We start from the raw sequence: 285,608 nt of genomic DNA on the forward strand, positions 1-285,608 counted from the left end.
TTAATGAATTGATTGTATTAAAATGAGCTTTATTACAGCATTAAACACATCAACAATATTCATGAGACCGTAACAACTGTCCAGTTTAATGTCATTTCATGAGTCAAAGATAACACTTGAGTCTTCAAAAATAGCAGGGCATGTCTCCATTCTTTTTTTATTCCCTCACAAGGTGGTAGTGTATCTTTACTCCTCACTAAAACAGAGCCAGTGGTGTCGTGGCAGATGAGAAAACTATAATGTTGAAGGGAGGAGGATGTTCTATAACACCACCCACCTAAACAATGTGAATTATTCTGCGAGGGATGACTCTGAGAAAGAGGAGGGTATAATCAGTACACCTGCATTTACACTGATGAAGACATCATAACACTGTCACATTACATTCTGTAATCTAACCAATATTCAGAAAACACAACATGATCCTCATATTCCTCAGCATAACCTTCAACACTCTTCTGGTTTCAGGTAATGTCAGAAAATGAATTTTAATACTTTTTTTTTTTTTTTTTTTTAATTTTTTTCTTGTAATAATTCTAAATGTGGTGTGTATATACTGTTTTATTTGCATACCACCAGGCTTCTTTGATGCAGACATTTCATTTGCATACTGTATAATATAAATATAAATTCAGGCTTTCTGAGAAACTGAAAAAAAGCACTAAATTCATGTCATGTCACCTATTGTATGATGTTTGTTGTTGTGTGTTGATGTGTTTTCCACAGGTTCCTCTCTCAGTGACAAAGTTCACCAGAGTCCAGCTGACATGTACAAGAAGCCAGGAGAAACAGCCCAACTCAACTGTTCACACAATATTCAGAGCTACGATCGAATCCTCTGGTACAGACAGTCAGAGAACCAACAAATGCAGTTCCTGGGATACATGCTTGGAGGATTTGCAAATCCTGAGCGTGGAGTGACTGTCCAGATGGGTGGGAGTGCAAAACAAGGCGAGACCAGCACATTAACAACTGAGGAACTCAGCATGAACAGCAGTGCAGTGTACTTCTGTGCTGCTAGTTACCACAGTGCTGCGTATCACTGCTCCCCGGTACAAAAACCTCCCATCACACATTTTTCCATCTCTGTATTACAGCTCACAGCCCCTTGCACCTGGATCAACCCATTCTAACCAACACTGGCCTCCCCTCTCACACAGAGAAGAGATTCTAATGGGAGATTTCTTTGTGTGGAGCAACACAACACTAAACCCCACCCCCCATAAACTCAGTTAGACTGACAATGTGGATTTTGATCCAGCAGCGTACAGGATCACAGCTCATCACAAAATGCTGTGACACTCCCACCAGCTGCCACATCACACAGAGCTCCACTGTGACAGCTCTTCATATCTTTGGAACTGTACTGACAGTCATATATGAGACTCTGCTGGTCTCTGACTCCCACAACATGGACAGCATCATCATCATCCTCACCAAACATGGCTTCCTCATCTTGTCAGCATTACTGCTCTGGATTACAGGTAAAGTACAGAATGATTATTAGCTAACTGAGAAATAAGGGAACAAAGGAGAGTTGACCCTGGTTTTAAAGTAAAATTGCACATAGAATAGATTTGTTCATCTTTGGAAATGTCAGCAACATACGTGTAACTGATCAGAGTGATGCCAAATAATAAATACCAGTTTTTAACAAAGGTTTTTACAACTTTTTTATGTTCTCTGATGTCAGAGGATAACAGAAAAAGATAATGGTTTGACATAAATGTGTATGTTAAAAAGTCATCACATTTATTCTGTTCTGCACACAGGTCTGACTGATGGCAGTGATGTCACCCAGACCCCCAAACTGTGGAAAAATGTGGGTGAAAATGCAACGATACACTGTAATCACACCAAGGGCATTAACTACAATCAGATGTACTGGTACAGACAGCTCCCAGGAGAAGGAATGAAACAAATAGTGCTCAGTCCTACATTCGGCAAACCTGAATATGAACCCTTCTTCAGAGAGGAGAAATTCCCAGTGACCAAGCCTGATGCTGCCAGTGGGACTTTGACAGTGAAGGATTTGCTAGCAGAAGATAAAGGCTTGTATTTCTGTGCTGTCTCTCAGCCCCACAGTGACACAGTGAACTTGTGAAGCTGCACAAAAACCTCTGGACCAGAGATGAATATGAGATTTTCACATATCCTGTTAATACTGACACCTCAATGTTGGTCCTGACCACCAATCACCTATTTTAGACAAAAAAAATTAAATGAACTGGAATGGGTTGATATGTTTAAGATGTTTTTTTTTTTTTTTTTTTTTTTTTTTTTAGTTTGTTCATTTAAGCGTCACATCTTTTTCACATACACTCAACTCTTCTTGTATTACTTTCATATTAATGAAGTGATTGTATTAAAATGATCATTATTATAACATTAAAGAAATGAACAATATTTATGAGACTGTAACAAATTTCCAATTTAATGCAAATCTAAAAATATAAGATATCACTTGATTCTTTGAAAACAGCAGGGCTCCTCTCTGCTCTTTTTTCTTTTTTTTTTATTTTCCCCTCACAAGGTGGTAGTGTATCTTTACTCCTCACTAAACAGAGCCAGTGGTGTCGTGGCAGATGAGAAAACTATAATGTTGAAGGGAGGAGGATGTGCTATGATGCCACCCACCTAAACAATGTGAATTATTCTGCGTGGGATGACTCAGAAAAAGAGGAGGGTATAATCAGTACACCTGCATTTACACTGATGAAGACATCGTAACACTGTCACATTACATTCTGTGATCTAACCAATATTCAGAAAACACAACATGATCCTCATATTCCTCAGCATAACCTTCAACACTCTTCTGGTTTCAGGTAATGTCAGAAAATGAATTTTAATACTTTTGTTAATTTTTCTTGTTATAATTATTAATGTGGTGTCCATTTAGTGTTTTGTTTGCATACCACCAGGCTTCTTTGGTGCAGCCATTTTATTTACATACTGTATAATATAAATATGAATTCAGGCTTTCTGAGAAAAAGAAAAAAGCAGTAAGTTCATGTCATGTCACCTACTGTATGATGTCTGTTGTTGTGTGTTGATGTGTTTTCCACAGGTTCCTCTCTCAGTGACAAAGTTCACCAGACTCCACCAGACATGTACAAGAAGCCAGGAGAAAAAGCCCTAGTCAACTGTTCACACAATATTCCGAGCTACGATCGAATCCTCTGGTACAGACAGTCAGAAAATCAACAAATGCAGCTCCTGGGATACATGAATGTCATGATAGCAAATCTTGAGCCTGGAGTGACTGTCCAGATGGGTGGGAGAGCAAATCAAGGCGAGATCAGCACATTAACAACTGAGGAACTCAGCATGAACAGCAGTGCAGTGTACTTCTGTGCTGCTAGTTACCACAGTGCTGCGTATCGCTGCTCCTCAGTACAAAAACCTCCCATCACGCATTTTTCCATCTCTGTATTACAGCTTACAGCCTCTTGCACCTGCATCAACCCATTCTAACCAACACTGGCCTCCCCTCTCACACAGAGAAGAGATTTTAATGGGAGATTTCTTTGTGTGGAGCAACACAATACTAAACCCCACCCCCTATAAACTCAGTTTGACTGACAAAGTGGATTTTGATCCAGCAGAGTACAGGATCACAGCTCATCACAAAATGCTGTGACACTCCCACCAGCTGCCACATCACACAGAGCTCCACTGTGACAGCTCTTCATATCTCTGTAACTGTACTGACAGTCATATATGAGACTCTGCTGCTCTCTGACTTCCACAACATGGACAACATCATCATCATCAAACATGGCTTCCTCAGTTTGTCAGCGTTACTGCTCTGGAGTACAGGTAAAGTAACAAATAATCATCTTCAGATATTGCTAGTTATAAAATAAGATGGAATAAATGGAAGCTGACTCTACTTTGAAATAAAGGCATACTGTACACTGATTTTTTTTCACGGCTTCCTCTTTTTGATGGGAGTGATGTCCAAGGATAAAGTAACTGTAGAAGCTGATAACAGTTGGAAACAAAGATCTATGAAAGCTGAAATTATCAGTACTTGTAATCCTTTGCTGTTGTGCACACAGGTCTGACTGATGGCAGTGATGTCACCCAGACCCCCAAACTGTGGAAAAATGTGGGTGACAATGGGACTATAGACTGCAGTCACATGAAGGGTGTTGATTACCGTCACATGTACTGGTACAGACAGCTCCCAGGAGAAGGAATGAAACAAATTGTCTACACCACTTCATACGGCAAACCTGAATATCAACCTGGCTTTAATGAGGAGAAATTCCCAGTGACCAAGCCTGATGCTGCCAGTGGGACTTTGACAGTGAAGGATTTGGTAGCAGAAGATAAAGGCTTGTATTTCTGTGCTGTCAGTGAGCACAGTGATACAGACTCACTCAATGGCTGAACAAAAACCCCAATGCACTGCAGACACAACTGCTGTCAGCTGTATGGGTGTTTTATCTCATGTCCTGTAGGGGGATCTCCAGTACCACCAATACTCCCATGTACAGTTCAGTCTTAGCTGCCAGTTCCTCTCTTTGTGTGTGAATGTGCGTGTGGGTGTGTTCGTATGGTTTCTCTTTTCCCTTGCTCAGTGTTTTTCTTTCTCCCTTGCTCTAGTTCTCATTTGTCCTTTCCTCTTGTGCTTTCACTTGGCTCAGGTCTCCATGTGGGAATCACAGCAGCTCTGCACCCACCCATGTCGTCCCTGCACAGTCAGAATGGCCTCGTTCATCTGTCGATCAACAACTCAGCTGTTTGTTTTTTTTCCTGTATTAGCCGCTCTCCTCCTGTCTACAGTTTGTCATCCCTGTCTGCAAAGCTCTACTTACCTGTTCATCCAGCAGGTGCCAGCCTCACCTGTAACCCAGCCTCCACAGTGTGCAGTTTTAATCTCATCTCAACCTTCTCCTCTGCCAGCCTGGGCCAAATCCTCCTGCTTAATCCTTCAAATTCTTAAACCTGTGTCTTTGTGTCTGCTTTTGGGCTCTACTTGGCCCTCTGACAAGATGTAAATTTTCCTATAGCAGCAAAAAGTGGAAGTTGACTCTGGTGATGAAATACTGAGACACAAAATGCTGTGATTTCACATCACAACAGACTTTTGACTTCCACATAGACAGTATCATCATCAAACATGTCATATTTACTGTGTGTTATTGTGGCTAATGGAAGCTTAACTGTTACTGTAATATTCAAAATACTCTATTCATGCGTATTTGTGTGTCAAGAATGATGCTTATAAAATGAAGTGTTTGCAGTGATGTGAGCTGCTACACAGAATATTTGCTCCCATGAATTAATTCAGTCAGTGCCGGCCCTGCCTATGTTGGCGCCCTAGGTGAAATTACTCCCTTGCACCCCTCCATGCCTAACACCCCCCACCCCCACCCCGACGCCGACAAAACCGCACCGCACTGCCACCTGCATTACAGCAGCCGTGTCTGCACCGGAGTGGCTATTGTGTCGCTGTCCTCACCTCAGTGCTGAACTGGACAAAGATGTTTAACTCAGCAGACTTAATTTCTCTCTCTTGTTGACTGCACAAGGAAGCAGTTATATCAAGGTCAGCATAATTAAAGTATGAAAATAAAAAGCATTATTTCTGAAAAAAAAAATTACAATTAAATGCAAGTTTATGAATAAAAAAATTTGAGTGGATATTAAAATATTTTAGAATTTATTTGAAGTTCTTCTCCTCATAAGGTGGCAGTGTTTCATCACTCACACCCATTTAGAGCCACTGGTAAAGTGATGGTTGAAAAAACAATGTTAAAGGGAGGAGGTTGTGGATGACACCACCCACCAAAATATGTGATGTGTAATATGTTAATAAGTGGTTTTACACAGAAAAAGAGGAGGGTATAAGCATTACACTTGCCTATACACTGAGGAAAGTGTTATAATTCAAAGCAACAACAAGACTGGGAACTTACATTCTGCAGTTTAACCAACCACTAAGAAAACACATCATGATCATCATTTTCTTCAGCATAACCTTCAACACTATTCTGGTGTCAGGTAATGACATTTCAAGTATTTTATGATATATGAATTTTATTAATTTACACTCAAGCTTCAGTTTTGCAGTCACTGTAGTTGCATAGTGTAAGGGCTGAAAGATAAATTCAGGCCTGACTGGAAGATTAAAAAAAAAAAAAAAAAAAAAAAAAAAGCAGCCTTTGAGCTTTGACTTGAAGACTTGAAGACTTGAAGTGAAGACCAGTATTTCAAGTCTGTACTACATTAAACACACATAAATTCCTGACTAGTCATTTATTGTATGATGTCTGTTGTTGTGTGTTGATGTGTTTTCCACAGGTTCCTCTCTCAGTGACCAAGTTCACCAGACTCCAGCTGACATGTACAAGAAGCCAGGAGAAAAAGCCCAACTCAAATGTTCACACAATATTCAGGGCTATAATCAAATCCTCTGGTACAGACAGTCAGAGAATCAAGAAATGCAATTCTTGGGATACATGTTAGCAGGTATTGCAAATCTTGAGCCTGGAGTGACTGTCCAGATGGGTGGGAATGCAAATCAAGGAGAGAACAGCACATTAACAACTGAGGAACTCAGCATGAACAGCAGTGCAGTGTACTTCTGTGCTGCTAGTTACCACAGTGCTGCATATCACTGCTCCTCAGTACAAAAACCTCCCATCACACATTTTTCCATCTCTGTATTACAACTCGCAGCCCCTTGCACCTGGATCAACCCATTCTAACCAACACTGGCCTCCCCTCTCACACAGAGAAGAGATGATAATGGGAGATTTCTTTGCATGCAGCAACACAATACTAAACCCCACCCTCTATAAACTCAGTTAGACTGACAATGTGGATTTTGATCCAGCAGTGTACAGGATCACAGTTCATCACAAAATGCTGTGACTTCCTGTCCCACACAGATTACAGATTATAATGGGCATTTCCTTCTCTGAAGCTTTTCAACACCAATTAACTGTTACATTTCTTCATCTGTTAGGAGCTTCTTCTTCTCACCAAGCAGATGCAGGAGTTAATGATAAAAACAACACAGATCATTTTAAAACTGAGATTTAAGACTGAAATCATCCGTTTTCATTTGAGGTTGCATCTCTGATGTTGGAGGATGTTAGAGGAAAGCCCACCATCTCTAAACTGACATCAAAACATCATTGCTTTTAGCTTGATGACAATGTATTTTCAATATTGTCTAATGGGTTTCATAAATATTCTACTGTAAAAGGCCAAGAACCTCAGAATCTTCAACTTAACTTGAACCGTTTAAAGTGAAAACATGAAGATCTTAAAGTGGAATTACAATATTTTCACGCAGCTTTAGCAAAATGCAAATCAAGTCGTATGGTTTTATTCCCTTAAAATTTCCTCTGAATCCCCCTCATTTGTGGGTCACAAAACCATGTGCCATAATCACAAAATCCAGAGGAAGTCGTTACTTAAAATTCTGTAAATTCATCCAATTTGGAATTCCAATGTTTATCTTTAAAAATATATAAAATACTCTTGTACAGTTTGTTACAGTAGATGGCGCTGTTTTAATGCTTTAGAAGGTCTCTCTCTCTCTCTCTCTCTCTCTCTCTCTCTCTCTCTCTCTCTCTCTCTCTCTCTCGTTGTGATGTCTACACCATTTTTAATGTTGTCGTGTATTTTTCTTGCTGTATTTGCATTTCTTTACAAAGTGTAATCAACCTTGTTGTCCACTGTACCCATAGGAAAGAACATGTGCAATAATAAAAGGTATATTCTTTTTAAATGTTAGTGTGTGGATGAATGTGCTGCAGCAAAAGTAAAACTTTGCCAGTTTACGGACACAAGAGAATCATTTTCAAGAAAATCAGAGCGCATCACCCGTACAGCACTGCCCGGCCTCCAGGACACCTACACCTGGTGGTGCAGAACAACAACAAAATATAACAAAATATAGTTCCTCAGTCTCCCTCCTGGTCCCTCCAGTTCTGCTGCAGTGCCTCTGATGGCCACTAGGAGCCTCCTGCCTGTCATGTTCCAGTATCATGTGGATCTGATATAATCTTATAAGCAAGTTAACCTTTATTATGGATCCACTGTTTCTGTCTTTTGCTTTTGCTAATGAGTGTCTCTATTACTGATACAGTTGTACTTACTGTTGATGTTTTTGTTGAAGTAATTATATTTAACCCTCTGCTGTGATACAGACGACCTGTTACAGACCAGGAGAGGTCAAGAAGTCCCTGAATGTCTGGTCTTTAAATAGCCTCCTCCTGTTTATATACTGTGCATAAGTGGTTAGTTGGTTTAATGACTGAAACACTTTTTAATGCATTTTTGATCATCTGAATTGATACTGCCTCTTCTATCCTGTCATGATGCTGTGAGGCACCACAGTATAGCAGGTCAGCCCATATCCTAAACAAAAACCACATAGCATAAACATACAAAAATATAATTTATGTGTATTATATTTGCATTGCACTTACTGTTATTGGGCAAATAAGAGCAATGTGCTCATTCAACCAAAACAAGGACAAAAAGTCATGAGTAAAGAAGAATATTCATATGAATTCATTTGAATTCATTTGAATTCTGGCCCTTTTCAGTAGAGTTGCTGTGGATTTTTGTCAGGTGGTAAAAATCTTTATTCTACTGGAGGGAGAGAAGTCGTCCAAGAGAATGTCATGGCTCCAACTTCTCCACAAACAAGTCAGCAGGTGACATGTGAAGGTCAGGATTAGGATTCATAGATATCCAGTAACTGTTTTGATTCCAGATGTCAGACACCCTCTCACAGGCTGTTTCCTGTTTGTCTGACTCCAGAAGGCACAAACATGTTTTTCAGGGCAACAGCCCAAGAAAATAGAAAATGTTCTTCCTCAGTGTGACTCCCACTGGGGCTGCAGATGGTCAAAATGGGCCTTGACACTTTGAGAAAAGACATTTTGGACAAAAGCATCGACCAAATGCTTTGATATGTTTCAAAGAGGGACACACACTGCTGCACATGCTTGTCATGGAAATGATTGACAGGACAAACGCCAAAACAACTCAACAATTTGAAGTGACCGACTTTAATGTAAACACCCTCATAGACTCTTTTATTATCAATAGATTGTGGGTATCTCTCTCCAGTCTGCCTGACTGTGTGTTTACTTGTGTGACTGCAACAAAACTCAGCTTTTACATCTGCCACATGCTCAACCTTAAAATGTGAAATGCAGATTTGTGCACCAGATCGGCAGCAGACGTGCTCATGCTGGAGCTTCAGTTGACACAGAAATGGAGCGTTCTTCCTGTTCCAGAGGGATCTCAGCTGTTTGTACACATATCTGAAGTGTGTGTGTGTGTGTGTGTGTGTGTGTGTGTGTGTGTGTGTGGAAGGCTGTTGCAGAGATGCAGGTGTCCTTTGCGAGCTGTTTGTTGTGGTCATGTGGAAGGTTGCACCTCTGTCGTTTCTCAGCACAGAGAATGATGTGCAGGCTGCTCTGCGACCACATCCTCTTCTCTGCTGTCGCTCTCAGCTCCCCTGCAGGGTTTCAAGCCCCAGTTTCTTCCTCACCACCGACACACTCTGCCTCCTTCTGCACACAGATCAGAACATTGATTTCCTGTTGATGCGAGGTGTGGTGTGCCTCGCACTTTACTGAACATTTACTTTAACCTCTGAATGTCTTCAAGCAACACAAGCAAAGGGTTCAAGTTGTTTTACTCACTAAAACAAAATAGATTTAATCAGCTTTCACTTGTGCAGAGTGGAAAAGCTTGATATGACCCAAATACAGCCACTTCAGTAACTTCAAATGAGTGTAAAAAAGAAGATGTAACTTCTCAACTAAACATCAACAGGGAGTTTAGTCATCTCTCAGTTTGACTTGGTGGAAAATCCAGTCCTGAGCCAAATGAAGCAGCTTGCAGAGCTCTGATGAGCAGAGGCCTGCTGCAGCAAATGGAAACTGTTGATCGTATGTGGGCAACAAAAGGTGGATTTCTCAGAAATCAGAAAGATAGGCAAACTGCTAAAAATACCTCCCACTGTCTCTGGAACAAGTGATGTTCAGAGCAGGAAGGCAGATGAGAGCGGTGGAGGGGGGAGGGATCCAACTTTCAACTTTCAGAAATGGAATCAGCTTTAAAAACAGTCAACCACCCTCTTGTTTAATATCACCAAGTCAATTTCTGTGTGTTAAAGAGGAAAAAGATCCATTCATGTACGTTTGGTTCATGTACACTATGTAAATAACAGTTTCATAAAAAATAAGAAAGTAATTTTTCATTTACAAGTTAAAGCAGAATTATTTCTTTAATCACTGTAGCCTTCAGTTGCCTGAACGTAAAATATTTTTTGAAAAATAAACACAAATCAGTCATTTTGACTTTGCACACAATATTCTCAACTTTGTCCCATTAGTCAAGGTTTAAATGAACATGGAGTCACAGATAAGCATCTAAAATCTTTTATTAAGTAGAATATTAAGCAAAAAGAAAGTCACAGCTACACACAAACAGACAGCATGATTAACCATTCAGAAAATCAGAAAAACAAACTGTTCACATGCTTTACATGTACTGTATCTATTTCAGCAGGAATATTATTGAATGTAAATGCACTGGAGCTCTGTGAAAAAGGCAGTTTTTAATTTGATTGACAGAAACAAAGAGACTCAGTTCCTCTGATGCGTCTGTTCAGGCCTCAGCTCAGCTCTCAGTTGCTCTGCTTCCCAGATGAATTCTGTGAAACACACAGAGAAGGATTCAAGTTCACTGATCCAGTTTTTACAAGCAACAACACTAATACCACCTGAATCACTTCACTTTATACTTAATGATGGTCTGTCTTGTCTTCAGCTCCTGTGCTGCTTTCCCAATCACGATATTAATATGAGTATAACTACACATATTACAGTCTGTATAAGTACAAACCAGCATACATGGCACAGGTACATAGTACATGCTGGAGATGATGTGGGACAAACCTTAAGTTTCCACACCAGAGCGGTGATGAAGAGCGCATACAAGCTGCTCTTGGCCAGGAAAACAGCGTAGGAGAGTTTGCCAGCCTGCGAGGTCCTCACATAGTTCTCTGCAGAAAATTGAAACTTTCACATGAGAGAAGAACCAGAACTCTTTGCACAGACAATCATGTCAGTGTGCAACAAAACACTCTGTTGATGCTTTTATTCTTATGTGCACTACCATGATTATTTGGTTTGTACCTGAAAACTAAGGGGGTTTCAGTGACTTGAGATGCAGTATTATATAGTATATTATGTATTATTTATCATGCACAATAGTAGATTTACCTTTTGTGAAGCTCTCTCCTTCACCTTCACCTTCAAGAAAAAAAGTGCATTAGACAATTGAAGGTGGTTTTGGTTGCTGCATTGTTTTCTCGCAGCAAAAAGACAAAGTTTCCTCTCTGAGTTTTAGATGGACTTACCTGCAGCGCCCTTAAGAGAGTCTGAGTATTGTTTGTAATCAGTTCCATTAAAGAAGGTGACTGTGCAGGTGAAAGTCCGTGAGCGCCAGTCTTTGGCCGAGACCCTCAACCTGCTGGTGATGCTGTAGGACTCGTTTTTCCTTACGGCATTGTTGTCAGTCGCCACGCCATTTGTTTCAGTTACCTCGTCAATCTGCCAGAACACACTCACATGGTCTGGGTAGAAACCAGAGGCCACACACACCAAGGTCTTCTTCTTGTTTTTACACTCCTTTGATGAAGGTGGAAGTATTTTGACAGTTGGTGCAGTGACGTTATACTCTGCATGGTCAAAAGACAAAAAACATTTAATTAAAATTCATGCTCTTGAAGATCCTAAACGGGCCGACCCAGAATACTTCAAACCGTTTGAACCTTTAAATACAAAAACCTTCTTTAACAGGGTAGAGAATGACACAGGAGTACCTGCTGATGCTAAACATAAATCCAACAAACCTCATGGGCATTTCAGGTTACAGCAGTCACATTAAAGCCTTTTTGATTTCATTGATCCAGACAATTTTACAGGTTTTGTAAAAATCTTTGCAGTCATCTTACCAAGAACGGTTAGCCTGGTTCCCTCTCCAAAATAAGCAGGATAAGTGCCGCCAGAGCACACCACAAACTCACATGCACAAAACTGACTGATCATTCCTGCAGCGACCTTACAACACCTGAACAGACTTCAGTTCATTATATTAGTGAGCCACCATCATTTTCTCTGCTAACCTGCACATATAAAGTAGAACCACAATTTCACCTCCTATCCCTCCTGGTTTGCTCTGCTATTTGATATCACTGTCTCTGACTCAGTAACTTGATGTGTGTCATGTAAAACTACATTTGGCTCCTTTTCAACTTCAACTCTGTTTGCCTGAAGCAAAGTGAGGAAACATTCAGTTTTCCTGCTTATCAAGCTTGTTTTCCTCTATATGTATGTTTGACTCTATATATTTTACTGCTAAATGCCAAATGTCACAGTTAAATATCTCACCTATTACAGTAAAGCCTGCAGCCTGGAGCAAACATAGCATTTTCAGCACAACAAGCTCAACATTTATGCATTTAGATCAGAAAACTCTCTAAAATAAATTCCTAATGATCTTCAGTCTCACATTTTCCTCAACTTGATTTTCAGTTCAAACAAACTCACAAGGTCAATGTTTAGCAGTAAAATCTTATTTTCTTACCTAACACCATCAGTTTGGTGCCCTGGCCAAAGTAAGCAGGGTCGTAGTTGTTCACACTGACACACGGCTGAAGAAAAAACTGTGCAGCCTCTGAGCTCTGAAAGCTGTAAACTGGCTGTTGTTTTGCTCGACTTTAGAGAGATACTGACACCCTTTGGTTTTGTACATGTTTTACAGAGGAATAGTGTGTTAAATACCAAAATAAGTAAATTTCCTCACAACACCGGACTTTTGAGTTAAGGTCAATTTGAGAGCATGAGGCCATCAAATACAGCTAAACTCTGACTTTGCACAATAACCATCACACCACCTACTTTGCCATTACACCCTGTGGAGTATTACATAGCACTGAATGACATCAAGTTGTTCTGACCTTACCTAAGACAGTAAGTTTGGTTCCTTTCCCAAAGTGAGCCTCTGACTGGGAGCTCACAGCCGTTCACAGAGCTGATAAGAAGTTTCTATGAGAGCAATAATCTGGGCGCAGAGCCAAATGTCTTATTGCTGCACAACATCGACAGCGCTTGTTATTCCTCTGGTACTGGAACAAACCAACTTCTGCCAGAATTTCTTTCACAGTTTAAAAAGAGTTCAACTACCTGCACCACCATCAAATAAAATATCAAATACTATATTCTCAGCATGGCCTGTTCACTTCATACACATGAATAGTCTGTGAAATTCACTCTGTCAGATTTTGTGGAGGAGTTTCTTACCTAAAACAGTGAGTTTAGTTCCAGCTCCAAAATAAGCTTCAGAGTATTAACACAGAGCGTTTGGACTGTGACAAAAACTCTTCCTGCTGCTTCTCTTATTCAGGGCTTCCACTTTGAAAATAATCTGACTTTGTCACACTTTGGCCTGTGAAGACCTCCAGTGTAATCTGCTGTTAAACCAAAATCCACTGACATTTACCTTCTAATCTCCTGTATTAGTAAATGTGTCATTTTTACACAAAGCTAATTTAAGTTCTTACTTTTTGCTTTTTGTTTCAGTCAGTAGGATTCATCAGTGAAGGCAAAGTGTCAGTCGAGCCTTGAAGCATCTCCACTTTAGTCAACAAGAAGTCAAATCTGTTTTTCAAGATGATTCCTGAACAATATTTTCATATTTTCAACTTTGTGTTTGATTTCTCACCTAAGACAGTTAACCTGGTTCCTCCACCAAAGTGAGCCTCATAACCAGAGGCACAGTGCGCTCCATCAGAGCTCAAATCAGCTCAAAGTGCTCCTTTTGCTTGTCCCATTTGTTATCGATGGCTTTTCATTTCTTTAATTTTAATTTAATCGCTCTCTTCTAACCAAAGCAGCATCTGTGGTGTTACAGCCTGTTTCTAGAGTTTGATGCAAGACAAAACTGTTTGCATTAACATCTGAGCTGCCAGGCTCACATGGATTTTACTTCATTTATTGGTGGATTGAGGAGAAGAAAATTTGACTCACCAAGAACAGTCAGTTTTGTCCCTTGGCCGAAGTGTGCTTCGTAATTGGCACAGTGTACAAGCTTAACATCAAAAGTGCTGAGCAGAACTACAACTAGAACGATCCAAACAAGTTTCTCACATTGCTGCTTCAACTCAGAGAAACAGGCCTTTTTATCATTATTCTTCTCTCGTGAGCCTTTTCTTACCCAACACAGTGAGTTTTGTTCCTTTTCCAAAGTAAGCTTCGTTGGCATTGTCACAGTGCATAAATACTGAGCATGAATCTCCTCTGTCATTCTCTACCGCCAGCATCTTTGGACATTTTACAAATCTTTCTTTTCATGCCCAGCTTCTTTGACAATGTGATATTTGCTAAAAATTCAATATCAAACTGAAATATTTACCTAAAACTGTCAGCTTGGTTCCACTGCCAAAGTAAGCAGGCTGAGTGTCCACAGTGTTCACAGTTCAGCTCAATACTTCATCTTTTCCATGTCCACTGATTCTTCTGTCATTGTCAGCCAAACATTTTCACCAATTCAACTTTGCTGAAACAGTGAAAATGTGTGGCTCAATGTGAGAGCTGGGACTTACCCAAAACAGTGAGTTTTGTTCCACTTCCAAAGTAAGCTTCTCCTTGGTTATCACAGCATCAAAATACTGAGCATGATTCTCCTCTGTCATTCTCTACCACAATTATCTTGGGACATTTTACAAATCTTTCTTTTCACTCTGGGGTTCTGTGACAATATGAAACTTAACAAATTTCATGATCAAACTGCAATATTTACCTAAAACTGTCAGCTTGGTTCCTTTGGCAAAGTAAGCAGGATCAGTGTTGGTCACAGTGCTCTCAGTTCTGCTAAATACTTCATCTTTTTTGTGGCCACTGATTCTTCTCTCATTGTCAGTCTAATATTTTCACAGTTTCAACTTTGTTTCACTGAACTTAACCTGAGAGAGCTGGGACTTACCTAAAACAGTGAGTTTTGTTCCACTTCCAAAGTAAGCTTCGCTGTTAGTATCACAGTGCTGTAATACTGAGCAAGATTCTCTTTTGCCGTCCTCTACCAGGATTATCTCAGGACATTCATGTGTTTTACAAATTATTTCTTTGATCCTGAGGTTTTAAGGCAATATGAGACAGAAATATTTACCTAACACTGTCAGCTTGGTTCCTTGGCCAAAGTAAGCAGGATTGCTGTTGGTCACAGTGCTCTTAGTTCAACTAAATAGTTCATCTTTTTCATCGCTGCACATCATTCCCTCCTCATCAGCCAAATCTTTTCACAATTTCAACTTTGTCTCAGTGACCTGAACCTGGGAGAGCTGGGACTTACCCAAAACTGTGAGTTTTGTTCCACTTCCAAAGAAGGCCTGAGCTCCAGTGTCACACTGACAAAAAGTCACAAAACTCTCCAGAAACAGCCCTCAATGGCACATTCAGACACTGTTTTATAATCCATTGGTCAAAAATGTTTTCAGCAGAGCTTCATCATGTCCAAGTTGTGCTGTTTTGTCAACATGAATGAATCAAACATCCAAATGAAGCAGATATGACTTTAACATGTTTTGAAAATGTATTCCAGTCAAATGTCCTCATCAAAGTGGACATTACACTCCCCCAGCTGAGTGACATCCTTTCCGCCCTCAGAATATTCATGTTTTCCCCTGTAAAATGTGTCCCAAGCTCCATGCAGCGCTCTACACTATGCATGTGAATGGGAGGAGGTTTTTGTACAGCGGCTCTATAGGATTGTATCACCGTGGCCCCCTGTCCCCACGGTGAAAAAGCATCATACAAAAACCTGAAGTCTGTGTGTGTCTGTGGGCTCTCCCACCCCCACCCGGCTCCTCCATATCTCAGCCTCCATCTCTCTGTGTGTCTCTGAGAGCAGCTGTGCAGGCCGGGGTTACTGGCGGCTGAACGGGCTCCAACCTGACTGCTGCTATTTCTGTGAGAGCTAAGAAAAGAAGCAAGAGGCAGGGAAGCAAAGGGAAAGCTTGTGTGTTGGTGTTTTCTTGTAGCAGCACAGAGGAAATGACAGCTCTGCTGGTCACACCTCTTTATCCCACCCAGTTAGAAGTGAAGTGCAGCTGGGACACGAGGCACCGAGGACACTGAGAGACGTGACACTGAGTCCAACCCCAAAACTGCCTCTTTACTCATCTGGAGCCACAAGAAATGAGAGAAAACTTTAAATGGCTCAGAAATTTCATTAAATCTCTATAACATCAAAAACATCTATTATTACATAAACTGCAGATATTACAACACCATAATGTTTTCATCTTATTTGTAAATAATCATGTTATAACACTAACTACTAAAGTGATGCGTCACAAAAGACAGTATTACATGAACTAGACATCATGACTCCATTATGATTGAAACATATTTGTAACTAATCATGTAATAATACAGAGTAATGAAGTCATAAAAATAATAAGAGTGATGAGTTGAGTTGTTACAATCATCACAGAAGAATGTGACAATTTTGAGTTCATAATTGTTGATTAATGTGATACTGTGATATTATTTAATCTTTTAAGGGTTGATCACATTGACAGTTTTTATTATGTTGCAGACCCGTCTAGAGTGGCATTTTTATTACATTTTTAAAGTTTATTACATCATGTGTCTTTTGTTATAATGTCATTACTAGAAGTGTGAGACACTAATGTCCTTTTAAAAAAATAATTGACTTGAACTTGACCATGAATTCATTGCATCAAGCTTTTCCATTTTGAGTTTTGCCACAACAGCCTGTTCATTTTATTCAGGTTTATTCTCTGTAAACTGTTCCAATAAATTGTACCAATGTAACATAATACTGTATTTCCTTTGAATTGTCATATTTTAGTTGGATTTATTTGGTTTACTGTTGTGACAGTAACTCCAGTGAGTTCATATTTTTTGTCCCATTTATTTCTCCCACTGCATTATGAAGCACCATGACTTTACTGTCTCTTCATTCCTGTTCCTCTCCACTGAGTGACACTTCACTTTTGTGACAGGCTGAACTTTTGACATTTTACCTTTGAATGCACTCAGATTTTTTTTAAAACTCATGTGTAATGCCACATGCAGCCTGTAGAGGTCAGTGTATGATAACCGCTTCATCTTGTCCTCTCTAAATCTCTCTAATTAAACTTTCATGTGAGCTGCCCAGATAATCACAGCATGTCAAAGAAAGGAGTGAGAGCAGAGAGAGACAGATGTGGTTACAGGGCAATAAAACTGTGGGACAGACAACTTTGTTTACCATGTTGGCACCTGTGCACTTATCTAAGCTGATCAGCTTTCTGCTGCAGGAACAACACTGAACTGAGACGCTGCTGTTTGTATTTTCAGTGGGAGAGAAGTACACCAACATTTCCTTGTCATTCTTTGGTCTTGTTACGTTTAAATTTGTCTGCATTTTGACTCTTCTTTTCCCTTTTAATGAGAGTGAAAATCTGGTTTGTGCATTAAGTTCAGGTTGAAGTCATGAAGGAGTCATTTTTCAGGCCTAAAATTCAACAGGCATGAGGTTATTGATCAGGTTGTTGATGTTGTGAACCATTTTGTCAGAGAAAGTGACACTTTTGGTAGATGTCTTACTGTGGATATCTTGTGTGAGACATTTTGTTCATGGATTACCACTATGAAAGCCTGTACAGTGTGTAATATGTGTATCGTAACATGAACATATTTGAATCTTAGACTTCCTCCAACATTCAGCTCCAGAAAGAGCAGAGAAGAGGTTCATTTGCCTGCTGATATTTAATCGCAGCCCAGTATTGAGCCAAAACATGAATCTAACATGAGACATGAGCTGTGTGGATGTGAACACATGAGGCTGTATCATCATCAGTTTCGTGGTGACATCTGCTCTCTGACAGTTAAATCCAAACAGTTTAGTGTCAAAACCAAGTGAGCCACAGCTCCTTCCTGCCTGTGAGCCATCTGGGATCGACGGGCCTGCAGCCTTGCTATTTGTATGACAGTGTGGCCTGTGTGCAGCACTGTGACTGGCAGCACAGTAGTAGGTGCCGCTGTCATTCAGGAGCAGCTTAGTGATTTCCAGGGAGAAGTTGTTGTTTGATGCATCCAGAAACGACTGGAAGCGACCCACAACTTTCTCAAACTCATTTGTGAGGTACTCTATGGGCGTCCCGTAGAGGGTTTGTCGGTACCAGAGCATGGTGTAGCTGGACATGCTGAACCCTGGAGCCATGCTGCACCCCAAGGTCACTGTGACCCCTGGGTGGGACGTTTGTTCTCCAGACTGAAGAACCTCTGGGGCAGCAGCCAGACCTGCAGCACATGGAGGATAAAGTTTCAGGATGTCCCACCTCTGTAAGATCACACAAATATGTGATGTGAAAATGTGACTGAGTTTACTCTGGTGAACAACACAGTGGTGTGTCTGTTTATGAATGAATGTGCAGAACCCACCTGAGTGTAAAAGACAGGACAGACACAGGTCTGTGAGCAGCATGTTATCGATGAGCCTTCCCCCAGCTGAATGACGCCAAGACACATATCACTCTGTTCAAATGAGACAAGAGATCACATGACCTCACGTTTCCTCTGAGCTGGGTCACGTGCAGACATGATGTGTTGTATGACACTTGAAATGAATGGTAGAGAGGGCAGATACCTCTTGTTTTTAGTGGTAAATAAATGGAAAACTTTGCACAGAGATGTTTATTTGTGCTTTTGTCTGCTTGTGACAAATTACAAACACATTCTTTCAGAGTAAAGTCTGATTTTTCTCACTTTATTGGGTCATTTGTAATGAAGACAGTATTGCAAGCCATTACATGAATGATTAAAATGCGCAAAAAATAGAATTTCAGGCATGATTTATGGACTGTTTTCATGCCAGGGAGGAATCTGCAGTTGTTGGTTGTGGGCAACACTAACTGGCCGATATTGGTTATTCAATTAAAGTTCAATATTGGCCACATTTAGTGGCAAAAACATAAACTGATCTGCCTTTAAAAAACTGTTTCCATCAACTCTTCAGTTAAACATCTAAAGCCCTAAACCCTGAGCAACAGCTGTCATTAGTTTGAGTGTTATCTGGTTTCTTGCTCAGCACTTCCATTAAACCACATCACTGTGTGCTGGTGTGACAAGTTGAGATAATGATATTAATAAGCTGATAAGTTTAAAAAGATGGCAAGTTCATAGTCTGTAATACAATTGAAATGATGTGATGTTTAAAATGATCATATGGTCATGAGAAACAAATTCATAAGATGTGTTTTAAAATGGGTTAAAAACATAAAAATAACTCATGGTAAGTTTACAAAGGGTTAAAAAGGTAAAACGCTAAAAAGCCTAAATAATTCATTGTTTATTTCATTTTTCATTGTTAAAAATTCAGATGTAACAGTGTTATCAGTGATTGACAATGTTGTCTTGATCCACTCGTCTAAGATTGATTACTCAGGCCTTCACCTGCTTACCAAGGGGAATCGCGGTATTTTCCTCATTGCAGTAAATCTTGTTACTGAGGAAACACCACTCTGATCACTCTCGTGATTATTTCTCCCCTTATTCAGGGGCGTAACATTTTGGAGGCACCGCTGGGATGGCTCTTCAGATGTCTGGTGTCCACAGCCTGGCGGCCAAAGTCTGGAGCAGCTAAATCCCCCCCACAAATAACCCAGGACGGTGACAGCGAGGAAGGTGCTGTGCAAGGAGATCTGGAGGCTGGAGGTTGAGTACGTTACCTGAGGCCAGTCAGAGATCATCAGGTACATTAAAAACTGTCCAGTCCAGAGTCAGCCTGTGTACAGAAAGATTTCTCCTGTCCTGTCGACACGATGACGGCCTTGGAAGAGCTACAGGAAGAGGTAGCAGCTGATTTACATAAACTGACTAGAGACAATTTGCTTGAAGTTTGTGATTTTCTTGAAATATCAGGAGGACAAAGAGCACATGTAAAAGGGAAGTCCCGTATATCACTAGTGACCCATGTACTGAAATATCTGGAAAGAGAAGAAGTGACAGAGTTAGAAGATGGCGGCATGTCTGAATTGTTGCTACTAAAAGACAAAGTTAAAAGTTTGATCAATGACACAGATAACAGAGCGGCACAAACTGAGGAAGATGTGGAAATTCAGCAGCTTTCCCCTGTTAATGCTACTGCTAATGACTCTCAGTCATGGTTTTTACCTACCATAAGCCCAAAAGCCAACATGCAGCCCTCAGTTAGTGCCCCACCACAGCAGCCAAGCCCATGCTGGCGCAAAGACTTTAAAATTTCAGGTCAAATAGGCGAACCAGGCCAGAAAGATAAATTGACATTTTCCAGCCTTGCTCACCAAATTGAGAATGGATTGAACAGAGGTTATCCTGAAATGGAAATTGTAGATGCTGTCATTAGAGCTATTTCTCCAGGCTCCCAGTTACGCAGCTACTTGGAAGGGAAACCTCACCTGGCTCTCCCCACCCTCAGAAGCATCCTGCGCTCCCACTTCCAAGAGAGGAGTGCCACAGAGCTCTACAAGCAGCTAGCTTCTGAAGCACAGAACAGCAAAGAGACCCCCCAGAGTTTCCTCATGCGAGTTTTGGATTTGAGGCAGAAAGTACTGTTCGCGTCCCAAGAGTCAGAGTCAGGGCTTCAGTATGATCCTGCTTTAGTCCAGCGCATGTGTTTACACACATTACTCACTGGTCTTCACAATGACAGCATTAGGATAGACATGCAGCCTCTCCTCCTGGATACTGAGACCTCAGATGAGCTTCTACTGGAGAGAATGAACGTTGCCTGCGCTCATGAGGCTGAGAGAAGGAATAAAAAGAAGCTCAGTACCTCACAATCAACCACAAGTGTGAGTGTAGTGCAGTCAGAAGAGAATTTACCTGCAAAGTGCCCCATAAAGGAAGTCAAAACAAAGGCTTCCACTGAACTGTTAACAGAGATACAAGAACTGAAGGTAGGTGTAGCTTCTTTAAAAGGTCTCAGTGCAGAGGTGGCTCAAATTAAAGAGACTCTACAGCAGGGTAAGTTTCAGTCACAGCCCTACACTCCACCTTCAGGTAGGCTAGATAGAGACTCCCAGCTACCTGTTTTGCCACAGCAGTATTACAGAAGCTACAGTCAGCCCCAAATACCTGCCCCAATGCAGCCTCAGTATGGACCTGATCAGCACCCTAACCGCTCTATCCATGTCCCACGGAGATGTTTTGTCTGTCAGCAGACAGGAACAAATGAACGCTGCATGCACTGCTACCGATGTGGAAGTGGAGAACATTTTCAAGCTGGATGTAAAATCAGAGGAATCAGACCGTCGAGAGAAGCTCCTTTAAACAGGGAACGGTTACCACCACGGGACGGGTGTTAGCCGTAAATGGTCAAGAGTCCCAAAAATGTGCGAACTGTGGCAGTGCTGGTCCACCTGACAAATTGAAACAGTGCTCATCCTGTAAAGAGACACTTTATTGCTCTAAAACATGCCAAAAACAGAACTGGACTGAACATAAGAGGAAATGCACTCACCAGTCAAACGCCAGTACAAAGTCTCCCTGTAAAGAGAAAAATGCTGACACTTTACCCCCCCTAGCTCAGATTAACAGCCCCCACAGAGTTACCTCGCTAGTTGGCCGGCAGTGCCTTGTTGAATGTTACCTTAATGGCCACCAAGTGCAAGCCCTATGGGACACGGGTTCTCAGGTGTCCATAATTGATGAAGGATGGAAAGAGGAATACTTACCAACCACAGAGCTCAGAGATGTCGCAGAGATCCTTGACTCATCTGCTGATCTGACATTGACTGCTGCGAACGGTACTGAAATGCCATATTTGGGATGGATTGAAACCACTTTCCGCCTAGCCTCTGGAACTGACCAATCAACAGAACTGATTATTCCTGTGCTTGTAATGAAAGGCTGGCATCTATCTTGCCCCATCATAGGCTTTAATGTTATTGAGCACATTTTGACACATACTGAAAAGACTAAACAGTATCACACAGTGAGGAAAGCTTTCCCAAGCCTCAAAAGAAACAAGGTGAGAGCTTTTATACAGGCTGTTAGCGCAGAACAAGAAGATGAGTATGCAGTCAAAACAAAAAAAGAGGAGGTTGCAGTTTTAAAACACAGTAGTATTCAGGTTAACTGTCGTGTAGCTGCACAGCCCTTTAAAGAAGACATGACTATGCTATTTCAGCCAGACCTGAACCCACAGTGGCCAGATGGTCTTGAGTTTTATGACACACTAGTCAGAGTCAGGAAAGGTGTATTTCCAGTTATCACTATTGATGTTTCTAACCCAACTGACCATGACATTGTTTTACCAGGGCGCACCTTAATTGGCACAGTACAAACCATTATGTCAGTTCTTCCTGCCCAGGTCTTTGAGAAGGTTGGAACACCAGCTACAGTGAGTCACATTAGCACAAAATCTATAAGTAGTGCCAGTGAACAGTGGGATCCCCCTGTAAATTTAAGTCATCTCAGCGAAGATCAGAGACAAGTAGTGAAGCAGATGCTTCGGGAAGAATGCCATTCTTTCTCAAGGTCAGATAATGATATTGGCTGTATTGAAGAATTGCAGATGACCATTTCTCTTAAAGACACTGAGCCAGTCAAACGCACATACATTTCAGTACCAAGCCCCCTGTACCAGGAAATGAAAAGTTATCTCCATGACCTGATAGCACAGGGATGGGTTAGGAGGTCAAACTCCTCGTATTCCTCGCCTGTTGTGTGTGTTCGAAAAAAAGATGGCACCCTTCGGCTGTGCATAGATTATAGAGACTTGAACAGAAAAACTCATCCTGACCGTCAGCCTATCCCTCGGGTCCAAGACATTATGGATGGCCTGGGTGGTAAGTCCTGGTTTTCTCTTTTAGATCAAGGGAAAGCTTACCACCAGGGATTCATGTCAGAGGAAAGCAGACCACTAACAGCGTTTGTGACACCGTGGGGACTTTATGAGTGGATTCGCATCCCTTTTGGCCTCATGAACGCCCCTGCGGCCTTTCAACGTTGCATGGAGAAATGTTTGGAAGGGCTCCGGGATGACATCTGTGTCCCTTATCTGGATGACACACTGGTTTTCAGTAAAACCTTTGACAACCATGTAAATGATGTACGTAAAGTGCTGCAACGCCTGAAAGAGTACGGCATCAAACTCAAGCCGAGTAAGTGCGATCTCTTTAAACGTGAGGTCCGCTATCTGGGCAGAATAGTCTCTGAAGAGGGCAGTAGAGTAGATCCTGCTGATTTTGAAGCTGTAAGAGCACTAAAGGACATTAGACCTCAGACTGTGGGCCAACTCAGAAAAATGCTTGGTCTACTCACCTACTACAGACAGTATGTAAAAGACTTTTCACGGAAAGCCAGCTGCCTGTATGAGCTCCTAAAAACAGACTCGGGTGAATCCCCTGACAACAACAGAAAAACAAAGACAGGTTTAAGGAAAATGAGCCATGTTGTACCCTCAAACAAGCCGATTCTGTGGACAGACCAGCACCAGCAGGCACTTGAGCAACTGATTGACTGTCTGCTACATCCACCAATATTAGGCTTCCCTGATTTCAGTCAGCCATTTATCGTACACACTGATGCATCACACCAAGGACTGGGAGCGGTACTGTATCAAAATCAAGATGGAAAACTCAGGGTTATTGCTTATGGCTCCCGCACGTTAACAACGGCTGAAAGGAACTATCACCTCCATGCAGGCAAGCTAGAATTTCTGGCTCTAAAATGGGCAATCACTGACAAGTTCCGTGACTATTTGTATTATGCTCCAACCTTCACTGTTTATAGTGATAACAACCCACTCACATACATCCTGTCCACAGCAAAACTGAATGCAACCACTTCCAGGTGGGTTGCAGAGTTGGCTGATTTCCACTTTACAATTAAGTACAGGCCTGGAAAAGAGAACAGTGATGCAGACGCTTTGTCAAGGATGCCATTGGATGCAGAGTCACTAATGGGAGAGTGTTCTGAGGAACTGTCGTCAAACACCATCAGTGCTGCTATTCAAGCTGTGGAGGCACAGAAAGAATCCCCTGCAACATGGTCATTAACAGCTGTAGCTATGTCCGTCTCAGCCAACGGTGAATCGGCCACCGCATCAATCAGCCCCATACCCAAGGAACAGTTAAGAGAAGCACAGCGAGCCGACCCAGTTATCCGTCCTGTGATAGAATGTAAACTGTCTGGTTGTAAGCCACCGGTCAAGGAGTTGAGAGCATTCAGTCAAAAAACAAAATGTCTGTTCAGAGAGTGGGACAAATTGATGACAGACCATGATGGCATTCTGTACAGAAATACCACTGCCCGCAAGCAGCTAGTCTTGCCAGAAAGATACAGAGGGAAGGTGCTAGAGGAGTTGCACAATAACATGGGACACCAAGGCGCTGATCGCACAGTCTCCCTAATACGGCACCGCTTCTTCTGGCCATACATGCAATCAGACATAGAGCACTATGTGAACAAATCCTGCACTTGTCTGAAACAGAAAAAGCCCTGCCATGACACAAGAGCCCCCTTGACCAATATTGTGACAACGCAGCCCTTTGAACTGATAAGCATTGATTTCCTCCATCTTGACCGATGCAAGGGAGGATACGAGTACATTCTTGTCATTGTTGATAATTTCACACGTTTTGCCCAAGCATATGCCACCACGTCAAAGTCAGGCAAGACTGCCGCAAACCTCATCTTCAATGATTTTTCTCTAAAGTTTGGTTTCCCCTCCCGCATCCATCACGACCAAGGAGGAGAGTTCGAAAATCAGTTGTTCAGCCAGTTAAAAAAACTCAGTGGAGTGGCTGGGTCCAGGACAACGCCCTATCACCCGATGGGGAATGGTCAGGTGGAACGGATGAACAGAACCTTGTTGCAAATGCTTAAGACATTAACTGAGACACAGAAATCGAATTGGAAAGAGTCCCTGAACAAACTGGTGCATGCCTATAACTGTACACGCTGTGAAGTGACAGGCTATTCGCCATTCTATCTTCTGTATGGGAGATCACCCAGGCTTCCAGTTGATATGCTCTTTGGGCTCCATACAGAGTCAGATCCCAGTAATCAGCGAGACTATGTGGAAAAATGGAAACAAGGTATGGAGGAAGCATATGCCATCGCCAACCAAAATGCTCAAAAATCTGCTGAAAGGAGTAAAAGATATTATGACACAAAAGTGAGGAGTTCAATATTACAACCCGGTGAGCGTGTCTTAATCAAGAACCTGACACCCAGAGGAGGACCAGGTAAACTCAGGAACTATTGGGAGGACACAATTCACACTGTAGTGAGACAAATGGGCTCCGACCTGCCAGTTTATGAAGTGAGGCCTGAACAGGGTAAGGGACGCTCGAGAGTTTTACATAGAAACTTGCTTTTGCCCTGTGATTCATTACCTTTTGAGACAAAATCAGACTTGGCTAAAAATGACAAAAGGAAACAGACAGAAAGACCTCAGCTTGTGTCTCAAACACAGGAATCCGATGAGGATAGTGGGGACGAATATGAATTGCATGAGCCACTGCAGGCCCCCACAGTGCCAGCAGAGAGACATGAGACAGTTGATAACCTGGAGATGCAGCTTGAACACAATCACCTACCAGCGGAGAGAACTGGAACACCAGCTCCTGTTGCACCACCAGCACAGCTTCCTGGAGAAAATCAGTTGGAGGAGTCCAATGCACCTGCTGAGATTCTACCAAGTGAAGGTATGGACTTACCTGAGGGAAATTTGCCTAATGAACACTTACCTCCAGCCTCTCCCCCATCAAACGTTGCCGCTGAATCTGAGGAGTTGTCCTACCAGATGCCAAAAAGGGAGAGACACCCACCAAAGCGTATGACCTATGATCAGCTTGGCATTCCTTCCTGCTATAATGTCCAGCCAACACCCCAAATGCTACCCATCTACCCCACACCAGGACTGGTCCCATGGCTGCCACCCTTACAGCCATATTACTTTCAGCTCCCCTTCATGTATGGACCCCAACATGCATGAGCCTACTGCTCATATAGACTGTTTTCATGGACAATTCATGGACTGTTCATAGACTGTTGAAAAATTGCTCATGGACTCTATGCAGTCACCAGACATGGACTTTAGCCTTGTGCTTATGGACTGTTGACAGTCATTGAACTGTGACCTTTGACCTCTGTTCGAGCATAACTCAGAAGATCTATGTGTCAAGTTCATGAGAGACTAAAAGAGGAAATTGTTTAATTTGATTAATGTCGGGACGACATTTATTTTGTAGGGGAGTGTGTGACAAGTTGAGATAATGATATTAATAAGCTGATAAGTTTAAAAAGATGGCAAGTTCATAGTCTGTAATACAATTGAAATGATGTGATGTTTAAAATGATCATATGGTCATGAGAAACAAATTCATAAGATGTGTTTTAAAATGGGTTAAAAACATAAAAATAACTCATGGTAAGTTTACAAAGGGTTAAAAAGGTAAAACGCTAAAAAGCCTAAATAATTCATTGTTTATTTCATTTTTCATTGTTAAAAATTCAGATGTAACAGTGTTATCAGTGATTGACAATGTTGTCTTGATCCACTCGTCTAAGATTGATTACTCAGGCCTTCACCTGCTTACCAAGGGGAATCGCGGTATTTTCCTCATTGCAGTAAATCTTGTTACTGAGGAAACACCACTCTGATCACTCTCGTGATTATTTCTCCCCTTATTAAGGGGCGTAACACTGGCAGCACAGAAATACACAGCCAAGTCTGACAGGTTCACTTTGTGAATGATCAGAGCTCCTTTCAGGGTGTTTTCTCTCGTCAGCTTGAATCGCTCTTCAAATTGACCCTCGTAGTTGGGGCTGCTGGTGCCGACTCCAAACCCGATGAGGCTCATAGACTGACTGCTCTGCTTGTGTTGGTACCAGAGCATTGTGATATAGGTGCTGTCATCATGGCTGCAGGTGATGGTGAGCTCCTCCGTCCCTTCCTGGACGAGTTGGGATGAAGACTGCTGGATGGAGACGTTCTCCACGTTCCCTGTGAAGAAAGAAGATTCAGGTTGAGGTTGACACAAAGGGCTCTAGTTTCCCGGCGCAGCGCAGGGTGGCGCAGTGAGGCGCACCCCGCGCAGAGCTAGTTTCGACCAGCGCAACGCGCGAGGCGAACGGTTTCCAAGTTTCGCAGACGGATCTGCGCCGAGATGGGAGTGGCGGCGCAGCAGGGGGAGGTGTTGACAGATTCAGCTTGGCGCAGTGACAGTTTCGTGCCAAAAGGCTTCGCCGAGGTGCGCCAAAAGCTCGCCTCCTGAAACCACGTCTACTTTCGGCGCAAGGCGCAGCGGGGCTGGCGCAGTGGAAGTTTGGCTGACAGGCGGGCAGTGCGCACACGTCACCACAACCTCACAGGCAGGTTTCCAGAATGTCAGGCACAGTAACAATGAAGTAAATACCCACAGAAACCATTATTCAATGCTACTATCTCAGTCAGCACATAAATGTATCTCCATATGGACTGTGCCGTCACAACTGATGTCAGATCAAAGGAGATTGGCACCGTTTGGCAGCGTAATAGAAACCCAACCTGATCACCTGTCAGTCAAACAATGTGTCCAGTACAGTGATGTCTTTTTTCCAGTCATGGTGTCTGGCGCTGCCCCTGTTAACTACACAGTTTTTCTTCCATATATATTTAAATATTCCACTCTGGGTTTTTGTTATCCGGTAATCACCGGACTATGACTGGTAAAATCTGCCAAAGTCCGGTAATTTTTAAATGTCCGGTGAAAATATTCACAATTTTAATTTTATTAAAACAGTCAATTTCCACGTAATTTTATTTATAATAAAAAAAAAAATAGACTGCGTGATCCCTGTCTCCGGTGTACCAGAGGGAGAGAGAGGGTTTTTTTCTGCAGAACCGGATCAAAACAGCGAAGTCGCCTGGGGGAGAACAAGGTCACAAGACTGATGCGCATTGCAAGTTGCGGAGAGACACTTGAGACTTTTGATTTTAATTCAGCTGATGAATTAAGTTTTTATTGCATCAACTTGGCAGCACGCAGCGTTATTAAAATGATATGAGCCAGTTTTTTTGTTTGCAAATTGTAGTTGCAATTGTATGCAACGTTCATGTTAAAAGAGCACAGGCTTGTGCAATATTTATTTATTTATTTTAGACGTTACGCACGTGAGTCAATTGACGGCACTAATTTTATTTGATACAGCCTGCTTTTCAATAAAAAGATTACGCTATAAATTGACATGCCTTGATATCATTCTTATATAGCCTGCATATAATTTTAAGCTCAGTAAATTCAGATAATATTTGACCGGAATTTCAAACATTTGTCCGGTAAATTGAAAACCTGCCGGTCACGTTGTCCTGTGCCATTTTTTTCTAACGGAAACTCTGATTTGCCCTGCGATGGACTGGCGACCTGTCCAGGGTGTTTCCTTGCCTTCGCCCTATGAGCGCTGGGATAGGCTCCAGCACGACCCTAGTGAGGATAAGCGGTTTAGAAGATGAATGAATGAATGAAACCCTGATTCCACACAAATCGAAAATGTAAAATGCATCGGTTCCTTGCCAGACACTGGGTGTTTAGAACAGCGAATGTAAAAGCTTTCATGAACCGGATTTTGTTTTAATCTCTAGTGTGTTGTTGCATCAGTAAGTGATGGAGTCAAAAGTTGCAAAACAAACATGTAGGCTATTTATGTGAATATGGCGAGGATCATCCTTTGAGGTAAAAACATTCATTAAAAATGGGGGCTTCACAGTAAAATTTATATTTGCTCGTAAAAATCAATAACTTTAACAGACGGTGACAGAGCTGGAAAAAAGAGATGCGAGGCAGGCAGGTAATGGAAAGACGGGACTCAGGAAAACGAATTTAAGGATAGATGCATGGATGGATGGGTGGTTAGATGGATGGGTGGACAGATGGATGGCAGGTAGCTCCAGCAACATTGCAGCAGCCAAGACTGGCCTCAGCACTGTTCAGAGTGTGTGATGCGGCTGCTCTCTTCGTCCATGTCAAATGTGTAGACTACCACTACGCCTTCGCGCAGCGCATTTTAAAGGCGAGGACAGGGGCTCATTTGATTGGTTTAAAGTGAATCGGCTGTGTCAAACCCACACCACGCCTTCTCTCCTCCTTTGCGCCGGTAGGAGGAACGGCGCAGTAGATGCGCCAAGGCGCACGGCGTGCCAAACTTGCAAAATCCACTTGGCCACACCCAGTTGGCGCAGCGCAGCTGCGCTGCGCCCGCGCCTCGCCAGGTCTGCGAAACTAGAGCCCAAAGAGTTTAAATTGAAAACACAGTGCAACTTGGATCACTGCAGTGAACCTCAAGTGTCAATATCAGTGTCTTCAGCCAGTAGTCTCCAATACAAAGAGGAGAGGAAAATACAGGATTACATGATTGGGATTTTATGCACAAATTAGAACAGAGACGACAAGATCAGATAAAAATCTTCTAAAATCAGGTGAGGCTTATGTGTCAGCAAGAGCAGCAAAACTCCAAGGGCTCTAGTTTCGCAGACCAGGCGAGGCGGGGGCGTAGCGCAGATGCGCTTCGCCAACTGGGTGTGGCCAGGCGGATTTTCCAAGTTTGGCACGCCGTTCTCGGTGGCGCAAGTACTCCGCCGTCCCTCCTACCGGCGCAAGGGAGGAGAGAAGGCGTGGAGTGGGTTTGACACAGCCGATTCACATTTAACCAATCAAATGAGCCCCTGTCCTCGCCTTTAAAATGCGCTGCGCGAAGGCGTAATGAAAGTTTACACAGCTGACATGGAGGTCTATTGCCGCAGGCGGAGCGGAGCTCAGGAGACAGGCGCGGAGCGGAGACCGGCGAGCAGTGCGCACACGTCACCAAAACCTCACAGGCAGGCTTCCGGGATGTCAGGCACATGAACGATGCAATAAATACCGAAAAAAAACACTATTCAATGCTACGATCACAATCAGCACATACATATATCTCCATATCAACTGTCCCGTCACAGCTGATGTCAGATCAAAGGAGATTGGCACCGTTTGTGCTGATTGTGAGGTTTTGGTGATGTGCGCCAGCCAGCCAAACTTCCACTGCGCCGGCTCCGCTCCGCCTTGCGCGGAAAGTAGACCTGGTTTCAGGAGGCGAGCTTTTGGCGCACCTCGGCGAAGCCTTTTGGCACAAAACTGTCACTGCGCCAAGCCGAATCTGTCGGCACCTCCCCCCGCTACGCCACCACTCCCATCCCGGCGCAAGTCCGTCTGCGAAACTTGGGGCTCTAGTTTCGCAGACTTGGCGAGGCGCGGGCGCAGCGCAGCTGCGCTGCGCCAACTGGGTGTGTCCAAGTGGATTTTGCAAGTTTGGCACGCCGTGCGCCTTGGCGCAACTACTGCGCCGTTCCTCCTACCGGCGCAAGGGAGGAGAGAAGGCGTGGTGTGGGTTTGACACAGCCGATTCACTTTAAACCAATCAAATGAGCCCCTGTCCTCGCCTTTAAAATGCGCTGCGCGAAGGCGTAGTGGTAGTCTACACATTTGACATGGATGAAGAGAGCAGCCGCATCACACGCACTGAGGCCAGTCTTGGATGCTGCAATGTTGCTGGAGCTACCTGCCATCCATCTGTCCACCCATCCATCTAACCACCCATCCATCCATGCATCTATCCTTAAATTCGTCTTCCTGAGTCCCCTGTCTTTCCATTACCTACCTGCCTTGCATCTCTTTTTTTTCCAGCTCTGTCACCGTCTGTTAAAGTTATTGATTTTTACGAGCAAATATAAATTTTACTGTGAAGCCCCCATTTTTAATGAATGTTTTTACCTCAAAGGATAATCCTCGCCATATTCATATAAATAGCCTACATGTTTGTTTTGCAACTTTCGACTCAATCACTTACTGATGCAACAACACACTAGAGATTAAAACAAAATCCGGTTCATGAAAGCTTTTACATTTGCTGTTCTAAACGCCCAGTGTCTGGCAAGGAACCGATGCATTTTACATTTTCGATATGTGTGGAATCAGGGTTTCCGTTAGAAAAAATTGGCACAGGACAACGTGACCGGCAGGTTTTCAATTTACCGGACAAATGTTTGAAATTCCGGTCAAATATTATCAGAATTTACTGAGCTTAAAATTATATGCAGGCTATATAAGAATGATATCAAGTCATGTCAATTTATAGCGTAATCTTTTTATTGAAAAGCAGGCTGTATCAAATTAAATTAGTGCCGTCAATTGACTCACGTGCGTAACGTCTAAAATTAATAAATAAATATTGCACAAGCCTGTGCTCTTTTAACATGAACGTTGCATACAATTGCAACTACAATTTGCAAACAAAAAACTGGCTCATATCATTTTAATAACGCGGCGTGCTGCCAACTTGAAATCAAATAGATGCAATAAAAACTTAATTCATCAGCTGAATTAAAATCAAAAGTCTCAAGTGTCTCTCCGCAACTTGCAATGCGCATCAGTCTTGTGACCTTGTTCTCCCCAAGGCAACTTCGCTGCTGTTTTGATCTGGTTCTGCAGAAAAAAACCCTCTCTCTCCTTCTGGTACACCGGAGACAGGGATCACGCAGTCTATTTTTTTTTTTTTAAATTATAAATAAAATTACGTGGAAATTGACTGTTTTAATAAAATTAAAATTGTGAATATTTTCACCGGACATTTAAAAATTACCGAACTTTGGCAGATTTTACCAGTCATAGTCCGGTGATTACCGGATAACAAAAACCCAGAGTGGAATATTTAAATATATATGGAAGAAAAACTGTGTAGTTAACAGGGGCAGCGCCAGACACCATGACTGGAAAAAAGACATCACGGTACTGGATACATTGTTTGACTGACAGGTGATCAGGTTGGGTTTCCATTACGCTGCCAAACGGTGCCAATCTCCTTTGATCTGACATCAGTTGTGACGGGACAGTCGATATGGAGATACATTTATGTGCTGATTGAGATAGTAGCATTGAATAGTGGTTTTTGTGGTTATTTAATGCATTGTTAATGTGTCTGACAATCTGTGAGGTTGTGGTGACGTGTGCGCACTGCCCGCCTGTCAGCCAAACTTCCACTGCGCCAGCCACGCTGCGCCTTGCGCCGAAAGTAGACGGGCTCTATTTTCGCAGACCAGGCGAGGCGGAGGCGCAGCGCAGCTGCGCTGCGCCAACTGGGTGTGGCCAAGTGGATTTTGCTATTTTGGCACGCCGTGCGCCTTGGCGCAACTACTGCGCCGTTCCTCCTACCGGCGCAAGGGAGGAGAGAAGGCGTGGAGTGGGTTTGACACAGCCGATTCACTTTAAACCAATCAAATGAGCCCCTGTCCTCGCCTTTAAAATGCGCTGCGCGAAGGCGTAGTGGAAGTCTACACATTTGACATGGACGAAGAGAGCAGCCGCATCACACACTCTGAACAGTGATGAGGCCAGTCTTGGCTGCTGCAATGTTGCTGGAGCTACCTGCCATCCATCTAACCACTCATCCATCCATCCATCCATCCATCCATGCATCTATCCTTACATTCGTCTGGAGCCTATCCCAGCGCTCATAGGGCGAAGGCAAGGAAACACCCTGGACAGGTCGCCAGTCCATCGCAGGGCAAATCAGGGTTTCCATTAGAAAAAATTGGCACCGGACAACGTGACCGGCAGGTTTTCAATTTACCGGACAAATGTTTGAAATTCCGGTCAAATATTATCTGAATTTACTGAGCTTAAAATTATATGCAGGCTATATAAGAATGATATCAAGGCATGTCAATTTATAGCGTAATCTTTTTATTGAAAAGCAGGCTGTATCAAATTAAATGAGTGCCGTAAATAGACTCACGTGCGTAACTTCTAAAATAAATAAATAAATATTGCACAAGCCTATGTTCTTTTAACATGAACATTGCATAAAATTGCAAACAATTGCAACTACAATTTGCAAACAAAAAAACGGGCTCATACCATTTTAATAACGCTGCGTGCTGCCAACTTGAAATCAAATAGATGCAATAAAAACTAAGTTCAGCATCTGAATTAAAATCGAAAGTCTCAAGTGTCTCTCAGTCTTATCAGTCTTGTGACCTTGTTCTCCCCCAGGCGACTTTGCTGCGCTGTTTTGATCCGGTTCTGCAGAGAAAAACCTCTCTCTCTCTCTCTCTCTCTCTCTCTCTCTCTGGTACACTGGAGACAGGGATCACGCAGGCTATTTTTTTTTTAAATAAATAAATGAATAAAATTACGTGAAAATTGACTGTTTTAATAAAATTCAAATTGTGCTTAGAGGGAATATTTTCACCGGGCATTTAAAATTTACCGGACTTAGGCTGATTTTAGGCTACCAGTCATAGTCCGGTGATTACCGGACAACGGAAACCCAGTGTGGAATATTTATAGAAGAAGAACTGTGTAGTTAACACGAGCAGCGCCAGACACCATGACTGGAAAAAAGACATCACCATACTGGACAAATTGTTTGACTGACAGGTGATCAGGTTGGGTTTCCATTGCGCATGCCAAACGGTGCCAGTCTCCTTTGATCTGACATCAGTTGTGTCGGGACAGTCGATATGGGGATACATTTATGTGCTGATTGAGATTATAGCATTGAATTGTGTTTTTTTGTGGGTATTTATTGCTTTGTTACTGTGCCTGACAATCTGTGAGGTTGTGGTGACGTGTGCGCACTGCCCGCCTGCCAGCCAAAATTCCACTGCGCCGGCCCCGCTGCGCCTTGCGCCGAAAGTAGACGTGGTTTCAGGAGGCGAGCTTTTGGCGCACCTCGGCGAAGCCTTTTGGCACGAAAATGTCACTGCGCCAAGCTGAATGTGTCGGCACCTCCCCCTGCTGCGCCGCCACTCCCATCTCGGCGAACCTCGGTCTGGGAAAATAAGAAACTGTGCGCCCCACGGGTTGCGCTGGTCGAAAATAGCTTTGCGCGGGGTGCGCCTCACTGCGCCACCCTGCGCTGCGCCGGGAAAATAGAGCCCGACGTGGTTTCAGGAGGCGAGCTTTTGGCGCACCTCGGCAAAGCCTTTTGGCACGAAACTGTCACTGCGCCAAGCTGAATCTGTCGACACCTCCCCCTGCTGCGCTGCCACTCCCATCTCGGCGCAGATCCGTCTGCGAAACTTGGAAACCGTTCGCCTCGCGCGTTGCGCCTGTCGAAACTAGCTCTGCGCGGGGTGCGCCTCACTGCGCCACCCTGCGCTGCGCCGGGAAACTAGAGCCCTTGGACACTGTCCGCCTCTGCCGTTTCGCCGGTCGAAACTAGCTCTGCGCGGGGTTCGCCTCACTGCGCCACCCCGCGCTGCGCCGGGAAACTAGAGCCCCCAGTGTGTGTAAAGCTACCATTGTCATCATTTCTTATGATAATCATAATGTGTAATGAAATCAGAGCCTGTACATCACTCTGGTCAAACAACATATAACTGTCTTCCTTTCCTTCTATTTCAGTCCTTTACTCCACCTACTTGCTCTGCTTGCACCTCCTCTGGCTCCTGTCTTGTTTCACAACAGAGTTTTCAGTGAGGGAGTGTCATTAAACCACATCACTGTGCACTAGCAGCACAGAAATACACAGCCGAGTCTGATGGTTTTGCTGAGCGAACGATCAGAGCTCCTCTCAGTGTGTCTTCTCTCGTCAGCTCAAACTGCTGTTCAAACTGACCCTCGTAGGTTTGGGCGCTGTTTGCATATCCATACCCAATGAGGGTCAGTGAGTGATTGTCTGCTTTCTGCTGGTACCAGAGCATTATGTCAAGGTTACTGTCATTGTGGCTGCAGCTGATAGTGACCTCAGTGCCTTCCTTCACTATCTGTGTAGGAGTTGGCTGAAACATGACGCTCCTCACCTGACCTGTGGAGAAAGCAGAGTTTGATTCAAATGTTGTTGATGTGGAACGGACAAGGAGATGATATCTTTACAGTCTTCATGTTTAACATACTGAACAAAGGCTTGACATTGGTTTCTGAAGTGAATTGTGGTGAAATCTGAGATCTTACATGGAAACCAGATGAAGAGAATCCCGAATGTGTACATGGATGAAGACATTGTTGAGAGCTGCTTTCAGGGAGATACAGAGCTGCTGTGAGAGAAGAAGAGTGGGGAGGCTGGGGAGGGGAGGTGTTAACTCATCACCACACCTCTTGATAAAAGCTGTTTAACATGTGCTGTGCCTCCACCTATTTGGCTGATAGGAGTTTAATTTGTCACCATATCTCAGCGTCCAGACATGGCTCTATTCTTGTCTCTCAGTAGAGGACAATTGACAAATGGCAGAAATGGTTAATGTGTGTTCATGTCAGAGCAATACTGCAGTTGTATCCCTGCCCTATCAGCCTTGAATCTGAACACAACAGAAAAAGAGAGCTGGGTTTTCAGTGAGGGAGAGGTATTAAACCACATCACTGTGTGCTGGCAGCACAGAAATACACAGCCGAGTCTGAGAGATTCACACTGCGAACGATCAGAGCTCCTCTCACTCTTTCTTCTCTTGTGATCTCAAATCCATTTCCAAACTGCGTCTCATAGACGGAGGAAGATCCAAAGACGTTGTATCCAATGAGGCTAATCAGTCTACTCTCTCTTTGCTGGTACCAGAGCATTGTATAGAGATTTTCATCATTATGACTGCATTTAATTTCCACTGTGGCTCTTTCAGTGACTATTCTGGGCTGAGTCGGCTGAAAAGTCACACTCTTGGCTTGATCTGTGGAAAAAAGACATTTGAACATTGGCTCATACAGAAGCCATGGAGAAATAAAATCCATATAATTCTGATATAATATCAAAAACAGGATTAATTATAACTTTTTGCAGATAATTCCATTTTAGATAGTAATTTAGAGGAAAGATTACATGGAAGCAAGATGAGAAGGAATCCAATCCCAGCTGGAGACATCCTGCACGTTTGTGCTGCTGCAGGAGGAACAGCTTCGTCCAATGAGAGTTTCTGTAATGACAGACGCTGCCTCTCTCCTCCTCTGTTTGAACATGCATATGTGCTCATCCATTTCAGTACAACAGAGAAAAAAAGGCTCAGGGTTTTCAGTGAGGGAGTGTCATTAAACCACATCACTGTGCACTAGCAGCACAGAAATACACAGCCGAGTCTGATGGTTTTGCTGAGCGAACGATCAGAGCTCCTCTCAGTGTGTCTTCTCTCGTCAGCTCAAACTGCTTTTCAAACTGACCCTCGTAGTTTTGGGGGCTTTTTGCATATCCATACCCAATGAGGGTCAGTGAGTGATTGTCTGCTTTCTGCTGGTACCAGAGCATTACGTTAAGGGTACTGTCATCGTGGCTGCAGCTGATAGTGACCTCAGTGCCCTCCTTCACTATCTGTGGACGAGTTGGCTGAAACGTGACACTCCTCACCTGACCTGTGGAGAAAGCAGCTTTTGATTAAAATGTTGTTGATGTGGAACGGAGAGGAGAAATTTATCTTTACAGTCTTCATATTTAACATACTGAACAAAGGCTTGACACTGATTTCTGAAGTGAATTGTTTTGAAATCTGAGATCTTACATGGAAACCAGATCAAGAGGATCCCAAATGTGTACATGGATGAAGACATTGTTGAGAGCTGCTTTCAGGGAGATACAGAGCTGCTGTGAGAGAAGAAGAGTGGGGAGGCTGGGGAGGGGAGGTGCTAACTCATCACCACACCTCTTGATAAAAGCCTTATAAAATGTACTGTGCCTCCACCTGTTGGATGAATATAATCTTTCACACACTTTATGGATATTTGCATTAGGGCTGGTTGAATGAGAAAAAAATCTAATTTCACAAAACCTACTTCAGTTATGTTTAAATTATATTTAAAGGAGTTCCTTAAGGATCATACCTCAATATCAATAATGTGTAAGTAGCTACTGTAGGAATGACTATTGGTGCTTTCATAACATAATTAAACAAAAGAGATTTCTGATAAAAATCATCTGTAACGTGGATATGATGACTGAGTTCAGAAAATTGAATTGAATTGAATTGAATTGAAACCTTTATTTATTCTTGGAAGACAGTTGAGGTTTCCTTCTTTTACAATGCCGCCGAGATACACTCTAAAATACATCAACAACAAATAGGATATACCTCATACATTATAATGACAAGAAATACACATAATAAACAGAAGAAAGGGAAATACACATAATACACGTTAATAAATAAAGTTATAAAACTGTCTCATGTAAAATTAGAAATGCGCCTGGACTTCAATTAAAACAGTTACAAATAGAAACACAGTGGCTAGTGATAATAGAGTTAAATTCTGCATAAGTGGGTAGACTTTCCAGTTTTAAAAAGCTTTGGAGAGCATTCCAGGCTTTTGGCCCATCATAAGAAAAGGCAGTCTTCCCCAGTTCTGAGCATCCCCGGGGGACTCTTAAAAACATTAAGTCAGTGGAACGGGTCAGGTGAGGCCCTGTTTTCCATTCCAATAAGGATGTGATATAGAGAGGTTGCTTACCAATTAAGGCTTTGAAAATAAACTGAAACCAATGTTTATCGCGCCTTTCGTTAAGCGACGGCCAACCGACTGCATCGTAAAGAATACAAAACTGCATCCCTTTATTGCAATGCAGCCTTTAAATCCAGGAAAATTTAACCATGATGTCATTTAATAATTCACATTTTCTGCAGACTGAGACAGTCTGACAACAAGTCAGAGTGTCAAATCACAAATCACAGAGAAAGTCAAGGTGATGAGGGCTGGGATCATTTTGACTTGAGGAAGGAAAACTGAAGTAGAAAATGTGGTGAGCTCTCAGCTGAGACAAGTGGGAGAGGAAATGACGTCAGAATATCTGCAGCAGCAACGACACCAAAGACGGCGCCTAAGAGAGAGAGAGCAGACTGGAGCTCCAAGCTTTGAGAGGGGTTTTTGTAGTTCTGCATGCACTTGAGTTTGATGTGTTTCACTCTTACCATGTTCTGCTCTGTTGAACTGGGACTTGCCTGAAGATCTAGTTCTGTCATGAATATTCATGAAAACAGCTCCAACACTCATAATGGAACTTATTTATATATTTATTTATTTATTTTAACACAGAGCAGAACCAACGACTGCAGTGTTTTGATTTTCAAGTCATGACTCTTCCTCCTCACCATCTTTGACTCGACTTGTTTTCTGAAAATGAAAAGCACACTGCTGAAATACTAAAATACAAATTACAATGGGATTAGAGAGCTACAAATGGTAATTCTCATTATTGTGTGAGCTACTGAGTGACAGGGTTCAATTTGTTAGAGGAAAATGTGCAGAGTGTCAGAGTGGGAGGTTTTGTGTCAGCAGACAGGCTGTTTGTGTCATTGTGCTGTCTGATAGCACAGAAATATTCTCCTCTGTCCTCTCTGCTCAGGTTGTGGATCTCTAAGTAACTGTGCTCTGTTGAATCTCCACGCAGTGTGAACCTGTGCTTAAAACCGGACTCGATGTTGATGTTTTTGGAATAGAGGTACCCTATGCAGATGAGTGGTTCACCATGCTGTCGTTGTCGGTACCAGTAAAGGTAGAAGACCTCAGAGACTTTGTGGCTGCAGCTGAAGTTGGCGTTTCCCCCGACAGTCCTCTGCAGTGCTGCCGGGGTCTGGAGGACAGAGCTGCTGCACAAAACTCCTCTGACAGAGACAAGAGCTGGGAAGGAGCAGAACAAGGTGAACAAAATGAAGAGAGGAAGATAAATGAAAGAATGAAGAGCACAACCACACAATTATCTAGTCATTTATAGAAAACACAACCTAGAGAGCTTCACATCAAGCAGCAGGGGAAGAAATGTGAACCATGTGATGCCATTAGGTTCATACCACACCCACATAGCAGATGGGTCTGGCCCGGATCCGGTATTAAGGCGGCACTGCTGGGCTACTGCTGGCATGGCAAGTGGTATGTTAACCGGATGTGGGCCAGGTCTGGAACTGATGGCACTGTTTATGTGACGGCATGCCACATGTGGGCCGATTGTGGTTGGGTTTATGTGGCCCAGATCTGTCTTATATTAACTGACGCACATAGGTTCTGTACAAATAAAGAACTGTTAAGTCTTACCTTTCAAATGTTTTTCTACCTTGTCTCACACATCACCACCCCAAAATACATATACACTCCTAAATCAGTTGAGTCTTTCAGAGTTTACAGTAATAAGTGAATTTAAAATGATAAACAAATCCACAACACAATAATGAGCTTCAAAACTGACAAAAAAAAAAAAAAAAAAAAAAACTTTATTTCTCAGAATCGAATGAGTAGCCTAATAATTAAAACTGATGGCCTTAACCTTATTGTTGAGTTATCAAGGACAACTTCGTGTTTTTGTGTTGAGAAATATCATATATTAAATATATTATTTATATTAAAAGAAAACGTTCACTGCCTGAGTCCTGAAAGACTGTCCGCTGATTGGTCGTGATGTTTCCCTGACAGCCAACCAATAAAACCACCGCTTGGTCGCCACTGAACGTGTCAGGCTGTGTCCTTCGCTCTCATTGGCCAACTCTCAACATGTGACTCCGTTTCCTGTGCTCTCATTGGCTTTAGCTACTTCCTGTTGTAAATCCCGCGCACAGAATTGAATGTTTACTTTGGAGCGCGCTACTTTGAGCAAAAGAGAGAAAAGAGGAGGTATGTTTACGGTCTTATTATATCCACTTGTACAGTTTCTTAATATTGTTGATTAAGGAATAACTTTGTGACTTAACACACAGTGCACATATATCCCCGCAAGCTGTTATGTCTTGTAACAGTATTCTGTGGGTTCTGTCACCAGCAACCGACCCGCGGTCGTCCCGATGCTGTAGCTGCTGCTTCAGTTGGCAGGAAGCGGACATGCAGCCTGTAGGAACCTCCGTGAACCACAGAGTTGAGGCAGAACAGTCGCACGACATCGGAGGGAAAACCAAAGGACATTTTCTCTGTAAAATATGACCCGGTTTTACTAAAATTGCTGTTTTATGCAAGTATGAATGTGCATCCTTAAGTCTGGAAGCCAGGGTTAGCGGTCAAAGTTACATAGTGTTGCTACCCTGTATGTTGAAATTCTGTTTACCTTGTACATGGAGTGATGCCATAGGCAGTCAGTGTTCATTCATATGTGGAATGTTGAATGTTGAATGTTCAATTCATACTGAATTCTCATTTAATATGAATTGCTTGTTATTTAGAACATGTTCCATATCAAAATAAATACAAGTCATTTGTATAATTGTACCACCGTTGTTGAGTCATTTTTAATCTGGGCCAAATAGGGCATGTGTGGTTATTACATGGCTTGATTAAGGTATACTTGAGGCTGACATCTGGTGCCAGTGCAGAAACTGTTCGGGGCCAGAACAGGACCAGCAGTGTGTCCGCAGCTGGCTTTGTGCTGGCCCATGTATGGGCCAGCTCTGGCAAATGAGATCTGGGCCACCAAAGGGCCGTCATTCTTTGCGGTATGTCGGCCGAGTGTAAGTGCATTATGTGGGCCAGAATTGGGCCAGACCAATTTTGCTATGTGGGCATGTTGTGTAAAAATGAAGTCCAAAACAAAATAATAAAAGAAGGACAAACAACAGATTGTTTGATAATCCAAATTTTCTGCTGAGTGATCTTGAATCATTCACCTGCCAGGAGGAGCAGCAAAACAGGGAAGGAGAGGCTGTGAATATCTTTCATGGTCGTTGTTGTTTCACACAAATGAGGTGAAGAGCTCCAAACTTTGATTTCCACACAAGCAGAAACATACAGGACACCTGTTGCCCCTAGTGGACATTTCTTCAAGCACACACACTGAACTGTTTGCTTTCAGAGTTTGTGAAGGTCGGATCCTGCTCGAGACCAAATTATTCATTCACTCACTCTCAGTGATTTTGTTCATTCTGGTGTTTACAAACCAAAGAAAATGCATTCTTATAAAAAATACCCACATTCAAATCCAAATATTTTTACATGTTCCATGAACAAAAAGGAGCAGGAAGCAGACAACTTTATATCACCTGCCCCTCTCTTCAAAACAAAACAAACAGGATAAATAAAGTTGTCTCACGCCATTTTCAGCAGGCAATAAACAGTGCAGCGTTTTTTTTTTTTTTCTTTCCAGAAGTCAAAATAATGTTTAAAGGAGGCTCAGAAGAAATTTAGATCTAGCTGTAAGTACTTTGTAATTAAAATGTTAATTAGGTCCATGGCCCCTTGGCCTCCTCCTGCTGACTTGTGCCGGTACCACAGCATGTAGGGATAGTCGTTGTCTCCATGGTAACAGCTGAAACGGGCTTCCTCTTGCTCAGGTGTCGTCAGAAGATTTTCAGGTGGCTGTTGGATGAGCAGGGATGAAAACACCAGCTCTACAGGACACACAGAAACACTGATGTTCAACAGAAAGAGCCTTTCAGGGTCATGAGAAATAACAGGCAGAAGGTTATTATTCTTACCTGTCAGCGACAGGAGAGGAAAAACAAAAGTGGAAAAGATTATCAACGTCTTTATCATTTTTTATAAAGCAGGCAGACAAGATGTTCCCCCTGCAGCCAATGTTGTGTCTAATGGCTTTAATCTGAACTGGGACTGAAACAGAAATACAGCAACAGCAGTGAGATCATGAAAACTTTTGACCTGTATGGTGAAATAATAACTTGACAAAAAGAACATTGGTATAAAACCAAACTGTTTTTTTTTTTTTTTTTTGTTAGTAGTGAGGAAGGAGGAGCTTACAGCGCCCCTCATGTCAGTGTGGCATCACTGCTCTCTGCTGTTCAGAGTTTTTTAATACAGTAATAAGCACAATGTAATGTAAATGTAATTTGGCTTCAAACAAAATCTCACCATTAATTACCATATAATATAATCAAGGTAGTGCAACAAACAAAAAGTGGAAAATTAATTAAACCTTACATTGAAAAATACACCATGTCTGTCAGTAATAAAACCTCCCTGTTCACCATTATAAATCTTTATTATTTATTCATCATTTCCTCAGTCAACACAATGCTGCAAAATAAAAAGATAGATGATAAGTGACAATGAAGTTTTTGCTGCAGTGGTTTCAGAGGTTGGATTCTGCATCACGTGGTTTCACTGTTTGATGCTGCTGGGCTGAAATCTGCCGGCTGCTGATGGAGGTTTTTGTCTCACAGAGCCGCTGTCTTCATCACTGTGTAAACTCGCTGCACCAAAATACTCTCCACTGTCTTCAGGGCGTCTCGCTGTCAGGATATGAAGATACGCCTCTCTCTCTCCATCTCCACTCACGTTGAAGCGACTCTCATACTGGGGCTCCATATTTCTGTTTTTGTAATACATGTAGCCGATCAGCTTCAGAGAAGAGTCTCCTGCCAAGCGCTGATACCAGAGAATAGTGTCATATCTTGAGATTTGATGTGAGAAGGTCAGTTTGACTTCTTGGTTGGGTCGCTGCAGCAGATCAGCTGGAGTCTGAAGCACTTGTTTCTCTTGACTGAGTGAAACCCCTGGAGAGAGATGAAGATGAGGGTTGTCCAGCACTTTACAACTAAACATGTTTGTGTGTGTTAACCTTCATAGAAATCTAAGTGTTACCGAAGAAAGTCACTGGAAATTGTTGCTTTGTATTTTGGTTCCATTAAATAAACTAACAAAGTCAAATCAATATTACATTACAATCCCTCCAGCTGCATATGAAGAAGTTCTACTTTAAACTAAAGCAATAAGAGTCTCTGTGAGTGTGTGATACCTTTAATCCAGGACAGAGTGACGGTGAAAATGATGAGTGGAGGTGGGATCATGTTGTCTGGCAGCGCTGCCGAATGTCAAAAACCAACTGGAGTCTTTGCTGTGTGCTGACTGGAGGTTAAGGAGGGGGGAGGAAGTGATGTAGACAGATCATGGAGAAAACTGTCTGTCACTCAGATGGTGGTCACCTGTCTGTCTCTCTGCCAGTCTGTCTGTCTTTGACTGTTCTTTGTGGTTTGATCCAGGTGTGCAGCATCAGATAAAGGTTTTTGTAGAGGAGTTTCAGACTTTTCTGTCACTGTGTATATGATGCTGCACAGAAATACTGCCCGCTGTCTGCAGGGCGCCTCAGTTTGAGGATGTGAAGGAAAGCCTCTTTCCTACCATCTCCACTCACATTGAAGTGACCTTCATATGGTTTTTCAATATTCTGTGTTGTTGTATAACGTGTGTAACCGATCAGATTTAGAGAAGTGTTTCCGTGTGAGCGCTGATACCAGAGAACAGTGTCATAGCTCGAGATGCTGTGGTTGCAAGTCAGTTTGACTTCATCGTTCAGTTTCCCCACCACATCGGCTGGAGTCTGATGAACTTCTTTATCTTTGTTGAGTGACACTCCTGTAAAGAGGTGAGCAGAGATTCAATTCAACTGGACACTAAAATAAAGTCAAATAAAATCCTCATTCTCTAAAATAATTAAACTTCCATCTGATATTTTCAAATTACAAACAATATTCAGTGGATAAAGTAGAAATGAATTACTTGATGTACCTTTGATCCATACAAGTTGGATGATAATTATGATGAGAGCTCTGTTCATGTTGAGTATCTCCACTGTTTTTTTTTTTTTTTCTTTTGGATATGATGGTGGTTATAATGATGATGACAGATACAGAGACGGTGATGAGAAGACTCCTCTTGTTGACTGACTGTGCTGCACATGAAAAAGATCAACGGGTGCATTGGATCCTCAACAGCCTGGAGAGCGGGTGATGAAATCACATGACACACATTGGCTAGAGAAGATGATATTAGTCAATGAAACAGGGATCACTGCAGCTGCCTGGGAGGCGTCGGTTCATGGCTTCATTTAAAACCACAGATGATAAAGGGCGGTGTTTAGTTTTTGTGCAGCTCAGAGGAGATCTGCCTCAGCGTGCATAGCGAGCTGCACAGTAGTACACTGCACTGTGCTCAACTTCTTTTACGTCCACAATAAATAGAGAGCTGTTCTTTGCAGTATTCCCACTCAAATCACCAGTGATGTTGAAATGCGCTTTATATGACTCCTCATGGGTTATTCTGCGATAATCCACATATCCAATGAGTTTCAGAGCTCTGTGTCGTGATGACTGCTGGTACCAGAGCATCACTCTGTAGTCAGTTTGTCCATGAGTGCAGACGAGCTGCACGCTGTCACCAGGCTTCATGATTAGTGCAGAGGGAGTCTGATGGACCTCAACACCCAGAGAAACACCTCCTATAGGCAGAAGACGAGAAAAGAGAACATTTAATGTATTGATTTTCAAGTAAAATCATCCATTGTGTACATCACATCCCCTCTATCACAACTAACGGAGTTGTTACTTGTGAGGAAACAGAAAAAGCGAAATTTTATCATTATGTCCAGATTGAATTTGGAGGATTGAGTTACTCTTAATTCTGTGGTGAAATGTCAGAGAGGATGTGACAGTGTCTCATCACTGTGTGCCGATGGGATGTGGCATTAGATCACTGTCACTGATCTTACTGGTGTGTCGGTTCAGCTGCCTTATTGTCAGGAGGAAGGCGAAGTGATGTCACCCTGTTATGTTTATTTATCATGCTGTTAGAGATATTGTCAAGATCCACAACACCGTCTCCTCCTCCATCACCCTCAGCACTGGCTCGCCACAGGGCTGTGTGCTGAGCCCCCTCCTGTTCACTCTGCTGACGTATGACTGCTCGGCGAGACACCCCAGCTGTCATATAGTGAAGTTTGCGGACGACACAGCAGTAGTGGGACGCATCACTAACAGCGATGAGTCCGAATACAGAGAGGAGGTGGAACACCTGGTGCAGTGGTGCAGTGAAAACAACCTCTGCATCAACGTGAAAAAGACAAAGGAGATGGTGGTGGATTTCAGGAAGGACAAGCGCCCTCTCCCTCCCCTGCACATCGGAGGAGCAGCTGTGGAAGTGGTTTCCAGCTTCAGGTACCTGGGTGTGCACATATCCAGTGACCTCACCTGGAGCGCCAACACTTCCCGTCTGGTCAGGAAGGCCCACCAGCGTCTCTACTTCCTCAGGAAGCTGCGGAAGGCTGGACTGGGGAGCTCCGTCCTGAGGAGCTTCTACCACTGTGTGGTGGAGAGCGTCCTCTGCACTTGCATCACCGTGTGGCACGGCAGCTGCACTGCTGCTGAGAGGAAGGCTCTGCAGAGGGTGGTGAAGGCTGCACAGAGGACTGTGGGGAGCAGCCTTCCTACCACCTCGGACCTCTACACCTCACGATGCAGGGGGAGGGCCCTCCGCATCTTGAAGGACTCCTCCCATCCCGCTCACAGTCTGTTTCAGCCCCTCCCCTCAGGCAGGCGGCTGAGGAGCATACAGAGCAAGACCACCAGGCTCAGAAACAGCTTCTTCCCTGCAGCTGTCAGACTGTTGAACTCGAGCCATGCTCTGTAGTCTCCCATCTCTCTCTCTCTCTCCCTCTCCTGCACAAATCACTTTCCACCATAAGTGCAATATTACTAACATGCGTGTTTAGCACTAAGCTAATTCTGCACTGACCAAGTCCAACAGTTCCATGAATCCCAGTCCCGGGCATCAGGTTCTGTGGCTTGGTCCATTCTATATTACACTGTCTATATTATATATACATATTTATATATATATACATATACTGTCTATATTTACATAGGCTGTTTATATTTTTCTCTATATTTTTATATTTACTGCTTATATATATTATATTTATTATTTATTATATATATACTACTTACTTATATATAGGCTGTTTATACTTATAGATATACTATTTATATTTTTATTTACATTTACATATGCTGTTTACCTTTACTTACATATACTGTTTATAGTTTACATACTGTTTATACCCACACATACTGTTTATATATACTGTTTATACCTATACATATATATTTATATACTGTTATATATCTTATATTTTATATTTACACTTATATTTACACTTCTTTTCTGGTCTTTTTTTGGGGGGGGGTTTTTTGGCTTATACCGGGACCTGAGTGCTAATTTCGTACCACTAGCATGTAAGTGTGAACTGGTATGACAATAAAGTTCCTTGAATCCTTGAATCCTTGAATTATTGAGAGGTATTTTTGCATCTTGACAGGATGTCATTTTAATTAGAATTTGCATTGACTGACTTGTGTGGTTTATTAAAGGTTAACACAAAGTAAACAAAACTCTGGTGGTGATGACAGAACTGCATCAGACTAACCACAAAAGCAGGTGCTTGGGAGAGGTTTATTCTGTGTCTAATTCAAAACCACTGATGATAAAGGTTTGTGTGGAGTTTTTGTAGTGAGCAGAGGGAATTTGCATCAGCGTGCTTTACTCGCTGCACAGTAGTACACTGCACTGTGCTCAGCTCCTGTTAGTTGGATTATAAGAGAGCCATTCTTTGCAGTATTCACACTCAGATCTCCAGCAATTTTGAAATGTTTCTCATAATGTTCCTCCATTTTGGGATCTTTGTAGTTTAAATATCCAATGAGTTTCATAGCTGTGTCTCCAGATGGCTGCTGGTATCACAGCATCACTCTGTAGTCGGTTTTTCCATGAGTGCAGACAAGCTGCACGTCGTCACCAGGTTTTCTGATGAGTGAAGAAGGAGTCTGATGGACCTCAATCCCCTGACAAACACCTGGACAGAGACGGAAAGAGAGCATTTACTTACAGTCTGTGGATGGAAATATGAAAAGAAATGCTGATGAAAATTGTATAGAGCAAACACAATTCCATCACAAACAAGTTATTACCCATCAGACAGCAGAAAATCAGCAATCGGATCATTTGAACTTCTTCTCGCCTGTCAACTCAAAAAATGAACCAGTCAGAAAGATGTGACAGTCTGTTGTGGATGTGTAGTGATGGGATCTGGTATCAGATCACTCTGACTGTCACCATTAGAGATGGACAATCAACTGGGAGCTCCACTGAGCTTTCCTGATGTGTGAGGGGAAAAGGGAGGTGATGAAGAAACTCCATTCATGCCTGCACATCAGCAAACTGCGAGCTCAAGTGCAGCTTCCTGGGAGGGGCCTGTTCAAGATCTTATTCAAACCACCGTGTGATGAAGGTTAGTGCTGAGTTTTTGTAAGGAGTGGCGGGGATCTGCAGTCAGTGTGCATATCTCGCTGCACAGTAGTACACTGCACTGTGCTCAGCTGCCGTTAGGTTCCTTATAAAAAGAGAGCCGTTCTTTGCTGTGTCCCCACTCAGATCTCCAGTGATATTAAAATGCTCTTCATATGTTTTTTCATGCTCTATTCTGGAATAAGACACATGTCCAATGAGTTTCAGAGCTTTGTCTTGAGCAGATTTCTGGTACCACAGCATGACTCTGTAGTCTGTTTTCTCATGAGTACAGACCAGCTGGACTTTTTCTCCAGGGTTTCTGATGAGCTCTGATGGACTCTGATGGACCTTGACACCCAGAGAAAAGCCTAGAAAGAGAGAAAATTAATGAGCTGAGTAAAGTATAAACATAGCATACTGTATTTTTCTATGGTAAATCAAACAATTACCAATGAGCCAAGACAAAAACAAAACTGTGGACATGTTGACTCCCTTTCTGAATTTTTACAGAACAGTTAGTGGCTTTTAGTCCGTTACTAAAATATCAGAATACTGTCAACACTTTGTCAAAGCCCTCCTCTCAAATCCCTACCAGCTATGCGTCACTGAATGGTGCCTCCTCCACTGAGGTGAGGATTATTTCTTGAGCTGTAACTCCACCTACAGGACAGATATGAAAGTAAAGCTGTGATTCCACATGACTGACACAGTCACCAAATTAATGGCAAGCAGTTTTTGTTCAGCTGCTCATGGCTCTTACATCACTGTGTTTGCTGACAGCACAAAAATACACAGCGCTGTCCTCCGGCTGCAGGTCTTTGACAGTGAGAGCCCCGCTCTCTACCACAGTTTTGACAGCTGAGTATTTCTGCTGAGTGTCCCCCACGTAGTCTGGCTCCACACCGACAGCCGTGAAGACAATGAGACTCATGGCCTCACCTGGACGCTGCCTGTACCAGTACATCTGTGAGTGAGCAGCATCTCTCTTATGGCTGCAGTTCATCTCTGCAGATCTGGATGTGGAGCTCCAGATGATTTCAGGCTGTTGAGTTACATCCTGGCAGCAACCTGCAGGGAGAAAATACAAAACTGAAAACTTTTCATTTCAAAGCAGCTTACATCATGTTTGGGGAAAAAAGTGTTGTGAATGTTCAGATTCACAAACATTCAAATTTCCAATCGACACTTTTCATCTAAGTGTCACCAGTATACTCAATAATCTATAACATGCAAAGTCTGTTTTCCATGCTTGAATTAATGTGTCAGGTGTTACATTCAAAATTTTCACATACGTTATATCTATATTTTGAATGAAACCCTTTATATAAAGAGGTTCTTCAAACTTTTGTATTATTTACATATTGAAAGCTGGTGCTCACCTACTTTATCATGCAAGAGAAAAGTGTGAAAACAGCATACACACTTCTACATGTGAATAAGATAAGGTACTTCTATTATAAATGATATGAATAAAACCTTCATATCCATGTCTGAAACAGTCATAAACTTCATGTTAGTCCTTGTACCTTGAAGCCACAGAGATGAGACAATGACTGTGATGACAAGCTGACTAATCATAGTGATCCCATGAAAATGATGAAGAGCCACAACAGACAAACTAAATGTCTGAGGCTGGTGTTTATAATGGAGGGCGGAGGGTGAAGGAACCTCCCACTGTAATCTGTAATCTGAACCAGAGGGGAGGCCAGTGTTGGTTAGAATGGGCTGATCCAGGTGCAAGGGGCTGTGAGCTGTAATACAGAGATGGAAAGATGTGTGATGGGAGGTTTTTGTACTGAGGAGCAGCGATACGCAGCACTGTGGTAACTAGCAGCACAGAAGTACACTGCACTGCTGTTCAGTCCCTCAGTTGTTAATGTGCTGATCTCGCCTTGATTTGCACCCCCACTCATCTGGACAGTCACTCCAGGCTCAAGATTTTCCTTCCCTCCATATATGTATCCCAGGAGCTGCATTTGTTGATTCTCTGACTGTCTGTACCAGAGAATTGTATAATAGCTCTGAATATTGTGTGAACAGTTGACTTGGGCTCTTTCTCCCGGCTTCTTGTACATGTCAGCTGGAGTCTGGTGAACTTGGTCACTGAGAGAGGAACCTGTGGAAAACACATCAACACACAACAACAGACAACATGCAGAAGGTGACTAGACAGCAATTTGAGAGAATAAACTGGTACAGAGTTGAAATTACTAAAGTACTAATATTAAAGTCTAAATATACTGTATTACCTGAAACCAGGATCATGTTAAAGGTTATGCTGAAGAATATCAAGATCATGTTGTGTTTTCTGAGTGGTTGTTTATATTGCAGAATATAAGATCACAATCATGTTCTCATCAGTGTATATGGAGGTATACTGATTATACCCTCCTCTTTCTCTGAGTAAACCACCTATCAGCATAATAAACATGAAGAATTTAGGTGGGTGGTGTCAGAACACTTCCTGCTGCCTTCAACATTTTAGTTTCCTCAGCCACCACTCCACCACTGGCTCTATATGGTGTGAGTAAAGATTTACTGCCACCTTGTGAAGGGAAGATAAACCACAAAGACTTTATGTAGACTATATGACCTTTTAACACACAACCACGGTCCTAAATCCTGCTAATGTAGATATTGTTTTTATGTAAGAAACCATAACCTTTACAGCTAATATGTTTTATAATGTTGAATTGTGTTATATTTTTAAATGTAAGCCATTTCACAGTGAAGTTCAAAGACATTTTCATGCCTTTTTCAAATGTAGAGTTTAAAAAAATGTCCTACTGGTTGATTGCTGTGCACTAATTTTTTAGTGTAATTAGATTATCAGTTCAATTATTGCTGTTTTTAAAAGTGAAATATCAACTTTAAAAAATATTGTAAATCAAATTATGTATACCATCATTTTACTTATTTGAGATTCTATATCCCCAGATACAGTTTTGAAAAATAATAATCACATATATTAATTTCCTCATAGACATGTGAAGAAACAGCACCCCCTGCTGGCCAATAAAAGTGCTGCATCAAACCGACCTCTGGTGTCGCTGTGAGCCAGCTGTCTGATATCAGACGTTCACTGTGTTTCTCTGCTCTTCCTGTGGTTTTCAGCAGGTGAATGATAGTGATTTTGTTGCTCGGTGGATCTCAGAGGGTTTTTGTTGCAGACAGAGGGTTTGTGTAGCACCGTGCAGCACTGGCAGCACAGAAATACACCGCACTGTCCTGGGCTCCACTCAGCTTTGGAATATGAAGAGATGACAGACTTCCCCCATTCCCGCTCACATTATAAATCCCTTTGAATGGATCTTCAATGCTGTCAGCAGTGAAGCGTACATACCCAATGAGTGCCATATCACTGCTGATCGCTCTGCAGAAACAGATTTGAAACATACAGGTCACTGAAGATAAATAAACATGTTTCTGAACGTTACTGCAGATATTTATGACTTACTCCACTACTATGCATGAATTAATGTGATAATACCTGTCACACAGAGAGGTAGAGCTGCTAAGTGTATGAGCAGTCTGATCATGATGCTTGCAGAGATGAAAAGTTGAATGAAGACTGCAAACTGAATGCAGCTGCCTGGATGGAGAAGAGGAGGGGCGAACACTGTGGCCGTCACAGCTGTGATCAGTGGATAGAAACAGTTTCCTGCTGCAGGCTATGGTGAGATGCATGTGTGTGTCTCCTTCAGTGAAAATATGTGTGTGTGTGTGTGTGTGTGTGACTGTCTGTGAGGGTTTTTGTAGAGGATAGAAGGTAATTCAGTCACTGTGCCTACTAGCTGCGCAAAAATACATGCCGCTGTCCTCTGGCTGTCTTAGTTTTAGTATATGAAGGTGAGCCCTCGCTGAGCCATCTCCAGTCACATTGAAATGCTTCTGGAACTGTTCCTCGATGGTTGTTTTTTTATAATAGACATATCCAATGAGTGTGAGGTTAGAGTCTTCTGACATGTACCACAAGATCGTATAATAGGAACTGATGGAGTGGCTGCAGCTGATTTCTGCCGATCCATGAGGACTTCCCAAGACTGAGGCAGGAACCTGAAGGACTTCATTGCTCAGTGAGCGGCCTGCATTTACAAAGAAGAAAAACATCAAAAAAACATGAAGAAAATGAGACTTTTAGCAAATTTGTCACAAATGTTTTTGCATTCAAACCCACAGGTGAGCCAGAGAATTAGCAGAGCGGTCCAGCTGAGGCTCCTGATCATGATGACTTTATCTTCCTCTCTGTCTCTGTCTCTTTCTTGACAGACACACTCAACACACATTGTGGGATGAACTTAGAAGGGAGGAGACAGAAATTGTGACGTGTGCAGATAGACTTCTGTCCGCCCCTGTAGTCCTCTCTGACGTAATGTTTACTTCAAAGTGAATTCACACATATACATCTTCCTTCACTGCTTCTGAGCACAATGAAGTCAGACAGTATACAGGACTAGTGTGAGTCAAGGGGTTGAGGTTTTTGTGCAGCTGTACGAGGATCTGTATCAGTGTGTGAGCGCTCGCAGCACAGAAATACACTCCGTTGTCTCCTGGTTCCACATTTTTCACTGTAAAAGATCCTCTGTCCCCTTCAGTCTTGTTGGCTGAGAATTTGTCCTGGCTAAAATCTCCAAAGTCAGGCTCGCTGTAAGGCACCGTGAAGACAATCTGTTTCATACTCTCTCCTGGAAGCTGCTGGTACCAGTACATTTAAAGTACTGGCCGCCCAGGTCGTGGCTGCAGTCCATGTGAGCAGACTGACCGCTCTCTAACAGCAGGATCTCTGGGGTCTGGTAGACTCCCTTACATCTCACAACACCTGGAACCAAATGATAAATCAACAGGCTCAGGTGAAATCAACAGCTGGTGTTTGCAAGTAAAAAACAATCAGTATTTTAATTCTTACAGTGGTCGTTACAAGTTGTTTTCTGGACAGTGAGCTAACTATGGAAGGTAACTACAATCTGTTGTGATAAATAATAATAATCCCATCAGTTTAATACCTGCAGACCAGAGCAGAGAGACAGTGAGGGTGATGAGAGGTGAGACCATTTGGAACTGATCAGCAGACAGATCAGTGTCACAGTGAGACGTTTAACACAGCAGCTGATGGGAGAGTCACATCACCCATCCTGTCACGTGCTGCTGCGCTCTTCAAGGTGTGTCATTGGTTTGAACACTAGTCAAACACATGAAGCCTTTTGTCACATGAACTTTACACAATACTGTTACATCATAGACATCATATAACATAAGCTCAGCAAGAAGGCAGTTATAACTGGCTGTGCTGTCTTATTGATTTGAGCTCACTGTAACAAACAGGCACCATTCTGCTAAGACTGTGACTCTAACAAATTTAAGATACAAAGAAGGATTAATTCTTTTTGAAAGCCAGAAACTGGACAAATTTGAAATATACATGAATTATAGAATAAAAAACTATATTTTTGCATTAATTATAAATTAAGGGAATTGTAATTGAAATGAATGAAAATGTAATGGATGTGAAATTTGATGTGGACTCAATGGAAATGGATATGGGGTTTGACATGAACAAGAAAATGCAGTTTTAATTTGTATAACAATTCCAAGTCAGTCATGATGTAGACAAATATTGTATTTTTCAGTCATAGGATGATGATGCCATAACATTCATGTTATTGAATACAAGTTCAGTTAAAGAGCATGGGAGAAATGAATAATATGAAAAAAAGGAAAATGTGAACAAAACCTGTTGTCACTGACATTTTACAGATAACAATAAATTCATCAGATTTAACATTTGGTCTAGAGCGCCCCCTACAGTTCATGATGGAGATTGTTTTCTTGACTTCACTGTGATACCAGCAGTGGGGTTTTTGTGCAGCGATCTGAGTCACCTGTATCACTGTGTTGGCTCACAGCACAAAAATACACTCCGTTGTCCTCAGGCAGCAGCTCCTCCACTGTCAGAGATCCAGTCTGAGCGTCGCTCTTCTTGGCTGGAAATTTGTCCTCACTGAAGCCACTTCCATATTCAGGGTTGCTGCTTGGAACTGTGTAAACTATTTGCTTCATTCCCTCCCCTGGAAGCTGTCTGTACCAGTACATCTGGCGATAAGAAGCATCTTTAGTGTGACTGCAGTTCATGGTGGCAGATTCACCCTTCTTCCTCCACAGAAGAAGGGTCTGGGTGACATCACTCCCATCAATTAGACCTGAGTGGATAAAATGACCAAATCTGATGTTACAAAACCACCAGTGACTTCTCTGTATTTAGACGAAATAGGAAAAATCTGTACATGTCAATGCATGTCATTCTCGTTGGAGACAGCTTTTGTTGTGATTTCTTAGTTTAATATTTAAGATCATAATGTTCAGTACCTACGACACAGAGCAGTGATGCGGACAGCTTGATCAGACCAGGTGGGATCATGATTGTGTTGTGAGGATCATGGATGGAGAGACCAGAGTCACATAAATGACAGTCAGTCAGTCGGTGTGATGGGAGGTGTTACAGTGGCAGCTGGCATTTAAAACTCAGTGCTGTGGTTTGTGGGGATGTCACATGATTCTGTGTATTGATGTTATCTGGGGTTAGACTGATATTTCAGCTTACCAAAATTTACATTAGATTAGTTGATGGGTATTGGTCATTCAGATTTTTCCACCACTGGCTTGATGAATGATTTCCATCTCATATAATTTCTTCTTTAAAATCAGGATTCTAAGTTTCCTGTCCCAACAGGTGGTGTTGAGCAAAATGCCATAAAAAGCCACAACATCTGAATGAAGTTCATTAGTCTGGGTTTAAACCAGTGGAGTGTTTTAGTGTGCTGTGATGAGCAAGAGAGGAAAGGACAAGTGAGAGAGAGAAAGACAGAGTGAGAGCAAAGAGAAACCATACAAATGTTGTCGTGGTACTGGAGCTCCCCCTACAGGACATGAGATAAAACATCCATACAGTTGACAGCAGTGGTGTCTACAGTGCATTGGGGTTTTTGTTAAGCAGTTGAGTGAGTCTGTATCACTGTGCTCACTGACAGCACAGAAATACAAGCCTTTATCTTCTGCTACCAAATCCTTCACTGTCAAAGTCCCACTGGCAGCATCAGGCTTGGTCACTGGGAATTTCTCCTCTTTGAAGTCGGGCTGATAGTTGGGTTTGGATGCAGTACTGGTGAAAACAATTTGTTTCATTCCTTCCCCTGGGAGTTGTCTGTACCAGTACATCTGGTAGAAGCCACCACCCTTGGTGTGATTGCAGTCTATAGTTGCATTGTCACCGTTGTATTTCCACAGTTTGGGGGTCTGGGTGACATCACTGCCATCAGTCAGACCTGTGTGCAGAAAAGGAAAAGTTAGAACTTTTGAGAATTTCAACTTTCATGGACCTTTTTTTGAAACCATTGTCAACTGTTGCTGCATCTCTTTACATGATTCCTGTCGAACCGATGAGATGGTGAACATATACATTCATTAATTTCATAACAAAGGTCAACTTCAACTTTTTCTCTGTTGATGTCATCATGCAATCTAGTGAAATATGTTACTGCTAACAGTGAAGTCAGGTGATCTTATTGCAGTTTACCTGTAATCCAGAGCAGTAATGCTGAAAAGCTGAGGAGGCCATGTTTGATGATGATGATGATGATGCTGTCCATGTTGTAGAAGTCAGAGAGCAGCAGAGTCTCATATATGACTGTCAGTACAGTTCCAGAGATATGAAGAGCTGTCACATTGGAGCTCTGTGTGATGTGGCAGCTGGTGGGAGTGTCACAGCGTTTTGTGATGAGCTGTGATCCTGTACGCTGCTGGATCAAAATCCACATTGTCAGTCTAACCGAGTTTATAGGGGGTGGGGTTTAGTGTTGTGTTGCTCCACCCAAAGAAATCTCCCATTATAATCTCTTCTCTGTGTTAGAGGGGAGGCCAGTGTTGGTTAGAATGGGTTGATCCAGGTGCAAGGGGCTGTGAGCTGTAATACAGAGATGGAAAAATGTGTGACGGGAGGTTTTTGTATTGAGGAGCAGCGATACGCAGCACTGTGGTAACTAGCAGCACAGAAGTACATTGCACTGCTGTTCAGGCTGAGTTCCTCAGTTGTTAATGTGCTGATCTCGCCTTTATTTGCACCCCCACCCAACTGGACAGTCACTCCAGGCTCAAGATTTGCCTTCCCATAATATATGTATCCCAGGAGCTGCATTTGTTGATTCTCTGACTGTTTGTACCAAAGGATTCGATCATAGTTCTTAATATTGTGTGAACAGTTGAGTTGGGCTTTTTCTCCTGGCTTGTTGTACTTGTCAGCTGGACTCTAGTGAACTTTGTCACTGAGAGAGGAACCTGTGGAAAACACATCAACACATAACAACAGACAACATGCAATGACTGACATAATAGAAATTCAAATTTACAGTCTTGGAAAAAGAAATGGAAATCCTCATCCTCACTTTGAATTCTAATTTGTTCAAATGCTGCTTTTTAATTTTGCATTGAAGCCTGAATTGATCTTTTAGGCCTTACACTTTGCAACTACAGTGGTTTCACTTTTAAACTCTGACTGTGAATAAATAAAGCTCATACATAATAAAATTCTTAAAAAACAAATAAATAAAACAAATAAAACTCATATATCAGAAAAATCCTAAAATGTCATTACCTGAGACCAGAATAGTGTTAACGGTTATGATGAGGAATATGATGATCATGTTGTGTTTTCTGAGTGGTTGGTTATATTGCAGAATACAAGATCCCAATCATGTTCTCATCAGTGTATATGGAGGTGTACTGACTGCATCCTCCTCTTTTCTCAGTAAAAGCACTTATCAGGATATTAAACATGACATAATTTGGTGAGTGGTGTCATATCACATCCTCCTCCCTTTAACATTATAGTTTTCACAGCCATCACTATACCAGCGGCTCTAAATGGGTGTTAGTAAAGAAATACTGCCACCTTACGAGGGGAAAAACCTGAGATAAAGCCAATAGATCAAACAAAAAACCTATATTCATAAAATTACACGTAATGTGAAAGTTGTTACTGCTCTCATAAATTTCGCTAATTGGTTTAATAATTTGATTATAATTTCTTGCATATAACTGCTTTCTTGTGAGTGTGATAATTATTGTGATCTTATTGGGTTCTGTTGTTTTTCACATCAGTCCTGTTATATGATTGACGGTCTGCACAAGTACAACAGACAGTTGGTCCAGAGCTCCCCCTACAGTTCATGATAGAGACTGTTTTCTTGACTTCACTGTGATACCAGCAGTGAGGTTTTTGTGCAGCGATCTGAGTCACCTGTATCACTGTGTTGGCTCACAGCACAAAAATACACTCCGTTGTCCTCAGGCAGCAGCTCCTCCACTGTCAGAGATCCAGTGTGAGCGTCGCTCTTCTTGGCTGGAAATTTGTCCTCACTGAAGCCACTTCCATATTTAGGTGTGCTGCTTGGAACTGTGTAAACAATTTGTTTCATTCCCTCCCCTGGAAGCTGTCTGTACCAGTACATCTGGATATAAGTGATATCTTTAGTGTGACTGCAGTTCATGGTGGCAGATTCACCCTTCTTCCTCCACAGCAGCGGGGTCTGGGTGACATCACTCCCATCAATTAGACCTGAGGGGATAAAATGACCAAATCTGATGTTACAAAACCACCAGTGACTTCTCTGTATTTAGACAAAATGGAAAAAAAATCTGTTTATTTTAATGCATGTCAGTCTTGTTGAAGTCAGCTTTTGTTGTGATTTCTTCCTTTAATATTTAAGATCATAATGTTCAGTACCTACGACACAGAGCAGTGATGCGAACAGCTTGATCAGACCAGGTTGGATCATGATTGTGTTGTGAGGATCATGGATGGAGAGACCAGAGTCACATAAATGACAGTCAGTCAGTCGGTGTGATGGGAGGTGTTACAGAGGCAGCTGGCATTTCAAACTCAGTGCTGTGGTTTGTGGGGATGTCACATGATTCTGTGTATTGATGTCATCTGGGGTTACATTGATATTTCTGCTTACTAAAATTTACATTAGATTAATTTATGGATATTGGTCATTCAGATTTTTCCACTGCTGGTTTGATGAATGATTTCCATTTCATCTTATTTCTCATTTAAAATGAAAAATTAAAGTTTCCTGTCTCAGTGGGTGGTGTTGAGCAAAATGCCATAAATAGCCAGAAAATCTGAATGAAGTTCATTAGTCTAGGTATAAACTAATAGAGTGTTTTAGTGTGATGTGTCGAGCAACAAAGGAAAGGACAAGTGAGAGGATGAGCATAGGACAGATAGAAAGAGAGAGCAAGGGAAAAGAGAAATCATACGAACATACCCACATGCACATGCACACACAAAGACAGGAACTGGCAGCTGAGACTGAACTGTAAATGGGAGTATTATTGGTGGTGCTGGAGCTCCCCCTACAGGACATGAGATAAAACACCCATACAGCTGACAGCAGTTCTGTCTACAGTGCATTGGGGTTTTTGTTCAGCAGTTGAGTCTCTACCACTGTGCTCACTGACAGCACAGAAATACAAGCCTTTATCTTCTGCTACCAAATCCTTCACCATCAAAGTCCCACTGGCAGCATCAGGCTTGGTCACTGGGAATTTCTCCTCTTTGAAGTCGGGTTGAAAGTCAGGTTTGCCGTATGTACTGGTGAAGACAGTTTCTTTCATTCCTTCTCCTGGGAGCTGTCTGTACTAGTATATCTGTACCAGTACATCATTTTAAGACAGTCATTCTGCAGTTTACCTGTAATCCAGAGCAGTAACACTGACAAGCTGAGGAAGCCATGTTTGATGATGATGATGCTGTCCATGTTGTGGAAGTCAGAGCAGCAGAGTCTCATATATGACTGTCAGTACAGTTCCAGAGATATGAAGAGCTGTCACAGTGGAGCTCTGTGTGATGTGGCAGCTGGTGGGAGTGTCACAGCATTTTGTAATGTGCTGTGATCCTGTACGCTGCTGGATCAAATTCCACATTGTCAGTCTAACTGAGTTCATAGGGGGTGGGGTTTAGTGAGTTCAGTAATACACAGTGCTACACCTGCTGATGAATTCAGAGCTGCAATATAAATCGCTCTCACCTCTGCTATTCATTACTGATGTGTTCTTGTTCACTGGTACAACAGAGATGCAACCTGAATGGAAATCTCATGATAAAGTCTTGAACCTCAGGTTTAAAATGATCTGCGTGGTTTTCATAATTTACCTCCTGCATCTACCTCAAATTAATGGTGAGAAGAAGAAGTTCCTGACAGGAGGAAACGTGACAGATATTGTTTGATAACATGAAAACATTCAACATATTTTTTTTCTTTCCATATCCACAGGTTCTTCTGACAGCACTAAAGTTCTCCAAATGCCCTCTTCTATCATCAAGAGTGTTGGTGAATCTGTGGAGAGTGAGATCCGTTGCTCACACAGCATACCAAATCATGATCACATTCTCTGGTTCAAACAAGATGGAAGCAGTGCTCCACAGTTCCTGGGATATCTCAATCTCAACTTCCCTTACCCTGAAAAAGATGTTGCTGGAAAAATCAGCTTTAAAGGAAACGGTGGTGAATTTTCACAGTTAACCATTTCTAATGTTTCGTTAGATGACAGTGCTGTGTATTTCTGTGCTGCCCGTCAGCACAGTGCTGCAGACTCCTGTCTCCTCCCTACAAAAACCCTCCTGTCTGTCTGCCTGTACAGGCTGAACACCTGCAGCCAAACTCTGCCAGGGAACAACCACTAAACCAAGGCTCTCAAGATCTGATCGTGTGGTTTGACACAACTTTGACTTCGTCTGAGGACACGCTGTGAGTTCACAGTGCAACGAGGATGAACTTTGACCTTAGATGAGCAGTGCCCACATTATTTTTGAAGTTATTTACATTGCTGAAAACTGCACCGTAACAAAAACTGAAATCTCTAATTATACTGACAGTTGCGACTCAGGTTTTCTTTTTCCTGCAGCACATGAGCAGCAAGCACAGCCTCTTCAGCAAGTCCTTTTTTTTTTTTTTTTTTTCTGTTTTCCCTCACAAGGTGGTAGTGTATCTTTACTCCTCACTAAACAGAGCCAGTGGTGTCATGGCAGATGAGAAAACTATAATGTTGAAGGGAGGAGGATGTTCTATGACGCCACCCACCTAAACAATGTGAATTATTCTGCGTGGGATGACTCAGAGAAAGAGGAGGGTATAATCAGTGCACCTGCATTTACACTGATGAAGACATCGTAACACTGTCACATTACATTCTGTAATCTAACCAATATTCAGAAAACACAACATGATCCTCATATTCCTCAGCATAACCTTCAACACTCTTCTGGTTTCAGGTAATGCCAGTAAATGAATTTTAATACTTTTTTTTTTTTTTTTTTTTTTTTTTTACTTTTTTCTTGTAATAATTATCAATGTGGTGTGTATATACTGTTTTATTTGCATACCACCAGGCTTCTTTGATGCAGACATTTCATTTGGATACTGTATAATATAAATATAAATCCAGGCTTTCTGAGAAACTGAAAAAAAAAGCACTAAATTCATGTCATGTCACCTATTGTATGATGTCTGTTGTTGTGTGTTGATGTGTTTTCCACAGGTTCCTCTCTCAATGACAAAGTTGACCAGACTCCAGCTGACATGTACAAGAAGCCAGGAGAAACAGCCCAACTCAACTGTTCACACAATATTCCGAGCTACGATCGAATCCTCTGGTACAGACAGTCAGAGAATCAACAAATTCAGCTCCTGGGATACATGATTTTACATGGGAGTCCAAATCTTGAGCCTGGAGTGACTGTCCAGATGGGTGGGAGTGCAAATCAAGGCGAGACCAGCACATTAACAACTGAGGAACTCAGCCTGAACAGCAGTGCAGTGTACTTCTGTGCTGCTAGTTACCACAGTGCTGCGTATCACTGCTCCCCAGTACAAAAACCTCCCGTCACACATTTTTCCATCTCTGTATTACAGCTCACAGCCCCTTGCACCTGGATCAACCCATTCTAACCAACACTGGCCTCCCCTCTCACACAGAGAAGAGATTATAATGGGAGATTTCTTTGCGTGGAGCAACACAACACTAAACCCCACCCCCTATAAAGTCAGTTAGACTGACAATGTGGATTTTGATCCAGCAGCGTACAGGATCACAGCTCATCACAAAATGCTGTGACACTCCCACCAGCTGCCACATCACACAGAGCTCCACTGTGACAGCTCTTCATATCTCTGGAACTGTACTGACAGTCATATATGAAACTCTGCTGCTCTGTGACTCCCACAACATGGACAGCATCATCATCATCCTCACCAAACATGGCTTCCTCATCTTGTCAGCATTACTGCTCTGGATTACAGGTAAAGTACAGAATGATTATTAGCTAACTGAGAAATAAGGGAACAAAGGAGAGTTGACCCTGGTTTTAAAGTAAAATTGCACATAGAATAGATTTGTTCATCTTTGGAAATGTCAGCAACATACGTGTAACTGATCAGAGTGATGCCAAATAATAAATACCAGTTTTTAACAAAGGTTTTTACAACTTTTTTATGTTCTCTGATGTCAGAGGATAACAGCAAAAGATAATGGTTTGACATAAATGTGTATGGTAAGAAGTCATCACATTTATTCTGTTGTGCACACAGGTCTGACTGTTGGCAGTGATGTCACCCAGACCCCCAAACTGTGGGAAAATGTGGGTGAAAATGCAACGATACACTGCAATCACAACAAGGGCACTAGCTACCCTAATATGTACTGGTACAGACAGCTCCCAGGAGAAGGAATGAAACAAATAGTGCTCAGTCCTACATACGGCAAACCTGAATATGAACCCGACTTCAGAGAGGAGAAATTCCCAGTGACCAAGCCTGATGCTGCCAGTGGGACTTTGACAGTGAAGGATTTGGTAGCAGAAGATAAAGGCTTGTATTTCTGTGCTGTCTCTCAGCCCCACAGTGACACAGTGAACTTGTGAAGCTGCACAAAAACCTCTGGACCAGAGATGAATATGAGATTTTCACATATCCTGTTAATACTGACACCTCAATGTTGGTCCTGACCACCAATCACCTATTTTAGTCAAAAAAATTAAATGAACTGGAATGGGTTGATATGTTTAAGATTTTTTTTTTTTTTTTTAGTTTGTTCATGTAAGCGTCACATCTTTTTCCCATATACTCAACTCTTCTTGTATTACTTTCATATTAATGAAGTGATTGTATAAAAATTATCATTATTATAAAATTAAAGAAATGAACAATATTTATGAGACCATAACAAATTTCCAATTTAATGCAAATCTAAAAATATAAGATATCACTTGATTCTTTGAAAACAGCAGGGCTCCTCTCTGCTCTTTTTTCTTTTTTTTTTATTTTCCCCTCACAAGGTGGTAGTGTATCTTTACTCCACACCAAACAGAGCCAGTGGTGTCGTGGCAGATGAGAAAACTATAATGTTGAAGGGAGGAGGATGTGCTGTGACGCCACCCACCTAAACAATGTGAATTATTCTGCGTGGGATGACTCTGAGAAAGAGGAGGGTATAATCAGTACACCTGCATTTACACTGATGAAGACATCGTAACACTGTCATATTTCATTCTGTAATCTAACCAATATTCAGAAAACACAACATGATCCTCGTATTCCTCAGCATAACCTTCAACACTCTTCTGGTTTCAGGTAATGTCAGAAAATGAATTTTAATACTTTTGTTAATTTTTCTTGTTATAATTATTAATGTGGTGTCCATTTACTGTTTTATTTGCATACCACCAGGCTTCTTTGGTGCAGCCATTTTATTTACATACTGTATAATATAAATATGAATTCAGGCTTTCTGAGAAAAAGAAAAAAAACAGTAAGTTCATGTCATGTCACCTATTGTATGATGTCTGTTGTTGTGTGTTGATGTGTTTTCCACAGGTTCCTCTCTCAGTGACCAAGTTCACCAGACTCCAGCTGACATGTACAAGAAGCCAGGAGAAAAAGCCCAAATCAACTGTTCACACAATATTCAGAGCTACAATCGAATCCTCTGGTACAGACAGTCAGAGAATCAACAAATGCAGCTCCTGGGATACATAAATGTCATGATAGCAAATCTTGAGCCTGGAGTGACTGTCCAGATTGGTGGGAGAGAAACTCAAGGCGAGATCAGCACATTAACAACTGAGGAACTCAGCCTGAACAGCAGTGCAGTGTACTTCTGTGCTGCTAGTTACCACAGTGCTGCGTATCGCTGCTCCTCAGTACAAAAACCTCCCGTCACACATTTTTCCATCTCTGTATTACAGCTCACAGCCCCTTGCACCTGGATCAACCCATTCTAACCAAAGTGGCCTCCCCTCTCACACAGAGAAGAGATTATAATGGGAGATTTCTTTGTGTGGAGCAACACAACACTAAACCACACCCCCTATAAAGTCAGTTAGACTGACAATGTGGATTTTGATCCAGCAGCGTACAGGATCACAGCTCATCACAAAATGCTGTGACACTCCCACCAGCTGCCACATCACACAGAGCTCCACTGTGACAGCTCTTCATATCTCTGGAACTGTACTGACAGTCATATATGAGACTCTGCTGCTCTCTGACTCCCACAACATGGACAGCATCATCATCATCCTCATCAAACATGGCTTCCTCAGCTTGTCAGCATTACTGCTCTGGATTACAGGTAAAGTACAGAATGATTATTAGCTAACTGAAAAATAAGGGAACAAAGGAGAGTTGACCCTGGTTTTAAAGTAAAATTGCACATAGAATAGATTTGTTCATCTTTGGAAATGTCAGCAACATACGTGTAACTGATCAGAGTGATGCCAAATAATAAATACCAGTTTTTAACAAAGGTTTTTACAACTTTTTTATGTTCTCTGATGTCAGAGGATAACAGAAAAAGATAATGGTTTGACATAAATGTGTATGGTAAGAAGTGATCACATTTATTCTGTTCTGCACACAGGTCTGACTGTTGGCAGTGATGTCACCCAGACCCCCAAACTGTGGAAAAATGTGGGTGAAAATGCAACGATACACTGTAATCACACCAAGGGCATTAACTACAATCAGATGTACTGGTACAGACAGGTCCCAGGAGAAGGAATGAAACAAATAGTGCTCAGTCCTACATTCGGCAAACCTGAATATGAACCCGACTTCAAAGAGGAGAAATTCCCAGTGACCAAGCCTGATGCTGCCAGTGGGACTTTGACAGTGAAGGATTTGGTAGCAGAAGATAAAGGCTTGTATTTCTGTGCTGTCAGTGAGCACAGTGATACAGATTTACTCAATCGCTGAACAAAAACCCCAATGCACTGTAGCCACAACTGCTGTCGGCTGTATGGGTGTTTTATCTCATGTCCTGTAGGGGGAGCTCCAGTACCACCAATACTCCCATGTACAGTTCAGTCTTAGCTGCCAGTTCCTCTCTTTGTGTGTGAGTGTGCGTGTGGGTGTGTTTGTATGGTTTCTCTTTTCCCTCGCTCAGTTTTTCTCTCTCTCCCTTGCTCTAGTTCTCATTTGTCCTTTCCTCTTTTGCTTTCACTTGGCTCAGGTCTCCATGTGGGAATCACAGCAGCTCTGCACCCACCCATGTCTGCCCTGCACAGTCAGAACTGCCTGATTCATCTGTCGATCAACAACTCAGCTGTTTTTTCCTGTATTAGCCGCTCTCCTCCTGTCTACAGTTCGTCATCCCTGTCTGCAAAGCTCTACTTACCTGTTCATCCAGCAGGTGCCAGCCTCACCTGTAACCCAGCATCCACAGTGTGCAGTTTTAATCTCATCTCAACCTTCTCCTCTGCCAGCCTGGGCCAAATCCTCCTGCTTAATCCTTCAAATTCTTAAACCTGTGTCTTTGTGTCTGCTTTTGGGCTCTACTTGGCCCTCTGGCACAATGTAAATTTTCATATAGCAGCAAAAAGTGGAAGCTGACTCTGGTGATGAAATGCTGAGATATAAAATGCTGTGATTTCACATCACAACAGGCTTTTGACTTCCACATAGACAGTATCATCATCAAACATGTCATATTTACTTTGTGTTATAGTGGCTGATGGAAGCTTAACTGTTACTGTAATATTCAAAATACTCTATCCATGCGTATTTGATGCTTATAAAATGAAGTGTTTGCAGTGATGTGAACTGCTACACAGTATATTTGCTCCCATGAATTAATTCAGTATCAGTGTGGACTGTTGCACACACAAAATAATGATTGGCCAGTGTGTATTTTTAAAGCCAGTGCTCATACTAATGTCTCTGAAGGACAGCTGCTGATAGCTGACATTCTGATTATAATTTATGTGTCTTTAAATTTGATTATATTTATGCCAAAAAAAAAAAAAAAAAAAAAATGGAAATTTTGTGTCTCTTTATGGCATTTTGCTCATTCCACCTATGGGCAGGCCCGGACTGTAGCTACTGTTAAACACTGAATGAGAGATTTGTGACATCCAGCTGCCAGATGATTTTATTCTTCTGCAATCACATCAAAAACACAGTTTTAGTAATGGCTTTCGTAGCTGTTGTCCTCACAGCCATTTTTGTTATGACAAGTTTACTTTCGGCTTCTACCAAGACTCAGTTTAATTCAATAAACCCTTTATGACTAGGCTACTTCATGCTTCTACCATAGATAGCCTATGACTCAGATCCATTTAATTAACAACGTAAACAACTGAAAATAAATTTGCCTGGCAAGGATAAACAATATAAAATGGGCACCTGTGTTCACTAACAAAATATTAATCTAAGTTAAACAGTATTGTACTGAAATTTTGTATCCTTACATCCTCTGAACATGACATTCAAAACAATAACGTCCCGCCACTAATGTGACTGTATGGCTACATTAGCGCCTGAGGCTAGCATCAGTTAGCTGCTTTATCGTCACTCATATAAATCATCAACACGTATTAAAGAACATAAAACACGTCACTGGGAACAGAGAGGAATTTGACCTGACCCTATATGGTGCTTGTGTACTTATCTCACCTGCAATCACATCAAAAACACAGTTTTAGTAATAGCTTTTGGAGCTGTTGTCATCAGCTGTTGTTAGCCTGATTACCTGATTCGTGGCCTGAAAAGTCTCCCAGTACGGCCAGGAAATTTACAATTCTGGTGCCAGAAGAGGAACAATATATAACAAATATTGTTGATCAATCAAATTAATGAAATTTCCAAAGAAAAAAAAATGTGTTACTGAAAGCTGTCAGTGTGACCATCATGTCACAATAACATAGTGATTATTACAGGTACAAGGAAGCAGTTATATCAAGGTCAGCATAATTAAAGTATAAAAATAAAAAGCATTATTTCTGAAAAAAAAAAAAAAAAACCTTTACAATTAAATGCAAGTTTAAGAATAAAAATTTTTGAGTGGATTTTAAAATATTTTAGAATTTATTTGAAGTTCTTCCCCTCATAAGGTGGCAGTGTTTCATCACTCACACCCATTTAGAGCCACTGGTAAAGTGATGGTTGAAAAAACAATGTTAAAGGGAGGAGGGTGTGGATGACACCACCCACCAAAATATATCATGTGTAATATGTTAATAAGTGGTTTTACACAGAAAAAGAGGAGGGTATAAGCATTACACTTGCCTATATACTGATGAAAGTATTATAATTCATAGCAACAACAAGACTGGGAACTTACGTTCTGCAGTTTAACCAACCACTAAGAAAACACAACATGATCATCATTTTCTTCAGCATAACCTTTAACACTATTTTGGTGTCAGGTAATGACATTTCAAGAATTTTATGATATATGAATTTTATTAATTTACACTCAAGCTTCAGTTGTGCAGTCACTGTAGTTGCATAGTGTAAGGGCTTAAAGATAAATTCAAAGCCTGACTGGAAAATTAAAAAAAAAAAAAAAAAAAAGCAGCCTTTGAGCTTTGACTTGAAGACTTGAAGACTTGAAGTGAAGACCAGTATTTCAAGTCTGTACTACATTAAACACACATAAGTTCCTGACTAGTCACTTATTGTATGATGTCTGTTGTTGTGTGTTGATGTCTTTTCCACAGGTTCCTCTCTCAGTGACCAAGTTCACCAGATTCCAGCTGACATGTACAAGAAGCCAGGAGAAACAGCCCAATTCAACTGTTCACATGATATTCAGGGCTATAATCGAATCTTCTGGTACAGACAGTCAGAGAATCAACAAATGCAATTCTTGGGATACATGTTAGCAGGTATTGCAAATCTTGAGCCTGGAGTGACTGTCCAGATGGGTGGGAATGCAAATCAAGGTGAGAACAGCACATTAACAACTGAGGACCTCAGCCTGAACAGCAGTGCAGTGTACTTCTGTGCTGCTAGTTACCACAGTGCTGCGTATCGCTGCTCCTCAGTACAAAAACCTCCCATCACACATTTTTCCATCTCTGTATTACAGCTCACAGCCCCTTGCACCTGGATCAACCCATTCTAACTAACACTGGCTTCCCCTCTCACACAGAGAAGAGATTATAATGGGAGATTTCTTTGTGTGGAGCAACACAATACTTAACCCCACCCTCTATAAACTCAGTTAGACTGACAATGTGGATTTTGATCCAGCAGCGTACAGGATCACAGCTCATCACAAAATGCTGTTACTTCCTGTCCCACACAGATTATAGATTATAATGGGCGTTTCCTTCTCTGAAGCTTTTCAACACCAGTTAACTGTTATATTTCTTCATCTGTTAGGAGCTTCTTCTTCTCACCAAGCAGATGCAGGAGTTAATGATAAAAAAACAACACAGATCATTTTAAAACTGAGATTTAAGACTGAAATCATTCGTTTTCATTTGAGGTTGCATCTCTGATGTTGGAGGATGTTAGAGGAAAGCCCACCATCTCTAAACTGACCAAGAAAAACATCATTGCTTTTAGCTTGATGACAATGTATTTTCAATATTGTCTAATGGGTTTCATAAATATTCTACTGTAAAAGGCCAAGAACCTGAGAATCTTCAACTTAACTTGAACCGTTTAAAGTGAAAACATGAAGATCTTAAAGTGGAATTACAATATTTTCACGCAGCTTTAGCAAAATGCAAATCATGTCGTATGGTTTTATTCCCTTAAAATTTCCTCTGAATCCCCCTCATTTGTGGGTCACAAAACCATGTGCCATAATCACAAAATCCAGAGGAAGTCGTTACTTAAAATTCTGTAAATTCATCCAATTTGGAATTCCAATGTTTATCTTTAAAAATATATGAAATACTCTTGTACAGTTTGTTACAGTAGATGGCGCTGTTTTAATGCTTTAGAAGGTCTCTCTCTCTCTCTCTCTCTCTCTCTCTCTCGTTGTGATGTCTACACCATTTTTAATGTTGTCGTGTATTTTTCTTGCTGTATTTGCATTTCTTTACAAAGTGTAATCAACCTTGTTGTCCACTGTACCCATAGGAAAGAACATGTGCAATAATAAAAGGTATATTCTTTTTAAATGTTAGTGTGTGGATGAATGTGCTGCAGCAAAAGTAAAACTTTGCCAGTTTACTGACACAAGAGAATCATTTTCAAGAAAATCAGAGCGCATCACCCGTACAGCACTGCCCGACCTCCAGGACACCTACACCCGGTGGTGCAGAACAACAACAAAATATAACAAAATATAGTTCCTCAGTCTCCCTCCTGGTCCCTCCAGTTCTGCTGCAGTGCCTCTGATGGCCACTAGGAGCCTCCTGCCTGTCATGTTCCAGTATCATGTGGATCTGATATAATCTTATAAGCAAGTTAACCTTTATTATGGATCCACTGTTTCTGTCTTTTGCTTTTGCTAATGAGTGTCTCTATTACTGATACAGCTGTACTTACTGTTGATGTTTTTGTTGAAGTAATTATATTTAACCCTCTGCTGTGATACAGACGACCTGTTACAGACCAGGAGAAGTCAAGAAGTCCCTGAATGTCTGGTCTTTAAATAGCCTCCTCCTGTTTATATACTGTGCATAAGTGGTTAGTTGGTTTAATGACTGAAACACTTTTTAATGCATTTTTGATCATCTGAATTGATACTGCCTCTTCTATCCTGTCATGATGCTGTGAAGCACCACAGTATAGCAGGTCAGCCCATATCCTAAACAAAAACCACATAGCATAAACATACAAAAATATAATTTATGTGTATTATATTTGCATTGCACTTACTGTTATTGGGCAAATAAGAGCAATGTGCTCATTCAACCAAAACAAGGACAAAAAGTCATGAGTAAAGAAGAATATTCATATGAATTCATTTGAATTCATTTGAATTCTGGCCCTTTTCAGTAGAGTTGCTGTGGATTTTTGTCAGGTGGTAAAAATCTTTATTCTACTGGAGGGAGAGAAGTCGTCCAAGAGAATGTCATGGCTCCAATTTCTCCACAAACAAGTCAGCAGGTGACATGTGAAGGTCAGGATTAAGATTCGTAGATATCCAGTAACTGTTTTGATTCCAGATGTCAGACACCGTCTCACAGGCTGTTTCCTGTTTGTCTGACTCCAGAAGGCACAAACATGTTTTTCAGGGCAACAGCCCAAGAAAATAGAAAATGTTCTTCCTCAGTGTGACTCCCACTGGGGCTGCAGATGGTCAAAATGGGCCTTGACACTTTGAGAAAAGACATTTTGGACAAAAGCATCGACCAAATGCTTTGATATGTTTCAAAGAGGGACACACACTGCTGCACATGCTTGTCATGGAAATGATTGACAGGACAAACGCCAAAACAACTCAACAATTTGAAGTGACCGACTTTAATGTAAACACCCTCATAGAGTCTTTTATTATCAATAGATTGTGGATGTCTCTCTCCAGTCTGCCTGACTGTGTGTTTACTTGTGTGACTGCATCAAAACTCAGCTTTTACATCTGCCACATGTTCAACCTTAAAATGTGAAATGCAGATTTGTGCACCAGATTGGCAGCAGACGTGCTCATGCTGGAGCTTCAGTTGACACAGAAATGGAGCGTTCTTCCTGTTCCAGAGGGATCTCAGCTGTTTGTACACATATCTGAAGAGTGTGTGTGTGTGTGTGTGTGTGTGTGTGTGTGTGTGTGTGTGTGTGTGTGTGTGTGTGGAAGGCTGTTGCAGTGACACAGGTGTCCTTTGCGAGCTGTTTGTTGTGGTCATGTGGAAGGTTGCACCTCTGTCGTTTCTCAGCACAGAGAATGATGTGCAGGCTGCTCTGCGACCACATCCTCTTCTCTGCTGTCGCTCTCAGCTCCCCTGCAGGGTTTCAAGCCCCAGTTTCTTCCTCACCACCGACACACTCTGCCTCCTTCTGCACACAGATCAGAACATTGATTTCCTGTTGATGTGAGGTGTGGTGTGCCTCGCACTTTACTGAACATTTACTTTAACCTCTGAACGTCTTCAAGCAACACAAGCAAAGGGTTCAAGTTGTTTTACTCACTAAAACAAAATAGATTTAATCAGCTTTCACTTGTGCAGAGTGGAAAAGCTTGATATGACCCAATTACAGCCACTTCAGTAACTTCAAATGAGTGTAAAAAAGAAGATGTAACTTCTCAACTAAACATCAACAGGGAGTTTAGTCATCTCTCAGTTTGACTTGATGGAAAATCCAGTCCTGAGCCAAATGAAGCAGCTTGCAGAGCTCTGATGAGCAGAGGCCTGCTGCAGCAAATGGAAACTGTCGATCGTATGTGGGCAACAAAAGGTGGATTTCTCAGAAATCAGAAAGATAGGCAAACTGCTAAAAATACCTCCCACTGTCTCTGGAACAAGTGATGTTCAGAGCAGGAAGGCAGATGAGAGCGGTGGAGGGGGGAGGGATCCAACTTTCAACTTTCAGAAATGGAATCAGCTTTAAAAACAGTCAACCACCCTCTTGTTTAATATCACCAAGTCAATTTCTGTGTGTTAAAGAGGAAAAGATCCATTCATGTACGTTTGGTTCATGTACACTATGTAAATAACAGTTTCATAAAAAATAAGAAAGTAATTTTTCATTTACAAGTTAAAGCAGAATTATTTCTTTAATCACTGTAGCCTTCAGTTGCCTGAACGTAAAATATTTTTTAAAAAATAAACACAAATCAGTCATTTTGACTTTGCACACAATATTCTCAACTTTGTCCCATTAGTCAAGGTTTAAATGAACATGGAGTCACAGATAAGCATCTAAAATCTTTTATTAAGTAGAATATTAAGCAAAAAGAAAGTCACAGCTACACACAAACAGACAGCATGATTAACCATTCAGAAAATCAGAAAAACAAACTGTTCACATGCTTTACATGTACTGTATCTATTTCAGCGGGAATATTATTGAGTATAAATGCACTGGAGCTCTGTGAAAAAGGCAGTTTTTAATTTGATTGACAGAAACAAAGAGACTCAGTTCCTCTGATGCGTCTGTTCAGGCCTCAGCTCAGCTCTCAGTTGCTCTGCTTCCCAGATGAATTCTGTGAAACACACAGAGAAGGATTCAAGTTCACTGATCCAGTTTTTACAAGCAACAACACTGATACCACCTGAATCACTTCACTTTATACTTAATGATGGTCTGTCTTGTCTTCAGCTCCTGTGCTGCTTTCCCAATCACGATATTAATATGAGTATAACTACACACATTACAGTCTGTATAAGTACAAACCAGCATACATGGCACAGGTACATAGTACATGCTGGAGATGATGTGGGACAAACCTTAAGTTTCCACACCAGAGCGGTGATGAAGAGCGCATACAAGCTGCTCTTGGCCAGGAAAACAGCGTAGGAGAGTTTGCCAGCCTGCGAGGTCCTCACATAGTTCTCTGCAGAAAATTGAAACTTTCACATGAGAGAAGAACCAGAACTCTTTGCACAGACAATCATGTCAAAAACACTCTGTTGATGCTTTTATTCTTATGTGCACTACCATGATTATTTGGTTTGTACCTGAAAACTAAGGGGGTTTCAGTGACTTGAGATGCAGTATTATATAGTATATTATGTATTATTTATCATGCACAATAGTAGATTTACCTTTTGTGAAGCTCTCTCCTTCACCTTCACCTTCAAGAAAAAAAGTGCATTAGACAATTGAAGGTGGTTTTGGTTGCTGCATTGTTTTCTCGCAGCGAAAAGACAAAGTTTCCTCTCTGAGTTTCAGATGGACTTACCTGCAGCGCCCTTAAGAGAGTCTGAGTATTGTTTGTAATCAGTTCCATTAAAGAAGGTGACTGTGCAGGTGAAAGTCCGTGAGCGCCAGTCTTTGGCCGAGACCCTCAACCTGCTGGTGATGCTGTAGGACTCGTTTTTCCTTACGGCATTGTTGTCAGTCGCCACGCCATTTGTTTCAGTTACCTCGTCAATCTGCCAGAACACACTCACATGGTCTGGGTAGAAACCAGAGGCCACACACACCAAGGTCTTCTTCTTGTTTTTACACTCCTTTGATGAAGGTGGAAGTATTTTGACAGTTGGTGCAGTGACGTTATACTCTGCATGGTCAAAAGACAAAAAACATTTAATTAAAATTCATGCTCTTGAAGATCCTAAACGGGCCGACCCAGAAAACTTCAAACCGTTTGAACCTTTAAATACAAAAAGCTTCTTTAACAGGGTAGAGAATGACACAGGAGTACCTGCTGATGCTAAACATAAATCCAACAAACCTCATGGGCATTTCAGGTTACAGCAGTCACATTAAAGCCTTTTTGATTTCATTGATTCAGACAATTTTACAGGTTTTGTAAAAATCTTTGCAGTCATCTTACCAAGAACGGTTAGCCTGGTTCCCTCTCCAAAATAAGCAGGATAAGTGCCGCCAGAGCACACCACAAACTCACATGCACAAAACTGACTGATCATTCCTGCAGCGACCTCACAAAGGCTGAACAGACTTCAGTTCATTATATTAGTGAGCCACCATCATTTTCTCTGCTAACCTGCACATATAAAGTAGAACCACAATTTCACCTCCTATCCCTCCTGGTTTGCTCTGCTATGTGATATCACTGTCTCTGACTCAGTAACTTGATGTGTGTCATGTAAAACTACATTTGGCTCCTTTTCAACTTCAACTCTGTTTGCCTGAAGCAAAGTGAGGAAACATTCAGTTTTCCTGCTTATCAAGCTTGTTTTCCTCTATATGTATGTTTGACTCTATATATTTTACTGCTAAATGCCAAATGTCACAGTTAAATATCTCACCTATTACAGTAAAGCCTGCTGCCTGGAGCAAACATAGCATTTTCACCATAACAAGCTCAACATTTATGCATTTAGATCAGAAAACTGTGTTTTTTCTACAAGCCCAAACTTTTCTCTAAAATAAATTCCTAATGATCTTCAGTCTTCCATTTTCCTCAACTTGATTTTCAGTTCAAACAAACTCACAAGGTCAACGTTTAGCAGTAAAATCTTATTTTCTTACCTAACACCGTCAGTTTGGTGCCCTGGCCAAAGTAAGCAGGGTCGTAGTTGTTCACACTGACACATGGCTGCAGAAAAAACTGTGCAGCCTCTGAGCTCTGAAAGCTGTAAACTGGCTGTTGTTTTGCTCGACTTTAGAGAGATACTGACACCCTTTGGTTTTGTACATGTTTTACAGAGGAATAGTGTGTTAAATACCAAAATAAGTAAATTTCCTCACAACACCGGACTTTTGAGTTAAGGTCAATTTGAGAGCATGAGGCCATCAAATACAGCTAAACTCTGACTTTGCACAATAACCATCACACCACCTACTTTGCCATTACACCCTGTGGAGTATTACATAGCACTGAATGACATCAAGTTGTTTTGACCTTACCTAAGACTGTAAGTTTGGTTCCTTTCCCAAAGTGAGCCTCTGACTGGGAGCTCACAGCCGTTCACAGAGCTGATAAGAAGTTTCTATGAGAGCAATAATCTGGGCGCAGAGCCAAATGTCTTATTGCTGCACAACATTGACAGCGCTTGTTATTCCTCTGGTACTGGAACAAACCAACTTCTGCCAGAACTTCTTTCACAGTTTAAAAAGAGGTTATCTACCTACACCACCGTCAAATAAAATATCAATAACTATATTCTCAACATGTCCCGTTCACCTCATTCAGATGAATAATTTGTGAAATTCACTCTGTCAGATTTTGTGGAGGATTTTCTTACCTAAAACAGTGAGTTTAGTTCCAGCTCCAAAATAAGCTTCAGAGTATTAACACAGAGCGTTTGGACTGTGACAAAAACTCTTCCTGCTGCTTCTCTTATTCAGGGCTTGCACTTTGAAAATAATCTGACTTTGTCACACTTTGGCCTGTGAACACCTCCAGTGTAATCTGCTGTAAACCAAAATCCACTGACATTTACCTTCTAATCTCCTGTATTAGTAAATGTATCATTTTTACACAAAGCTAATTTAAGTTCTTATCTTTGCTTTTTCTTTAAGTCACTAGGATTCATCAGTGAAGGCAAAGTGTCAGTCGAGCCTTGAAGCGTCTTCACTTTAGTCAACAAGAAGTCAAATCTGTTTTTCAGGATGATTCCTGAACAATATTTTCATATTTTCAACTTTGTGTTTAATTTCTCACCTAAGACAGTTAACCTGGTTCCTCCACCGAAGTGAGCCTCATAACCAGAGGCACAGTGCGCTCCATCAGCGCTCAAATCAGCTCAAAGTGCTCCTTTTGCTTTTCCCACTTGTTATCGATGGCTTTTCATTTCTTTAGTTTTAATTTAATCGCTCTCTTCTAGCCAAACCAGCATCTGTGGTGTTACAGCCTGTTTCTATAGTTTGATGCAAGACAAAACTGTTTGCATTAACATCTGACCTGTCAGGCTCACATGGATTTTACTTCATTTCTTGGTGGATTGAGGAGAAGAAATTTTGCCGTCCGACTCACCAAGAACAGTCAGTTTTGTCCCTTGGCCGAAGTGTGCTTCGTAATTGGCACAGTGTACAAGCTTAACATCAAAAAGTGCTGAGCAGAACTACAACTACAAAGATCCAAACAAGTTTCTCACACTGCTGCTTCAACTCAGAGAAACAGGCCTTTTTATCATTATTCTTTGCTCGTGAGCCTTTTCTTACCCAACACAGTGAGTTTTGTTCCTTTTCCAAAGTAAGCTTCGTTGGCATTGTCACAGTGCATAAATACTGAGCATGAATCTCTTCTGTCATTCTCTACCGCCAGCATCTTTGGACATTTTACAAATCTTTCTTTTCATGCCCAGCTTCTTTGACAATGTGATATTTGCTAAAAATTCAATATCAAACTGAAATATTTAGCTAAAACTGTCAGCTTGGTTCCACTGCCAAAGTAAGCAGGCTGAGTGTTCACAGTGTTCACAGTTCAGCTCAATACTTGATCTTTTCCATGTCCACTGATTCTTCTGTCATTGTCAGCCAAACATTTTCACCAGTTCAACTTTGCTGAAACAGTGAAAATGTTTGGCTCAATGTGAGAGCTGGGACTTACCCAAAACAGTGAGTTTTGTTCCACTTCCAAAGTAAGCTTCTCCTTGGTTATCACAGCATCAAAATACTGAGCATGATTCTCCTCTGTCATTCTCTATCAGAATTATCTTGGGACATTTTACAAATCTTTCTTTTCACTCTGGGGTTCTGTGACAATATGAAACTTAACAAATTTCATGATCAAACTGCAATATTTACCTAAAACTGTCAGCTTGGTTCCTTTGCCAAAGTAAGCAGGATCAGTGCTGGTCACAGTGCTCTAAGTTCTGCTAAATACTTGATCTTTTTTGTGGCCACTGATTCTTCTCTCATTGTCAGTCTAATATTTTCACAGTTTCAACTTTGTTTCACTGAACTTAACCTGGGAGAGCTGGGACTTACCTAAAACAGTGAGTTTTGTTCCACTTCCAAAGTAAGCTTCTCTGTTATCATCACAGTGCTGAAATACTGAGCAAGATTCTCTTTTGCCGTCCTCTACCAGGATTATCTCAGGACATTCATGTTTTTTACAAATTATTTCTTTGATCCTGAGGTTTTAAGGCAATATGAGACAGAAATATTTACCTAAAACTGTCAGCTTGGTTCCTTGGCCAAAGTAAGCAGGATTGCTGTTGGTCACAGTGCTCTTAGTTCAACTAAATAGTTCATCTTTTTCATCGCTGCACATCATTCCCTCCTCATCAGCCAAACATTTTCACAATTTCAACTTTGTCTCAGTGACCTGAACCTGGGAGAGCTGGGACTTACCCAAAACTGTGAGTTTTGTTCCACTTCCAAAGAAGGCCTGAGTTCCAGTGTCACACTGACTGCCTCCTCTGACAAAAAGTCACAAAACTCTCCAGAAACAGCCCTCAATGGCACATTCAGACACTGTTTTATAATCCACTGGTCAAAAATGTTTTCAGCCGAGCTTCATCATGTCCAAGTTGTGCTGTTTTGTCAACATGAATTAATCAAACATCCAAATGAAGCAGATATGACTTTAACATTTTTTAAAAATGTATCCCAGTCAAATGTCCTCATCAAAGTGGACATTACACTCCCCCAGCTGAGTGACATAGTTTATGCCCTCAGAATATTCATGTTTTCCCCTGTAAAATGCATCCCAAACACCATGCAGCGCTCTACACTATGCATGTGAATGGGAGGAGGTTTTTGTACAGCGGCTCCATAGGATTGTATCACCGTGGCCCCCTGTCCCCACGGTGAAAAAGCATCATACAAAAACCTGAAGTCTGTGTGCGTCTGTGGGCTCTCCCACCCCCACCCGGCTCCTCCATATCTCAGCCTCCATCTCTCTGTGTGTCTCTGAGAGCAGCTGTGCAGGCCGGGGTTACTGGCGGCTGAACGGGCTCCAACCTGACTGCTGCTATTTCTGTGAGAGCTAAGAAAAGAAGCAAGAGGCAGGGAAGCAAAGGGAAAGTGTGTGTGTTGGTGTTTTCTTGTAGCAGCACAGAGGAAGTGGCAGCTCTGCTGGTCACACCTCTTTATCCCACCCAATTAGAAGTGAAGTGCAGCTGGGACACGAGGCACCGAGGACACTGAGAGAGGTGACACTGAGTCCAACCCCAAAACTGCCTCTTTACTCATCTGGGGCCACAAGAAATGAGAGAAAACTTTAAATGGCTCAGAAATTTCATTAAATCTCTATAACATCAAAAACATCTATTATTACATAAACTGCAGATACAACACCATAATGTTTTAATCTTATTTGTAAATAATCATGTTATAACACTAACTACTAAAGTGATGCGTCACAAAAGACAGTATTACATGAACTAGACATCATCACTCCATTATGATTGAAACATATTTGTAACTAATGTAATAACACAGAGTAATGAAGTCATAAAAATAATAAGAGTGATGAGTTGAGTTATTACAGTCATCACAGAAGAATGTGACAATTTTGAGTTCATAATTGTTGATTATGATACTGTGATATTATTTAATCTTTTAAGGGTTGATCACATTGACAGTTTTTATTATGTTGCAGACCCATCTAGAGTGGCATTTTTATTACATTTTTAAAGTTTATTACATCATGTGTCTTTTGTCACAATATCATTACTAGAAGTGTGAGACACTAATGTCCTTTTAAAAAAATAATTGACTTGAACTTGACCATGAATTCATTGCATCAAGCTTTTCCATTTTGAGTTTTGCCACAACAGCCTGTTCATTTTATTCAGGTTTATTCTCTGTAAACTGTTCCAATAAATTGTACCATTGTAACATAATACTGTATTTCCTTTGAATTGTCATATTTTAGTTGGATTTATTTGGTTTACTGTTGTGACAATAACTCCAGTGAGTTCATATTTTTTGTCCCATTTATTTCTCCCACTGCATTATGAAGCACCATGACTTTACTGTCTCTTCATTCCTGTTCCTCTCCACTGAGTGACACTTCACTTTTGTGACAGGCTGAACTTTTGACATTTTACCTTTGAATGCACTCAGATTTTTTTTAAAACTCATGTGTAATGCCACATGCAGCCTGTAGAGGTCAGTGTATGATAACCGCTTCATCTTGTCCTCTCTAAATCTCTCTAATTAAACTTTCATGTGAGCTGCCCAGATAATCACAGCATGTCAAAGAAAGGAGTGAGAGCAGAGAGAGACAGATGTGGTTACAGGGCAATAAAACTGTGGGACAGACAACTTTGTTTACCATGTTGGCACCTGTGCACTTATCTAAGCTGATCAGCTTTCTGCTGCAGGAACAACACTGAACTGAGACGCTGCTGTTTGTATTTTCAGTGGGAGAGAAGTACACCACTATTTCCTTGTCATTCTTTGGTCTTGTTACGTTTAAATTTGTCTGCATTTTGACTCTTCTTTTCCCTTTTAATGAGAGTGAAAATCTGGTTTGTGCATTAAGTTCAGGTTGAAGTCATGAAGGAGTCATTTTTCAGGCCTAAAATTCAACAGGCATGAGGTTATTGATCAGGTTGTTGATGTTGTGAACCATTTTGTCAGAGAAAGTGACACTTTTGGTGGATGTCTTACTGTGGGTATCTTGTGTGAGACATTTTGTTCATAGATTACCACTATGTAAGCCTGTACAGTGTGTAATATGTGTATCGTAACATGAACATATTTGAATCTTAGACTTCCTCCAACATTCAGCTCCACAAAGAGCAGAGAAGAGGTTCATTTGGCTGCTGATATTTAATCGCAGCCCAGTATTGAGCCAAAACATGAATCTAACATGAGACATGAGCTGTGTGGATGTGAACACACCAGGCTGTATCATCATCAGTTTCGTGGTGACATCTGCTCTCTGACAGTTAAATCCAAACAGTTTAGTGTCAAAACCAAGTGAGCCACAGCTTCTTCCTGCCTGTGAGCCATCTGGGATCGACGGGCCTGCAGCCTTGCTATTTGTATGACAGTGTGGCCTGTGTGCAGCACTGTGTCTGGCAGCGCAGCAGTACGTGCCGCTGTCATTCAGGAGCAGCTTAGTGATTTCCAGGGAGAAGTTGTTGTTTGATGCATCCAGAAATGACTGGAAGCGACCCACAACTTTCTCAAACTCATTTGTGAGGTACTCTATGGGCGTCCCGTAGAGGGTTTGTCGGTACCAGAGCATGGTGTAGCTGGACATGCTGAACCCTGGAGCCATGCTGCACCCCAAGGTCACTGTGGCTCCTGGGTGGGACGTTTGTTCTCCAGACTGAAGAACCTCTGGGGCAGCAGCCAGACCTGCAGCACATGGAGGATAAAGTTTCAGGACGTCCCACCTCTGTAAGATCACACAAATATGTGATGTGAAAATGTGACTGAGTTTACTCTGGTGAACGACACAGTGGTGTGTCTGTTTATGAATGAATGTGCAGAACCCACCTGAGTGTAAAAGACAGGACAGACACAGGACTGTGAGCAGCATGTTATCGATGAGCCTTCCCCCAGCTGAATGACACCAAGACACACATCACTCTGTTCAGAGAAGACAAGAGATCACATGACCTCACGTTTCCTCTGAGCTGGGTCACGTGCATTTGGCAGACATGATGTGTTTGTATGACACTTGAAATGAATGGCAGAGAGGGCAGATACCTCTTGTTTTTAGTGGTAAATAAATTGAAAACTTTGCACAGAGATGTTTATTTGTGCGTTTGTCTGCTTGTGACAAATTACAAACACATTCTTTCAGAGTAAAGTCTGATTTTTCTCGTTTTATTGGCTCATTTGTAATGAAGACAGTATTGCAAGCCATTACATGAATGATTAAAATGCGCAAAAATAGAATTTCAGGCATGATTTATGGACTGTTATTATGCCAGGGAGGAATCTGCAGTTGTTGGTCGTGGGCAACACTAACTGGCCGATATTGGTTATTCAATTAAATTTCAACATCGACCCCATTTAGTGACAAAAACATAAATTGATCTGCCTTTAAGAAACTGTTTCCATAAACTCTTCAGTTAAACATCTAAAGCCCTAAACCCTGAGCAGCAGCTGTCATTAGTTTGAGTGTTATCTAGTTTCTTGCTCAGCACTTCCATTAAACCACATCACTGTGTGCTGGCAGCACAGAAATACACAGCCGAGTCTGACATGTTCACTTTGTGAATGATCAGAGCTCCTTGCAGGGTGTTTTCTCTCGTCAGCTTGAATCGCTCTTCAAACAGACCCTCGTAGTTGGGGCTGCCGGTGTTGACTCCAAACCCGATGAGGCTCATAGACTGACTGCTCTGCTTGTGTTGGTACCAGAGCATTGTGTAATAGCTGCTGTCATCATGGCTGCAGGTGATGGTGAGCCCCTCCGTCCCTTCCTGGACGAGTTGGGATGAAGACTGCTGGATGGAGACGTTCTCCACGTTCCCTGAGAAGAAAGCAGATTGAGGTTGAAGTTGACACAAAGAGTTTAAATTCAAAACACAGAGCAACTTGGATCACTGCAGTGAACCTCAAGTGTCAATATCAGTGTCTTCAGCCAGTAGCCTCCAATATACAGAGGACAGGAAAATACAGGATTACATGATTGGGATTTTATGCACAAATTAGAATAGAGACAACAAGATCAGATAAAAATCCGCTAAAATCAAGTGAGGCTTACGTGTCAGCAAGAGCAGTAAAACTCCAAGTGTGTGTAAAGCTACCATTGTCACCATATCTTATTGATAATCATAATGTGTAATGAAGTCAGAGCCTGTACATCACTCTGGTCGTGATACTCATTACAGGTCAAATGACATATAACTGTCTTCCTTTCCTTCTATTTCAGTCCTGCTTTACTCCACCCACTTGCTCTGCTTGCACCTCCTCTGGCTCTTGTCTTGTTTCACAACAGAGTTTTCAGTGAGGGAGTGTCATTAAACCACATCACTGTGCACTAGCAGCACAGAAATACACAGCCGAGTCTGATGGTTTTGCTGAGCGAACGATCAGAGCTCCTCTCAGTGTGTCTTCTCTCGTCAGCTTGAACTGCTTTTCAAACTGACCCTCGTAGGTTTGGGCGCCAGTACCAGAGCATTATGTCAAGGTTACTGTCATTGTGGCTGCAGCTGATAGTGACCTCAGTGCCCTCCTTCACTATCTGTGGACGAGCTGGCTGAAACATGACGCTCCTCACCTGACCTGTGGAGAAAGCAGAGTTTGATTCAAATGTTGTTGATGTGGAATGGACAAGGAGATGATATCTTTACAGTCTTCATGTTTAACATACTGAACAAAGGCTTGACACTGATTTCTGAAGTGAATTGTGTTGAAATCTGAGATCTTACATGGAAACCAGATCAAGAGGATCCCGAATGTGTACATGGATGAAGACATTGTTGAGAGCTGCTTTCAGGGAGATACAGAGCTGCTGTGAGAGAAGAAGAGTGGGGAGGCTGGGGAGGGGAGGTGTTAACTCATCACCACACCTCTTGATAAAAGCCTTATAAAATGTACTGTGCCTCCACCTGTTGGATGAACATAATCTTTCACACACTTTATGGATATTTGCATTAGGGCTGGTTGAATGAGAAAAAAAATCTAATTTCACAAAACCTACTTCAATTATGTTTAAATTATATTTAAAGGAGTTCCTTAAGGATCATACCTCAATATCAATAATGTGTCAGTAGCTACTGTAGGAATGACTATTGGTGCTTTCATAACATAATTAAACAAAAGAGATTTCTGATAAAAATCATCTGTAATGTGGATACGATGACTGAGTTCAGAAAACTGCATCCCTTTATTGCAATGCAGCCTTTAAAACCAGGAAAATTTAACCATGATGTCATTTAATAATTCATATTTTCTGCAGACTGAGACAGTCTGACAACAAGTCAGAGTGTCTGACTTGTTGTCACTTGGATGCTCGATCCAGACTGATAAACAAAAAGAAATGAAAGTTATGGGGCATTCATGAGGAGGGATAAAAATGAAGATAAAACACAATGAAAAATGTTCAGATTTTGTGTGTGTGTGTGTGTGTGTGTGTGTAACAGCTTTCTAAGGGTAGATATTAGCTTTACCTGCAGCCCAAATCACAGAGAAAGTCAAGGTGATAAGGGCTGGGATAATTTTGACTTGAGGAAGGAAAACTGAAATTCAAAATGTGGTGAGCTCTCAGCTGAGAGAAGTGGGAGAGGAAATGACGTCAGAATATCTGCAGCAGCAACGACACCAAAGACGGCGCCTAAGAGAGAGAGCAGACTGGAGCTCCAAGCTTTGAGAGGGGTTTTTGTAGTTCTGCATGCACTTGTGTTTGATGTGTTTCACTCTCACCATGTTCTGCTCTGTTGAACTGGGACTTGCCTGAAGATCTAGTTCTGCCATGAATATTCATGAAAACAGCTCCAACAGTCATAATGGAGCTTATTATTATTTTTTTTTAACACAGAGCAGAACCAGTGAATGCAGTGTTTTGATTTTCAAGTCATGACTCTTCCTCCTCACCGTCTTTGACCCGACTTGTTTTCTGAAAATGAAAAGCACACTGCTGAAATGCTAAAATACAAATTACAATGGGATTAGAGAGCTACAAATGGTAATTCTCATTATTGTGTGAGCTACTGAGTGACAGGGTTCAATTTGTGAGAGGAAAATGTGCAGAGTGTCAGAGTGGGAGGTTTTGTGTCAGCAGACAGGCTGTTTGTGTCATTGTGCTGTCTGATAGCACAGAAATATTCTCCTCTGTCCTCTCTGCTGAGGTCGTGGATCTCTAAGTAACTGTGCTCTGTTGCATCTCCACGCAGTGTGAACCTGTGCTGAAAACCGGACTCGATGTTGATGTTTGTGGAATAGAGGTACCCTATGCAGATGAGCGGTTCACCATGCTGTCGCTGTCGGTACCAGTAAAGGTAGAAGACCTCAGAGACTTTGTGGCTGCAGCTGAAGTTGGCGTTTCCCCCGACAGTCCTCTGCAGTGCTGCCGGGGTCTGGAGGACAGAGCTGCTGCACAAAACTCCTCTGACAGAGACACGAGCTGGGAAGGAGCAGAACAAGGTGAACAAAATGAAGAGAGGAAGATAAACACAACCCAGAGAGCTTTGCATCAAGCAGCAGGGGAAGAAATGTGAACCATGTGATGCCATTAGGTTCATACCACATGTTGTGTAAAAATGAAGTCCAAAACAAAATAATAACAGAAGGACAAACAACAGATTGTTTGATAATCCAAATTTGCTGCTGAGTGATCTTGAATGTTCACCTGCCAGGAGGAGCAGCAAAACAGGGAAGGAGAGGCTGTGAATATCTTTCATGGTCGTTGTTGTTTCACACAAATGAGGTGAAGAGCTCCAAACTTTGATTTCCACACAAGCAGAAACATACAGGACATCTGTTGCCCCTAGTGGACATTTCTTCAAGCACACACACTGAACTCTGCTTTCAGAGTTTGTGAAAGTCAGATCCTTTTCGAGACCAAATTATTCATTCACTCACTCTCAGTGATTTTGTTCATTCTGGTGTTTACAAATCAAAGAAAATGCATTCTTATAAAAAATACCCACATTCAAATCCAAATATTTTTACATGTTCCATGAACAAAAAGGAGCGGGAAGCAGACAACTTTATATCACCTGCCCCTCTCTTCAATACAAAACAAACAGGATAAATAAAGTTGTCTCACTCCATTTTCAGCAGGCAACAAACAGTGCAGCGTTTTTTTTTTTGTTTTTTGTTTTTTTTTTCCAGAAGTCAAAATAATGTTTAAAGGAGGCTCAGAAGAAATTTAGATCTAGCTGTAAGTACTTTGTAATTAAAATGTTAATTAGGTCCATGGCCTCTCGGCCCCCTGCCGCTGACTTGTGCCGGTACCACAGCATGTAGGGATAGTCGTTGTCTCCATGGTAACAGCCGAGATGGGCTTCTTCTTGCTCAGGTGTCGTCAGAAGAGTCAGAAGTGTCTTCAGGTGACTGTTGGATGAGCAGGGATGAAAACACCAGCTCTACAGGACACACAGAAACACTGATGTTCAACAGAAAGAGCCTGTCAGGGTCATGAAGAATAACAGGCAGCAGGTTATTATTCTTACCTGTGAGCGACAGGAGAAACAAAAGTGGAAAAGATTGTCAACATCTTTATCATTTTTCATAAAGCAGGCAGACAAGATGTTCCCCCTGCAGCCAATGTTGTGTCTAATGGCTTTAATCTGAAATGGGACTGAAACAGAAATACAGAAACAGCACTGAGATCATCAAAACTTTTGACCAGTATGGTGAAATAATAACTTGACAAAAAGAACGTTGGTATAAAACCAAACTGTTTTTTTTTTTTTTTTAATGTTAGTAGTGAGGAAGGAGGAGCTTACAGCGCCCCTCATGTCAGTGTGGCATCACTGCTCTCTGCTGTTCAGAGGTTTTTAATACAGTAATAAGCACAATGTAATGTAAATGTAATTTGGCTTCAAACAAAATCTCACCATTAATTACCATATAATATAATCAAGGTACTGCAACAAACAAAAAGTAGGAAAATGATTTAAGCATTAACATCAGAACCATTTCTGTAAGTAATAATAATATGCCTGATATTATATTAATTATATGAATTATGTTCTGCTCTGCCTGATTATTAAAATGACAGAAGAGAGCTGAGGAAGAGCTGAATAAAGACGATCAGGAGTGATAACATCAATATGAGATATGAAGTGAGGTCAAGTCATTTTTATTTATAGAACAACATTTTTAAAATGACAGCAGTGAAGCAAAGTGCTGTGCAATTCACAAAAAAGAGCTTGTTAGCAAAATTAAAAAAAAAAACACACAGCATAGATAAACCTTACACTTCTATATACACCACGTCTGTCAGTAATAATAATATTTCATCATTATAAATCTTTGTTATTTATTCATCATTTCCTCAGTCAACGCAATGCTGCAAAATAAAAAGATAGATGATAAGTGACAATAAAGCGGCGACAGGTTTTGCTGCAGTGGTTTCAGAGGTTGGATTCTGCATCACGTGGTTTCACTGTTTGATGCTGCTGGGCTGAAATCTGCCGGCTGCTGATGGAGGTTTTTGTCTGACAGAGCCGCTGTCTTCATCACTGTGCAAACTCGCTGCACCAAAATACTCTCCACTGTCTTCAGGGCGTCTCGCTGTCAGGATGTGAAGATAGGCCTCTCTCTCTCCATCTCCACTCACGTTGAAGCGGCTCTCATACTGGGGCTCCATATTTCTGTTTTTGTAATACATGTAGCCGATCAGCTTCAGAGAAGAGTCTCCTGCCGAGCGCTGATACCAGAGAATAGTGTCATATCTTGAGATTTGATGTGAGAAGGTCAGTTTGACTTCTTGGTTGGGTCGCTGCAGCAGATCAGCTGGAGTCTGAAGCACTTGTTTCTCTTGACTGAGTGAAACCCCTGGAGAGAGATGAAGACAAGGGTTGGCCAGCACTTTACAGCTAAACATATTTGTGTGTGTTAGTCTTCATAGAAATCTAAGTGTTACTGAAGAAAGTCACTGGAAATTGTTGCTTTGTATTTTGGTTCCATTAAATAAACTAACAAAATCAAATCAATATTACATTACAATCCCTCCAGCTGCATATGAAGAAGTTCTACTTTAAACTAAAGCAATAAGAGTCTCTGTGAGTGTGTGATACCTTTAATCCAGGACAGAGTGACGGTGAAAATGATGAGTGGAGGTGGGATCATGTTGTCTGGCAGCGCTGCCAAATGTGAAAAACCAACTGGAGTCTTTGCTGTGTGCTGACTGGAGGTGAAGGAGGGGGGAGGAAGTGATGCAGACAGATCATGGAGAAACTGTCTGTTACTCAGATGGTGGTCACCTGTCTGTCTCTCTGCCAGTCTGTCTGTCTTTGGCTGTTCATGTGGTTTGATCCAGGTGTGCAGCATCAGATAAAGGTTTTTGTAGAGGAGTTTCAGACTTTTCTGTCACTGTGTATATGATGCTGCACAGAAATACTGCCCGCTGTCTGCAGGGCGCCTCGGTTTGAGGATGTGAAGGAAAGCCTTTTTCTGACCATCTCCACTCACATTGAAGTGACCTTCATATGGTTCTTCAATATTCTGCATTGTAAAACGTGTGTAACCGATCAGATTTAGAGAAGTGTTTCCGTGTGAGCGCTGATACCAGAGAACAGTGTCATAGCTCGAGATGCTGTGGCTGCAAGTCAGTTTGACTTCATCGTTCAGTTTCCCCACCACATCGGCTGGAGTCTGATGAACTTCTTTATCTTTGTTGAGTGAAACTCCTGTAAAGAGGTGAGCAGAGATTCAATTCAACTGGACACTAAAATAAAATCCTCATTCTCTAAAATAATTAAGCTTCTATCTGACATTTTCAAATCACAAACAATATTCAGTGGGTGAAGTAGAAATGAATTACTTTAGGTACCTTTGATCCATACATGCTGGATGATAATTATGATGAGAGCTCTGTTCATGTTCAGTATCTCCACTGTTTTTTTGTTTGTTTTTTTTTCTTTTGGATATGATGGTGGCTATAATGATGATGACAGATACAGAGACGGTGATGAGAAGACTCCTCTTGTTGACTGACTGTGCTGCACATGAAAAAGATTAACTGGTGCATTGGATCCTCAACAGCCTGGAGAGCGGGTGATGAAATCACATGACACACATTGGCTAGAGAAGATGATATTAGTCAGTGAAACAGGGATCACTGCAGCTGTCTGGGAGGCGTCTGTTCATGGCTTCATTTAAAACCACAGATGATAAAGGGCGGTGTTTAGTTTTTGTGCAGCTCAGAGGAGATCTGCCTCTGCATAGCGAGCTGCACAGTAGTACACTGCACTGTGCTCAGCTCCTTTTACGTCCACAATAAATACAGAGCTGTTTACTGCTTTGCAGTATTCCCACTCAAATCACCAGTGATGTTGAAATGCGCTTTATATGACTCCTCATGGGTTATTCTGCTATAATCCACATATCCAATGAGTTTCAGAGCTCTGTGTCATGATGACTGCTGGTACCAGAGCATCACTCTGTAGTCAGTTTGTCCATGAGTGCAGACGAGCTGCACGTCATCACCAGGCTTCATGATTAGTGCAGAGGGAGTCTGATGAACCTCAAGACCCAGAGAAACACCTCCTATAGGCAGAAGACGAGAAAAGAGAACATTTAATGTATTGATTTTCAAGTAAAATCATCCATTGTGTGCATCACATCCCCTCTATCACAACTAACGGAGTTGTTACCTGTGAGGAAACAGAAAAAGAGAAATTTTATCATTATGTCCAGATTGAATTTGGAGGATTGAGTTACTCTTAATTCTGTGGTGAAATGTCAGAGAGGATGTGACAGTGTCTCATCACTGTGTGCTGATGGGATGTGGCATTAGATCACTGTCACTGATCTTACTGGTGTGTCAGTTCAGCTGCCTTATTGTCAGGAGGAAGGCGAAGTGATGTCACCCTGTTATGTTTATTTATCATGCTGTTAGAGATATTATTGAGAGGTATTTTTTCATCTTGACAGGATGTCATTTTAATTAGAATTTGCATTGACTGACTTGTGTGGTTTATTAAAGGTTAACACAAAGTAAACAAAACTCTGGTGGTGATGATAGAACTGCATCAAACTAAACTCCAACCACAAAAGCAGGTGCTTGGGAGAGGTTTATTCCAAGTCTAATTCAAAACCACTGATGATAAAGGTTTGTGTGGAGTTTTTGTAGTGAGCAGAGGGAATTTGCATCAGCGTGCTTCACTCGCTGCACAGTAGTACACTGCACTTTGCTCAGCTCCTGTTAGTTGGATTAAAAGAGAGCCATTCTTTGCAGTATTCACACTCAGATCTCCAGCAATTTTGAAATGTTTCTCATAATGTTCCTCCATTTTGGGATCTTTGTAGTTTAAATATCCAATGAGTTTCATAGCTGTGTCTCCAGGTGACTGCTGGTACCACAGCATCACTCTGTAGTCGGTTTTTCCATGAGTGCAGACAAGCTGCACGTCGTCACCAGGTTTTCTGATGAATGAAGAAGGAGTCTGATGGACCTCAATCCCCTGACAAACACCTGGGCAGAGACGGACAGAGAGCATTTACTTACAGTCTGTGGATGGAAATATTAAAAGAAATGCTGATGAACATTGTATAGAGCAAACACAATTCCATCACAAACAAGTTATTACCCATCAGGCAGCAGAAAATCAGCAATTGGATCATTTGAACTTCTTCTCGCCTGTCAACTCAAAAAATGAAAAACTCAGAAAGATGTGACAGTCTGTTGTGGATGTGTAGTGATGGGATCTGGTATCAGATCACATTTACTGTCACCATTAGAGATGGAGAATCAACTGGGAGCTCCACTGAGCTTTCCTGAAGTGTGAGGAGAAAAGGGAGGTGATGAAGAAACACCATTCATGCCTGCACATCAGCAAACTGCAAGCTCAAGTGCAGCTTCCTGGGAGGGGCCTGTTCAAGATCTTATTCAAACCACCATGTCATGAAGGTTAGTGCAGAGTTTTTGTAAGGAGTGGAGGGGATCTGCAGTCAGTGTGCATATCTCGCTGCACAGTAGTACACTGCACTGTGCTCAGGTGCCTTTAGGTTCCTTATAAAAAGAGAGCCGTTCTTTGCTGTGTCCCCACTCAGATCTCCAGTGATATTAAAATGCTCTTCATATGTTTTTTCATGCTCTATTCTGGAATAATACACATGTCCGATGAGTTTCAGAGCTTTGTCTCCAGGAGATTTCTGGTACCACAGCATCACTCTGTAGTCTGTTTTCTCATGAGTACAGACCAGCTGGACTTTTTCTCCAGGGTTTCTGATGAGCTCTGATGGACTCTGATGGATCTCGACACCCAGAGAAAAGCCTAGAAAGAGAGAAAATTAATGAGCTGAATAAAGTATAAACATAGCATACTGTATTTTTCTATAGTAAATCAAACAATTACCAATGATCCAAGACAAAAACAAAACTGTGGACATGTTGACTCCCTTTCTGAATTTTTTCAAAACAGTTAGTGGCTCTTAGTCCTTTACTAAAATATCAGAATACTGTCAACACTTTGTCAAAGCCCTCCTCTCAATTCTCTTCCAGCTATGTGTCACTGAATGGTGCCTCCTCCACTGAGGTGAGGATTATTTCTTGAGCTGTAACTCCACCTACAGGACAGATATGAAAGTAAAGCTGTGATTCCACATGACTGACACAGTCACCAAATTAATGGCAAGCAGTTTTTGTTCAGCTGCTCATGGCTCTTGCATCACTGTGTTTGCTGACAGCACAAAAATACACAGCGCTGTCCTCCGGCTGCAGGTCTTTGACAGTGAGAGCCCCGCTCTCTACCACAGTTTTGACAGCTGAGTATTTCTGCTGAGTGTCCCCCACATAGTCTGGCTCCACACCAACAGATGTGAAGACGATGAGGCTCATGGCCTCGCCTGGACGCTGCCTGTACCAGTACATCTGTGAGTGAGCAGCATCTCTCTTATGGCTGCAGTTCATCTCTGCAGATTTGGATGTGGAGCTCCAGATGATTTCAGGCTGTTGAGTCACATCCTGGCAGCGACCTGCGGGGAGAAAATACAAAACTGAAAACTATTCATTTCAAAGCAGCTTACATCATGTTTGGGGAAAAAAGTGTTGTGAATGTTTAGATTCACAAACATTCAAATTTCCAAACGACACTTTTCATCTCAGTGTCACCAGTATACTCAATAATCTATAACATGCAAAGTCTGTTTTCCATGCTTGAATTAATGTGTCAGGTGTTACATTCAAAATTTTCACATACGTTATATCTGTATTTTGAATGAAACCCTTTATATAAAGAGGTTCTTCAAACTTTTGTATTATTTACATATTGTAAGCTGGTGCTCACCTACTTTATCATGCAAGAGAAAAGCCTGAAAACAGCATACACACTTCTACATGTGAATAAGATAAGGTACTTCTATTATAAATGATATGAATAAAACCTTCACATCCATGTCTGAAAGAGTCAGAAACTTCATGTTAGTCCTTGTACCTTGAAGCCACAGAGATGAGACAATGACTGTGATGACAAGCTGACTAATCATAGTGATCCCATGAAAATGATGAAGAGCCACAACAGACAAACTAAATGTCTGAGGCTGGTGTTTATAATGGAGGGCGGAGGGTGAAGGAACCTCCCACTGTAATCTGTAATCTGAACCAGAGGGGAGGCCAGAGTTGGTTAGAATGGGTTGATCCAGGTGCAAGGGGCTGTGAGCTGTAATACAGAGATGGAATAATGTGTGATGGGAGGTTTTTGTACTGAGGAGCAGCGATACGCAGCACTGTGGTAACTAGCAGCACAGAAGTACACTGCACTGCTGTTCAGTCCCTCAGTTGTTAATGTGCTGATCTCGCCTTGATTTGCACCCCCACTCATCTGGACAGTCACTCCAGGCTCAAGATTTTCCTTCCCTCCATATATGTATCCCAGGAGCTGCATTTGTTGATTCTCTGACTGTCTGTACCAGAGAATTGTATAATAGCTCTGAATATTGTGTGAACAGTTGACTTGGGCTCTTTCTCCTGGCTTCTTGTACATGTCAGCTGGAGTCTGGTGAACTTGGTCACTGAGAGAGGAACCTGTGGAAAACACATCAACACACAACAACAGACAACATGCAGTTGGTGACTAGACAGCAATTTGAGAGAATAAACTGGTACAGAGTTGAAATTACTAAAGTACTAATATTAAAGTCTAAATATACTGTATTACCTGAAACCAGGATCATGTTAAAGGTTATGCTGAAGAATATCAAGATCATGTTGTGTTTTCTGAGTGGTTGTTTATATTGCAGAATATAAGATCACAATCATGTTCTCATCAGTGTATATGGAGGTATACTGATTATACCCTCCTCTTTCTCTGAGTAAACCACCTATCAGCATAATAAACATGAAGAATTTAGGTGGGTGTTGTCAGAGCACTTCCTGCTGCCTTCAACATTTTAGTTTTCTCAGCCACCACTCCACCACTGGCTCTATATGGTGTGAGTAAAGATTTACTGCCACCTTGTGAAGGGAAGATAAACCACAAAGACCTTATTTAGACTATATGACCTTTTAACACACAACCACGGTCCTAAATCCTGTTAATGTAGATATTGGTTTTATGTAAGAAAGCATAACCTTTACAGCTAATATGTTTATAATGTTGAATTGTGTTATATGTTTTATAATGTTGATTTGTGTTATATTTTTAAATGTAAGCCATTTCACAGTGAAGTTCAAAGACATTTTCATGCCTTTTTCAAATGTAGAGTTTAAAAAAATGTCCTACTGGTTGATTGCTGTGCACTAATTTTTTAGTGTAATTAGATTATCAGTTCAATTATTGCTGTTTTTAAAAGTGAAATATCAACTTTAAAAAATATTGTAAATCAAATTATGTATACCATCATTTTACTTATTTGAGATTCTATATCCCCAGATACAGTTTTGAAAAATAATAATCACATATATTAATTTCCTCATAGACATGTGAAGAAACAGCGCCCCCTGCTGGCCAATAAAAGTGCTGCATCAAACCGACCTCTGGTGTTGCTGTGAGCCAGCTGTCTGATATCAGACGTTCACTGTGTTTCTCTGCTCTTCCTGTGGTTTTCAGCAGGTGAATGATAGTGATTTTGTTGCTCGGTGGATCTCAGAGGGTTTTTGTTGCAGACAGAGGGTTTGTGTAGCATCGTGCATCACTGGCAGCACAGAAATACACCGCACTGTCCTGGGCTCCACTCAGCTTTGGAATATGAAGAGATGACAGACTTCCCCCATTCCCGCTCACATTATAAATCCCTTTGAATGGATCTTCAATGCTGTCAGCAGTGAAGCGTACATACCCAATGAGTGCCATATCACTGCTGCCCACAGACTGTTTGTACCATTGGATCATATTAAAATTATTGTTGGAGTGGCTGCAGTTGAGCAGGACTTTGTCTCCAGGATGTTTTATCATGGCAGTTGGAGTCTGATGAACGCTGTTTGCTGATCGCTCTGCAGAAACAGATTTGAAACATACAGTTCACTGAAGATAAATAAACATGTTTCTGAACGTTACTGCAGATATTTATGACTTACTCCACTACTATGCATGAATTAATGTGATAATACCTGTCACACAGAGAGGTAGAGCTGCTAAGTGTATGAGCAGTCTGATCATGATGCTTGCAGAGATGAAAAGTTGAATGAAGACTGCAAACTGAATGCAGCTGCCTGGATGGAGAAGAGGAGGGGCGAACACTGTGGCTGTCACAGCTCTGATCAGTGGATAGAAACAGTTTCCTGCTGCGCTGCTTAAGACAGGAAGAGACAGTTTTCAACTCTGATAGGAATGTTGATTTCCTGCTGCAGGCTATGGTGAGATGCAGGTGTGTGTCTCCTTCAGTGAAAATATGTGTGTGTGTGTGTGTGTATGTGACTGTCTGTGAGGGTTTTTGTAGAGGATAGAAGGTAATTCAGTCACTGTGCCTACTAGCTGCACAAAAATATATGCCGCTGTCCTCTGGCTGTCTTAGTTTTAGTATATGAAGGTGAGCCATCGCTGAGCCATCTCCAGTCACATTGAAATGCTTCTGGAACTGTTCCTCGATGGTTGGGTTTTCATAATAGACATAACCAATGAGTGTGAGGTTAGAGTCTTCCGACATGTACCACAAGATCGTATAATATGAACTGATGGAGTGGCTGCAGCTGATTTCTGCCGATCCATGAGGACTTCCCAAGACTGAGGCAGGAACCTGAAGGACTTCATTGCTCAGTGAGCGGCCTGCATTTAGAAAGAAGAAAAACATGAAGAAAATGAGACTTTTAGCAAATTTGTCACAAATGTTTTTGCATTCAAACCCACAGGTGAGCCAGAGAATTAGCAGAGCGGTCCAGCTGAGGCTCCTGATCATGATGACTTTATCTTCCTCTCTGTCTCTGTCTCTTTCTTGACAGACACACTCAACACACATTGTGGGATGAACTTAGAGGGGAGGAGACAGAAATTGTGACGTGTGCAGATAGACTTCTGTCCACCCTTGTAATCCTCTCTGACGTAATGTTTACTTCAAAGTGAATTTACACATATACATCTTCCTTCACTGCTTCTGAGCACAATGAAGTCAGGCAGTATACAGGACTAGTGTGAGTCAAGGGGTCGAGGTATTTGTGCAGCTGTACGTGGATCTGTATCAGTGTGTGAGCGCTCGCAGCACAGAAATACACTCCGTTGTCTCCTGGTTCCACATTTTTCACTGTAAAAGATCCTCTGTCCCCTTCAGTCTTGTTGGCTGAGAATTTGTCCGGGCTAAAATCTCCAAAGTCAGGCTCGCTGTAAGGCACCATGAAGACGATCTGTTTCATACTCTCTCCTGGAAGCTGCTGGTACCAGTACATTTAAAGTACTGGCCGCCCAGGTCGTGGTTGCAGTCCATGTGAGCAGACTGACCACTCTCTAACAGCAGGATCTCTGGGGTCTGGTAGACTCCCTTACATCTCACAACACCTGGAACCAAATGACAAATTAACAGGCTCAGGTGAAATCAACAGCTGGTGTTTGCAAGTAAAAAACAATCAGTATTTTAATTCTTACGTTACAAGTTGTTTTCTGGACAGTGAGCTAACTATGGAAGGTAACTACAATCAATGATGATGAGATGAGAGGAGAGGTGAGACCATTTGGAGCTGATCAGCAGACAGATCAGTGTCACAGTGAGACGTTTAACACAGCAGCTGATGGGAGAGTCACATCACCCATCCTGTCACGTGCTGCTGCTCTCTTCAAAGTGTGTCATTGGTTTGAACACTAGTCAAACACATGAAGCCTTTTGTCACATGAACTTCACACAATACTGTTAAACTTTTAATAAAGAGCTGTGAAACTGTGAGTGTGACTAAAAACACTTTAATCACAGTTTCATCCTTTTGCTTACAGGTACACGTCATTGTTTTAAACAGGGTACATAGAAGTGATGCTGCTTATTAGACATCATATAACTTAAGCTCAGCAAGAAGGCAGTTATAATTGGCTGTGCTGTCTTATTGATTTGAGCTCACTGTAACAAACAGGCATCATTCTGCTAGGACTGTGACTCTAACAAATTTAAGATACAAAGAAGGATTAATTCTTTTTGAAAGCCAGAAACTGGACAAATTTGAAATATACATGAATTATAGAATAAAAAACTATATTTTTGCATTAATTATAAATCAAGGGAATTGTAATTGAAATGAATGAAAATGTGATAGATGTGAAATTTGATGTGGACTCAATGGAAATGGATATGGGGTTTCACATGAACAAGAAAATGCACTTTTAATTTGTATAACAATTCCAAGTCAGTCATGATGTAGACAAATATTGTATTTTTCAGTCATAGGATGATGATGCCATAATATTTATGTTATTGAATACAAGTTCAGTTAAAGAGCATGGGAGAAATGAATAATATGAAAAAAAGTTAAATGTGAACAAAACCTGTTGTCACTGACATTTTACAGATAACAATAAATTCATCTTCAAAACAGATTTAACATTTGGTCTAGAGCGCCCCCTACAGTTCATGATGGAGACTGTTTTCTTGACTTCACTGTGATACCAACAGTGGGGTTTTTGTGCAGCGATCTGAGTCACCTGTATCACTGTGTTGGCTCACAGCACAAAAATACACTCCGCTGTCCTCAGGCAGCAGCTCCTCCACTGTCAGAGATCCAGTCTGAGCGTCGCTCTTCTTGGCTGGAAATTTGTCCTCACTGAAGCCACTTCCATATTCAGGTTTGCTGCTTGGAACTGTGTAAACTATTTGCTTAATTCCCTCCCCTGGAAGCTGTCTGTACCAGTACATCTGGATATAAGTAGCATCTTTAGTGTGACTGCAGTTCATGGTGGCAGATTCACCCTTCTTCCTCCACAGAAGCTGGGTCTGGGTGACATCACTCCCATCAATTAGACCTGAGTGGATAAAATCCAAAATCTGATGTTACAAAACCACCAGTGACTTCTCTGTATTTAGAAGAAATAGGAAAAATCTGTACACGTCAATGCATGTCATTCTCGTTGGAGACAGCTTTTGTTGTGATTTCTTCCTTTAATATTTAAGATCATAATGTTCAGTACCTACGACACAGAGCAGTGATGCGGACAGCTTGATCAGACCAGGTGGGATCATGATTGTGTTGTGAGGATCATGGATGGAGAGACCAGAGTCACATAAATGACAGTCAGTCAGTCGGTGTGATGGGAGGTGTTACAGAGGCAGCTGGCATTTGAAACTCAGTGCTGTGGTTTGTGGGGATGTCACATGATTATGTGTATTGATGTCATCTGGGGTTAGATTGATATTTCAGCTTACCAAAATTTACATTAGATTAGTTGATGGGTATTTGTCATTCAGATTTTTCCACCACTGGTTTGATGAATGGTTTCCATCTCATATAATTTCTTCTTTAAAATCAGGATTCTAGGTTTCCTGTCCCAACAGGTGGTGTTGAGCAAAATGCCATAAAAAGCCACAACATCTGAATGAAGTTCATTAGTCTGGGTTTAAACCAGTGGAGTGTTTTAGTGTGCTGTGATGAGCAAGAGAGGAAAGGACAAGTGAGAGAGAGAAAGACAGAGCGAGAGCAAAGAGAAACCATACAAATGTAGTCGTGGTACTGGAGCTCCCCCTACAGGACATGAGATAAAACACCCATACAGCTGACAGCAGTTGTGTCTACAGTGCATTGGGGTTTTTGTTAAGCGGTTGAGTGAGTCTGTATCACTGTGCTCACTGACAGCACAGAAATACAAGCCTTTATCTTCTGCTACCAAATCCTTCACTGTCAAAGTCCCACGGGCAGCATCAGGCTTGGTCACTGGGAATTTCTCCTCTCTGAAGTCGGGTTGATATTCAGGTTTGGAGTTTGACATGGTGAATACTATTTGTTTCATTCCTTCCCCTGGGAGCTGTCTGTACCAGTACATCTGGTAGAAGCCACCACCCTTGGTGTGACTGCAGTCTATAGTTGCATTGTCACCCTTGTATTTCCACAGTTTGGGGGTCTGGGTGACATCACTGCCATCAGTCAGACCTGTGTGCAGAAAAGGAAAAGTTACCACTTTTGAGAATTTCAGCTTTCATAGACATTTTTTTGAAACCATTGTCAACTGTTGCTGCATCTCTTTACATTATTCCTGTCGAACCGAAGAGATGGTGAAAAAATGCATTCATTAATTTCATAACAAAGGTCAACTTCAACTTTTTCTCTGTCGATGTCATCATGCAATCTAGTGAAATACGTTACTGCTAACAATGAAGTCAGGTGATCTTATTGCAGTTTACCTGTAATCCAGAGCAGAAACATTGACAAGCTGAGGAGGCCATGTTTGATGATGATGATGATGTCCATGTTGTGGAAGTCAGAGAGCAGCAGAGTCTCATATATGACTGTCAGTACAGTTCCAGAGATATGAAGAGCTGTCACAGTGGAGCTCTGTGTGATGTGGCAGCTGGTGGGAGTGTCACAGCATTTTGTGATGAGCTGTGATCCTGTACGCTGCTGTATCAAAATCCACATTGTCAGTCTGACTGAGTTTATAGGGGGTGGGGTTTAGTGTTGTGTTGCTCCACACAAAGAAATCTCCCATTATAATCTCTTCTCTGTGTGAGAGGGGAGGCCAGTGTTGGTTAGAATGGGTTGATCCAGGTGTAAGGGGCTGTGAGCTGTAATACAGAGATGGAAAAATGTGTGATGGGAGGTTTTTGTACTGAGGAGCAGCGATACGCAGCACTGTGGTAACTAGCAGCACAGAAGTACACTGCACTGCTGTTCAGGCTGAGTCCCTCAGTTGTTAATGTGCTGGTCTCGCCTTGCCTTGTACCCCCATCCATATGGACAGTCATTCCAGGCTCAGGAAATGCCTTCCCATATATGTATCCCAGGAGCTGCAATTGTTGGTTCTCTGACTGTCTGTACCAGAGGATTGTATTGTAGTTCTGAATATTGTGTGAACAGTTGAGTTGGGCTTTTTCTCCTGGCTTCCTGTACATGTCAGCTGGAGTCTGGTGAACTTTGTCACTGAGAGAGGAACCTGTTGAAAACACATCAACACACAACAACAGACAACATGCAGTTGGTGACTAGACAGCAATTTGAGAGTATAATCTAATACAGAGTTGAAAATACTCATCCTCACTCATCTTAAGTCGCACATGTGATGCTTATTCACCTTCTGAGAAAGTCTCAATTCATCTTTAGGAGTCAACACTATCTAGATAAAACGGCTGTACCATAGAAGCCGGATGACATGTTAATAAAACTGTACACAAATGTTTTTATGAATGATAAAAATAAAAGTCGAAAAATACTGTATTACCTGAAACCAGGATCTTGTTAAAGGTTATGCTGAGGAATATGATGATCATGTTGAGTTTTCTGAGTGGTTGTTTATATTGCAGAAAATAAGATCACAATCATGTTTTCATCAGTGTATATGGAGGCATACTGATCACACCCTCCTCTTTCTATGAGTAAACCACCTATCAGCATAATAAACATGAAGAATTTAGGTGGGTGGTGTCAGAGCACTTCCTGCTGCCTTCAACATTTTAGTTTTCTCAGCCACCACTCCACTACTGGCTCTATATGGTGTGAGTAAAGATTTACTGCCACTTTGTGAAGGGAAGATAAACCACAAAGACCTTATTTAGACTATATGACCTTTTAACACACAACCACGGTCGTAAATGTTGTAAATGTAGATATTGGTTTTATGTAAGAAACAATAAGTATTACAGCTACTATGATTTATAATGTTGAATTGTGTTATATTTTTTTTTAAATGTAAGTCATTTTACAGTGAAGTTCAAAGACATTTTCATGCCTTTTTCTAATGTAGAGTTTTAAAATATCTGCTACTGGTTGAAAGCTGTGCAGTGAATTTTCAGTGTAATTAGATTATCAGTTCATTTATTGCAGTTTTTAAAAGTGAAATATCAACTTTAAAAATATATATTCAACCAAATTCTGTATACCATCACTTTACTTATTTGAGATTCTGTATCCCCAGATACAGTTTTGAAAAATAATCATCACATATAATGTTCTCATAGACATGTGAAGAAACAGCGTCCCCTGTTGTACAATACAAGTGTTGCATCAAACCGACCTCTGGTGTCGCTGTGAGCCAGCTGTCTGATATCAGACGTTCACGGTGTTTCTCTGCTCTTCCTGTGGTTTTCAGCAGGTGAATGATAGTGATTTTGTTGCTCGGTGGATCTCAGAGGGTATTTGTTGCAGACAGAGGGTTTGTGTAGCACCGTGCAGCACTGGCAGCACAGAAATACACCGCACTGTCCGGGGCTCCACTCAGCTTTGGAATATGAAGTGTTATGACCCTGGCCTAGGGGCACCAGGGTCACACACGATGGTTGCCCTGCTCTTCCCACTCCCAAGTACACCAGCCAACAATACACTATTTTGAAGGCAAAGTAGCAGTTTTATTAAACTTCAGAGAGAGCACAGCCAAAATAATAAATAAAACCGCTAACTCAAACTCCCTGCCTTACCTGTTAGAAAACAAATTAAACAAAAGACAATCAAACTTACCTACCTCCTAATCTAAAGTAAAACAGGAGAAAAAGAACTATAACAAAAAGGCTTCTCCCTCCTACAGAGGACTGCTACTTCTCTCACTAATATTTACAATATTTACAAAGGTGGTGACAGGGTCACCACAAAACACACAATGCTAAGGGCAGATAATTTTCCACTATTCAAAACCGATGTCTATCTAACACTCAAATCACAGACGCTGGAAATAGTTGGCTGCTGTCGGTTGGGAGTCAGAGAGTCAGAGGCTGACGGCTGGGATCAGCTGGCATTTAAAGGGAATGATCAGCCAATCAGCGGCAGCAGCTCGGTCACGTGGTCAGCTGGGAGAGGCTCGCACACCTGCAGCTCATGAAAACAGACAGCTGATTTCTGATGCAGAGAGGGAGGGGAGAGAAAGAGCTGTCAGCACACAACAAAAAGTAAACACAACAGATACATGACCCCTGGTCATAACACCTCCCCACCCAAAGAAAATCAAACATGTTCCCCCTACAGAACATGTCTGATTTTTTTTTTTTTTTTTTTTTTTTTTTTTTTTTTTTTACACTAACTAGGAGCGAGACAGTGCATCAGCCATAATATTGTCTAAACCCTTCTTATAACGAATTTCAACATCAAAATCCTGAAGTAAAAGAGACCAGCGCATAAGGCGTTGGTTGCTATTCTGCATCCGGAACAAAAAAACGAGTGGGTTGTGGTCGGAGAAAACGACAGTGGGCACTGGGCTGGAGCTAACATAAACAGAAAAATGCTGGAGAGCCAACAACAAAGACAGGGCCTCCTTCTCAATTGTGCTATAGTGCAACTGGTGTTTGTTGAACTTTTTGGAGAAATAGGCTACAGGATGGTCAATGCCACTGTCATCCTCCTGCAAGAGCACTGCGCCCGCTCCATGCGCACTGGCATCCACTTCCAACTTAAACGGACGCGCAAAGTTGGGAGCAGCGAGCACAGGGGCACTGCAGAGGAGAGCTTTAGCAGCCTCAAAAGCGGACTGACATTCCCCCGACCACTGAAAAGGGGTTTTAGGACTAACTAAACCTGTCAACGGAGCTGTGACGTCAGCAAAGTTTTTACAGAAGGCCCTATAGTATCCAGCCATCCCCAGAAAACGGCGGAGTTCACGGCGCGTTTGAGGAGCTGGGAAATTCAGAATGGCCTGCACTTTGGAAGAGACAGGGCTAACGCAACCCTGTCCCACTTGCTTGCCCAGATATGTTACAACAGCCTTCCCAAACTCACACTTGGCCAAGTTGAGGGTGAGGGAAGCGTTTTGCAGCCGGGTGAAGACGTCACAGAGAGTGTCCAAATGTTCAGACCAGGTGGATGAATACACAACAATGTCATCTAAATATACACCACAATTTTCAACGCCACACAACACTGTATTCATCAGCCGCTGGAAAGTGGCAGGTGCGTTCCGTAGACCAAACGGCATGACGGTGTATTGCAGGAAATGATCCGGGGTGACAAAGGCACTAATTTCAGAGGCACGGGGTGTAAGTGGAACTTGCCAATATCCTTTAAGGACTTTATGGGTTTGTGATTCCCTACGTCAATGTCGTGAGACAGTACGTGTGTTTGGGTGGGAGTACCACCGAAAAGTTTTGGGAAATTTTGGATGAGCTTACTAATGTCACCTCTGGCCGAATCACACAAGTGTGCCAAATGGGCATCTAAATTGGACAAAATCTCAGTGTTACACAGGCGAGCACATAAAACAGAAGCGCCAATGTCATCCAGCCCGTCATCTTTTGGGTCATAAGCGGGCCGGGAGACAGCGACGGAGGCTACCGGAGAGACTACCGGCGACGAGGCACTTGATGCGCGGTCAACATACTGTTTGAGCATGTTGATGTGGCACACACGAGTTTTCCTTTTACGATCGGGGGTTTGGATCACATAATCTGTGTCACTGATTTTGCGGTCAATTACATATGGGCCGGAGAATTTTGCCTGCATTACAGAGCCACCAACAGGTAACAAAACTAAAACACGGTCACCTGGCTGAAAAGAACGCACCACAGTTTTCTTATCAAAATTTTGCTTCATTTTGGACTGAGCAGAGGAGAGAGACTCACGGGCCATTTCACAAGCGTGATGTAATCTCTCCCGAAATGAACTGACATAATCCAAAATGTTCTTGCCACTGGACTGGTGGGAGAGCCACCGCTCCCGCAACAGGCGCAGAGGACCGCGCACAGTGTGACCAAAAACTAACTCAGCGGGACTGAAACCCAAGGACTCCTGTTGAGTTTCCCGCACAGCAAACATCATCAAAGGCAACCCTTCATCCCATTCACGGTTCGACTCCGTGCAGAATTTGCGAAGCATACTTTTAAGCGTCTGGTGAAACCTTTCTAGGGCACCTTGACTCTCTGGATGATAGGCACTGGACGTTTGGTGTTTGACATTTAATTCAGACATTACCTGAGCGAAAATCTTAGACATGAAATTTGTGCCTTGGTCGCTTTGGATGCGTTTGGGAAGACCAAATGTGGAGAAGAACTTTACAAGTGCTTTGACAATGGCACGGGCCTTCAGTGTGCGCAGCGGGATAGCCTCAGGATAACGGGTGGCTGCACACATCACCGTGAGGATGTACTGGTGACCAGACTTGGTTTTTGGTAAAGGCCCAACGCAATCGACAATGACATGCTCAAATGGTTCACAAATTACTGGAATGGGATGCAGTGGAGCAGCAGGAATCTTTTGGTTCGGTTTACCAGAGACTTGGCAGGTGTGGCACGAACGACAAAACTTAACCACATCCGACTTTAAGCCGGGCCAGAAGAAATAACGCAAAATGCGTTTATAGGTTTTGCTGATACCTAAATGACCAGACAGACAATGATCATGGGACAGAGTCAAGACCTGCAAGCGGAGAATCTTTGGGACTACAATTTGTCGCACGGACTCATGTGTAACACTCGAAGACCAACAGCGCATCAGAACACCATCATCCAGAAGGTAAGTCACAGTCTTATCAGGGGATTGCTTATTTACCTGGGACAGACAGTATGTTAAAGTGGGGTCAGTTTGCTGTTCTCTAATGAGATGCTCCCTATCTACTGGCATTTTCAGACACTCATCGGGGCAAAGCTCAACAGACACGTTACATTTTACGTCACCATTTTTGTGGGCTGCGCTTGTCTGAACAGAATCACTTAAAGAGTCACCTAAATCCACACACTCAGAAGTTTCGGGGATTGTGCCCGTCTGAACAAAATCACACAGAAAAGAGTCACGTAATTCCACACAGTCAGCATTTTTACGTGCCTGCGCACGAGTGACGGCACACACAGGAAACAGAGGGGGCGAGTCTAGCGCAGCGGGCGAGACGCAAACCGTGAGGGTCGGGTCGTCAGTAACTACCGGGGACGGAAAAACTTTCCCCCCCGCCACATCATTTGCAAGAATTAAGTCAATGCCAGCTATCGGCAGCTGGGGCCTCACAGCAATTTTGAATTTGCCTGACACGACTGGAGAGGTTAGCTGGACAAAATGGAGAGGCGCACGCACCGCAGTCAACTCTACTCCCCACACCAGACTATCTGCGCCATAATATGAGTCAGCCGAAAAAGGCAGGACACCTTCACGAATGATTGTTTGTTTTGCACCGGTATCCCGGAGGATAGTAATTGGGACGCTATCTGCCTCACCCACTAAAGAAACAGAGCCCTTGGTCACAAACGGACGGAAATCTTCATCGATCTCCTCACACTCGACTGAGGGCTGAGGAGGAATAGATGTGGATTTGGTGTGAATCAGACCAACCGGTGAGGGTGTTTTGGCATTTTTGGACAGCTCTTTCTTTTTAAGAGTGGGGCAGTTGGCGATGAGGTGTCCTATCTCATGGCAATAGAAACATTCTCGCTGTTCCGACACAGCAGTGGGGTCACGGCGAACACTTCTGGGGGACCTAATTCTCCTGCTGGGAACTGGATCCCGCCGAATTGGAGGAGAAAAGGCACTTTTGTGCGTTAACGCAAATTCATCGGCCAATACGGCAGCAGCAGTAATAGATGAGACCTTCTGTTCATTTAAATAAACAACAACACGCTCTGGGAGACAGTTTTTAAATTCCTTGTTGACAGAGTTCACTGCACAGCGTTCTGCGTGTGTAGCAGTCGTCGTCATTTTAGATAAAATAAAGAGCGACGGAGGAATAAAAACTGGGAGAAAGAGGAGACGTTCACACTACCTCTCGTGTAACTCAAATCACCACCCTGGCGCAGCAGCACAGGTGTCATTTATTTGCTAATTACAGAGACATTCGTAACCGGCATTTCCGGTTTCAAAATAAGAGTATACAATTGAGAGCATTTAATACACGAATGTTAACACCCCCACTTGCTCTCACATTGTGACCTTCCAAAACAAAACACACCAAAATCAACTTAATGATCTCTATTACACTTCAAACATAACTCTTGCATGTTACACTCCAAACATAAAGGTCTCAAAATTCTTTAACTTTGACTTGGTTGGGGGTTTTGTCATTATATCTGCCACCATCTGTTCAGTTGGACAGTATTCCAAAAGAAAGTCACCATTGTTAACAGCTGACCTAACAAAATGATATTTTATGTCAACATGTTTACATCTTTGTCTTTGCACAGGATTTTTAGCTAAAGCTATTGTGCCCTGATTATCCTCATAAACAAGGGGATCCATGTACTGAAACTCATCAATACCATCTAACAGTTGGACCAAATACATACATTCTTGAATGGTAGCAGCTAAGGCCATGTACTCTGCTTCACAAGTGGAAAGAGCGACAGTGGGTTGTTTCTTTGTTTTCCAAGAAATTAAAGGGCCATTCTGGTTTAAGCTGACACAATAACCTGTGGTGCTGCGTCTGTCAGTTACATCTTCAGCCCAATTTGAATCACTGAATGCTTGCAATCCAAGTTGACCATTGTCACTTTTCCTATAACATAACTCCTTACCACTTGTGTTTTTAAGATAGCGAAGTACATGTTTCACAGTGGTCCATTGCTCTTCAGTTGGCTCAGAGAAGTATTGTGACAGTTTACTTACAATGTAACTTAAATCTGGTCTGGTACAGGTTGTTAAATAGATTAAACTGCCTACAGCCTCTCTGTACTTTCTGATATCACCCATGACCTCAGTATTGTCAGTGTAATTAAGTTTCTGCTCACAAGGTGTTAGTCTAGGTTTGCAGTCTTGCATGTCAAACCTTTCTAGTATTTTCTCTACATACCTTTTCTGTGACATCTTTACACAGTGATCGCTCTGTTCAAAATCAATACCCAGAAAATGTTTTAATTTACCCAGGTCTTTCATGTTGAACGTATCTGCGAGCATCTCTTTGACATTTTTCATTACATTATCATCACTGGCTGCAATAATTAGGTCATCAACCCATATCACAATGATCACTTTTTGGTTTTCTGTTTCTTTTGTGTAAACACAGTGGTCTGCTGGATTTTGAACAAACAGATTTTCAGACAAGTAATCATGTAACATCCTGTTCCAGTTTCGACCTGATTGTTTTAAACCGTATAGAGACTTTTTCAACTTGCAGACCAACACTTCACCTCTGTCAGTTGTAACTTCATAACCCTCTGGTTGTTTCATGTAGATCTCAAAATCTATCGGTGCATGCAGGTAAGCTGTTTTGACATCCATCTGATGTAAAATCAGGTTCTCTTGTGCTGCTTTTTGCATTAACACTCTTACACTGGTGAGGTTAGCAGTAGGTGAAAAAGTCTCGTCATAGTCAACACCTGGTTTTTGACTGTAACCTTTGGCCACATAGCGTGCCTTGAACTTATCAGATCCATCTGTGTTGGTTTTCTGAGCATAAACCCATCTACCCCCCACTGCTTTCTTACCCTCTGGTAGTGTGGTTAAGGTAAATGTGTCGTTTTCTTTCAGTGACTCCATTTCCTCATCCATTGCTTTACACCATTCTGTTGAATTAAGAGAGGTTACAGCTTCCCTGTATGTAAGAGGTACATTAGACAGTAATCTGTAACAGTAGTCTATGTTCTGTACTTGGTCCTCACTTGCCTCAGTGACATAGTCATCCAAATAAGCTGGCCCTCTCCTCACTCTAGGAGGGTAACGTGTAGTCTCTGCTTCATCTGGCTGTGCCTGGCTCTGCTCAGGCTTAACTGCTGGAACCTGCTCCTGAACCTGTTCTGATGGTAAGAGGGGAGGATTTTGTCTGGTCCTGTTAACCTGTCTCAGAACAACAAAATCATCACCGACAGACATGTCTGTCTGTGTCTCTCGCTCTGCAACGGATGGGGTCACACATTTCACTAGTCTGTGCTTCTGCACTTTACCACTGTTGGGGTAGTAAACCAAATAGGCTGGGCTATTTTTGTCATAACCAACAAAAATTCCCTTGTCACACCTTGAGTCTAACTTGCGTTTGTCCTGTCTGTAGGCATAACAGACAGATCCAAACTTTTGCATTCTTGCTAGATTTGGTCGTCTTCCTGTCAGCATGAAATAAGGTGTCTGTTTTGTGCGTTTGTTAAAGCACTTGTTTCTCACCATAAATGCTGTTTGGACTGCATAGGTCCACAGTCGTTTTGGTAATTGGCTCTCTATTAGCATACACCTTGCCATGTCAAATAGAGTGCGCCAGTTGCGCTCTGCCGTACCATTCTGATGTGGTGAGTATGGAGCTGATGTCTCATGTTTGATACTATTTCTGCTGAGTAATGACTGGTAGTTTTGACCCATGAACTCCAAACCATTGTCAGACCTGATGCATTTCACCTTCCCATAAGGGGCTGTATCTGCAAGGAATTTCTCAGTGGCTTGCACTGTGTCACTCTTGTTCTTAATAAAATACACAAAAACTACACTAGAATAATCATCTGTGAATGACACTGCATATTTGTGACCATCTATGGAGACTGGATCTACTGGCCCTGCTAAATCTGTGTGAACCAGTTCCAAAGGTGCTTTGGCTCTAACATCTGGTTCCCTGTTCCTAGTTTGAACAAATTTCCCTTCAATGCACACATCACATTGCAAGACAGATTTATCAGTGTTGCCCTTGATTTTCATACCATCAACCACATTCAGTAACTTTTGAATGTCATCATAATTGCAGTGGCCCAAGATCTCATGCCATGTTTTAATGTCATAACACCCATTGCACTGGTCATCATCATCACAACTGTTGGTTCCTGTGTTCAAGTAGTAAAGTCTGTTGTACACATAGATGTTAAACTTTGTGCCATCTTTACACTTGAGTACGTTTTTACCTTTCTTAAAGATGACAGTGGCACCTCTGGTGGTTGCTGCTCGGACAGAAAAGATGTCCTGCGGATAGGTGGGGATGTACAACGCCTGTGACAAGGTAGTTTTGTGGCGTTTTCCTTTGTTGTCAATCAGCACCACCTCCGCATCTCCTCTGCGCTCAGCAACACCGCTGCATCTTGTTCCATCAGCCAACTCCATGCAGTGAGTGCTTGGCTGGAACCTGTCGTCGAACCTCTTGAACTTTGACAAGTCTGTGATGATGTGAGAAGTCGCCCCCGTGTCGACCATCAGACCTGTCCGCTCGACACGATGCTGGGCTTCGGTAGCACAGTCGCTCACCCTGAACGTGTACTCGTTGCTGCTGCCGTCCTCCTCCGACACTCTCCGCACGTCATCTCGCCGCTGCTGTCTTCTCCTGCAGGCTGCGTAACGGTGTGTAGGACTTTGACAGTGGTTGCACCACTGCCTGCGCTGGCACACTTTGGCTAAGTGCCCCCTCACGCCGCATCTGTAGCACACCGCATCCACGCTCCCAGCTGCCCGCCGGTCACCTGCAGTCGCTGAGGACCGTTTCGCCGTAGGCTGCACCTGCGCCCTCATGACGTTGTCGTCCGATGCCGCTGCCCCTCGCATCTTCTCGGTGTCCTCAAAACTTCTGAGCTTAGTCTTAAACTCAGAAAATGGCACTGGCTTCTCACTTTGTGAAATGTTTATTGCGAATGGTTTGAATGATTCCGGCAGTCCCTTCAAAACCATCGCCACTAACAGGCCATCACTCAGAGTTTCTCCAGCATTTCTCAAGGCTGTAATAGCCGTCTCAGCACGAATCACATAATCAGTGACACTTTCATTGTTGGCCTTCTGTAGCGAAGTTAGTTCGGTGTACAGGCAAATAATTCGCGGCTTACCTTTGCCTGCATAATAGTCTCTGAGGATTTTCAGTGCCTTGCGTCCATCATCAGCCGCTTCACGCATAACAAGAGACAAACTCTTGTCATCCAAAAACTGGATTAATTCGGCATAAGCCATGGCGTTTTTCTCCTCGTCGTCATCATCTCCCTCTTCCGCAGGTGGCTCGGGCTCATATAGGATGGTATCCTTCAACCCCTGTAGTAAGAGGTGGCCCAAAAACTTTGTCTCCCACAGTTCATAATTTTTCTCGTCCCCGTCGAAATACAGCCGAGACCAGCGGCTACTTGACACAACTCGCGTGGTCATGTTAGCCTAGCACGCCAACTCACACAGGTAGCCTCACACGCGCTTGCAAACGACCACCAAACTCTGGGCCCATAACCTGTTGACAGAGTTCACTGCACAGCGTTCTGCGTGTGTAGCAGTCGTCGTCATTTTAGATAAAATAAAGAGCGACGGAGGAATAAAAACTGGGAGAAAGAGGAGACGTTCACACTACCTCTCGTGTAACTCAAATCACCACCCTGGCGCAGCAGCACAGGTGTCATTTATTTGCTAATTACAGAGACATTCGTAACCGGCATTTCCGGTTTCAAAATAAGAGTATACAATTGAGAGCATTTAATACACGAATGTTAACATTCCTCCAGCAGGAGGAGCTCACGAAGGTCATCCATAGACTTAACCTTGCTGGCCTGACACCATTTGTCAAAAAGCGCGCCTTTCTCTCTCGCAAACTCTACATAAGTCTGGGTGGCAGTCTTTTCACATTTTCTAAATTTCTGCCTATAGGCTTCAGGCACTAATTCATAAGCACGAAGTACGGTGGCTTTCACAATATCATAGTTAAGACTATCCTCTATAGACAGAGATGTACATACTTCCTGAGCCTTACCTACCAGTTTACATTGGAGCAGGAGGGACCACATATTTTTTGGCCAGTTCAGAGTAGCTGCTATGCGCTCAAAAGCATTAAAATAGGAGTCAACCTCAGACTCTCTGAACGGTGGGACTAAGGCAATGTGCTTGCTCACATCAAAGCAGTCTCGAGCTCGGGGTTTAGGTAAGGGTGGTCGGGATGCTGGGATGGGACTGGAAGCTACAGAGGCTCCCCTCTCTAGCTCCAGAGCCCTTACCCTCAAGTGCATGGCTTCCACCTCCAACTCACGGTTTCGCAGCTCCACCTCCCTTATACGCAGTGTCAATGCGAGATCCTCAGTTTTCATTCCTCGCGAAGGGGGGTCCATGAGTGGGGTTGTAACACCAGCTTCACCCTCAGCTCCAACTTCAGAAGCTGATTCAAAGTAACCCCTGGCACAGAGCTCCTGAAAGACTAGCTCCTTGATTTCTTGTTTTTTTGCATTCAGAGGCACATGCACATCAAAAAAAGTTGCAATCAGACACAGATCATCCCTCGTACATCTATCCAATTTTGCCACTGTTGGATCAGTAGCGAAATCCTCCAATTTAAACTCCATACCGCCACCCCCACAAAAGAAAAGACTGCCAGCCAGACAAGCAGAGACAAAAAGACAAATACTCACCAAACTTACCCGAAACGACGAACGAATAAAATAATTGACGAGCCCCCAAATCATGTTATGACCCTGGCCTAGGGGCACCAGGGTCACACACGATGGTTGCCCTGCTCTTCCCACTCCCAAGTACACCAGCCAACAATACACTATTTTGAAGGCAAAGTAGCAGTTTTATTAAACTTCAGAGAGAGCACAGCCAAAATAATAAATAAAACCGCTAACTCAAACTCCCTGCCTTACCTGTTAGAAAACAAATTAAACAAAAGACAATCAAACTTACCTACCTCCTAATCTAAAGTAAAACAGGAGAAAAAGAACTATAACAAAAAGGCTTCTCCCTCCTACAGAGGACTGCTACTTCTCTCACTAATATTTACAATATTTACAAAGGTGGTGACAGGGTCACCACAAAACACACAATGCTAAGGGCCAGTGTTGTGCGTGAACGAGTTCAAAAGAACGCGTTCACTGAACACGTTCATTTTTCTAAGAACGTTGAACTGAACGCAACGTATTTGTAAATAAAGAACTTGAACGTGAACTCGTTAAGATTATGTGAGAGTGAGCGCCAATGTTTTGGTCCAGTTATTATGGAATTTCCCTTCTCCTGACGAGAGATATTTGCACTCCTGCTGCAACAGCATGTTGTTGTCACTGCCCACATTTTACCAGCGGGCGGCGCACACATAAAGTACTCGACTTGCTTCACTGCATTACCCGCGAAGCATTGCGCACACTACTAGCATAACAAACCAGCAATCCAATGGCAACGCCGGCCCGGTGCAGTCAAATGAAATGGCAGGTGAAGATGAAGACGCTGCAGGCGCAGCTGCCTCCGCTTATGAGTATTTACGCGAATTTTATGTATTGTCTCCCATCGATTCCGACAGTAAAAATTTAACTTTTCTGTGCAAGTCATGTCCACCTGCGCTGAAAAAACAAGTCCGCACGTCAGCCTCGTCAACTTCAAATTTGAAAAGGCATTTGGAGTTGAAGCATCCGACCAGCGTGAAAAAATATCTGCAAGTCCTTGAGAATCACAAAAAGTTACCAGGAAAGGGCAAGAACACCCCCTGCCAGCCCCAAACGACCCAGGTCACACTGCCTGCAGCCCTCAGGGGTATGATTTCCCAGCAACACGTAGACAAATTGATAATGGACTACATTGTTGGAGATTTACAGCCTCTGAGTAAGGTTGAAAAACCCTCCTTCATAAAGCTAGTGACTGGTTTGCAACCAAGCAGGCGTGTGCCTTCAAGAAGGCAGGTGCAGGGACTGTTGAATAAAGAATTCAGTGAGGTTATCACCAACCTAAAAGCTGAACTTGCTGAGATAGACTATGTATGCACAACAGCAGACTGCTGGTCAGCTGTCAACAAGGGATTTATGGGCATTACCATTCATTGGCTTGACAAAAATGATGTGTCACACAGGAGATCAGCAGCTCTTGCATGCCGCCGTGTCAGAGGAGCACACACACATGATGTGCTGGCAAAAGTGTTGGCAGATGTGTATAAGGAATTTAAAATTCAAAACAAGATTGTGTGCACAGTGACTGACAATGCTTCAAATTTTGTGAAAGCATTTAACTGTTTTGGAGAGAGTGTTGCTATTAATGCAGCAGCAGCTGATGAAGCAACTGAAGATAATGAATCAGAGTCTGCCCCTGCTTGTGAAGATGAAGATGATGATGATGATGGGATTGAGCCTGCACCTCTCTCAGCTTTAGAGGATCCTTGTCTCCCCTCCCACAGAAGGTGCTTGGCTCACACCTTAAATCTGGTTGCCAAAGACACAGAAAAGGTAACTGATCAACAGTACAAAACACTAGCGAGGCCTGTGTTTTCAAAAGCATCTGCACTGTGGAACAGAGTAAAACGAAGTCCAAAAGCCTCAGATTTTGTTGAGGAAAAGCTTGGGATTAGCTTTGTCACTCCAAATGACACTCGTTGGAACTCTATGTTCTTCTCCATGCAGCGACTGTCTCACATAGCCACCTTAACTCCCCAGGCCAGCAGTTTGTCTATGGATCCTATTCCTGCATATGACAGACTCCTCCTGCACACCGTCTGTGATGAGTTTGGTCTTCGTCGGTTCACTCCAGAAGAAATTGACTTTATACACAAGTTTGTGAGTGTAATGAGCCCCTTAGCATCTGCACTAAACATCCTTCAGGGGGAGAAAAACACATTCCTTGGGTACTTGGCACCCACTATTGTGCAGTTGAAAAGTGATTTGAATGGACTGTTGAAAGAGAGTTTAAAGCCTACTGCTACACAAGGTCTGACTGTATGCCGTCCCCTCATCCAGAACATGATGCAGTCACTCTCAACAAGACTGGAGGGCATGCTTGATAAGAAAGAACACATACTAGCAGCTATACTGCTCCCAGCGTTCAAGCTGGACTGGGTGGAGGACGAGATTAAGCGCTTGCAATACCGAGTGATGTTGAAGCAAGAGTTTCAGTCTGTTGACATGGCTAATGACTCTGATCAAGCCCAGCCCTCTGATGAACTTGAGAGGAAAAGCAGTGCTTCGTCCTTTTTCAAGTTCAACCGCATCCCATCAAGTGTCAAAAAATCTGAGGTGGACATCTACCTGGATGCACAGACCACTGATGAGTTCACTGAGTACATGCTCCTACCCACACTGAAAAAGCTGTTCGTCAAATACAACACAGCAATCCCCTCAAGCGCTCCAGTGGAGAGGCTATTCAGTACTGGTGGCCAGATATTTAGGCCCAGGAGAAACAGATTGGGTGATGCAAACTTTGAGAAGCAATTGCTTTTAAATGCCAACAAAAAACAGTAGTCTGGACTTAAGTGAAAACAGTAGGCCTAGTCTGTGGACTTCAGAGTGGACTGCTTATCCAATATTGTGATTTTTGTGGGGGCTTAAAATTTCATTAACAGATGTTACAACATTAATGGTGTAGCAAAATAAGAAGCTTTTTCCTCATGCTTACTTTTTGTTTATTGTGTTTACAGTGACATAGTCCCATTACAGAGCATCACTTAGATCTACAGGGGTGATGCATTTGATAAGGAGTTTTTTTTTTTATTATTTTAAAGCATCCTGGAGACCATAAAGATATTTTCTGTTGTTCAAATGCAGTATGACACTAGGATTCGTTAAGCTTTTTCAGCACTATGGAGCATTTCTTTTCTTGCTGGTGAACATAGCTAAATAAGAACACGTGTTTGTTTGTTTTTTTCATGTTTGTTTACTCAGAGTTTGGGAAAGTGTTCACATTCCCATTACAGAAGAACCCCTACTTCTACATGGGTGATGCAGTTGATTAAGAGTAAAAAAAGCATCCTGGGGATCCTAAAGATTTATTTAATGTTGTTCAAATGCAGTATGATGTCATTGCCAATTTGTCAAGCTGCCTAAGCAATATTTCAGAATGTTGGAGCATATTTTTTTTTCTTTCTTTAATATTCAATGAAAGAGGTAATCTGAAAAGTTAATAGTACCTCAATTGGTAAAAGAATTTATGATTTTATGATTTATTTCTTAATTGAAGTCCTTTTCTAGAGGAACAGTATTGAGGAAACAGATGAATAAAACAAAACAAAACAAAAATTGTGTCCATTATCCACACATTTGTTCCATATGCAATAACTTAATCCATTTTATGTGATAGAATATAATTGATTGATATAATTTATTTAATTGCATGAAACAACACTATAATTTGTTGTGGCTTTTGTTTGCAGGGTGTGAAGAAATAAACATGCATAGGCTAAAAAGCATAAATAAAGAAAACCACTTTATATTCAATATTGTTCTACAATTCCACTAGGACAATACATAATTGTAAACAGTGAACAGTTTTAGTTGGTGATGGATGTCAGTTTTCTTTTAAAAACAAGGTCAGTCTTTCATTCTCACTTTTCACCTAAAAAAATTGAAATGAACTGAACTTTGAACTAGTTCAAAATTGAAATGGTGAACTATGAACGTGAACTATTCATATTTATACTGTGTGAACTGAACTTTGAACTAGTTCATGAGAACTATGAACTTGCACAACACTGCTAAGGGCAGATAATTTTCCACTATTCAAAACCGATGTCTATCTAACACTCAAATCACAGACGCTGGAAATAGTTGGCTGCTGTCGGTTGGGAGTCAGAGAGTCAGAGGCTGACGGCTGGGATCAGCTGGCATTTAAAGGGAATGATCAGCCAATCAGCGGCAGCAGCTCGGTCACGTGGTCAGCTGGGAGAGGCTCGCACACCTGCAGCTCATGAAAACAGACAGCTGATTTCTGATGCAGAGAGGGAGGGGAGAGAAAGAGCTGTCAGCACACAACAAAAAGTAAACACAACAGATACATGACCCCTGGTCATAACAGAAGAGATGACAGACTTCCTCCATTCCCGCTCACATTATAAATCCCTTTGAATGGGTCTTCAATGCTGTCAGCAGTGAAGCGTACATACCCAATGAGTACCATATCACTGCTGCCCACAGACTGTTTGGACTATTGGATCATATTAAAATTATTGTTGGAGTGGCTGCAGTTGAGCAGGACTTTGTCTCCAGGATGTTTTATCATGGCAGTTGGAGTCTGATGAACGTTGTTTGCTCATCGCTCTGCAGAAACAGATTTGAAACATACAGTTCACTGATGAAAAAAAAAATATTACTGAATGTCACTTTAGGTTTTTATTATTTACTCCACTACTATGCATGAATTAATGTGATACAACCTGTCACACAGAGAGGTAGAGCTGCTAAGTGTATGAGAAGTCTGATCATGATGCTTGTAGAGATGAAAAGTTGAATGAAGACTGCAAACTGAATGCAGCTGCCTGGATGGAGAAGAGGAGGGGCGAACACTGTGGCCGTCACAGCTGTGATCAGTGGATAGAAACAGTTTCCTGCTGCGCTGCTTAAGACAGGAAGAGACAGTTTTCAGCTGTGATAGGAATGTTGATTTCCTGCTGCAGGCTATGGTGAGATGCAGGTGTGTGTCTTCTTCAGTGAAAATGTGTGTGTGTGTGTGTGTGTGATTGTCAGCGAGAGTTTTTGTAGAGGATAGAAGGTAATTCAGTCACTGTGCCTACTAGCTGCACAAAAATACATGCCGCTGTCCTCTGGCTGTCTTAGTTTTAGTATATGAAGGTGAGCCCTCGCTGAGCCATCTCCAGTCACATTGAAATGCTTCTGGAACTGTTCCTCGATGGTTGGATTTTTATAATAGACATATCCAATGAGTGTGAGGTTAGAGTCTTCTGACTTGTACCACAAGATCACATTGTATGAACTGACTGAGTGGCTGCAGCTGATTTCTGCCGATCCATGAGGACTTCCCAAGACTGAAGCAGGAACCTGAAGGACTTCATTGCTCAGTGAGCGGCCTGCATTTAGAAAGAAGAAAAACATCAAGAAAATATGAAGAAAATGAGACTTTTAGCAAATTTGTCACAAATGTTTTTGCATTCAAACCCACAGGTGAGCCAGAGAATTAGCAGAGCGGTCCAGCTGAGGCTTCTGATCATGATGACTTTATCTTCCTCTCTGTCTCTGTCTCTTTCTTGACAGACACACTCAACACACATTGTGGGGTGAACCTAGAAGGGAGGAGACAGAAATTGTGACGTGTGCACACAGACTTCTGTCCGCCCCTGTAGTCCTCTCTGATGTAATGTTTACGTCAAAGTGAATTCACACATATACATCTTCCTTCACTGCTTCTGAGCACAATGAAGTCAGGCAGTATACAGGACTAGTGTGAGGCATGAGGCTGAGGTTTTTGTGCAGCTGTACGAGGATCTGTATCAGTGTGTGAGCGCTCGCAGCACAGAAATACACTCCGTTGTCTCCTGGTTCCACATTTTTCACTGTAAAAGATCCTCTGTCCCCTTCAGTCTTGTTGGCTGAGAATTTTTCCGGACTAAAATCTCCAAATTCAGGATCGCTGTAAGGCACTGTGAAGACGATCTGTTTCATACTCTCTCCTGGAAGCTGCTGGTACCAGTACATTTGAAAGTACTGGCCGCCCAGGTCATGGCTGCAGTCCATGTGAGCAGACTGACCACTCTCTAACAGCAGGATCTCTGGGGTCTGGTAGACTCCCTTACATCTCACAACACCTGGAACCAAATGATAAATCAACAGGCTCAGATGAAATCAACATCTGCTGTTTGCAAGTAAAAACCAATCAGTATTTTAATCTTAAAGTAGTTGATAAAAGTTGTTTTGTGGACAGTGAGTTAACGATGGAAGGTAACTACAGCCTGTTGTGATAAATAATAATAATCCCATCAGTTTAATACCTGCAGACCAGAGCAGAGAGACAGTGAGGGTGATGAGAGGTGAGACCATTTGGAGCTGATCAGCAGACAGATCAGTGTCACAGTGAGACGTTTAACACAACAACTGATGGGAGAGTCACATCACCCATCCTGTCACGTGCTACTGCTCTCTTCAAGGTGTGTCATTGGTTTGGGACACACTTGTGTTGCTTGACAGTTAACTAATTTCATGTCAGCAGCTGTGTTTGTGAACACTAGTCAAACACATGAAGCCTTTTGATGTCACATGAACTTCACACAATACTGTTAAACTTTTAATAAAGAGCTGTGAAACTGAGTGTGACTAAAAACAACTTTTATCACAGTTTCATTCTTTGGCTTACAGGTGCTGGACATTGTTTTAAACAGGATACATAGAAGTGATGCTGCTTATTAGACATCATATAACTTAAGCTCAGCAAGAAGGCAGTTATAACTGGTTGTGCTGTCTTATTGATTTGAGCTCATTGTAACAAACAGGCACCATTCTGCTAAGACTGTGACTCTAACAAGTTTAAGGCATTAAAAATTATTAATTCTTTTTGAAAGCCAGAAACTGGTCAAATTTTTAAATCTGCATGAATTATAGAATAAAAAACTATATTTGCATTAATTATAAATCAAGGGAATTGTAATTGAAATGAATGAAAATGTGATGGATGTGAAATTTGATGTGGACTCAATGGAAATGGATATGGGGTTTCACATGAACAAGAAAATGCACTTTTAATTTGTGTAACAATTCCAAGTCAGTCATGATGTAGACAAATATTGTATTTTTCAGTCATAGGATGATAATGACATAACATTCATGTTATTGAATACAAGTTCAGTTAAAGAGCATGGGAGAAATGAATAATATGAAAAAAAGGAAAATGTGAACAAAACCTGTTGTCACTGACATTTTACAGATAACAATAAATTCATCTTCAATACAGATTTAATATTTGGTCTAGAGCGCCCCCCTGTGATTGACAGTTTACACAAGTATAACAGACAGTTGGTCTAGAGCGCCCCCTACAGTTCATGATAGATACTGTTTTCTTGACTTCACTGGGATATCAACAGTGGGGTTTTTGTGCAGCGATCTGAGTCACCTGTATCACTGTGTTGGCTCACAGCACAAAAATACACTCCGTTGTCCTCAGGCAGCAGCTCCTCCACTGTCAGAGATCCAGTCTGAGCGTCGCTCTTCTTGGCTGGAAATTTGTCCTCACTGAAGCCACTTCCATATTCAGGTTTGCTGCCTACAGTTGTGTAAACTATTTGCTTCATTCCTTCTCCTGGGAGCTGTCTGTACCAGTACATCTGGATATAGCCAGCACCCTTGGTGTGACTGCAGTTCATAGTTGCACTGTCACCCTTGCTTTTCCACAGTTTGGGGGTCTGGGTGACATCACTTCCATCAATTAGACCTGGATGCATCAGAGTAAAGGTTACCACTGTTCACAAATTAGCCACAACTTAAATAGAACCAGAGTCAATTGGCACTTGTTCCTTCTTGCTTTAGGTCAATGAGGCTAATCCTTTTTTTTTTTTTTTTTTACCTGTGACCCAGAGCAGAAACACTGACAAGCTGAGGAGGCCATGTTTGATGATGATGATGCTGTCCATGTTGTGGAAGTCAGAGAGCAGCAGAGTCTCATATATGACTGTCAGTACAGTTCCAGAGATATGAAGAGCTGTCACAGTGGAGCTCTGTGTGATGTGGCAGCTGGTGGGAGTGTCACAGCATTTTGTGATGAGCTGTGATCCTGTACGCAGCTGGATCAAAATCCACATTTTCAGTCTAACTGAGTTCGTAGGGGGTGAGGTTTAGTGTTGTGTTGCTCCACCCAAAGAAATCTCCCATTATAATCTCTTCTCTGCGTGAGAGGGGAGGCCAGTGTTGGTTAGAATGGGTTGATCCAGGTGCAAGGGGCTGTGAGCTGTAATACAGAGATGGAAAAATGTGTGATGGGAGGTTTTTGTACTGAGGAGCAGCGATACGCAGCACTGTGGTAACTAGCAGCACAGAAGTACACTGCACTGCTGTTCAGGCTGAGTCCCTCAGTTGTTAATGTGCTGATCTCGCCTTGATTTGCACTCCCACCCATCTGGACAGTCACTCCAGGCTCTGGATATCCCTTCGCATAAGATATGTATCCCAGGAGCTGCATTTGTTGATTCTCTGACTGTCTGTACCAGAGGATTGTATAATAGTTCTGAATATTGTGTGAACAGTTGACTTGGGCTGTTTCTCCTGGCTTCTTGTACATGTCAGCTGGAGTCTGGTGAACTTGGTCACTGAGAGAGGAACCTGTGGAAAACACATCAACACACAACATGCAATAAGTGACATGATAGAAATTCAAGTGTACATTCTTGGTAAAAGAAATGAAAACCCTTATCCTCATTTTGAATCTTAATTTCCTCAAATGCTGCTTTTTAATTTTGCATTGAAGCCTGAATTTATCTTTCAGCCCTTACACTATTAAACTACAGTGGCTGTACTGTTAAAGTCTGACTGTGAACAAATAAAACTCATATATAATAACATTCTTAAAATGTCATTACCTGAGACCAGAATAGTGTTAACGGTTATGATGAGGAATATGATGATCATGTTGTGTTTTCTGAGTGGTTGTTTATATTGCAGAAGATAAGATCCCAATCATGTTCTCATCAGTGTATATGGAGGTATACTGATCATACCCTCCCCTTTTCTGAGTAAAAGCACTTATCAGCATATTTAACATGACATAATTCGGTGGGTGGTGTCATATCGCATCCTCCACTTTTAACATTATAGTTTTCACAGCCATCACTATACCAGCGGCTCTAAATGGGTGTGAGTAAAGAAATACTGCCACCTTATAGTGAACTCTTACAAGTACCTGAGTGTTCACCTGAATAAGAACCTGGACTGGACTGTCAACACTCAGGCAATATACAAGAGGGGCCAAAGCAGACTCCACCTGCTGCTGAGACTGAAGTCCTTTGGAGTGCAAGGAGCCCTCCTGAGGACCTTTTATGTCTCTGTGGTTGCATCGGCCATCTTTTATGGTGTAGTCTCCTGTAGCAGCAGCATCACAGCAGCAGAAAGGAAGAGACTCAACAAACTGGTGAAGAAAGCCGGCTCTGTTCTGGGCTGCAGCCTCGATCCAGTGGAGGTGGAGGGGGACAGGAGGATGACGGCGAACCTGTCTTCAATCATGGACTGAGACTGTAAGATCCCTAGAAAGCGCCATCAGTGACAGGCTTCTTCATCCATGGTGCATGAAGGAGAGATCCCACAGGTCCTTCCTCCCCTCTGCTGTCAGACTTTACAATCAGGTCTGCTCCCAGTAGACCAACAACAACATACGTGCAAAATTCTACAACATGTGCCATAACCTCCTTCCCATCCCACCATAACTGCACCACATATGCATATTAATGTATTATACCTGTACTCACTGCCTTTTGTACAGGTACATTTTACCTAATATATGTATACTTTGTATATTATACTTAGTGAGTGCACTGTATGTGTGTGTGTATGTGTACGCGTGTACTGCTGCTGTCAACACTGTGAATTTCCCCATTGTGGGATGAATAAAGACATATCTTATCTTATCTTACATATAATGTGAAAGTTGTTACTGCTCTCATAAATTTCGCTAAGTGGTCTCATACTTTGATTTTAATGTTGTGGATATAACTGCTTTCTTTTGAGTGTAATAACTACAATCTTCTTGGGATCAGTTGCACTTCACATCAGTCTTGTTATGTGACTGACAGTTTACACAAGTATAACAGACAGTTGGTCTAGAGCACCCCCTACAGGTCATGATAGATACTGTTTTCTTGACTTCACTGGGATATCAACAGTGGGGTTTTTGTGCAGCGATCTGAGTCACCTGTATCACTGTGTTGGCTCACAGCACAAAAATACACTCCGTTGTCCTCAGGCAGCAGCTCCTCCACTGTCAGAGATCCAGTCTGAGCGTCGCTCCTCTTGGCTGGAAATTTGTCCTCACTGAAGCCACTTCCATATTCAGGTGTGCTGCTTGCAGTTGTGTAAACTATTTGCTTCATTCCCTCCCCTGGAAGCTGTCTGTACCAGTACATCTGGTAATAAGAAAACTCTTTAGTGTGACTGCAGTTCATGGTGGCAGATTCACCCTTCTTCCTCCACAGCAGCAGGGTCTGGGTGACATCACTCCCATCAATTAGACCTGAGGGGATAAAATGACCAAATCTGATGTTACAAAACTACCAGTGACTCCTCTGTATTCAGACACAATGGGAAAAAAACTGTTCATTTTAATGCATGTCAGTCTTGTTGAAGTCAGCTTTTGTTGTGATTTCTTCCTTTAATATTTAAGATCATAATGTTCAGTACCTACGACACAGAGCAGTGATGCCGAGAGCTTGATCAGACCAGATGAGATCATGATTGTGTTGTGAGGATCATGGATGGAGAGACCAGAGTCACATAAATGACAGTCAGTCAGTCGGTGTGATGGGAGGTGTTACAGAGGCAGCTGGCATTTGAAACTCAGTGCTGTGGTTTGTGGGGACGTCACATGATTCTGTGTATTGATGTCATCTGGGGTTAGATTGATATTTCTGCTTACCAAAATTTGAATTTGATTAATTGTTGGGTATTGGTCACTCAGATTTTTCCACTGCTGGTTTTATGAATGATTTCCATCTCATATTATTTCTCATTTAAAATTAGAATTGTACATTTCCTGTCTCAGTTGATGGTCTTGAGCAAAATGCCATAAAGAGCCGCAAAATCTGAATGAAGTTCATTAGTCTGCGTTACAACCAGTTTAGTGTTTTAATGTGATGTGATGAGCAAAAGAGGAAAGGACAAGTGAGAGAGAAAGACTCAATGAAGGAAAAGAGAAACCATATGAACACAAGCACATGCACACTCACACACAAGGAGAGGAGCTGGCAACTGAGATTGACCTGGGAGTATTATTGATGGTACTGGAGCTCCCCCTACAGGACATGAGGACAAACACCCATATAGCTGACAGCAGTTGTGTCTACAGTGCATAAGGTTTTTGTTCAGCGATTGAGTGAGTCTGTATCACTGTGCTCACTGACAGCACAGAAATACAAGCCTTTATCTTCTGCCACCAAATCCTTCACTGTCAAAGTCCCACTGGCAGCATCAGGCTTGGTCACTGAGAATTTCTCCTCTTTGAAGTCCGGCTGATAGTCAGGTTTGGAGTTTGACATGGTGAATACTATTTGTTTCATTCCTTCTCCTGGGAGCTGTCTGTACCAGTACATCTGGAAGTACAGAGGACCCTTGGTGTGACTGCAGTCTATAGTTGCATTTTCACCCTCATTTTTCCACAGTTTGGGAGTCTGGGTGACATCACTGCCATCAGTCAGATCTGTGTGCAGAACAGCAAGGGTTACCACTTTTGAGAATTTCAGCATTCATGGACCTTTGCTATAAACCATTGTCACCTGTTGCTGCATCTCTTTACATTATTCCTGTCAAATAGATGAGATGGTGAAAATATGCATCTATTAATTTCATAAAAAGGTCAATTTCAACTTTTTCCCTGTTGATGTCATCATGCAATCTAGTCAAATATGTTACTGCTAACACTGAAGTCAGCTGATTTTATTGCAGTTTACCTGTAATCCAGAGCAGTAACACTGACAAGCTGAGGAGACCATGTTTGATGATGATGATGCTGTCCATGTTGTGGAAGACAGAGAGCAGCAGAGTCTCATATATGACTGTCAGTACAGTTCCAGAGATATGAAGAACTGTCACAGTGGAGCTCTGTGTGATGTGGCAGCTGGTGGGAGTGTCACAGCAGTTTGTAATGAGCTGTGATTCTGTATGCTGCTGGATCAAAATCCACATTTTCAGTCTGACTGAGTTTATAGGGGGTGGGGTTTAGTGAGTTCTGTAATACACTGTGCTACGCCTGCTGATGAATTCAGAACTGCAATGTAAATCTTTCTTACCTCTGCTCATCATTATTGCAGTGTTCGTTTTCATGGTAAACGGTGGTGAATTTTCACAGTTCATCATTTCTAATGTTTCGTTAGATGACAGTGCTGTGTATTTCTGTGCTGCCCGTCAGCACAGTGCTGCAGACTCCTGTCTCCTCCCTACAAACCCCCCCCTGTCTGTCTGCCTGTACAGGCTGAACACCTGCAGCCAAACTCTGTCAGGGAACAACCGCTAAACCAAGGCTCTGAAGATCTGATCATGTGGTTTGACACAGCTTTGACCTCGTCTGAGGACACGCTGTGAGTTCACAGTGCAAAGAAGAAACTCTGGCCTTAGATGAGCACTGCACACATTATTTTTGGATTTTTTTTACAGTGCTACAAACTGTACTGTAACAAAAAATTAAATTTCATATTATACTGACAGTTGCACGTGTGACTCAGATTGTCTTTTTGCTGCAGCACATGAGCAGCAAGCACAGCCTCTTCATCAAGTCAGTGTTACTGATCTAGATCACATGTAATGTGCATGGAGGTAATGTGCTGTCCTGTAGGGGGACCTCGAGTATCACGAATAGTCCACTTCACAGTTAGAATGACAATGTGGATTTTGATCCAGCAGTATACAGGATCACTGCTCATCATAAAATGCTGTGACACTCCCACCAGCTGCCACATCACACAGAGATCGTAACACTGTCATATTACATTCTGTAATATAACCAATATTCAGAAAACACAGCATGATCCTCATATTCCTCAGCATAAACTTCAACACTATTCTGGTTTCAGGTAATGTCACTAAAAGATTTTTAATACTTAATTTCATTTTTCTTGCAATAATTATAAATGTGGTGTCTATTTACTGTTTTATTTGCATACCACCAGGCTCCTTTGGTGCAGCCATTTTATTTAGAGGCTGTATAATATAAATATAAATTCAGGCTTTCTGAGAAACTGAACAAAGCAGTAAATTCATGTCATGTCAACTATTGTATGATGTCTGTTGTTGTGTGTTGATGTGTTTTCCACAGGTTCCTCTCTCAGTGACAAAGTTGACCAGACTCCAGCTGACATGTACAAGAAGCCAGGAGAAAAAGCCCAACTCAACTGTTCACACAATATTCAGAGCTACGATCAAATCCTCTGGTACAGACAGTCAGAGAGTCAACAAATGCAGCTCCTGGGATACATAAATGTCAGGATAGCAAATCCTGAGTCTGGAGTGACTGTCCAGATTGGTGGGAGAGCAACTCAAGGCGAGACCAGCACATTAACAACTGAGGAACTCAGCCTGAACAGCAGTACAGTGTACTTCTGTGCTGCTAGTTACCACAGTGCTGCGTATCGCTGCTCCTCAGTACAAAAACCTCCCATCACACATTTTTCCATCTCTGTATTACAGCTCACAGCCCCTTGCACCTGGATCAACCCATTCTAACCAACACTGGCCTCCCCTCTCACACAGAGAAGAGATTATAATGGGAGATTTCTTTGGGTGGAGCAACACAACACTAAACCCCACCCCCTATAAACTCAGTTAGACTGACAATGTGGATTTTGATCCACCAGCGTACAGGATCACAGCTCATCACAAAATGCTGTGACACTCCCACCAGCTGTCACATCACACAGAGCTCCACTGTGACAGCTCTTCATATCTCTGGAACTGTACTGACAGTCATATATGAGACTCTGCTGCTCTCTGACTTCCACAACATGGACAGCATCATCATCATCAAACATGGCCTCCTCAGCTTGTCAGTGTTACTGCTCTGGATTACAGGTAAACTGCAATAAGATCACCTGACTTCATTGTTAGCAGTAACGTATTTCACTAGATTGCATGATGACATCGAAAGAGAAAAAGTTGAAGTTGACCTTTGTTATGAAATTAATTAATGTATATTTTCACCATCTCTTCGGTTTGACAGGAATCATGTAAAGAGATGCAGCAACAGTTGACAATGGTTTCAAAAAAATGTCTATGAAAGCTGAAATTCTCAAAAGTTCTAACTTTTCCTTTTCTGCACACAGGTCTGACTGATGGCAGTGATGTCACCCAGACCCCCAAACTGTGGAAATACAAGGGTGACAATGCAACTATAGACTGCAATCACACCAAGGGTGGTGTCTTCTACCAGATGTACTGGTACAGACAGCTCCCAGGGGAAGGAATGAAACAAATAGTGTTCACAATTCCAAACACCAAACCTGACTATGAACCCGACTTCAGAGAAGAGAAATTCCCAGTGACCAAGCCTGATGCTGCCAGTGGGACTTTGACAGTGAAGGATTTGGTAGCAGAAGATAAAGGCTTGTATTTCTGTGCTGTCAGTGAGCACAGTGATACAGACTCACTCAATCGCTGAACAAAAACCCCAATACACTGTAGACACAACTACTGTCAGCTGTATGGATGTTTTATCTCATGTCCTGTAGGGGGAGCTCCAGGACCACGATGACATTTGTATGGTTTCTCTTTGCTCTCATTCTGTCTTTTTCTCTCTCACTTGTCCTTTCCTCTGTTGCTGAACACATCACACTAAAACACTCCACTGGTTTAAACCCAGAATAATGAACTTCATTCAGATGTTGTGGCTCTTTATGGCATTTTGCTCAACACAACCTGTTGGGACAGGAAACTTAAAATTTTCATTTTAAATGAGAAATAATATGAGATGGAAATCATTCATCAAACCAGCAGTGGGATAATCTGAGTTAATAATATCCATAAATTAATGTTATCTAATTTTTGGTAAGCAGAAATATTGATCTAACTCCAGATGACATCAATACACAGAATCATGTGACATCCCCACAAACCACAGCACTGAGTTTCAAATTCTAGCTGCCTCTGTAACACCTCCCATCACACCGACTGACTGACTGTCATTTATGTGACTCTGGTCTCTCCATCCATGATCCTCACAACACAATCATGATCCCACCTGGTCTGATCAAGCTCTCCGCATCACTGCTCTGTGTCGTAGGTACTGAACATTATGATCTTAAATATTAAAGGAAGATATCACAACAAAAGCTACTGCCTCCAACAAGACTGACATGCATTGACATGTACAGATTTTTCCTATTTCGTCTAAATACAGAGAAGTCACTGGTGGTTTTGTAACATCAGATTTGGTCATTTTATCCCCTCAGGTCTAATTGATGGGAGTGATGTCACCCAGACCCTTCTTCTGTGGAGGAAGAAGGGTGAATCTGCCACCATGAACTGCAGTCACACTAAAGATGCTACTTATCGCCAGATGCACTGGTACAGACAGCTTCCAAGGGAGGGAATGAAGCAAATTGTTTTCACAGCTCCAGGCAACAAACCTGAATATGGAAGTGGCTTCAGTAAGGACAAATTTCCAGCCAAGAAGAGCGACGCTCAGACTGGATCTCTGACAGTGGAGGAGCTGCTGCCTAAGGACAACGGAGTGTATTTTTGTGCTGTGAGCCAACAAAGTGATACAGGTGACTCAGATCGCTGTACAAATACCCCACTGTATCACAGTGATGTCAAGAAAATGGTCTCTATCATAAACTATAGGGGGCGCTCTAGACCAAATATTTAAAACTGAGGACATTACAGTTCTTGAAGATGAATTTATAGTTTTCTGTAAAATGTCATTGACAACAGGGTTTGTTCACATTTTCCTTTTTTCATGTTATTCATTTCTCCCATGCTCTTAACTGAATTTGTATTCAATAACATGACTGTTATTGCATTATCATCCTATGACTGAAAAATTCAATATTTGTCAACATCATGACTAGCTTGGATTTGTTACACAAATTAAAAGTGCATTTTCTTGTTCATGTGAAACCCCAGATCCATATCCATTAAATCCACATCGAATTTCATATCCATCACTTTTTTATTCATTTACAATTACAATTCCATTGATTTTCAATTAATTAAATTTGACCAGTTTCTGCTTTCAAAAAGAATTAATCCTTCTTTAAATCTTAAATTTGTTAGAGTCACAGTCTTAGCAGAATGGTGCTTGTTAGTTGCAATGAGCTCAATAAGACAGCACAACCAGTTATAGCTGCCTTCTTGCTGAGCTTATGTTATATGATGTCTGATAAGCAGCATCACTTCTATGTACCCTGTTTAAAACAATGACTGGCACCTGTAAGCAAAAGGATGAAACTGTGATTAAAGTGTTTTTAGTCACACTCACAGTTTCACATCTTTTTATTAAAAGTTTAACAGTATTGTGTGAAGTTCATGTGACAAAAGGCTTCATGTGTTTGACTAGTGTTCACAAACACAGCTGCTGAATTAGTTCAAGCAACGCAAGTGTGTCCCAAACCAATGACACACCTTGAAGAGAGCAGCAGCACGTGACAGGATGGGTGATATGACTCTCCCATCAGCTGCTGTGTTAAATGTCTCACTGTGACACTGATCTGTCTGCTGATCAGCTCCAAATGGTCTCACCTCTCATCACCCTCACTGTCTCTCTGCTCTGGTCTGCAGGTATTAAACTGATGGGATTATTATTATTTATCACCACAGATTGTAGTTCCCTTCCATAATTAGCTCACTGTCCACAAAAGAACTTGTAACAACCACTGTAAGAATTTTTTACTTGCAAACAGCAGCTGTTGATTTCACCTGAGCCTGTTGATTTATCATTTGGTTCCAGGTGTTGTGAGGTGTAAGGGAGTCTACCAGACCCCAGAGATCCTGCTGTTAGAGAGCGGTCAGTCTGCTCACATGGACTGCAGCCACGACCTGGGCGGCCAGTACTTTAAATGTACTGGTACCAGCAGCTTCCAGGAGAGAGTATGAAACAGATTGTCTTCACAGTGCCTTACAGCGAGCCTGACTTTGGAGATTTTAGCCCGGACAAATTCTCAGCCAACAAAACTGAAGGGGACAGAGGATCTTTTACAGTGAAAAATGTGGAATCAGGAGACAACAGAGTGTATTTCTGTGCTGCGAGCGTTCAATACAGATCCTCGTACAGCTGCACAAAAACCTCGACCCCATGCCTCACACTAGACCTGTATACTGCCTGACTTCATTGTACTCAGAAACAGTGAAGGAAGGTGTATCTGTGTGAATTCACTTTGACATAAACATTACATCAGAGAGGACTAAAGGGGCCGACAGAAGTCTGTCTGCACACGTCACAATTTCTGTCTCCTCCCCTCTAGGTTCATCCCACAATGTGTGTTGAGGGTGTCTGTCAAGAATGTGTAGCCCGGATGTAAAAAAGGGGATTAAAATACAAGTTAATTCCTAATAACTCCACATGGAGAATATTCATTAACATTCATTAAACTGAAAATACTTTAGTTTAACATCAAAATGAAAATGGTTAACTAAGAGATTGATGTAATTTTTTTTTATTTCCTAAGATGTAAAAAAAAAAACAAAAACAAAAAAAAAAACTGAAATGTGTGGTTAAAATAGGCAGTACTAAACCATATTGAATGTTAACTGAAGAAAAACACACAGATTGTACCTTTGCTATTGTTCATTTTGTTTTATTGGGCAATTGGGCAGAGTAAGCGAAAGGGCCGGGAGAGGGGAGTGTGGAAAAAATAATACGCAGATGCGGAGAAACAAAGGTGTACGGAGAGAGAAGGGTGTGAGAAACTGAACATATAACACGGACTATTGTGGCCTACAGCCTGCACCGGAGGAGAAGAGACGGACGAGTGGATACCAGATAGCGCACTTGGCGACCAGGTAAAGCCCTCTTGCACCTCTGGCTACGCGGGAGGAGAGACTTTCTGCATTAGCGTGGAGGCCCTGCTGAACGGAGACGCCATTTTGGCTCAGAGGACTTCAGTGAGCGGGGCTTTTGGGACGCGGTGGAGCTACTGGTAGGACTATCTATGACTATTTCTCCATTTTGGAGCCTCTTGACTCAAATCCACTTCAGTAAAAAGGGATTTGACGGCCGCACCGCACCCGAGCAACACTCAGGCCTGCAACATTTGTTATTTTGGGGTGTGTGTGTGTCTGTGTGTGTGAGCAGGGTATCCGCGGGGTTGTGGGTAGTAAAAAGTAGTAAATAAAAGGAGCCCAAATTAAGGCCCTTAAAAGGTAGTAAAAGGTAACTAACATAATTTTAATTGGTAGTAATGTTTTTCATGATCCCTTCAATATGTTATGACTTTTCCATCGATGCTGATTTTTTCTTTACAGTTCATTTAATTAAATAAATATTAAAACGAAAAAATATGTGCGAGGAGGACACCAGAACCTGTGTCGGCGTTGATAGCCAATCAGTGATCCTGACTGCATTTGCCCCCCCCTAGCGTGTATGCGATTGGTTCAGCTGCCGCATGTTGCGCTCATGCGGGGTCTTAATTCTCAATTCTCATTCCGGTAATAAATTACCCTCATGTAAAACATATGAGGTTAATTTCACGATACATCAGTTATAATCGTGCAGATGACCAAAAGTACAGTGTACCCATGCGTGCTGCAACACGGCGGAACACCTACACACGCACAAAAACATTTAGAATCACATTTAGCACACGAGAAAACACACGCTTACACAGCCTCTAGCTGTGACAGCACAGGACAAAACAAACACTGACCGCAGCAACTACAAATTAAAACACACCTTCGGCCAGCGGCTGCAGACTGTCACCAGGAGAGCAACGAAGTCCAGCGCCACCTCACCGATGTTCCTGCTGGCTGTCAGGTTGTTGCTCGGGGCCAACACACAGCCCACATCCGGGGTCCACGGGAGAGTGGCGTGCGACACCTCCGTCCTCAGCTCTGCTGCCTGTGCACCTGGAACAGACAGAAAAGCAAAAGAGACAGGTCCCTCTGGCATGGCGATGAATCCATCCACCATGGCCCGCAGGTGGGAGTCTCCCATGACGAACACCATCTGCAACGACAGAGACACTGCTTCAGGACACAGACACCAACCGTAACTTCTTACAACCAGCACTGTCTTTCTGAAAAAGAAAAACTAATACCTTCTGGTCCGGCTGCTGGGCTGGAGTGACTAACTTGAAGCTCCGCTGGATCAGCTTCGAAGTTGGCCATCTCCGCACACGATGGCGGTAACTGGTACCGCGCCCTGTGTAGTTGACAACAAAGTTAAGGATGATGACACAAAATTCATACTTCTTCACATTACATTTAAACTGCGTCAGTTAAACATTAAAAATAAATAAACAAACTGTTTGATACTTACGAGCAACAAACTCGGGGACAGGGTCCATGGCTGCGGCTGCGCCATCCTACGCTTCATGGCCTGGGCCTGCCGGTGTGACTTGGCACGGGGCATTTAAGAATGAAAAACACAAAAAAATTATTTCCTTCAAAGTTCAAAGGAACTTTAATAAAAAAGTGAATGTGTGCCAATCATACTCACAGACAATGCTTTCCCAGACAAAGTCAGCCTTCAAGTACACAAATGTTTCAACTTACCTTGGCAGTGGGAAATCAACAAATTGCAGATGTAGTGCAGGTAAATCGCAGGTCCAAAGCAGGTCACTCGCTCTCGACAGCAGCCAAAGCAAGACAACACCAGATCTCACAGCCAACAGATATGAATCTGTAAATTAAATGAAACATATTGTTCGATTTAAACATTACTTGTCTAATAAAAAAATGTTAAGGTTAAATCCATAATTCAAGGTGTTAATTTTAAACTAGACTTTGTAAAGTTTCTGAAGAAACTTTGATGTGCTTGCCATCTTTGCGACCGCCTGGTCATGCGCTAAACCGCCAGCCCTGTGCTGTTTGTAGGTTGTGTAGTGTTGTCGCCCAGGTGGGGAGTTGAACTGTGGTCTCCTGCATGGCAGGCAGAGAGACTATCCACTGTGCTAGCGGGGCTTATGTGGGCTGGGCCAGAAATGAGGCTCTACAAAGCACAGAACACGTGTGACAGTGGCACTTGGCTGAGAATCGCCTTAAAGTAGTGGTCAAACTACTGCTTTTTTCTCAATGACAGTAAATCCGAGCAGAAAATAAAAGGTATCATGAGAAAGGTAAGGCTTTGGGCTTTCAAACTGTGTCAAAATTATTTTCCAACTCCCAAAAATGCCCACCCTAGAGCGAGTAGAAAGTGTGTGAGCACACTGCATGAGTGACAATGGCACTTGGCAGAAAATCGCCTAAAGGTAGTGGTCAAACTAATGCATTTTAATCAATGACAGTGAGTCCAACTGGAAAGTAAAAGGTATCGTGAGAAAGGTAAGGCTTTCGGCTTTCAAACTGTGTCAAAATTATTCACCAACTCCCCAAAATGCCCGAGAAACGGCGAGTTGAAAAAGTGTGTGCTTCTGCTTCTCTCCCCATATTCTGGGTTCCAGATAAAATGGCAGTCTATGAGGAAGAGAGCTGGCACTCCTGCCTCAAAGCACAACTATTTTGATCCCAAATTTATGCATGTGGAGTGAAAACTGTGGCCAGCAGAGCAAGTTTAAGACAAAAGTTTTAGGCGATTTTTCAGGGCTGCTCCACTCTAGCCCTCAGGAATGCCACTCTAGCTCACTCCATTAGTGTGTATTGCGTCTGGAATTCCGAATTCAAACTGGAATTGCAGAAAAACAGAAAGTCGGATCGGTTTGAAAATCGGCACACCGCTTCTTCTCCACAAGACAAACGTTTTTCGTATTTAGTGTGTGGACGCAGGTCAAAAGCTCTGGGCCCTGGAGCCTTCCGAAGTTTTGGCCATTCATTTCCTATGGCCGAAATTTTCTGGAAAATTGCAATTTTGAGAATTCCGTGAGTCGAATTCCTTATAAAAGTAATAGCACACTTATAAATAACCTATAAATAAAGAAATAAAGAAAGAAATAGTGGGAAGAACGTGAGTGTGCAAGCTGCCAGCTTGCCCACTAAATAAGAATAAATATGCAAGATAATAAGATGTGTTGCCTTTTCAAGGCAAGCATAACAAGCTAGTAACACAGCTTTTTTAATTCTCATTGTTTTTATCCATGACAATGAAGTGAATTATTATTCTTCCTTTCATAGTCTAGATGTCACACACAGTGGCATTTAGTGTTTCTGTATTCATCATTTTTGTGCCGTTTTTGTGAATGTGTATTGTAAGGCAGTACCCATTATTATTATTATTATTATTATTATTATTATTGTTGTTGTTGTTTCATTGATTTTCCTTTGGTAGTTTGGGTTCATTTTCCATTCATGTTGCTATGCACCTGCACTGATTGATCAGAAATAGATGGCTAAGAGGCGTTGGCCAGTTGTGGTATGTACAATAGAATAAAAAGTTTCCATTTATTTATTGTATTTTATTATTCCACTATAGTAGTGAGCCCAGTACGACTGGGGTAGCCAAGGAATTTGCTAATGTACACAGTTTTTTAAAAAATGTAATGCAATAGTATCACCGGGAGGAGGCCCCGGGGAAGACCCAGGACACGCTGGAGGGACTGTGTCTCTCGGCTGGCCTGGGAATGCCTTGGGGTTCCCCCCGAGGAGCTGGCGGAAGTGTCTGGGGAGAGGGAAGTCTGGGCGTCCCTGCTTAGACTGCTGCCCCCGCGACCGGGTCCTGGATCAGCGGCAGAAGATGGATGGATGGATGGATATTTCTTGTATGGGTGAATGCATGGCACAGTGACTGGTTCTTTTAAATAACAAGTATTCCATGAAGTAATCCTTCTATTGTTACTGTTAAGAAAATGCGTTGTTACCAGGCTATACCGTAGTGTAGTGTTGCGGACTTTAATTGAGTAGGCATTTTTTCAGCAGTTACAGTTGTTTAAGCTTTGGAGTTTTCTTCAAAATCCGTGTGTTTTTGTGGGTTTATCATTGTGATTGCGTTTATTATGATATTATATATTCGAGAAATGTGCGTCTTGTGGAGAGAAAGCGGAGTGTGCTAGGCAAGCACCGACTCCAAGCAGGGGCTAAACAGGAGCCAGAGAAAGAACCGATGACGCGGCCCACCGCGCCGTTTTATAACTAAACATAGCTGTCATTCATTCCGATCACGAATCCAACAGGTAGCCGCCAATAATTGTGTTTTTCGCCTCTGTATTGAAATGTAGGCTTGTAAAGACACAAGCAGTATTTGCATCGCTAATAAATCCAGATCCTGCTCCACCCAGGGCCAGAAACTGTATCGGGAAAGCAGCATTATATGCTTGACTGAGACGCGGCTCACGAACATCATCCCCAACTCACTGATCAGTTTCACCGGCTTCAGGACAGGACGGGCAGACAGAGACAGAGACGCTGCAGCCACTGTATAGTATGAGTGTGCAGTTTTATGTGTGTTGAAGTGATGAAGCTGCCGTGACAATGTAATTTCCTGCAAAGGATTAATAAAGTATCATTCATTCATTCATTCATTCATGATGATTATTGTGATTCTGAGCGAGCGTCTCGCGCACCCGTCATCACGTTTTCCGAAGACGTCATGACGTGGCTCTGAATTGGCTCCACTTTGCTCTTGACCGGTGGAAAAGCAAACCGATTCTTCGTTGGCACCAGTTAAGCACCGGCTCTAGCACCAGGTTTTTTCTGGTGGAAAAGGGGCAAACATGTATTTCAAATTTCAAGATGCATGTACATTAGGGTGGGTCATACTTTTTTTTTTTTTGAAAATCAAAAATGGGGGGTGTCTATTTACTGTGTTTTTTCATGGGGAATCCAAAAATGAAAGACTTTTTTTGATAGGATAACCCTAAGCTACATGAATTTCACTTTGAAAATTGGTAACTTGGCGATTTTTATGCATATTTCCCAGGACGGGTCATATATATATATATATGTATATATACACTATATTGCCAAAAGTATTCGCTCATCTATCCAAATCATTGAATTCAGGTGTTCCAATCACTTCCATGACCACAGGTGTATAAAATCAAGCACCTAGGCATGCAGACTACTTCTACAAACATTTGTGAAAGAATGGGTCGCTCTCAGGAGCTCAGTGAATTCCAGCATGGTGCTGTAATAGTAATGTAATAGGATGCCACCTGTGCAGTAAGTCCAGTTGTGAAACTTCCTCGCTACTAAATATTCCACAATCAACTGTTAGTGGTACTATAACAAAGTAGAAGCGATTGGGAACGACAGCAACTCAGCCACGGAGTGGTAGGCCACATAAAATCACAGAGCGGGGTCAGCGGATGCTGAGACGCATAGTGCGCAGAGGATGCCAACTTTCTGCAGAGTCAATAGCTTGAGACCTTTAAACTTCATGTGATCTTCAGATTAGCTCAAGAGCAGTGCGTAGAGAGCTTCATGGAATGGGTTTCCATGGCCGAGCAGCTGCAGCCAAGCCTTACATCACCAAGCACAATGCAAAGCATCAGATGCAGCAGTGTAAAGCACACCGCCACTGGACTCTAGAGCAGTGGACACGTGTTCTCTGCAGTGACGAGTCACGCTTCTCCGTCTGGCAATCTGATGGACGAGTCTGGGTTTGGTGGTTGCCAAGAGAACGGTACTTGTCTGACTGCATTGTGCCAAGTGTAAAGTTTGGTGGAGGGGGAATTATGGTGTGGGGTTGTTTTTCGGACGTTGGGCTCGGCCCCTTAGTTCCAGTGAAAGGAACTCTTAATGCTTCAGCATACAAAGACATTTTGGACAATTTCATGCTCCCAACTTTGTGGGAACAGTTTGGAGATGGCCCTTCCTGTTCCAACACGACTGTGCACCAGTGCACAAAGCAAGGTCCATAAAGACATGGATAAGCGAGTTTGGTGTGGAAGAACTTGACTGGCCTGCACAGAGTCCTGACCTGAACCCGAGAGAACACCTTTGGGATGAATTAGAGCGGAGACTGCGAGCCAGGCCTTCTTGTCCAACATCAGTGTTTGACCTCACAAATGCACTTCTGGAAGAATGGTCAAAAATTCCCATAAACACACTCCTAAACCTTGTGGAAAGCCTTCCTAGAAGAGTTGAAGCTGTTCTAGCTGCAAAGGATGGGCCCACATCATATTAAATCCTATGGTTTAAGAATGGGATGTCACTCATGTTCATATGTGTGTGAAGGCAGCCGAGCGAATACTTTTGGCAATATAGTGTATATATATATATATATATACATATATAAATTAAAAATTTATATATATATTTACTGTGTTTGTTGTGGGGAATCCAAATATGAAAGAATTTTGATGATAGGTTAACTCTAAGCTAGGTAAATATCCATTTGAAAAATGCGAGATTTGCTTTTTTAAAGGGAAAAAAGACTAACTTTGGAGACTGAAATTAGGGCTTCTATTTTGAAATCAGAGCTCTCATTTAGGTTAGTCCCTGTTGAGATAGCAGTGTTAGCCATCATATTTTTCCATCCATTTTCTATTCGTGGAAATTCTCCTTTGGTGGTAAGTACGTTTTTGATTAGTAGACTGAGGAACAAATAGCTCATATCAGATAATTACCTTGCTTTGTATAGTAAGTATTACCCTAATCCCAACATAGCTAACATTAGCTAGTTAACAAACTCAAAGATAGCTAGCTATTAGCCTAGTAGTAGTAAGTAGTAGTAGTAGTGGCTAGCTTAGATATAGCCCGTTTCCACCAAAAGGTTCCTGGTAGTATTTGGGGGGCAGGTGCTACTACAGGAACGTCCTCTGGCTCGGCCCTCTCAGCTGCCATGTCTCCACTGAGAGGGCCGAGTAGGAGGAAGGTTCCTATAAAGTTACCGGGCGGTTGCGCAACCATGACCGGGGCATCAAAATGCGTTTTGTTAAAAAAGCGTGTTGTTAGCGTTAGCTAATGTCCGCTAAAGCTAACATCCGCTAAAGCTAACGTTAGCATCCCTAAAATGCCGGTTAAAAAGCCTGTTGTTAGCGTTAGCTACATTAGCGTCCCTAAAAATGCCGGCTAAAAAGTGTTAAGGCTGAATTATGCTTCAGCGTTGGAAGAGCGTACGGGGGTTGTGCGAAGCACGCATTTCCTACGCAGCGCGTGTGTGTATATATACGAGTCGTATAGGTGCGGGCACTCTCCAAAGTTTTCAAACACAACCGACGAGTCGAGACACAACAGTTTAAAAAAAAAAAAAAAAAACGTCGCTGACGGCACAACAACAGGAATGTGATGCCGGTTGCAACGAAATGCCGGAAATAGTGTACTTCGGCGGACCAATCACAGCTCTTGTGGGGCTGCGGAGGGTCCGCGTAGTTACAATTTTTGGGAGGCGCGCGGCAAGGCTCTGCGGCGGTCGCACAACCCCCGTAAGCTCCGCACAACCTCCGTACGCTCTTCCTACGCGGAAGCATAATTCAGCCTTTAGTGTTAGCGTTAGCTAACATTAGCTAGCACGTTAGCATTAGCTTGGTAGTGTTGGCCGTAGTGTTGGCCATGTTGCTAGTGTTGGCCGTGTTGCTAGCTTGGTAGTGTTGGCCTTGTTGCTAACCCTAACCCGGATGCTAGCGTTAGTGCCCGGCTATTTTGTTGCTTTCTGTTGACACCACATCGCGCCGAGAGTAAATCCAATCAGCACCAAGTAAACCCCAAGCCCCACCCAGGAGTTTTTCGGGGCTGCTCAGAGTCCCTACCCCGAGGCAGGCCTTTTTTTTAGCCCCTGTAAAAGTTCAGGAACTCTCTCCTTCGGGGTAGTTCCTGCAGTGGAGACACGCGACAACAGCCCCGGCCCCGTAAAATTATCCCAAAGTTCCTGCGGTGGAAACGGGCCTATAGATTAGATACTTCCATTGCTAATACCTATCTTTACATTATACTTGCTCATATCAGATAATTACCTTGCTTTGTATAGAATGTATTGCCCTAATCCCAACATAGCTAACATTAGCTAGTTAACAAAGTCAAAGATAGCTAGCTATTAGCCTAGTAGTAGTAAGTAGTAGTAGTAGTAGTAGTAGTAGCTAGCTTAGATAGATTAGATACTTTCATTGCTAATACCTATCTTTACATTATACTTACCTATTCATGCATTACCTATTCATGTTTTATTTCACAGTGAACAGAATGGCTAAAGTTAGAACGAGGACACAATCAAGCTGTCATTTGAATCATCTTGCTGGCTCTGGGCGGGAGCTGTTGGTGTCAGAACTACCAACTCTGAGAGATATCTTGAGGTATGGCATCTACTTGAGAGAGCAGAGTGAAGAAAACAGGAGGAACTACAAAGTGGACCAGCTGGTGGAGGACATATACCCTGGTCTGATTTGTCAGTGGAGCAAGGCCAATGCTCTTTTCAAGCCACCTGTTATAAATGACAAGAGGACCATCATTCTCAAGCTGAAGGAGGTCTGGAAGCAGGCAAATGCTTTTTCTCTTGGGAACGGGAATCTGGCTGCCAAAGAAAGGTTCAATGTCAAATTAGATAAGTTATTTGACATTTTGAATTGCAAGTGTGAGATTACCAGTTGTGATGGGGCAGGCTGTGAGGGCTGTGTGACCCAAGCCCATGTTAAGTGCAAGAGAGAAGAGGATCCCGATCAAGGATCTTGCCTACATCAAGGGTCAGAGGGAGAAGGTTGGAAGCAAAGGACCCCACCAAATCGGAAACCTTGATCTGTCTGAGCACAAGAGACTAGTGAGGAGATTGGAAAGGAAGGAGATGGAAAAGAAGGCAGAGAAACAGAGAGCAGAGAAGGCAGCCAGAGAGGATGTCAAGAGATTTCTACTAGAGGATGATGAGGGCCTGGAAGAAGAGGGCATGGAAGAAGGGAGTGTTGCTGATGAGGAGTTTTTCCCTGAAACTAGCCATAAGTCTGCAGCATCAGCAAATGTACAGAGAAACTATGATGACATTCCAAATATTGCCCTTGCCAGTATCAGGTATGGCACTGGGCTGAGATCAACAGCAGCAATAGCAACTGTTGCACTCATTGATGCTGGAGTCATCACAGAGGATAACCCAAGTAAAGTGATTGATAAGAATAAGGTCAGGAGAGCACAGGAGAAGTTAATGAGAGAGATGGGGGACGAGTTTGAGGAGAAGTGCAGAGAGGAGGGGATCTCCTGTATCCTCTTTGATGGAAGGATCGACTTGACCAATGTGATGATGGAAGCAGAGGGCAGTGAACAGTCATATATGGGAAGGATCAAGGAAGAGCACTACAGTGTTGCAAGTGAGCCTGGGAGCAATTACTTGTTCCACTTTACACCAGAGAAGGCAACCAAAGAAAAATCACATGCTGAACAGATTGCTAAGGTTATCTTTGAATGGCTAAAGGAGAGGGGTTTTGATAAGACTGATGGCCATTGGAGGAGACTCAACAAATGTGAACACTGGTGTGAAAGCTGGAGTGATGCGGAAGCTGGAACTGCACCTTGGGAGAAAGCTGGTCTGGTTGGTGTGCAACCTGCATACTAATGAACTTCCCCTGCGCCGTCTCTTTGTTGAGCTTGATGGCCCTACTCTCTCAGACAACAAACTATCCGGGCCAATAGGAAAGCTGCTTGATTCGGTTACTGACTTGGATATCAATCCAAACTTCACCCACATCTGTGTTGGCCCTCCACTAATCAAACTGCCTGATGAGGTCATTCAAGATCTGTCAACAGACCAACACTATGGCTACAAAATAGTGTGTGCAATCAGGGAAGGTGTGTTTCCTGCAAGGATGGCTCTGTTGGAGATTGGACCAGTGAACCACAGCCGCTGGCTCACCACAGCAAACAGACTTCTCAGGCTCTGGGTGTCAAAGCATAGACTGAAGGGAAAGAACCTGAAAAATCTGCAGCTCATTGTGGAGTTCATCATTGGGGTGTACTATCCATGCTGGTTCAATGCCAAGGTGAAGCACTGCTGGATAGAGGGGCCTAGGCACATCCTATTTCAGCTTGACTGCCTCAAGTCCCAGAGAAAGGAGGTGCTTGAACATGTGATGCCAGCCGTGAGAAGATCTGCTTGGTATGCCCACAGCGAAATGATCCTGCAAGCCCTGCTGTGCTCTGAGGACCAGAAGGAGAGGGTCATTGGGGTGGAGCGAATCCTGTCGATCAGGGGAGAGGGGGAACCAAACACCCAACTGGGGGATCCCTCTGTCAGGATCAGGAAGACCCCTGACATAAACAGTGAGGCTGCCAGCCTCAGTGACCTGATCAGCTGGTCAGAAGGAGTGTCAGAGCCACCTCTCACCTGGTCCTTAACCACTTCACAGGTGAAGAGCTTCATCCACAGTCCAATGGAGGTGCTCAACTGGCCATGCCACACTCAAAGCATCGAGAGGGTTGTCAAAATGGTGACTGAAGCTTCAGCAAAGTACCACTCACTGGAAAAGAGGGATGGAGCAATCAGGGCTCAGGAGACTAGCAGGAGGCTGATGTCAAAGAATGACTCAAAGCAAGACTTGTACAACCTGATCAAGTTCAAGAAGTAGGCGAAGGAGGAGAGCAGAAAGAATAAAAGAGATTGAGCTCTGAACTTGATACAAATTATATGCAATCATAATATGTTCACCATTTAATAAATATGTATATGTAATATGGCTTTGTCAATATTTGTATGAAAATTCTTCCTTTGAAATCTGCTGCAATATGACACTACAATACAAAATTCCCATAATATGACAGAAAATGGATGGATAAGATTGACACATTTCTTCAAATCATGATGACCTCCAGCAACAAAGATGGGCAAAACTGAGGCAAATATGGTCCCAATGATGTTCCATCATTGAGACCATCATCAATGAAAGCCCTAATTTCAAAGTAAGTCTTCCATAATATCCAGATAAATCCCGAAAAAATCACAAATTTATCGATTTTCAAATGGAAATTTACCTGGCTTAGAGTTATCCAAGCAAAAAAAAAACTTTCATAATTGGAATCCCCACTTCACACAGAGTATATAAACATCTCCCATGATTGATTTAAAAAAAAAAAAAAAAAAAACAAACAAAAAGTATATATATATATATATGACCCGTCCTGGGAAATATGCATAAAAATCGCCAATTTACCAATTTTCACAGTGAAATTCATGTAGCTTAGGGTTATTCTATCAAAAAAAGTCTTTCATTTTTGGATTCTCCATGAAAAAACACAGTAAATAGACACCCCCCATTTTTGATTTTCAAAAAAAAAAAAAGTATGACCCGACCTAATGTACATGTACAACCCAGTGTAGCAGGATAGTCTCTTCCTCCTCCCCTTCCCCCTCCTTTTCGCTTGCTCCACACCAGGTGTGGGTCATCTCGCGGCACTAATTGCGGGGTGGAGCCGCTAGCCTTTTAACTGCTCCGGTGTGTGTGTTTGCTCAGTGTGCTACCTTGTCTCCCGCGGGGCTGGCGTCCGTGTGTGTGTCGGCGTTCCATGTGCTTTGAACCGTGTGGCGGTTGGCGTTGCTGATTTCGCCAGGTCTTCTCCTCTCCGAAAATTGTAAGTCCCTTTTCGCCTTGTGGTATTTGGGTGTCTCTGCGGTCTCTGGGCATTACACCTGCTTGACGTTGTGCTTGTAGTGAGGCTGTCGGCTGGCTGCGGCTGTGTGGGACTGGAGGTCGTCTACGCTGTTGTTCGCTCTCTCCAGGTATGTCGGCTCAGTTAACCTGACGGCAGCTGTAATCCAGCTCGCTAGTGGCTGCTATCCGGCTAGCCGCTGAACTTTCTTTTTGTGGTCTCTTAGCAGCGTTAACTGCGGCCTGCTGCTCTCCCTCTCCTCCCCGGCGGAGACGCTGTGCCTGTGCTCTGTGCTCTGTGGTAGGTGGCCTGTAGCCAGGTTACGCCTGGTCATTCACATGGTAACCCACATAATTGTAAATGCTATTTTGTGTGCGCACTTCGTAGGCACGTTTTGGCCTGGCTGTGCGCTGCGGTGCTCCACTCTCCGGCGGTCAACGCTCTGGTGCACCGGGACTCTACTGCTGTCTTGTTTGGGCTGTCTTGTTTGGGCTTGTCTTGTATTGCTGTGTATGCTGCCTTGTCAATTAGTTCATCTATTGTCTTGTATGCCGCATGTTTTGCACAGCCGCATTTATATTGTTGGCTCCCACTGTGGCCGCAATTACGCCACTGTTTGTTTTACCCTGTTTGTTATCGCCAGTGACTACTATAAGTGCCGTGCTGTGATTGGCTGATCTCCCGCACCATTGTACGCGGGGACGAACTGCAATTGGCCCACTTTTGGGTCAGTCCCAGTAAACCCTGATTTATTTTATTTATTTACTTGGTGTTGTATATTATGAATATTGTGTTTTGAGTTTATTATAATTTGCTCTGCTTTATTTTTGTTTTCTTTCATAATGTTTTTGTGTGCTTATGTTTGGTTTGTGTGAGGTTTAAGTGTGTTTAATTCATTGTTTATTCCTTTGGTTGTTTTGAGTTTTTTTCTTTATTGTAATTGCTTTGATTTCCTATGCATACTGGTACTGGTGACCCTAAGTGATATTGTTGTAGTGGCCGTATTACAGTATTTGAAAAGACCTGTCACTGTTTGTATTCTACCTTGTTAATATTATAAAAATAAATCTATTTTTATATTGAGTTCACGTCTGGTCTGGGTGCATTACGAACCTGAATTAAGTTCCTGGGGGTGAAATTCCCCCAGGTGGCGTTGTCGAGCACCTTTACATTCAAGCCTTATTACATTATCTTCCAACCACCCGTTTTGCCACAACTTGGCGTTGGTCGGCAGGATGCACTCTTAGACACAGACGTGATTTTATTTTTAGGAATTTTTTTATTTTTAAACTTTTTTTTAAACTGAGAATTGTATCTGTGGGAGACTGTTTAGTATAGCAAGAGACAAGACAGCAGTAGCGGTCTAGACCTTTAACTTACCTGTGATTCTAGGATTCCATTTGGTGTGAAGCTTTGGTACAGCTTTTTCCCTGCAGTTATGGAGGAGGAGACGCAGCAGCTCAGAGACCTGGTGGCCCAGTTAAGGGCAGAAAATGAGCGGCTTCTGGAGGGTGTTGCCCCCCAGGCGGGTCCCAGTGTGGCTGCTTCTGTCCCTCCTGCCGTGGCGGGCGGTGCCCCGTCTGCCGGCCCAGCGGTTGCTGAGCGGTTGGTGGTCGTGCCCAGGGACCGCAGATGCCCCATGTTTAATGGTAAGACTGGCATTGGCATAACTGAGTGGGTGGAGGAGGTTCAGGCATGCATGCGTGCACGCCATCTGTCCATGGTTGACCAAGCTTTCTTCATTTTTGATCATTTGGAAGGTGAGGCCAGGGAAGAAATAAAGTATCGCACCAGTGCTGAGAGAAGCGACCCAGTTAAGGTCCTAGCAATCTTGAAGGAGCTGTATGGTTGTGCTAAGTCATATGTCACCTTGCAGCAGGCTTTCTTTTCTAGGAAGCAGCAGGAGGGGGAAACATTGTTGGAGTTCTCCTTGGCTCTGATGGCTCTTATGGAGCAGGTGAAACAACGCGCACCTGATGGGTTGCTTAACGCAGCAGTCCTGCTTCGTGATCAGTTTGTGGAACATGTCTTGGACAGTGCTCTTCGCCGGGAGCTGAAACAGTTTGTTCGCCGCCAACCCACTGCTACATTGTTGGAGGTGCGTGGGGAAGGTATGCGGTGGGAAAGGGAGGGGTTCCCAGGGGGTGCAAGGGAACGTAGCCACTCCCTTCCATCTATGTATGGCCTGCAGTATGGGGTGCAGGGTAGTTCTCGGCCAGCTTCTCCTGTCTCTTCACATGGTTCCGAGCTTGGTGAATTGAAAGAGCTGTTGAAGCGCCAGCAGGAACAGCTCAATCAACTCACTCGCACTATTGCCTCCATGCAGACTTCTCTTCCGCCAGCTCGATCCTCTCGGAATGGCCCGGTGATTTGCCGTCGTTGCCGCCAGCCTGGTCACTTTGCCAGGGACTGTGAGGGTGAACGGGCCCGTGCTGGCCCTGCTGCTGGTCTGTCTTCTACTGTGGCCAGACCCACCAACTCCTCTCGCCATCCGGAAAACTAGAGCCCACTGAACTGCCGAGCCACAGTTCAGATGGGGAGTTAGCGGGCTCACAGGTAGCAGCGGCAGTGGGGTTAATGGCGTCCTGTCCACATATTGATGTGATGATGAGTGGAGTCACGGTTTCCTGCTTGGTGGACACTGGGTCAATGGTGTCTACGGTCACCGAGAGCTTCTTTCTTGAGCACTTTGCGCCTTGGGGGAATGATCGCCTCCGGTCATGCCATTGGTTGCAGCTTCGGGCTGCTAATGGTCTTGCTATTCCCTATCTTGGCTACTTGGAACTGGATGTCATCCTCTGTGGTAAGAAGATCCCTCGCTGTGGTATTCTAGTGGTGAAGGACCCTGCCAGCGCTGAATCTTCTGTCCCTGGGATTCTCGGGATGAATGTTATTCGCCGCTGCTACAGAGAACTCTTTGGGGTATATGGCCTTTCACTCTTTGACCTGCCTGCAGTCACACAGTCTCCTGGCCCTGTCATTGAGGCCTTGCAGCAATGCCATCAGGTCACTACTCAGCGTCATGTTCTGTCCACCAGTGCTGCCAGGGTTCGTGGCCCTCGAGTGGTGCGAGTGCCTGGTGGTGTCATGAAGATGGTGGCTAGTACTTGCCCTGAACAGCTCTCTGGTCAGTCTGTGCTTTTTGAGCCCCCAGAGTCCGGCTTGCCAGCTGGGCTGCTAGCTTCCCCCTGTCTCGTCCAGGTTGTGCGAGGTACTGCTTACATCCCAGTGGTCAACGTTGGAACCACTGAAATTGTCCTTTATCCACGAACCCGCCTTGGCGCTCTGAGTCCAGCTGAAGTGGTCAGTCTTCCCCCAGGAGTCACAGAGGTTAGATCCTCTGCCACTGTATCCTCTCAGGTGGCCGCTGCTTCAGAGCAGGGTGGGGTTGAGGCAGTTGATCTGTCCGCATTGACAGAGCCAGAACAGGTGCAGGTCCGGTCCTTGTTGCAGGGGTACAGTTCAGTCTTCTCTGCCCATGAAGGTGACCTTGGTTGTACAAATCTGGTTTCTCATGACATTCCTCTGCTAGATGACACCCCGGTTCGGCAGAGATACAGACGCATTCCACCCTCTGAGTATGAGGCGGTCAAGACCCACATCAACCAGCTCCTTGAAGCCCAGGTGATAAGGGAAAGCAGCAGTCCTTACGCCTCTCCGATTGTTTTGGTGCGGAAGAAGGACGGCAGCCTACGGATGTGTGTCGACTACCGCCTGCTTAACGCCAAGACGAGGAAGGACGCTTTTCCTTTACCTCGCATTGAGGAAAGTTTGGATGCACTGTCTGGGGCCCAGTGGTTTTCCACTCTTGATCTGGCAAGCGGTTACAATCAGGTGCCAGTCTCAGAGCCGGATAAGCAGAAAACTGCTTTTTGCACATCATTCGGTCTCTTTGAGTGGAATCGCATGCCTTTTGGGCTGTGTAATGCGCCGAGCACATTTCAGCGCCTCATGCAGAGGATGTTTGGAGACCAGCAGTGTCAGTCTCTTCTTTTGTACTTGGATGACATCATTGTGTTCTCGTCTTCAGTCTCCCAGCATGTTCAGCGGCTGGAGGTGGTTCTGGATCGGCTCCAGAGGGAAGGTCTTAAGGTCAAGCTCGCCAAGTGTTCCTTCTTTCGGCGAGAGGTCAGCTACTTGGGTCACATCATCTCTGACAAGGGTGTTGCCACCGATCCCGCAAAGATCGAGGCCGTAGCCAAGTGGCCACGTCCCAGCCAGGTGTCAGAGCTGCGCTCCTTCTTGGGCTTTGCCAGTTATTACCGGCGTTTCGTTGAGGGCTTTGCCAAGCTAGCCGGTCCTTTGCACAAGTTGGTGGCGAAGCTGGCTGGCACGAAGTCCAAGAAGGGGTCCGGACAGGTGTTCCAGACTGCGTGGACCCCAGGGTGTGAAGAGAGCTTTGAGGCTCTCAAGTCCAAGCTGACCTCTGCCCCCGTGCTTGCCTACGCTGACTTCTCCCGCCCTTTCATTTTGGAGACGGATGCCAGCCACAGTGGACTTGGTGCGGTCCTCTCCCAGGAGGTTGAGGGTGGGATTAGGCCGATAGCCTATGCTAGCCGGGGCCTTCGACCAACGGAGCAGAATATGGCCAATTATAGTTCAATGAAGTTGGAATTCCTTGCTTTGAAGTGGGCCATGACGGAGAAATTCAGGGAGTACCTTTTGGGTCACAGGTGCATGGTTTTTACAGATAACAATCCCCTGAGCTACCTCCAGTCAGCCAAGCTAGGTGCTGCTGAACATCGTTGGGCTGCCCAACTGGCGGCGTTTGACTTTGAGATCAAGTATCGGTCTGGCCGCAGCAACAAAAATGCTGATGCCCTCTCTCGGCAGCCCACAAACAGCGCTAGCATGGCAGAGCAGGTTCTGCCCAGCACCTCTGTCCCTGTTACTCTCCAGTCAGCTCCTTGTTCAGGCCTTGTATCGGCATCCCAGGCAGTGGTGTCTGTCTTTCCCCAGCATTCCTCTTCTGACATCCGTGCTTTGCAGGAGGCTGATCCCCTCCTGAAAGACATCTTGGCGCACTGGAGAAGGCAGCTTCAGCCAACACCGGTGGAGAAAAGACAGCTCCCCAGCCTGGCTCGGGCTTTGTTAAAACAGTGGGATCGTCTTGTGGAAAAGGAGGGCGTGTTGTACCGGCGGGTCTATCGTCCAGATGGGGGGGAGGAAATCCTCCAGCTTGTTTTGCCATCTGCCCTTAAGCAAGACACCTTGACGCAGCTGCACCAGGAGCACGGGCACCAGGGGGTGGAGCGTACCACCGAGCTTGTGCGTCAGCGCTGCTATTGGCCAGGGATGACGTCCGACATCAAGCAGTGGGTCCAGAGCTGTGAGCGTTGCCAGGTTGCAAAGGACACCAGACTAGCGTCTGGTAGCTTCATGGGACACTTGTTGGCATCGCGGCCAAATGAGATTGTGGCTGTGGATTTTACATTGTTGGAACCCTCCCAGAGTGGTTTTGAAAATGTTTTGGTGATGACTGATGTATTTAGCAAGTACACTGTTGCTGTTCCAACTCGGGATCAGAGGGCATCCACTGTTGCCCAGGTTTTGTTGAATGAGTGGTTCTTCAGGTTTGGAGTCCCAGGTCGCATTCATTCCGATCAGGGCAGGTGTTTCGAGAGCACGTTGATCCAACAGCTCTGTCATTTGTATGGGGTCAGCAAGTCACGCACTACTCCGTACCATCCCGCTGGCAATGGGCAGTGCGAGCGTTTTAATAGAACGCTCCACAACCTCTTGCGCACTTTACCAGTATCACGGAAGCGTGACTGGGTTTCTTGTCTTCCCCATGTGCTCTTTTGTTACAATACCACTCCTCATCAGGGTACTGGAGAGTCACCATTTCTTTTGATGTTCGGCCGTGAACCCCGGCTTCCCATTGACTTCCTTCTGGGTCGTGCCCAGGACCCAGTGCAGGGAGAAGTTCAGGACTGGCTGGTCGAGCACCAGGCCAGACTTGAGGTGGCCTTTGCCAATGCTCGGGAGCGGTTGTTGGTGGCCGCCGAGCGTCGCAAAGAGCGTCATGACCAGGGGGTTCGTGATGCCCCATTGCAGGTTGGCCAGTTGGTTTATCTTCGCGACCACAGCGCTAGGGGTCGCCATAAGATTCAGGATATCTGGAGCTCTGTTGTTTATCAGGTCTTGAGAGCTCCTTCTGGTGGTGGACCTGTCTACACCATCGCCCCAGTGGATGATTTGCAGAAGACCAGGAATGTGCACCGTGACCAGCTGAAGGCCCATGTCGGCCCCGAACCTGTTCCTCCTTTCCATCAGTCTCCCCCTCCAAGGACCTCCGAAGCTTCTGATGATTCTCTTGGTGGTGGCGTATGGGTTCTGGTTCCCGACACCCCAGCACCATCTGTTTCTGTGGCCTCTAGGTTTTCCGGGTCCACAAGGCCCAATCGGGTGACCTTGGTGGACAGTCGGCCTGTTCCTGAGACCCCTGCAGCAGCCCCGTCTACTCAGAGGCAGCCAGCAACTGCTGGTCAGTCAGTTCCACGTCGTACTCTTCGGTCAACAGCTGGGCAACATTCAAATATCCATCATCTTCCCCGGCCCGTGAGTCATGAGGACAACGAAGTTGTGGGACCGTTAAGGCCAGTGTCACATGCACAGTCTGTAGTCTTCCGGCCTTGGTGCTAGGGTGTTGAGTGCTTTACCCATCGTCGGGGCGACGATGCAAGACTGGGGGGTAGAATGTAGCAGGATAGTCTCTTCCTCCTCCCCTTCCCCCTCCTTTTCGCTTGCTCCACACCAGGTGTGGGTCATCTCGCGGCACTAATTGCGGGGTGGAGCCGCTAGCCTTTTAACTGCTCCGGTGTGTGTGTTTGCTCAGTGTGCTACCTTGTCTCCCGCGGGGCTGGCGTCCGTGTGTGTGTCGGCGTTCCATGTGCTTTGAACCGTGTGGTGGTTGGCGTTGCTGATTTCGCCAGGTCTTCTCCTCTCCGAAAATTGTAAGTCCCTTTTCGCCTTGTGGTATTTGGGTGTCTCTGCGGTCTCTGGGCATTACACCTGCTTGACGTTGTGCTTGCAGTGAGGCTGTCGGCTGGCTGCGGCTGTGTGGGACTGGAGGTCGTCTACGCTGTTGTTCGCTCTCTCCAGGTATGTCGGCTCAGTTAACCTGACGGCAGCTGTAATCCAGCTCGCTAGTGGCTGCTATCCGGCTAGCCGCTGAACTTTCTTTTTGTGGTCTCTTAGCAGCGTTAACTGCGGCCTGCTGCTCTCCCTCTCCTCCCCGGCGGAGACGCTGTGCCTGTGCTCTGTGCTCTGTGGTAGGTGGCCTGTAGCCAGGTTACGCCTGGTCATTCACATGGTAACCCACATAATTGTAAATGCTATTTTGTGTGCGCACTTCGTAGGCACGTTTTGGCCTGGCTGTGCGCTGCGGTGCTCCACTCTCCGGCGGTCAACGCTCTGGTGCACCGGGACTCTACTGCTGTCTTGTTTGGGCTGTCTTGTTTGGGCTTGTCTTGTATTGCTGTGTATGCTGCCTTGTCAATTAGTTCATCTATTGTCTTGTATGCCGCATGTTTTGCACAGCCGCATTTATATTGTTGGCTCCCACTGTGGCCGCAATTACGCCACTGTTTGTTTTACCCTGTTTGTTATCGCCAGTGACTACTATAAGTGCCGTGCTGTGATTGGCTGATCTCCCGCACCATTGTACGCGGGGACGAACTGCAATTGGCCCACTTTTGGGTCAGTCCCAGTAAACCCTGATTTATTTTATTTATTTACTTGGTGTTGTGAATTCCCTGCTGTGAGGAGAGCACTTTACAGCAGGCTGCTACGTGCAGGGACTGAGGGACTGTTTGCGCATGCGCAGTGTGTTCGGTGGTGAAGTTTTGTGCGGTTGGCTGGAGGTTTCCGCCGATCGTCAGCATCGTCATTCTTGTGCAAACGGTGTGCGTCGGTGATGATATATCACACACACACACATACTGTACCGAAGTACAATTCAACTGATGTGCTGAAATAAATAACATCAAAGAGAGAAGTTGCTGCGTCTTCTCTGACCGGAGGATTAGGCCAGTTATATACAGCCAGCGTATCATCACCGAGCTGTTTCCTTACAAGTGGTCCTTCGAGCCGGATTGTATATAACTGCGCTATGGCAACTTCTGACAGACCTGTGGAAACCCAACCTCCAGTTGTGTCCCGCCCAAGCCGGACTCACCAACTCCCCAGGCACCTAGAGGGTTTCGTCGTTGATCACCCTGGATATATAAACAGACAAGATGGAGCACATCAAGAGATAGGAGTGGAGACAGCGCCTCCATATCATACTTCACTCACTAGCACAGAAGACGTGAGGCTGGAAGGAATGGATGCCCGCCTGAAAGACATAACTAGGCAGATGAAACAGCTGCAGTCAGCCATGGACAGTGTTAAAGGTAAAGCTCATCCTCAGCAGTATCCATTCAACTTATCATATCCTGCCCGGAGCTCAAGCCTGCCTTACATTCATCACAGTGGAATGATAGGGCCCAGAGCACCCCTCCTTATGGATAATCTGATAAGTTGGAAATCAGCTGATGGAGGATATTGTCAGTACCTGGACAACAGTGAGCCAGGTCCACCTACAGCACAGTCCATACAGCATGGTGAAATTAACTCAACAACTCAGACTGTTCAAGCTCCACAAGTCTCTGCCCAGCTAGCAGCAGAACCGCTGGACCTCCATGCGTCTACTCACCATCCAGCTACTCTAACTGGGTCAGATTCTGAGTTTCTACTGCTGCCTGTAGTTCAATCGGCTCACCACACCCCGCTTGTCCAGCGAACGTATTCACCCTCTCTCCCAGTGCTCCCTGCGGGTCAGCATGCCCAGCTAGGGCATCAGTCAGCTCAACAGTCACCACTGATAGTGTATCAGCCGACCACTCAGCATGCTCAGCCTGCAGCCCCGCTGACACACCCATCAGCCCTGTATGCCTCTCAGCCAGTCCAGTCTACCCTCTCACAGTCTCAAAGTATGCCCCAGTCCTTCCCCACAGCTGCACAGCAACAGAGTTTTCCTCAATATGGCCAGCACCACGCAACTCCTTCACCTGGGCCACCACTAGGATCTCAACCTACTCCACTCAACCAGCAAGGGACTAGGCCAAACGCCTTTCAGACCCCTCTTTATCAGCCTACAGAGCCAAGAGCTGCCTATTCAGTCCCCCAGACTAGATATCCCCCTGTAGTTCAGTCACAGTCATACCAGCTCAGACCTCAGTCAGCTGCACACTACTCACCGCCTGCACCCATGGCTGCTCCACCCACGGTATCAGGATACAACAATCCTGCAGCACTCACTATGACAGAAATGGCTATTGCAGCCTCATACGGTATACCAAAGCCAAAACTGCCTCTCTTCAGTTCTGGACGGGAGAGTGATTTCATCATGCTAAAAAGGGGACTGGATAGCTTACTTGGTCCACACAGGCACTTAACTGAAGATTACAAATATCAAGTATTACTTGACCACCTTAAGCTGCCTAGCGCCTACCAAATGGCAAAGAGATATATTCATGACCCCACGCCATACACCAGTGCAATGGACGCTTTGCAGCAACGCTATGGGCAGCCAAGACAACTGGTACAGGGAGAAATAAAGAACATATTAAACTCTCCTCCTGTGAAACCTGGTGATGCAAAGGCTTTCGAAGACTTCTCCTCAGCCATAAACACACTGGTGGGGATGTTAAGCCGAATGGACGGTCCAGCTCAGTCTGAGCTACGGTGTGGCTCCCATGTAGACACACTCCTTGGCAAGCTGCCAGTCTACTACAGGGATAGTTTTGCCGAATTCTGTATTAAAAGAGGCATTATCCGGAGTGGGAGTGACCAAACATATACCCTACCTGACCTCGCTGAATGGCTGGATATGAAGGTTCAGGTGCTTCAGGTATCCCGACGTGCAGCAGAATCCAGCCCAGCTGAATCCAGCCGTCCCACACAGAGAGAGAATAAGGCCTCTAAATCACAGTGGGTCAAACCAGCTTCTGTCTACTTCAGCAGTGACCCCACAGCAGTCAAACATCAGCAGGCCACTCCACAGCAACAAAGAGCCCTGCAGCCAGGCTCAAAGACAGATCAGCCCACTGGCAAGAAGAGGGAGCGCTTTAAGCCCTATTGCCCATACTGCACGACTACTCATGATCATTACCTCAACGGCTGCCCCGAGTTTGAAAGGATATCTACTGAGGAGAAAGCCGCTTGGATCAGAGATAAAGGGAGATGCTGGAGGTGTGGACGCGGCCATTCACCAGAGAGTTGCACCCTAAAGAAACCCTGCTCTACCTGCAATAAACAACACCTGCTGATACTCCATGAAGTTGTAGCCCAAGATCCACAGCTAAACGTCCTCACCGTCAGTACACCAACCAATGCAGTGTATCTGGATCAGACCAGCCATTCAGGTCGCGTCATGTTAAAGGTGGTACCTGTGGTGCTTCGTCACGGCAAGAAAACACTGAACACGCATGCAGTGTTAGACGACGGCTCAGAGCGGACCGTCATTTTGACTGCTGCAGCTAAGCACCTTGGTCTGTGTGGAGAAGAGGAGTCACTAAGACTGAAGACTATCAGACAGGATGTATTGAAGCTGCAGGGATTGGCAGTGTCATTCGAGGTGTCCGCTAACACACAGCCACGTGCCTATCTCTCCATTAGCCAAGCCTTCACCGCCAGTGAACTCCAGTTAGCTGAGCAGTCATGTCCAGGAGACAAACTGGTGAGGAAATACAACCACCTGAAAGGGGTCCCGCTACACACATTCACTAAGGTGCAGCCAATGCTGCTGATCGGATCCGACCACCCTCACCTAATAACTCCAATTCAACCAGTACGAGCAGGACCTATTGGAGCACCAGTAGCAGTCTACACCCGACTTGGTTGGGCAGTGCAAGGTCCCACTAATTTCCTTCAACACCCACCTGGTGAGAGCTCCTTCTTTCACCTGTCAGTTGATACACCATGCTCTGACTTACACAAGGATGTTCAACGCCTGTGGCAGCTCGATGTTCTGCCATACAAAAGCGAAAGAGAGGTGACACGATCCAAACAAGATCAAGCAGCTCTCACTATGCTTGAGGACAAGAGCATCTGTGTAACGATGGACGGCGTCTCAAGGTATGCAACACCTCTCCTGCGAAAGAGGAAAGTAGCTCTGCCCTACGCTCCACCTGCTGCTGTGATGCCTCTCCTCCGTGCAACTGAGCGCCGCCTAGCTGCCAACCCGGAGATTGCTCTGGTCTACAACCAGGAAATTCACAAACTAGTGGAGGCAGGATATGCCGAGAGGATCACCAGCGAGGAAGCTAGGAGTTCTACTGAATCCTGGTATATTCCTCACCACTTAGTACATCACAACGAAAAGGCAAGGGTGGTTTTTAACTGCTCCTTTCGCTACCAAGGGACTGCCTTGAATGATGACTTACTACCAGGGCCCTCTCTTGGTCCATCACTGCTGGGAGTTCTGCTCAGGTTTAGAGAGCATGCTGTTGCTATCAGCGGAGACATACGTGCAATGTTTCACCAGATCAGGCTCCTTCCCGAGGATCAGCCACTTCTCCGCTTCATCTGGCGTGACATGGACAGAGACAGGCCACCTGACATCTATGAATGGCGCGTGCTGCCATTCGGCACAGTCTGCAGTCCGTGCTGCGCCATATATGCAGTGCAGCGTCACGTTCGAGATCACCAGAGCGGCAACGAGGACCTGTTGGAGACAGTGATCACCTCGTTCTACGTGGATAACTGCCTGAAATCGCTCCGTTCAACACAAGAGGCTAAGGATCTTCTCAACCGTTTGAGAGCTCTCCTAGCTAAGGGTGGATTTGAAATCAGGCAGTGGGCCTCCAACAGGACAGAGGTAATATCTCACCTTCCAACTGAGGCACGATCAACAACATCTGAGCTGTGGTTAACCGCTGAAGGAGCTGACCCAAGGGAGTCCACTCTTGGCCTGATTTGGCACTGTATGCCAGACATGCTGGGTTATAAATGCCAGCCTGTGTCACCCAAACATCCCACCATGCGTCTCGTGTATAGAGTGCTCGCCTCTCAATATGACCCACTCGGATACATAATCCCTTTCACCACCCGGGCCAAAGTCCTGGTCCAGGCTTTGTGGGCTACGGAGAGACAGTGGGATGAGCCAATAGCAGACGATCTACTTCCAGTGTGGCAGGCATGGGAAGGTGAGCTCCCTCAGCTACAGAACATAACCTTGCCCCGGTGTTATGTCCCAGCAGCTGCCGACAATGACTCAACAGTGATGCAGATTCACATCTTTTGCGACGCTTCAGAGAAGGCTTATGGGTCAGTCGCCTACTTGAGGGCAGAGGAACCAGAGGGACGCATAACTGTGTCATTCATCATGGCCAGGTCGCGGGTCGCACCCAAAAGACAACAGACAATGCCTCGACTGGAATTATGTGCGGCACTCACAGGAGCCCAGCTGGCTAAGGTACTCCAGACAGAACTGACCTTGCCTATACAATCTGTCGTCATGTGGTCTGACTCAACAACCGTACTGAGCTGGATACAGTCAGAGTCCAACCAGTACAAAGTATTCGTCGGTACAAGAGTCACAGAAATACTGGAGCTGACCAAACCTGGATCATGGAGATACATTAACACCGAGCTGAACCCCGCTGATGATATAACTCGCGGGAAGACCCTCCTTGAGTTGTCCCAGCCAAACCGTTGGAGTCAGGGTCCCTCATTCTTGTACCAGTCATCAGATCACTGGCCAGTCAACCCCTCAGTGTATAGGGAGGATCCTGATGAGTTGAAAACTCAAACCTTCTGTGGCCACATTTCTACTGCCAGCAGTGATGAACCCGATCCTGCTAAATACAATACTTGGTCTGAGCTACTACAGGCTACTTATCAGTCCCTGCACGGGGCGGCTGTCCCAGCGATGTCTGCCTCGGACCGCATCGAGATGGAGACTACTCTGTTGAGAAGGATTCAGTCTGATAGCTTCCCTGAAGAACTCAAGGCACTCAAACAGGGTAAACCAGTCCGCCCAGGTAGCCGTTTAAGTGCTCTCACCCCCGAGTATGATCAAGTATTGAGCCTCATTAGAGTCGGTGGCCGACTGCGCAAAGCTGAGAGTCTGCTTGAAGACAGCCTTCATCCTGTTGTCCTCAGCCCAGATCATCCAATCACGCAGCTCTTAGTGAAGGATTATGACAACCGTCTTCACCATGCTGGCCCTGAGAGAATCTTCGCCGAGATTCGGAGGAGTTACTGGATCTTACGTGGTCGTCAGGTAATCAAAAAACACCAGAAAAGCTGTGCTGAATGCTGTCTGTGGCGGAGCACCCCTGTAACACCGATGATGGCCGACTTACCTGCTGCGCGGCTCCGGATTAACAAACCTCCCTTCTGGTCTACTGGGGTCGACTGTTTCGGGCCCTATATGGTGAAAATTGGAAGAAGGCACGAGAAACGGTGGGGCATTATATTTAAATGTCTTACATCGAGATGTGTTCACCTTGACCTATTGCCACACATGGACACAGACTCATTTTTACTGGCCCTGCGCCGATTTATCTCAAGACGAGGCAAGCCATATGAGATCTTGTGCGACAGAGGCACCAACTTCCGGGGGGGAGAGAGAGAGCTCACCGAAGCACTGGAGGATCTGGAGCCATCATTGAGGCAACAGTTGGCTGATCAAAGCATCACTTTCAAATTCAACCCTCCTCTCTCACCTCACTTCGGAGGAGCATGGGAGAGGGAAGTCAGGTCAGTTAAAACCTCCCTCCAAGTTGTACTGCGGGACCAAGTTGTTCCAGAGGAGGTGTTGTCAACTATCCTTGCAGAAGTAGAGGGTATACTTAATTCAAAGCCCCTGGGATACACCTCTTCTGACCTGGCCGACCCCGATCCTGTAACCCCTAACTTGTTGCTGATGGGGCGGCACGACGCATCGCTTCCTCAAGCTGCATATGGTTCCAGTGAACTTCTAGGTCACCGCCGTTGGAGGCATAGCCAGGTCCTAGCGGATCGCTTTTGGAATCAATTCACCCGCCAGTACCTCCCTGACCTTCAGCGCCGCCAGAAATGGCGAACCCCTACTGATGACCTTGCTGTGGACAAAGTGGTTATGGTGGTGGACTCCCAGCTTCCTAGGGCTCTCTGGCCCATAGGAAGAGTCACTAAAGTTCATCCCAGTGATGATGGAACAGTTCGTTCAGCAGATGTCAGCATTAAAGGGACAGTTTACACTCGTCCGGTTACCAAGCTGGTACCTATCCCTGAGATGCCTGATGATGACAGGGATACCAGGGCCCTTCAACAGCAGGGACTTCAATCTTCTTCTACACATTCATGAATGAATGCGGGGGCGGCTGTTGTGAATTCCCTGCTGTGAGGAGAGCACTTTACAGCAGGCTGCTACGTGCAGGGACTGAGAGACTGTTTGCGCATGCGCAGTGTGTTCGGTGGTGAAGTTTTGTGCGGTTGGCTGGAGGTTTCCGCCGATCGTCAGCATCGTCATTCTTGTGCAAACGGTGTGCGTCGGTGATGATATATCACACACACACACATACTGTACCGAAGTACAATTCAACTGATGTGCTGAAATAAATAACATCAAAGAGAGAAGTTGCTGCGTCTTCTCTGACCGGAGGATTAGGCCAGTTATATACAGCCAGCGTATCATCACCGAGCTGTTTCCTTACACTTGGTGTTGTATATTATGAATATTGTGTTTTGAGTTTATTATAATTTGCTCTGCTTTATTTTTGTTTTCTTTCATAATGTTTTTGTGTGCTTATGTTTGGTTTGTGTGAGGTTTAAGTGTGTTTAATTCATTGTTTATTCCTTTGGTTGTTTTGAGTTTTTTTCTTTATTGTAATTGCTTTGATTTCCTATGCATACTGGTACTGGTGACCCTAAGTGATATTGTTGTAGTGGCCGTATTACAGTATTTGAAAAGACCTGTCACTGTTTGTATTCTACCTTGTTAATATTATAAAAATAAATCTATTTTTATATTGAGTTCACGTCTGGTCTGGGTGCATTACGAACCTGAATTAAGTTCCTGGGGGTGAAATTCCCCCAGGTGGCGTTGTCGAGCACCTTTACATTCAAGCCTTATTACATTATCTTCCAACCACCCGTTTTGCCACACCAGGATGGTAGAACAGATAGTGCCTCCGCCTCCCATGCGATAGACCACGGGTTCAAATCCCCACCTGGAGAAGCTGGTAGCACAGCTTTTTTTAATTCTCATTGTTTTTATCCATGGCAATGCAGTGAATTATTAGTTGTGGTGTGTACAATAGAAGAAAAAGTTTCCATGTATTTATTGTATTTTATTATTCCACTATAATAGTGAGCCCAGTATGACTGGGGTAGCCAAGGAATTTGCTAATATACACATTAAAAAAAAAAAAAAAAAAAAAAAATGTAATGCAATAGTGTCTTCTCCTGGTAATTAATATCTATTACAATGATGTAACCCAGGTGCTACACAGGTAGTTTTTAGTAGAACTAGTAGTTATAATTATAACCTTTTCAAAGTAATATACGTAACAGTGATAATGATAGATTAAAGTTGACAGCAATGTCCACATTGCAACAGCAACACAGAATTTGTTCATTAATAAGAGTATTTGAGTACAGAAAAAAGTACTCAGAACAAGTATGTTCACCAGTAGTTGAATTAGTTTTCTGCAGCAGTAACTGAATAGTAAGCAAATTTACTGTTTTCTGAAAAAAGTAGTAAGTTAACTTATCACTTTTGTGGGCAATTTGTCCCAACAGTTGTAATGTCTGCTATGAAACACAACTGTGTGTTGTCATGATCATTAAATATAATGTTTTTATAAAGACCAGCAAACATAATTTCTTTATAAAGAATACACACAGGCATACATCTTAGCAAAGCCACATGTTTATTTAAAATGAACAAAAGTGAACTTGGTAAAGAACAAAAAAGTTTTTTCTTTATATTAAAAAAAAAAAGGCCACAGAAAAAAAAAAGGCGAGCTGATGCCTTCATGCATCACTGCAGCGGTGTTGTTGCAGTGGTGACATCTATGACAGATAAGCAAATGAAAGAATTAGTTTTGTTAAGTAGCATTTTCAATGACATGCACATACACAATGGAATGTAAATGCAGAACACTAATGCATGAAACGCACCATCTGAGGGGATGTCTTCATTAGGTCCTGTTTCATTGGCTGCAGCCAGAATTTCTGCATCATTTATGTCTGCAAAAAACAATAATATAGTGATGATTACATGATGGTCTTTTGTGTGTTTTTTTTTTAGCAATTTTACATACACTGTCAATGAATATTCCTATATTCATGTTATGCACCGTTAGTAGGAGTGGCATGAAGGGGCTCCCTGGTGGGTGTGGTTGTGGTGGGTGTGGCCCTCCTGGCAACCCTTTGCTGCCTCAGCCACTGGATTTCTTCTCTGGCTGTGTGCACTTGGCCTGTGAGCCGCACAACCAGATGCATAGCCTGGTTGCAGGCATCCAGGCTTTGAGTATACAGCTCTTCTCTTGGAAGAGCAGTATCCTTGCATGAATACTGCAACATACACAACACAGAAGCTATTATTACATAGTAGTCAGAGCAAGAACAATATAAGTGGGAAAAAAATTATGGCAAGGGCAACTTTACATATAGTTGCCAGTACTTACACATAAGAGTTGTAGAGCCTGGCGGATGTTTTGCACGTCAGGGTTGTTCATCGTGGGGAATTTGGTGGGGGTGTTGTTTGCCATCTGTTGACAATACAAGGCATTCATGATAAGGCATTATACATCATGTAGACAAGGTTTGATATTGTTGTGGGTGTAATGTTTAGGGGCAACAAAGTAGTATGGAAGATTGGAAAATATGGTAGAGTGGCTTAGTTTGTAGGAATGGCTTTAATCTAAACAGCAATAGGATGCATAACAGTAACATTAACAGTTTCACACAGCAAGAAAAAGTTTTCCTCTCAAAATCTTATTAAACCACACACTAGCACAGATAAGACTATAAGACAACTATATCGGCTCTTTCAATACACACAAATGCCACACACAGTCAAGTCAACTAAATATATCAAAAACTTAGATCTATGCAACTAAAACCTGATCTAAACCTATACAAAAAGGAGTCGGCTCCTCAAACAACCTGCATAGGCACATGACAACTGTCCAGCCATCAGTGCAACGGGAAGAAAAAACACAAGCAGTAGAATCTGATATTAATGAAGGTGCCAGTGTGTCTACTGCAACTGTTGCTGCTGCTGCTGCAGTGTCTACAGCAACTCAATTCAACTGTAAATAGTTAAAAGTTTGTTTTTGTATTTTATAATATATTTTTTGTAGCACTATGCAGAGTGAATAAATAAAGGCATATTTATATAATATATATATATAAATAAAAAAAATAATGCTTTTTTGTTTTTGTTTTTGTTTTTTTACATTAGTAATTCATTTTGCGCATAATTTTACATTATTGTTAGTAATAAATTAATTCAAGCAACAAAAACATCTGAAGAGCCGCTTGGGAGCCGAAAGAGCCGTCTCTTTTTAGTGAGCCGAGCCATCACTAACTCCTGTCTCGTTAAGTGTCACCGTTTAAAAAGTTGAAGCTACTTTGCTTTTGTTTTTACATTTCTCAAAGCACAACTAGTTTTCCCAATACTTTACCCGAATTTATGCATGTGGAGTGAAAATTGTGGCTGGGGGAGTGAGTAAAAGACCAAAGTTTAACATGATTTTTCAGGGCTGCTGCACTCTAGACGTGATGTCACCCAGTCTAGCTGACTCCATTAGTGTGTGTTGCGTCCGGAATTCAAAATTCAAACTGGAATTGCGGGAAAACGCAAAGTTCGAGCGCCTTGAAAATTGACACACCACATCTTTTCCATAAGACGCACGTTTTTTGTATTTGGTGTGTGGACGCAGGTCAAAAGCTCTACACCATGGAGCCTTCCTTTTTTCCGTAAAAAGGAAAATTTTGAGAAGTTCGTGAGTAGGATTCCTTATAAAAGTAATAGCACACTATTCCCAATCGGACCACACATTTTCCCAATTCATTGTGTGGGCGTAAACCGAAAGCCCACTCTCTGAAATATAACATTTTAATTTCGTGTTTTACCTGTGTTATCATCAACCATATCCTCATATTAGTACAGAGTTAACACAACAGGCTAACATTAAGCTAAGAGAGATGAAAATAGCTCTTACCTCAGAAGTCCGTGAGTAGGCCTAGTGGTGAAGACGGACACAGACACGGTGCTTTTATACGCGGAAAAAGAAAAGAAAAAAAAAAAAACTCTCCAAAGTAAAACACGATGGATATTGTATCTATTTTCCAATTAAGCACATTATGCTTTTTAGAGCATTGGTAATGTAATTACCTACTACACAATGTAATTGTAATAAAAATAATACTTAGTAATAATTATTAATAATGACAGTTGATAATAAAATTGTCAATAATTATAATTATAGTATATTATATTACAATTATATATATTTGTGTGTGTGTATACATATATATATATATATATATATATATGTATATGTATATATATATACACACACATATATATAGATAGATAGATAGGTATAGATATAGATATAGATATATCGGGCGAGGGCCCGTCCAACGCCGCTTTTTTTTTTTTTTTTTACATTGGTTATTGCAGTAACCGTGCCGATGTTTTGCAGTAGAAGCCCATTACCCTCCGAAGTCAGGTGTGTCCTGTCCGTGTCTAAATGACTGAGGCCAATGTTGGGATGCCGGATGCAGCCCATACCCATATCCAACAAGAATCTAAACATCACCCCGTTGAGCCATCTTCTGGTTCTCTTGAGGCCGTATCTGCTGGCGGCGGTCTGGCCACTCCAGGTCCAGCGAGGGAGGATGTCGGAGAATATCAGTTTGGTGCTGGGAAAAAGCAAATCAATTTCCCGGATGTCAGCTTTCATTCGCCACATCAACGCCGTCCTGTCGGTGCCCATACCGATGCTGTTCCCTCCGAGGTGAACTACCAGTACATCTGAGTCGCCGAGCGGAGAAGCGGCAGCAGGTGCTCCCAGCGTCTACCGCCTCTTCCGTCCCAGGTGATGTGACAGCGAAGCCCCAGGTTCAGGTCCAGGCCAGCCGCTCGTATGTAAGCATGCAGCCGGGCGATGATGGAGCTCCCAACGATCCAGACGACAGGTCTAGAGTTGTCAGCCATGGTGAACAAATGTGACTCAAGCGGTGTCGCTTGCCTTTTTATACATGTCGCATCTGCACAGGATTGGTCCCTGTGTTTGAGGAAGGAAACTGATTGGATAGAATTTGGCGCAAATTTCAAACTGAGGAGGGAAAGGATAGCTCAGTGTTGCCAACTTGGCGACTTTCTCGCTAAATCTGGCGACTTTCCAACTCCCCATGGCGACTTTTTTGGTTAAAAGCGACTAGCGACAAATCTAGCGACTTTTCCTGGTGTTATTGGAGACTTTCTGTTATTTTGGTGACTGACATGAAAGCACGTTTCTCTGCAGTCCCTGTTCTCAGCGAGCAGCGGGTGCTGCCGCGAGCCCCTCCCCCGCCCCAAAGTCCTCACAGGTGGTCACAGCCTCAAGCTGCGCGCGGCAGTCGCAGGCAGCTGCAGTCAGGAGAGGAGCAGAGAGGAGACCCACTACTCCGCATCCAGGCAGCAGATGAATCGCGCATGCGCAAAGCCACCGTTGATCCCGCCCTTCCCGTAAATTTGTAGTTCTAAAACATATTTAGGGTGTTTTTTACTCACTTTTTGTTTCTCCCACGATGTTATTCCTCTCCTACAGCGTCCATTACAATCACGTGCAAATTGCCAATTATGCAAATTAGGCGATGACGTCATTTGGCGACTTCTAGCGACTTTTAGGACAGCCAATAGCTACTTTCCTTACTGAGGAGTTGGCAACACTGGGATAGCTTGGTGACACACATACACACGCTGCTGCAGAAGCCGCGGACAACGAGTCGCGCGCGGGGACTAGTATGCCAGCGGACTATGGTCTCCACCCCCATATATACAGAGTTGTAGCTTCCCCTAAATATATACTATCCTAATTCATCATTTAGGTGTGTATTTATTCTTTTTCGAATGCGGTTGCCACACACTGTTGCCACTTACTGTATGTGTCTAATGTATCTGTACTTTGAGCGCGTGATTTCTTACTGCTGTATAGTCCAGTATGAGAGGTTAGTTCACCCCCGCTTCCCCCTTCTGCAGAGTAGGGAGTAGGCGCCACCCGGTGCTTTGTGCTCTGTCTTCAAATACGTCCGCAAACCCGCCACACACACACACACACGCACACAGAGAGAGAGAGAGCCGCCTTTAGCCGTAACGTATCTCCATTTTTTTATTTATTTATTTATTTTTTTACATTGGTTATTGCAGTATAGCCCAGCATGACAGATGACTTCATAGTAATTTGTTTGGGTTGCGTGTATGTCGCCCCACTCTCGTTTAAATTAAAGAAAACAAACAAAAAACAATTTAAAAAAAAGTGATAGCTTAGCCTAAGTCGTACTAATGAGTGTTGCTGCTGCTGCCAGTGATAGTAGACTATTAATAAGAATATTGTTCTGGGCAGCTCTGAAAAGAGCCGTTGGGGTCAGGCAACATGTGGCCAGGAGGATCAGAGGAGCTCGAACGCCAGCGCCGTGCCGATGTTTTGCAGTAGAAGCCCATTACCCTCCGAAGTCAGGTGTGTCCCGTCTGTGTCTAAATGATTGAGGCCAATGTTGGGATGCAGCCCATACCCATATCCAACAGGAATCCAAACATCACCCCGTTGAGCCATCTTCTGGTTCTCTCGAGGCCGTATCCGCTGGCGGCGGTCTGGCCACATCAACGCCGTCCTGTCGGTGCCCATACCGATGCTGTTCCCTCCGAGGTGAACCACCAGTACATCTGGGTCTGTACAGCGGGCGGCGGCCAGCTCCCCTTCCGTCCCAGGTGATGTGACAGCGAAGCCCCAGGTTCAGGTCCAGGCCAGCCGCTCGTATGTAAGCATGCAGCCGGGCGATGATCGAGCTCCTGATGATCCAGACGACAGGTGCAGAGTTGTCAGCCATCGTGAACAAATGTGACTCAAGCGGTGTCGCTTGTCTCTTTATACATGCCGCATCTGCACAGGATTGGTCCCTGTGTTTGAGGAAGGAAACTGATTGGATAGAATTTGGTGCAAATTTCAAACTGAGGAGGGAAAGGACAGCTTGGTGACACACACACAGGCTGCGGCCGAAGCCGCGGACAACAAGCCGCGGGCGGGGACTAGAATGCCAGCGGACTCTGGTCTCCACTCACATATATACAGAGTTGTAGCTTGCCCTAAATGTATACTATCCTAATTCATCATTTAGGTGTCTATTTATTCATTTTCAAATGCTGTTGCTGCACTGCTCGGCACATAGGCGGGCACACACTGTTGCCACTTACTGTATGTGTCTAATGTATCTATACTTTGAGCGCGTGATTTCTTACTGCTGTATAGTCCAGTATGAGAGGTTAGTTCACCCCCTCTCTCCCCCTTCCCGCTGAGTAGGGAGTAGGCGCCACTTGGTGCTTTGTGCTCTCTGTCTTCAAATACGTCCGCCAACCCGATACACACACACACACACACACACACACACACACACACACACACACACACACACACACACACACACACACAACTATTCATCATCAAGTCAAATAATTTCCCTTTTTCACACAGCAAGAAAAAGTTTTCCCCTCAAAATCTTCATGAGCCAAACACTAGCACAGCTAGGACTATGACAGAGCTATATCTGCTCTTTGCATGTACACAAAAACCACACACACTCAACAATCTATATCAATATGTTAGTTCCATGCAAATAAAACCTTTTCTATTTCCTAATAAATGTTTCAAGTCAACCACTTGTATCTCAGGAGATTATCAAATACAGGTTAGCTTTACATGTAAAGCTAGGCTGCCCCTCGAAAAGCCAGCAAACAGCACAATGCAAAGTACATAATCACTCTCTGAAATATAGCATTTTAATTTCGTGTTTTACCCGTGTTATCATCAACCATATCCTCATATTAGCACAGAGTTAACACAGTAGCCTAATGTTAAGCTAAGAGAGATGAAAACAGCTCTTACCTCAGAAGTCCGTGAGAAGAAGTGGGTTGGGCGGACACAGACGCAGGGGGCTTTTATACGCTGCACCGCGGTCTAGGACCCGCATTTCTAGACCCCTTGTTTTTCGCGACAGTGCCACCTACTGGACTGGATGATTGTAAAACTGCACCACGGTCCTGGACCCGCATTTCTAGACCCCTTGTTTTTCGCAACAGTGCCACCTACTGGATAACTGCAAAACTGCAAGAATTTTCCTCGGGGATCAGTAAAGGAGACTAAAGGCCCGTTTCCACCAAAATGTTCATGGTAGTATTTGGGGGGGCAGGAACTACTCCAGGAACGTCCTCTGGCTCGGCCCTCTCCCCTGCCGTGTCTCCACTGAGAGGGCCGAGTAGGAGGAAGGTTCCTGTAAAGTTACTGGGCGGTTGCGCGACCATGACCGGGGCATCAAAATGCGTGTTGTTATAAAAGACTGTTGTTAGCGTTAGCTAACGTCCGCTAAAACTAACGTTAGCGCCCCTAAAAATGCCGGCAAAAAATTGTGTTGTTAGCGTTAGCTAGCATGTTAGCGTTAGCTTGGTAGTGTTGGCCGTGTTGCTAGGGACGCCTGCTTTCTGCTGACATCACATGGCGCTGTGAGTAAACCCAGGAGTTTTTCTGGGTCGCTCAGAGTCCCTACCCCGAGGCAGGGCCGTTTTTTAGCCCCTGTAAAGGTTCAGGAACTCTCTCCTTCGGGGTGGTTCCGGCGGTGGAGACATGCGACAACGGCCACGGCCCTGTAAAATTACCCCGAAGTTCCTGCGGTGGAAACGGGCCTTAATTCTGATTTTGATGAAGCTAAGGGCCAATCCCATTTCTTATTTTCACCCCTACCCCTACCCCTACCCCTCTTTTTCGAGTGCCACTTGCTCCTTGAAACAAAGTTACAAGGGGTAGGTGTTGAAATACTCCCCTATGAAATGGGACAACCCTTCATCCCCGGAAACGTCATCATTAGTCATCAGTGACGTTGTAAACAGACGCGACAATTTTTTTTTTTTTTTTTTTTTTGCCGGTAAATCTCAATCTCAAAATGACGTCTTCAGCTGTGGTAATCTCTCTTGCGTGGGCTATTGGCATCTTTTCGCGGTTGTCAATAGCGAATCGGAAGAATGTAAGGAGATGTCTCCGCTGCGCATCGTGCCGCCGATAAGAACGGCCCTCAGCCGTTGTAAAATCACTGTAACCCACGTAGGCGGTGGGCCAACAGGAGTTTTCGTGTTATCCAAATGATCCCCATCGCGGGAGGACCCACGTAACGGCTTCTCGGGGCTTATTGTTTAATTCGACGCCTGGGAGCGCCAGTGAATCAGCTTGAGGTATGAATGATAGACCGTAAACAAGTTTTGTTGTAGTTAGCCCAACGTTAGCCACACAACATGCTAGCCAGTGTAATGTCAAACAAACAGTCGCTGACTTTATTGATTTTTGTGTTAATTGTGTGAGAAGTGTGGGAGATTTCTCGTAGCACTCGCTTTGGAGTGTGCCTCTGAAAAAACTCCATTTGGAGGGCTATATAGCCCTAGCACTCCACCCTCCCCCTCTGCCTCAACAAGAATTGGGACATCCCTACCCCTATGCGTGAACGCGCAAAACGGAGGGGTAGGGGCAAGTTGTAGGGTTAAGGGGTGAATTGGGATTGGCCCTAAGTCTTCCTTCTAAGAACAGCTTTGAAAGTTTATTACACCTTCAATTCTAACAGTTTAAGGTTTATTACACCTTCAGTTCTAACAGTTTAATTGTTTAGTGTACCCCAATACTACACTGGTTGAACATTTATCACACCAAAATACTACATACTGTGACGACCCCTCCGCTCCAGTAGTTGCTGGTTGCTGTTGGGTTTTCCTATTGTCCTTGTAGGGCAGGGCGGAGGGCGTCGCCAGTGTGATTTGAGCTGCTGATGAGCCACACCTGGGCTCGGTGTGGTCGCCCCTATAAAGCTCACCCTCTTCCCCCATGGAGTTCTCTGCTCTCCTGCTCTTGCCTTCCAGCGTGGACGCGGCTGCTGTTTGTTTGTTGTTTTCAGACACTTCCACACATCCACACATGCCTACACCACTGACCACTTACTTTCACGCTTATCTCAGTTCTTCATTGGTTATTTTTGTTAATAAATATTATTTTGCAAAACTCGTCTAGTCTCCCTTGGGCGACATTGACGAGCGTGGTAAGTCTGTGTTGCTGTTGTTTTGGTTAGTTTAAGCCGCTGTAGTTATTACTAAAACGCTGGTTTGTTCTGTATTGGTCACCAAGCTGGTTGCGCTGTTTTTGTGGCACTGAGTTTATGGTCCTGTTGCACGGTCACAGTAAATTACCGTTGTTCTGTCCCTGGATAGGCCTAAGAGCGTGTTCCCTTTTGGAGCTCGCTGGGGGGTTGTTAGTGTGGTCGTGAACGTGGCTAGAGCAAATTGTCTCGGGAGCACATCCAGAGCTGCAGGTGAGTCGCCATTTTTATGGTTGCTTTGCCGGGCTGTTGGGCTTTAGTGCATAAGTACCCACCACAAGTAACACCTGAAGACTAGGGGGGAGCTTAGCCAGATTCTGGATAGGCAGTTAGAGGGACGGGGCTGCGGTGATGTTTTAACTGTGTGGGGGCTATGGAGCTCAGAGTGCTGCGGGTAAGTTGCAATTTGGTTTTGTCGCATCAGCGCGGGATGGTTTGTGTGTTTTGGGCAATTAGTGTTGAATTGAGCTGTGTTTAAGTCATGGCGAATGTGGAGGATTTTTTGAGAGCTCTGTCACTGGAGTTTTTGGAGCGATGCTCTCGGGAGCAATTGGTAAAAATCGCCGAGCATTTCAAGTTGGAGATCGGTGATAAGAGGCTGAAAGAGAACATTAAGTCTATTGTTAAAGCTAATCTGATTGAGTTGGGGGTTGTCGGACGTAGTGATTTTTGTTGCAGCCTACGAGCCGGGCTGTGACAATACTAACAACCGATTAAAGGTTTGTTACACCTAAATATGTTTTCCTTAAGTTTTATCACACCCAAATTATGTATTTTGTACGCATTTATATGTAGCATGCCATTCACACATGAGCTTCAACCAGTAGCAGCAAAGTCTGGTAACTCTGAGTTTTCACGCAACCTTTATTTTTGTTGTGTTTTTGTATATTTTACTCATGTTTTGTCAATTACTCATGGATACTTCTGTGGGGAGAGGAGTTTGTTCAGGAGAGGAACTTCTTTTCATTGAAAACCGAGCAAGTTTGAAGGATGCCACCCTGATCCAGCTGAGTTGAAGAGGTGTTTTTGTGGTTGCCGTGCTGGTGCAAAGGTGAAGGCTTGGAAGTGGAGATGTAGGCCCTTTCTGCTGTCAGTCATCATGGGATTTTTCTCCATATCATAACAATACACATCATAACAATACATCCCATCCATGGCTACTGCTGAAGTTGCATGTGAACTTCTCCATGAAGTCGTTGCTAGGATACAGACATCCTGGGGCACTTTTAATAATATCAGGAGACTTCAATCATATTTCCAACAATTTTAGTTCTTTTTTCAAGATGCAGACGCAGGGGGCTTTTATACGCTGCAAAAAACAAACAAACAAAACAAAACAAAAAAAACCTCCAAACTCTTTCCAAATCAAAACAAGATGGATTAGGTATCTACACTTCAATTAACCACAGGATGCTTTTTATAGTATTGGTTAAGTAATTACTTAATTATTATTATTATTTTCCTAATAAATGTTTAAAGTCAACCACTTGTATCTCAGAAGATTATCAAATACAGGTTAGCTTTACATGTAAAGCTAGGCTGCCCCTCGAAAAGCCAGCAAACAGCACAATGCAAAGTACATAATCACTCTCTGAAATATAGCATTTTAATTTCGTGTTTTACCAGTGTTATCATCAACCATATCCTCAAATTAGCACAGAGTTAACACAGTAGCCTAATGTTAAACTAAGAGAGATGAAAACAGCTCTTACCTCAGTTAGAATCTACAATGTACAATCTACAATGTAAATAGTCATAAAAATAAAGAAAACACATTGAATGAGAAGGTGTGTCCAAACTTTTGGCCTGTACTGTATGTGTACTTTGAGCGCGTGATTTGTCACTCGATGCTTCGTGCTCTCTGTCTTCAAATACGTCCGCAAACCCGCCACACACACACACACACACACACACACACACACACACACAACTATTCATCATCAAGTCAAATAATTTCCCTTTTTCACACAGCAAGAAAAAGTTTTCCCCTCAAAATCTTCATAAACCAAACACTAGCACAGCTAGGACTATGACAGAGCTATATCTGCTCTTTGAATGTACACAAAAGCCACACACACTCAACTAACTATATCAAAATGTTAGTTCCATGCAAATAAAACCTTTTTAGGACACAGACGCAGGGGGCTTTTATACGCTGCAAAAAAAAAAAAAAGTCTTCTTAAATCAAAACAAGATGGATTATGTATCTATATTCCAATTAACCACATTATGCTTTTTAGAGCATTGGTAATGCAGTTACCTACTACACAATGTAATTGTAATAAAAATAATACTTAATAATAATTATTAATAATGATAGCTGATAATAATATTGTTAATATATATATATATATATATATATATATATATATAATCATTATGCCTGTCTGTAGATACTTCTAACGCTTACACACCTGACACTACACGTCAATGAAACTTTGACCAGAACCAGAGTGGAACTCATTTTCTGCCCTGGAGTTTCATGCCTCAGACCAGCACACTTTAAATCATGACCTATTACTGCACCTGTACACAAAAAAAAAAAACAAAATTCTCTAAGACTTTAGCACATTTGATATGGATAACACATTTTGACTTGACCAATTAATATATTTTCAATGGCAAAATATTCAGGTTTATTTCATTTTACTTTCATCCTACTCCCTTTCAATTGTGGGCTTTGTGTATTTACTATCTTACAATACACACCCATTATAAGACCTGAGAGGGAGCAGAAACAACTCTCAAACTTAAACTGTCATAGCTCAGAGACAGTACAAGATGGAAAAAACATGTAATAACAAAATTTGTAGCTCAAGGTCTTGTGACTCATTTAAATGTTGAATAAAGTCTGTAACTCAAACTATGTTCAAACGGTGACACCTCAAACAGGGGTGGGTTCTCTCAGTTTCTCCATTGGAATGAATTAATTTCTTTGTCTGCCTGCATTTTGGTCTGATCATGACACAGCTGCCAGTACTAATGTCAGGCACACACTAGTACATCCTCTGCCTTTCAAAATAAAAGCCCCCAACTCTTTCAAAATAAAAGCACCACCAGTTTACTATATGTGTACAGTGATAACTGGAGAGAAAGAGGGATTTTGACATAAATCTGAGAACATATTGACATAAATCTGAGAACATATATAATTTTTTAGCAGTTATTTTGGGTACTTATGAGCCAATTAATTTGTGCATTTTCCTGGGGAAAGAAATTGATTTGCTAATTTTTGCAGAAGGTGTTTATTTTTTGAGAATTTATTATTTGTATATTTTAAAGGGTCTAATTAATATTTTTCTATTTCATTATAAAGTGAGAGTATGTTTTATTTGTTATTTGAAAAACAACCCAACAAACAGTAAACTGTTGTTCTCTTTCATTTAAAAACTTCTGGGGTCAGTTATTTAAAATAGTGTTTAAAGTCTATGGGCCCTATCTTGTGCCACCCGCTATCCGCTGCCACTACCCGCTACCCGCAAATTGCGGATTTAGGAGCTTCCGCTATCCCTAAACGGTATCTTGCGCCACCCGCTACCCGCTATCCGTTATGCCGACTGCATCATTTGCGCCTGGAGGTGCGTCGTGGGCGTGTTTCATGCGCTATCCCTAAAGTTGCTATCTTGCGCACACACTTTAGGGAAAGCGGATAGCGGGTGGTCCTGACCACCCGCTATCCGCTATCCCTAAAGTTTGGGCTGTTAGGAGAGCGCGTCCAGGCGGCTTCAATGCGCGCCCCGACGGAGCCTCGCCACACACACGGTCGGACTGATACCGGGACGCCGCCGGAATGGACTGAGTATATTACTCATATAGACTGTTTAGAGGAAAGACTGTTTTAATTGGACACTTACGCCAGCACGTTTTATTGTTTTATCATAAGCCAGCAGCTGTGCTATATTTTTATTTTTAATATTTTATTTGCCCAATCTACCTTGTCAATAAATTAGTTTACACATAGTTCCACCTCTGCCTCTTGTGTGTGTGTGGTGTGACCCGGGGATTTTACTCAATCAGTACAACCTTGTGACACGTCCACTTGGACACATGTGGCTCCACCTCCCGAATTAACTCGCCTATAATATAATATATAATATGTATATAAAGCCAACTTGCTTTAGCCTCAGTAGAAGCCCTGAGAAAATCTACCTTCCTCTCTTCATCACGGGTTTAGGATTTAGGATTTAGGATAGCGCATCCTGCCCTTAAAGGCAATGGCACCTGGCACACTGATTGGTTTAACTGGCGTAACGCCCAAAACACGCCTATTCATAATATAGCGGGTAGCGGAGGTGTTTTGCGGATAGCGGGAGGTGCACAAGATAGCAGCTTTTACGGGGGAACGCCTCTTCCTAAATTCTAAATCCGCAAATAGCGGGTTTAGGGAGTCTGGCGCAAGATAGGGCCCTATATCTAATGTTAAGTGTTATTTTTTGTCTAGTGAATAGAGTGCATTCAGAGTACTTTTAATTCACTCAACATAGGTAAACCTACGTGGTATCTACCTGACAACGAGGGGGGGCTGTTTATTCACAAGTGTATAAGGAAATTATGATATGTGATTATTATTTTTCAGAACCTTATCTGGGGATATAGAAACTCAAATAAGTAAAGTGATGGTATACATAATTTGATTTACAACATTTTTTAAAGTTGATATTTCACTTTTAAAAACTGCAATAACTGAACTGATAATCTAATTACACTAAAAATTCAGTGCACAGCTTTCAAGCAGTAGCAGATTTTTTAAAACTACATTAGATAAAGGCATGAAAATGTCTTTGAACTTCACTGTAAAATGACTTACATTAAAACAAAAACAAAAAAAAAAACTCAGCATTATAAAAACATGTAAAGGTTATGGTTTCTTACATAAGACCAATATCTACATTTTAAAAATTTACAACCGTGGTTGTGTGTTAAAAGGTCATATAGTCTAAATAAGGTCTTTGTAGTTTATCTTCCCTTCACAAGGTGGCAGTAAATCTTTATTCACACCATATAGAGCCAGTGGTGGAGTGGTGGCTGAGAAAACTAAAATGTTGAAGGCAGCAGGAAGTGCTCTGACACCACCCACCTAAATTATTCATGTTTATTATGCTGATAGATGGGTTACTGAGAGAAAGAGGAGGGTATAATCAGTATACCTTCATATACACTGATGAGAACTTGACGGTGATCTTACATTCTGCAATACAACCAACCACTCAGAATACACAACACGATCTTCATATTCCTCAGCATAACCATTAACATGATCCTGGTTTCAGGTAACGCAATATATTAAGAATTTTTTTTTATTTTTTTTTATCATCATTCATAAAGAAAAAAATCTATCTATTGTTTTATTTGCATGTTATCTGGCTTCTATGGTGCAGCCGTTTTATCTAGATAGTGTTGACTCCTGAAGATGAATTGAGACTTTCTCAGAACGTGAATAAGCAACACGTGCAATGTTGTCTGTTGATGTGTTTTCCACAGGTTCTTCTCTCAGTGACAAAGTTCACCAGACTCCAGCTGACATGTACAAGAAGCCAGGAGAAACAGCCCAACTCAACTGTTCACACAATATTCAGAACTATGATCAAATCCTCTGGTATAAACAATTGAAGAATCAACAAATGCAGCTCCTGGGATACATATATGTGAATGCATTTCCTGAGCCTGGAGTGACTGTCCAGATGGGTGGGGGTGCAAATCAAGGCGAGACCAGCACATTAACAACTGAGGGACTCAGCCTGAACAGCAGTGCAGTGTACTTCTGTGCTGCTAGTTACCACAGTGCTGCGTATCGCTGCTCCTCAGTACAAAAACCTCCCATCACACATTTTTCCATCTCTGTATTACAGCTCACAGCCCCTTGCACCTGGATCAACCCATTCTAACCAACTCCCCTCTGGTTCAGATTACAGATTACAGTGGGAGGTTCCTTCAACCTCCACCCTCCATTATAAACACCAACCTCAGACATTTAGTTTGTCTGTTGTGGCTCTTCATCATTTTCATAGGATCACTATGATTAGTCAGCTTGTCATCATGGTCATTGTCTCATCTCTGTGGCTTCAAGGTACAAGGACTAACATGAAGTTCCTGACTGTTTAAGACATGGATGTGAAGGTTTTATTCATATCATTTATAATAAAAAATACATTAGCTTATTCATATGTAGAAGTGTGTATGCTGTTTTCACACTTTTCTCTTGCATGATAAAGTAGGTGAGCACCAGCTTACAGTTTGTTAAAAATACAAAAGTTTGAAGAACCTCTTTATTTGAAGGGTTTCGTTCCAAAAACAGATATAACGTATGAGACATGTTTGAATGTGACACCTGACACATTAATTCAGGCATGGAAAACAGACTTTGCAGGTTGTAGATTATTGAGTATATTGGCAACACTTTCTGTAAATTTAACACTTAGATGAAAACTGTCGATTGGAAATTTGAATGTTTGTGAATCTGAACGTTCACGTGATGTAAGCTGCTTTGAAATGAAAAGTTTTCAGTTTTGTATTTTCTCCCCGCAGGTCGCTGCCAGGATGTAACTCAACAGCCTGAAATCATGTGGAGCTCCACATCCAAATCTGCAGAGATGAACTGCAGCCATAAGAGAGATGCTGGTCACTCACAGATGTACTGGTACAGGCAACGTCCGGGCGAGGCCATGAGCCTCATCGTCTTCACGGCTGTCGGTGTGGAGCCAGACTATGTGGGGGACACTCAGCAGAAATACTCAGCTGTCAAAACTGTGGTAGAGAGCGGGGCTCTCACTGTCAAAGACCTGCAGCCAGAGGACAGCGCTGTGTATTTTTGTGCTGTCAGCAAACACAGTGATGTAAGAGCCGTGAGCAGCTGAACAAAAACTGCTTGCCATTAATTTGGTGACTGTGTCAGTGAAGTGGAATCACAGCTTTACTGTCATATCTGTCCTGTAGGTGGAGTTACAGCTCAAGAAATACTCCTCACTTCAGTGGAAGAGGCACCATTCAGTGACACATAGCTGGTAGGGATTTGAGAGGAGGGCTTTGACAAAGTGTTGACAGTATTCTGATATTTTAGTAACGGACTGAGAGCCACTAACTGTTCTGTATGAGTTCAGAAAGGGAGTCAACATGTCCACAGTTTTGTTTTTATCTTGGCTCATTGGTAATTGTTTGATTTACTATCGCAAAATGCAGTATGCTATGTTTACACTTTTTTCAGCCCAGTAATTTCTCTCTTTCTAGGCTTTTCTCTGGGTGTTGAGGTCCATCAGAGTCCATCAGAGCTCATCAGAAACCCTGGAGAAAAAGTCCAGCTGGTCTGTACTCATGATAAAACAGACTACACAGTGATGCTGTGGTACCAGAAATCTCCTGGAGACAGAGCTCTGAAACTCATCGGATATGTGTATTATTCCACAATAGAGCATGAAAAAACATATGAAGAGCATTTTAATATCACTGGAGATCTGAGAGGGGACACAGCAAAGAACGGCTCTCTTTTTATAAGGACCCTAAAGGCACCTGAGCACAGTGCAGTGTACTACTGTGCAGCGAGATATGCACACTGACTGCAGATCCCCTCCACTCCTTAAAAAAACTCTGCACTAACCTTCATCACACGGTGGTTTGAATAAGATCTTGAACAGGCCCCTCCCAGGCAGTTGCACTTGAGCTCGCAGTTTGCAGATGTGCAGGCATGAATGGTGTTTCTTCATCACCTCCCTTTTCTCCTCACACTTCAGGAAAGCTTAGTGGAGTTCCCAGTTGATTCTCCATCTCTAATAGTGACAGTCAGTGTGATCTGATACCAGATCGCATCACTACACATCCACAACAGACTGTCACATCTCTCTGAGTTTTTCATTTTTTGAGTTGATAGGCGAGAAGAAGTAAAAATGATCCGATTGCTGATTTTCTGCTGCCTAATGGGTAATAACTTGTTTGTGATGGAATTGTGTTTGCTCTATACAATGTTCATCAGCATTTCTTCTCATATTTCCATCCACAGACTGTAAGTAAATGCTCTCTTTCCATCTCTGTCCAGGTGTTTGTCAGGGGATTGAGGTCCATCAGACTCCTTCTTCACTCATCAGAAAACCTGGTGACAACGTGCAGCTTGTCTGCACTCATGGAAAAACTGACTACAGAGTGATGCTGTGGTATCAGCAGTCACCTGGAGACACAGCGATGAAACTCATTGGATATTTATACTTCAAAGATCCCAATATGGAAGAAGATTATAAGAAAAAATTCAAACTTGCTGGAGATCTGAGTGGGAATACTGCAAAGAATGGCTCTCTTATAATCCAACTAACAGGAGCTGAGCACAGTGCAGTGTACTACTGTGCAGCGAGTGAAGCACACTGATGCAGATTCCCTCTGCTCACTACAAAAACTCCACACAAACCTTTATCATCAGTGGTTTTGAATTAGACTTGGAATAAACCTCTCCCAAGCACCTGCTGTTGTGGTTGGAGTTTAGTCTGATGCAGGTCTATCATCACCACCAGAGTTTTGTTTACTTTGTGTTAAACTTTAATAATCCACACAAGTCAGTCATTGCAAATTCTAATTAAAATGACATCCTGTCAAGATGTAAAATACCTCTCAATAACATCTCCAAAAGCATGATAAACATAACAGGGTGACATCAGTTCCCCCTCCTCCTGACACACAAAGCAGCTGAACTGACACACCAGTAAGATCAATAATAGTGATCTAATGCCACATCCCATCAGCACACAGTGATGAGACACTGTCACATCCTCTCTGACATTTCACCACAGAATTAAGAGTAACTCAAAGCTCCAAATTCAATCTGGACATAATGATGAAATTTCTCTTTCTGTTTCCTCACAAGCAACAACTCAGTTGTGATAGAGGGGATGTGATGCACACAATTTAATATCAATCTATTAAATGTTCTCTTTTCTCATCTTCTGTCTACAGGAGGTGTTTCTCTGGGTGTTGAGGTCCATCAGACTCCCTCTGCACTAATCATGAAGCCTGGTGACGGCGTGCAGCTCGTCTGCACTCATGGACAAACTGACTACACAGTGATGCTCTGGTACCAGCAGTCACCCCAACTCAGAGCTATGAAACTCATTGGATATGTGGATTATAGCAGAATAACCCATGAGGAGTCATATAAAGAGCATTTCAACATCACTGGTGATTTGAGTGGGAATACTGCAAAGAACAGCTCTCTATTTATTGTGGACATAAAAGCAACTCGCTATGCATGCTGAGGCAGATCTCCTCTGAGCTGCACAAAAACTAAACACCGCCGTTTATCATCTGTGGTTTCAAATGAAGCCTTGAACAGACGCCTCCCAGACAGCTGCAGTGATCCCTGTTTCATTGACTAATATCATCCACTCTAGCCAATTTGTGTCGTGTATCTGTCATCATCATTATAACCACCATCATATCCAAAAGCAAAAGTCCTATCCTCTTCACCATCCCACTGAAGAATTCAAACTTAGATGGACAGAGTCAAAATGATTGGATTTATGCTTTCCTGTCAGCTCACAGGTAATGAGATCAGGTCTGCTGTGATGTATGTATTCATTTTATTTACGTGGCAGCATATCAAACCTGTGTTTGTCTCTGTTTCTAGGTTTCTCTCTAGGATTTGAGCTCCATCAGTCTCCCTCTGAGATCATCAGAAACCCTGGAGAGGATGTTCAGCTGCTCTGCACCCGTGGGAGAACTGACTACAGAGTGATGCTGTGGGACCAGCAACTACCTGAAGACAAGGCTCTGAGGCTCTGAGGCTTTGGATATATGGTGTTCAATGATATCAGTCTGGAAGAGCCGTGTAAAAAACATTTCAGACTGGCGGGGGATCTGAGAGAGGGTTCAACAAAAAATGGGTCACTTTCTATAATCGAGTTAAAAGCACACGAACACACCGCAATGTACTTCTGTGCTGCCGGCATAGCGCAGCACATGAGGCGCTCATCTGCTCGTGACAAAAACTTCTTCCCTTCCCTGTTGTGAGTGTGGCTTCAGCAGGAGATTATCTCCCTGCCGTGCACTTGACATCTGGGGGTTTGACTGCAGATTTCTTGCCAACTTATCAGCCCTGCTCATCACGTGACACTGTTCTCCCCGCATCACTTCCCTTTCCTGCCTGAGACTCATCAGCATTTTGTCTCTAATTGATTCTTCTCTCTCAACAGTGGAGATACTCAACATGAACAGAGCTCTCATCATAATTATCATCCAGCATGTATGGATCAGAGGTACCTAAAATAATTATTTCTTACTTAACCCACTGAATATTGTTTGTGATTTGAATTTATCAGATGGAAGCTTAATTATTTTAGAGAATGAGGATTTTATTTTAGTGTCTACTTGAATTGAATCTCTACTTACCTCTTTACAGGAGTGTCACTCAACAAAGATAAAGAAGTTAATCAGACTCCAGCCGATGTGGTGGGGAAACTGAACGATGAAGTCAAACTGACTTGCCGCCACAGCATCTCGAGCTATGACACTGTTCTCTGGTATCAGCGCTCACACGGAAACACTTCTCTAAATCTGATCGGTTACACACGTGCTACAATAATTCAGAATATTGAAAAACCATATGAAGGTCACTTCAATGTGAGTGGAGATGGTCAGAAAGAGGCTTTCCTTCACATCCTCAAAATGAGGCGCCCTGCAGACAGCGGGCAGTATTTCTGTGCAGCATCATATACACAGTGACAGAAAAGTCTGAAACTCCTCTACAAAAACCTTTATCTGATGCTGCACACCTGGATCAAACCACATGAACAGTCAAAGACAGACAGACTGGCAGAGAGACAGACAGGTGACCAGCAGACAGACGGTTTCTCTATTATCTGTCTACATCACTTCCTCCCCCCTCCTTCACCTCCAGTCAGCACACAGCAGAGACTCCAGTTGGTTTTTGACATTCGGCAGCGCTGCCAGACAACATGATCCCACCTCCACTCATCATTTTCACCGTCACTCTGTCCTGGATTAAAGGTATCACACACTCACAGAGACTCTTATTGCTTTAGTTTAAAGTAGAACTTCTTCATATGCAGCTGGAGGGATTGTAATGTAATATTGATTTGACTTTGTTAGTTTATTTAGTGGAACCAAAATGCCAAGCAACAATTTCCAGTGACTTTCTTCAGTAACACTTAGATTTCTATGAAGGTTAACACACACAAACATGTTTATATGTAAAGTGCTGGCCAACCCCTGTCTTCATCTCTCTCCAGGGGTTTCACTCAGTCAAGAGAAACAAGTGCTTCAGACTCCAGCTGATCTGCTGCAGCGACCCAACCAAGAAGTCAAACTGACCTTCTCACATCAAATCTCAAGTTATGACACTATTCTCTGGTATCGGCGCTCAGCAGGAGACTCTTGTCTGAATCTGATCAGCGCTCTGTGCTATCTTTTGGTTGTAGCGCTTTATTGAAGGTACATCACACTTGAAATATTCAAACCTAAGATGTCATTGTTTTATGGCTGCACCATTATATCAAATAGAAAATATCTAGATGTCTAGTGCATTATTTTGTGCACATTTCCCTGCAGTTCAACAGCATATATTTGGTATCTTTGGAATCCCTGGGATCACCACGAGAAGTTAAAATAAAGTTGTGTGGGTTTGAGCACAGCAGCATGCATTTTGAGTTGTGATGCATTTATTGGACTTGGTCAGAACCTGCTGACCTCTGAATAGGAAAGTACAGTCTGTCTTCACACTTCTATATGTGATTATACTTTGATATTCATCTCTTCCAAGGAACACTTTGAAATCAGTTATTTTTCTCTCTCATGCAGATTTTGCAATATTGTCTGTCTTTTTCATTCCAGTCCAACATGTCCTGGAATCCACACCAGCTGCACTTCACACCCTTTTCTCTAATCTGTATACACTGGAAAGTGGCAGTGCATATGCTGTCTCAGAGACTGAGTGTCCAACTTAAAGACTTCTCTAGGTTTAGGCTTCTCTCTTGCACAAAAATAGACTCTGCAGAGGAAGTTATCAGATGGAGAATATAAGTTATACAATGAGAGCCTGGGGAAACAAGGCTGAGCATCATGGTGAATTTGAAGCAGTTTTATTGAACAACAAATAAAACAATAATCAAAACAGGAAACAGGAAAGTCACAGCTACCAGTAGCCTCAGGTATTTGCTTGTAATGGCCACTGTTGTCTCAGACGACCAGCGCCAAGTCCCTCCCTCCAGTTACATATTTTCAGTGTAACGGGGACCCTTTGAGACCCACCGTGAGGAGATAGAGCAGAGTCAGCTCCAATAAATAAACAGGACAGGCTTGTGAATGAGTCACCAAAAGTGGTGTAAATAGATAAATCAAAAGCACTAAATCAACGTCCTGTGATTGTGCTGTTTTCACAAATGTACACTATATACACACCCCCAGGGAGCAGGTACTGCCAGACGCCAAGCACTGCTCCCTCAAGCCAAGGCGCCAGACGCTACCGAGGCTTGCCGACCTTGCAAGACGCTAAGGCCTAAACGGAGGGATGGAAGAGCTTCTCAAATCAGTCTGCCAGACGCGAGACTGACTGAGAGGAAAGAAAGAAATCAACCAGCCCCGGTTGCCAGACGCAAACCAGGGCTTGCCGACCTTGCAAGACGCAAAGGAAGGCCAAAAAGGAGGGATGGAGAGGCTACTCAAACCAGTCTGCCAGACGCAAGACTGCTTGACAAGAAATAAAGAAAGAAATAAAGAAAGAAAAAAACAAGGCGATAGTGTGGCCCGAGAGGACGGAATTAAGTCCTCCTGTGGCGGAACAGGCCACGGAGCCAGGAGAAGAACTTCTTCTTGCTCGTCTTCTCTTTGTGCTCTGTTCCAGCCTCCTGTCAAAAAATAAAGAAGTCAGATCTGATTGCACTTCTTCATGCACTTCTTCTCTTTAGTGACAATTTGCACGTGATAAAACTTCCATCTCTTAACTGTAAAGTCTACAGCTAACCCTGATCATGTCATCATGTACTGTTGAGGAAAGCTTGAGGAAAAATCCCGCTTCAGCCCATCTTTGTGTTCATTAAAACATACACATACTTTGAAATATGTTGCTGTACAATTTCTGTGAACAGCTCTTTATCCTCTCAGTTTGAATGTTAATTTGAAGGGCAGCTCACCTCCTTCATGTAGAGGAACTCCTCCCTGCTCTCCCTGCGCTCCCGGAGCAGACGCAGCTCCAGCAGGGTCGGCTGTTGCTCTGCCTCACTGTCTGGCCTTTTGAGGGGGATGTTCACACTAAATGGAGTGTCGTCGCCACTCTTCGTGCCCGCAGCGAACCTCACAGAGGGTTTGAGGTGGTTGATCACCTCTGTGGCGATGACGCTGCAGGCGAAGAGGGCGACCTGGGCGTCCTCCATCAGCCCCTCTCTGCTCAACCAGACGTGTGGCAGAGCCTTGTTTAGTTTGGTCTTCAGAGGCCAGCACAGCTCCTGGCTCAGCTTGACCTGTTTGCAAGCAACATTTGTGAGTCATTATACAAACCCTTCCTTTATTCTCTTATGTTGTTCCTGTGTTGATTGAATACACATTCTCAGGTAAATTTGATATATGCAAAGCCAAATAAATGCAGAACCTACCTCCTGCTCCGGGTCAGTGAGTCTTTGGATGAAGACTCTGTTTTTCTGATATTTCCTTGTCTCCTGCTGCAGCAAGTGGTGAATGTAGAGCACCAGCTCGCTCTCAAAGGCCGTGTTTTTGAGATGCTGCTGGCGGTTCAGGGTCTCATCCCGGCCTTTGAACAGCTCCACCAGGACGGCTCTGATGGTCGACTGCTGCACCTTGGCTGCAGAGTCGCCAGTGAGCGGCTGCACAGGAGACATACGTGATGACAGGAGACCAGAGTAGAGGAGTCTTCCCTCAGGGCTGAGGACAAACGCCTGGTCTCCAGTTCCCTGGTTGGTCCCGACGGCCTGACCTTCAGCAGCAGTCTCCTCAAAGATGTTAGTGCTGGGAAACTGCTGCTTGAAGGCAGCCAGGCTGCAGGTGATGGCCAGAGGGTTTTCCAACAGGCAGTTGTTAGCTCCTGTCTTCACCTCCTCATAGTCATCGCCCACAAAGAGTCTGCCCTCCACCCACACTACATCCCTGTTGCAGAGACGGGGCATGGTGACGTGGCGGCGGTGCTCCAGAATGTCCTGGTCTGTGATCCTGGCCAGGGCCTTCTGAAACACCTTGCTCCGCCGGATCCAGGTCCCACAGCCCTCAAAGATTTCTTCCCTGATGGAGTCGGGGAGAGGCTGAGAGAAGAGTCTGCACTCCATCTCATCATCCTCTCTGGGGGCTAAAACCACAAAAGAAGAGTTTATTGATGAGTAAAGTAGCATCATTTTGGAGGGCAATGTTATTGTAAAGAAACATGTGAGACCTGCAAAATCCTTTGTTATGAGAGATTAAGAAAATCATCGTCAAAGTGTCTGTACTATTTTTGAGCCACTTTAGTTAGTAAAACCGAGGTTTAGATTAACTAATGGCCAACTGTGTGAGGCCTGATGATTCAGGGTGAAAAGCAGTATGCAACAGAATGCAACACAATTTGATGACATATTCACAGTCAAGCTCAATAATTTCCATTGATCCAAACGTTAATCTGGTTCTGAGTGTGTCCTGCATTATTTGCATGGAATTGTGGGATTCACAACAACAAATGACCACAGTTTCTTCCTTTTGATCACCTTGGCTGGGGGCGGGGCCTCCTGCCGGGTCAGTCTGGCTGAGTGACTGATAGATGGTCAGGACGGCCTTGATAATGTCCCGAGGGATGGAGCAGAGGAGAGCGGGGTCCCTCTTGGAGAAACGCTTCCTCAGCTACAACAGATGAGACATTTGTGTTAGACACAGTGGAGGTCAGCAGCCCGGCTGGATCAACTGGAGGGGTTCAACTCCCACTGAGCAAATGTTTCAGCTCACAGTAACGTGAGACCACAACACCCACATGTTGGTATGTGACTGGCTCTGATGTGCAGTTGTACCTGGATAGTTGTGCCAAATGTTTTCATGAGGCCAGTCTGGAGCATTGCAACGGCTCTCCTGGTGTTCACTGGAGGAGGAGGGAGGCTGGTGTCCACGACAACACCAGGAACTCTCCTTAGGGTCTCCAGAGTCACAGCGCTCATCTGGAGGAGAAGAGGATAACAGAGAAGAGAGGAGCCACATGAAGGAGAGGAGAGTGGAGCAGAGGAGAGCAGGAGGAGAAACAAAGAACAAAAAAGAGTTGAATAAAAGAATGGAGGAAAGAATATGTAGAAAAAAGAAGTAATAAAAGAAGTAATATCAATAACTGCAGTAGAGGTCATAATATGAGAGGCAGCAGCACTCACATGGAGGCACAAGGTCAGCAGCTGCTGCTGCTCCAGCTGAGTGGAAGATGCATCCAGTGGGCGGAGCTTCAGCATCAGCTGGACCAGCAGATCCTCCACCAGCTCACTGCTGACAGTCACTGTGGCAGGCAGAGGGGGGCGCTCTGCTGCACACACCTTCCACTGTCAAAACACAACTTGGTCAGTGTCTGCTCTCATTTTCAAACTAACTCATCAAAAAATCAGTTTCTTTCCTCAACCTGTATTTTAGATGTTAACTGGATTAAATGTGATAAGATTTTGAATGCACTAAATTCTACTACAACTCAATGATGGAAAAACAATTAATTAAAGATAAAACTTAAATTAAGCTGAAAAAATGACAAGATTAAACCATAAAAATCAAGCAATTGAATCAAATTAAATTGAATCAAATCCTCTAACTGACCAGTGTCTTCCCCTGGTGAGCTGAGAGCTGGTGTGTGAGCAGCTGAACGATGTTCACAGCCACCAGGTGAACAACATACTGCTTGAGGATGTGTGGTGAGGCACACACAGCTCTGTCCAGCTCGGCTCTGGGGCCTAGAACCTGCTCCAGTGAACCCAGGACAGACTTGGCCACCTGCAGAGTCACACAAACAACAAGCTGGCATCATGGATGCTGATCTGACAGTGGAATTCAATATAAATCCACATACATATTGAGCACAAAACCTGCTGTGTCACCTGGTAGTGAGCAGCGGGCTGAAGGAGACAGTTGGCCTCCTGCTTCTCCTCTGTCACCTGGAGCCAGGGGAAGGAGGATGACAGGAGACGCTCTGCGTCCTGGGAACACATATTTTCACAATCAGACATTTTGCTTGCAGTCGATGATTTCTGTGCTAACTTTGTTGCAACTTTGCTTGGGCGCTGGTGTGCACAGCACTCAGTGACAATCTTTTGTTCATGTATTTACCTTGTGTGTGTCCAAAAGGAAGGGCTGAGCTGTCAGACAGTCACCAGTCTGAAGATCAGACGGGCGGATCTGGAGAGCAGCAAAGACCAACATGAGAGAGATGAGGAATTTCAACAATGAGTAAGTTAGTATGAAAGAAAGAAAGTTATCACATTGTCTGTGTCAGTCTGAGCACACATCAGTAATAATGTTACCTGCAGCAGCAGCTGGTGGATGACTTGCTTGAGGGAGGAGCTGTGGACCAGCAGCTTCCAGGACTGGGTCCTGGTGTGGCTTTGGGCCTCAGGCCTCTCCCCCTCACATGGTATCTTGGACCAAATGATGTCCATGGTCTCTCCAAGGAAACCTGGAGACTATGGAAAATAAATTTACTGTGGTATCAGCACTGGACAAAGTACACAACCCCATCACTTGAGTCAAAGTAGAGATACTCCTGGACAAATATTACTCCACTGCAAGTGAAAGCTGCTCAGTCCAACTTTTTACTTGAGTTCAAATACTGGAGGATTGGCTTTTTAAAATACTGAAATATTCAACAGTACATTTTGTTTTTGATATCAAAACATTGCAGTATTGTTTTCACAATGCATTTACAGAACCTCGTAAGTCTCTATGAAACCACCAAATGAACACACTGACTTGCTTGTAGAACCTCTTTGCTACACAAAGCCTGTAGAAAGGCCTTTCAGAACTTCAGCATAGAAATACAATCAAATCTACACGAAGGACATTTTCATTTTTAAGTTCATTTTTTTTATTGTGTGTGTGTGTGTGTGTGTGTGTGTGTGTGGGTGGCTATATGTGTACACGTAGGCATTAAGCAGACAGACTGCCCAACAACACTGCTTTCAGCAGCACAAACTCAATAAAGACTGAATTCATTCACAACCAGCATTTGTTCATTTTGAGGTAAAATCCACTTTTTTGAGGTGAAAAGAAGTGCAGCTCTGCAGTCAATGTAAAGAATTTATTGGGAATGACTTCTACTGTACTGTCCATCTCAAATAAGGTGAGACAGGTTTTTTTCTCCTGTGTGTGGCCAATCACATTTTAGAAATAATAATAATAATAAAAAAAAAAATCAACAGCTGACTTCAAAGCTATGCTTAAAAGCCACAAGTAACAACAACTTCCATAGAAATGTAGTGGAGTCAAAAGTACAACACTTGTTTGTGAAATGTAGTGGAGTAAAAGTCACAACTTTCAAAAAACAAAATGGACTTAAGTGCAGTACTCCAGTAAATGCACTTTGTTACTGTCCACCACTGGCTGTAATTTAGCATTTATACAACTTATTAATTCATAGTCAAGCACAGCTGTAAGGAAAACACACAAAGTACGTCATAAAATGTTTAACTCCTCAAAAAATACAACAGGAGCTTGGCAAAGTCTCACCTTACAAGCTAACAAACCTTAACTTAAAAAAAAATAATAATAATTAAAAAAAAAACGCATACCTTTGCAGGATCTTGGAGAAGGAAGTTGGTTCTCGAGGTGAGAAGTTGGTGGATACAAACTCAGTTGAGGAACAGCCAACAAGAGCAGTCTTGAAGACCTGGTGTGTACGCAGAGAATCTGTGTAGACTAAAAACCTCGAGTGTCCCTGCACCTCAGATCTCCGTTAGCAACCACTCTGAAATCTAGAATCTAGAACAGAGGAGCTCTGTGACGCCACAAGGCCAAACAACAGCCACTGTACCATCACTACTACTACTGTACTACTACTGCTACTACTGTACTACTACTACTGCTACTGTACTACTACTGCTACTACTGTACTACTACTACTACTGTACCATCACTACTACTACTGTACTACTACTGCCACTACTGTACGACTACTACTACTACTACTACTGTACTGCCACTGCTGCTACTGTACTACTACGGCTACTACTGTACTACTGCTACTACTGTACTACTACTGTTACTACTATACTACCACTACTACTACTGTACTACTACTACTTCTGTACTACTACTGCTGTACTACTACTGTTACTACTACTGCTACTACTACACTTCTACTGTTACTGCTACTGTACTACTACTGTTACTATTGTACTACTACTGCTATTACTGTACTACTACAACTACTGTAGTACTGCTACTACTGTACTACTTCTGTTACGATTGTACTACCACTACTACTCCTGTACTACCACTACTACTACTGCTACTACTGTACTACCACTACTACTACTGCACTACTAATGCTACTACTGCTACTACTACTGCTACTACTGTACTACCACTACTACTACTACTGTACTACTAATGCTACTACTGCTACTACTGTACTACCACTACTAGTAGTGTACTACTACTGTACTACTACTGCTACTGCTGTACTACTACTGCACTACTACTGTTACTGCTACTGTACTACTACTGCTACTACTGTACTACCAGTACTGTACTACTACTGCTACTACTACTACTAAAAAGATAGTAATAATAATAATTTGTGGTGGATGGTGTTCTGAGCACTGTCAACATAATGCTGTTCAAAGGTTTTCCTGAAACAATTTGTTGTTTCAATATCAGCAGCAGAAAAGAGTTTAGATTTCAGTAATAAAAGCATTTCACTTGATGACTGATCTAAAAACCTCGCATCCCAGTGAAACAGAAAACTCTCAATACATCTAGTGTTTCCTGACATTTCCCCTGAACACACAACACATTCCTGCATGAGGCCTTAACTTTAAGACTGAACCTGTTAATTCTGCCTCAAATTAAACTGAAAATCAAGTCCATGCACAAATCTCCTTAACTTTTTGAAATTGTAGACTTCTTGAAAACTACTGATTTTCAAAATTCAGTACAAAACTTAGGAATATCATGAGCCATGTATGGCCAATAACAGAGGTTTGAAGTCCTCTGCAGTGTGTGCTCTGCACTCAAATGGCCACTTAATTGATTCCCATGCAGACCTGACAATGCTGTGTGAATGAGAGCTGCTGAATGAACAACTTGAAAGGTTGTAGGTTCATGAGTGTGTTTTGACAATTCTGCAGAGGATGCCATGGCAGATGACCAATTTGGGAAACTCGTACAAGAGTTTTCTCAGTGTGAGGGAGGAGCATGTCAGGCTACCTATTGGTGGTCCATGAGCGCTGTCCTCTGGCCATGCAGTGACCGTGCTGAGGCATTCATCCTCCCTTTGCTGTTCCTGCAGTTCTCCAATGTCAACTGACAGAGTGCAGCCAACCAGCAGCGATGTAGAGGTGCTGCAGCTATGAGCTGCAGCTGGTGATCATCAAAAGGAAAAAATAATAATAATAATAATAATAACACACAAAAATAAAAACAATGAATGAAGGTTTGTTTGCCCACTCCCATCACATACATCAGTTAATCCTACTAAACATGATGTACTCTGTGTATTCAAAATTCAAGATTCCTGCAATTCCTGTCTCCTCCCATTTTAAGACAACATAAGAGCATCCATTCAGAGAGGGAGGGAGAGAGAAAGAGAAACCAAATGACACAGTAAGGAATTAGGTAATAGTTTTTTTATATAGTGTACATAAAAACAGTTACAAAGTGCTTTAAAGTAATACAAACACATGGAAAAACAAATAAAAATGACATCAAGTCAGGGGCGAGCGGTCATAATAAGCTATAAATGCAGCGCATGCCCAAGCCTTCAATTAAAATCTTTAAAATGTTCGTCTCCTAGTGTGTCCTTTTATAATGTACCTTATTTCTATCATTTTGGTTGCAAACCGCTGCCTACATACACGTATCTATCCCAATTTGCTAGCGAAATGCTGGAAAGTTGACAGCTTGTCAAAAGCAACATATATGGATTTTTATGGGCATATTTTGAGTTCTGGTATTGGGCTGATTTTTGGGCCGTTTTTATACCTGGTTGGGCGGGTTTTGGGCTGGTTTTGAGTTGCTGTTTGGCTGCTTTTGTCTCACAGATCTGGCAACCCTGACTGCAAGGTCATTCACTTGACAGCTAGCTACCATTAATGCCGTTAGCTGGCGGGAATGTTAATATTAATTTATTCTTTAATCTGCATCGTGCCAATCAAAATGGGTGAAAATAAAACTTCAGTTGAGTCTTTGCTTTCTGTGCCATTTTCCCGGAGAACTTTTGAGGAAAAGAAGACCATCATCACAAAAACTACAAAGAATTTCGTCCGGCATTTTCAAGCTAGCACGTATGAGAAACATAAATGGCTAGCTGGCTGCCCAAGCATGAGCAAACTGTTTTGTTGGCCTTGTCTCCTTTTTTCTATGGAACGAACAGTCTGGACCACGACAGGATACGGAGATTTAAACAACCTCCACACCGCCTTGAGTAAGCACGAGCGTGCAGATCCGCACATAAAATGTCTGGTAAAACTGCAGACATTTGGAAACACTCGAATCGATCATCAGTTGAACGAGCGCCTGGCCACAGAGCGGCATAACGAGCGCGTCAAAAAGAACCGGGATGTGTTGGAGAGGCTCGTTGACATTGTTATCTACCTCGGAGGCCAGGAGCAGGCGTTCCGAGGGCATGAAGAAGGGGAAGAGTCAGACAACCGCGGTAACTACATTGAACTTGTTAAATTGCTCAGGAAATATGACGAGAAGCTAGCTCATAATTTCGAGACCTGCACAGTGTTCTCTGGCTTATCGAGCCATATTCAGAATGATCTGATTCAAGCTGTGGCTAGTGTTATACTGAATGAAATCAAGTCAGAGATCAAAGATGCTAGCTTTTTAGCTATACTACTTGACAAAACCACTGATGTGTCCAACAAAGCCCAGCTGTCTACTGTCTGGAGGTATGTCACCAAAGAGGGGGAGGTGGAAGAGAGATTTTCCGATGTCAGCAAAGACAGAACAGCCACAGCCTTAGCAGAGCATGTTTTTGACGCTGTAGCTGAGATGCAATGCGGTGACAAGCTTGTCGGCCAAACATACGATGGAGCCGCTGTCATGTCTGGCCATCTAAATGGCTTGCAGGCCAAGGTTAGGGACCGATACCCGGCTTGCTGTTTCGTGCATTGTATTGCGCATGTTCTCAATTTAGTGCTGTCTCAAGCATGCAGCACTATCAAAGACTGCAAGGTTTTCTTTTCAACTCTAAATGGCCTAGCGTCATTCTTTATCGGCTCCACAAAGCGCACCCAGGCTCTTGATGACATTGTGCAGAGACGATTCCCCAGATCTGCCCCAACTCGGTGGAATTATACATCTAGATTGGTAAACACGGCAAAAGACAACCACGAAGTACTGATCGAACTATTCAATGACATCAAAGACAACCCGTTGGACTGGGATGAGAAGTCCATTCTTGCAGCAGGGGGGTTTCTGAATAGCCTACAAGACCCCAAAGTTGTTTTTCTGCTGCATGTTTTCGCTGATGTTTTTTGACACACAGATGTACTCTTCAACATCCTACAAACGAAGGGCTTTGACTTTGGCTTTTGTGTTAGTCAAATGAAGAGAACAGCCAAACATTTACAAAGTCAGAGAGGAGAGTTCGAGCGTTTTTTTTCACTGGTTCCAGAACCAGAGAATCCAGCAAAGAGGAGCAGAGGACCTGATAGAAAGACTGAATACAAAGAACTGTATTTTGAAGTGTTGGGCACGATTGGTTTACAAATGAACGCGATACAGGTGTATCATTTGTCTGATTGGCTCTACTGCATGCAGTCCAATACAATCAGTGTTGCCTCAAAATATCTGATCTCGCCTACAATGTGACATCAGCTGAAAGTCATGATAGGCCTTGCCTTGTTGGTTTTGCTGTCTATCTGCAGTGGTAGGCCTATATTTGTGTAAGAGGTCGGCTGGCTGAGGTCTGTCAGTGTGTGTGTGTGTGTGTGTGTGTGTGTGTGTGTGTGTGTGTGCGCAGGGCCGGCCCGTGGCATAGGCAGTATGGGCAAATGCTAAGGGCGCCATCTGCTGGAGGGGTGCCGCTAGCGGCCAGAGGGGCACCGGTACCGGTTGCTCCGGTTGCTCCGCGAGGCCTGTGTGTGTGTTTTGAGCGTTTTTGTAACTGTTGGTTGGTTGGTCTGCCATGGCCTTGTTCAGAGCTTAAGGCTGTTTGGTGAGAGCGTTTTGGTCCGCCGAGGCCAGAGTGTGTCTGATCTGATGTGTGTGTGACATTTATTAATGTTTGGTTGCTGTGGCTACTGCTGTGCAGGATGTGTGCACTGTTAGGTCTACTCAAATAATTGTCTTTGTAACATGGCATGTTTCATCGATTTAGGCTATTGCAGGTGTTATGAAAAAGAGGTGTTCTCTCACGTTTATCACTTTGGTGCGTAGCCTGCCTGATGGGCAACTGGGCATGTTTGTGTGTCATTTCATTGACCATGTAGGCTAGCTGGTGACATTGCTGTGTGTTTGCATCACCCCGTGGCACGTCCGAATAGTTCCGATCTCATGGTAAATTCCAACATTTTGTTGGTAACATTGTGAGCATGTTCATGTGTCATTTGCTTGACTCTGTAACTGGTTATTACTGCATCATCCGTCCGTTCTAATAATTTCCGCTTTCATTTACACTGTAAATTCTAACACATTGTTGTTGGTAACATTGGGGCAAAATGCGCACACGTATCTATCAAAATCGAGTTGTCGAGTTGATATAGTATAGTGAAAAACCATATTATGCGTTTTTATTAATAAATTAATGCCCAAAAATTTTTGAGCTTGCGCCCTCGCATGAAATTGGGACCATAGCATGACTAGACACAAACGTCACCGCTCGCCACTGCATCAAGTGATACTGCTAATGACTTTTCAAACAGTCCCATGTGCTTCTGCATGCTGCACTTCTTATGAAAGGCTTTGCTCCAAACTGAGCAGCTGAAAGGTTTCTCCCCTGTGTGTGTCCGTTCAAGTCTGCTTTGAAACCAAAACATTTGCCACAAGGTGAGAAAGTCTGTTTCTTCCCTGTATGTAGTTTCATGTGCATCTGCATGTTACCCTTCCTGTGAAAGGCTCAGCTACACACTGAGCAGCTGAAGGGTTTCTCTGCAGGATCAAATGTGTTTTCACTCAGGAGTTCATTCAGTGAGTCTAAACCCGACTCTGCTCTTCCTCCTGTCATCTTCACTGAGTTCTTCCTCTTCATCATCTTCACTCTTCACCCGGACAGGAGTGAACAGGAACTTGGAGATATCTTGAAGCTGCTCTGCCTCCTGACTGGTCCAGAGCTCCTCCTGTTCCTCTTCAATGTCTGGGGGCTCTGGCTCCTCCTGGGCGAAGCTCTTCCTTACTCAGCAGCAGTTTCTGAGGCAACCTTGATACACACACACACACACATACACACACACAAACACACACACACACACACACACACACACACAAAAGTTAAAGGTTCTGTTATTAACAATGACCAAAAGGGGGCATTGTGAATGAGATTCCTGTGCTCATATGAACCAGGAAGCTAGAAAAAAATGTACACTGACCCCTGTGCTCATTAATCCCTTGAACTCTGATTTTCCCAAAAGTTGCTTCAAAATTAGAAAAACATTTCGTCTTTATTGTTTAACAATGTCACATATATATTCAGGTGCAGGTTTGTCGTGTATCGATAAAACAAGTTTGGTTTTCTACCAATGTGTTTTTTTTTTTTTTTTTTTATGCTTTTTGTCATTATTTCACCACACAGGTCAAAAGTTTTCATGATCTCATTGGCATTGGCTACAGGGGGAAGATTTTGTCTGCCTGCTTTATGAAAAATGATAAAGATGTTGAAAATCTTTTCCACTTTTATTTTTCCTCTCCTGTCGCTCACAGGTACAAATAATGACCTCACTTCCTCCCCCCTCCTTCACCTCCAGTCAGCACACAGCAGAGACTCCAGTTGGTTTTTGACATTCGGCAGCGCTGCCAGACAACATGATCCCACCTCCACTCATCATTTTCACCGTTACTCTGTCCTGGATTAAAGGTATCACACACTCACAGAGACTCTTATTGCTTTAGTTTAAAGTAGAACTTCTTCATATGCAGCTGGAGGGATTGTAATGTAATATTGATTTGACTTTGTTATTTTATTTAATGGAACCAAAATGCCAAGCAAAAATTTCCAGTGACTTTCTTCAGTAACACTTAGATTTCTATGAAGGCTAACACACACAAATATGTTTAGTTGTAAAGTGCTGGCCAACCCTCGTCTTCATCTCTCTCCAGGGGTTTCACTCAGTCAAGAGAAACAAGTGCTTCAGACTCCAGCTGATCTGCTGCAGCGACCACACCAAGAAGTCAAACTGACCTTCTCACATCAAATCTCAAGTTATGACACTATTCTCTGGTATCAGCGCTCGGTAGGAGACTCTTCTCTGAAGCTGATCGGCTATATGTATTACAAAAACAGAAATATGGAGCCCCAGTATGAGAGTCGCTTCAACGTGAGTGGAGATGGAGAGAGAGAGGCCTATCTTCACATCCTGACAGAGAGACGCCCTGAAGACAGTGGAGAGTATTTTGGTGCAGCGAGTTTGCACAGTGATGAAGACAGCGGCTCTGTCAGACAAAAACCTCCATCAGCAGCTGGCAGATTTCAGCCCAGCAGCATCAAACAGTGAAACCACGTGATGCAGAATCCAACCTCTGAAACCACTGCAGCAAAACCTGTCGCCGCTTTATTGTCACTTATCATCTATCTTTTTATTTTGCAGCATTGTGTTGACTGAGGAAATGATGAATAAATAACAAAGATTTATAATGATGACATATTATTATTACTGACAGACATGGTGTATATAGAAGTGTAAGGTTTGTCTATGTTTTGTGTTTATTTTTTTATTTATTTTGCTTTTATTATTTATTATTTATAACATGCTCTTTTGTGAATTGCACAGCACTTTGCTTCACTGCTGTCATTTTTAAAATTTTGTTCTATAAATAAAAATGACTTGACTTCACTTCATATTTCATATTGATGTTATCACTCCTGATCGTCTTTATTCAGCTCTTCCTCAGCTCTCTCCTGTCATTTTAGTAATCAGGCAGAGCAGAACACAATTCATATAATTAATATAATATCAGGCATATTATTATTACTACAGAGATGGTTCTGATGTTAATGCTTAAATAATTTTCCACTTTTTGTTTGTTGCAGTACCTTGATTATATTATATGGTAATTATTAATGGTGAGATTATGTTTGAAGCCAAATTACATTTACATTACATTGTGCTTATTACTGTATTAAAAACCTCTGAACAGCAGAGAGCAGTGATGCCACACTGCCATGAGGGGCGCTGTAAGCTCCTCCTTCCTCACTACTAACATAAAAAAGAAAAAAAAACAGTTTGGTTTTATACCAACGTTCTTCTTGTCAAGTTATTATTTCATCATACTGGTCAAAAGTTTTCATGATCTCACTGCTGTTGCTGTATTTCTGTTTCAGTCCCAGTTCAGATTAAAGCCATTAGACACAACATTGGCTGCAGGGGGAACATCTTGTCTGCCTGCTTTATGAAAAATTATAAAGACGTTGAAAATCCCTTCCACTTTTGTTGGGCCATGGACCTGATTGGAGCGCTTCATTATGAAAAGGCAGACCTGCAGAGGGAGTTTGAAGCACATTTGAACATAACAGGCCACGCTAAAGGCAAAGCCTGGCTTGTAATCTCCAAAATAATCCCAACAGACAGTGCAGAGTACTTCTGTGCAGCGAGTACACACGGTGTTTCAACTTCTCTGTCTCCTGTGCAGAAAAGCTGGAGGCTACAGGATCACGCACACACACACACACACACACACACACACACACACACCTGCAATAAACCCCACATCTGCCTGATAAGACCCTGTGTGACATTTGTTATTCAGTCTTTGCTGGATGTTTCCTGCCCATCTAAAACTTTTCAGACACATTTTCCTTCACCTGGTCAACATTTGTTTATTTTAATTACAAAGTACTTACAGCTAGATCTAAATTTCTTTTCAGTTTCCTTTAAACATTATTTTGACTTTTGGAAAAGAAAAAAATGCACTGTTTGTTGCTTGATTTTTGATCGTGGAACATGTAAAAATGTTTGGATTTGAATGTGGGTATTTTTATAAGAATGCATTTTCTTTGAATTGTGAACACCGGAATGAACAAAATCAGTGAGAATGAGTGAATGAATAATTTGGTCTCGAAAAGGATCCGACCTTCACAAACTCTGAAAGCAAACAGTTCAGTGTGTGTGCTTGAAGAAATGTCCACTAGGGGCAACAGGATGTTGCCCCTAGTGTTCTGCTTGTGTGGAAATCAAAGTTTGGAGCTCTTCACCTCATTTGTGTGAAACAACAACAACCATGAAAGATATTCACAGCCTCTCCTTCCCTGTTTTGCTGCTCCTCCTGGCAGGTGAATGATTCAAGATCACTCAACAGCAAATTTGGATTATCAAACAATCTGTTGTTTGTCCTTCTTTTATTATTTTGTTTTGGATTTCATTTTTACACAACATGTGGTATGAACCTAATGGTATCACATGGTTCACATTTCTTCCCCTGCTGCTTGATGCGAAGCTCTCTGGGTTGTGTTTTCTATAAATGACTGGATAATTGGGTGGTTGTGCTCTTCATTCTTTCATTTATCTTCCTCTCTTCATTTTGTTCACCTTGTTCTGCTCCTTCCCAGCTCGTGTCTCTGTCAGCGGAGTTTTGTGCAGCAGCTCTGTCCTCCAGACCCCGGCAGCGCTGCAGAGGACTGTCGGGGGAAACGCCAACTTCAGCTGCAGCCACAAAGTCTCTGAGGTCTTCTACCTTTACTGGTACCGACAACGACAGCATGGTGAACCACTCATCTGCATAGGGTACCTCTATTCCACAAACATCAACATCGAGTCCGGTTTTAAGCACAGGTTCACACTGCGTGGAGATTCAACAGAGCACAGTTACTTAGAGATCCACGACCTCAGCAGAGAGGACAGAGGAGAATATTTCTGTGCTATCAGACAGCACAATGACACAAACAGCCTGTCTGCTGACACAAAACCTCTCACTCTGACACTCTGCACATTTTCCTCGAACAAATTGAACCCTGTCACTCAGTAGCTCACACAGTAATGATGATTACCATTTGTAGCTCTCTAATCCCATTGTAATTTGTATTTTAGCATTTCAGCAGTGTGCTTTTCATTTTCAGAAAACAAGTCGAGTCAAAGACGGTGACGAGGAAGAGTCATGACTTGAAAATCAAAACACTGCAGTCGTTGGTTCTGCTCTGTGTTAAAAATAATAATAATGATAATAATAATAATAATAATAATAACAATAATAATAATAAGCTCCATTATGAGTGTTGGAGCTGTTTTCATGAATATTCATGACAGAACTAGATCTTCAGGCAAGTCCCAGTTCAACAGAACAGAACATGGTGAGAGTGAAACACATCAAACACAAGTGCATGCAGAACTACAAAAACCCCTCTCAAAGCTTGGAGCTCCAGTCTGCTCTCTCTCTCTTAGGCGCCGTCTTTGGTGTCGTTGCTGCTGCAGATATTCTGACGTCATTTCCTCTCCCACTTGTCTCAGCTGAGAGCTCACCACATTTTGTACTTCAGTTTTCCTTCCTCAAGTCAAAATGATCCCAGCCCTCATCTCCTTGACTTTCTCTGTGATTTGGGCTGCAGGTAAAGCTAATATCTACCCTTCGAAAGCTGTTACACACACACACACACACACACACACACTCCAAATCTTCAAAATCAGAATTTTTTTCTTTGTGTTTTAACTATGTCCCCCCCCCCCCCCCCCCCCCCCCCCATGAACACCCCATAACTTTCATTGCTTTTTGATTATCAGTCTGGATCGAGCATCCAGGTGACAACAAGTCAGACATCAGTCTGCAGAAAATATGAATTATTAAATGACATCAGGGTTGAATTTTCCTGGTTTTAAAGGCTGAATTACAATAAAGGGATGCAGTTTTCTGAACTCGGTCATCATATCCACATTACAGATGATTGTTGATCAAAAATCTCTTATGTTTGATTATGTTATGAAAGCACCAATACTCATTCCTGTATTGTCACATTGCACTGATTGTTGGGAATTTGGATAAAACAGGTTTTAATTTTGAAAAAAAAAAAAAAAAGTGAGTTAAATTACAAAATCTGAAGGTATATCATTATAGGCCAAGGTCTTGGCTGTTCAGCAATGTGCCGGTGCAACCTCCTCATTTTGCATTTTTTTTTTTCATAAAATAGGCGTTTTTCCAGTTATTAGGCTACTTTGTTTTTGTCAACACCGTCACCGTAAAGTTTTTTTTTTTTTTTTTTAATTTGAAAAACACGTTTTTTTTTTTTTTTTTATTAAAAGAGACTATTACTTCAATAACTCAAGAGCACCAAAGAGACATATTGTAAGCATATTCATTTAAAACAAATATAACTGCCTCTGACGGTGGTGACAGTGGCCTCATTAAAACATACATTTCCAAAATTTATATCACTCAAGTCAATGGCTTCTTGCTTAACAACTTTATTTAACTATTTGGTACAAAAAATAAGAATCCTGAGCACTGTTATAAGCATTTTTCAGACTTCAGTCATCACCGTCAGACAGAAAACCTGACGGTGGTGACGTCTGACGGTGGTGACAAAAACCTGCTCTTTCACATGATAAGCATGAGTTGTTCACATTAGCCATCTTGTTTCCACCCTGTTGCTACCTTCATCAGACTTCTTCTTAAAAAGTATACATTTATTCCATAATCTAATCTAATATTTTTTATACAAAAGTGACGGTGTTGACATGTTATGGTTGTGACAGTAGCAGTGTCCAAAAATATGAAGAGATTTAAGAGAAAATAGAAAACTTCCAGGAGCCTGAGCGGTCTTGAAGCATGCAGTAGAGCTGAAGGTTTGAAAAGGGGTCCTCAGGAATGTAATTGACCTTGTAGTTTTTTTTTTATTATTATTTTTTAATTATATATCTGACGGTGGTGATGAATATGTGGGACACATTTTGAGCAACCACAAAATAATAGTAAATATTGTTCAAAACCCATTGTTTGTAGTTTTTAATACATATTATGATGTACTCTTTCATGTGGTAAATATATTATTCAATGAAATTATTACTTTTTGTTGTTTTAATCAAGTTGAAATGATTATCTCCTATCCGAGGACAACTGGTTTTGTAGGCCATGGGCCAAAATATAATCATTAAATTATTACAAATTAAAAATAAACCTATAAAAGAACCTTACAAATGTGCAAAGGACCACCTGATTATGCCCTTGATTCTTTTTATTCATTAAAATGTTGTACATTTCCAACAGAAATAACATTTTTCTTAGTGTGACATGATTTATCCAAATTCCCAAGAATCAGTGATTGTTGATATTGGAGTATGATCGTTAAGGAACTCCTTTAAAAATAATTTAAACATAATTGAGGTAAGTTAAGATTTTGTGAAATTAGATTTTTGCTAAATCAAACAGCCAATGCAAATACACAGAAAGTTTGTGAAAGATTATATTCATCCAACAGGTGGAGGCACAGTACATTTTATAAGGCTTTTATCAAGAGGCGTGGTGATGAGTTAACACCTCCCCACTCTTCTTCTCTCACAGCAGCTCTGTATCTCCCTGAAAGTAGCTCTCAACAATGTCTTCATCCATGTACACATTTGGGATCCTCTTGATCTGGTTTCCATGTAAGATCTCAGATTTCAACACAATTCACTTCAGAAATCAATGTCAAGCCTTTTTTCAGTATGTTAAACATGAAGACTGTAAAGATATCATCTCCTTGTCCATTCCTCATCAACGACATTTGAATCAAACTCTGCTTTCTCCACAGGTCAGGTGAGGAGCGTCACGTTTCAGCCAACTCGTCCACAGATTGTGAAGGAGGGCACTGAGGTCACTATCAGCTGCAGCCACGATGGCAGTAGCTATCCACTGATGCTCTGGTACCAGCAGAAAGAAGACAATCACTCACTGACCCTCATTGGGTATGGATATGCAAACAGCGCCCAAAACTACGAGGGTCAGTTTGAACAGCAGTTTGAGCTGACAAGAGAAGACTCAGTGAGAGGAGCTCTGATCGTTCGCTCAGCAAAACCATCAGACTCGGCTGTGTATTTCTGTGCTGCTAGTGCACAGTGATGTGGTTTAATGACACTCCCTCACTGAAAACTCTGAGCCTTTTTTTCTCTGTTGTACTGAAATGGATGAGCACATATGCATGTTCAAACAGAGGAGGAGAGAGGCAGTGTCTGTCATTACAGAAACTCTCATTGGATGAAGCTGTTCCTCTTGCAGCAGCACAAACGTGCAGGATGTCTCCAGCTGGGATTGCGTTCCTTCTCATCTTGCTTCCATGTAATCTTTCCTCTAAATTATTATCTAAAATGAAATAATCTGCAAAAACGTTATAATTAATTCTGTTTTGGATATTATATCAAAATTATATGAATTTAATTGCCCCATGGCTTTTGTATGAATCAATGCTCAAATGTCTTTTTTCCACAGATCAAGCCAAGACTGTGACTTTTCAGCCGACTCAGCCCAGAATAGTCACTGAAAGAGCCACAGTGGAAATGAAATGCAGTCATAATGATGGCAATCTCAATACAATGCTCTGGTACCAGCAAAGAGAGAGCAGGCTTATGAGCCTCATTGGATACAACGTCTTTGGATCTTCCTCCGTCTATGAGACGCAGTTTGGAAATGGATTTGAGATCACAAGAGAAGAAAGAGTGAGAGGAGCTCTGATCGTTCGCAGTGTGAATCTCTCAGACTCGGCTGTGTATTTCTGTGCTGCCAGCACACAGTGATGTGGTTTAATACCTCTCCCTCACTGAAAACCCAGCACTCTTTTTCTGTTGTGTTCAGATTCAAGGCTGATAGGGCAGGGATACAACTGCAGTATTGCTCTGACATTATCAACACAGAATAACCATTTGTGCCATTTGTCAGTTGTCCTCTACTGAGAGACAAGAATAGAGCCACGTCTGGACACTGAGATATGGTGACAAATTAAACTCCTATCAGCCACATAGGTGGAGGCACAGCACATGTTAAACAGCTTTTATCAAGAGGTGTGGTGATGAGTTAGCACCTCCCCTCCCCAGCCTCCCCACTCTTCTTCTCTCACAGCAGCTCTGTATCTCCCTGAAAGCAGCTCTCAGCAATGTCTTCATCCATGTACACATTCGGGATCCTCTTGATCTGGTTTCCATGTAAGATCTCAGATTTCAAAACAATTCACTTCAGAAATCAATGTCAAGCCTTTGTTCAGTATGTTAAACATGAAGACTGCAAAGATATAATCTCCTTGTCCGTTCCACATCAACATTTGAATCAAACTCTGCTTTCTCCACAGGTCAGGTGAGGAGCGTCACGTTTCAGCCAACTCGTCCACAGATTGTGAAGGAGGGCACTGAGGTCACTATCAGCTGCAGCCACAATGACAGTAACCTTGACATAATGCTCTGGTACCAGCAGAAAGAAGACAATCACTCAATGAGCCTCATCGGATACAACTACATTGGATCTTCCTCCGTCTATGAGACGCAGTTTGGAAATGGATTTGAGATCACAAGAGAAGACACAGTGAGAGGAGCTCTGATCGTTCGCAGTGTGAATCTCTCAGACTCGGCTGTGTATTTCTGTGCTGCTCGTGCACACAGTGATGTGGTTTAATGACACTCCCTCACTGAAAACTCTGTTGTGAAACAAGACAGGAGCCAGAGGAGGTGCAAGCAGAGCAAGTAGGTGGAGTAAAGGACTGAAATAGAAGGAAAGGAAGACAGTTATATATCATTTGACCTGTAATGAGTGTCACGACCAGAGTGATGTACAGGCTCTGACTTCATTACACATTATGATTATCAATAAGAAATGGTGACAATGGTAGCTTTACACACACTTGGAGTTTTACTGCTCTTGCTGACACGTAAGCCTCACTTGATTTTAGCAGATTTTGATCTGATCTTGTTGTCTCTCTTCTAATTTGTACATAAAATCACTTGTTCACATTTTCCTGTGTTCCTGTATTTTCCTCTCCTCTGTGTATTGGAGGCTACTGGCTGAAGACACTGATATTGACACTTGAGGTTCACTGGAGTGATTCAAGTTGGACTGTGTTTTCAATTTAAACTCTTTGTATCAACCTCAACCTGAATCTGCTTTCTTCACAGGGAACGTGGAGAACGTCTCCATCCAGCAGTCTTCATCCCAACTCGTTCAGGAAGGGACGGAGGAGCTCACCATCACCTGCAGCCATGATGACAGCACCTATATGGTAATGCTCTGGTACCAACACAAGCAGAGCAGTCAGTCTATGAGCCTCATCGGGTTTGGAGTCAACACCGGCAGCCCCAACTACGAGGGTCGGTTTGAAGAGCGCTTCAAGCTGACGAGAGAAAACATCCTGAAAGGAGCTCTGATCATTCACAAAGTGAACCTGTCAGACTCGGCTGTGTATTTCTGTGCTGCCAGCACACAGTGATGTGGTTTAATGGAAGTGCTGAGCAAGAAACCAGATAACACTCAAACTAATGATTGCTGCTGCTCAGGGTTTAGGGCTTTAGACATTTAACTGAAGAGTTGATGGAAACAGTTTCTTAAAGACAGATCAGATTATCTGTTTGTCAATAAATTGGGTCGATATTGAACTTTAATTGAATAATCAATATCGGCCAGTCAGTGTTGCCCATGACCAACAAATGCAGATTCCTCCCTGGCATAAAAACAGTCCATAAATCATGCCTGAAATTCTGTTTTTGCACATTTTAAGTATTCATGTAATGGCTTGCAATACTGTCTTCATTACAAATGACCCAATAAAACGAGAAAAATCAGACTTTACTCTGAAAGAATGTGTTTGTAATTTGTCACCACCAGACAAAAGCACAAATAAACATCTCTGTGCAAAGTTTTCCATTTATTTACCACTAAAAACAAGAGGTATCTGCCCTCTCTGCCATTCATTTCAAGTGTCATACAAAAACATCATGTCTGCCAAATGCACGTGACCCAGCTCAGAGGAAACGTGAGGTCATGTGATCTCCTGTCTCCTCTGAACAGAGTGATGTGTGTCTTGGCGTCATTCAGCTGGGGGAAGGCTCATCGATAACATGCTGCTCACAGTCCTGTGTCTGTCCTGTCTTTTACACTCAGGTGGGTTCTGCACATTCATTCATAAACAGACACACTGCTGTGTCCTTCACCAGAGTAAACTCAGTCCCATTTTCACATCACATATTTGTGGGATCTTACAGAGGTGGGACGTCCTGAAACTTTATCCTCCATGTGCTGCAGGTCTGGCTGCTGCCCCAGAGGTTCTTCAGTCTGGAGAACAAACGTCCCACCCAGGAGTCACAGTGACCTTAGGGTGCAGCATGGCTCCAGGGTTCAGCATGTCCAGCTACACCATGTTCTGGTACCGACAAACCCTCTACGGGACGCCCATAGAGTACCTCACAAATGAGTTTGAGAAAGTTGTGGGTCGCTTCAAAGCATTTCTGGATGCGCCAAACAACAACTTCTCCCTGGAAATCACTAAGCTGCTCCTGAATGACAGCAGCACCTACTACTGTGCTGCCAGACACAGTGCTGCACACAGGCCACACTGTCATACAAATAGCAAGGCTGCAGGCCCGTCGATCCCAGATGGCTCACAGGCAGGAAGGAGCTGTGGCTCACTTGGTTTTGACACTAAACTGTTTGGATTTAACTGTCAGAGAGCAGATGTCACCACGAAACTGATGGTGATACAGCCTCGTGTGTTCACATCCACACAGCTCATGTCTCATGTTCGATTCATGTTTTGGCTCAATACTGGGCTGCCATTCAATATCAACGGCCAAAGGAACCTCTTCTCTGCTCTTTGTGGAGCTGAATGTTGGAGGAACTCTGAGTTCAAATTTATTCATGTTACGATGCACATATTACACACTGTACAGGCTTACATAGTGGTATTCTGTGGAAAAAAAGTCTCACACAAGATATCCACACTAAGACATCCACCAAAAGTGTCACTTTCTCTCGCAAAATGGTTCACAACATCAACAACCTGATCAATAACCTCATTGAATTTCAGGCCTGAAAAGTGACTCCTTCATGACTTCAACCTGAACTTAATGCACAAACCAGATTTTCACTCTCATTAAAAGTGAGAAGAACAGTCAAAATGCAGACTGCTTTAAACGTAACAAGACCAAAGAATGACAAGGAAATAGTGGTGTACTTCTCTCCCACTGAAAATACAAACAGCAGCGTCTCAGTTCAGTGTTGTTCCTGCAGCAGAAAGCTGATCAGCTTAGATAAGTGCACAGGTGCCAACATGGTAAACAAAGTTGTCTGTCCCACAGTTTTATTGCCCTGTATCCACATCTGTCTCTCTCTGCTCGCACTCCTTTCTTTTACATGCTGTGATTATCTGGGCAGCCCACATGAAAGTTTAATTCGAGAGATTTAGAGAGGACAAGTTGAAGAGGTTATCATACACTGACCTCTACAGGCTGCATGTGGCATTACATATGAGTTAAAAAAAAAAAAAATCTGAGTGCATTCAAAGGTAAAATGTCAAAAGTTCAGCCTGTCACAAAAGTGAAGTGTCACTCAGTGGAGAGGAACAGGAATGAAGTGTTCACATTCTGGTTTCATTCACATGTAAGTCACTAAGTCGATGCAGGGAAACTGTGACAAAACACTTCAGTTAATCATCAGTCACAATTCATTAATCACAATGAGAAGAATTTGAATTTAAAACAGAGGCTTCACATAGAGAGACAGTAAAGTCATGGTGCTTCATAATGCAGTGGGAGAAATAAATGGGACAAAAATGTTGGAGTTTAAATATGAACTCACTGGAGTTATTGTCACAACAGTAAACCAAAAGAAAATAAATATGACAAATCAAATTAAATACAGTATTATGTTATATTGGTGCAATTCAATGGAACAGTTTACAGAGAATAAACCTGAATAAAATGAACAGGTTGTTGCGGCAGAAACTCAAATAACTGAATTTTTAAAAAAGCTTAACACAACCAATTAATGGTCAAATTCAAGTAGATTATTTTTTAAAAGGACATTAGTGTCTCGTACCTTTAGTAATGATATTGTAACAAAAGACAAATGATGTAATCAACTTTAAAAATGTAATAAAAAATGCCACTCTAGATGGGTCTGCAATATAATAAAAACTGTAAATGTGATGGACCCTTAAAAGATTAAATAATATCACAGTATTACATTAATCAACAATTATAAAAGAAAATTGTCACATTCTTCTGTGATGATTGTAACAACTCAAATCATTCCACTGTTATTATTTTATGACTTATAGTATGTAGTTAATGTAACAATAGATGTCTTTGATGTTATACAGATTTGATGAAATTTCTGAGCCATTTAAAGTTTTCTCTCATTAGTTGCGGCTCCAGATGAGTAAAGAGGCAGTTTTGGGGTTGCATTCAGTGTCACGTCTCTCAGTGTCCTCGGTGCCTCGTGTCCCAGCTGCACTTCACTTCTAACTGGGTGGGATAAAGAGGTGTGACCAGCAGAGCTGTCACTTCCTCTGTGCTGCTACAAGAAAACACCAACACACACACTTTCCCTTTGCTTCCCTGCCTCTTGCTTCTTTTCTTAGCTCTCACAGAAATAGCAGCAGTCAGGTTGGAGCCCGTTCAGCCGCCAGTAACCCCGGCCTGCACAGCTGCTCTCAGAGACACACAGAGAGATGGAGGCTGAGATATGGAGGAACCGGGTGGGGGTGGGAGAGCCCACAGACGCACACAGACTTCAGGTTTTTGTATGATGCTTTTTCACCGTGGGGACAGGGGGCCACGGTGATACAATCCTATAGAGCCGCTGTACAAAAACCTCCTCCCATTCACATGCATAGTGTAGAGTGCTGCATGGAGCTTGGGACACATTTTACAGGGGAAAACATGAATATTCTGAGGGCATAAACGATGTCACTCAGCTGGGGGAGTGTAATGTCCACTTTGATGGGGATATTTGACTGGAATACATTTTCAAAACATGTTAAAACCATATCTGCTTCATTTGGATGTTTGATTCATTCATGTTGACAAAAACAGCACAACTTGGACATGATGAAGCTCTGCTGAAAACATTTTTGACCAATGGATTATAAAACAGTGTCTGAATGTGGCATTGAAGGCTGTTTCTGGAGAGTTTTGTGACTTTTTGTCAGAGGAGGCAGTCAGTGTGACACTGGAACTCAGGCCTTCTTTGGAAGTGGAACAAAACTCACAGTTTTGGGTAAGTCCCAGCTCTCCCAGGTTCAGGTCTCTAAGACAAAGTTGAAATTGTGAAAATGTTTGGCTGATGAGGAGGGAATGATGTGCAGTGATGAAAAAGATGAACTATTTAGTTGAACTAAGAGCACTGTGAACTACGGAAATCCTGCTTACTTCGGCCAAGGAACCAAGCTGACAGTTTTAGGTAAATATTTCTGTCTCATATTGCCTTAAAACCTCAGGATCAAAGAAATAATTTGTAAAAAAAAACATGAATGTCCTGAGATAATTCTGGTAGAGGACGGCAAAAGAGAATCTTGCTCAGTATTACAGCACTGTGATACTAACAGCGAAGCTTACTTTGGAAGTGGAACAAAACTCACAGTTTTAGGTAAGTCCCAGCTCTCCCAGGTTCAGATCACTGACACAAAGTTGAAACTGTGAAAATATTAGACTGACAATGAGAGAAGAATCAGTGGCCACAAAAAAGATGAAGTATTTAGCAGAACTGAGAGCACTGTGACCAACACTGATCCTGCTTACTTTGGCAAAGGAACCAAGCTGACAGTTTTAGGTAAATATTGCAGTTTGATCATGAAATTTGTTAAGTTTCATATTGTCACAGAACCCCGGAGTGAAAAGAAAGATTTGCCAAATGTCCCAAGGTAATTCTGGTAGAGAATGACAGAGGAGAATCGTGCTCAGTATTTTGACGCTGTGATAACCAAAGAGAAGCTTACTTTGGAAGTGGAACAAAACTCACTGTTTTGGGTAAGTACCAGCTCTCACATTCAGCCAAACATTTTCACTGTTTCAGCAAAGTTGAATTGGTGAAAATGTTTGGCTGACAATGACAGAAGAATCAGTGGACATGGAAAAGATCAAGTATTGAGCTGAGCTGTGAACACTGTGAACAATCAGCCTGCTTACTTTGGCAGTGGAACCAAGCTGACAGTTTTAGGTAAATATTTCAGTTTGATATTGAATTTTTAGCAAATTTCACATTGTCAAAGAAGCTGGGCATGAAAAGAAAGATTTGTAAAAAGTCCAAAGATGCTGGTGGTAGAGAATGAAAGAGGAGATTCATGCTCAGTATTTATGCACTGTGACAATGCCAACGAAGCTTACTTTGGAAAAGGAACAAAACTCACTGTGTTGGGTAAGAAAAGGCTTACGAGCAAAGAATAATGATAAAAAGGTCTGTTTCTCTGAGTTGAACAGCAGTGAGAGAAACTTGTTTGGATCTTTCTAGTTGTAGTTCTGCTCAGCACTTTTTGATGTTAAGCTTGTACACTGTGCCAATTACGAAGCACACTTCGGCCAAGGGACAAAACTGACTGTTCTTGGTGAGTCAGACGGCAAATTTTCTTCTCCTCAATCCACCAAGAAATGAAGTAAAATCCATGTGAGCCTGACAGGTCAGATGTTAATACAAACAGTTTTGTCTTGCATCAAACTATAGAAACAGGCTATAACACCACAGATGCTGGTTTGGCTAGAAGAGAGCGATTAAATTAAAACTAAAGAAATGAAAAGCCATCAGTAACAAATGGGACAAGCAAAAGGAGCACTTTGAGCTGATTTGAGCGCTGATGGAGCGCACTGTGCCTCTGGTTATGAGGCTCACTTCGGTGGAGGAACCAGGTTAACTGTCTTAGGTGAGAAATCAAATGCAAAGTTTAAAATATGAAAATATTGTTCAGGAATCATCTTGAAACACAGATTTGACTCCTTGTGGACTAAAGTGAAGACGCTTCAAGGCTCGACTGACACTTTGCCTTCACTGATGAATCCTAGTGACTGTAAGAAAAAGCAAAGATAAAAACTTAAACTAGCATCGTGGAAAAATGACACATTTACTAATATAGGAGATTAGAAGGTAAATGTCAGTGGATGTTGGCTTGCAGCAGATTACACTGGAGGTCTTCACAGGCCAAAGTGTGACAAAGTTGGATTATTTTCATAGTGCAAGCCCTGAATAAGAGAAGCAGCAGGAAGAGTTTTTGTCACAGTCCAAATGCTCTGTGTTCCTACACTGAAGCTTATTTTGGAGCTGGAACTAAACTCATTATTTTAGGTAAGAAAATCCTCCACAAAATCTGACAGAGTGAATTTCACAGATTATTCATCTGAATGAGGTGAACGGGTCATGTTGAGAATATGGTTTTTGATATTTTATTTAACGGTGGTGCAGGTAGTTGACCTCTTTTTAAACTGTAAAAGAAGTTCTGGCTGAAGTTGGTTTGTTCCAGTACCAGAGGAATAACAAGCGCTGTCGATGCTGTGCAGCAATAAGACATTTGGCTCTGCGCCCAGATTATTGCTCTCATAGAAACTTCTTATCATCTCTGTGAACGGCTGTGAGCTCCCAGTCAGAGGCTCACTTTGGGAAAGGAACCAAACTTACAGTTTTAGGTAAGGTCAAAACAACTTGATGTCATTCAGTGCTATGTAATACTCCACAGGGTGTAATGGTAAAGTAGGTGGTGTGATGGCTCTTGTGCAAAGTCAGAGTTTAGCTGTTTTTGATGGCCTCATGCTCTGAAATGGACCTTAACTCAAAAGTCCAGTGAGGAAATGCCTTATTTTGGTATTCAACGCACTATTCCTCTGTAAAACATGTGTACAACACCCCAGTGTGTCAGTATCTCTCTAAAGTTGAGCAAAACAACAGCCAGTTTACAGCTTTCAGAGCTCAGAGGCTGCACAGTTTTTTCTGCTGTCGTGTGTCAGTGTGAACAACTACAACCCTGCTTACTTTGGCCAGGGCACCAAACTGACGGTGTTAGGTAAGAAAATAAGATTTTACTCCTAAACGTTGACCTTGTGAGTTTGTCTGAACAGAAAATCAAGTTTAGGACAATGTAAGACTGAAGATCATTTGGGATTTATTTTAGAGAAAAGTTTGGGCTCGTAGAAAAAAACACAGTTTTCTGATCTAAATGCTTAAATGTTGAGCTTGTTATGCTGAAAATGCTATGTTTGCTCCAGGCAGCAGGATTTACTGTAATAGGTGAGATATTCAACTGTGACATTTGGCATTTAGCAGTAAAATATATAGAGTCAAACATACATATAGAGGAAAACAAGCTTGATAAGCAGGAAAGCTGAATGTTTCCTCACTTTGCTTCAGGCAAACAGAGTTAAAGTTGAAAAGGAGCCAAATGTAGTTTTACATGACACACATCAAGTTACTGAGTCAGAGACAGTGATATCAAATAGCAGAGCAAACCAGGAGGGATAGTAGGTGAAATTGTGGTTCTACTTTATATGTGCAGGTTAGCAGAGGAAATGATGGTGGCTCACTAATATAATGAACTGAAGTCTGTTCAGCCTTTGTAAGGTCGCTGCAGGAATTATCAGTCAGTTTTGTGCATGTGAGTTTGTGGTGTGCTCTGGTGCTTATCCTGCTTATTTTGGAGAGGGAACCAGGCTAACCGTTCTTGGTAAGATGACTGCAAAGACTTTTATAAAACCTGTCAAATTGTCTGAATCAGTGAAATCAAAAAGGCTTTAATGTAATTGCTGTAAGCTGTAATGCCCATGAGGTTTGTTGCATTTATGTTTAGCATCAGCAGGTACTCCTGTGTCATTCTCTACCCTGTTAAAGAAGCTTTTTGTATTTAAAGGTTCAAATGGTTTGAAGTTTTGTAGGTGGGCCCGTTTAGGATCTACAGTACTGTGAATTTTAATTAAATGTTTTCTGTCTTTTGACCATGCAGACTCGAAGTATAATCGCACTGAACCAACTGTCAAAATACTTCCACCTTCGTCAAAGGAGTGTAAAAACAAGAAGAAGACCTTGGTGTGTGTGGCTTCTGGTTTCTACCCAGACCATGTGAGTGTGTCCTGGCAGATTGACGGGGTAGATGTCACAGATGGCGTGGCGACTGACAACAATGCCGTATGGAAAGAGGAATCCTACTACAGCATCACCAGCAGGTTGAGGGTCTCGGCCGAAGACTGGCGCTCACGGACTTTCACCTGCACAGTCACCTTCTTTAATGGAACTGGTTACGAACCCTACTCAGACTCTGTTCAGGGCACTGCAGGTAAGTCCATCTGAAACTCAGAGAGGAAACTTTGTCTTTTTGCTGTGAGAAAACAATGCAGCAACCAAAACCACCTTCACTTGTCTAATGCACTTTTTTTCTTGAAGGTGAAGGTGAAGGAGAGAGCTTCACAAAAGGTAAATCTACTATTGTGCATGATATATACTATATAATATACTATATAATACTGCATCTCCAGGCATTGAAACCCCCTTAGGTACAAAATAAATAATCATGGTAGTGCACATAAGAATAGAAGCATCAACAGAGTGTTTTGTTGCACACTGACATGATTGTCTGTGCAAAGAGCTCTGATTCTTCTCTCATGTGAAATTTTCAATTTTCTGCAGAGAACTATGTGAGGACCTCGCAGGCTGGCAAACTCTCCTACGCTGTTTTCCTGGCCAAGAGCAGCTTGTATGCGCTCTTCATCACCGCTCTGGTGTGGAAACTTAAGGTTTGTCCCACATCATCTCCAGCATGTACTATGTACCTGTGCCATGTATGCTGGTTTGTACTTATACAGACTGTAATATGTGTAGTTATACTCATATTAATATCGTGATTGGGAAAGCAGCACAGGAGCTGAAGACAAGACAGACCTTCATTAAGTATAAAGTGAAGTGATTCAGGTGGTATCAGTGTTGTTGCTTGTAAAAACTGGATCAGTGAACTTGAGTCCTTCTCTGTGTGTTTCACAGAATTCATCTGGGAAGCAGAACAACTGAGAGCTGAGCTGAGGCCTGAACAGACGCATCAGAGGAACTGAGTCTCTTTGTTTCTGTAAATCAAATTAAAAACTGCATTTTTCACAGAGCTCCAGTGCATTTACATTCAATAATATTCCTGCTGAAATAGATACAGTATATGTAAAGCATGTGAACAGTTTGTTTTTTTTCTGATTTTCTGAATACTTAATCATGCTGTCTGTTTGTGTGTAGCTGTGACTTTCGTTTTGCTTAATATTCTACTTAATAAAAGATTTTAGAAGCTTATCTGTGACTCCAGTTTCATTTAAATCTTGACTAATGGGACAAAGTTGAGAATATTGTCTGCAAAGTCAAAATGACTTACTGATTTGTGTTTATTTGTGTGATATATTTTACGTTAGGGCAATTGAAGGCTACAGTGATTAAAGAAATAATTCTGTTTCAAGTTGTAGATGAAAAATCATTGTCTTCAAATTGATATTATTAGTGTACATGAACCAAACGTACATGAATGGATCTTTTCATCTTTAACACACAGAAATTGACTTGGTGATATTGAACAAGAGGGTGGTTGACTTTTTTTTTTGAAGCTGATTCCATTTCTGAAAGTTGAAAGTTGGATGCCTCCCCCCTCCAGCGCTCTCATCTGCCTTCCTGCTCTGAACATCACTTGTTCCAGAGATAGTGGGAGGTATTTTTAGCAGTTTGCTTATCTTTCTGATTTCTGAGAAATCCACCTTTTGTTGCCCACATACGATCAACAGTTTCCATTTGCTGCAGCAGGCCTCTGCTCATCAGAGCTCTGCAAGCTGCTTCATTTGGCTCAGGACTGGATTTTCCACCAAGTCAAACTGAGAGATGACTAAACTCCCTGTTGATGTTTAGTTGAGAAGTTACATCTTCTTTTTTACACTCATTTGAAGTTACTGAAGTGGCTGTATTTGGGCTGTATTTGGTCATATCTAGCTTTTCCACTCTGCACAAGTGAAAGCTGATTAAATCTATTTTGTTTCAGTGACTAAAACAACTTGAACTCTTTGCTTGTGTTGCTTGAATACATTCAGAGGTTAAAGTAAATGTTCAGTAAAGTGCGAGTCACACCACACCTCGCATCAACAGGAAATCAATGTTCTGATCTGTGTGCAGAAGGAGGCAGAGTGTGTCAGTGGTGAGGAAGAAACTGGGGCTTGAAACCCTGCAGGGGAGCTGAGAGCGACAGCAGAGAGGAGGATGTGGTCGCAGAGCAGCTTGCACATCATTCTCTGTGCTGAGAAACGACAGAGGTGCAACCTTCCACATGACCACAACAAACAGCTCGCAAAGGACACCTGCATCTCTGCAACAGCCTTCCACAAACACACACACACACACACACACACACACACACACTTCAGATATGTGTACAAACAGCTGAGATCCCTCTGGAACAGGAAGAACGCTCCATTTCTGTGTCAACTGAAGCTCCAGCATGAGCACGTCTGCTGCCGATCTGGTGCACAAATCTGCATTTCACATTTTAAGGTTGAACATGTGGCAGATGTAAAAGCTGAGTTTTGTTGCAGTCACACAAGTAAACACACAGTCAGGCAGACTTAAGAGAGACATCCACAATCTATTGATAATAAAAGAATCTATGAGGGTGTTTACATTAAAGTCGGTCACTTCAAATTGTTGAGTTGTTGTTTTGTTGTTTGTCCTGTCAATCATTTCCATGACAAGCATGTGCAGCAGTGTGTGTCCCTCTTTGAAACATATCAAAGCATTTGGTCGATGCTTTTGTCCAAAATGTCTTTTCTCAAAGTGTCAAAGCCCATTTTGACCATCTGCAGCCCCAGTGGGAGTCAAACTGAGGAAGAACATTTTCTATTTTCTTGGGCTGTTGCCCTGAAAAACATGTTTGTGCCTTCTGGAGTCAGACAAACAGGAAACAGCCTGTGAGACGGTGTCTGACATCTGGGATCAAGACAGTTACTGGATATCTACGAATCCTAATCCTGACCTTCACATGTCACTTGCTGACTTGTTTGTAGAGAAGTTGGAGCCATGATATTCTCTTGGACTTCTTCTCTCCTTCCAGTAGAAGAAAGATTTTTACCACCTGACAAAAATCCACAGCAACTCTACTGAAAAGGGCCAGAATTCAAAAATAAAGTTATGAATATTCTTCTTCCTTATTTTGGTTGTCTGAGCATGGTGCTCTTATTTACCCAATAACAGTAAGTGCAATGCAAAAACGATCCACATAAATTATATATTTGTATGTTTATGCTATGAGGTTTTTGTTTAGGATCTGACCTGCTATACTGTGGTGCTTCACAGCATCATGACAGGATAAAAGACTGCACAGAGAGGCAGTATCAGTTCGGATGATCAAAAATGCATTCAGTCATTAAACCATCTATCCACTTACCGTATTTCCCCAATTAATCGCCCGGGCGTTTAATAGGCTACGCAAAATCAACTTGGACCCCAGGCGTTTCAAAGAACCAGGCGGCTATTCGCTGCAGGCCTTTATTTATTTTTGCACAGACCTGCACCAGGCCATAATTGTGATGACAGTTACTGTCCAACATATTTATAGTCGGTCGATTTAAGATTACGGTACACCCTTTTTTCTAACGTTAGCTAGCTCTCTTATTTTGACAGAAAATGGAAGTGCCGCACAGTTATTATATATATATATATATATATATATATATATATATATACAGTACAGGCCAAACGTTTGGACACACCTTCTCATTCAATGCGTTTTCTTTATTTTCATGACTATTTACATTGTAGATTCTCACTGAAGGAATCAAAACTATGAATGAACACATGTGGAGTTATGTACTTAACAAAAAAAGGTGAAATAACTAAAAACATGTTTTATATTCTAGTTCCTTCAAAATAGCCACCTTTTGCTCTTATTACTGCTTTGCACACTCTTGGCATTCTCTTGATGAGTTTCAAGAGGTAGTCACCTGAAATGGTTTTCACTTCACAGGTGTGCCTTATCAGGGTTAATTAGTGGAATTTCTTGCTTTATCACTAGCTGGGTTTCCATCCGCCTATATTTATTCGCATTTTCAGAAATTGCGAAAAAAAACTTGGATGGAAACGCCAGAAATTCGAAAAACGGCCGAAAATTCGCAAAAAAGTTTTTACGCTTGGAGGGGGTGGATTTCTCAGCGTATCGATAAAAGAAAATGCGACTTTTTGCTGTGGAAACAGGTTTTGCGAATAAACGATGACTGGACCGGATACCACGTCACACTTCTACGCTACAGTCTTATTATTATTTATTGTTACTATTATTATTAGTCTCTTATTCCTTATTTAGGATGGTTCGGTACGAAGTTAGCGCTGCCAAAATAGTAAGCAGACTTCTCCTAAGAGCCGACAAGTTCAGCAGGAATCTGTCCCTGATCAGCTGTTGAGTGTCAGCTGTGTTTGTTGTTGTTCAGTTGACACACAGACGCTGTCTTATAGGGTCATCTCACGGCGCACTCTCCTCTCAATAATCGCAAAACAAAACTAATGGAAACAGGCATAAATTCGCATTTTCTTTTGCGCATTTTAACAAAATTCGCTAAAAAATTTCGATATATTTGGATGGAAACCCAGCTAATGGGGTTGGGACCATCAGTTGTGTTGTGCAGAAGTCAGGTTACTACACAGCCGACAGCCCTATTGGACAACTGTTAAAATTCATATTATGGCAAGAACCAATCAGCTAACTAAAGAAAAACGAGTGGCCATCATTACTTTAAGAAATGAAGGTCAGTCAGTCCGGAAAATTGCAAAAACTTTAAATGTGTCCCCAAGTGGAGTCGCAAAAACCACCAAGCGCTACAACGAAACTGGCACACATGAGGACCGACCCAGGAAAGGAAGACCAAGAGTCACCTCTGCTTCTGAGGACAAGTTCATCCGAGTCACCAGCCTCAGAAATCGCAAGTTAACAGCAGCTCAGATCAGAGACCAGATAAATGCCACACAGAGTTCTAGCAGCAGACCCATCTCTAGAACAACTGTCAAGAGGATACTGCGCGAATCAGGCCTTCATGGTCAAATAGCTGCTAGGAAACCACTGCTAAGGAGAGGCAACAAGCAGAAGAGATTTGTTTGGGCCAAGAAACACAAGGAATGGACATTAGACCAGTGGAAATCTGTGCTTTGGTCTGATGAGTCCAAATTTGAGATCTTTGGTTCCAACCACCGTGTCTTTGTGAGACGCAGAAAAGGTGAACGGATGGATTCCACATGCCTGGTTCCCACTGTGAAGCATGGAGGAGGAGGTGTGATGGTGTGGGGGTGTTTTGCTGGTGACACTGTTGGGGATTTATTCAAAATTGAAGGCACACTGAACCAGCATGGCTACCACAGCATCCTGCAGTGACATGCCATCGCATCCGGTTTGTGTTTAGTTGGACGATCATTTATTTTTCAACAGGACAATGACCCCAAACACACCTCCAGGCTGTGTAAGGGCTATTTGACCAAGAAGGAGAGTGATGGAGTGCTGCAGCAGATGACCTGGCCTCCACAGTCACCGGACCTGAACCCAATCGAGATGGTTTGGGGTGAGCTGGACCGCAGAGTGAAGGCAAAGGGGCCAACAAGTGCTAAACACCTCTGGGAACTCCTTCAAGACTGTTGGAAAACCATTTCAGGTGACTACCTCTTGAAGCTCATCGAGAGAATGCCAAGAGTATGCAAAGCAGTAATCAGAGCAAAGGGTGGCTATTTTGAAGAAACTAGAATATAAAACATGTTTTCAGTTATTTCACCTTTTTTTGTTAAGTACAAAACTCCACGTGTTCATTCATAGTTTTGATTCCTTCAGTCAGAATCTACAATGTAAATAGTCATGAAAATAAAGAAAACGCATTGAATGAGAAGGTGTGTCCTTCTCATATATATATATATATAAATATATATATATACACACACATATATGTATATACATATATATATATATATATATATATATATATATATATATATATATATATATATATATATATGTATAATGCAAATAATCGTCCCGGCGATTATTCGGGTGGGCGTTTAATACGCAAAATTGGTGCAGACCCCAGGCGTTTAAAAGAACCAGGTGGCTATTTGCGGCCGGGCGGTTAATTGGTGAAATACGGTACATACAGTATATAAACAGGAGGAGGCTATTTAAAGACCAGACATTCAGGGACTTCTCCTGGTCTGTAACAGGTCGTCTGTATCACAGCAGAGGGTTAAATATAATTACTTCAACAAATACATCAACAGTAAGTAGCTACAACTGTATCAGTAATAGAGACACTCATTACCAAAAGCAAAAGACAAAAACAGTGGATCCATTATAAAGCTTAACTTTAGAATATAAGAATATATCAGATCCACATGACACTGGAACATGGCAGGCAGGAGGCTCCTAGTGGCCATCAGAGGTACTGCAGCAAAACTGGAGGGGCCAGGAGGGAGACTGAGGAACAAGGCGAAGTTGAAGTTTCATCAAGTCCAAGTGGATGTTTAGTTTTAATTAAAAAAAAAAGACTTATCCCTCGTTCATAACGTAGAATGTGTCTGCATTCACTGTGAGTGTGTCTTTAATATTATGTTAAATAATAATTCTGTCAGTGCTGCAGAAAGACAGGCTTGAAACCGGATGGTTTGCCTCTTTAAAACGTCTCCCACTTCCTGATTGAACATGTAAGTACTGATGGTCTAATTTTTTTGTACTCCATGACCCTCAGGCCAGATACCTAACCCCACCGACTGACCATCAGCCAACCACCCACCCTCCCTCCAGTCTCCAGCCATCATTAACCTCCAGGCACTGATATGAGTGAAGTAGATTTGGGGATCGCCCATTCACTGGACCATTTCAGTGGCCCAGTCATTTCTGTTTGCAGGCCTTGGTCTGTGCAATAAACCTCATACTGTTTTTTATTCTGTCCTGTCTTATTTTCTTCAGGTTATGTGTGTGAGTTCCTCTCATCGGGCACCAGGACCATCACTTTGTGCCAAGAGAGGTAAAAGCCAGAGTAAAACCAGCTGAGGCAGTCCAGTGGCACCAGGACAGATAAGGGCTGCTCCCAGTTCTCATGGTTGAACCAGGCGGCAGAACCAGACAGATTTCTGCTCAACGTGGATGCTGAAAAGAAGAAGAGGGAGGAAGGAAGAAGTGATGGAATAATGAATGGAATGAATACAGAAGTGCAATGTTGGACAAATGAACAGTTAGTTTTCCATCACACTGTGAGTTTAACATTTAAATTTGAAGCGACTGAATGAGAGGCGGCAGGTGGAGTCACGTTCACAAAACTGATCCAACTCTTGTGCGACCTCTTGTGGAACCAACCAGAATGACATGTTGTGTGTTGGGCTCACATCATTTAAGTCATGACATGATTTATCAGAATATTATTCTTTTTAACAAAGCTGAAAAAAATAAAACACAAGTGAATTGTCAATATTTCCATTAAATAAGCAGTAGTTGTTCCAACAGCAAAGCAGCTAAGGAATAATTTCACAGGGAAAAGATAAACTGGATTCACATTCATCACTTTCATCAAACACAACAGCAAATAAATATGACTCTCTTGTGTCAGTAAACTGGCAAAGGTTTAGCACATTCATCCACACACTAACATTTAATAAGAATATAGCTTTTATTACTGAACATGTTCTTTCCTATGGGTACCGTGGACAACAAGGTTGATTACACTTTGTAAAGAAATGCAAATACAGCAAGAAAAATACACTAGAAGATTAAAAATGGTGTCAATGTCACCACCATCACAAGCAGAGAGAGAGAGAGAGAGAGAGAGAGATTCTAAAGTATTAAAACAGCGCCATCTATTGTAAAAAACTCTACAAGAGTATTTCATGTATATTTATATACGGTAGTTTTTCAACAGCAAAAGTATAACCTTAACATGTAGCCTATGTTTATATCACGAGTAAATATGTGTTATGAAAAATAAAATATATATATAAATCTTTAGTGCTATTGTTGACGTGTTTCCACGGTTTTTCCACCCACTCTGTTTCAATGACTGAAAGGGTTGTGTTCTATGGCGTAACATATGAGCATATTATCAATTTTCATGCACTTTATTACACTTTATTGACTTTATTGATGAAAGTTGTCAAATCAGACACATTGCTGATAAACATTAGGATTATGGGTAATGTAGTGCTTCTCCGTGATATGATATCGCAGATAAAACGTGTTGATATTATATGGGACTTAGATGGACTCAGATCTATTTTTCAGAATATCGATTAAAGTTGCACTTCCGGGATCTACGAACCACCACCCACAGAGTGGCGTCTTTGAAGCCGTCAATCCGGGAGTCCACCAGGACAGATATCCTAATTGGCTTTCAGTGGACACTGTTTGCATGGTGACCGCACGTAATTAAAACAGGTTGCGTGCGAGGAGCACGCAATGCATTATTAAGAGGTCATGCTCATTTCATGGATTTCTGTGACATCAGGTTGGGTAACATGGGTACAGACTCACAAAAACAGAAACAGTGTGTGGGATGTTTTAAGCTGTTTCTCAGATTCAATTTCTTTACTTAAACTCATGTAATGATTAAATGCAATCTCTACATCATTTAAATAAGGAAAGGTCACGAGTCGTGTTTTTAGATAGAATTTCTCACAAAATTTGACATTTCTTTGATTTAAAATGGCATTTTTTTTAATGGCTGAAAACAGACTGACTAAAGACGGTGTTTGGGATGTTTTAAACTGTTTCTCAGATTCATTTCTTTACTTAAACTGATGTCACATACTCACTGCAGGAATTTGATTTGTAATGGAGTATTTGTACAGTCTCAAATAAATCATTTTACTCAAATAAAGGGACTCAGTGATCACTCGTGCACTTTGTGTGATTAAACATGTTCACTGCAGTGACTCTCTGCACATGTAGCACAGTAAAGGAGAGAGAGAAGGTCACAAGCAGTGTTTTGAGATAGAATTAGTTACAAAATTCTGCAAACTTAAAAATACCCCTCTGTGAATCAAGCCGCAGGAATGAAGCAAAGATTTTGTTCAGATTGGCTGACTGACATTGCAATGTTTGGGGCAATTTGCACTTCCCCACTTCTGCTTTTCCATATTTATGGGCTTTATGGGTCCTTGATTAGATCCATTAGCAGCCACCTCACATCCCCCCTCTACTGTATTTACATAATGATGGGCCCATTAAGATTTCAGCACACCTGGTGTTTGAACACCTTCCATGAGACTAAATCTGTTTGCTTTTAGTCTCATTTTAAAAGTTTAAACCTGAAATGTTTAAAATGTCATCAAAATCTCTTTCAACATGTGGCTTGTATAACTTGTGCTGTTAAAAAGATGACTTTATGATACGTGGTCAAATGTGGAGGTTTTCATCTTTTTCACAAACTGCGGTAATATGGGTAGAGACTTTCACAAAAACAGAGACCGTGTGTGGGATGTTTTCAGCTGTTTCTCAGATTCAATTCTTTTCTTTCCCTCACAGACACACCCACACTTGTCTGGTTGGCTGTCCCTCACACAGGTGGGCTAGGCTCATTGCCCCGCCCCCAGTCAGGTATAAAGGCAGGAGGTAAATCCACTGCTCCACATTGTGTTTCTTACCAGACACAATATTGGTTGCTGTACTTGCTGTGATTTTGCTGCTTGTTTTTTGCTGCTTTTTGCTTCATATACAATGGCTGACCAGAATGAGAAGAGGTAAGACTTTGTTATTCCTTATCCCTTGTGTCTTTTACTGGAGGCTGTTCTTGATACCTGTACCACTGGTTTCCATTTGTTTGGTGAAATTTCTCTTCTTTGACTCTTTTTTCCCCCCAGACAATTTGGCTTCATTTCTACCTTTTATGCACCAAATTGAATTCGAATTTTACTTACTGTGTTTTTCTCATTATCCTTCAGGACTCCTGACTGCAACATTGTGCACTGTTTGAAGTGCTTCAAACCTCAGGAAAACCTACCAGCACACCTGGCTCGGGTGTGTATGAAACAGAGCCATCCAGAGGAGAGAGCTGCTGCGGTGAAGGAAGCCAACCAATCCTTTAAGGATTGGGCCAAAGCAGGGAGGATCTGGGACTACAAAGAACTCTGTGAGATCATCCCTGACAATGCCAGTCGTCACCGTATGATGATGGAGCTGCGGCAGAGGGGTGTCTTTGTCCTTGACCATTAAAATAAGGAAAGGTCACAAGTAGTGTTTTTAGATAAGAATTTGTTACAAAATTTTACATTTGTTGATTAAAAATGACATCTTTATTCTTTGCTCAAATGTGGACATCTGGAGGTTTTCACAAACTGTGGTAATATGGGTACAGACTTTCACAAAAACAGAGACAGTGTGTGGGATGTTTTAAGCTGTTTCTCAGATTCAATTTCTTTACTTAAACTCATGTAATGATTAAATACAATCTCTGCATCATTTAAATAAGGACAGGTCTCGAGTAGTGTTTTTAGATAGAATTTCTCACAAAATTCGACATTTCTTTGATTTAAAATGGCATTTTTATTGATGGCTGAAAACAGACTTTGACCAAAGACAGTGTTTGGGATGTTTCAAGCTGTTTCTCAGATGCATTTCTTTACTTAAACTGATGTAACATACTCACTGCAGGAATTTGATTTGCAATGGAGTATTTGTACAGTCTCGAATAAATCATTTTACTCAAATAAAGGGACCCAGTGATCACTCATGTACTTTGTGTGATTAAACATGTTCACTGCAGTGACTCTCTGCAGATGTAGCACAGTAAAGGACAGAGAGAAGGTCACAAGCAGTGTTTTGAGATAGAATTAGTTACAAAATTCTGCAAACTTAAAAATACCCCTCTGTGATTCAAGCAGCAGGAATGAAGCAAAGTTTTTGTTCAGATTGGCTGACTGACATTGCAATGTTTGGGGCAATTTGCACTTCCCCACTTCTGCTTTTCCATATTTATGGGCTTTATGGGTCCTTGATTAGATCCATTAGCAGCCACCTCACATCCCCCCTCTACTGTATTTACATAATGATGGGCCCATTAAGATTTCAGCACACCTGGCTTTTACCTCAAGGTGTTTGAACACCTTCCATGAGACTAAATCTGTTTGCTTTTAGTACTTTTTTAATAATGCCATCAAAATCTCTTTAAACATGTGGCTTGTATAACTTGTGCTGTTAAAAAGATGACTTTATGATATGTGGTCAAATGTGGAGGTTTTCATCTTTTTCACAAACTGTGGTAATATGGGTAGAGACTTTCACAAAAACAGAGACCGTGTGTGGGATGTTTTCAGCTGTTTCTCAGATTCAGTTTCTTTACTTAAACTGATGTAATGTATGGAGAGACCAGAATCACATAAATGACAATCAGTCAGTCGGTGTGATGGGAGGTGTTACAGAGGCAGCTGGCATTTTAAACTCTGTGCTGTGGTTTGTGGGGATGTCACATGATTCTGTGTGTTGGTGTCATCTGGGGTTAGATTGATATTTCTACTTACCAAAATTTGCATTTGATTGCTAGTTGGATATTGGTCATTCAGATTTGTCCACTGCTTGGTTTCGGGAGTGATTTTCCTTGTAACTACAATTCCAACAAATAGCCTTTAGTAGCCTACCCAAATATTTTTTTTTTCCTTTGGACATTTTATTGATTTATTTTCACAATGCTGTTTTTTGATATGTTATTGCTTCTTTAAAATCAGAATTCTGATTTTCCAGTACCAACAGGTGTTGTTGAGCAAAACACCATAATGAGCCACAACATCTGAATGACGTTCATTACTTTGGGTTTCAACCAGTGGAGTAATTTAGTGTGCTGTGATGAGCAAGAGAGGAAAGGACAAGTGAGAGAGAGAGAAAGACAGAGCGAGAGAAAAGAGAAACCATACAAATGTCCTGGTGGTACTGGAGCTCCCCCTACAGGACATTAGATAAAACACCCATACAGCTGACAGCAGTTGTGTCTACAGTGCATTGGGGTTTTTGTTCAGCGATTGAGTGAGTCTGTATCACTGTGCTCACTGACAGCACAGAAATACAAGCCTTTATCTTCTGCTACCAAATCCGTCACTGTCAAAGTCCCACTGGCAGCATCAGGCTTGGTCACTGGGAATTTCTCTGTTTTGAAGTCGAGCTGATATTCAGGTTTGCCATATGTAGGACTGAGCACTATTTGTTTCATTCTTTCTCCTGGCAGCTGTCTGTACCAGTACATCTGGTCATAGCTAGTGCCCTTGGTGTGATTGCAGTGTATCGTTGCATTTTCACCCACATTTTTCCACAGTTTGGGGGTCTGGGTGACATCACTGCCATCAGTCAGACCTGTGTGCAGAAAAGCAAAGGACACAACAAGTGAACATTTCAACTTTCATAGATCTTTCTTTCCAACCATTATCATATTCTAAAGTTACTTTATCCTTGGATATCATTACCATCAAAAAGATGAAACATGCATTTATTTCAAAAGTAAATTCAGCTTCCATTTATGCCCTCTTAGACAGTCATTCTGTACTTTACCTGTAATCCAGAGCAGTAACGCTGACAAGCTGAGAAGGCCATGTTTGATGATGATGATGCTGTCCATGTTGTGGAAGTCAGAGAGCAGCAGAGTCTCATATATGACTGTCAGTACAGTTCCAGAGATATGAAGAACTGTCACAGTGGAGCTCTGTGTGATGTGGCAGCTGGTGGGAGTGTCACAGCATTTTGTGATGAGCTGTGATCCTGTACGCTGCTGGATCAAAATCCACATTGTCAGTCTGACAGAGTTTATAGGGGGTGGGGTTTAGTGTTCTGTTGCTCCACCCAAAGAAATCTCCCATTTTAATCTCTTCTCTGTGTGAGAGGGGAGGCCAGTGTTGGTTAGAATGGGTTGATCCAGGTGCAAGGGGCTGTGAGCTGTAATACAGAGATGGAAAAATGTGTGATGGGAGGTTTTTGTACTGAGGAGCAGCGATACGCAGCACTGTGGTAACTAGCAGCACAGAAGTACACTGCACTGCTGTTCAGGCTGAGTTCATCAGTTGTTAATGTGCTGGTCTCGCCTTGATTTGCACCCCCACCCATCTGGACAGTCACTCCAGGCTCAAGATTTGCCTTCCCATAATATATGTATCCCAGGAGCTGCATTTGTTGATTCTCTGACTGTCTGTACCAGAGGATTATATAATAGTCCTGAATATTGTGTGAACAGTTGAGTTGGGCTGTTTCTCCTGGCTTCTTGTACATGTCAGTTGGATTCTGGTCAACTTGGTCACTGAGAGAGGAACCTGTGGAAAAGACATCAAAAAACAACAACAGAAAACATAGAATAGGCAACATGACAGAAATTCAGGAGTTAACTTATGATACTTTTATGCTGCTTTTTGCGTTTCTCCAAAAATCCAAATTTATTACACTATGCAACTACAGTGACTGCACTTCTGAAGCTTGACTGTAAATTAATAAAATTCATATATCATAAAATACTTAAAATGTCATTACCTGACACCAGAATAGTGTTAAAGGTTATGCTGAAGAAAATGATGATCATGTTTGTTTTTTTAGTGGTTGATTAAACTGCAGAATATAAGATCCCAGTCTTGTTGTTGCTGTGAAGTATAATACTTTCATCAGTGTATAGGCAAGTGTAATGCTTATACCGTCCTCTTGTTCTGTGTAAAACCACTTATTAACATATTACACATTACATATTTTGGTGGGTGGTGTCATCCATATCCTCCTTCCTTTAACATCATTTTTTTCAACCATCACTTTACCAGCAGCTCTAAATGGGTGTAAGTGATAAAACACTGCCACCTTATGAAGGGAAGAACTTCAGATAAATTCGAAAATATTTTAAATTCCGATCCAAACCCTTTGTTCATAAACTTGCATATAATTGTAAAGTTGTTGTTGTTGTTGTTTTTCAGAAATATTGCTATGTAATTTAACACTTTAATTATGCTGACCTTGATGTTACTGTTTCCTTGTACATGTAATAATTACTATGTTATTGAGTTTTGTTCTTTTTTTACACAGTTTGGTTGCATGATGGTCACACTGATAGCTGTCAGTATCACAGGGTTTTATTTTTTTTTGGAAATGTCATTAATTCAATTTATCAACAATATTTTTTTTTATATATGATTCCTTTTCTGGCATTGAAATTGAAATTTTCCTGCCTCAACAGGTGGAATTGAGCAAAATCCCATAAATCCAAACTAAATCTTAAAAAAGACTATCAGTCTGTTTTTAGATCAGTTAATTTTATTGTGCTCTGATGATGCTCTACCTTAAAAATTCACACTGGCCAAATCCTTATTTTGTGTGTGCAACAGTCCACATCGATACTGAGTTAATGAATGGAATCAAATATTCTGTGTAGCAGCTCACATCACTGCAAACATCTCATCTTATATGCATCATTCTTTACTCACAAATACCCATATGAACATAGATGGAATATTTTGAATATTATAATAACAGCTAAGTTTCCATCAGACACAATAACACAGTAAATATGACATGATTGATGATAATACTGTCTATATGGAAGTCAGAAGCCTTTTGTGATGTGAAATCACAGCATTTTGTATCTCAGCATTTCATCACCAGAGATAACTTCCTCTTGTTGCTTCTATATCAAAATCTACATCATGTCAGAGGGCCAAGTAGATCTCAAAAGCAGACACAAAAATAAAGAGTCTTTACTGAAATAATTTGAAGGATTAAGCAGGAGGAGTTGGCCCAGGCTGGCAGAGGAGAAGGTTGAGATGAGATTAAAACTGCACACTGTGGATGCTGGGTTACAGGTGAGGATGGCACATGCTGGATGAACAGGTAAGTGAAGCTTTGCAGACAGGGATGGCGAACTGTAGACAGGAGGAGAGCGTCTCATACAGGAAAAAAAAAAAGAGCTGAGTCATTGATCGATAGATGAATGAGGCAGTTCTGACTGGGCAGGGCAGACATGGGTGGGTGGGTGCAGAGCTGGTGTGATACCCACATGGAGACCTGAGCCAAGTGAAAGCACAAGAGGAAAGGACAAACAAGAGGTAGAGTGAGGTAAAGAGAGAAAAACTGAGCAAGGGAAAAGAGAAACCATACAAACACACCCACTTGTACACCCACATTCAAGGAGAGGAACTGGCAGCTGAGACTGAACTGTAGATGGGAGTATTATTGGTGGTACTGGAGCTCCCCCTACAGGACATGAGGTAAAACACCTATACAGCTGACAGCACTTGTGTCTGCAGTGCATTGGGGTTTTTGTTCAGCGACTGAGTGAGTCTGTATCACTGTGCTCATTGACAGCACAGAAATACAAGCCTTTATCTTCTGCTACCAAATCCTTCACTGTCAAAGTCCCACTGGCAGCATCAGGCTTGGTCACTGGGAATTTCTCTTTTTTGAAGTCAAGCTGATATTCAGGTTCGGTGTATGTACTGGTGAATACTATTTGTTTCATTCCTTCTCCAGGGAGCTGTCTGTACCAGTACATCTGATTGTAGGTGCTGTCCTTGGTGTGATTGCAGTCTATAGTTGCATTGTCACCCTTGTATTTCCACAGTTTGGGGGTCTGGGTGACATCACTGCCATCAGTCAGACCTGTGTGCAGAACAGCAAAGGACACGACTTGTGATCATTTCAACTTTCACTGATCTTTGTTTCCAATCAAACAATTTCAAAAGTAGAGTCAGTTTCCATTTATTCCCTCTTATGTTATATAAATGCAATATCTTGAGACAATCATTCTATACTTTACCTGTAATCCAGAGCAGTAACACTGACAAGCTGAGGAGGCCATGTTTGATGATGATGATGCTGTCCATGTTGTGGAAGTCAGAGAGCAGCAGAGTCTCATATATGACTGTCAGTACAGTTCCAGAGATATGAAGAGCTGTCACAGTGGAGCTCTGTGTGATGTGGCAGCTGGTGGGAGTGTCACAGCATTTTCTGATGAGCTGTGATCCTGTACACTGCTGGATCAAAATCCACATTGTCAGTCTGACTGAGTTTATAGGGGGTGGGGTTTAGTGTTGTGTTGCTCCACCCAAAGAAATCTCCCATTATAATCTCTTCTCTGTGTGAGAGGGGAGGCCAGTGTTGGTTAGAATGGGTTGATCCAGGTGCAAGGGGCTGTGAGCTGTAATACAGAGATGGAAAAATGTGTGATGGGAGGTTTTTGTACTGAGGAGCAGCGATACACAGCACTGTGGTAACTAGCAGCACAGAAGTACACTGCACTGCTGTTCAGGCTGAGTTCCTCAGTTGTTAATGTGCTGGTATCGCCTTTATTTGCACCCCCACCCATCTGGACAGTCACTCCAGGCTCAAGATTTGCCTTCCCTACAAACACATATCCCAGGAGCTGCATTTGTTGGTTCTCTGACTGTCTGTACCAGAGGATTGTATCGTAGCTCTGAATATCGTGCGAACAGTTTAGTTGGGCTTTTTCTCCTGGCTTCTTGTACATGTCAGCTGGACTCTGGTCAACTTTGTCACTGAGAGAGGAACCTGTGGAAAACACATCAACACACAACAACAGACATCATACAATAGGTGATATGACATGAATTTACTGCTTTTTTCAGTTTCTCAGAAAGCCTGAATTAATATTTATATTATACATTATGCAATGAAATGGCTGCATCAAAGAATCCTTAAGGTGTGCAAATAAAACAATAAGTAGACAGTATACATTAAATTATTACAAGAAGAATGAAAAAAGTATTAAAATTCATTTACTGACATGACCTGAAACCAGAAGAGTGTTGAAGGTTATGCTGAGGAATATGAGGATCATGTTGTGTTTTCTGAATATTGGTTAGATTACAGAATGTAATGTGACAGTGTTACAATGTCTTCATCAGTGTAAATGCAGGTGCACTGATTATACCCTCCTCTTTTTCTGAGTCATCCCACACAGAATAATTCACATTGTTTAGGTGGGTGGTGTCACAGCACATCCTCCTCCCTTCAACATTATAGTTTTCTCATCTGCCACGACACCACTGGCTCTGTTTAGTGGGGAGTAAAGATACACTACCACCTTGTGAGAGAAAACTAACAAACAAAAAAAAAAGAGCGTAGAAAAGCCCTGCTGTTTTTGAAGTGATCGAGTGATATCTTATACTCATGAAATTGCATTAAAGTTGAAATTTTATCCGGTCTCATTAATATTGTTCATTTGTTTAATGCTGTAAAAAAGCTCATTTTAATACAATCACTTCATTAATATGAAAGTAATACAAGATGAGTTGGGTGTATGGAAAAAATGTGTGATGCATACATGAACAATCTAAAAAAATTAATCATTAACTTATCAAAAAATACAGGTTTAATCACACTTTTGACTAAAATCATTTATTTATGGTCAGGACAAACAGTGCGGTTTCAGTATTAACAGGATATGTCAGAAGTTCATATTCATCTCCAGTCCAGAGGTTTTTGTGCAGCTTCACAAATTCACTGTGTCACTGTGGGGCTGAGAGACAGCACAGAAATACAAGCCTTTATCTTCTGCTACCAAATCCTTCACTGTCAAAGTCCCACTGTCAGCATCAGGCTTGGTCACTGGGAATTTCTCTATTTTTAAGTTTGGTTCATATTCAGGTTTGCCGTATGTAGGGCTGAGAACTATTTGTTTCATTCCTTCTCCTTGGAGCTGTCTGTACCAGTACATCTGACTATAGCTAGTGCCCTTGGCGTGACTTCAGTCTATAGTTGCATTGTCACCGACATTTTTCCACAGTTTGGGGGTCTGGGTGACATCACTGCCATCAGTCAGACCTGTGTGCACAACAGCAAGGGTTATAGCTAGTGAACATTTCAACTTTCATAGATCTTTTCTCCAACCATAATCAGCTTCTACAGTTACTTTATGCTTGGACATCACTCCCATCGAAAAGATGAAACCGCAAAAAAAATCAGTGTATGCCTTTATTTCAAAAGTAGAGTCAGCTTCCATTTATTCCATCTTATTTTATATATGGCAATATCTGAAGGTGATCATTCGCATTTCACCTGGAATCCAGAGCAGTAACACTGACAAGCTGAGGAAGCCATGTTTGATGATGATGATGCTGTCCATGTTGTGGAAGTCAGAGAGCAGCAGAGTCTCATATATGACTGTCAGAACAGTTCAAGAGATATGAAGAGCTGTAACAGTGGAGCTCTGTGTGATGTGGCAGCTGGTGGGAGTGTCACAGCATTTTGTGATGAGCTCTGATCCTGTACTCTGAGTATAGATGGGAGTATGATTGGTGGTACTGGAGCTCCCCCTACAGGACATGAGGTAAAACACCCATACAGCTGACAGTAGTTGGGTCTACAGTGCATTTGGGTTTTTGTTCAGCGATTGAGTGAGTCTGTATCACTGTGCTTACTGACAGCACAGAAATACAAGCCTTTATCTTCTGCTACCAAATCCTTCACTGTCAAAGTCCCACTGGCAGCATCAGGCTTGGTCACTGGGAATTTCTCCTCTTTGAAGTCGGGTTGATAGTGAGGTTTGGTGTTTGGAATTGTGAACACTATTTGTTTCATTCCTTCTCCTGGGAGCTGTCTGTACCAGTACATCTGACGATAATCAATACCCTTCGTGTGATTGCAGTCTATAGTTGCATTGTCACCCTTGTATTTCCACAGTTTGGGGGTCTGGGTGACATCACTGCCATCAGTCAGACCTATGTGCAGAACAGCAAAGGACACGACTTGTGATCATTTCAACTTTCACTGTTCTTTGTTTCCAATCAAACAAATTTAAAAGTAGAGTCAGTTTCCAATTATTCACTTTTATTTTATATAACTGCAATATCTAGAGTCAATCATTCTATACATTACCTGTAATCCAGAGCAGTAACACTGACAAGCTGAGGAGGCCATGTTTGATGATGATGATGCTGTCCATGTTGTGGAAGTCAGAGAGCAGCAGAGTCTCATATATGACTGTCAGTACAGTTCCAGAGATATGAAGAGCTGTCACATTGGAGCTCTGTGTGATATGGCAGCTGGTGGGAGTGTCACAGCATTTTGTGATGAGCTGTGATCCTGTACGCTGCTGGATCAAAATCCACATTGTCAGTCTAACAGAGTTTATAGGGGGTGTGGTTTAGTGTTGTGTTGCTCCACCCAAAGAAATCTCCCATTTTAATCTCTTCTCTGTGTGAGAAGGGAGGCCAGTGTTGGTTAGAATGGGTTGATCCAGGTGCAAGGGGCTGTGAGCTGTAATACAGAGATGGAAAAATGTGTGATGGGAGGTTTTTGTACTGAGGGGCAGCGATACGTAGCACTGTGGTAACTAGCAGCACAGAAGTACACTGCACTGCTGTTCAGTATGAGTTCCTCAGTTGTTAATGTGCTGGTCTCGCCTTGATTTGCATTCCCACCCATCTGGACAGTCACTCCAGGCTCAAGATTTGGACTCCCATGTAAAACCATGTATCCTAGGAGCTGCATTTGTTGATTCTTTGACTGTTTATACCAGAGGATTGTATCATAGTTCTGAATATTGTGTGAACATTTGAGTTGGGCCTTTTCTCCTGGCTTCTTGTACATGTCAGCTGGAATCTGGTCAACTTTGTCACTGAGAGAGGAACCTGTGGAAAACACATTAACACACAACAAAAGACATCTTACAATAAATGACATGACATGAATTTACTGCTTTTTTCAGTTTGTCAGAAAGCCTGAATTTATATTTATATTATACACTATGCAAATAAAATGGCTACACCAAAGAAGCCTGGTTGTATGCAAATAAAAGTAGACAGTATATGTTTAATCATTACAAGAGAAATGAAAAAAAGCATTAAAATTCATTTACTGACATTACCTGAAACCAGAAGAGTGTTGAAGGTTATGCTGAGGAATATGAGGATCATGTTGTGTTTTCTGAATATTGGTTAGATTACAGAATGTAATGTGACAGTGTTACGATGTCTTCTACAGTGTAAATGCAGGTGTACTGATTATACCCTCCTCTTTTTCTGAGTCATCCCACGCAGAATAATTCACATTGTTTAGGTGGGTGGTGTCATAGCACATCCTCCTCCCTTCAACATTATAGTTTTCTCATCTGCCACGACAACACTGGCTCTGTTTACTGGGGAGTAAAGATACACTACCACCTTGTGAGGGAACCCCCCCCCCCCCCCCCCAAAAAAAAGAGCGGAGAAAAGCCCTGCTGTTTTTGAAGACTCAAGTGATACCTTAGACTTTTAAAACTGCATGAAATTGGAAAGTTTTCACGATCTCATGAATATTGTTCTTTTGTTTAATGCTGTAATAATCCTCATTTTAATACAATCACTTCATTAATTTGAGAGTAACAAGAAGAGCTGGGTGTATGGGAAAAAGATGTGATGCTTACACCAACAAGCAGAAAAAAATAATCAAAAAATACCAGTTCAATCACACTTTTGACTCAAATAGTTGATTGGTTGTCAGGAAAAACAGTGAGGTGTCAGTTTTAATAGGATATGTGAGAAGTTCATATTCATCTCCAGTCCAGAGGTTTTTTGTGCAGCTTCACAAGTTCACTGTGTCACTGTGGGGCTGAGAGACAGCACAGAAATACAAGGCTTTATCTTCTGCTACCAAATCCTTCACTGTCAAAGTCCCACTGGTAGCATCAGGATTGGTCACTGGGAATTTCTCCACTTTGAAGCCAGGTTCATAGTCAGGTTTGGTGTTTAACAAGGTGAACACTATTTGTTTCATTCCTTCTCCTGGGAGCTGTCTGTACCAGCACACTGGATAGAAGTTAATACCCTTGATGGTGTAACTGCAGTCTATAGTTGCATTGTCACCCACATCTTTCCACAGTTTGGGGGTCTGGGTGACATCACTGCCATCAATCAGACCTGTGTGCACAACAGAATAAATGTAATGACTTTTTAACATGCATATTTATGTCAAACCATTGAATTTTGCTATTATCCTCTGACATCAGAGGACATCAAAAAAACTTGTCAAATTTTTGTCAAATACTGTTATTTATTCTATGACATCACTCTGATCAGTTACAAGTGTGTTGATAACATTTCCAAAGATGAACAAATCCATTCTATGTACAATTTTATTTTAAAACCAGGGCCAGCTCTCATTTTTTCCTCTTATTTTGCAGTAAGCTGATAACCATTCTGTACTTTACCTGTAATCCAGAGCAGTAACACTGACAAGCTGAGGAGGCCATGTTTGATGATGATGATGCTGTCCATGTTGTGGAAGTCAGAGAGCAGCAGAGTCTCATATATGACAGTCATTACAGTTCCAGAGATATGAAGAGCTGTCACAGTGGAGCTCTGTGTGATGTGGCAGCTGGTGGGAGTGTCACAGCATTTTGTGATGAGCTGTGGTCCTGTACTCTGAGTATAGATGGGAGTATTATTGGTTGTACTGGAGCTCCCCCTACAGGGCATGAGATAAAACACCCATACAGCTGACAGCAGTTGTGTCTACAGTGCATTGGGGTTTTTGTTCAGCCATTGAGTGAGTCTGTATCACTGTGCTCACTGACAGCACAGAAATACAAGCCTTTATCTTCTGCTACCAAATCCTTCACTGTCAAAGTCCCACGGGCAGCATCAGGCTTGGTCACTGGGAATTTCTCCTCTTTGAAGTCGGGGTCATATTCAGGTTTGGATACAGTACTGGTGAAAACAATTTGTTTCATTCCTTCTCCTGGGAGCTGTCTGTACCAGTACATGTAAAAGTAGGTGCCACCCTTAGTGTGACTGCAGTCTATAGTTGCATTGTCACCCTTGTATTTCCACAGTTTGGGGGTCTGGGTGACATCACTGCCATCAGTCAGACCTGTGTGCACAACAGAATAAATGTGACGACTTTTTAACATACACATTTATGTCAAACCATTATCTTTTGCTGTTATCCTCTGACATCAGAAAACATAAAAAAAACTGGTATTTATTCTATGACAACACCCTGATCAGTTAAACGTATGTTGATGATATTTCCGAAGATGAACAAATCCATTCGATATCCAATTTTATTTTAAAACCAGGGCCAACTGTCATTCATTCCCTTATTTTGCAGTTAACTGATAATCATTCTGTACTTTACCTGTAATCCACAGCAGTAACACTGACAAGCTGAGGAAGCCATGTTTGATGATGATGATGCTGTCCATATTGTGGAAGTCAGAGAGCAGCAGAGTCTCATATATGACTGTCAGTACAGTTCCAGAGATATGAAGAGCTGTCACAGTGGAGCTCTGTGTGATGTGGCAGCTGGTGGGAGTATCACAGCATTTTGTGATGAGCTGTGATCCTGTACGCTGCTGGATCAAAATCCACATTGTCAGTCTAACTGAGTTTATAGGGGGTGGGGTTTAGTGTTGTGTTGCTCCACACACAGAAATCTCCCATTAGAATCTCTTCTCTGTGTGAGAAAGGAGGCCAGTTTTGGTTAGAATGGGTTGATCCAGGTGCAAGGGGCTGTGAGCTGTAATACAGAGATGGAAAATGTGTGATGGGAGGTTTTTGTACTGAGGAGCAGCGATACGCAGCACTGTGGTAACTAGCAGCACAGAAGTACACTGCACTGCTGTTCAGGCTGAGTTCCTCAGTTGTTAATGTGCTGGTCTCGCCTTGCCTTGCACCCCCACCTATGTGGACAGTCACCCCAGGCTCAGGATATACTTTCCCATATATGTATCCCAGGAGCTGAATTTGTTGATTTTCTGACTGTCTGTACCAGAGGATTCGATCATAGTCCTGATTATTGTGTGAACAGTTGACTTGGGCTTTTTCTCCTGGCTTCTTGTACATGTCAGCTGGAGTCTGGTCAACTTTGTCACTGAGAGAGGAACCTGTGGAAAAGACAAAAAAAAATAATAACAGAAAACATAGAATAGGCAACATGACAGAAATTCAGGAGTTAACTTATGATACTTTTATGCTGCTTTTTTTTTTCATTTCTCCAACAATCCGAATTTATTACACTATGCAACTACAGTGACTGCACTACTGATGCTTGATTTTTAAATTAATAAAATTCATATATCATAAAATACTTGAAATGTCATTACTTGACACCAGAATAGTGTTAAAGGTTATGCTGAAGAAAATGATGATCATGTTGTGTTTTCTTAGTGGTTGGTTAAACTGCAGAATGTAAGTTCCCAGTCTTGTTGTTGCTGTGAAGTATAATACTTTCATCAGTGTATAGGCAAGTGTAATGCTTATTCCCTCCTCTTTTTCTGTGTAAAACCACTTATTAACATATTACACATCACATATTTTGGTGGGTGGTGTCATCCATATCCTCCTTCTTTTAACATCATTTTTTTCAACCATCACTTTACCAGCAGCTCTAAATGGGTGTAAGTGATAAAACACTGCCACCTTATGAAGGGAAGAACTTCAGATAAATTCTAAAATCTGGTCCAAACCCTTTATTTCTAAAATTGCATATAATTGTAAAGTTGTTTTTTTCCAGAAATAATGCTATTTAAGTTAATACTTTAATTATGCCCTGATATTACTGCTTCCTTGTACATGTAATAATTACTATGTTATTGAGTTTTGTTCTTTTTTTACACAGTTTAATTACATGATGGTCACACTGATAGCTGTCAGTATCACAGGGTTTTTTTTTCTTTGGAAATGTCATTAATTTAATCAAACGACAATATATATATATATATATATATATATATATATATATATATATATATATATATATATATAAAAATATATATATATACATATATATTTAATATATGATTCCTTTTCTGGCATTGAAATTTTAATTTTCATGGCCCAACAGGTGGAATTGAGCAAAATGCCATGAATCCACCTAAATCTTAAAACAGACTATCAGTCTGTTTTTAGATCAGTTAATTTTAGTGTGCTCTGATGATGCTCTACCTTAAAAATTCACACCGGCCAAATCCTTATTTTGTGTGTGCAACAGTCCACATCAATACTGACTTAATGAATGGGAGCAAATATTCTGTGTAGCAGCTCACATCACTGCAAACATCTCATTTTATATGCATCATTCTTTACTCACAAATATCCATATGAACATAGATGGAATATTTTGAATATTACAATGACAGATAAGTTTCCATCAGCCACAGTAACACAGTAAATATGACATGATTGATGATAATACTGTCTATATGGAAGTCAGAAGCCTTTTGTGATGTGAAATCACAGCATTTTGTATCTCAGTATTTCATCACCAGAGTCAGCTTCCTCTTGTTGCTTCTATATCAAAATCTACATCATGTCAGAGGGCCAAGTAGAGCCCAAAAGCAGACACAAAAATAAAAAGTCTTTACTGAAATAATTTGAAGGATTAAGCAGGAGGAGTTGGCCCAGGCTGGCAGAGGAGAAGGTTGAGATGAGATTAAAACTGCACACTGTGGACGCTGGGTTACAGGTGAGGCTGGCACCTGCTGGATGAACAGGTAAGTGGAGCTTTGCAGGCAGGGATGGCAAACTGTAGACAAGAGGAGAGCGGCTCATACAGGAAAAAAAGTGCTGAGTCATTGATCGACAGATGAATGAGGCAGTTCTGACTGGGCAGGGCAGAGATGGGTGGGTGCAGAGCTGCTGTGATTCCCACATGGAGACCTGAGCCAAGTGAAAGCACAAGAGGAAAGGACAAACAAGAGATGGAGTGAGGGAGAGAGAGAAAAAAGCGAGGGAAAAGAGACACCATACAAACACACCCACTTGCACAACCACACACAAGGAGAAAAACTGGCAGATGAGACTAAACTGTAGATGGGATATTGGTGGTACTGGAGCTCCCCCTACAGGACATGAGATAAAACACCCATACAGCTGACAGCAGTTGTGTCTGCAGTGCAGACACAACTGCTTCACTGCTTCACTTCACAAATCCTTCACTGTCAAAGTCCCACTGGCAGCATCAGGCTTGGTCACTGGGAATTTCTCCTCTTTGAAGTCGAGCTGATATTCAGGCTGGAAGCCACTTCTAGTGTACACAATTTGTTTCATTCCTTCTCCTGGGAGCTGTCTGTACCAGTACATCTGGAAGTACAGAGTACCCTTGGTGTGACTGCAGTCTATAGTTGCATTTTCACCCTCATTTTTCCACAGCTTGGGGGTCTGGGTGACATCACTGCCAACAGTCAAACCTGAGTGAAGAACAGCAAAAGATACAACTAGTGAATATTTCATCTTTCACCAATTGTTGTTTCCAACCATTATCATATTCTACAGTTACTTTATACTCGGACATCACTCCCATCACGAATATGACACGTGAAAAAAGTTGTATATGCCTTTATTTCAAAAGTAGAGTAAGCTTCATTTTTATTCCCTCTTATTTTCTTTATTGCAATATCTTAAGACAATCATTCTGTACTTTACCTGTAATCCAGAACAGTAACACTGACAAGCTGAGGAGGCCATGTTTGATGATGATGATGATGATGTCCATGTTGTGGAAGTCAGAGAGCAGCAGAGTCTCATATATGACTGTCAGTACAGTTCCAGAGATATGAAGAGCTGTCACAGTGGAGCTCTGTGTGATGTGGCAGCTGGTGGGAGTGTCACAGCATTTTGTGATGAGCTGTGATCCTGTACGCTGCTGGATCAAAATCCACATTGTCAGTCTAACTGTAGATGGGAGTATTCGTGGTACTCGAGGTCCCCCTGCAGGACAGCACATTACCTCCATGCACATTACATGTGATCTAGATCAGTAACAGTGATTTGCTGAAGAGGCTGTGCTTGCTGCTCATGTGCTGCAGGAAAAAGAAAACCTGAGTCGCAACTGTCAGTATAATTAGAGATTTAAGTTTTTGTTACAGTGCAGTTTGCAGCAATGTAAACAATATCAAAAACAGTGTGTGCACTGCTCATCTAAGGCCAGAGTTCATCCTCGTTGCACCATGATCTCACAGCATGTCCTCAGACGAGGTCAAAGTTGTGCCAAACCACACGATCAGATCTTCAGAGCCTTGGTTTAGCAGTTGTTCCCTGGCAGAGTTTGGCTGCAGGTGCTCAGCCTGTTCAGGCAGACAGACAGGAGGGTTTTTGTAGGGAGGAGATGGGAGTCTGCAGCACTGTGCTGACGGGCAATAGATATCCCAGGAACTGTGGAGCGCTGCTTCCATCTTGTTTGAACCAGAGAATGTGATCATGATTTGGTATGCTGTGTGAGCAACGGATCTCACTCTCCACAGATTCACCAACACTCTTGATGACAGAAGAGGGCGTTTGGAGAACTTTAGTGCTGTCAGGAGAACCTGTGGATGTGGAAAGAAAAAAAAATATATGTTGAATGACGAAATTGATATCTGACATCTGTTTTCTCATCGATTAGGAACTTCTTCTCACCATTAATTCAAGACAGATGCAGGAGGTAAATTATGAAAACCACAGAGATCATTTTAAACCTGAGATTTGAGAGTCTATCATCAGATTTCCATTCAAGTTGCATCTCTGTTGTACCTGTGAATAAGAACACATCAATAATGAAGAGCAGAAGTGAGAGCAATTTACATTGCACCCCTGAATTCATCAGCAGGAACTGTACTGACAGTCATATATGAGACTCTGCTGCTCTCTGACTTCCACAACATGGACAGCATCATCATCATCAAACATGGCCTCATCAGTTTGTCAGTGTTACTTCTGTGGATTACAGGTAAAAAAAAAAAAAAAAAAAAAAAAAAAAAGGATTAGCCTCTTTGACTGATAGCAAGAAGGAACAAGTGCAAATTGACTCTGGTTCTATTTAAGTTGAAGCTAATTTGTAAATAGTGGTAACCTTTACTCTTATGCACCCAGGTCTTGATGGGAGTGATGTCACCCAGACCCCCAAACTGTGGAAAAACAAGGGTGACAGTGCAACAATGAACTGCAGTCACACCAAGGGTGCTGAGTACTACCAGATGTACTGGTACAGACAGCTTCCAGGGGAGGGAATGAAGCAAATAGTTTTCACAACTACAAGCAGCAAACCTGAATATGGAAGTGGTTTCAGTGAGGACAAATTTCCAGCCAAGAAGAGCGATGCTCAGACTGGATCTCTGACAGTGGAGGAGCTGCTGCCTGAGGACAGTGGAGTGTATTTTTGTGCTGTGAGCCAACACAGTAATACAGGTGACTCAGATCTCTGCACAAATACCCCACTGTTGGTATCACAGTGAAGTCAAGAAAACAGTCTCTATCATGAACTGTAGGGGGCGCTCTAGACCAAATATTTAAATCTGTACATTACAGTTCTTGCAGATGAAATCATAGTTTTCTGTAAAATGTCAGTGAAAACAGGCTTTGTTCACGTTTTCCTTTTTTCATGTTATTCATTTCTCCCATGCTCTTAACTGAATTTGTTTTCAATAACATGAATGATATGGTATTACCATCCTATGACTTAAAAATACAGTATTTGTCTACATCATGACTGACTTTTTATTTATTTATTTATTTATTTTTAATTTTATAATTCGTGCAGATTTAATATTTTACCAGTTTCTGGCTTTCAAAGAGAATCAATCATTTTTTTAAAAGCCTTAAATCTGTTAGAGTCACAGTCTTAACAGAATGGTGCCTGTTAGTTGCAATGAGCTCAAATCAATAAGACAGCACAACCAGTTATAACTTCCTCCTTGCTTAGCTTACATTATATGATGTCTAATAAGGACCATCAATTCTATGTACCCTGTTTAAAACAGTGACTGGCACCTGTAAGCAAAAGGATGAAACTGTGATTAAAGTGTTTTGAGTCACACTCACAGTTTCACAGCTCTTTATTAAAAGTTTAACAGTATTGTGTGAAGTTCAGGAGACATCAGAAGGGTTCATGTGTTTGACTAGTGTTCACAAACAGAGCTGCTGACATGAAATTAGTTAACTGTCAAGCAACGCAAGTGTGTCCCAAACCAATGACACACCTTGAAGAGAGCAGCAGCACGTGACAGGATGGATGATGTGACTCTCCCATCAGCTGCTGTGTTAAACGTTTCACTGTGACACTGATCTGTCTGCTGATCAGCTCAAAATGGTCTCACCTCTCATCACCCTCACTGTTTCTCTGCTCTGGTCTGCAGGTATTAAACTGATGGGATTATTATTATTTATCACAACAGGCTGTAGTTACCTTCCATAGTTAGCTCACTGTCCACAAAACAACTTGTAACGACCACTGTAAGAATTAAAATAGTGATTGTTTTTTACTTGCAAACAGCAGCTGTTGATTTCACCTGAGCCTGTTGATTTATCATTTGGTTCCAGGTGTGAGATGTAACGGAGTCTACCAGACCCCAGAGATCCTGCTGTTTGAGAGCGGTCAGTCTGCTCACATGGACTGCAGCCACGACCTGGGCGGCCAGTACTTTCAAATGTACTGGTACCAGCAGCTTCCAGGAGAGAGTATGAAACAGATTGTCTTCACGGTGCCTTACAGCGAGCCTGACTTTGGAGATTTTAGCCCGGACAAATTCTCAGCCAACAAGACTGAAGGGGACAGAGGATCTTTTACAGTGAAAAATGTGGAACCATGAGACAACGGAGTGTATTTCTGTGCTGCGAGCCTTCACACACTGATACAGATCCTCGGACAGCTGCACAAATACCTCGACCCCTTGACTCACACTAGTCCTGTATACTGCCTGACTCCATTGTGCTCAGAAACAGTGAAGGAAGGTGTATCTGTGTAAATTCACTTTGAAGTAAACATTACGTCAGAGAGGACTACAGGGGCCGACAGAAGTCTGTCTGCACGCGTCACAATTTCTGTCTCCTCCCCTCTAAGTTCATCCCACAATGTGTGTTGAGTGTGTCTGTCAAGAAAGAGACAGAGACAGAGAGGAAGATAAAGTCATCATGATCAGGAGCCTCAGCTGGACCGCTCTGCTAATTCTCTGGCTCACCTGTGGGTTGGAATGCAAAAACATTTGTGACAAATTTGTTGAAAGTTTCATTTTCTTCATGTTTTCTTGATGTTTTTCTTCTTTGTAAATGCAGGCTGCTCACTGAGCAATGAAGTCCTTCAGGTTCCTGCCTCAGTCTTGGGAAGTCCTCATGGATCGGCAGAAATCAACTGCAGCCACTCAAACAGTTTATACAATATGATATTGTGGTACAAGTTGGAAGACTCTAACCTCACACTCATTGGATATGCCTATTATAAAAAACCAACCATCGAGGAACAGTTCCAGAAGCATTTCAATGTGACTGGAGATGGCTCAGCGAGGGCTCACCTTCATATACTAAAACTAAGACAGCCAGAGGACAGCGGCATGTATTTTTGTGCAGCTAGTAGGCACAGTGACTGAATTACCCTCTATCCTCTACAAATACCCTCACTGACAATCACACACACACACACACACACACACACATTTTCACTGAAGAAGACACACACCTGCATCTCACCATAGCCTGCAGCAGGAAATCAACATTCCTATCAGAGCTGAAAACTGTCTCTTCCTGTCTTAAGCAGCGCAGCAGGAAACTGTTTCTATCCACTGATCACAGCTGTGACGGCCACAGTGTTCGCCCCTCCTCTTCTCCATCCAGGCAGCTACATTCAGTTTGCAGTCTTCATTCAACTTTTCATCTCTGCAAGCATCATGATCAGACTTCTCATACACTTAGCAGCTCTACCTCTCTGTGTGACAGGTAGTATCACATTAATTCATGCATAGTAGTGGAGTAAATCTAAATGCCTGAAGTTACGTTCAGAAACTTTTTTTTTTTTTATATTCAGTAAACTATCTTTCAAATCTGTTTCTGCAGAGCAATCAGCAAATAGCATTCATCAGACTCCAACTGCCATGATAAAACATCCTGGAGACAAAGTCCTGATCAACTGCAGCCACTCCAACACTAATTTTGATATGATCCAATGGTACAAACAGTCTGTGGGCAGCAGTGATATGGCACTCATTGGGTATGTACGCTTCACTACTGACAACATTGAAGATCCATTCAAAGGGATTTATAATGTGAGCGGGAATGGAGGAAGTCTGTCATCTCTTCATATTCCAAAGCTGAGTGGAGCCCAGGACAGTGCGGTGTATTTCTGTGCTGCCAGTGCTGCACGGTTCTACACAAACCCTCTGTCTGCAACAAAAACCCTCTGAGATCCACCAAGCAACAAAATCACTATCATTCACCTGCTGAAAACCACAGGAAGAGCAGAGAAACACCGTGAATGTGTGATGTCAGACAGCTGGCTCACAGCGACACCAGAGGTCGGTTTGATGCAGCACTTTTATTGGCCAGCAGGGGGGGGCTGTTTCTTCACAAGTCTATGAGGACATTATATGTGATGATTATTTTTCAAAACTGTATTTGGGAATATAGAATCTCAAATAAGTAAAGTGATAGTATACAAAATTTGGTTTAATAATTTTTTTAAGTTGATATTTTACTTTTAAAAACTGCAGTAATTGAACTGATAATCTAGTTACAATAAAAAATTTAGTGTGCAGCGAACAACCAATAGCAGAGTTTTTAAAACTGTATATATGAAAAAGACATGTAAATGTCTTTGAACATTTTCAAAATTTGTGACTGTGGTTGTGTGTTTAAAGGTGATATAGTCTATATAATGTCTTTGTGGTTTATCTTTACTTCACAAGGTGGCAGTAAATCTTTACTCACACCTTGCAGAGCCAGTGGTGGAGTGGTGGCTGAGAAAACCAAAATGTTGAAGGCAGCAGGAAGTGCTCTGACACCACCCACCTAAATTCTTCGTGTTTATTATGCTGATAGGTGGTTTACTCAGAGAAAGAGAAGGGTGTGATCAGCATACCTCCATATACACTGATGAAAACATGATTGGGATCTTATATTCTGCAATATGAACAACCACTCAGAAGACACAACATGATCATCATATTCCTCAGCATAACCTTTAACATGATCCTGGTTTCAGGTAATACATTATTTTTAGACTTTATTTTTTATCATTCATAAAAAATAAAAAAAATAAAAAAATCTACGCACAGTTTTATTTGCGTGTCATCAGACTTCTATGGTGCAGCTTTTATACTTTTGACTCCTAAAGATACATTGAGACTTTCTAAGAAGGTGAATAAGCAGCACATGTGCAACTCAAGATGAGTGAGGATGAGAATTTTCAACTCTGTACCAGATTATACTCTCAAATTGCTGTCTAGTCACCAACTGCATGTTGTTTGTTGTTGCTGTGTTGTGTTTTCCACAGGTTCCTCTCTCAGTGACAAAGTTGACCAGACTCCAGCTGACATGTACAAGAAACCAGGAGAAAAAGCCCAAATCAACTGTTCACACAATATTCAGTACTATGAGATAATCCTCTGGTACAGACAGTCAGAGAATCAACAAATGCATCTCCTGGGATACATATATGGAGGGAAGGAAAATCTTGAGCCTGGAGTGACTGTCCAGATGGGTGGGGGTGCAAATCCAGGCGAGACCAGCACATTAACAACTGAGGAACTCAGCCTGAACAGCAGTGCAGTGTACTTCTGTGCTGCTAGTTACCACAGTGCTGCGTATCGCTGCTCCTCAGTACAAAAACCTCCCATCACACATCTTTCCATCTCTGTATTACAGCTCACAGCCTCTTGCACCTGGATCAGCCCATTCTAACCAACACTGGCCTCCCTTCTGGTTCAGATTACAGATTACAGTGGGAGGTTCTTTCAGCCTCCGCCCTCCATTTTAAACACCAGCCTCAGATATTTTGTTTGTCTGTTGTGGCTCTTCATCATTTTAATAGGATCACTATGATTAGTCAGCTTGTCATCACAGTCATTGTCTCATCTCTGTGGCTACAAGGTAGAAGGACTAACATGAAGTTTCTGATTGTTTCAGACATGGATGTGAAGGTTTTATTCATATCATTTATAATAGAAATACATTAGCTTATTCACATGTAGAAGTGTGTATGCTGTTTTCACGCTTTTCTCTTGCATAAAAAAGTAGGTGAGCACCAGCTTACAATATGTCAATGATACAAAAGTTTGAAAAACCTCTTTATTTGAAGGGTTTCATTCCAAAAACAGATATAATGTATGAGACATGTTTGAATGTGACACCTGACACATCAATTCAGGCATGGAAAACAGACTTTGCAGGTTATAGATTATTGAGTATATTGGCAACACTTTTTCTGTAAATTTAACACTTAGAGGAAAACTGTCGATTGGAAATTTGAATGTTTGTGAATCTGAACATTCACGTGATGTAAGCTGCTTTGGAATGAAAAGTTTTCAGTTTTGTATTTTCTCCCTGCAGGTCGCTGCCAGGATGTAACTCAACAGCCTGAAATCATGTGGAGCTCCACATCCAAATCTGCAGAGATGAACTGCAGCCATAAGAGAGATGCTGGTCACTCACAGATGTACTGGTACAGGCAGCGTCCAGGTGAGGCCATGAGCCTCATCGTCTTCACGGCTGTCGGTGTGGAGCCAGACTATGTGGGGGACACTCAGCAGAAATACTCAGCTGTCAAAACTGTGGTAGAGAGCGGGGCTCTCACTGTCAAAGACCTGCAGCCAGAAGACAGCGCTTTGTATTTTTGTGCTGTCAGCAAACACAGTGATGTAAGAGCCGTGAGCAGCTGAACAAAAACTGCTTGCCATTAATTTGGTGACTGTGTCAGTCATGTGGAATCACAGCTTTGCTTTCATATCTGTCCTGTAGGTGGAGTTACAGCTCAAGAAATGCTCTTCACCTCAGTGGAGGAGGCACCATTCAATGACACATAGCTGGTAGAGATTTGAGAGGAGGGCTTTGACAAAGTGTTGACAGTATTCTGATATTTTAGTAACGGACTAAGAGCCACTAACTGTTCTGTTTGAGTTCAGAAAGGGAGTCAACATGTCCACAGTTTTGTTTTTGTCTTGGCTCATTGGTAATTGTTTGATTTACTATAGAAAAATACAGTATGCTATGTTTATACTTTATTCAGCTCATACATTTTCTCTCTTTCTAGGCTTTTCTGGGTGTTGAGGTCCATCAGAGTCCATCAGAGCTCATCAGAAACCCTGGAGAAAAAGTCCAGCTGGTCTGTACTCATGATAAAACAGACTACAGAGTCATGCTGTGGTACCAGAAATCTCCTGAAGACAAAGCTCTGAAACTCATTGGACATGTGTCCAATGAGTGTCCAAAAAACATATGACGAGCATTTTAATATCACTGGAGATCTGAGAGGGGACACAGCAAAGAACGGTTCTCTTTTTATAAGGAACCTAAAGGCACCTGAGCACAGTGCAGTGTACTACTGTGCAGCGAGATATGCACACTGACTGCAGATCCCCTCCACTCCTTACAAAAACTCTGCACTAACCTTCATTACACGGTGGTTTGGATAAAATCTTGAACAGGCCCCTCCCAGGCAGCTGCACTTGAGCTCGCAATTTGCAGATGTACAGGCATGAATGGTGTTTCTTCATCACCTCCCTTTTCTCCTCACACTTCAGGAAAGCTCAGTGGAGCTCCCAGTTGATTGTCCATCTCTAGTGGTGACAGTAAATGTGATCTGATACCAGATCCCATCACTACACATTCACAACAGACTGTCACATCTTTCTGAGTGGTTCATTTTTTTGAGTTGATCGGCGAGAAGAAGTTCAAATGATCCGATTGCTGATTTTCTGCTGCCTGATGGGTAATAACTTGTTTGTGATGGAATTGTGTTTGCTCTATACAATGTTCATCAGCATTTCTTCTCATATTTCCATCCACAGACTGTAAGTAAATGCTCTCTTTCCGTCTCTGCCCAGGTGTTTGTCAGGGGATTGAGGTCCATCAGACTCCTTCTTCACTCATCAGAAAACCTGGTGATGACGTGCAGCTTGTCTGCACTCATGGAAAAACCGACTACAGAGTGATGCTGTGGTACCAGCAGTCACCTGGAGACACAGCGATGAAACTCATTGGATATTTATACTACAAAAATCCCAATATGGAAGAAGATTATAAGAAAAATTTCAAACTTGCTGGAGATCTGAGTGGGGATACTGCAAAGAATGGCTCACTTATAATCCAACTAACAGGAGCTGAGCACAGTGCAGTGTACTACTGTGCAGCGAGTGAAGCACACTGATGCAGATTTCCTCTGCTCACTACAAAAACTCCACACAAACCTTTATCATCAGTGGTTTTGAATTAGATACGGAATAAACCTCTCCCAAGCACCTGCTGTTGTGGTTGGAGTTTAGTCTGATGCAGGTCTATCATCACCACCAGAGTTTTGTTTACTTTGTGTTAACCTTTAATAAACCACACAAGTCAGTCAATGCAAATTCTAATTAAAATGACATCCTGTCAAGATGCAAAATACCTCTCAATAATATCTCTAACAGCATGATAAATAAACATAACAGGGTGACATCACTTCCCCCTCCTCCTGACACATAAAGCAGCTGAACCGACACACCAGTAAGATCAGTGACAGTGATCTAATGCCACATCCCATCAGTACCAGTAGATTATCTCCCTGCCGTGCACTTGACATCTGGGGGTTTGACTGCAGATTTCTTGCGAACTTATCAGCCCTGCTCATCGTGTGACGCTGTTCTCCCCGCATCACTTCCCTTTCCTGCCCGAGACTCATCAGCACTTTGTGTCTAATTGATTCTTCTCTCTCAACAGTGGAGATACTCAACATGAACAGAGTTCTCATCATAATGATCATCCAGCATGTATGGATCAAAGGTACCTAAAGTAATTCATTTCTACCTCACCCTTTTAATATTGTTTGTCATTTGAAAATATCAGATGGAATGAGGATTTTATTTTAGTGTCTACTTGAATTGAATCTCTACTTACCTCTTTACAGGAGTGTCACTCAACAAAGATAAAGAAGTTAATCAGACTCCAGCCGATGTGGTTGGGAAACTGAACGATGAAGTCAAACTGACTTGCAGCCACAGCATCTCGAGCTATAACACTGTTCTCTGGTATCAGCGCTCACACGGAAACACTTCTCTAAATCTGATCGGTTATACAAGTTATACAACAATGCAGAATATTGAAAAACCGTATGAGGGTCACTTCAATGTGAGTGGAGATGGTCAGAAAGAGGCTTTCCTTCACATCCTCAAACCGAGGCGCCCTGCAGACAGCGGGCAGTATTTCTGTGCAGCATCCATATACACAGTGACAGAAGAGTCTGAAACTCCTCTACAAAAACCTTTATCTGATGCTGCACACCTGGATCAAACCACATGAACAGTCAAAGACAGACAGACTGGCAGAGAGACAGACAGGTGACCACCATCGAGTGACAGACGGTTTCTCCATAATCTGTCTACATCACTTCCTCCCCCCTCCTTCACCTCCAGTCAGCACACAGCAGAGACTCCAGTTGGTTTTTCACATTCGGCAGCGCTGCCAGACAACATGATCCCACCTCCACTCATCATTTTCACCGTCACTCTGTCCTGGATTAAAGGTATCACACACTCACAGAGAAAGTTATTGCTTTAGTTTAAAGAAGAACTTCTTCATATGCAGCTGGAGGGATTGTAATGTAATATTGATTTGACTTTCTTAGTTTATTTAATGGAATCAAAATGCCAAGCAAAAATTTCCAGTGACTTTCTTCAGTAACACTTAGATTTCTATGAAGGCTAACACACACAAACATGTTTAGTTGTAAAGTGCTGGCCAACCCTCGTCTTCATCTCTCTCCAGGGGTTTCACTCAGTCAAGAGAAACAAGTGCTTCAGACTCCAGCTGATCTGCTGCAGCGACCCAACCAAGAAGTCAAACTGACCTTCTCACATCAAATCTCAAGATATGACACTATTCTCTGGTATCAGCGCTCGGCAGGAGACTCTTCTCTGAAGCTGATCGGCTACATGTATTACAAAAACAGAAATATGGAGCCCCAGTATGAGAGTCGCTTCAACATGAGTGGAGATGGAGAGACAGAGGCCTATCTTCACATCCTAACAGAGAGACACCCTGAAGACAGTGGAGAGTATTTTGGTGCAGCGAGTTTGCACAGTGATGAAGACAGTGGCTCTGTCAGACAAAAACCTCCATCAGCAGCCGGCAGATTTCAGCCCAGCAGCATCAAACAGTGAAACCACGTGATGCAGAATCCAACCTCTGAAACCACTGCAGCAAAACCTGTCGCCACTTTATTGTCACTTATCATCTATCTTTTTATTTTGCAGCATTGTTTTGACTGAGGTAATGATGAATAAATAACAAAGATTTATAATGATGAAATATTATTATTACTGACAGACATGGTGTATATAGCAGTGTAAGGTTTGTCGATGTTGTGTGTTTATTTTTTTTATTTTGCTTTTATTATTATTATTATTGCACAGCACTTTGCGTCACTGCTGTCATTTTTAAATTTTTGTTCTATAAATAAAAATGACTTGACTTCACTTCATATTTCATATTGATGTTATCACTCCTGATCGTCTTTATTCAGCTCTTCCTCAGCTCTCTCCTGTCATTATACTAATCAGGCAGAACAGAACATAATTCATATAATTAATGCAATATCAGGCATATTATTATTACTTACAGAGATGGTTCTGATGTTAATGCTTAAATAATTTTCCACTTTTTGTTTGTTGCACTACCTTGATTATATTATATGGTAATTAATGGTGAGATTTTGTTTGAAGCCAAATTACATTTACATTACATTGTGCTTATTACTGTATTAAAAACCTCTGAACAGCAGAGAGCAGTGATGCCACACTGACATGAGGGGCGCTGTAAGCTCCTCCTTCCTCACTACTAACATTAAAAAAAAAAAAACAGTTTGGTTTTATACAACGTTCTTTTTGTCAAGTTATTATTTCACCATACAGGTCAAAAGTTTTCATGATCTCACTGCTGTTGCTGTATTTCTGTTTCAGTCCCAGTTCAGATTAAAGCCATTAGACACAACATTGGCTGCAGGGGGAACATCTTCTCTGCCTGCTTTATGAAAAATGATGAAGATGTTGAAAATCTTTTCCACTTTTGTTTTTCCTCTCCTGTCGCTCACAGGTAAGAATAATAACCTGCTGCCTGTTATTTCTCATGACCCTGACAGGTTTTTTCTGTTGAACATCAGTGTTTCTGTGTGTCCTGTAGAGCTGGTGTTTTCATCCCTGCTCATCCAACAGTCACCTGAAAATCTCCTGACGACACCTGAGCAAGAAGAAGCCCATCTCAGCTGTTACCATGGAGACAACGACTATCCCTACATGCTGTGGTACCGGCACAAGTCAGCGGCAGGAAGCCGAGGGGCCATGGACCTGATTGGATCTCTTCATTACAAAAAGGCAGACCTGGAGAGAGAGTTTGAAGCACATTTCAACATAACAGGCCACGCTAAAGGCAAAGCCTGGCTTGTAATCTCCAAAATAATCCCAACAGACAGTGCAGAGTACTTCTGTGCAGCGAGTACACACAGTGTTTCAACTTCTCTGTCTCCTGTGCAGAAAAGCTGGAGGCTACAGGATCACACACACACACACACACACACACACACACACACACACACCTGCAATAAACCCCACAACTGCCTGATAAGACCCTGTGTGACATTTGTTATTCTGTCTGTGTTGGATGTTTCCTGCCCATCTAAAACATTTCAGACAAGCATTTTCCCTCACCTGGTCAACATTTGTTTATTTTAATTACAAAGTACTTACAGCTAGATCTAAATTTCTTTTGAGCCTCCTTTAAACATTTTTTTGACTTTTGGGAAAAAAAAGCTGCACTGTTTGTTGCCTTCTATAAAACGAGTGAGACAACTTTATTTATCCAGTTTGTTTTGTTTTGAAGAGAGGGGCAGGTGATATAAAGATATCTGCTTCCTGCTCCTTTTTGTTCGTGGAACATGTAAAAATATTTTGAATCACATGTTTATAAGAATGTATTTTCTTTGATTTGTAAACACCACAATGAACAAAATCAGTGAGAATGAGTGAATGAATTATTTGATCAGGATCTGACTTTCACAAACTCTGAAAGCAAACAGTTCAGTGCGTGTACTTGAAGAAATGTCCACTAGGGGCAACAGGATGGTGTCCTGTATGTTTCTGCTTGTGTGGAAATCAAAGTTTGGAGCTCTTCACCTCATTTGTGTGAAACAACAACGACCATGAAAGATATTCACAGCCTCTCCTTCCCTGTTTTGCTGCTCCTCCTGGCAGGTGAACGATTCAAGATCACTCAACAGCAAATTTGGATTATCAAACAATCTGTTGTTTGTCCTTCTTTTATTATTTTGTTTTGGACTTCATTTTTACACAACATGAAGGATGAACCTAATGTATCACATGGTTCACATTTCTTCCCCTGCTGCTTGATGCGAAGCTCTCTGGGTTGTGTTTTGTATAAATGACTGGATAATTGTGTGATTGTGCTCTTCATTCTTTCATTTATCTTCCTTTCTTCATTTTGTTCACCTTGTTCTGCTCCTTCCCAGCTCGTGTCTCTGTCAGAGGAGTTTTGTGCAGCAGCTCTGTCCTCCAGACCCCGGCAGCACTGCAGAGGACTGTCGGGGGAAACGCCAACTTCAGCTGCAGCCACAAAGTCTCTGAGGTCTTCTACCTTTACTGGTACCGACAACGGCAGCATGGTGAACCACTCATCTGCATAGGGTACCTCTATTCCAAAAACATCAACATCGAGTCCGGTTTTAAGCACAGGTTCACACTGCGTGGAGATTCAACAGAGCACAGTTACTTAGAGATCCACGACCTCAGCAGAGAGGACAGAGGAGAATATTTCTGTGCTATCAGACAGCACAATGACACAAACAGCCTGTCTGCTGACACAAAACCTCCCACTCTGACGCTCTGCACATTTTCCTTTAATAAATTGAACCCTGTCACTCAGTAGCTCACACAATAATGAGAATTACCATTTGTAGCTCTCTAATCCCATTGTAATTTGTATTTTAGCATTTCAGCACCTGTGCTTTTCATTTTCAGAAAACAAGTTGGGTCAAAGACGGTGAGGAGGAAGAGTCATGACTTGAAAATCAAAACACTGCAGTCGTTGGTTCTGCTCTGTGTTAAAAAATAATAATAATAAGCTCCCCTCAGACTGTTTATCAGTCTGGATCGAGCATCCAGGTGACAACAAGTCAGACATCAGTCTGCAGAAAATATGAATTATTAAATGACATCAGGGTTGAATTTTCCTGGTTTTAAAGGCTGAATTACAATAAGGGATGCAGTTTTCTGAACTCGATTGTTGATCAAAAATCTCTTATGTTTGATTATGTTATGAAAGCACCAATACTCATTCCTGTATTGTCACATTGCACTGATTCTTGGGAATTTGGATAAAACAGGTTTTAATTTTGGAAAAAAAAAAAAAAATGAGTTAAATTACAAAATCTGAAGGTATATCATTATAGGCCAAGGTCTTGGCTGTTCAGCAATGTGCCGGTGCAACCTCCTCATTTTGCATTTTTTTCATAAAATAGGCGTTTTTCCAGTTATTAGGCTACTTTGTTTTTGTCAACACCGTCACCGTAATGTTTTTTTTTTTTTTTTTTAATTTGAAAAACATATTTTTTTATTAAAAGAGACTATTACTTCAATAACTCAAGAGCACCAAAGAGAAATATTGTAAGCATATTCGTTTAAAACCAATATAACTGCCTCTGACGGTGGTGACACTAATCTGATGGTGGTGACAGTGGCCTCAATACAATATACATTTCCAAAATTTGTACCACTCAAGTCAATGGCTTCTTGCTTAACAATTTTATTTAACTATTTGGTACAAAAAATAAGAATCCTGAGCACTGTTATAAGCATTTTTCAGACTTCAGTCATCACCGTCAGACAGAAAACCTGACGGTGGTGACGTCTGACGGTGGTGACAAAAACCTACTCTTACGCATGATAAGCATGAGTTGTTCACATTAGCCATCTTGTTTCCACCCTGTTGCTACCTTCATCAGACCTCTTCTTAAAAAGCATACATTTATTCCATAATCTAATCTAATATTTTTTATACAAAAGAGACGGTGTTGACATGTTATGGTTGTGACAGTAGCAGTGTCCAAAAATATGAAGAGATTTAAGAGAAAATAGAAAACTTCCAGGAGCCTGAGTGGTCTTGAAGCATGCAGTAGAGCTGAAGGTTTGAAAAGAGGTCCTCAGGAATGTAATTGACCTTGTAGTTTTTTTTATTATTATTTTTTAAATAAATATCTGACGGTGGTGATGAATATGTGGGACACATTTTGAGCAACCACAAAATAATAGTAAATATTGTTCAAAACTCATCGTTTGTAGTTTTTAATACATATTATGATGTACTCTTTCATGTGGTAAATATATTATTAAATGAAATTATTACTTTTTGTTGTTTTAATCAAGTTAAAATGATTATCTCCTATCCGAGAACAACTGGTTTTGTAGGCCATGGGCCAAAATATAATCATTAAATTATTACAAATTAAAAATAAACCTATAAAAGAACCTTACAAATGTGCAAAGGACCCCCTGATTATGCCCTTGATTCTTTTTATTCATTAAAATGTTGTAAATTTCCAACAGAAATAGCATTTTTCTTAGTGTGACATGATTTATCCAAATTCCCAAGAATCAGTGATTGTTGATATTGGAGTATGATCGTTAAGGAACTCCTTTCAAAATAATTTAAACATAATTGAGGTAAGTTAAGATTTTGTGAAATTTGATTTTTGCTAAATCAAACAGCCAATGCAAATACACAGAAAGTTTGTGAAAGATTATATTCATCCAACAGGTGGAGGCACAGTACATTTTATAAGGCTTTTATCAAGAGGTGTGGTGATGAGTTAACACCTCCCCTCCCCAGCCTCCCCACTCTTCTTCTCTCACAGCAGCTCTGTATCTCCCTGAAAGCAGCTCTCAACAATGTCTTCATCCATGTACACATTTGGGATCCTCTTGATCTGGTTTCCATGTAAGATCTCAGATTTCAACACAATTCACTTCAGAAATCAATGTCAAGCCTTTGTTCAGTATGTTAAACATGAAGACTGTAAAGATAAATTTCTCCTTGTCCATTCCACATCAACGACATTTGAATCAAACTCTGCTTTCTCCACAGGTCAGGTGAGGAGCGTCATGTTTTAGCCCACTCGTCCACAGATAGTGAAGGAGGGCACTGAGGTCACTATCAGCTGCAGCCACAATGGCAGTAGCTATCCACTGATGCTCTGGTATCAACAGAGAAAAGACAATCACTCACTGACCCTCATTGGGTATGGATATGCAAACAGCCCCCAAAACTACGAGGGTCAGTTTGAAAAGCAGTTTGAGCTGACGAGAGAAGACACAGTGAGAGGAGCTCTGATCGTTCGCTCAGCAAAACCATCAGACTCGGCTGTGTATTTCTGTGCTGCTAGTGCACAGTGATGTGGTTTAATGACACTCCCTCACTGAAAACCCTGAGGCTTTTTTTCTCTGTTGTACTGAAATGGATGAGCACATATGCATGTTCAAACAGAGGAGGAGAGAGGCAGCGTCTGTCATTACAGAAACTCTCATTGGACGAAGCTGTTCCTCCTGCAGCAGCACAAACGTGCAGGATGTCTCCAGCTGGGATTGGATTCCTTCTCATCTTGCTTCCATGTAATCTTTCCTCTAAATTACTATCTAAAATGGAATTATCTGCAAAACATTATAATTAATCATGTTTTGGATATTATATCAGAATTATATGGATTTTATTTCCCCATGGCTTCATTATGAATCACTGTTCAAATGTCTTTTTCCACAGATCAAGCCAAGAGTGTGACTTTTCAGCCGACTCAGCCCAGAATAGTCACTGATAGAGCCACAGTGGAAATTAAATGCAGTCATAATGATGACAATCTCAATACAATGCTCTGGTACCAGCAAAGAGAGAGCAGGCTTATGAGCCTCATTGGATACAACATCTTTGGCTCTTCCTCCGTCTATGAGACGCAGTTTGGAAATGGATTTGAGATCACAAGAGAAGACGCAGTGAGAGGAGCTCTGATCGTTCGCAGTGTGAATCTGTCAGACTCGGCTGTGTATTTCTGTGCTGCCAGCACACAGTGATGTGGTTTAATACCTCTCCCTCACTGAAAACCTAGCTCTCTTTTTCTGTTGTTTTCAGATTCAAGGCTGATAGGGCAGGGATACAACTGCAGTATTGCTCTGAATTTATCAACACACAATAACCATTTGTGCCATTTGTTAATTGTCCTCTACTGAGAGACAAGAATAGAGCCGTGTCTGGACGCTGAGATATGCTGACAAATTAAACTCCTATCAGCCAAACAGGAGGCACAGCACATGTTAAACAGCGTTCATCAAGAGGTGTGGTGATGAGTTAACACCTCCCCTCCCCAGCCTCCCCACTCTTCTTCTCTCACAGCAGCTCTGTATCTCCCTGAAAGCAGCTCTCAACAATGTCTTCATCCATGTACACATTCGGGATCCTCTTGATCTGGTTTCCATGTAAGATCTCAAATTTCACCACAATTTTCTTTCAAATCTGTTCCCAGCTGCCTTTGCACAGTTTGTTAAAGTATAAACTCTGTTGTCAGAGCTGGCTCAAATCTCTGACAAACAAAACGCAAGAGTGAATATCCATTTGGCAGCAACAACATTTGAATCAAACTCTGCTTTCTCCACAGGTCAGGTGAGGAGCGTCACGTTTCAGCCAACTCGTCCACAGATAGTGAAGGAGGGCACTGAGGTCACTATCAGCTGCAGCCACGATGACAGTAGCCTTTTGGTAATGCTCTGGTACCAGCAGAAAGCAGACAATCACTCACTGACCCTCATTGGGTCTGGATATGCAAACAGCGCCCAAACCTACGAGGGTCAGTTTGAAAAGCAGTTTGAGCTGACGAGAGAAGACACACTGAGAGGAGCTCTGATCGTTCGCTCAGCAAAACCATCAGACTCGGCTGTGTATTTCTGTGCTGCTAGTACACAGTGATGTGGTTTAATGACACTCCCTCACTGAAAACCCTGAGCCTTTTTTTCTCTGTTGTACTGAAATGGATGAGCACATATGCATGTTCAAACAGAGGAGGAGAGAGGCAGCGTCTGTCATTACAGAAACTCTCATTGGACGAAGCTGTTCCTCCTGCAGCAGCACAAACGTGCAGGATGTCTCCAGCTGGGATTGCATTCCTTCTCATCTTGCTTCCATGTAATCTTTCCTCTAAATTGCAATCTAACATGGAATTATCTGCACAAAGTTATTATTAATCATGTTTTTGATATTATATCAGAATTATATGGATTTTATTTCCCCATGGCATCTGTATGAACCAATGTTCAAATGTCTTTTTTCCACAGATCAAGCCAAGAGTGTGACTTTTCAGCCGACTCAGCCCAGAATAGTCACTGAAAGAGCCACAGTGGAAATTAAATGCAGTCATAATGATGACAATCTCAATATAATGCTCTGGTACCAGCAAAGAGAGAGCAGACTTATGAGCCTCATTGGATACAACTACATTGGATCTTCCTCCGTCTATGAGGCGCAGTTTGGAAATGGATTTGAGATCACAAGAGAAGACACAGTGAGAGGAGCTCTGATCGTTCGCAGTGTGAATCTCTCAGACTCGGCTGTGTATTTCTGTGCTGCCAGCACACAGTGATGTGGTTTAATGGAAGTGCTGAACAAGAAACCAGATAACACTCAAACTAATGACAGCTGCTGCTCAGGGTTTAGGGCTTTAGACGTTTAACTGAAGAGTTGATGGAAACAGTTTCTTAAAGGCAGAATAATTTATGTTTGTCAATAAATGGGCCCGATATTGAACTTTAATTGAATAACCAATATCGGCCAGTTAGTGTTGTCAGTGTTCCTCTCTGGCATAAAAGCAGTCCATAAATCATGCCCATAGTCCATAAAACATTTTAATTATTCATGTAATGGCTTGCAATACTGTCTTCATTACAAATGACCCAATAAAAGGAGAAAAATCAGACTTTATTCTCAAGGAATGTGTTTATAATTTGTCACAACCAGACAAAAGCACAAATAAACATAACTCTGTTCAAAGTATTCCATTTATTTACCACTAAAAACAAGAGGTATCTGCCCTCTCTGCCATTTATTTCAAGTGTCATACAAAAACATCATGTCTGCCAAATGCACGTGAGCCAGCTCAGAGGAAACATGAGGTCATGTGATCTCTTGTCTCCTCTGAACAGAGTGATGTGTGTCTTGGCGTCATTCAGCTGGGGGAAGGCTCATCGATAACATGCTGCTCACAGTCCTGTGTCTGTCCTGTCTTTTACACTCAGGTGGGTGCTGCACATTCATTCATAAACAGACACACTGCTGTGTCGTTCACCAGAGTAAACTCAGTCCCATTTTCACATCACATATTTGTGGGATCTTACAGAGGTGGGACGTCCTGAAACTTTATCCTCCATGTGCTGCAGGTCTGGCTGCTGCCCCAGAGGTTCTTCAGTCTGGAGAACAAACGTCCCACCCAGGAGTCACAGTGATCTTGGGGTGCAGCATGGCTCCAGGGTTCAGCATGTCCAGCTACACCATGCTCTGGTACCGACAAACCCTCTACGGGACGCCCATAGAGTACCTCACATATGAGTTGGAGAAAGTTGTGGGTCGCTTCAAAGCATTTCTGGATGCATCAAACAACAACTTCTCCCTGGAAATCACTAAGCTGCTCCTGAATGACAGCGGCACCTACTACTGCGCTGCCAGTCACAGTGCTGCACACAGGCCACACTGTCATACAAATAGCAAGGCTGCAGGCCCGTCGATCCCAGATGGCTCACAGGCAGGAAGGAGCTGTGGCTCACTTGGTTTTGACACTAAACTGTTTGGATTTAACTGTCAGAGAGCAGATGTCACAACGAAACTGATGATGATACAGCCTTGTGTGTTCACATCCACACAGCTCCTGTCTCATGTTAGATTCATGTTTTGGCTCAATACTGGGCTGCCATTCAATATCAGCAGCCAAATAAACCTCTTCTCTGCTTTTTCTGGAGCTGAATGTTGGGGGAACCTTAAGTTCAAATATATTCATGTTACAATGCACATATTACACACTGTACAGGCTTGCATAGTGGTATTCTGTGAAAAAAAGTCTCACACAAGATACCCACAGTAAGACATCCACCAAAAATTTCACTTTCTCTCACAAAATGGTTCACAACATCAACAACCTGATCAACAACCTCATGCCTGTTGAATTTTAGGCCTGAAAAGTGACTCCTTCATGACTTCAACCTGAACTTAATGCACAAACAGTCAAAATGCAGACTGCTTTAAAATTAACATGACCAAAGAATGAAAAAAGAAATAGTGGTGTACTTCTCTCCCACTGAAAATACAAACAGCAGCGTCTCAGTTCAGTGTTGTTCCTGCAGCAGAAAGCTGATCAGCTTAGATAAGTGCACAGATTCCAACATGGTAAACAAAGTTGTCTGTCCCACAGTTTTATTGCCCTGTAACCACATCTGTCTCTCTCTGCTCTCACTCCTTTCTTTTACATGCTGTGATTATCTGGGCAGCCGACAGACCCGTGTTCAGGGGCGAGCTTTAGGGGGTTGTGCCCGCCCTCATCATCAGATGGGCCCGCCCTGAATGAAAAGTGACAAAAAGCTTTTATTCTTTTCTTTTTTTTTCGACACAAAACGTTGTACTAATGTCCCTTTAAGTTAAATCCCCCCTCTCTCTCTCTTTCTCTCTCTCTCTCTCTCTCTCTCTCTCTCTCTCTCTCTCTCTCTCTCTCTCTCTCAAGTTAAATCTACATCACATTAAATCTCTGTGATGAAGCCCAGCCTATTCGGCATTTTATTGGCTTACCTGATATTACTTTAACCAATCGAACACCTCTTGCCTAAAACCTGACCAATCCCAACCAAGGAACGCACCGTTCATGTTCACGTGCCGCGCGAGGGAGGGGAGTGAGTTTGGGAGAGACTTAACGTTAGTCTGTTAAAAACTTGATCGGAGTGAATTAATTACAAATATGGATGCCAAACATTTTTTAAATTATTTTAGCATGAACAATGCCGGCCGCTTAGCTGTGAGTGAGCCCTCAAGAGGCAGGGAATAAACATTTGAAGTCGGTTGGCTATAACACAAGATTACAGTGACGGTCTGGATTTCCTTTAGTTTTCTGTCAGCTAGCTAGCTAGTAGCTACAGACACCACAAAGCTACACTATGTCTAACGTTAGCTCTAAAATGACTGTGTGGCTGAAAAGACAATGAAGCCTGACCTGACCTGCTAGCTTCCAGGCAGAAGGTAGGTTTATCTACTTTGCTACAGAGTACACTGACTAGGAGCTTGGCTAGCTAAGATGTTTTGGTCCGTCCTCTCTGGTTGTTTTCTAGACATCGTGATTCCCCAAACTTGAATACATACCACACATAGCAACACTCAACTGCTCAGCTAGCTCAATCATGTCGTAACTAGAATATCCGCTGGAAAAAAAATATTTCTTTCATGGACTGAACTGACTTCAGTTATACTTCTGCCGACTTCTCAGTCATTTTTAAGCTAACAGATGCCGTGACAACGACTCACCAACACAGCTGATCTTTATCTACAACCAACTTATATTAACAGTTATATTTAAATATAGGCTACTGCTTTCCAGTGTCAGCGCCAGAATAAACATCTATCTGTTTGTCATCTATATGTTTTATGTCAGCTAGGGGTGTGTCACTCCAATTTAACGTTCGCTCCGATTAATGTGGCTAAGCAGCAAAAGTAAAGACAGTAAGCAGTAACATTAAGGCTGAAAAGTTAAATAATTTCAACCCCACCTTTAGGGGCTTTTGCTAATCACCTTTTCAGGTGATTATCAATTTACCTCTGAAATAAAGACGACAGTTTTCACAAATGTGTTGATTTATTAAATGTTGTTAAATATTAAATATAAATGATTTAATTAATTTGTCAACAAATTGACAAATTAATCAAATCAGTGGCCTAGGACACTCATAAAGACTAAACAAATTAAAAACGATTAATAGGCTAATTAATAAGTGATAACATTAACGCATTAATAACAAGAACAAAGTTATAGCCTGCACACAAATCTTACAGGTACTGTCCGTGGTGCTGAATCTGCATCAGTGGGTACTGTCCGTGGTGCTGAATCTGCCTCAGCGGGTACTGTCCGTGGTTCTGAATCTGCCACAGCAGGTACTATCCGTGCTGCTGAATCTCCTGAGGCATTTCATTCTCTTTATCATAGAAATTTAAGTTCCATAAAATTCACGGCGGATCTTGTTTAGCTCTTCTTTCCTTACAGTTGAGAAATCAGCTGTTTTCAGGTAGTCTTGTAGACATTTGACGGCCCAAGACGTTGACCGGGCCGTACTGGCTTCATTTCTTGACCTCTCCGGCTGATCCAGCTCTTCACTCGTCACTCTCGCGTATCTTGGCTTTTTTCTGTTCTGTCTTGTCTTCCTCGTTCAGCCATTCATCCAAATGTAGGTCGCCAAATAAATCAAAATTGACAACAAAACGGTCCATTATGCAGGCTAACAAAGTTGACAGCAGTCAGCGGCTTTTGATGCGGGTTTCAGTGAAACGTTTCGTGTTGCCATGGAAACCACACAGACTCAGTCTGTCATGCTCATTTGAGCACATTCTAAACGTCTGATTGGCCAGGATCGGTCGGATCTACGTGTAATGCAATTTGAGTTCTGCTGCGTTAATTGACCCTTGGCCATTCAAAGGACCCCACCGCACGTTACTGTCTGTCTGTCTGTCTGTCTATCTATCTATCTATCTATCTATCTATCTATACAGACAGACAGGCATAAAGAGAGACACAGACAGACAGATAGACAGAGACAGACAGACAGACAGACAGACAGACAGACAGATAGATAGATAGATAGATAGATAGATAGATAGATAGATAGATAGATAGATAGATAGATGACACATTAAAGTTTTATTAGAGAGATTTAGAGGACAAGTTGAAGAGGTTATCATACACTGACCTCTACAGGCTGCATGTGACATTACACATGAGTTAAAAAAAAAATAATAATAAAATCTGAGTGCATTCAAAGGTAAAATGTCAAAAGTTCAGCCTGTCACAAAAGTGAAGTGTCACTCAGTGGAGAGGAACAGGAATGAAGTGTTCACATTCTGGTTTCATTCACTTATAAGTCACTAAGTTGATGCAGGGGAACTGTGACAAAACACTTCAGTTAATCATCAATCACAATTCATTAATCACAATGAGAAGAATTTGAATTTAAAACAGAGGCTTCACATAGAGAGACAGTAAAGTCATAGTGCTTCATAATGCAGCGGGAGAAATAAATGGGACAAAAAATATGAACTCACTGGAGTTATTGTCACAACAGCAAACCAAATAAATCCAACTAAAATATGACAATTCAAAGGAAATACAGTATTATGTTACATTGGTACAATTTATTGGAACAGTTTACAGAGAATAAACCTGAATAAAATGAACAGGCTGTTGTGGCAAAACTCAAAATGGAAAAGCTTGATGCAACGAATTCATGGTCAAGTTCAAGTCAATTATTTTTTGAAAAGGACATTAGTGTCTCGCACTTCTAGTAATGACATTATAACAAAAGACACATGATGTAATAAACTTTAAAAATGTAATAAAAATGCCACTCTAGATGGGTCTGCAACATAATAAAAACTGTCAATGTAATCAACCCTTAAAAGATTAAATAATATCACAGTATCATATTAATCAACAATTATGAACTCAAAATTGTCACATTCTTCTGTGATGATTGTAATAACTCAACTCATCACTCTTATTATTTTATGACTTACATGATCGTTACTATGTATTATTACATGATTAGTTACAAATATGTTTCAATCATAATGGCGTCATGATGTCTAGTTCATGTAATATTGTCTTTTGTGACTTATAACTTTAGTAGTTAGTGCTATTACATGATTTATATATATAAAAAAAACTATTCAAACATTAGGTTGTAGTAATTTCTATAGTTAATGTAATAATAAATGTCTTTGATGTTATACAGATTGGATGAAATTTATGAGCCATTTTAAGTTTGTTTTCTCTCATTAGTTTCGGCTCCAGATGAGTAAAGAGGCCGTTTTGGGGTTGGACTCAGTGTCACATCTCTCAGTGTCCTCGGCGCCTCGTGTCCCAGCTGCACTTCACTTCTAACTGGGTGGGATAAAGAGGTGTGACCAGCAGAGCTGTCACTTCCTCTGTGCTGCTACAAGAAAACACCAACACACACACTTTCCCTTTGCTTCCCTGCCTCTTGCTTCTTTTCTTAGCTCTCACAGAAATAGCAGCAGTCAGGTTGGAGCCCATTCAGCCGCCAGTAACCCCAGCCTGCACAGCTGCTCTCAGAGACACACAGAGAGATGGAGGCTGAGATATGGAGGAGCCGGGTGGGGGTGGGAGAGCCCACAGACGCACACAGACTTCAGGTTTTTGTATGATGCTTTTTCACCGTGGGGACAGGGGGCCACGGTGATACAATCCTATAGAGCCGCTGTACAAAAACCTCCTCCCATTCACATGCATAGTGTAGAGCGCTGCATGGAGCTTGGGACACATTTTACAGGGGAAAACATGAATATTCTGAGGGCATAACGGATGTCACTCAGCTGGGGGAGTGTAATGTCCACTTTGATGGGGACATTTGACTGGAATACATTTTCAAAACATGTTAAAGTCATATCTGCTTCATTTGGATGTTTGATTCATTCATGTTGACAAAACAGCACAACTTGGACATGATGAAGCTCTGCTGAAAACATTTTTGACCAGTGGATTGTAAAACAGTGTCTGAATGTGGCATTGAGGGCTGTTTCTGGAGAGTTTTGTGACTTTTTGTCAGAGGAGGCAGTCGGTGTGACACTGGAGCTCAGGCCTTCTTTGGAAGTGGAACAAAACTCACAGTTTTGGGTAAGTCCCAGCTCTCCCAGGTTCAGGTCACTGAGACAAAATTGAAATTGTGAAAATGTTTGGCTGATGAGGAGGGAATGATGTGTAGCAATGAAAAAGATGAACTATTTAGTTTAACCAAGAGCACTGTGAACTCAGGCAATCCTGCTTACTTCGGCCAAGGAACCAAGCTGACAGTTTTAGGTAAATATTTCTACCTCATATTGCCTTAAAACCTCAGGATAATAGAAATAATTTGTAAAACACATGAATGTCCTGAGATAATTCTGGTAGAGAACGGCAAAAGAGAATCTTGCTCAGTATTACAGCACTGTGATAATAACAGAGAAGCTTACTTTGGAAGTGGAACAAAACTCACAGTTTTGGGTAAGTCCCAGCTCTCCCAGGTTCAGTTCACTGAAACAAAGTTGAAACTGTGAAAATATTAGACTGACAATGAGAGAAGAATCAGTGGCCACAAAAAGATCAAGTATTTAGCAGAACTGAGAGCACTGTGAGCTACAATGATCCTGCTTACTTTGGCAAAGGAACCAAGCTGACAGTTTTAGGTAAATATTGCAGTTTGATCATGAAATGAAAGTTTCATATTGTCACACAACCCCAGAGTGAAAAGAAAGATTTGCAAAATGTCCCAAGATAATTCTGGTAGAGAATGACAGAGGAGAATCGTGCTCAGTATGTTGACGCTGTGATAACCAAAGAGAAGCTTACTTTGGAAGTGGAACAAAACTCACTGTTTTGGGTAAGTCCCAGCTCTCACATTCAGCCAAACATTTTCACTGTTTCAGCAAAGTTGAACTGGTGAAAATGTTTGGCTGACAATGACAGAAGAATCAGTGGACATGGAAAAGATCAAGTATTGAGCTGAACTGTGAACACTGTGAACACTCAGCCTGCTTACTTTGGCAGTGGAACCAAGCTGACAGTTTTAGGTAAATATTTCAGTTTGATATTGAATTTTTAGCTAATTTCACATGGTCAAAGAAGCTGGGCATGAAAAGAAAGATTTGCAAAATGTCCAAAAATGCTGGCAGTAGAGATTGACAGAGGAGATTCATGCTCAGTATTTATGCACTGTGACGGTGCCAACGAAGCTTACTTTGGAAAAGGAACAAAACTCACTGTGTTGGGTAAGAAAAGGCTCACGAGCAAAGAATATTGATAAAAAGGCCTGTTTCTCTGAGTTGAAGCAGCAGTGTGAGAAACTTGTTTGGATCTTTCTAGTTGTAGTTCTGCTCAGCACTTTTTGATGTTAAGCTTGTACACTGTGCCAATTACGAAGCACACTTCGGCCAAGGGACAAAACTGACTGTTCTTGGTGAGTCAAATTTTCTTCTCCTCAATCCACCAAGAAATGAAGTAAAATCCATGTAAACCTGACAGCTCAGATGTTAATGCAAACAGTTTTGTCTTGCATCAAACTATAGAAACAGGCTGTAACACCACAGATGCTGGTTTGGTTAGAAGAGAGCGATTAAATTAAAAATACAGAAATGAAAATCCATCGATAACAAATGGGAAAAGTAAAAGGAGCACTTTGAGCTGATTTGAGCGCTGATGGAGCGCACTGTGCCTCTGGTTTTGAGGCTCACTTCGGTGGAGGAACCAGGTTAACTGTCTTAGGTGAGAAATCAAACACAAAGTTTAAAATATGAAAATATTGTTGAGGAATCATCTTGAAACACAGATTTGACTTCTTGTGGACTAAAGTGAAGACGCTCCGAGGCTCGACTGACACTTTGCCTTCACTGATGAATCCTAGTGACTGAAAGAAAAAGCAAAGATAAGAACTTAAATTAGCTTTGTATAAAAAAGACACATTTACTAATACAGGAGATTAGAAGGTAAATGTCAGTGGATGTTGGCTTGCAGCAGATGACATTGGAGGTCTTCACAGGCCAAAGTGTGACAAAGTCAGATTATTTTCAAAGTGGAAGCCCTGAATAAGAGAAGCAGCAGGAAGAGTTTTTGTCACAGTCCAAACGCTCTGTGTCAATACTCTGAAGCTTATTTTGGAGCTGGAACTAAACTCACTGTTTTAGGTAAGAAAATCCTCCACAAAATCTGACAGAGTGAATTTCACAGATTATTCATCTGAATGAGGTGAACGGGCCATGTTGAGAATATAGTTATTGATATTTTATTTGACGGTGGTGCAGGTAGTTGACCTCTTTTTAAACTGTAAAAGAAGTTCTGGCTGAAGTTGGTTTGTTCCAGTAGCAGAGGAATAACAAGCGCTGTCGATGTTGTGCAGCAATAAGACATTTGGCTCTGCGCCCAGATTATTGCTCTCATAGAAACTTCTTATCAGCTCTGTGAACGGCTGTGAGCTCCCAGTCAGAGGCTCACTTTGGGAAAGGAACCAAACTTACAGTCTTAGGTAAGGTCAGAACAACTTGATGTCATTCAGTGCTATGTAATACTCCACAGGGTGTAATGGCAAAGTAGGTGGTGTGATGGTTATTGTGCAAAGTCAGAGTTTAGCTGTTTTGATGGCCTCATGTTCTGAAATGGACCTTAACTCAGAAGTCCAGTGTTGTGAGGAACTGCCTTATTTTAGTATTTAACACTCTATTCCTCTGTAAAACATGTACAAAACCAAAGGGTGTCAGTATCTCGCTAAAGTCGAGCAAAACAACAGCCAGTTTACAGCTTTCAGAGCTCAGAGGCTGCACAGTTTTTTCTGCTGCCGTGTGTCAGTGTGAACAACTACAACCCTGCTTACTTTGGCCAGGGCACCAAACTGACGGTGTTAGGTAAGAAAATAAGATTTTACTCCTAAACGTTGGCCTTGTGAGTTTGCCTGAACTGAAAATGAAGTTGAGAAAAATGTAAGACTAAATATCATTTGAGATTTATTTTAAAGAAAACTTTGGGCTTGTAGAAAAAAAAAAAAAAAACATTTTTCTGATCTAAATGCATAAATGTTGAGCTTGTTATGGTGAAAATGCTATGTTTGCTCCAGGCTCCAGGCTTTACTGCAGTAGGTGAGATATTCAACTGTGACATTCAGCATTTAGCAGTAAAATATATAAAGTCAAACATACATATAGATGAAGAAAAGCTTGATAAGCAGGAAAACTGAATGTTTCCTCACTTTGCTTCAGGCAAACAGAGTTAAAGTTGAAAAGGAGCCAAATGTAGTTTTCCATGACACACATCAAGTTACTGAGTCAGAGACAGTGGTATCAAATAGCAGAGCAAACCAGGAGGAATAGGAGGTGAAATTGTGGTTCTACTTTATATGTGCAGGTTAGCAGAGAAAATGATGGTGGCTCACTAATATAATGAACTGAAGTCTGTTCAGCCTTTGTGAGGTCGCTGCAGGAATGATCAGTCAGTTTTGTGCATGTGAGTTTGTGGTGTGCTCTGGTGCTTATCCTGCTTATTTTGGAGAGGGAACCAGGCTAACCGTTCTTGGTAAGATGACTGCAAAGAATTTTACAAAACCTGCAAAATTGTCTGAATCAATGAAATCAGAAAGGCTTTAATGTGACTGCTGTAACCTGTAATGCCCATGAGGTTTATGTTTAGCATCAGCAGGTCCTCCTGTGTCATTCTCTACCCTGTTAAAGAAGCTTTTTGTATTTAAAGGTTCAAATGCTTTGAAGTATTCTGTGTCGGCCTGTTTAGGATCTTCAGGAGCGTGAATTTTAATTAAATGTTTTTTGTCTTTTGACCATGCAGAGTATAACGTCACTGCACCAACTGTCAAAATACTTCCACCTTCATCAAAGGAGTGTAAAAACAAGAAGAAGACCTTGGTGTGTGTGGCCTCTGGTTTCTACCCAGACCATGTGAGTGTGTTCTGGCAGATCAGCGGGGAAAATGTCAAGGATGGTGTGGCGACTGACAACAATGCCGTAAGGAAAAACGAGTCCTACAGCATCACCAGCAGGTTGAGGGTCTCGGCCGAAGCCTGGCGCTTGCCTGACCGGACTTTCACCTGCACGGTCACCTTCTTTAATGGAACTGGTTACGAACCCTACTCAGACTCTGTTAAGGGCACTTTAGGTAAGTCCATCTGAAACTCAGAGAGGAAACTTTGTCTTTTTGCGGCGAGAAAACAATGCAATCAGCAACCAAAAACACCTTCACTTGTCTAATGCACTTTTTTTCTTGAAGGTGAAGGTGAAGGAGAAAGCTTCACAAAAGGTAAATCTACTATTGTGCATGATATATACTATATAATATACTATATAATACTGCATCTCCAGGCATTGAAACTGCCTTAATTTTCTAGGTACAAACTAAATAATCATGGTTGTGCACATAAGAATAAAAGCATCAACAGAGTGTTTTTGACATGATTGTCTGTGCAAAGAGCTCTGGTTCTTCTCTCATGTGAAAGTTTCAATTTTCTGCAGAGAACTATGTGAGGACCTCGCAGGCTGGCAAACTCTCCTACGCTGTTTTCCTGGCCAAGAGCAGCTTGTATGCGCTCTTCATCACCGCTCTGGTGTGGAAACTTAAGGTTTGTCCCACATTATCTCCAGCATGTACCATGTACCTGTGCCATGTATGCTGGTCTGTACTTATACAGGCTGTAATTTATGTAGTTATACTCATATTAATATTGTGATTGGGAAAGCAGTATTAGAGCTGAAGACAAGACAGACCATCATTAAGTATAAAGTGAAGTGATTCAGGTGGTATCAGTGTTGTTGCTTGTAAAAACTGGATCAGTGAACTTGAATCCTTCTCTGTTTGTTTCACAGAATTCATCTGGGAAGCAGAACAACTGAGAGCTGAGCTGAGGCCTAAACAGACGCATCAGAGGAACTGAGTCTCTTTGTTTCTGTAAATCAAATTAAAAACTGCCTTTTTCACAGAGCTCCAGTGCATTTATACTCAATAATATTCCTGCTGAAATAGATACAGTATATGTAAAGCATGTGAACAGTTTGTTTTTCTGATTTTCTGAATACTTAATCATGCTGTCTGTTTGTGTGTAACTGTGACTTTCTTTTTGCTTAATATTCTACTTAATAAAAGATTTTAGAAGCTTATCTGTGACTCCAGTTTCATTTAAATCTTGATTAATGGGACAAAGTTGAGAATATTGTCTGCAAAGTCAAAATGACTTACTGATTTGTGTTTGTTTGTGTGATATATTTTACGTTAGGGCAACTGAAGGCTACAGTGATTAAAGAAATAATTCCGCTTCAAGTTGTAGATGAAAAATCATTTTCTTCAAATTGATATTATTAGGAAACATATTTACATAGTGTACATGAACCAAACGTACATGAATGGATCTTTTCATCTTTAACACACAGAAATTGACTTGGTGATATTGAACAACATTTTTTTTTTTTTTTTTTTTTTTTGAAGCTAATTCCATTTCTGAAAGTTGAAAGTTGGATGCCTCCCCCCTCCAGCGCTCTCATCTGCCTTCCTGCTCTGAAAATCACTTGTTCCAGAGACAGTGGGAGGTATTTTAGCAGTTTGCCTTTCTTTCTGATTTCTGAGAAATCCACCTTTTGTTGCCCACATACGATCAACAGTTTCCATTTGCTGCAGCAGGCCTCTGCTCATCAAAGCTCTGCAAGCTGCTTCATTTGGCTCAGGACTGGATTTTCCACCAAGTCAAACTGAGAGATGACTAAACTCCCTGTTGATGTTTAGTTGAGAAGTTACATCTTTTTTACACTCATTTGAAGTTACTGAAGTGGCTGTATTTGGGCTGTATTTGCTCATATCTAGCTTTTCCAATCTGCACAAGTGAAAGCTGATTAAATCTATTTTGTTTTAGTGAGTAAAACAACTTGAACCCTTTGCTTGTGTTGCTTGAAGACATTCAGAGGTTAAAGTAAATGTTCAGTAAAGTTCGAGTCACACCACACCTCGCATCAACAGGAAATCAGTGTTTTCATCTGTGTGCAGAAGGAGGCAGAGTGTGTCGGCGGTGAGGAAGAAACTGGGGCTTGAAACCCTGCAGGGGAGCTGAGAGCGACAGCAGAGAAGAGGATGTGGTCGCAGAGCAGCCTGCACATCATTCTCTGTGCTGAGAAACGACAGAGGTGCAACCTTCCACATGACCACAACAAACAGCACACACAGGACACCTGCATCTCTGCAACAGCCTTCCACACACACACACACACACACACACACACACACTTCAGATATGTGTACAAACAGCTGAGATCCCTCTGGAACAGGAAGAACGCTCCATTTCTGTGTCAACTGAAGCTCCAGCATGAGCACGTCTGCTGCCGATCTGGTGCACAAATCTGCATTTCACATTTTAAGGTTGAACATGTGGCAGATGTGAAAGCTGAGTTTTGATGCAGTCACACAAGTAAACACACTGTCAGGCAGACTGGAGAGAGACACCCACAATCTTTTGATAATAAAAGAGTCTATGAGGGTGTTTACATTAAAGTCGGTCACTTCAAATTGTTGAGTTGTTGTTTTGTCGTTTGTCCTGTCAATCATTTCCATGACAAGCATGTGCAGCAGTGTGTGTCCCTCTTTGAAACATAGCAAAGCAGTTGGTCGTTGCTTTTGTCCAAAATGTCTTTTCTCAAAGTATCAAAGCCCATTTTGACCATCTGCAGCCCCAGTGGGAGTCAAACTGAGGAAGAACATTTTCTATTTTCTTGGGCTGTTGCCCTGAAAAACATCTGGAATCAATGGATATCTATGAATCTTAATCCTGACCTTCACGTCACTTGCTGACTTGTTTGTGGAGAAGTTGGAGCCATGACATTCTCTTGGACGACTTCTCTCCCTCCAGTAGAATAAAGATTTTTAGCACCTGACAAAAAACCACAGCAACTCTACTGAAAAGGGCCAGAATTCAAAAATAAAGTTATGAATATTCTTCTTTACTCATTACTTTATGTCCTTATTTTGGTTGACTGAGCATGGTGCTCTTATTTACCCAATAACAGTAAGTGCAATGCAAACACAATCGACATAAATTATATATTTGTATGTTTATGCTGGTTTTTGTTTAGGATCTGACCTGCTATACTGTGGTGCTTCACAGCATCATGACAGGATAAAAGACTGCACAGAGAGGCAGTATCAATTCAGATGATCAAAAATGCATTAAAAAGTGTTTCAGTCATTAAACCATCTAACCACTTGCATACAGTATATAAACAGGAGGAGGCTATTTATAGATCAGACATTCAGGGACTTTTTGACATCTGGTCTGTAACAGGTCGTCTGTATCACAGCAGAGGGTTAAATATAATAACTTCAACAAATACATCGACAGTAAGTACAGCTGTATCAGTAATAGAGACACTCATTACCAAAAGCAAAAGACAGAAATAGTGGATCCATTATAAAGGTTGACTTTAGAATATAAGAATATATCAGATCCATATGATGACAGGCAGGAGGCTCCTAGTGGCCATCAGTGGTACTGCAGCAAAACTGGAGGGACCAGGAGGGAGACTGAGGAACAAAGCGAAGTTGAAGTGTCATCAAGTCCAAGTGGATGTTTAGTTTTAATAAAAAAAAAAAAAAGACTTATCCCTCGTTCATAATGTAGAATGTGTCTGCATTCACTGTGAGTGTGTCTTTAATATTATGTTAAATAGTAGTTCTCTCAGTGCTGCAGACAGACAGGCTTGAAACAGGATGGTTTGCCTCTTTAAAACATCTCCCTCTCCTCCAAGTGTTGTGCGTCCTCTTGTGGTGCCATGCAGAATGACATGTTGTGTGTTGGGCTCACATCATTTAAGTCATATCATGATTTTATTAGAATATTATTCTTATTAACAAAACTGAAAAAAAAAAAAAAAAACACAAATGAATTGTCAATATTTCCATTAAAAAGTCAGTGGTTGTTCTAACAGTACAGCAGATAAGGAACAATTTCACAGGGAGAGAGAGAGAGAGAGAGAGAGAGAGAGAGAGAGAGAGAGAGAGAGAGAGAGAGAGAGAGCTTCTAAAGCATTAAAACAGCGCCATCTATTGTAACAAACTGTACAAGAGTATTTTATGTATTTTTAAAGATAAACACTGGTGTAATGGGAGGTTTTTGTACTGAGGAGCAGCGATACGCAGCACTGTGGTAACTAGCAGCACAGAAGTACACTGCATTGCTGTTCAGGCTGAGTTCCTCAGTTGTTAATGTGCTTGTCTCGCCTTGCCTTGCACCCCCACCAATCTGGACAGTCACCCCAGGCTCAAGATTTGCCTTCCCTCCATATATGTATCCCAGGAGCTGCATTTGTTGATTCTCTAACTGTCTGTACCAGAGGATTTGATTGTAGGTTTGTACATTGTGTGAACACTTGAGTTGGGCTTTTTCTCCTGGCTTCTTGTACATGTCAGCTGGAGTCTGGTCAACTTTGTCTCTGAGAGAGGAACCTGTGGAAAACACATCAACATACAACAACAGACATCATACAATAGGTGACATGACATGAATTTACTGCTTTTTTCAGTTTCTCAGAAAGCCTGAATTTATATTTGTATTATACAGTATGCAAATGAAATGGCTGCAACAAAGAAGCCTGATGGTGTGCAAATTAAATAATAAGTAGACACCAAATTTATCATTATTACAAGAAAAATGAAAATAAATATTAAAAATCTTGTAAATGCAAAAGTAAGCAAACAAACAGTAAATACACACCTTTATACACACATTTATAATTATTACAAGAAAAATTAACAAAACTATTAAAATTAATTTACTGACATTACCTGAAACCAGAATAGTGTTGAAGGTTATGCTGAGGAATATGAGGATCATGTTGTGTTTTCTGAATATTGGTTAGATTACAGAACGTAATATGACAGTGTTACGATGTCTTCATCAGTGTAAATGCAGGTGTACTGATTATACCCTCCTCTTTCTCTGAGTCATCCCACGCAGAATAATTAACATTGTTTAGGTGGGTGGTGTCATAGCACATCCTCCTCCCTTCAACATTATAGTTTTATCATCTGCCACGACACCACTGGCTCTGTTTAGTGGGGAGCACAGATATACTATCACCTTGTGAGGGAAAACAAAAAAAAAAAAAAAAAAAAAAAAAACGGAGACGAGCCCTGCTGTCTTTGAAGACTCAAGTGATATCTTAAGCTCATCAAATTACATTAAACTGAAAGCTTGTTACAGGCTCATGAACATTTTTGATGTGTTTAATGCTGTAATAATGTTCATTTTAATACAATCACTTCATAAATGTAGGTGTAATACAAGAAGAGTTTGGTGTATGGGAAAAAGATGTGATTCTTACATGAACAAGCTAAAAAAAAAAAAAAAAAAAAAAAATCAAACCATACCAGTTTATTCATGTTTTTGACTAAAATAATTTATTAGTGGTCAGGACAAACAGTGAGGTGTCAGTATCAACAGGATATGTCAGAGGCTCATATTCGTCTCCAGTCCAGAGGTTTTTGTGCAGCTTCACAAATTTACTGTGTCACTGTGGGGCTGAGAGACAGCACAGAAATACAAGCCTTTATCTTCTGCTACCAAATCCTTCACTGTCAAAGTCCCACTGACACCATCAGGATTGGTCACTGGGAATTTCTCCACTTTAAAGCCAGGTTCATAGTCAGGTTTGGTGTTTAACAAGGTGAACACTATTTGTTTCATTCCTTCTCCAGGGAGCTGTCTGTACCAGTACATCTGATTGTAGGTGCTGTCCTTGGTGTGACTGCAGTCTATAGTTGCATTGTCACCCTTGTGTTTCCACAGTTTGGGGGTCTGGGTGACATCACTGCCATCAGTCAGACCTGTGTGCAGAACAGCAAAGGACACGACTTGTGATCATTTCAACTTTCACTGATCTTTGTTTCCTATCAAACAATTTCAAAAGTAGAGTCAGTTTCCATTTATTCCCTCTTATTTTATATAATGGCAATATCTTGAGACAATCATTCTATACTTTACCTGGAATCCAGACCAGTAACACTGACAAGCTGAGGAGGCCATGTTTGATGATGATGATGCTGTCCATGTTGTGGGAGTCAGAGAGCAGCAGAGTCTCATATATGACTGTCAGTACAGTTCCAGAGATATGAAGAGCTGTCACAGTGGAGCTCTGTGTGATGTGGCAGCTGGTGGAAGTGTCACAGCATTTTCTGATGAGCTGTGATCCTGTACGCTGCTGGATCAAAATCCACATTGTCAGTCTAACTGAGTTTATAGGGGGTGGGGTTTAGTGTTGTATTGCTCCACGCAAAGAAATCTCCCATTATAATCTCTTCTCTGTGTGAGAAGGGAGGCCAGTGTTGGTTAGAATGGGTTGATCCAGGTGCAAGGGGCTGTGAGCTGTAATACAGAGATGGAAAAATGTGTGATGGGAGGTTTTTGTACTGAGGAGCAGCGATACGCAGCACTGTGGTAACTAGCAGCACAGAAGTACACTGCACTGCTGTTCATGCTGAGTTCCTCAGTTGTTAATGTGCTGGTCTCGCCTTTATTTGCACTCCCACCCATCTGGACAGTCACTCCAGGCTCAAGATTTTCCTTCCCAAAAAATATGTATCCCAGGAGCTGCATTTGTTGATTCTCTGACTGTCTGTACCAGAGGATTGTATTATAGTCCTGAATATTGTGCGAACAGTTGAATTGGGCTGTTTCTCCTGGCTTGTTGTACATGTCAGCTGGAGTCTGGTCAACTTTGTCACTGAGAGAGGAACCTGTGGGAAACACATCAACACACAACAACAGACAACATGCAATTACTGACAAGTCATGAATTTATATGTGTTTAATGTAGTACAGACTTGAAATACTAATCTTCACTTTGAGTCTTCAGCTGCTCAAATGCTGCTTTTTTTTTTCCAGTCAGGCTTGAATTTATCTTTCAGCCGTTAAACTATGCAGCTACAGTCACTGCACTACTGAAGCTTGACTGTAAACAAATCAAATTAATGTCTTAAAATACTTTAAATGTCATTACCTGAGACCAAAATAGTGTTAAAGGTTATGCTGAAGAAAATGATGATCATGTTGTGTTTTCTCAGTGGACGGATAAACTGCAGAATGTAAGATCCCAGTCTTGTTGATATGAATTATAATACCTTCATCAGTGTATAGACAAGTGTAATGCTTATACCCTCCTCTTTTTCTGTGTAAAACCACTTATTAACATATTACGTATTTGGTGGGTGGTGTCATCCATATCCTCCTCCCTTTAACATTGTTTTTTCAACCATCACTTTACCAGTGGCTCTAAATGGGTGTAAGTGATGAAACACTGCCACCTTATGAAGGGAAGAACTTCAAATAAATTCTAAAACGTTTTAAAATCCAATCAAAATCCTTTATTCATGAACTTGCATATAATTATAATGTTGTTGTTGTTGTTGTTGTTGTTGTTTTCAGAAATAATGCTTTTTAGTTTAATACTTTAATTATGTTGACCTTGATATAACTGCTTCCTTGTACTTGTAATAATTACTATGTTATTGAGTTTTGTTGTTTTTTGCACAGTTTAATTACATGATGGTCACACTGACAGCTGTCAGTTTCACAACATGTTTTTTCTTTGGAAATTTCATTAATTTGATTGCTCAGCAATATTTGTTATATATTGTTCCTCTTTTGGCATCAGAATTGTAAATTTCTAGTCCCCATAGGTGGAATTGAGCAAAATGCCATAAAGAGACACAAAATTTGAAAAAAAGACTACAAAAAGTGTGCAAGGACAGTTTTTTTTCCTCCTTCCAAATTTTTTTTTTTTTTTTTTTGGCATAAATATAATCACATTTAAAGACGCATAAAGTATAATCAGAATGTCAGCTATCAGCAGCTGTCCTTCAGAGACATTAGTATGAGCACTGGCTTTAAAAATAAACATTGGTCAAATCCTTATTTTGTGTGTGCAACAGCCCACATCGATACTGAATTAATTCATGGGAGCAAATATTCTGTGTAGCAGTTCACATCACTGCAAACATCTCATTTTATATGCATCATTCTTGACACACAAATACCTGTATAAGCATGGATAGAGTATTTTGAATATTACAGTAACAGCTAAGCTTCCATCAGCCACTATAACACAAAGTAAATATGACATGTTTGATGATGATACTGTCTATGTGGAAGTCAAAAGCCTGTTGTGATGTGAAATCACAGCATTTTGTATCTCAGCATTTCATCACCAGAGTCAACTTCCACTTTTTGCTGCTATATGAAAATTTACATTGTGCCAGAGGGCCAAGTAGACCCCAAAAGCAGACACAAAGACAAAAGTTTAGGTTAAAGAGTCTTGACTGAAATAATTTGAAGGATTAAGCAGGAGGATTTGGCCCAGGCTGGCAGAGGAGAAGGTTGAGCTGAGATTAAAACTGCACACTGTGGATGCTGGGTTACATGTGAGGCTGGCACCTGCTGGATGAACAGGTAAGGGGAGCTTTGCAGACACCACTGAGGAAGCCATGTTTGATGATGATGATGATGATGATGATGCTGTCCATGTTGTGGAAGTCAGAGAGCAGCAGAGTCTCATATATGACTGTCCGTACAGTTCCAGAGATATGAAGAGCTGTCACAGTGGAGCTCTGTGTGATGTGGCAGCTGGTGGGAGTGTAACAGCATTTTGTGATGAGCTGTGATCCTGTACGCTGCTGGATCAAAATCCACACTGTCAGTCTGACTGAGTTTATAGGGGGTGGGGTTTAGTGTTGTGTTGTTCCACGCAAAGAAATCTCCCATTATAATCTCTTCTCTGTGTGAGAGGGGAGGCCAGTGTTGGTTAGAATGGGTTGATCCAGGTGCAAGGGGCTGTGAGCTGTAATGCAGAGATGGAAAAATGTGTGATGGGAGGTTTTTGTACTGAGGAGCAGCGATACGCAGCACTGTGGTAACTAGCAGCACAGAAGTACACTGCACTGCTGTTCAGGCTGAGTTCCTCAGTTGTTAATGTGCTGGTCTCGCCTTGTTTTGCACCCCCACCCATCTGGACAGTCACTCCAGGCTCAAGAAATGCCTTCCCATAATATAAGTATCCCAGGAGCTGAATTTGTTGATTCTCTGACTGTCTGTACCAGAGGATTGTATCATAGTTCTGAATATTGTGTGAACAGTTGATTTGGACTGTTTCTCCTGGCTTCTTGTACATGTCAGCTGGAGTCTGGTCAACTTTGTCACTGAGAGAGGAACCTGTGGAAAACACATCAACACACAACAACAGACAACATACAATAGGTGACATGACATGAATTTACTGCTTTTTTCAGTTTCTCAGAAAGCCTGAATTAATATTTATATTATACATTAAGCAAATAAAATGGCTGCATCAAAGAAGTCTGGTGGTATGAAAATAAAACAATAAGTAGACAGTATATGTTTAATTATTACAAGAACGATAAAAAAGTATTAAAATTCATTTTCTGACATTACCTGAAACCAGAATAGTGTTGAAGGTTATGCTGAGGAATATGAGGATCATGTTGTGTTTTCTCAATATTGGTTAGATCACAGAATGTAATGTGACAGTGTTACGATGTCTTCATCAGTGTAAATGCAGGTGTACTGATTATACCCTCCTCTTTCTCTGAGTCATCCCATGCAGAATAATTCACATTGTTTAGGTGGGTGGCGTCATAACACATCCTCCTCCTTTCAACATTATAGTTTTCTCATCCTCCAGGACGCCACTACCAAATCCTAAATTCTTAAACTTGTATATAATTGTAAAGTTGTTGTTGTTTTTTTTTCAGAAATATTGCTATTTAGTTTAATACTTTTATTATGCTGACCTTGATATCACTGCTTCCTTGTACCTGTAATAATTACTATCTTATTGAGTTTTGTTCTGTTTTGTTTTTTAAACACAGTTTACATGATGGTCATGGTTTTTTTCTTTGGAAATTTCATTAATTTAATTGCTTAACCATAATTTTTATATATTATTTCTCTTCTGGCATTAGAATTGAAAATTTGCTGTCCTGATAGGTGGAATTGAGCAAAATGTCATAAAGAGCCACTGAATCTGAAAAAAGACAGTCATTCTATTTTTCAGTAAGTGAATTTTAATGAGCTCTCATGATGCTCTACCCTGACAATACAAAAAAGTCTGCAAGGACTTTTGTTTTAAAGACACATAAATTGTGCTCAGAGTATCAACTATCAGCAGCTGTCCTTCAGAGACATTAGTATGAGCACTGGCTTTAAAAATACACACCAGCCAAACCCTTATTTTGTGTGTGCAACAGTCCACATCAATAATGAATTAATTCATGGGAGCAAATATTCTGTGTCGCAGCTCACATCAGTGTAAGCATCTCATTTTATATGCATCATTCCTGACACACAAATATCCATATGAGCATGGATAGAATATTTTGAAAAATGACAGCTAAGCTTCCGTCAGCCACAATAACACAGTAAATAGAACATGTTTGACGATAATAGTACTGATAGGGAGGTCAGAAGCCTTTGGTGATGTGAAATCAAAGCATTTTGTGTCAGTATTTCATCACGAGAGTCAACTTCCTCTTGTTGTTGCTATGCTTGGGAAAGCAGAAGAGGAAAGGACAAACAAGAGACAGAGCAAGGGAGAGAGAGAAAGACTGAGCTAGGGAAAAGAGAAACCATACGAACACACCCACACGCACACGAACACACAAGGACAGGAACTGGCAGCTGAGACTGAACTGTAGATAGGAGTATTATTGATGGTACTGGAGCTCCCCCTACAGGACATGAGATAAAACACCCATATAGCTGACACCAGTTGTGTCTACAGTGCATTGGGGTTTTTGTTCAGCGATTGAGTGAGTCTATATCACTGTGTTCAGCTCACTGACAGCACAGAAATACAAGCCTTTATCTTCTGCTACCAAATCCTTCACTGTCAAAGTCCCACTGGCAGTATCAGGCTTGGTCACTGGGAATTTCTCCTCACTGAAGTCGGGTTGATAGTCAGGTTCTTTGTATGTACTGGTAAATACTATTTGTTTCAATCCTTCTCCTGGGAGCTGTCTGTACCAGTACATCTGGTCATAGCTTATTCCCTTGGTGTGATTGCAATCTATAGTTGTATTGTCACCCTTGTTTTTCCACAGTTTGGGGGTCTGGGTGACATCACTGCCATCAGTCAGACCTGTGTGCACAACAGCAAGGGTTATAGCTAGTGAACATTTCAACTTTCATAGATCTTTTCTCCAACAATTATCAGCTTCTACAGTTACTTTATCCTTGGACACCACTCCCATCAAAAAGATGAAACCGCAAAAAAATCAGTGTATGCCTTTATTTCAAAAGTACAGTCAGCTTCCATTTATTCCATCTTATTTTATATGTGGCAATATCTGAAGGTGATCATTCGCATTTCACCTGTAATCCAGAGCAGTAACACTGACAAGCTGAGGAGGCCATGTTTGATGATGATGATGCTGTCCATGTTGTGGAAGTCAGAGAGCAGCAGAGTCTCATATATGACTGTCAGTACAGTTCCAGAGATATGAAGAGCTGTCACAGTGGAGCTCTGTGTGATGTGGCAGCTGGTGGGAGTGTCACAGCATTTTGTGACGAGCTGTGATCCTGTACGCTGCTGGATCAAAATCCACATTGTCAGTCTGACTGAGTTTATAAAGGGTGGGGTTTAGTGTTGTGTTGCTCCACACAAAGAAATCTCCCATTTTAATCTCTTCTCTGTGTGAGAAGGGAGGCCAGTGTTGGTTAGAATGGGTTGATCCAGGTGCAAGGGGCTGTGAGCTGTAATACAGAGATTGAAAAATGTGTGATGAGAGGTTTTTGTACTGAGGAGCAGCAATACACAGCACTGTGGTAACTAGCAGCACAGAAGTACACTGCACTGCTGTTCAGGCTGAGTTCCTCAGTTGTTAATGTGCTGGTCTCGCCTTTATTTGCACCCCCACCCATCTGGACAGTAACTCCAGGCTCAAGATTTTCCTTCCCAAAAAATATGTATCCCAGGAGCTGCATTTGTTGATTCTCTGACTGTCTGTACCAGAGGATTGTATTATAGTCCTTAATATCGTGCGAACAGTTGAATTGGGCTTTTTCTCCTGGCTTCTTGTACATGTCAGCTGGATTCTGGTCAACTTGGTCACTGAGAGAGGAACCTGTGGAAAACACATCAACACACAACAACAGACAACATGCAGTTACTGACAAGTCATGAATTTATATGTGTTAAATGTAGTACAGACTTGAAATACCAATCTTCACTTTGAGTCTTCAGCGGCTCAAATGCTACTTTTTTTTTCCAGTCAGGCCTGAATTTATCTTTCAGCCGTTAAACTATGCAACTACAGTGACTGCACTACTGAAGCTTGACTGTAAACAAATCAAATTAATGTCTTAAAATACTTAAAATGTCATTACCTGAGACCAAAATAGTGTTAAAGGTTATGCTGAAGAAAATGATGATCATGTTGTGTTTTCTCAGTGGACGGATAAACTGCAGAGTGTAAGATCCCAGTCTTGTTGTTGCTGTGAATTTTAGTACTTTTATCAGTGTATAGACAAGTGTAATGCTTATACCCTCCTCTTTTTCTGTGTAAAACCACTTATTAACATATTACACATGATATATTTTGGTGGGTGGTGTCATCCACACTCTCCACCCTTTAACATTGTTTTTTCAACCATCACTTTACCAGTGGCTCTAAATGGGTGTGAGTGATGAAACACTGCCACCTTATGAAGGGAAGAACTTCAAATAAATTCTAAAATGTTTTAAAATCCAATCAAAATCCTTTATTCATGAACTTGCATATAATTATAATGTTGTTGGGGTTTTTTTTGTTTTTTTTTTTTCCAGAAATAATGCTTTTTAGTTTAATACTTTAGTTATGTTGACCTTGATATAACTGCTTCCTTGTACTTGTAATCATTACTAAGTTATTGAGTTTTGTTGTTTTTTACACAGTTTAATTACATGATGGTCACACTGACAGCTGTCAGTATCACAGGGGGTTTTTTTTCTTTGGAAATGTCATTAATTCAATTGATCAACAATATTTTTTTTATATATATATATGATTCCTTTTCTGGCATTGAAATTGAAATTTTCCTGCCCCAACAGGTGGAATTGAGCAAAATCCCATAAATCCAAACTAAATCTTAAAAAAGACTATCAGTCTGTTTTTAGGTCAGTTAATTTTAGTGTGCTCTGATGATGCTCTACCTTGAAAATACACACCGGCCAAATCCTTATTTTGTGTGTGCTACAGTCCACATCAATACTGAGTTAATGAATGGGAGCAAATATTCTGTGTAGCAGCTCACATCACTGCAAACATCTCAACTTATATGCATCATTCTTTACTCACAAATATCCATATGAACATAGATGGAATATTATGAATATTACAATAACAGCTAAGTTTCCATCAACCACAGTAACACAGTAAATATGACATGATTGATGATAATACTGTCTATATGGAAGTCAGAAGCCTTTTGTGATGTGGAATCACAGCATTTTGTATCTCAGCATTTCATCACCAGAGATAAATTCCTCTTGTTGCTTCTATATCAAAATCTACATCATGTCAGAGGGCCAAGTAGAGCCCAAAAGCAGACACAAAAATAAAAAAGTCTTGACTGAAATAATTTGAAGGATTAAGCAGGAGGAGTTGGCCCAGGCTGGCAGAGGAGAAGGTTGAGATGAGATTAAAACTGCACACTGTGGACGCTGGGTTACAGGTGAGGCTGGCACCTGCTGGATGAACAGGTAAGTGAAGCTTTGCAGACAGGGATGACGAACTGTAGACAAGAGGAGAGCGGCTCATACAGGAAAAAAAAAAAAAAAGAGCTGAGTCATTGATCGACAGATGAATGAGGCAGTTCTGACTGGGCAGGGCAGACATGGGTGGGTGCAGAGCTGCTGTGATTCCCACATGGAGACCTGAGCCAAGTGAAAGCACAAGAGGAAAGGACAAACAAGAGGTAGAGTGAGGGAGAGAGAGAAAAACTGAGTGAGGGAAAAGAGAAACCATACAAACACATGATACAGAGTGAGTCTGTATCACTGTGCTGACTGACAGCACAGAAATACAAGCCTTTATCTTCTGCTACCAAATCCTTCACTGTCAAAGTCCCACTGGCAGCATCAGGCTTGGTCACTGGGAATTTCTCCTTACTGAAGTCGGGTTGATAGTCAGGTTTGTTGTAAGAAGTGGTGAGCACTATTTGTTTCATTCCTTCTCCTGGGAGCTGTCTGTACCAGTACATCTGAGGGTAATCAACACCCTTCATGTGACTGCAGTCTATAGTCCCATTTTCACCCTCATTTTTCCACAGTTTGGGGGTCTGGGTGACATCACTGCCATCAGTCAGATCTGTGTGCAGAACAGCAAAGGACAAAACTAGTGAACATTTCAACTTTCACTGATCTTGATTTCCAACCACTGTCAGTTTCTGCAGTTACTTTATCCTTTGATATCATGTGGCTCAAAAGTCGTTAAAAGTCGTGAAAAAAATGTATGCATTTATTTCAAAAGTAGAGTCAGCTTCCATTTATTCCCTCTTATTTTCTTTATTGCAATATATTAAGACAATTGTTCTGTACTTTACCTGTAATCAAGAGCAGTAACGCTGACAAACTGGGGAGGCCATGTTTGATGATGATGATGCTGTCCATGTTGTGGAAGTCAGAGAGTAGCAGAGTCTCATAAATGACTGTCAGTACAGTTCCAGAGATATGAAGAGCTGTCACAGTGGAGCTCTGTGTGATGTGGCAGCTGGTGGGAGTGTCACAGCATTTTGTGAGGAACTGTGATCCTGTATGCTGCTGGATCAAAATCCACATTGTCAGTCAAACTGAGTTTATTTGGGGTGGGGTTTAGTGTTGTGTTGCTCCACACAAAGAAATCTCCCATTATAATCTCTTCTCTGTGTGAGAGGGGAGACCAGTGTTGGTTAGAATGGGTTGATCCAGGTGCAAGGGGCTGTGAGCTGTAATACAGAGATGGAAAAATGTGTGATGGGAGGTTTTTGTACTGAGGGGCAGCGATACGCAGCACTGTGGTAACTAGCAGCACAGAAGTACACTGCACTGCTGTTCAGGCTGAGTTCCTCAGTTGTTAATGTGCTGATCTCGCCTTGATTTGCACCCCCACCCATCTGGACAGTCACTCCAGGCTCAGGATTTGGACTCCCTAAAACCATGTATCCCAGGAACTGCATTTGTTGATTCACTGACTGTCTGTACCAGAGGATTTCATCGTAGCTCTGTACATTGTGTGAACAGTTGATTTGGGCTTTTTCTCCTGGCTTCTTGTACATGTCAGCTGGAGTCTGGTCAACTTTGTCACTGAGAGAGGAACCTGTGGAAAACACATCAACACACAACAACAGACATCATACAATAGGTGACATGACATGAATTTAGTGCTTTTTTTCAGTTTCTCAGAAAGCCTGAATTAATATTTATATTATACAGTATGTAAATAAAATAGCTGCACCAAAGAAGCCTGGTGGTATGCAAATAAAACAATAAGTAGACAGTATATGTTTCATCATTACAGGAACAATGAAAAAAGTATTGAAATTCATTTTCTGACATTACCTGAAACCAGAAGAGTGTTGAAGGTTATGCTGAGGAATATGAGGATCATGTTGTGTTTTCTGAATATTGGTAAGATCACAGAATGTAATATGACAGTGTTACGATGTCTTCATCAGTGTAAATGCAGGTGTACTGATTATACCCTCCTCTTTTTCTGAGTCATCCCTCGCAGAATAATTCACATTGTTTAGGTGGGTGGCGTCACAGCACATCCTCCTCCTTCAACATTATAGTTTTCTCATCTGCCACGACACCACTGGCTCTGTTTAGTGGGGAGTAAAGATACACTACCTCCTTGTGAGGGAAAACAAATACATATATATATAAAAAAATTTTTAAAAAAAGCTGAGACAAGTCCTGCTATTTTTGAAAACTCAAGTGATATTTTAGACTCATGAAATTGCAGTAAATTGCACAGTTTTTGCAATCTCATGAATATTGTTGATGTGTTTAATGCTGTAATTAAGCTCATTTTAACACAATCACTTTGTTAACATGAGTGTAGTACAAGGAGAGTTGGGCATATGGGAAAAAAGATGTGATACTTACACAAATCTTTAACCTTTGAAAACCATACCATTTTACTCATGTTTTTGACTAAAAAAAATGTATTTGCGGTCAGGACCAACAGTGAGGTGTCAGGATATGCGAGAAGCTCATATTCGCCTCCAGTCCAAAGGTTTTTGTGCAGCTTCACAAGTTCACTGTGTCTCTGTGGGGCTGAGAGACAGCAGAGAAATTCAAGCCTTTATCTTCTGCTACCAAATCCTTCAGTGTCAAAGTCCCACTGGCAGCATCAGGATTGGTCACTGGGAATTTCTACTCTCTGAAGTTGGGTTGATAGTCAGGTTGGAAGCCAATTCTAGTGTACACAATTTCTTGCATTCCTTCTCCTGGGAGCTGTCTGTACCAGTATATCAGGATATAGCCAGCACCCTTGGTGTGACTGCAGTCTATAGTTGCATTGTCACCCTTGTTTTTCCACAGTTTGGGGGTCTGGGTGACATCACTGCCATCAGTCAGACCTGTGTGCAGGATGTGAAAAAGTACCAAAAAGTAAACATTTCAATTTCCATGAACCTCAAATTATAATAACTGTCAGCTTCTGCTGCTGATTCCATGACATCATCATGATCAATAAGATGAGATCTTAAAAAGTCACCAAAGGTGGAGGAAAAAAAGGTTTATGTGCTAATTTAAAAAACTGCATCAATTTCCACTTTTTTTCTTGCTCATTTTTTTTTTTTTTTTTTTTTTTTTAAATTTCATTCAGTGAGGCGGATCCTGTTGTCCGTTACCTGTAATGAAGAGCAGTAACACTGACAAGCCGAGGAGGCCATGTTTGATGATGATGATGCTGTCCATGTTGTGGAAGTCAGAGAGCAGCAGAGTCTCATATATGACTGTCAGTACAGTTCCAGAGATATGAAGAGCTGTCACAGTGGAGCTCTGTGTGATGTGGCAGCTGGTGGGAGAGTCACAGCATTTTGTGATGAGCTGTGATCCTGTACGCTGCTGGATCAAAATCCACATTTTCAGTCTGAGTTTATAAGGGGTGGGGTTTAGTGTTGTGTTGCTCCACACAAAGAAATCTCCCATTTTGTGATGAGCTGTGATCCTGTACTCTGAGTGTAGATAGCAGTATTATTCATGGTACTGTAGCTCCCCCTACAGGACATGAGATAAAACACCCATACAGCTGACAGCAGTTGTGTCTACAGTGCATAAGGTTTTTGTTCAGCGATTGAGTGAGTCTGTATCACTGTGCTCACTGACAGCACAGAAATACAAGCCTTTATCTTCTGCTACCAAATCCTTCACTGTCAAAGTCCCACTGGCAGCATCAGGCTTGGTCACTGGGAATTTCTCCTCTTTGAAGTCGGGCTGATAGTCAGGTTTAGAGTTTGACATGGTGAACACTATTTGTTTCATTCCTTCTCCTGGCAGCTGTCTGTACCAGTACATGTAAAGGTAGCCACCACCCTTGGTGTGACTGCAGTCTATAGTTGCATTGTCACCCTTGTATTTCCACAGTTTGGGGGTCTGGGTGACATCACTTCCATAAGTCAGACCTGTGTGCAGAACAGAATAAATGTGATGACTTTTTAACATACACATTTATGTCAAACCATTATCTTTTGCTATTTTCCTCTGACATCAGAGAACATGAAAGGTTGTTAAAATCTTTGTTAAAAACTGGTATTTATTCTTTGACATCACTCTGATCAGTTAAACGTATGTTGATGATATTTCCAAAGATGAACAAATCCATTCTATGTACAATTTTATTTTAAAACCAGGGCCAACTCTCATTTTTTCTCTTATTTTGCAGTTAGCTGATAACCATTCTGTACTTTACCTGTAATCCAGAGCTGTAACACTGACAAGCTGAGGAGGCCATGTTTGATGATGATGATGCTGTCCATGTTGTGGAAGTCAGAGAGCAGCAGAGTCTCATATATGACTGTCAGTACAGTTCCAGAGATATGAAGAGCTGTCACAGTGGAGCTCTGTGTGATGTGGCAGCTGATGGGAGTGTCACAGCATTTTGTGATGAGCTGTGATCCTGTACTCTCAGTATAGATGGGAGTATTATTGGTTGTACGGGAGCTCCCCCTACAGGACATGAGATAAAACACCCATACAGCAGACAGCAGTTGTGTCTACAGTGCATTGGGGTTTTTGTTCAGCGATTGAGTGAGTCTGTATCACTGTGCTCACTGACAGCACAGAAATACAAGCCTTTATCTTCTGCTACCAAATCCTTCACTGTCAAAGTCCCACGGGCAGCATCAGGCTTGGTCACTGGGAATTTCTCCTTATTGAAGTCGGGTTGATAGTCAGGTTTGCCATATGTACTGGTGAACACTATTTGTTTCATTCCTTCTCCTGGAAGCTGTCTGTACCAGTACATCTGATTGTAGCTTATGCCCTTGGTGTGATTGCAGTCTATCGTTGCATTTTCACCCACATTGTTCCATAGTTTGGGGGTCTGGGTGACATCACTGCCATCGGTCAGACCTGTTTGCACAACAGCAAGGAATATAGCTAGTGAACATTTCAACTTTCATAGATCTTTGTTTCCAACCATTACTACCTTATACAGTTACTTTATCCTTGGATATCACTCCCATCAAAAAGATGAAACCATGAAAAAAGTTGTATATGCCTTTATTTCAAAAGTAGAATCAGCTTCCATTTATTCCATCTTATTTTATATATAGCAATATCTGAAGGTGATCATTTTGCATTTTACCTGTAATCAAGAGCAGTAACACTGACAAACTGAAGAGGCCATGTTTGATGATGATGATGCTGTCCATGTTGTGGAAGTCAGAGAGCAGCAGAGTCTCATATATGACTGTCAGTACAGTTCCAGAGATATGAAGAGCTGTCACAGTGGAGCTCTGTGTGATGTGGCAGCTGGTGGGAGTGTCACAGCATTTTGTGATGAGCTGTGATTCTGTACGCTGCTGGATCAAAATCCACATTGTCAGTCTGACTGAGTTTATGGGGGGTGGGGTTTAGTATTGTGTTGCTCCACACAAAGAAATCTCCCATTATAATCTCTTCTCTGTGTGAGAGGGGAGGCCAGTGTTGGTTAGAATGGGTTGATCCAGGTGCAAGGGGCTGTGAGCTGTAATACAGAGGTGGAAAAATGTGTGATGGGAGGTTTTTGTACTGAGGAGCAGCGATACGCAGCACTGTGGTAACTAGCAGCACAGAAGTACACTGCACTGCTGTTCAGGCTGAGTTCCTCAGTTGTTAATGTGCTGATCTCGCCTTGATTTGCACCCCCACCTATGTGGACAGTCACCCCAGGCTCAGGATATGCTTTCCCATATATGTATCCCAGGAGATGCATTTGTTGATTCTCTGACTGTCTGTACCAAAGGATTCGATCATAGTCCTGATTATTGTGTGAACAGTTGACTTGGGCTTTTTCTCCTGGGTTCTTGTACATGTCAGCTGTAGTCTGGTCAACTTTGTCACTGAGAGAGGAACCTGTGGAAACGACATTAAAAAAATAATAATAATACCAGAAAACATAGAATAGGCAACATGACAGAATTTCAGGAGTTAACTTATGATACTTTTATTCTGTTTTTTTCTTCCGTTTCTCCAAAAATCTGAATTTATTACACTATGCAACTACAGTGACTGCACTACTGATGCTTGATTTTTAAATTAATAAAATTCATATTTCATAAAATACTTGAAATGTCATTACCTGACACCAGAATAGTGTTGAAGGTTATGCTGAAGAAAATGATTATCATGTTGTGTTTTTTTTAGTGGTTGGTTAAACTGCAGAATGTAAGATCCCTGTCTTGTTGTTGCTGTGAAGTATAACACTTCCATCAGTGTATAGGCAAGTGCAATGCTTATACCCTCCTCTTTTTCGGTGTAAAACCACTTATTAACATATTACACATTACATATTTTGGTGGGTGGTGTCATCCATATCCTCCTTCCTTTAACATAATTTTTTTCAACCATCACTTTACCAGCAGCTCTAAATGGGTGTAAGTGATAAAACACTGCCACCTTATGAAGGGAAATCTTCAGATAAATTCTAAAATCTGGTCCAAACCCTTTATTTCTAAAATTGCATATAATTGTAAAGTTGTTGTTTTTTTTTCCAGAAATAATGCTATTTAAGTTAATACTTTAATTATGCTGACCTTGATATTACTGCTTCCTTGTACATGCAGTAATTACTATGTTATTGAATTTTGTTCTTTTTTTTTTTACACAGTTTAGTTGCATGATGGTCACACTGATAGCTGTCGGTATCACAGTTTTTTTTTTCTTTTGAAATGTCATGAATTCAATTGATCAACAATATTTTATTTTTATATATGATTCTGGCATTGAAATTGAAATTTTCCTGCCCCAACAGGTGGAATTGAGCAAAATGCCATGAATCCATGCAAATCTTAAAAAAGACTATGAGTCTTTTTTTAGATCAGATAATTTTAGTGTGCTCTGATGATGCTCTACCTTGAAAATACACACTGGCCAAATCCTTATTTTGTGTGTGCAACAGTCCACATCAATACTGAGTTAATGAATGGGAGCGAATATTCTGTGTAGCAGCTCACATCACTGTAAACATCTCATTTTATATATCATTCTTGACTCACAAGTACCCATATGAACATAGATGGAATATTTTGAATATTACAATAACAGCTAAGCTTCCATCAGCCACAGTAACACACTGTAAATATGACTGATGATAATACTGTCTATGTGGAAGTCAAAAGCCTGTTGTGATGTGAAATCACAGCATTTTGTATCTCAGTATTTCATCACCAGAGTTAACTCCCTCTTTATGCTGCTATATCAGAATCTACATTGTGCCAGAGGGCCAAGTAGAGCCCAAAAGCAGACACAAAGACACAGGTTTAGGTGAAAGAGTCTTGACTGAAAAATTTGAAGGATTATGCAGGAGGATTTGGCTCAGGCTGGCAGAGGAGAAGGTTCAGATGAGATTAAAAATGCACACTGTGGACACTGGGTTACAGGTGAGGCTGGCACCTGATGGATGAACAGGTAAGTGGAGCGTTGCAGACAGGGATGACGAACTGGAGACAAGAGGAGACCGGATAATACAGGGAAAAAAAAACAAAAAAAAAAACAGCTGAGTCATTTATTGAAAGATGAATGATGAATGAGTGCAGAGCTGTTGTGATTCCCACATGGAGACCTGAGCCAAGTGAAAGCACAAGAGGAAAGGACAAACAAGAGATAGAGTGAGGGAAAGAGAGAAAAACTGAGCGAGGGAAAAGAGAGTGAGACTGAGACTGAACTGTAGATGGAAGTATTATTTGTGGTACTGGAGCTCCCCCTACAGGACACCCATTGTCTCTAAAACATCCATACAGCTGACAGCAGTTGTGTCTACAATGCATTGGGGTTTTTGTTCAGCGATTCAGTGAGTCTGTATCACTGTGCTTACTGACAGCACAGAAATACAAGCCTTTATCTTCTGCTACCAAATCCTTCACTGTCAAAGCACCACTGGCAAAATCAGGCTTGGTCACTGGGAATTTCTCTTTTTTGAAGTCAAGCTGATATTCAGGTTCGGTGTATGTATTGGTGAATACTATTTGTTTCATTCCTTCTCCTGGGAGCTGTCTGTACCAGTACATCTGATTGTGGGTACTGTCCTTGGTGTGATTGCAGTGTATTGTTCCATTTTCACCCACATTGTTCCACAGTTTGGGGGTCTGGGTGACATCACTGCCATCAGTCAGACCTGTGTGCAGAACAGCAAAGGACAAAACTAGTGAACTTTTCAACTTTCACTGATCTTTGTTTCCAATCAAACAATTTCAAATGTAGACTCAGTTTCCATTTATTCCCTCTTTTTTTATATAATTGCAATATCTTGAGACAATCATTCTAAACTTTACCTGTAATCCAGAGCAGTAACACTGACAAACTGACGAGGCCATGTTTGATGATGACGATGCTGTCCATGTTGTGGAAGTCAGAGACCAGCAGATTCTCATATATGACTGTCAGTACAGTCCCAGAGATATGAAGAGCTGTCACAGTGGAGCTCTGTGTGATGTGGCAGCTGGCGGGAGTGTCACAGCGTTTTGTGATGAACTGTGATCCTGTACTCTGCTGGATCAAAATCTTCATTGTCAGTCTAACTGTAGATGGGAGTATACGTGGTACTCGAGGTCCCCCTATAGGAGAGCACATTACCTCCATGCACATTACATGTGATCTAGATCAGTAACACTGACTTGCTGAAGAGGCTTTGCTTGCTGCTCATGTGCTGCAGGAAAAAGAAAACCTGAGTCGAATGTGGAACTGTCAGCATAATTAGAGATTTAAGTTTTTGCAGTGCAGTTTGCAGCAATGTAAACAATTTCAAAAACAGTGTGTGCACTGCTCATCTAAGGCCAGAGTTCATCCTGGTGGGACCATGAACTCACAGCATGTCCTCAGACGAGGTCAAAGTTGTGTCAAACCACACGATCAGATCTTGAGAGCTTTGGTTTAGCGGTTGTTCTCTGGCAGAGTTTGTCTGCAGGTGTTCAGCCTGTTCAGGCAGACAGACAGGAGGGTTTTTGTAGGAAGGAGACAGGAGTCTGCAGCACTGTGCTGACGGGCGGCACAGAAATACACAGCATTGTCATCTAAGCAGTGGTGGACAGTAACGGAGTAAATTTACTTGAGTACTGTACTTAAGTACAGACTCTGAGGATTTGTACTTTACTTGAGTATTAGATTTCTTTGATACTTATTACTCTTACTCGAATACATTTCCAAGACAATTATTTTTACTCTTACTCGAGTAAATTTCTAGGAAGGCTGAAAAGTACTCGTTACTTTAAAGTCGGCTGTGTTTTTTTTTTTTTTTTTTTTCTAAAATACTATTGGACACAAGCTGTGTTTGTCAAAGAAGGAAACCTATCACAGTACACGTTCTCCACTGGGATCTACGTAAAAGCGGAAATACGTCGCCAAATAAGGATAATGCCAAAGTAACCATGCTCAACAACTCAAAACAAGACCGCGACAATGGCGGCAGCAGGAGAAGAAAGAGTCTCAGTCTTATGATCCTCTTATGATCTCATTCATTTTATTTGTTTCTGCAGGCTTTGTATAACATTGTGATTTTACACGCAAACACATCAGTGCAGGTGGTTTCCAAGAGTTAATTCTCTGAAACAAGAGTTACAAGGTCCTATAAATTGAAAAAATTACAGTAATTCATTGATGTAAAAAATAAGAAATTTACTCTTACTCTTACTTTTACTTTTACTTTAAGTAAATTTAAAAGCATGTACTCTTGGATACTTAAGTACCTTTAAAAGCAAGTACTTTTTTACTCTTACTCGAGTACCATGTCAACTGAGCTACTTTTACTTGTAACGGAGTAAATTTTGACCAGTAGTATTTTTACTCTTACTCAAGTACTGGGGTCGAGTACTCTGTCCATCTCTGCATCTAAGGAAACATTAGAAATGGTGAACTGTGAAAATTCACCACCATTTCCTTTAAAGCTGAACAACATTTTTTTAGGGTAAGGGACGTTGAGATTGTGATATCCCAGGAACTGTGGAGCGCTGCTTCCATCTTGTTTGAACCAGAGAAAGTGATCATGATTTGGTATGCTGTGTGAGCAACGGATCTCACTCTCCACAGATTCACCAACACTCTTGATGATAGAAGAGGAGAACTTTAGTGCTGTCAGAAGAACCTGTGGAAGTGGAAAGAAAAAAAAAATATGTTGAATGTTGAAATCGATATCTGACATCTGTTTCCTCATCTATTAGGAACTTCTTCTCACCATTAATTTGAGACAGATGCAGGAGGTAAATTATGAAAACCACAGAGATCATTTTAAATCTGAGATTTGAGATTCTATCATCAGATTTCCATTCAGGTTGCAAGAACACATCAATAATGAAGAGCAGAGGTGAGAGCGATTTACATTGCACCCCTGAATTCATCGGCAGGCGTAGCACTGTGTATTACTGAACTCACAAAACCCCACCCCCTATAAACTCAATGAGACTGACAATGTGGAATTTGATCCAGCAGCGTACAGGATCACAGCTCATCATAAAATGCTGTGACACTCCCACCAGCTGCCACATCACACAGAGCTCCACTGTGACAGCTCTTCATATCTCTGGAACTGTACCGACAGCCATATTTGAGACTCTGCTGCTCTCTGACTTCCACAACATGGACATCACCATCATCATCAAACATGGCCTCGTCAGTTTGTCAGTGTTACTGCTCTGGATTACAGGTAAAGTACAGAATGACTGTTTTAAGATATTGCTATACATAAAATAAGAGGGCATAAATGGAAGCTGAATCTACTTTTGAGATAAATGCATGTTTCATCTTTTTGATGGGAGTGATGTCCAAGGACAAAGTCACGGTAGAATATGATAACGGTTGGAAACAAAGATTTATGAAAGTTGAAAAGTTCACTAGTTGTGTCCTTTGCTTTTCTGCACACAGGTCTGACTGATGGCAGTGATGTCACCCAGACCCCCAAGCTGTGGAAAAATGTGGCTGAAAATGCAACGATACACTGCAATCACACCAAGGGTGCTCAGTACAATCAGATGTACTGGTACAGACAGCTCCCAGGGGAAGGAATGAAACAAATAGTTTACAGCCCTACATATGGCGAACGTCAATATGAACCCGACTTCAGAGAAGAGAAATTCCCAGTGACCAAGCCTGATGCTGCCAGTGGGACTTTGACGGTGAAGGATTTGGTAGCAGAAGATAAAGGCTTGTATTTCTGTGCTGTCAGTGAGCACAGTGATACAGACTCACTCAACTGCTGAACAAAAACCCCAATGCACTGTAGACACAACTGCTGTCAGCTGTATGGATGTTTTATCTCATGTCCTGTAGGGGGAGCTCCAGTACCATGAGGACATTTACAAAGGTTTCTCTGTGTTCTCACTGTCTTTCTCTCTCTCTCACTTGTCCTTTCCTCTCTTGCTTATCACAGCACACTAAAACACTCCACTGGTTTAAATCCAGATTAATGAACTTCATTCAGATGTTGTGGCTCTTTATGGCCTTATGCTCAACACCACCTGTTGGGACAGGAAACTTACAATCCTGATTTTAAATAAGCAATAACATATCAAGATAAGATAAGATAAGATAAGATATTCCTTTATTAGTCCCACGGTGGGGAAATTTCCCGCATCACAGCAGCAAAGTGGATAGCAAGATACGAAGCACAATTTACACAATAAAGCAATATAAACACTGTAAACAAGGAATGAGCAATATAAACACTGTAAACAAGGAATGAGAAAAATACTCTGTGAACAATTTGAACCACAGAAGAAAAAAAACCCAAAAACCTGGGGAACAACACACTCCGGAGGTTCAGGGTTAGTGTGAACCCATGAGACCAAGTGGCAGAACCTGACTCCCGGACTGGGTCTCAGGAACTGTCACACTTGATCCTGCCTTATGGGATCTCCCCTTCCCTCCCGTCTTTATGTGTGTGCAGTAGTGCAGTGTACGTGTGTGTGTATGTGTGTACGTGGGTGGGGGGTGGGGTGGGGGGGGGGGGTAGTTAAGGTGCTGAGAATGTGCATTCTAGTGCAGTCAGTGCAGTCCTGGAGAGTGTGTGGTCTACTGGGAGCAGTGCTTGTTATAGAGTCTGACGGCTGCAGGAAGGAAGGACCTGCAATAGCGTTCCTTCACACACTTTGGGTGAAGCAGTCTGTCGCTGAAGGAGCTCTCCAGTGTAGTTAAAGTGTCCTGCATGGGGTGGGAGTCGTTCACAATCATGGATGACAGCTTAGCCATCATCCTCCTCTCACCTACCACCTCCACTGAGTCGAGGGGGCATCCCAGGACAGAGCTGGCCTTCCTGATCAGTTTGTCAAGTCTCTTTCTGTCAGCCGTTGAGATGCTGCTCCCCCAGCAGACCACTCCATAAAAGATGGCTGATGCCACCATGGTGTCATAAAAGGTCTTCAGGAGTGCCCCCTGCACTCCAAAAGACCTCAGTCTCCTGAGCAGGTAGAGTCTGCTCTGGCCTTTCTTATAAAGTGCAGTTGTGTTGTGGCTCCAGTCCAGTTTATTGTTCAGGTGAACACCCAGGTATTTATAAGATGTCACCATCTCAATATCTGTTCCCTTGATGTTCACCGGTGTCGAGGGGCAGAGTGCACGTCTGCGGAAATCCACCACCAGTTCTTTGGTTTTCCCCGCGTTGATCTGGAGGCAGTTCCGCTGGCACCAGTCCACAAAGTCCTGTGTCAGTTCTCTGTACTCTCTGTCGTCCCCCTCTGAAAATCAGCATTGTACTATTAAATCAATAAAATGTCCAAAGAAAAGCTATTTGGTACTAAAAGCTATTTGTTGGAATTGTAGTTACAAGGAAAATCACTCCTGAAACCAGCAGTGGAAAAATCTGAATGACCAAAACCCAACAATTAATCAAATGTAAATTTTGGTAAGCTGAAATATCAATCTAACCCCAGATGACATCAATACACAGAATCATGTGACATCCCCACAAACCACAGCACTGAGTTTCAAATGCCAGCTGCCTCTGTAACACCTCCCATCACACCGACTGACTGACTGTCATTTATGTGACTCTGGTCTCTCCATCCATGATCCTCAAAACACAATCATGATCCCACCTGGTCTGATCAAGCTCTCCGCATCCCTGCTCTGTATCGTAGGTACTGAACATTATGATCTTAAATATTAAAGGAAGAAATCACAACAAAAGCGACTGATTTCAACAAGACTGAAATGAATTGAAATGAACAGATTTTTCCCATTTTGTCTCAATAGAGAAGAGTCAGTGGTGGTTTTGTAACATCAGATTTGGTCATTTTATCCACTCAGGTCTAATTGATGGGAGTGATGTCACCCAGACGCCACTGCTGTGGAGGAAGAAGGGTGAATCTGCCACCATGAACTGCAGTCACACTAAAGATGCTACTTATCGCCAGATGTACTGGTACAGACAGCTTCCAGGGGAGGGAATGAAGCAAATAGTTTTCACAACTACAAGCAGCAAACCTGAATATGAAAGTGGCTTCAGTGAGGACAAATTTCCAGCAAAGAAGAGCGACGTTCACACTGGATCTCTGACAGTGGAGGAGCTGCTGCCTGAGGACAACGGAGTGTATTTTTGTGCTGTGAGCCAACACAGTGATACAGGTTACTCAGATCGCTGCACAAATACCCCACTGTTGGTATCACAGTGAAGTTAAGAAAACAGCCTCTATCATGAACTGTAGGGGGCGCTCTGGACCAAATATTAAATCTGTATTGAAGATGAATATATTGTTATCTTTAAAATATCAGTGACAACAGGTTTTGTTCACATTTTCCTTTTTTATATTATTCATTTCTCCCATGCTCTTAACTGAACATTCATGTTCAATAACATAAAGGTTATGGCATCATCATCCTATGACTGAAAAATATGATATTTGTCGACATCATGACTGACTTGGAATTGTTATACAAATTAAAAGTGCATTTTCTTGTTCATGTGAAAACCCAGATCCATTTCCATTAAACCCACATCTAATCTCACATCCATCAGATTTTTATTAATTTCTTAATTTGTTTTCAATTACTATTCCATTGATTTTCAATTTATCCAAAAGTATATAGTTTTTTAAATTTTATAATTCATGCAGATTTCAAATTTGTCCATTTCTGGCTTTCAAAAAGAATTAATCCTTCTTTGTATCTTAAATTTGTTAGTCACAGACTTAACAGAATGGTGCCTGTTTGTTACAATGAGCTCAAATCAATAAGACAGCACAACCAGTTATAAGTGCCTTCTTGCTGAGCTTACGTTATATGATGTCAGGTAAGCAGCATCACTTCTATGTACCCTGTTTAAAACAATGACTGGCACCTGTGAGCAAAAGGATGAAACTGTGACTAAAGTTGTTTTTAGTCACACTCACAGTTTCCTAACTAGTGTTCACAAACACAGCTGCTAACATGAAATTAGTTAATCTGATCTGCAGGTATTAAATTGATGGGATTATTATTATTTATCACAACAGGCTGTAGTTACCTTCCATCGTTAGCTCACTGTCCACAAAACAACTTGTAACGACCACTGTAAGAATTAAAATACTGATTGTTTTTTACTTGCAAACAGCAGCTGTTGATTTCACCTGAGCCTGTTGATTTATCATTTGGTTCCAGGTGTTGTGAGGTGTAAGGGAGTCTACCAGACCCCAGAGATCCTGCTGTTAGAGAGCGGTCAGTCTGCTCACATGGACTGCAGCCACGACCTGGGCGGGAAAATACTTTCAAATGTACTGGTACCAGCAGCTTCCAGGAGAGAGTATGAAACAGATTGTCTTCACGGTGCCTTACAGCGAGCCTGACTTTGGAATTCTGAAAAATTCTCAGCCAACAAGACTGAAGCGGACAGAGGATCTTTTACAGTGAAAAATGTGGAACCAGGAGACAACGGAGTGTATTTCTGTGCTGCGAGCATTCACACACTGATACAGATCCTCGTACAGCTGCACAAAAACCTTGACCCCATGACTCACACTAGTCCTGTATACTGCCTGACTTCATTGTGCTCAGAAGCAGTGAAGGAAGGTGTATCCGTGTGAATTCACTTTGACGTAAACATTACATGAGAGAGGACTACAGGGGCGGACAGAAGTCTGTCTGCACACGTCACAATTTCTGTCTTCTTCCCTGTAAGTTCATCCCACAATGTATGTTGAGGGTGTCTGTCAAGAACGAGACAGAGACAGAGAGGAAGATAAAGTCATCATGATCAGGAGCCTCAGCTGGACCGCTCTGCTAATTCTCTGGCTCACCTGTGGGTTGGAATGCAAAAACATTTGTGACAAATTTGTTGAAAGTTTCATTTTCTTCATGTTTTCTTGATGTTTTTCTTCTTTGTAAATGCAGGCTGCTCACTGAGCAATGAAGTCCTTCAGGTTCCTGCCTCAATCTTGGGAAGTCCTCATGGATCGGCAGAAATCAACTGCAGCCACTCAAGCAGTTCATATAATATGATATTGTGGTACAAGTCAGAAGACTCTAACCTCACACTCATTGGATATGCCTATTTTAAAAATCCAACCATCGAGGAACAGTTCCAGAAGCATTTCAATGTGACTGGAGATGGCTCAGCGAGGGCTCACCTTCATATACTAAAACTAAGACAGCCAGAGGACAGCGGCATGTATTTTTGTGCAGCTAGTAGGCACAGTGACTGAATTACCTTCTATCCTCTACAAAAACCCTCACTGACAATCACACACACACACACACACACACACACACACATTTTCACTGAAGAAGACACACACCTGCATCTCACCATAGCCTGCAGCAGGAAATCAACATTCCTATCAGAGCTGAAAACTGTCTCTTCCTGTCTTAAGCAGCGCAGCAGGAAACTGTTTCTATCCACTGATCTCAGCTGTGATGGCCACAGTGTTCGCCCCTCCTCTTCTCCATCCAGGCAGCTGCATTCAGTTTGCAGTCTTCATTCAGCTTTTCATCTCTGAAAGCATCATGATCAGACTTCTCATACACTTAGCAGCTCTACCTCTCTGTGTGACAGGTAGTATCACATTAATTCATGCATAGTAGTGGAGTAAATCTAAATGCCTGAAGTTACGTTCAGAAACTTTTTTTTTTTTTTTTTTATCTTCAGTAAACTATCTTTCAAATCTGTTTCTGCAGAGCAATCAGCAAATAGCATTCATCAAACTCCCACTGCCATGATAAAACATCCTGGAGAAAAAGTCCTGATCAACTGCAGCCACTCCAACTCTAATTTTGATATGATCCAATGGTACAAACAGTCTGTGGGCAGCAGTGATATGGTACTCATTGGGTATGTACGCTTCACTACTGACAGCATTGAAGACCCATTCAAAGGGATTTATAATGTGAGCGGGAATGGAGGAAGTCTGTCATCTCTTCATATTCCAAAGCTGAGTGGAGCCCAGGACGGTGCGGTGTATTTCTGTGCAGCCAGTGCTGCACGGTGCTACACAAACCCTCTGTCTGCAACAAAAACCCTCTGAGATCCACCGAGCAACAAAATCACAATTATTCACCTACTGAAAACCACAGGAAGAGCAGAGAAACACCGTGAACATCTGATATCAGACAGCTGGCTCACAGCGTCATCAGAGGTCGGTTTGATGCAACGCTTGTATTGTACAACAGGGGGAGCTGTTTCTTCACAAGTCTATGAAGAAATTATTATATGTGATTATTATTTTTCAAAACTGTATCTGGGGATATAGAATCTCAAATAAGTAAAGTGATAGTATACAGAATTTGGTTTAATAATTTTTTTAAGTTGATATTTTACTTTTAAAAACTGCAGTAATTGAACTGATAATCTAGTTACAATAAAAATTTAGTGTGCAGCGAACAACCAATAGCCAACAACTCTACATTTGAAAAAGGCATGAAAATGTCTTTGAACTTCACTGTGAAATGGCTTACATTTAAAAATATAACACAAATCA

General features: G+C 42.2%; 3 protein-coding genes, 3 long non-coding RNA genes and 8 gene segments (V, D, J or C); 8 read left to right on the forward strand and 6 right to left on the reverse strand.

Moving 5' to 3' along the window:
- Window positions 1-400: 400 nt before the first annotated feature.
- On the forward strand, window positions 401-1,139 carry LOC115354010 (T cell receptor beta variable 7-2-like). The segment is given in 2 exon segments: window positions 401-468; window positions 727-1,139. Coding segments are annotated over 2 exon segments (456 nt in total).
- A 9,272-nt stretch (window positions 1,140-10,411) lies between these two features.
- On the reverse strand, window positions 10,412-53,441 carry LOC115354462 (M1-specific T cell receptor beta chain-like). The gene is made up of 11 exons (XM_030044859.1): window positions 53,390-53,441; window positions 52,906-53,223; window positions 51,706-51,845; window positions 49,100-49,142; window positions 47,805-48,094; window positions 15,220-15,280; window positions 14,269-14,403; window positions 11,411-11,731; window positions 11,274-11,303; window positions 10,947-11,053; window positions 10,412-10,702 (listed from the first exon to the last, which is right to left on the reverse strand). Exons 1-11 carry the CDS (start codon window positions 53,439-53,441, stop codon window positions 10,676-10,678), a joined length of 1,524 nt encoding a protein of 507 aa, XP_029900719.1. The 3' UTR covers window positions 10,412-10,675.
- Window positions 53,442-53,833: 392 nt separating this feature from the next.
- On the reverse strand, window positions 53,834-54,694 carry LOC115354463 (T cell receptor beta variable 29-1-like). The segment is given in 3 exon segments: window positions 53,834-53,841; window positions 54,046-54,345; window positions 54,597-54,694. Coding segments are annotated over 3 exon segments (381 nt in total).
- Window positions 54,695-59,305: 4,611 nt separating this feature from the next.
- Window positions 59,306-62,360, forward strand: LOC115354464 (T cell receptor beta variable 30-like). The segment is given in 2 exon segments: window positions 59,306-59,354; window positions 61,954-62,360. Coding segments are annotated over 2 exon segments (456 nt in total).
- Window positions 62,361-62,469: 109 nt separating this feature from the next.
- Window positions 62,470-63,333, forward strand: LOC115354465 (T cell receptor beta variable 29-1-like). The segment is given in 2 exon segments: window positions 62,470-62,710; window positions 62,999-63,333. Coding segments are annotated over 2 exon segments (576 nt in total).
- Window positions 63,334-70,168: 6,835 nt separating this feature from the next.
- On the reverse strand, window positions 70,169-117,853 carry LOC115354008 (immunoglobulin lambda-1 light chain-like). The gene is made up of 9 exons (XM_030044151.1): window positions 117,811-117,853; window positions 101,105-101,110; window positions 93,477-93,785; window positions 74,438-74,479; window positions 72,301-72,306; window positions 71,159-71,479; window positions 71,022-71,051; window positions 70,704-70,810; window positions 70,169-70,459 (listed from the first exon to the last, which is right to left on the reverse strand). The coding sequence occupies exons 1-9, from the start codon at window positions 117,851-117,853 to the stop codon at window positions 70,433-70,435; spliced, it is 891 nt and encodes a 296-aa protein (XP_029900011.1). The 3' UTR covers window positions 70,169-70,432.
- Window positions 115,325-116,118, reverse strand: LOC115354009 (T cell receptor alpha variable 36/delta variable 7-like). The segment is given in 2 exon segments: window positions 115,325-115,734; window positions 115,992-116,118. Coding segments are annotated over 2 exon segments (456 nt in total).
- Window positions 117,854-118,481: 628 nt separating the features above from the next.
- Window positions 118,482-119,418, reverse strand: LOC115354466 (T cell receptor beta variable 29-1-like). The segment is given in 2 exon segments: window positions 118,482-118,816; window positions 119,406-119,418. Coding segments are annotated over 2 exon segments (348 nt in total).
- Window positions 119,419-120,136: 718 nt separating this feature from the next.
- LOC115354007 (T-cell receptor beta-2 chain C region-like) lies at window positions 120,137-202,537 on the forward strand. The segment is given in 8 exon segments: window positions 120,137-120,185; window positions 120,428-120,717; window positions 185,707-185,724; window positions 197,667-197,715; window positions 201,233-201,562; window positions 201,670-201,699; window positions 201,913-202,019; window positions 202,264-202,537. Coding segments are annotated over 8 exon segments (900 nt in total).
- LOC115354012 (uncharacterized) lies at window positions 136,431-137,766 on the forward strand. Its single transcript, XR_003927750.1, has 4 exons — window positions 136,431-136,677; window positions 136,758-136,825; window positions 136,922-136,995; window positions 137,083-137,766. It is a non-coding gene; the product is annotated as an uncharacterized LOC115354012 (long non-coding RNA).
- On the forward strand, window positions 143,610-144,435 carry LOC115354013 (uncharacterized). Its single transcript, XR_003927751.1, has 4 exons — window positions 143,610-143,651; window positions 143,732-143,799; window positions 143,896-143,969; window positions 144,057-144,435. It is a non-coding gene; the product is annotated as an uncharacterized LOC115354013 (long non-coding RNA).
- LOC115354014 (uncharacterized) lies at window positions 187,700-188,442 on the reverse strand. The gene is made up of 2 exons (XR_003927752.1): window positions 188,363-188,442; window positions 187,700-188,154 (listed from the first exon to the last, which is right to left on the reverse strand). It is a non-coding gene; the product is annotated as an uncharacterized LOC115354014 (long non-coding RNA).
- On the forward strand, window positions 193,079-193,985 carry LOC115354011 (T cell receptor beta variable 13-like). The segment is given in 2 exon segments: window positions 193,079-193,192; window positions 193,437-193,985. Coding segments are annotated over 2 exon segments (366 nt in total).
- Window positions 202,538-243,580: 41,043 nt separating the features above from the next.
- On the forward strand, window positions 243,581-256,090 carry LOC115354467 (M1-specific T cell receptor beta chain-like). Its single transcript, XM_030044861.1, has 9 exons — window positions 243,581-243,662; window positions 243,842-244,145; window positions 244,639-244,766; window positions 245,613-245,903; window positions 251,249-251,293; window positions 254,798-255,124; window positions 255,236-255,265; window positions 255,478-255,584; window positions 255,829-256,090. The coding sequence occupies exons 1-9, from the start codon at window positions 243,614-243,616 to the stop codon at window positions 255,853-255,855; spliced, it is 1,308 nt and encodes a 435-aa protein (XP_029900721.1). The 5' UTR covers window positions 243,581-243,613; the 3' UTR covers window positions 255,856-256,090.
- Window positions 256,091-285,608: the final 29,518 nt, after the last annotated feature.

The sequence above is a fragment of the Myripristis murdjan genome, chromosome 22 (genome assembly GCF_902150065.1).
Source record: "Myripristis murdjan chromosome 22, fMyrMur1.1, whole genome shotgun sequence".
Lineage (NCBI taxonomy): Eukaryota > Metazoa > Chordata > Actinopteri > Holocentriformes > Holocentridae > Myripristis > Myripristis murdjan.

What these genes read in the sequence shown, in the direction of transcription:
- LOC115354462 (XM_030044859.1), bottom strand. Translation starts at nt 53,441, where the DNA reads ATGATCCCACCTGGTCTGATCAAGCTGTCCGCATCACTGCTCTGTGTC. An exon ending in AACCAAGCTGACAGTGTTAG is followed by an intron (nt 14,404 to 15,219) that starts GTAAATATTTCT and finishes GAAGCTGGGCAT; the next exon opens with GAAAAGAAAGATTTGTAAAA. An exon ending in CTCTCTTAAGGGCGCTGCAG is followed by an intron (nt 11,304 to 11,410) that starts GTAAGTCCATCT and finishes TTTTTCTTGAAG; the next exon opens with GTGAAGGTGAAGGAGAGAGC.
- LOC115354008 (XM_030044151.1), bottom strand. Translation starts at nt 117,853, where the DNA reads ATGATCTCATCTGGTCTGATCAAGCTCTCGGCATCACTGCTCT. An exon ending in TTGTGCTGTGAGCCAACACA is followed by an intron (nt 74,480 to 93,476) that starts GTGATACAGGTG and finishes GTGATAACCAAG; the next exon opens with GAGAAGCTTACTTTGGAAGT. An exon ending in CTCTCTTAAGGGCGCTGCAG is followed by an intron (nt 71,052 to 71,158) that starts GTAAGTCCATCT and finishes TTTTTCTTGAAG; the next exon opens with GTGAAGGTGAAGGAGAGAGC.
- LOC115354467 (XM_030044861.1), top strand. Translation starts at nt 243,614, where the DNA reads ATGTCTTCATCCATGTACACATTCGGGATCCTCTTGATCTGGTTTCCA. An exon ending in CTACTGCGCTGCCAGTCACA is followed by an intron (nt 245,904 to 251,248) that starts GTGCTGCACACA and finishes CTGTGAACTCAG; the next exon opens with GCAATCCTGCTTACTTCGGC. An exon ending in AACCAAGCTGACAGTTTTAG is followed by an intron (nt 251,294 to 254,797) that starts GTAAATATTTCT and finishes TTGACCATGCAG; the next exon opens with AGTATAACGTCACTGCACCA.